Source organism: Calliphora vicina, chromosome 1, assembly GCF_958450345.1.
Source record: "Calliphora vicina chromosome 1, idCalVici1.1, whole genome shotgun sequence".
Classification (NCBI taxonomy): Eukaryota; Metazoa; Arthropoda; class Insecta; order Diptera; family Calliphoridae; genus Calliphora; species Calliphora vicina.
The window spans coordinates 3,964,866-4,253,223 of record NC_088780.1 but is presented as its reverse complement, the minus strand read 5'-3'; the positions used below and the strand labels follow the sequence as shown (position 1 = coordinate 4,253,223).

General features: G+C 30.3%; 14 protein-coding genes across 19 annotated transcripts; 2 read left to right on the top strand and 12 right to left on the bottom strand.

Annotated features, from left to right (window-relative positions):
• Window positions 1–16,251: 16,251 nt before the first annotated feature.
• On the bottom strand, window positions 16,252–17,928 carry LOC135948910 (uncharacterized). Its single transcript, XM_065498361.1, has 2 exons — window positions 16,859–17,928; window positions 16,252–16,668 (listed from the first exon to the last, which is right to left on the bottom strand). The coding sequence occupies exons 1-2, from the start codon at window positions 17,766–17,768 to the stop codon at window positions 16,478–16,480; spliced, it is 1,101 nt and encodes a 366-aa protein (XP_065354433.1). The 5' UTR covers window positions 17,769–17,928; the 3' UTR covers window positions 16,252–16,477.
• Window positions 17,929–25,586: 7,658 nt separating this feature from the next.
• LOC135949048 (uncharacterized) lies at window positions 25,587–26,016 on the bottom strand. Its single transcript, XM_065498506.1, has 3 exons — window positions 25,929–26,016; window positions 25,753–25,870; window positions 25,587–25,689 (listed from the first exon to the last, which is right to left on the bottom strand). The coding sequence occupies exons 1-3, from the start codon at window positions 26,014–26,016 to the stop codon at window positions 25,587–25,589; spliced, it is 309 nt and encodes a 102-aa protein (XP_065354578.1).
• A 3,062-nt stretch (window positions 26,017–29,078) lies between these two features.
• LOC135948820 (uncharacterized) lies at window positions 29,079–29,872 on the bottom strand. The gene is made up of 3 exons (XM_065498275.1): window positions 29,713–29,872; window positions 29,516–29,633; window positions 29,079–29,235 (listed from the first exon to the last, which is right to left on the bottom strand). Exons 1-3 carry the CDS (start codon window positions 29,798–29,800, stop codon window positions 29,133–29,135), a joined length of 309 nt encoding a protein of 102 aa, XP_065354347.1. The 5' UTR covers window positions 29,801–29,872; the 3' UTR covers window positions 29,079–29,132.
• Window positions 29,873–31,207: 1,335 nt separating this feature from the next.
• Window positions 31,208–34,857, bottom strand: LOC135963761 (uncharacterized). 3 transcript variants are annotated; one of them, XM_065515734.1, is made up of 3 exons: window positions 34,741–34,849; window positions 31,524–31,641; window positions 31,208–31,357 (listed from the first exon to the last, which is right to left on the bottom strand). In XM_065515734.1, the coding sequence occupies exons 1-3, from the start codon at window positions 34,826–34,828 to the stop codon at window positions 31,255–31,257; spliced, it is 309 nt and encodes a 102-aa protein (XP_065371806.1). In that variant the 5' UTR covers window positions 34,829–34,849; the 3' UTR covers window positions 31,208–31,254. The 3 variants fall into 3 exon arrangements, with proteins under 3 accessions (XP_065371806.1, XP_065371807.1, XP_065371805.1); XM_065515735.1 differs by lacking the exon at window positions 34,741–34,849 and adding an exon at window positions 31,725–31,862; XM_065515733.1 differs by lacking the exons at window positions 31,208–31,357; window positions 31,524–31,641 and adding exons at window positions 34,229–34,377; window positions 34,551–34,668 and having other exon boundaries at window positions 34,741–34,857.
• Window positions 34,858–54,661: 19,804 nt separating this feature from the next.
• Window positions 54,662–67,597, bottom strand: bumpel (brother of rumpel). Its single transcript, XM_065498759.1, has 9 exons — window positions 66,942–67,597; window positions 58,698–58,763; window positions 58,493–58,612; window positions 58,283–58,437; window positions 57,971–58,220; window positions 57,530–57,910; window positions 57,278–57,465; window positions 57,012–57,198; window positions 54,662–54,963 (listed from the first exon to the last, which is right to left on the bottom strand). The coding sequence occupies exons 1-9, from the start codon at window positions 67,299–67,301 to the stop codon at window positions 54,904–54,906; spliced, it is 1,767 nt and encodes a 588-aa protein (XP_065354831.1). The 5' UTR covers window positions 67,302–67,597; the 3' UTR covers window positions 54,662–54,903.
• A 10,749-nt stretch (window positions 67,598–78,346) lies between these two features.
• On the bottom strand, window positions 78,347–86,998 carry ninaG. The gene is made up of 6 exons (XM_065498499.1): window positions 86,851–86,998; window positions 86,649–86,780; window positions 86,375–86,577; window positions 81,304–82,395; window positions 80,012–80,238; window positions 78,347–78,497 (listed from the first exon to the last, which is right to left on the bottom strand). Exons 1-6 carry the CDS (start codon window positions 86,861–86,863, stop codon window positions 78,347–78,349), a joined length of 1,818 nt encoding a protein of 605 aa, XP_065354571.1. The 5' UTR covers window positions 86,864–86,998.
• Window positions 86,999–87,127: 129 nt separating this feature from the next.
• On the bottom strand, window positions 87,128–88,101 carry RpL24-like (ribosomal protein L24-like). The gene is made up of 2 exons (XM_065498758.1): window positions 87,905–88,101; window positions 87,128–87,811 (listed from the first exon to the last, which is right to left on the bottom strand). The coding sequence occupies exons 1-2, from the start codon at window positions 87,983–87,985 to the stop codon at window positions 87,317–87,319; spliced, it is 576 nt and encodes a 191-aa protein (XP_065354830.1). The 5' UTR covers window positions 87,986–88,101; the 3' UTR covers window positions 87,128–87,316.
• A 379-nt stretch (window positions 88,102–88,480) lies between these two features.
• On the top strand, window positions 88,481–98,386 carry Nab2 (Nuclear polyadenosine RNA-binding 2). Its single transcript, XM_065498757.1, has 6 exons — window positions 88,481–88,705; window positions 88,832–89,057; window positions 89,824–91,761; window positions 91,827–92,618; window positions 97,519–97,791; window positions 97,865–98,386. The coding sequence occupies exons 1-6, from the start codon at window positions 88,667–88,669 to the stop codon at window positions 98,098–98,100; spliced, it is 3,504 nt and encodes a 1,167-aa protein (XP_065354829.1). The 5' UTR covers window positions 88,481–88,666; the 3' UTR covers window positions 98,101–98,386.
• Window positions 98,387–98,428: 42 nt separating this feature from the next.
• crb (crumbs) lies at window positions 98,429–132,916 on the bottom strand. 2 transcript variants are annotated; one of them, XM_065498755.1, is made up of 14 exons: window positions 132,415–132,916; window positions 128,274–129,107; window positions 110,845–110,964; window positions 110,548–110,772; window positions 108,866–109,855; window positions 107,508–107,717; window positions 106,077–106,591; window positions 104,196–104,846; window positions 103,166–104,135; window positions 102,908–103,096; window positions 101,122–102,843; window positions 100,926–101,053; window positions 100,304–100,723; window positions 98,429–100,231 (listed from the first exon to the last, which is right to left on the bottom strand). In XM_065498755.1, exons 2-14 carry the CDS (start codon window positions 128,878–128,880, stop codon window positions 100,004–100,006), a joined length of 6,975 nt encoding a protein of 2,324 aa, XP_065354827.1. In that variant the 5' UTR covers window positions 128,881–129,107; window positions 132,415–132,916; the 3' UTR covers window positions 98,429–100,003. The 2 variants fall into 2 exon arrangements, with proteins under 2 accessions (XP_065354827.1, XP_065354828.1); XM_065498756.1 differs by lacking the exon at window positions 107,508–107,717.
• A 4,993-nt stretch (window positions 132,917–137,909) lies between these two features.
• Window positions 137,910–138,698, top strand: LOC135949039 (zinc metalloproteinase nas-8). The gene has a single exon (XM_065498497.1). The coding sequence runs from the start codon at window positions 137,910–137,912 to the stop codon at window positions 138,696–138,698; it is 789 nt and encodes a 262-aa protein (XP_065354569.1).
• Window positions 138,699–140,012: 1,314 nt separating this feature from the next.
• Window positions 140,013–147,643, bottom strand: Uck (Uridine-cytidine kinase). 3 transcript variants are annotated; one of them, XM_065498753.1, is made up of 6 exons: window positions 147,157–147,642; window positions 142,506–142,651; window positions 142,298–142,395; window positions 142,189–142,237; window positions 140,560–140,673; window positions 140,013–140,152 (listed from the first exon to the last, which is right to left on the bottom strand). In XM_065498753.1, the coding sequence occupies exons 1-6, from the start codon at window positions 147,510–147,512 to the stop codon at window positions 140,046–140,048; spliced, it is 870 nt and encodes a 289-aa protein (XP_065354825.1). In that variant the 5' UTR covers window positions 147,513–147,642; the 3' UTR covers window positions 140,013–140,045. The 3 variants fall into 3 exon arrangements, with proteins under 3 accessions (XP_065354825.1, XP_065354824.1, XP_065354826.1); XM_065498752.1 differs by lacking the exon at window positions 140,013–140,152 and adding an exon at window positions 140,201–140,501 and having other exon boundaries at window positions 147,157–147,643; XM_065498754.1 differs by lacking the exons at window positions 140,013–140,152; window positions 140,560–140,673 and adding an exon at window positions 141,121–141,841 and having other exon boundaries at window positions 147,157–147,622.
• A 1,966-nt stretch (window positions 147,644–149,609) lies between these two features.
• LOC135963693 (hexokinase type 2-like) lies at window positions 149,610–151,215 on the bottom strand. Its single transcript, XM_065515649.1, has one exon. It carries the CDS (start codon window positions 151,126–151,128, stop codon window positions 149,674–149,676), a length of 1,455 nt encoding a protein of 484 aa, XP_065371721.1. The 5' UTR covers window positions 151,129–151,215; the 3' UTR covers window positions 149,610–149,673.
• Window positions 151,216–151,422: 207 nt separating this feature from the next.
• On the bottom strand, window positions 151,423–153,046 carry LOC135949037 (hexokinase type 2-like). Its single transcript, XM_065498495.1, has one exon. It carries the CDS (start codon window positions 153,007–153,009, stop codon window positions 151,423–151,425), a length of 1,587 nt encoding a protein of 528 aa, XP_065354567.1. The 5' UTR covers window positions 153,010–153,046.
• A 1,463-nt stretch (window positions 153,047–154,509) lies between these two features.
• On the bottom strand, window positions 154,510–186,108 carry tx (taxi). The gene is made up of 2 exons (XM_065515471.1): window positions 184,883–186,108; window positions 154,510–155,734 (listed from the first exon to the last, which is right to left on the bottom strand). The coding sequence occupies exon 2, from the start codon at window positions 155,704–155,706 to the stop codon at window positions 154,510–154,512; it is 1,197 nt and encodes a 398-aa protein (XP_065371543.1). The 5' UTR covers window positions 155,707–155,734; window positions 184,883–186,108.
• Between the last annotated feature and the right edge of the window lie 102,250 nt (window positions 186,109–288,358).

Below are 288,358 nucleotides of genomic sequence, written 5' to 3'. Positions count from 1 at the left end.
GACAGTCTCATTGTTATTAAAAAAGGGTCAATTGAACCCCTAACTTGTTCTAAATGATGGGTAAAATCACTAGTTCGGGACTGTCTCCCAGAAAAGAACTCTATAAATAGTAAGAATATAGAAAACTCGTTTAATAACTACAAAATGAAGTCATTGAAACTTGATAAACAAAATGAACCCAGTGCAAAAGCAGGTGTTACTTAAATGTTTGTAAAAATCTATTCTCTATTATTGGAGAATAGTTTTAAATTACATATTTATAATTATTGTTTGTACTCCCGTTCGTATTGATGTTAAAAAGTACTGAATTTTCCATTCTGGAATTTATTTTGGAAATTTTATAGAATTTATAAGACAATAAATAACTACAATTAATTTACAAATGCAATTAGTACTATATTTGGAAAATATTTAAATAAATAGCACTTATACTCCCCGTATTCCATGATAAATGTTTTATGTTCTTCCTGGGTAATATGTATTTTCTAGGGTATTCGAATTATTCGATTTTTCTCTTGTTCGAATAAAACGAATAATTCGAATAAGAGATTTTAACTTGTTCGAATAATTCGATCACACGTTTAAAATTAATCGAATTATTCGAATAATTTAAATTTGTTTAAAAAAGTAAAGAATGAAGTTTTGACGTCGGTTTTTTAATATTTTATTGTTAAATAAAAACAAAAAAAAAACGTTAAAGTTAACAATTCAAGTATTGATAATGTTAAAGAGCATTTGAAAACAAAGTCCATCATTAAATTTTCAACAGATATATTCTGATCAGATTAACTCCCGAACAATCAGTTTCAGTTTTGGAGCTATGCTTTAGTTGGACATGATCCTGAATATAAACGTTTTTATGTCGTTCATTAATTCGGGTTTTAAATGGAGTAACTAATTCTTTAGTAAATTAATTATTCACTATTTCTAAACTATTTATAACAAATTGTATTATACATCAAGCTCTATCAATGCCGAATCTTTGCTTAATAAAGTGGTCTTAGGGAATTACACAATAAAGGGAATCTGTCCAAAGTTTGATATCATGTTAGTGAACGTGGCTAATTTGAAGTCAGGCAGTTCATGATTGACGCCTTTACAAATACGCAAAAAGTTTATTACCATGTTAGACAAAGATGTTCAACGATGTTCAAAATCATGTATAAGACGAACTCCATATTTTTCTTGCAACAGAACCTATAGTTTGCAATATTTGTGTTTATCATTCGATTTATTAAATATTTTGCAACACTTACGTACGCGGTTAATAACATCACTTATATACATACATATATTTTAAGATCACGGTCTTTATCTATTTCAATGTAATCATTATAAATGTCATCCTCAATATCACTTTCGACGACCGTTTCAAAATCACATTCAACTCCACTTTAATCTAAGTTAATATTTTGATTATTAATTGCGATTCTTTTAAAATTTTGAAAGATTTGTTTTTATAATTGTAACTTCTTGCAGTAATATTTAAATATTTATAGAACGAGGTATCGGAACACTCTTCTACAGTGATCGAAAGTCCCTTTGTCTTTAGTTATTTGTCGAATTTCAGAAACAATACAATCTTTGTGAGTCATTATTACTTATTTAAATTGAAATTATGAAAAATTTTAAGCATTTAAATAAATTTAAAATATATGAACATTTATTCGTTTTATTCGATTATTCTACATAAAATTGTTCGACTTATTCGTTATTCGAAAATGGCAGTTTTTAAATTGTTCGAATAATTATTCGTAAGAAATTATTCGATTAATCGAACGATCATTAGTCGAATGAATACCCTAGTATTTTCACGACAACACGGCTACAATACTAAACGACCACCATTGCTGCTGTAGCCTAATTAAACTAATTTATATTTTCATAGGAGGCAATGAACAGACCTAGTGCTGACAACATAATAAAAAATATGAAATAAATGAGAGCTGAAAAATATTTTTTTTAATTAAACAAAACTGAACACCAAAAACTTTAAATATTATAAATTGATTTGTTTTTACATTTTTACGGTATATAAGTAAATATATTTTTAATTTTTATAAGATTGAAGTATTTAAAAATGGCACCAATGTAATACGTATGTATTTGAATAACAATGTCAGCTGGTTATGATGTTGCTGCCGTTTTGAAAATAATTAAATTTTTGCTAGCGGCATTTGTAGTCGTGTTTCGTGCAGTAATCAAGAAATGTGATCAACTCTTTTACACTGTTAGCAACTTGTTTCCATAATACTCTCTCAACATGTTGCCAATACATTACAAACTCAACATTGTGTCCAAACAATGAGTGGGAGTTAAAGATGTTCACGAGCATCAATAAAATGAAAAAAAAACAAGAAGTTGTTTCACTTTAAAAGAATTTTTATGAATGTTCTGCTTTAATATGAAAAACCGGAAAGATTTAAATTGATTAGAAACTAATAATTATTAACATTTTAAGCAATATATATCATTGAGTTTTATAGTTTAATAATATGTATAAGCAAAAACGCGACGAATATACCATAAAATATGAGATTAAAGCCGGATTTCTGGAGTGCTTTTTTTAAAAAAAGAATCTAGTCTCCAAATGTTAAAAAAATTTTAATTGCTTTAAGTCAAAAATGTCATTAAGTTTATTTATTTCCTTGGCTTTATAATCTATTGTTAATATGTTTTTAATTTAAATTATATGCATTTTTTGAATACTCCTAGAGCTGTATGTGTCTGATGGACTAAAACAAATGATTATGTTTTTAAAGAATGCAATTCAAAGTGACAATTAGAAAAATCATATTAAAATCTTCATAAAGTTGAGAATTTTATTAAGAAGTAGGTGTTGTTTGACATACAACAACAACAGTAACAGCAGCTCGAATAGCAGAAACTACAATATTTATAACATTTGAATATTTTCAATACTAGACAACAAGTTAGAAAACAAGTCAGCAACATGTGAGAGACCTCTTCTACTCTTATAAAAAAAAATATTAATAATTGTGCATGTACATTAGGGTAAGATTTAGCCGTGTGAGGATAATTTTTTAAACAAAAATGATTTAATAACAAATCCAATACTAACTCATTATCAAATCTATATATTATATAAATGAAATGGTCCATGTATGTAATGGCATCACGTGAGAACGGCTGGAGCGATTTGGCTGATTTTTTTTTATTCGATTCGAAATTTTCAGGAGATGGTTTGTAAAGAAAAAAAATTCAAAAATTCCGTGTAAAACTCGGAATTTTTTTTTTGAGTCCAGTCAACCTTAATAAAAAAGCTCCCTAAAGTATGCAGTACAAATTTAGACATTTTATTTGCAAATAAATAATAACAGGCAGGTGTATGTGGGTTGGGAAACTTGAAGAACTAACATTAGTAAATGGTAGAGGGCGAAGCCGGGCGGGTCAACTAGTATTTAATAAACATAATTTTTTAAACCAAATTATGTATTGAAAATCACTGAATCACTCTTCGGACTTTTGGTTATTTTGTTTAAATGTTACTATATTTCTGCATTACCCTAATACACATATTATCTCTCAATAAAACAACCAGCAATTTTAGAAGAAGATGAAATAGAAATACAAATAATAACCGGCAATATTAATATAATATTTGCACATTAACCACCAAAAACTCATGTATGGAATTCCCACGTTCTAAACTTTAATGTAACACTAGACTAGACATGATAGAAAAACAACAAGAAAAACAGAAGAATTTGGTTACTAAAGCTTCTTATGACACAGTAAATGACATAGACATACGAGAATCTTATTACATCACAGCTTAAAGAAAAAATAAATAAAAATAGAAAAATATTTTGTAAATAATTATTTATTTAATTGTAAACTATATGTAGCAGGTATTTATATTACAATTGCAAACGAGCTATTTAATATTAATAGATTTCACGACTATTTAACACATTTAACATTTTCCAATTCGTTTAAAAATGAAGATCCATTTAGTTAAACGAGCCGAATTGTATTGCAAATTGCTATAATATTGACCTTGTTGTTTGGCTGTTATGGATTGAAAGTAAATTGAGAATTTATGGTCAATTACACAGATTCACAGACTGAGATATTTGTCAATTGTTTTTTGTTTCTTAAGGACATATATGGCTATGACTATATGTCAGCAGATTATAAATTATACAAAATACAGAATACTTAAATATCTTTTTTTTCTTTTTAAAACAACTTAAATAATAGAGTGTTGCTAACAATTTATTGGGTTTGTCTTCGAAACAGTTGCTCCTTGTTTTTACCAAATATGCCGCTCTTTGTATGTTTTTACTTGTGTTTTACAAATATTTATTAAAATTCTAATCTTCTGTTCTGAATTGTTAATTTGGAGAATTAAACGCATTTTTTGTTTTTCTTTATTGGTTATAATATTAAATATGGTCAGATAAAGAAATTTAGATTTTTTTCAACTATTTAAGCATGTCACACAATATTCTCCGATATTTTCACTCAAAGAAAAATATGGTTGTGGTGATCATTCAGCCAACAGCGTTATATTACGGTGATATGATCATATTATGGTTCTAGCACAACCATATTATGATTGCAGATAACCATAACATTTTTAAACCTATTACATCATATTTAGCAATTTTTAGGTTTTCGAATATTTTCTCCGTCATCTAAGAACCAAATTCTGAAAATTTGAGCAATATATTTTTTTTAAATTTTTTATTTTTAATGTTTCCTTTTATGATTTTAAATTATTCGAGAAAAGAAATTGTGGACAATGTTTTTACTGGCTGATTAACAACTGTGGATATTATTAACATATCTGTGTTGAATGAATAAAGAGTTGTTATAATTTTAAACTACTGTTGTTATTTGTAATCAAAAGTATCCGGTTTATTTAAAAGAAATAAACCACTGTTTTCAAAAGGTAAAAACTTAACAATATACATTTTTGTACTCTACTGAACCATGTCTTTAACTAGTTAAATAGTTTAGTTGTTATATATTACACCAGCATTGTGTATTTTTGTTTGTGCTGATGTTTGTAACGTCAAAAACTATAAATTTTTTATTACCCAAGGACGAAGCCAATTGAAATCGGTATTTTATTTCATCTATTCCCACTAGGGTGGCTCTTAATAAATGAAAGTTGGCTTTTAGCCATTCTCACCCCCTTGTTTGGTGAACATTAGTAAAAAAAATCATCCTGGAGAAATTTTAGGTAAATCTGTTGGGGTTAAGGTGTGCGCAAGCCCTCTGAAGTTTTGAGATGCATTTACAAGGGGAAAAAATTAATTTTTTCAGTTTTTGTAAAAAATTTTAAATTAAAAGAATACTTTTGCAATTTAGTTTAAAAGAATAGAAATGTGTACGTAATTGTCCTTCTAATGAGACATAAAAAATAGAAATTGGTCAAAAAATGTTAAAGTTATTAAAAATTCGCCAGGCCATTAACGTGTCTCAGGCAACTAGAACAAGAAATGTAGGAACAAAATTAACATATTTTGATAAATATTAAAATAAAAGCTCATTTTTACTTAAAATATATCCATATTTACTTCTGTATGAGTTTTTGTCTTCGAAGGATACCGTTAACCTATTCTTAGGTATGACCAAAAAAATTTATTTTTTTAACGGCAGTTTCAAAACTCCATTTTAAAATTTTTAAAAATTTTGTTAAACAAATTTCAGAATTTTTTGATCATGTCATTGGGATTTATTGAGAATATAATAGGGAATAAAAATGTGAAAAAAATTATGAAAATATCTCTTTTAGTTTTTCGTACCTGCGATTTTAATTTTGGAATTTTCGAGAAAAAATAATTATTTGACCATTTTTTTTTTGGCTAATGAGCTCTATTTCCTTACCGTTATGAATTTTAAGTAAAACCTATTCAAAATATTATAGTCCAGATAATTCTAAATATCTAAATAAATAGTTAGTGGTAGTGAAAGTGTTACTAAAATTGGAAAACTTTTCAATATTTGCAATTTTTCTTGGAAAGATATATTTATATATTTCTTGTCCGATTTTGATGAAACTTAACAGAAATATAATACAAAACCTAGTATTTACAAAAACAGCAGAAAAATTAAAATTAACCCTATATAGCACTTGGGGTTAAAATGACCCCAAACTTTTAAAACCATAAAAAAACAAGTAAGAAAGTATGGTCGATCAAGCCCGACCATATAATACCCTACACGAAGTAAAAGAGCAAAAACATTTTTCTTTTAAAATTTCAATAATTTATATTTTTGAGTGATTTTCGGAAGTGGGCCTTATATGGGGGCTATGACCAATTATGGACCGATCACCATGAAATTAGGTCGTGTGATTTATGTCTATATTAACATTAACTATATGAATTTTGTGTGTATATGCTCGTTAAAGTGATTTTCGGAAATGATCCTTATATGGGATCTATGACTAATTATGGACCGATCGCCATGAAATTTTGTTGTGTTATTAATGTATTTAAAGTTATTTATGTTGAATTTTATGTATATACCAACATTTTTAGGAAATTTATGTACATTAAAGTGATTTTCGGAAGCGGGTATATGGGAGCTATGACTAATTATGGACCGATCGTAACAAAATTTGGTGACATGAATTTTGTATATATAAAACTTATTTGGAGCGGAAGTTGTGGAGATACATATATAAATTAAACATTTATGACCGATAAAGTCCAATTTCGGAAGAACATTTGTATGGGGGCTAGGTGAAATAATGCACCGATTTCAGCCAGTTTCAATAGGCTTCGTCCTTGGACCGAAAAAATAATATGTACCAAATTTTATTGCGAGCTGTACTCTGCGCACAAGGTTTACATGGATAGCCAGCCGACCAGCCAGCCAGACGGACGGACATCGTTTAATCGACTCAGAAAGTGATTCTAAGTCGATCGATATACTTTCAGGTGGGTCCTAGACTAATATTTTTGGGCGTTACAAACATCTGCACAAACGCATAATACCCCCCCCACTATGGTGGTGTAGGGTATAATTATGAAATAGGAGCCAACTTATTGACATACAATTTTCTATTTTTTTCCGATAAAATAAAAGTTTTTATACCGGTTACAACAATTTATTTTAGAACTTCTAATAAATTAGAACCAATGTATAACTACTTCCGAAGAACTGAAAGCTATTATGAATGAAAATAGTGTTCCAAAGAACTCGTTCCAGAAGTAATTGCACCATCACTAGTTCCTATGCTGTTATTTAAGTATCTGAAGTAGTTCTGATTGAACATAATCTAGAACAAGTTCCAATAATTTTTCTAGGAAGATTCCACTTTTCTTAAAACAAAATCTTTTTTCATTTACATATGCTTTCGTAAAAATTCAACAAATTCATTTAAATTCCAAATTAAGGTGTTGCTAGCAAATACAAAAAAAATTAAACTTAATTTAAAAGAAATAAATCTGTGCCAAACACAACTTATAAGCCTGACTAGTTTTTGGTTTCTCTAATTTCAAATGCACTTAATAAAGAATTTACATACAATTCTCATAAGTGTCTTAAAAAAAAACATTCTAAGAGTGCGAGTATTTGCTTATTTATGTTCATAAGATTGACAGTTTTGGGGAGTTTTCCATACACACTAGCGGAGATGGTAATAATAATTTTGAATGCAAAATGATGTGTAACTAATTATTGAATGACATTTAGATTATTGAGGTAAAAATACTTGAACTATTACTTGTATAAAATACACAAAATACATATACATATGTATGCTGGCAAATTATTAAGTATTTTTTCAAAAATACATTCAAATTTAAATTAATTACTAACACAAACATACATGTATGTATACCCAGCAAACATAAAAGCAAATGTTTAAAAAATTATAACTTTTTCATTTGATATCAAGTGAAATTTTTTATCACTCAAGTTTAAACAAATAACCCTAATTGTTTAGAAAGCCATTATTTTCAAATACTAAAGAGTGAATCATCAAGCATTCTCTTTACATTTTTGTCTTCAAATTCTTCTCAATTTGAGATCAAACCTTTGCTGGGTATAACCCACATTTACATGCTGGTCTTAATTTTGCTTAAAATTATTAAGACATTTGAAAATTTCAAAGTATTAAATTTATCATAAACAGCCTTGTTGTCATTTGTCTGATTATGTGTGCCATATTCATAAGAGATCTGTTTTAAGATTTCCAAATAAACTTTTGATTTATTTATGAAAATAAAATCTATCTATCAAATAAATTACTGCAATTTGAAAGAAATTAAAAATGAAATGGCAATAAAGGTGTTTGTGATATTTAAACTTGAAATCATCAAATAAATGATGATTTGAAATTTATTAGCTGAAATACGGGCCGATAATGAAATTGAAAGTAGAGCAGAGTTAAGCACCTTATTAATTAAATCATTGAGATGAGTCTGCGAATTTTGTGTTAGTAATACTAACATATTTATCTACCTAAGCATATGTAAAAACTCCTACTAATGTTGAAGCTGGTTGTATTTTTTTGAGTTTAATTGAAAACTATTTGTATTGTATTGTATAGTTAGTTTGTTTTAGGCTTAACTTAAACTATGTATGTACATTGAATGATGGCTTTGCTGTTACATACTTTTGAAAAATTGAAAGTCCAATTTGCTCAAGGTTAGCAATTTACTTTGAAATGGTAAAAATTAATTAAACAATAATGGATGGATGATCAATTCTATCTAGGCCTCTACTTAGATCACTTGTACAATAGAATACACATCTTATTTTTTTGAAAGCAGTTCTAGAATATATCTTAACATTATTTGTGAATACTAGCATCATGAGTATCAATCAACATGTTGCTGTGTCATAATTGTTTTCAACATTGGGGCCAAATATGGTTTCGCTTTTATTTATTTTCTTTTGTTTAATCTTTTGCCCATCTTTTAACTTTTGTTTAATAAAGTTGTTAACTTTTGTTGGTGTGTTGGGGATAATAGTTTTAAACGGGGTTGTTTTATAAGTTTAAAGTAGATAACTCAAGAGAAATTAGGTGACAGCTTAGTCAAAGATCAGAGTTAGATCATTAATATTCCACAATATAATCATGTGGCTATTGTCATATTATTATTCCAACACAAACATAATATGAATCCATCTCAATCATTATATGATCTTATGAGCCACCTTCTTTGAACATAACCTTATTATAAGCTTGGACACAATCATATTATGGTTGTGCTACTATTGTTATACGTGCGTTGAACCATAATATTATTACACATTATTACATTATGATTTCCAATAAACAAATAATTATAGCAAGGGATTAAATTATGATTAAGTAGGATCATATTATGATATTTTATGATGCTGCATATTATTAATATTATGGTCATATACGAACCATAATATAATTCAATCCAATAATAATATGACATTTTTTGATTATGGTCACCACAATCATATTTTTGGCAAACAAATACTTTACTTTCTAATACATTTGCCAGCTAGAAATATAAAGTCAATAATACTAAAGGTAGGGTCACACCTGGCAAATATTTGCACAAAAAAGCGTAACCACTTTATTTTGCACCAATTTGTTTGACGTGTTTACTCTTATAAGTGTTTTGTAAGATCAAACAGCATCAAATAAAATAAAACTAAATTTTTTGTTTTGAATCATCAAAAGTATAATAAGTTTTTGAAATAAATAAAAGAATTCACATGTGTTTTATTTAGTGGTTACGTCTTTTTCGTCAAATATTTGTCATGCTACCCTACCTTAACAAACATGATTTCTTTTAAAGTCCAATCACAAAATGATTGAATTTTTTCCTTAATATTATTTGAAAGTAAAGTATTTTTTTTTTAAATGGGAAATATGATTGTGGTGACCATAATGAAACAGCGTCATATTATGATTGCATTGACTCAAGAAACTATAATACTATGATGATGGTTTAGTGGCCCCTTAATTTATTACACATCCCTAGTTTACTTAATTTTATTTTATTTTTTCCATTTTAAATCCCAGATAATCTTTCATCAAATTTTAACTGCTTTCAGTTTGATGGAATTGTGCAAGTCTAACGCGGTTCTTCTTTACAATTTTTTTGGTTTATTTTTTGGTTAAATAAAAATAACAAACTCTTGTCTAACTGCAGTGGCCCATTAAATTAGTTTTGTGTACTTTTCTTTTCTTTGATTATTATTTGATTATTTTGTTGTTGATATTTTGGTTTCATTGTTTGTATTTAACTGTAACCAAGTCAACTCTATTGAGGTTGATGATTTGCCATAATTTCCCACTTCAATTCAAAACTCATACAACAATTTACTAGTAGTAGGAAGATAAATCAGAGATTCTTAAACTGAAGGAAATGTATAGTTTTTTAATGTTAGCTATAAGTCTCATTTTCTTAAAATTTAAGTTGTTTTCATTTTAGAAGATATATATTTTAGATATATATATAATTGCACATAAATTAGATATAATGTTATAAACAAAGATCTAAAATTAGGGAACGTCTATTCGAAATACTCACTGACCGTAGTGCAATCCTTTGTGATCAAAGTATGATCTCCAAGGATCCTATTTTGATAATTAAACGATTAACGAGCTTTTAAAATTCTTAATTATATGTGAATATTTTAAATCTTATTATTTGTCTGCATGTTTGTCAGATCTTTATCTAGCTGTTTCTATTTCTAATCTTCTAAAATAGTTTATTTTATGTTTGTTATTACATTGGAAAAAACCCATTGGCAACCACTGTTAAACCAAATGCCAGTTTAAAGATGAAATGCATAAAATTATTTTTCATCTTCAAAATAAAATCATCCCGCTAATTTCACACTTTTTTACAACAACAATCGACCGGTTGTTGTTTAAATGGATCAGCAATCCGTTGAGTTGCTAAATAAAACATGTCTTAAACAAATGTGTGAACAACATAAAACGTTTAACTGCAATTGGTGAAACTAATTTCAAATAGGAAAATAAAATACCAATTTCCTTCAAAATTTTTACATTTTGTTAATTTTATTTGTGTGTTTTTTTCTCTTATTTATTTTATTTTATATGTATTTGATGTAACCCACAAACTGTACTTATAGATCTGTAGATGATCTTTGAAATCCATATAAAGCAATAAATTATAGTGCAATGTGATGGCACAGGGAAATGGAGTTAAAACTTTGTAATAAATGAAATCAATTATTTGGGAGGCATGTTATAGGAAGGGATTTCAATAGTTTTTTTAATTCATAGTTGATTAGTTTTAAGGAAATATAAACATTAATGTAAAGGGTGTTTTTTAAGAACTATAACCATAGAATAAACGCATAGAATGAAAGGAGAGACAAATATCAATGGAAAAATTACTCTCTTTTTACACATACGAATGATATAATAACAAAATACATGCAATACATTTTCATGAATTAGGTTTTTGACAACATACTTAGGTTTTTGGCTCTCAGTTACCTATCTAGTTGTCATCTATGCATATAACTGTCAAACGAACTGTTGAACGAACTTTTTGACATTTATGATCAGCATACTCTGGCAAATCTTCATGAATAGATTGACTGTTGAACAACGCTAACAAACTATCCAAATTTATTTTGAAAATCAGTCATCGATTAGCGCAACGAAGACGACTGTTTTATCGGAAAATTGTGTTCAGGGTTGAGACTAAATAAGTAAAATTGCCTAATGTAGTGAGAACAATCCACAACAGACCCAACAGACTTCATTGCATCCAGAAAAATTGCACCGTTTGAAGAGGTTTACACGCTAGTGGCATCATCGGACCTTATTTCTTCAAAAATTAAGCCGAATCCCTCGTTTTGGTCAATGGAGATCGTTACAGCACCATGATCAATGAATTTTTGTTTTAAAATATGGAAGACTTTGATTCGGGCGAGATGCGGTTTCAACAGGACCCCAATCATAGATTTATTGAAAATGAATTTGGTGATAACAGGATTTCGAGAAATGGTCCTGTCAATTGGACTCCAAGCTTATGCGATTTGACACCTCTCGATTATTTCCTGTGGGGCCACGTGAAGTCAATGCTTTATGCAGATAAACTAGCAACAATTGATACCTTGGAGACCAACATTGTTCGTGTTATTCGCAACACAATGGCCAGCAATGATCGAAAAAGTGGCCCAAAATTGGACGTCAAGAACAATCGCGGAGGCCACATGCCCGAAATTATTTTCAAATTCTAATGTCATGTATAGATCTTCCAATTAAAAACTTTGTTTGATTAAAATATGCTTTTTTGTGTAATTTTTTAAATTTTAAGATCTATCGGGTTTAAGATATTTTGAAAGTTAATTTTAACTAGGCTTAAGTTCATTTTTATTATAATTTATTAGTAATAATTCAAAGAATATCACTGAATATTAAAATTTTAAACAATTGGCAAATTGGAATGCATTTTCTACCCTGCCGAGGACGTCATCAACAATCTTTATTGTCAGAGTATATTGTAAATTTCATCTATTTAACTTACTATTATTAGGAATTAAAATATGGGAAGCCAAATTTAATTCAATTCTGTATTAAATATAATATCAAAAACAAAACAAGTTTACCAGGGTTCATACAAACAGTCAGAACTTGAACTGTTTCCTACCAGGTCTGTGTCGATTTCCTGTCCAGTATGTATGAAGTTAAATTAAAATGCTAAGTCCAATAATATATACAAAATAAGTTATGGAAAATATTATAAGTCTTTGTACTACTTAACAAATTTTACGATTTTAAAGTGTTTTTGTCTCTTATAAAATTTTTGTAAAAACATACTTAGCGCCTTTTCACGCTAAGCTACTAATATGCCAGGTATTAAAATATATTCTTCTTTATATTTCATTCAATGTTTGATTACCAAATTTAAAGCAGCTAAGTTCAAAATGTAAATTTGAATATCTATTTCTTAAATATTTTCTATCCCAAAAAAATCTCAATCTATTATTCAACCAAACTCTCCAACTAATCGATTGTAGCTTAAACAAATGTGTACCATAAAATTTAGTTATCTTTTGAATTGAAGTCATGTGATTATGACTTCATCATTATTTAGTTTGAGTGGATTATGGCCATATTAACTAAAATATAACTTTATAACAGTTATTGTTAGATTTTCCATTATTTTGGCATGGCTGATGGCTTTGGTTAAAAAGAGTTTATTGCTATATTGTAATCTCGTTAGTTGGGATTTAAAACTTATTGCAGCATCATCTGCCTTTCCAGACATCATAATGCCACAAGTTGCATAAGACATTTTGAAAGACAAAAAAAATGAAAATGAAAACGAAAACTCAAATATTTGTACTCATGGTATGTTCATTTTTTAAAGTCAGACAACTAGAAAGTAATTTTTTCTGTTTTTTTTTTTTACATTTAGATCACGAGTTAGTCATACAATTTGCCTGTACGTTTCATAAAATTAACTATTAGTTTTTGTGGAATCAAACATAAGGTACTTATATCGAAACATATTCATATTTTACAGCAAATATAATCACATTTGTTTTAAAAATGTTTGTATTTTATAACTAAAATATAATTGTTATTATAGGTTCATTATCATTAACCATTCATAATTCCCTCCCATCTTTTTTGTACGCCTTTTTCTTTGAAATTTTTATTGAAATGACTTTTATATCTCTGCGGGGTAATTGAATAGAAAATCGTGCTAAAACCCTTTAATGTTTAATATTTGCATAAACCACAACAAATTCTCATACATAATTGTAAAATAAAGAAAAATCTGTATAAAAAGTAAATTCATTCGTACATTCATTCATTCATGTTCCTTTATTCTTTGATTTATTTAAAGTCAAATGTTAATTATCTGTTAACAGTGGTTATTTTTTTATTTAAAATCGTTTGTATGGAAATTTATTATGATTTGGTTAGAAAAGCTAATTATAATTAATTACCTGATTATAATTGTTCATCAAATGTTTTAGGCATTGCAAAGCTTAAAGAACATTAATAGGCATTCATTTAAAGTTTAAATTCCCATAGTGCAATTCAAACTAAGGGCATAGAGAACATAGAGCGGAAACTCGAAAAAAACTCAAACAAAAAAATTACTCAAAAGAGTTACACATACGAGTGTTGTTTTTGTTTTCACATAGTTTTTTAATAATACATTCTCACCACTTAGGTTTTTGACAACTGAGTTAGGTCTTTGGCAGGAGAGTTTCCGCTCTATGTGTTTTCTCTATGACTAAGGGTCTGGCTCACTAAATGCAAACGAACATATTTTATATTGAAAACAACAAATTTTAATTTTTTTTACTGTTTTCAATTTAAAATAAGAAAGAAAATGTTCGTTCGCATTTAGTGAGCCAGGTCCTAAGTATTTTTTACAGTAATATGTAGAGGAATCTTATTATGAGCAAAAAATTACTAAATATTTAAATAAAAATATACCGCTTCTACGGAAGCAGTTTTGTAAGAGATATTTATGGTTGTGATTCAACCATAATATGATTGTTGAAACGTTCATTATCTGATGGTAACTGCAGTCCGACTAAATTTGAAAGCTGAAGAACGTAAACCAGCTCTTAGCAGAACAAGATTTGACCTTCAAAAATTAAATAACCATGACCAATAACCTCTGTGTATTTCACTATTGCATTGTTTCAAACAATTATATTGGAAACTCTCCTGTCAAAACCTATCTTAGTTGTCAAAAACCTAAGTGTAATAATGTATTACACAAATTATACAAATATGAATCAGCTGATTTCAGTAATATGGCAATAGAAAACAAACAAGAGAAAATGTCAAAATAGTTGTGGTTTGGAAAGAGGCACAAATATGTGTCACACTCGTTACCTATTAAAAATTGTATGTTTTCTCTCGCTCTGTAAATCACAACCATTGAAAAATCGATGTATAATGTCAAAATAGCCATACGGCTCTATATGAAGAAAGTGACAACTGTCATTTGCTGCATATCTGTATTAATCTGACAACAAAACAAAAACAACACTCGTATGTGTGATTATTTTGATTAATATTTTTGTTTGTGTTATTTTTCTAGATCCTGCCATAGAGAAATATACATAGAGTGGAAACTCTCCTGTCAAAGACCTAACTCAGTTGTCAAAAACCTAAGTGGCGAGAATGTATTAGTAGAAAAAACTATGTGAAAACAAAAACAACACTCGTATGTGTGATTATTTTGAGTAAAATTTTGGTTTGAGTTTTTTTCTAGTTTTCTATTTCTCAATGTTCCGATCTATGTGTGTTTATCTATGGCTCTGTGCATAGAAAAAATATACATAGAGCGAACTCTCATGTGAAAGACCTAACTCAGTTGTCAAAAACCTAAGTTGTGAGAATTTATTAATAAAAAAAAACTATGAGAAAACACAGTTTTAGGCAAAGTATACCAAGTAGTCCAACTCTCTATTTTATAAATTTACTCTCTCACATATACGGGTACTGTGTAAATTCAACACCCTTGTGAGAGAATTATACACATCAAAAGTCTCGAAATTTTAACTATAAATTGTCCAATAAATAAATATAGTTTGATACGCGTAAATTCACTAACACACATTATTTTATAATTTTTTTCAACACATTTAGCACTTTTTCTTTTCCGAAGCAAGTCCATTTCGCACAAACTAAAAAATATTTTTTTTTATTAATTTTGACGTTTTATTTTGTTTGTGGTAGGTTCTAAAATATAGAACAGAGTTTCAATTTTTGGTATTGAAAATAGAACAAAATTTAAATAAATTAAAATTTAAACATTTTTTTAGAACTCTGTGTGTATGGTGAAAATTCAAAACGAACCAACACATATACATTTTTGTAACTAACACATATTTAGACTTAGGTACTTTTTCACTAACACATGTATAGAGTTAGGTACTGCTGTCAAAGAGTTGGACTACTTGTTATACTTTGGTTTTAGGTTTTTTCTAATTTTCGCTCTATGTGTATTCCTCTATGTCCTAAACAATTTTATGTATGAGTTTTTTTCGAGCAGCATTTTTTGTAAAGTGTTCTTTGATTAAATAATTAAAATTTATTTTTCTCAAGGGTCGCACAGTGTGACGTATTTTGGTTTTCTTCACACCGAAAATAATGGTAAATTTAAAAAAGATTAAATTAGCTGAAAGAGTTTAGAGAAGAAATTGATTTCATATTTCCGGTCACCAGCGTAATTCATTAAATAAAGAACTAAATGACATTTCTTTCTTTAGCATGATGTAAAAATCACACTGGAAGAAGAACTAAATTCAGCTAAATAAAGATATGCGTGTAAAATTTTATTAAAACCAAAAAATATATTCCAACAATAAAATAACTATAAAATATGAAATAGTTAAAAATGTATAATCTTAACAGAAAAGCACCCAAAAAATATATCAATTCAAATTTAAAAAGAGCAATGCATTAAATATGCACAGACAAAATAATAAAACAAATCCATTTGGGTCAGCAGCAGCAGCATTTCTAAGGGTTCTTTTTCTTCTACAATCCCTGGTAAGATGTAGATGCAGTAGCTGTAACAGTATCAGCAGTATTGACAGCCATAGTTTGTTGTTGAAATTCAGTTAAAATACGACTCTGTGGTATATCAGTTTCCACCCTACTACCCACAATATCGGTGGCATTAGCACATCGTTCTTGATCAAAGAATATATCAATGATAATGCGCACACCTAGTTTAAGATAAATGCAAACCAACATGTCATTTATTAAAATGTATGTAGCTTCTTTTTATTATTCTTCAATTTGTTTTATTTTTATACGAGTGTGTTTTTTTGGGTCTTGTAGTTAAAGAATTAAGTAATTTTGTGTGTGATTTATGTCTTGGTTCTCATTCACGTTTGAGTCTCTTGTAGTACTTACCACTTGATGTCTTTGCAATTGTGGTCTTACTTTGATAGGATGTTTCAATTGCTGGCTGTTGACAAATTTTGGCCTCCTCAACACTATCGGTTGACAGTAAACGATTCTTTTGCTTCTCAACCACAACTAGAGAACTGTGTTTCTTAAAGAGACCATTGCTGGTGGAGTCTTTATTTAGTTCTGCTGCACAAAAATCATTCAATATCGTTGGTTTAATAGAGGTGGCATCGATGCTGTTGGTGGTACCATTCTCAACCGCAAGAATACGAGTATCTTTAGCATTGATTTTATTACTACTATTTAAGCTAGAGCTTCTAATACAAACACCACCAGCCTCATCATTGTTATCTGTGCTGTGGTGACTGCTGCTTGGTATTTTGTTGTTCTCATTGTTTTGCTGCAATAACAAAGACGATGGTGACGACAACATTTTGGTGGTTGCTGAATGTGTAAGGCTTCTATTTTGGCAACACGTACACGCTGTGCAATTCTTACAGCAAGTGAGGGCTGTGGGATTGTAATCATTGAAATCCATTGATGATTTATGTTCCATTTGGTCAGCACAACGTTTATTAGCATTCATCTGAGAGCCATAATTATTTAAACCACAATATGATGATTTTGTGGCTGCCAATAAATGTTGCGACTGATGATGATGAGGTCTTTTGGCTGTATTTATTTTGTACTTGATTGTATGATTAATTTGATTTGATTCCTCCTTTTTTAGCTGATTATTATAATGTTGAATCATATCGCGCACCGAAATGGGGCCACTACATTCGGAATCAGAATTACAGGCTGAATTCAAAGAATTGTGAACACCATATGAAATTCGTGATATGTTACTGAAATTGTCGTCATCATCTAAACTAAGATCTCTGGGGCGTTTTGTGTTCATGTTCAATTCCATTTTGAGAATAGGCCAAGATGCAGACTTTGAGTGGTAGAAAACTGGGTTTGTTTTAGAATTTTTACAGAAAAGTTGTTATTTTGTGAGAAAATTTTGTTATTTTTATTTTTGTAGTATATTAAAAGGAACTTCAAAATATTTTGTTATTTTTAAATGAAGTAAATTTCTAGGTGCTGTAAAAATCTATGACATAGAGAAATATACATAGAACGGAAACTCAGCTGCCAAACACCCCCAATAAGCATTTTTACTGGAATTAAATTTGAAAGCAAGTGTAAATCAAGCCTTGAATTATAGTCAAACAATTGAATTACAGTTGTATTACACTTTATTTCAATAGCATTCTCCATTAAAAAGGAAAAATAAATTCAAGCCATATCGCACTTCATCAACAAGAGGGTATTAACTCAAAATTTTAAAATTTTCTGTAGATGAAAAAAACAGTTTGTTGTTACATTTTAAGAGAATTTGTAAATCTGAATACATAATAGTATATAAATTCCATTTAAAAATATAATTACATTGTTTTTCTTTTAAATTTTTCCAATTATTGCAAAAAAATCTGTTTTTTGAGTTAATACCATTTTTCTGAAATAATGTGAACAATTTTATTATAAAAAGAGTCACATTTCGAATTAAAATCATAAAGTAAAACAAATTTTATCAACAAAACAGTATCAACTCAAAATACAACCAAATATAAATAAAACAATTTGATTAGTTTTAACCATAGAGAAAACACATAGAGCGGAAACTCTCCTGTCAAAGACCTAACTCAGTTGTCAAAAACCTAAGTGGTGAGAATGTATTAGTAAAAAAAACTATGTGAAAACAAAAACAACACTCGTATATGTAATTTTTTTGGTTGAGTTTTTTTCGAGTTTCCACTCTATGTTCTCTATGGTTTTAACTGGAAACCATATATGAAAATATACGATGCATTTCTATTTCAACTTTTGTATTAACTCAAAATAATACCTTTTTATTGTATGAAAGTAGTCACTACATTATCACGAAAATGGTCTCAAATGTTGTTTTCGAGATGAAAGAGTAATCGGAATACGTTGAAATTTTTACAGTATTTGATGTTGTTAGTTGATTTCTTGAAAAAAGTGAAATTTTCAAAATTTTGAGTTAATACCCTCGTGTTGATCAAGTGCGATATGTTTTTTGTTTGAATAATATTTAATTTTTCAAATATTTTTCAAGTTTAAAACATAATTACATTTGCATTCAAGTCAAATTCCAACAAAATGTTCAAGTGCTTGAATTTTTGGGGCTTTGGTGCTTACTGGGCCTAAATATGTTGTCAATGACATAGATAAAATACATAAACTGAGACCTAACAACTGAGTTAGGTCTTTTACAGCAGAGTTTCTGAACAATGTGTATTTGTATATGTAAAAAGCAATGTCATCGAGAAATACACACGGACTCAGCTGTCAAAAACCGAAGTCTGTTATCAAAAACTTAGAGAAATACACACAGAGCGGAATCTCTGCTGTCAAAATCATAAGTATGTTGCCAAAATCCTAAGTTGTGAGAACTTATTAGTAAAAAGGTAGACATAGAGCGGAAACTCTACTGTCGAAGACCTAACTCAGTTGTCAGAAACCTAAGTGGTGAGAAAAAAACTATGTAAAAACAGAAACAACACTGGTATGTGTGATTATTTTAGGTAATTTTTTTGTTTCAGTGTCTTTCTAGTTTCCGCACTTGTATATTTCTCTATGGTAAAAAACCTGAATGGTAAGAAAAACAATTTTCAAAATTTAGTATTTAAATCACAAGGTTTTCAAATAATTTTTGAGTGCTTTTCATTCAAATAGGCCCTAACACAGAGAATAGACATATCGCGGAAACTCTCCCGTTAAAGACCTAACTCAGTTGTCAGAAACCTAAGTGGTGAGAATATATTAGTAGAAAAAACTATGTGGAAACAAAAACAACACTCGTATGTGTGATTATTTTTGTGTAATTTTTTTGTTTGAGTTTTTTCTAGATAAATACACATAGATCGGAAATTCTCCTGTCAGAGACCTAACGAATGTATTAGGAAAAAAAACTATGAGAAAACCAAAACAACACTCGTATGTGTGATTATTTTTTTTGAGTAATTTTTAGTTTTGAGTTTTTTTTTTCTAGTTGCCGCTCTATGCGTATTTCTCTGTGTTTTTTTTTTAAAAAAACTTAGGTTTTTGGCAACTGAGTTTGACAGCAGATTTTCCGACCTAACTCAGTTGTCCAAAACCTAAGTGGTAAGAATATATTAGTAAAAAATAAGTAAGAGAGCTATATTTTTTTTTAAATATTTTTATGTAAACAAAATCAAATTTTTTTTTTAATGTTTTAAATTTTTTTAAAAAAAAATTTTTTTTTCCAAATTGTTGTTTTAATTTTTTTTAAAAAAGTTTTTTCAAATTTTTTTTTTTTAAATTTCTTTAATTAATTTTTTTGGAAAAAGATTTTGATGAAAAAAAAATTCGGGTTAACAAATATTTTTTTCCGATTTTGACCCATTGTATGTCCAACTTACTATGGTCTTATATACGTCGTTGCAAAGGTCTTTGAAATATGTATCTATCATTAGATATCCATATTGTCTATATTAATGACTTAGTAATTCAGATATAGGTCAAAAATCGAGGTTGTCCTAGTTTTTTCCTTATATCCCATTTGTGGACCGATTTTCTCGATTTTAAATAGCGACCGAGCCGGAAGAATTTCGGAGATATTGATGTATGAATCGTGTATGTAGGTTATTTGGGGGCTTCTGAAAGTTGATTTCAACACACAGACGGACATGGCTATATCGATTCCGCTATCTATAACGATCCAGAATATATATACTTTATGGGGTCGCAAATGAAAAATGTGGAAATTACAAACGCAATGACAAACTTATATATACCCTTGCCATTCATGGTGAATAATATGAGAAAACAAAAACAACACTCGTATTTGTGATGATATTGAGTAATTATTTTGTGTGAGTTCTTTTTCAAGATTCCGCTCTGTGTATATTTTCTCTATGGGTCCTACTGAGAACAAAATATACTACAAATGTTTATATTCTATTATTTTCCGTGCAAAAAATAGCAATTAAAACAAACTTAGAAAATCGGTGAGAATCATTTGTATTATTATCAACTAACAAAAATTCTATGTAAAATTCTGCTGCTGTTAATGAACTTAAAATTATTTTCTAATTTTCATGTATCAAGTAATTTCATGTAATTGTAGCATTTCAAAACATGGTTTTGTCTTTGAGTGTAATAATGAATCAAATTAGTGTAATATTTATTAAAGTTAACAATGTTTATTTTAACAAGTGAGAAATAATGGAAATGTCTTCAAATACAACAAATTAAATTCTCATCATATTTGTCCTTCATTATAGTTCATATTTAATTGTATTTAAAAAGAAATAATTCAGTTTCAAATTGGTCCTCATCTGACATTACAATTAATATGTATGTAGTAACAGCTTCTCTTTATGATTATTGTTGCATATACATATAAAGATATTTTTCAATATTTGTTGTGTAAAATGAATTTGTAATTAATACGAGTAAGTGTATTGTAATTGTATGGAAAACACGTATAATTCATGGTTTATTGTCAATTATTGATGGTACTCAAATAAAAAAAATAATAATAAACAATTTTTTGTTAAAATTTCTTGGGAATGCGTTTACACTATCAACGCGTTTACACTATCGTATATTTATCAGACAGATGGATGGACATATACCCCCTATCATTTTGGTGGTGGCTATTAACATGAAAAGAATCCAAACAAAGCTCGATTAACTGTATTTTTATTTTAGTTTGTTCATGTTCCAATGTAGCGTTCTTGTACCTCAAAATCACCGCTTGTTATCAGTTATACCACACTACTTTTATTAAGTGGCTGATAATCAAATCAAAATATTACTAAAAAATAGTTACTACTGGTACTGTTACATTTTATTTAGATTTTCAAAATACGTCACGTTCGCTATGGTTGGGAGTTTTTTTTTCCAAAACGAATGTTATTAGTACTTTAATATACATATAACTTTATGTATATGGATAAATAATGCGGTACTAGGGCAAATATTAAAAGAGATCCACTAAAGTAAAATTAATATTGCCCAAAAGCAGCTGAGAGGAAAAGTACAATTGAGGCCATCAGAGCAAAAGTGATGTAACCCACAATTTTTTCTGATTGCTGTTCTGGTGTTACATATTGTCCTTACATTGAATACCTTTTGATATTCAAAAGCAGATGGGGCTGGAAAAATCGTTTTTTCACAGAGCATAATGTAGCAAAAGTGGTGTAAATAAATAGTTTGAAGTTACACCACTTTTAGCCTCAATTGAGGTAAATAGGTTTTTTCCGAAAAATTGGTTGATAACAGACTTTTTCCTTCCGATGTCAGTGTGAATGTATTACAGTAGTTGAAGTATGTAGTTGAACGCTAAGTACACTGTGACTTGTGCTTGTCTATTGAATGTCCATATTAATATTTCAGCAGCAACTAGATGCTGTTGCCCAATATAATTATTGTTGCTATTATTGCTGTCATCGTTATTGTTGTTGTTACATTTTTGTAGCAGCACACTATTAATAATGCAAGCGTTGAATCTAACATCTTTACAAAATAAGACTCTTTAGTACGTACGATATTTTTTAAGTATTCATACGAGGGCATCATTATCTTTGGTTCATTTTTTTTTATGATTTTTTTTGTAATTTTTCATTATCATTTTAAAGAGCATGACTTGCTGTAAGCAAAGTTTATGTTTATGGTGGATTTAATGTTTCAGTTTCTAATACTTTGCTGCTAAATGTTCATCATTGTGAGGTATTGATTGTGTGAGGAGAGCAACCTCGATTTAAAAATTCATAATTTGGCACCCATTATGGGACATTTAAAACTAACTAGTGTAAAGTGGAATGTTTAAGAAATAAAATTTGTATATTAAATAGCAAATTAATCAAATACATATAAATACACGGCAAAAGTGCCAATAATTGAAAAATATCAGAAGTATTTTAATGAAAAATAGGAAATTTCCACTTGTACAATATAAGACCCTAAGTACTAATTGTTAGAAAGGGTTTTATTTAACACATATTCAGTTCTTCACTCCGCTATCATTAATTTCTTTAAGTGTAGATTTTTTTTTATCCATCTTATCATGCAACATTTTATGTTTTTACCCTTTTCTACAATAGTTTCACCTATAAACACTGCAGAACTTGACATTCAAATATTGTAATAAAAAGTAAAGTACAAGTACATTATTAAATACTAATTGCAATCAAATCGATACATCTAAAGTACAAGAGAAAACATGCAAAAAAAGTCATAGCAACATATAAGGATGGGTTTCAATACCATGAGACCATAGAAAAAAAGTTTTAACGTAATTAATATCACTTGTATAAATAGGTACTAATATATTAGAGTTAATGTGTGTAGAAAAATAACAAATAGGGAGTAATTATTTTAAATAATTAACTGGGACTTTAAACCAGAGATCGAAAATAACTCGTCCATATACCAAAAAACCCAAATTGTGTTTTATATCTTTGTGATAAAAATAAATCACTGAAAATAACAGTTATAAAATGATTTTTATTTAAATGGTTTGGTATGTCTTTTATTTGTTTTTGTTGTTTTTTAATGGTTTGGTGTGAGATAAACAATTCATTTGTTCTTGTTCTTAATAACTCTTACTTTCTCCTTTATTTACATACAATAACATAGTGTTAGTAATTTTTGACAAATTATGAAGATAATATGATAAGTCTGAGTAACAGAAATCAGAATTGTTTTTAAATTGTTATTAATCTTTTGATCAATTTTATATATTTAAACGTTGATTTGCATTAAATGCATTTTTGCGATTTTTTTTCATGTTCGCAAATAAAAGTCACAAGCTGACCTTTACGAAAAAAATAAATTATAAATCACTCATCCAGATTATTTGTGTTTGTTTCTTTTCTGCTTCTCTCAACCCCAAACCTAAAATGTTCTCGAATAAATCACTCTCTCAGTGATATATCACAAAAAATCATTTTTAAATGGCTGCCAATGAGAATTTGCCATTGAAATGAAAGTGAACCCGTTATTTTTGGTCTCTGCTTTAAACAATTAAAAATATGTAAAAAGTAAGTCGATTGGCGCTGCATAGACTACAAAGAGGCGATCTGATAACTGGTCCAAAGTCAGCGCATGGGAATTATATAGCGCCAGTTACGTAACTGGTTACTTGACTAGCTACATATATCACTTGTTACTTAAACGCCAACAAATATGACGAACAAGTTTGATATTTCAACTTGTTAAAAAGATTTCGAAACGCTCCATTCTTTTTTTAAATCACATATTAACGCGACTTTTGTTTTATTTAAAAACGCTAAAAATATATTATCCGTAATGAAATTAGACTTCACTTCAGATTACAAATGGACACCAACTGAAAATTGACGTAAACAAGTTTTATATGAACCTAAATCTTTCTACCAACGTTTGTTACCCCATTCCCCATATCATTGGTCATATATTCTATAAAATGCCCGATTTCAAACATCATCTTAACGAGCATAAATCTCTTAAAAATTTTGATATCCACATAAAATTAAATACAAATAAGATCCATATAGAAAAAAAGTTCATGACGATCGGTCCATGATAAGTCATATCTAATAAGAAGTGTAACCACATGCTAAAAATTTATTTTAGTTAATCTTTAGCGCTAAATTTACTATATTTTAATAGAAAACATTGTTTTATTTGAGGTCATGTATTTGTTAACTCAAATTATGAAATATAGTTTTCTAAAACTGTTTCCATTATATTATCACGCACTGTAATATTTAAAAGAAATTTTGTTTTTGCTAAGTTTTGCTTAAAATATGATAATTTTAGTCTAAGTGCCACCCTAATGTTTACAATTACTGAAATTTGGGAAATATGTATTTAGACTTGCCTTTTTGTAGATTATTATAATTGAATTCGGTTTTTGTACAAAGTTCTTTAGGGATCATTAAATAGTTAAATAATTTCGTTATTTGTTAATCATTTGGCTTTGATCATGAAATTTTGTAACATTACTTAAATGACACACAAAATAACAGTAGATTTGAATTGAATAAAATAATACAGTATAGAGCGATTTGAAAAGTGGCTTAATGTGTGGTAAATTACAGGAATTAAAAGATATTAAAAAAAACAAAAGTCATAGTTTAATGTCAAAAATTTAAGAAAAAAAAAACGAATCTGTTACAAAGTAAAACTATGTACTTACAAGTACAGGTATACTTGTAAATTCAAAGATGTTTTGTATTCTGTTGAGCAGAGAAAATTCTGCTTTAGGGTTAAAGATGTTGATGATGATGATGGTGATAATGGCAGCAGTACTGCAATTGAATAACTGAATTTTCTATAATTATTATTTTATTATTGGGGTTTAAATCACCCATTAACAAGTGTTTTAATAAAAATAAAGTTTCAAGTTACAGTTTAGGTGTGCCACATGAATAAAATAAAATGTAATACATAATATTAAATACTTACTGGAGTTATTACTTATTGAAATCATCAGCTGTATTATGTGAAGGTCGCCATTGCATTATTCGAGTACTTTGGGTTGATTTAATATCAGACCAAACTAATGATGTTGAATTTAATTAATATCATGAATACCATAGTTTGTAGTATAATGTATTTGGGAAGCCGGGTTAAATAAATGCAAAGTTATTTCGTAAGAATAGAAGCTAATAATAAATTACCAAAAAATTTTGTAAAATACAAATTTTTTATTTTAATAACACACAAGTTTCTTTTCACAGCATTCTGGATATGGGTCATTTATATTTATAAAATCTGTAAATTTACAACCTGATGGAGGTATCATTACACCACAACTATAATTAACAAAGATTTTAATTAATTTATAATAAACATTTAGAAGAAAATAATTTATTTACGTTTGTACAGTGGCAAAACTGTCATTCTCGCAAAAAATCACTCCGCATTCTTGGGGCAATTTAGCCTCCTCACCAGCAGCCAAAACTAAATTCTCATATACACATTTTCCCGGATATGCTGTTAATAAACTCAATCATATAACTTGTATGACTTGGAATTGAATTGAAATAAGTACCTGGATCTTTAAATATTCCTGAGTATTCGGCAGCAAAACTTTCAGAACAAATATTTAAAATAAATACGAATATCACTAAATATTTCATGTTGTCTTTAACACTGTCCATTGTTAACTAATTGTTGACATGTTTTTAAATTTCAATAACTTAAATAAAATTAACAAAACTGTTTCAAGAGCTATCATTCAATATTGTGTGGTTTTTTTTTTTTGAATTCTTAACAAACAAATGTACGTGATTTGTTTATAGCAGGGACATAACTGTTATAACCAATATTGGAAAAAATCCTGAAATAATTGTTTATCAAGAATTTTTGAAAAATGGTCCCTGAATAACAGTTAAAAATAACCAATATTATTTTGGTCTTTGGTAACCATTATAAACGATTTTTATTTTATTTGGTCTTCAATAACCATTATGAAAGATTTTTATTTTTTTAGGTCTTTAATAACCATTATAAAATATTTTTATTTTTTTAGGTCTTCAATAACCATTATAAAATATTTTTATTTTTTTAGGTCTTTGATAACTATTATTAAAGATTTTTATTTTTTTTGGTCTTCCGTAAACATTTTGAGTACCGACAAAGTTTTTTGGTCGCATGGACCTGGTTTTCTTGTATTTTAAAATAGACAGAGAAATATAAATTGGTTCAGAATTTCATAAGAATTAAGAATATTTATGATTATAAACAGTTTTCTTTTAAAATGTGCAATATGTGGGAGCTATGACTAATTATGGACCAATCGGCATAAAATTAAGTGACATGTCTTCTATATATATGAAAGTTATTTGTGCTAAATTTTATTTGAATACCAACTTTTTTAAGAAATCTATACTCGTTAAAATGCTTTTCGGAAGTGGGCCTTTTATGGGAGCTATGACTAATTATGGACCAATCGTCACAAAATTTAGTAGTGAGAGTTCGGCTTATATAAAACTTATTTGTGCTGAATTTGGTTTGGATATCTATATAACTAAGATATTTATGAGGGATTATCTATTTTCAGATAGGACAATCGTTTGGGGGCTAGGAGAAATAATAGACGGATTCTAACCAAATTAAATAGACTTCGTCCTTGGGGCACTATACGCTATATCACTATGGTGGTGTAGGGTATAAATATTTGTAATGGCTGTAGTCTATCGAAGACCAAAAAAATAAATTTTTTTTATAATGGTTATCAAAGACCAAAAAAATAAAAATCATTCATAATGGTTATTGAAGACCAAAAAAAATAAAAATCTTTCATAATGGTTATCAGAGACCGAAATAAATAAAAATCTTTCATTATGATTATTGAAGACCAAAAAAAATAAAAATCTTTCATAATGGTTATCAAAGACCTAACAAAATTAAATTTTTTCATAATGGTTATCATAGACTAAAATTTTTTTGAGTTATTTATAATTGTTATTACGGGACCTATTTTTTTGCAGTTATTTTTTCTATAACCAATTGCTTGTTTAAAAAAAAATAACAGTTATTTCGGGTCCCTGGTTTATAGTTTTAAAAATTCTTATAGTTAGTTTTTAATATTTCTTATGAACATCTAAACAAAGATTCTTTAACACAAAACAATGAGGTTGTATACTGTTTTTATTCCGCTTGTTAGCATTTCAAAATTTTGGATCCAAAACAAACGATTTTCAATTTAAATATTCAAAAAATAATTGATTTTTATTGTTTTTTGGGCGAAAAGGTGACTTAACTCTTTTTTAATTATAAAAAACTTTCTTTAAGAACATATAACAATCTTGTGTTTATCTGAAAGATATCTTTACGGAGAAAATTTTGATATAAAAAACATGTCCTATTCTTAGAATATGTCGCCCTTACGCCCTTCGGAATTTGACCTATTTTTTTTTTATCAAAATTTCAACTTGGGCCACATGTTCCAAAATCCCAAAGCTGGGATCAGAAAACGGAAAGCGGAAAAACGGTTTGGAAACCTTGATGTGTTCCCTATTTATCGCCAAAGTATTTTTCCAGCCCCGAAGGAAATGTGGACCCTATAAGCAAAATTGTAAAAAATAAAATTTTTGGAATTGTCGCTCCAATTTTTAGGAATTGCGGGATTCCCTTTGACCTTTTGACAAGTTTTTTTACAACGCTCGGTCACATGTTTCAGTATTGAGTATGAAGTATGTTGCCAGAAAGATGGGAATAGGTCATAGCTAACAGTGACCAATACTTTGAATAGATTTATATTGTACAAATGTTTCAAAATAAAAGCTACAAATTTGATAAAAATCCCGGATGCACCCATCATATTTACAAATATTAAAAATATGACTATCCGATCAATATACATATTTACATGTCTAAAGAGATATTTGATCCTCTATTATTCGGTTACTGCTTAAATTTATGAAAGCAATACGGACCTTTTAGAATAAATTATTTTCCGGCTAGATAAAAATACTTATTGATTCGACAGACAAAGACAGATATTTAAGTAATATTATTATACCCTTCACCATAAGTGGCAAAGTATATATATTCTGGATCGATATAGAAGCGAAGTCAATATAGCCATGTCCGTCTTTCCGTCTGTATGTTGAAATCAACTTTCCGTAGCCCCCAAATAGCTTACAAACATGATTCATACATCAATATATCGGGAATTATTCCGGCTCGGTTGCTATTTACAATCGGTCCACAAATGGCTAAAAATAAGGAAAAACCCTAGATTTTTGCCCTAGTTTTGACCTATATCTGGTTTACTAAGTCATTAATATATATCTAATGATAGATATTTCAAATTCCATTGCAACGATGTATATAAGACTACAGTAAGATTGGATCTACAATGGGTCAAAATCGGGAAAAAAAATTTCGTCAAAAATTATTTTTTCAAATTTTTTTTTTAAAAATTGAAAACCTTTTTAAAAAAAATTTTTTGGTTATAAATTATTTTTTTAAAATTTTTTTTTTTAAATTAAAAAAAACTTTTTAAAAAAAAGAAAAATTTAATTTTGTTTAAATAAAAATATTTAAAAAAAATTATTTTTAAATATAATTTAGTGAAGGGTATATAAGATTCGGCACAGCCGAATATAGCTCTTTTACTTGTTTTTTTAAGTTTGTGTCAAATAGTAAATCTTTTATATTTACGTTTTGTTACAGCCCATTGAAACATTCATACTTATTAATTCTTATATTTTATTTGGTTTATTTAAATAATTGAAACCTATTGTAATTAAGCACATACAAGTTTCTTTGCACAGCACTCGCTATATGGGGCATCAATATTAATGTATTCCGTAAATTTGCAACCAGGAGGTGGAGCCATTACACCACAACTGTAATATAAATATTAAAAAAATTCATTAAAATCAATACATAAGTACGAGTTAAAATAAAATAAAATTTAATTCATTTCTTCACAATTAAATTTTTATGTTATTAAAAGTATTTAAAACATTGGATCTATAGAAATGTTAATAGCATACAAATTTAATAACAAATAAGATTTAAATAAATCATTAAATTAAATTTTGTTAAAGCTGACACATTTTATTATGAACTTTTTTAATATGAAGACTGTCCTTCGAGTAGATATTACTCGAATTTTATACTTACGTTTGAATGCTACCAAAACTATCATTTTCACATATAAAACGTGCACATCGATTGGGCAATTTTGCCTCTTCACCAGCTGAAAGCACTAACTTCTCATAAACACATTTTCCAGGATGAGCTATAATAATTGAGTTAAAGAAAAAAACACAATTTAAATTCATATTAACCACCAAAGCCATAATATAAATATGAATTACCTGGATCTCTAAAGTAACCAACTGATACGGCAGCAAAAGAAAGTGAACAAACACTTAAAATAAAAGCCAAAACTATTAGAAATTTCATGTTGTCTCCTTAACACTGACTATGGACAATTAATTGTTTAAATCATTTTGGAATTTATTTTAAATGAAACAAATGTTATCATCTAAATATTAGCATACATAATCATATATATAATATTTGTATAATCAGCTGCTGATAAAGTTTTATATTATTTACTACAAATTGTTTTAGAAAATCAAAACTAAAATTAAATAAAAATGTTGTTTTTTATTTTTCTTATTTAAATGTTTATTTTATTAAAATGTACATATATAATCAATTTATATTTCAACCTTTAGTTTGATCTCTACTTAAACTCAAATAAAGAATAACATCTGGATTTATTCTTTATTTTCCAAATTATTTATTCCATTTAAACTCATTAGTAATAATTACTTATTTGCGTGTTTAAATAAATAAACATGTTAAAATTATTATATTTTCCAAAATAAACATTCTTACCAGATTAGAATCCTATCGGCGTCTCTGAGTGTGATATTCATACGGTATCCTACTATCGCGGAATTGATTGCCTCTCTATGAATGTCGTTTAAAGATGTCAAATACTAGTTGCGATCAAATGATTCCTCTGTATGCACTCTTCGTACATACTTAACTCCTGTCTAACATGCTTTAGTAGAGCCTCCAACTGGTTTGGATGACTCCTCCGACATCGTCTTCTTTCATCGGTAGAACCTCTTGCTTATTTCTCCACTGATTATAACTCAGCGAAGGCGATCATCTGGAACAGCGTAGTTGACTACCGATCGAACATTAATTTTATATGTAGCTAGTAAAAGGTTTCCTTATCCATATCACAAGTAATCCTTCGTCTAGGTGTTAATGAGTATTATCGATCACTTCGTTGATGAAGAAATTGTAGATTTCGGTGACTTAATAGTACTTTTTATCCTGATAGTACCTACAAATGGAGACTTAATGCTACTTTTCTAACTATCCTACATTAATAAACCTAGACATCTGAAAAACATACATACATATATCCGTGAATGGATTCCGAGCCAAAAAAAACTTGTTCTTTCTTTGAAGCCAAGAACGAATTCCCGCATTTTTAAGTCATACTCCCAATTTATATAGTAAACATACCCCATCCATCAAGAAATATGTGTATGTATATAGGTATTCGGGAATATCAACCCTCTGATTGTTGAAGCATTAGTTTGATATTGAAAGAAACCTGCCAATATCTTATCTTATCTAAACATTTTCCAGAAATATATTGTCGTTGAAAATATCTGATTCGACTTGGAAATAAATATCTACAAAAAAAAACTAATATCACAATAATATGTTAACTTAGCTCAAAGTTTTGGTAAAATAGTCAAGCTATAAGGTATTTCCATATTTTTAAAATTTTTGATTGATGGATATTTAAGATTTGTCAGAGTCGATTAAAGCAAATCAATATTTGTTTAATTGTTATATTTCTGTTTATTTAAATAACTAAAATCTTATTAAGCACACACAAGTTTCTTGGCACAGCACTCGCCAAATGGAGCATGAATATTAATGTATTCCGTAAATTTGCAACCAGGAGGAGGATCCATTGGATCACAGCTGTAATATAAATATACAAAAATAAATAAGAATCAATATGAATAAGTAAAGGTGAAATTGAAATAGAATTCAAATAAAATGTTAAAGTTCAATTTAGTCAAAGCAACTTTGAATTAACTTTGAATTCTATTGCAATAATAGTATAAAATTTTACAAATATACTTACGTTTGAATAACACCAAAACTTTCCCTTCCGCAAACTATTAGTGCACAATCATTGTGCAATTTTGCTTTCTCACCAACTGAAAGCACATAATTATCATAAACACATTTGCCAGGATGAGCTGCAATATAAAAAATAAAAGAAAAATAGAAAATTTAATTCGATTCCCATTAAATACCAGAACCACAAATAAATCTGCATTACCTGGATCTTTAAAGAGTTTAAGTGTTACGAGAGCACAAGAAAGTGAACAAACACTTAAAATGAAAGCCAACAATAATAAAAATTTCATGTTGTCTTCTTAACACCTATAATTGTAAACTAACTCTTTGAATAATTTTGGACTTTGTTTTAAATGAAATATGTATATGTACACAACAAAATGTTATCAATTATGTATTAAAATTTGGTTTATATTTCTTAAGTTTAAAGGCCTGTTTCACGATGTCGAAAGAAAAATGAGTCGAACAAATTTTTATGAAAACTATTCGAAAGAATTTTAAAAACTTAATGTTTTTCATACAAATTTTTTCTTTCGACATAGTGGAACAGGCGAATTCTATATACATATGTATGTATGTATGTATGTACAATTTGTTTAATTTTATTAAAAAAAAGCTGATAAAGTTTTATATTGCTTTTTGGAAAATCCAATTTTTGTTTTTGAATTAAATGTTTCTTGTTTTCAAAAATTATCAATTTGTTTGTCAACCTTTAATTTGATCTTTAAGTAAACTCAGACATTTTAAATCCATTTTTTATTCTTTATCGAGGATTATTCAATAAAATGAAAAAGTAACAATCGCAGCTGATTATTATTTGTTTATTTATGGTGTAATCGCTATTGTCAAACATGCTGAAAAACTGAAAATTTAGTTTGGAAAAAAAAACAAATTTTGCAAATAAATCCAGTAACCCCCATTAACACGAAGTCTGGTTATGCACTAACTAATAGTTATACTGTCGGTTAAAATAATTTTTGTATGAAAACTGTCAGTATAACTATTAGTTAAAGCATAACCAGACTTTGTGTTACTGGGTTCAAAATACATAAAATTGTGTTTGAAATAAAATAGCTGTAAGATACATAGATACCTTGGAAAAACCAATTCATATTTTTTGGTGTGTTTCATGTGAAATATCTGATTTTGACATTGAAAATCGTATGACAATTAACAAATATTGCTTTCTAATTAATATGCAAAAATACGTGAAAAAAAGGGTAGGAATCAAAGATTAGCAAGGTTCCCCACCACTACGACAGATGGCAGCCCCATTATCCTAGACAAGCTATAGCAGACCAATTATCTACTTAGCTGGAACAACAACCGTTTAACGAAACTGATAGAAAAAAAATAATAACAGACTGGATCTTAAGGCAACATCGTACATGTTCCGCAGAACCCGCTCTACTTAGCTGGAATAACAACCGTTTAACGAAACTGATACAAAATAACAATAGACAGGATCTAATGGCAACATCGTACATGGAGTCTCATGATATTCCAATAACTAGGAGTGCAATCTTACATGGGAAATATACAAAAAAGAAAAAAAAACAACAAATCGTGTAAGATGGAGATGCTTTGTGGAAGCCAAATGCTCCCAAGAAGGGTAATGGATAAAAAAAATAATACACCTTGTTCTATCAATTATTTGAATAAAATTCTATTTTATTAATGTAATATTTAAAAATTTGCTATATGTTTTTTATTCGTTTTGATAAACTCATTAATATTATTTGTTTATTTCCTTATTTAAATAAATATTTTTACCATTATGAAATCTTTGCAAAATAAACACTCCCTCATTATTGTCATTATCACTATATCATTTCTTTTTTTTTTCTTTTCTCAGTTTCTGCTTTTGTTTTGTGGAGTTTAGCTCATAAGTGTTTAAACATTTGAATTTTGAATACTTCATAATTATTACACTGCATAAATTCATCTTTGATAACCCTACAAATAAACTCCTGGTTGTGATAAATAAAAAATTGTATACTTTTGCCAGTAGCAAGATGATGGCTGCCACAAAACAAATACAAAGATTTTAAACTATATAGTACATGGACTCTTAGACAACTGACATTATTACTACCAACAAGCAGTTGTTGAATGTTCATATCGTAGTAAATAGAGCGGAAACTATAAAAAAATTCAAATAAAAAGTAAAAACTCAAAAAAGTTACACATAATACGAAAATTATATCTCAACCGACATAATATTTTTTCAGTAGTTCATAAGAATGACAGCAAAAAAAGTTACTGTTATTCTGCTGATATGAGAAAGCAATTGAATTGGATTCATTTCATGCATTGGAACAAAATGTGTCTTCATACTAAATTTTGTTGATCTAACTTAATTTAAACAAGAAATAAATAATAAAAACCTTCTCCTGTAAAATTTTGTTTTTGTCACTTGAGCTTTTTATGCGGGAATGGCTCGATATGAGTGTTATTTTTGTTTTAATTAAGGTTTTTAATAAAACAATTACATCACTTAGGTTTTAGACAACTGAGTTAGGTTCTGACTGTTTAAAATTTCCAAAAAGTCTATTAAAAGTTTTTCTGCATACTGTATAACAAGGCAAATTTATTACAGGTGACATTAAAAAGCCAGCTGATTACTTTTTGCTCGATATGTTTTTGGTAACTTTTCAAAATGAATGAGATTAAGCTTTGTCACAGCCGATTAAAGCAAATCAATACTTGTTTAATTGTTATATTTTTGTTTATTTAAATAATTAAAATCTAATTAGGCACACACAAGTTTCTTTTCACAGCATTCGGCATATGGAGCATTAATATTAATGTATTCCGTAAATTTGCAACCAGGAGGAGGAACCATTACACCACAACTGAAATATAAATATACAAAAATACATAAGAATCAATATGAATAAGTAAAGTTGAAATTGATTTTAAGATTAAAAAACTGAATATTTTAACTTTGAATTCTATTGCAATGACCAAATTCAATTTCACTCTTTTTTTACTTAATACTACAGTAAAATCTTCCCAATATACTTACGTTTGAATGGTACCAAAACTTTCATTTCCGCAAATGAAAAGTGCACAATCATTGGGCAATTTTGCCTCCTCACCAGCTGAAAGCACTAAATTATCTAAAACACATTTACCAGGATGAGCTGTATCCAAAAAAAAAAATAAACAATTTAAATTTCCATTAACAATTAGAACCACAAATAAATCTGCCTTACCTGGATCTTTATAGAATCCAATTGATTCAGCAGCAAAAGAAAGTGAACAAACACTTAAAATGAAAGCCAAAATTATTAAAAATTTCATGTTGTCTTCTTAACACAGATAATTGTAAACTAATGGTTTGAAAAGTGTTGGAATTTGTTTTATATGGAATATACACAACAAAATGTTATCAATTAATAAAATTTGGATTATATTTCTAAAGGTTAAATATCTTTCATTTGCTGCAACATCGTCATAACTCAAAAAAAAGTCGTTGCGAGAAAAACGGTTTTGAATGTTTTATGAAAAAATATTTTTTAAATAAATTTTTAACAAATCATGCGATTTCAGAAATAAAACCTGATTTAAATAGTAGATGTTAATATGTTTCTAATCTGTATTTAACCCAAATGTTTACTTGTCAAATATACGAAAAAACATGAATTTAAATTTTGATGTTTACAACAAAAAACACTCTCACACAAAAAATAATTGCCTTTTTTGAAAACGGCCCTTATTTTGTATTACTCAGTACAAAAAACACGGATTTTGAGTTATGACGTTGTTGCAGCAAATGCGCGATATGTACATTTGTATATTTTTTTTAATTTCATTAAAACTGCTGATAAAGTTTAATATTATTTTTTGGAACATCCAAACAAATATTGATGCATTTTGTTTTTATTTATTTTTGTATTTCAATTAAATGTTTGTTTTTTTTTTAAATTATCAATTTATTTGTCAACCTTTAATTTGATGTTTAATTAAACTCAGACATTTTAAATCCATCTGTTATTCTGTATCAATCAATAAGATGAAGTTACGAAAACAGCTGATTATTTTTTATTTGTTTATGTTGTGATTGCTATTGTCAAACTTTCTTTATATTTGGTTGTTGTCAAAAAACATTTACTTTAAATTAAAACTGAAAATTTTACAAAATAAATCCAGTAAAATACATAAAATTGTGTTTTAAATAAAATTAGTGAGTAGCTGTGAGATATAATCCTATGTGAAATCAATTTATGACCAAAATTGTACTTGAATTCAAATATAACGATTTTAATGGCTGATTTAAAGTTGCATAATGCTATTTGAAAGCAGTGCCCCTCAAACTGTAACATATCTGTGGTCATTATTAACATTAAATAAAAGCTTTGAGTTGATCATAGATCGTAAGTATGGCAACGCTGAATGTTTGCTAGCTTTGACAGTTAAAGAACATTGTAGAAAAATCACTTCGAAATAGGCTTCGAAATTAGGAGCTTTGACAGTTAAAGAACAATCTAGAGTGCAGATGGCAGTGTTACAAATAGTGGCAGAAGTTGCAGTCGTTAGGGAGTTTATCAGAGACGCTATTCGAATAAACATCAACTGAGTGCCTTAAAGTGTGCTGTATTATTCAAGTGAATTCGTGTACATTATAAAGTGTGTCTATATTTCTGCGAATTTATAAACGTGTATAAAAAAAAACACTGAGTAACTATTTAATTCTGTCGTTGTACATTTTAAATAAATAAATAAAGAGTGGTTACAATTTTCAAACTACTAAACGGCTTTTATTTGCAATCAAAAGTATCCGGTTTATTTAAAGGAAATAAACCAACGTTTTGAAAAGGTTAAAACGTAACAATATGTAGTACATAGATCGGAAACTAGATAAAAAAACTCAAACAAATAAATTACTCAAAAAAGTTACACATACGAGTATTGTTTTTGTTTTCATATAGTCTCTTTTACTAATACATTCTCACCACTTAGGTTTTTGACAACTGAGTTAGGTCTTTGACAGCACAGTTTCCGATCTAAAATGATTTGTTTGTTTGTTTGTTTCATGTGAAATATCTGATTTTGATATTGAAAATCATTTGCTAACTAACAAATAATTTATTTGCTGTATTTGTTGCCAACACGTTCTCATCTGATCAATAAGCCTGGATCTAAATCAATTATTTGAATAAAATTCTCTTTTATTAATGTAATATTTAACAATTTGCTATTATGTTTTTTATTCGTTTTTTTAAAATCATTAATAATATTTGTTTATTTCCTTATTTAAATAAATATTTTTACCATTAAGAAATCTTTGCAAAATAAACACTCCCTCATTATTGTCATTATCACTATATCATTTCTTTTTTTTCTTTTCTCTGTTTCTACTTTTGTTTTGTGGAGTTTAGCTCATAAGTGTTTAAATATTTGAATTTTGAATATTTCATAATTCTTACACTGCATAAATTCATCTTTGATAACCCTACAAATAAACTCCTGGTTGGGATAAATGAAGGAAATGTATACTTATGCCAGTAGCAAGATGATGGCTGCCACAAAACAAATACAAATAGTTTAAACTAAATATTTGTTGTACATGGGCTCTTAGACAACTGACATTGTTACTACCTACATACAGTGAACTTTTGTTGAATGTTCATATCATACAGAAATACACATAGAGCGGAAACTAGAAAAAAAACGCAAACAAAAAAAATAAATACTAAAAACAATCACTCTTTTCATATAGTATTTTTTATTAATACAATGGCTCCAATCAGATTTTTGTCAACTGAGTTAGGTTTGTGACAGTAGAGTTTATGCTCTATTTATATTTCTCTATGGTTCATATTATTTGTATGATGATGTACAAATGTTTTAAAATGTTTATTAAATAATGATAAACACAATAATCTTTGAATAAGTATGCACAAATATCACGCTTTATTAAAAAAAAGGAAGTCGTTGTGGGTACTATTACAACTCCTACTAGTGCTACGTAAACTCTAAAAAAAATTACTAAATTTACACTCAAAGAAAACTAAATGAAAAATAATACGGTTTATGTTATCAATAACAGCGCCTACGATACACTGTCTCACTCACAACTCGCTGTTACCATCTACATACTCAGCGTCGTCTTCTAGAAGTCTCATGAATAATCTAATGGAAAAAACTTAAATGTTGTTTTGCCACAACGATCACGTAGAGATTTTAAAGTTGATTCACAATTAATGTTGTCATACCTATAAAAATTTATTAGCATTTTAAAAATGTTTGTCTTAAAATAACCATAGAATTTGACTAATTTGTTTGCAGACAACAAACGACATTATTTCCTGAGTGTATTGCTTACGTTTTGATGTTTTTTTATATAAAAATCATAAGTGACATGCATGACATGTAACAATAAATGATGATGATTGTTTTTTGTGGTTTTCGTTGTTTCATCTTTTGCTATTTATTAATGAAGCTTAAATTCGCATGACCATCTTTTTTTTCTCTCCTATGTGTGATGTAGAGTTTGAATTTTTGGAGGAAGGTTTTCTTATAAGAAACTTTTAGAAGATTTTTTTTCTGTCTACTTATGTTGTGATGAACTTTTACTTTTTTTTAAGTTTAAAGCCCTAAAACTAAAATGTATACATAGAGGAAGAGATTTTTTATTTGTTTAATTTATAAATGTTATGTAGTATTAGCAGGGCTTTAAAAGGTGAGTTCATAAACAATATTCAATGACAAATTCGTAGTCTGTAAATAAAGTGCTCACATGTCTCATTTAATATAAGGTGAGTAAATCCAGTTTAAAATTTAATATTTTAACCATTTTTTACTTTCTTCGAAAACTTAATGTATGTTACAGGATGATCTAAATTATTCCTTACATTTTTTAGTGATCTCATTTTATAATATTCATATTAAAACCTATTTTTAATTTTATAAAAAAAAATATTCTCAAGTGATCTTTAACAAAAATATTATGTTTAAATTCCTTTAAGTCTCTGTCTCCAGAAAAAAAACAGATTTTTTGTTAAAATCAACATCGTCATCATCATTTTCTAACACCACAAGCGATTTGACCGACAGCAGCGACCATTGTCTCGTTGTGTGTCCAAGATGTCAGCTTAGAAACCATCATTTTATTCCACTAAATAATTAGTTAAGATTGCGATTATAAATAACCACAATTTAGTTGAGGTGTAAGTCTCTTGGTTTAAGTGTTACCAGAACTCATCAGATTTTCATTATTTTAGCTCTAAACTAAAAGCAAATTTAGATTTCGTTGAATTTTGTTTAAAAAAAAAATCAATTTTTAGTGGGAAATATGAGTGATCACAGATTTTCATTATTATCGCTCTAAACCCTTTAGTTTACGAATTATAAACAATTTTAGCTTTTATTAAATTTTGTATGAAAATATCGATTTTTAGTGGGAAATATGAGTGATCACAGATTTTCATTATTATCGCTCTAAACCCCTTAGTTTACGAATTATAAACAATTTTAGCTTTTATTCAATTTTGTATGAAAAAATCGATTTTAGTGGGAAATATGGGTGATCACAGATTTTCATTATTATCGCAGATATCAGATCACAGATTTTCATTAAAATCGATTTAGTGGGAAATATGAGTGATCACAGATTTTCATTGTTATCGCTCTAAACCCTTTAATTTACGAATTATAAGCAATTTTAGCTTTGATTAAATTTTGTATGAAAAAATCGATTTTAGTGGGAAATATGGGTGATCACAGATTTTCATTATTATCGCTCTAAACCCTTTAGTTTATGAATTATAAGCAATTTTAGCTTTGATTAAATTTTGTATGAAAAAATCGATTTTTAGTGGAAAATATGAGTGATCACAGATTTTCATTGTTATCGCTCTAAAGCCTTTAGTTTACGAATTATAAGCAATTTTAGCTTTGATTAAATTTTGTATGAAAAAATCGATTTTAGTGGGAAATATGGGTGACCACAGATTTTCATTATTACCCCTCTAAACCCTTTAGTTTATGAATTATAAGCAATTTTAGCTTTGATTAAATTTTGTATGAAAAAATCGATTTTAGTGGGAAATATGGGTGATCACAGATTTTCATTGTTATCGCTCTAAACCCTTTAGTTTATGAATTATAAGCAATTTTAGCTTTGATTAAATTTTGTATGAAAAAATCGATTTTAGTGGGAAATATGGGTGATCACAGATTTTCATTGTTATCGCTCTAAACCCTTTAGTTTATGAATTATAAGCAATTTTAGCTTTGATTAAATTTTGTATGAAAAAATCGATTTTAGTGGGAATTATGGGTGATCACAGATTTTCATTGTTATCGCTCTAAACCCTTTAGTTTATGAATTATAAGCAATTTTAGCTTTGATTAAATTTTGTATGAAAAAATCGATTTTAATGGGAAATATGGGTGATCACTAAACTAAACCCTTTAGTTTATGAATTATAAGCAATTTTAGCTTTGATTAAATTTTGTATGAAAAAATCGATTTTAGTGGGAATTATGGGTGATCACAGATTTTCATTATTATCGCTCTAAACCCTTTAGTTTATGAATTATAAGCAATTTTAGCTTTGATTAAATTTTGTATGAAAAAATCGATTTTAGTGGGAAATATGGGTGATCACAGATTTTCATTGTTATCGCTCTAAACCCTTTAGTTTACGAATTATAAGCAATTTTAGCTTTGATTAAATTTTGTATGAAAATATCTCTTTTTAGTGGGGAATATGAGTGATCACAGATTTTCATTATTATCGCTCTAAACCCTTTAGTTTATGAATTATAAGCAATTTTAGCTTTGATTAAATTTTGTATGAAAAAATCGATTTTAGTGGGAAATATGGGTGATCACAGATTTTCATTATTATCGCTCTAAACCCTTTAGTTTATGAATTATAAGCAATTTTAGCTTTGATTAAATTTTGTATGAAAAAATCGATTTTAGTGGGAAATATGGGTGATCACAGATTTTCATTGTTATCGCTCTAAACCCTTTAGTTTATGAATTATAAGCAATTTTAGCTTTGATTAAATTTTGTATGAAAAAATCGATTTTAGTGGGAATTATGGGTGATCACAGATTTTCATTGTTATCGCTCTAAACCCTTTAGTTTATGAATTATAAGCAATTTTAGCTTTGATTAAATTTTGTATGAAAAAATCGATTTTAGTGGGAAATATGGGTGATCACAGATTTTCATTGTTATCGCTCTAAACCCTTTAGTTTACGAATTATAAGCAATTTTAGCTTTGATTAAATTTTGTATGAAAAAATCGATTTTAGTGGGAAATATGGGTGATCACAGATTTTCATTGTTATCGCTCTAAACCCTTTAGTTTACGAGTTATAAGCAATTTTAGCTTTGATTAAATTTTGTATGAAAAAATCGATTTTAGTGGGAAATATGGGTGATCACAGATTTTCATTGTTATCGCTCTAAACCCTTTAGTTTACGAATTATAAGCAATTTTAGCTTTGATTAAATTTTGTATGAAAAAATCGATTTTAGTCGGAAATATGGGTGATCACAGATTTTCATTGTTATCGCTCTAAACCCTTTAGTTTACGAGTTATAAGCAATTTTAGCTTTGATTAAATTTTGTATGAAAAAATCGATTTTGTATGAAAAAATCGATTTTAGTGGGAAATATGGGTGATCACAGATTTTCATTATTACCCCTCTAAACCCTTTAGTTTACGAATTATAAGCAATTTTAGCTTTGATTAAATTTTGTATGAAAAAATCGATTTAAGTGGGAAATATGGGTGATCACAGATTTTCATTGTTATCGCTCTAAACCCTTTAGTTTACGAATTATAAGCAATTTTAGCTTTCTGTGAATTTTGTATGAAAAAATCAATTTTTAGAGGGAAATATGAGTGATCACAGATTTTCATTATTATCGCTCTAAACCCTTTAGTTTATGAATTATGCAATTTTAGTTTTTAATCAATTTTGTATGAAAAAATCGATTTTAGTGGGAAATATGGGTGATCACAGATTTTCATTATTATCGCTCTAAACCCTTTAGTTTATGAATTATAAGCAATTTTAGCTTTGATTAAATTTTGTATGAAAAAATCGATTTAAGTGGGAAATATGGGTGATCACAGATTTTCATTGTTATCGCTCTAAACCCTTTAGTTTACGAGTTATAAGCAATTTTAGCTTTCTGTGAATTTTGTATGAAAAAATCAATTTTTAGAGGGAAATATGAGTGATCACAGATTTTCATTATTATCGCTCTAAACCCTTTAGTTTATGAATTATAAGCAATTTTAGCTTTGATTAAATTTTGTATGAAAAAATCGATTTTAGTGGGAAATATGGGTGACCACAGATTTTCATTATTATCGCTCTAAACCCTTTAGTTTATGAATTATAAGCAATTTTAGCTTTGATTAAATTTTGTATGAAAAAATCGATTTTAGTGGGAAATATGGGTGATCACAGATTTTCATTATTATCGCTCTAAACCCTTTAGTTTATGAATTATAAGCAATTTTAGCTTTGATTAAATTTTGTATGAAAAAATCGATTTTAGTGGGAATTATGGGTGATCACAGATTTTCATTATTATCGCTCTAAACCCTTTAGTTTATGAATTATAAGCAATTTTAGCTTTGATTAAATTTTGTATGAAAAAATCGATTTTAGTGGGAAATATGAGTGATCACAGATTTTCATTATTATCGCTCTAAACCCCTTAGTTTACGAATTATAAGCAATTTTAGCATTGATTAAATTTTGTATGAAAAAATCGATTTTAGTGGGAAATATGAGTGATCACAGATTATCATTATTATCGCTCTAAACCCCTTAGTTTACGAATTATAAACAATTTTAGCTTTTATTCAATTTTGTATGAAAATATCGATTTATAGTGGGAAATATGAGTGATCACAGATTATCATTATTATCGCTCTAAACCCTTTAGTTTACGAATTATAAACAATTTCAGCTTTTATTCAATTTTGTATGAAAATATCGATTTATAGTGGGAAATATGAGTGATCACAGATTATCATTATTATCGCTCTAAACCCCTTAGTTTACGAATTATAAACAATTTCAGCTTTTATTCAATTTTGTATGAAAATATCGATTTATAGTGGGAAATATGAGTGATCACAGATTATCATTATTATCGCTCTAAACCCCTTAGTTTACGAATTATAAACAATTTTAGCTTTTATTCAACTTTGTATGAAAATATCGATTTTTAGTGGGAAATATGAGTGATCACAGATTTTCATTATTATCGCTCTAAACCCTTTAGTTTATGAATTATAAGCAATTTTAGCTTTTATTAAATTTTGTATGAAAAAATCGATTTTAGTGGGAAATATGAGTGATCACAGATTTTCATTATTATCGTTCTAAACCCCTTAGTTTACGAATTATAAACAATTTTAGCTTTTATTAAATTCTGTATGAAAAAATCGATTTTTAGTGGGAAATATGAGTGATCACAGATTTTCATTATTATCGCTCTAAACCCCTTAGTTTACGAATTATAAGCAATTTTAGCTTTTATTCAATTTTGTATGAAAATATCGATTTTAGTGGGAAATATGAGTGATCACAGATTTTCATTATTATCGTTCTAAACCCCTTAGTTTACGAATTATAAACAATTTTAGCTTTTATTAAATTCTGTATGAAAAAATCGATTTTTAGTGGGAAATATGAGTGATCACAGATTTTCATTATTATCGCTCTAAACCCCTTAGTTTACGAATTATAAGCAATTTTAGCTTTTATTCAATTTTGTATGAAAATATCGAAATTCTGTATGAAAATATCGATTTTTAGTGGGAAATATGAGTGATCACAGATTTTCATTATTATCGCTCTAAACCCCTTAGTTTACGAATTATAAACAATTTTAGCTTTTATTCAATTTTGTATGAAAATATCGATTTATAGTGGGAAATATGAGTGATCACAGATTATCATTATTATCGCTCTAAACCCCTTAGTTTACGAATTATAAACAATTTTAGCTTTTATTCAATTTTGTATGAAAATATCGATTTATAGTGGGAAATATGAGTGATCACAGATTTTCATTATTATCGCTCTAAACCTTTTAGTTTACGAGTTATAAGCAATTTTAGCTTTTATTCAATTTTGTATGAAAAAATCGAATTTTTATGGGAAATATGAGTGATCACAGATTTTCATTGTTATCGCTCTAAACTCTTTAGTTTACGAGTTATAAGCAATTTTAGCTGTGATTAAATTTTGTATGAAAAAATCAATTTTAGTGGGGAATATGAGTGATCACAGATTTTCATTATTACCGCTCTAAACCCTTTAGTTTATGAATTATAAGCAATTTTATCTTTGATTAAATTTTGTAAGAATAAATCGATTTTAGTGGGAAATATGGGTGATCACAGATTTTCATTGTTATCGCTCTAAACCCTTTAGTTTATGAATTATAAGCAATTTTAACTTTAATTAAATTTTGTATGAAAAAATGGATTTTTAGTGGGAAATATGGGTGATCACAGATTTTCATTGTTATCGCTCTAAACCCTTTAGTTTACGAATTATAAGCAATTTTAGCTTTGATTAAATTTTGTATGAAAAAATCGATTTTAGTGGGAAATATGGGTGATCACAGATTTTCATTATTATCGCTCTAAACCCTTTAGTTTATGAATTATAAGCAATTTTAGCTTTGATTAAATTTTGCATGAAAAAATCGATTTTAGTGGGAAATATGATTACAGATTTTCATTATTTCCGCTCTAAACCCTTTAGTTTATGAATTATAAGCAATTTTAACTTTAATTAAATTTCGTATGAAAAAATCGATTTTAGTGGGAAATATGGGTGATCACAGATTTTCATTGTTATCGCTCTAAACCCTTTAGTTTATGAATTATAAGCAATTTTAGCTTTGATTAAATTTTGTATGAAAAAATCGATTTTAGTGGGAAATATGGGTGATCACAGATTTTCATTATTACCCCTCTAAACCCTTTAGTTTATGAATTATAAGCAATTTTAGCTTTGATTAAATTTTGTATGAAAAAATCGATTTTAGTGGGAAATATGAGTGATCACACATTTTTAGTTTACGAATTATAAGTAATTTTAGCAGTTGAATTTAGCAATGAGTGATCGCAGATTTTCACATCAATATTTTTTGAGAAAATGGCAACCCATTATTGGCTTCTCTTTCAAATGACGCAATATGTTGTTGTAGTCTTTATTAAATGAAAAAAATGTATGAGATTTTTTTTGTATTTATTTCTGTTGCTGTATTTAAGCAAATAATTGATTAAGAATAATATTTATACTGAAGTAGCAGTTTTGCATAGTTTTTGTTCATTGTACAAGATCTTTTTTTTATCACTTCACTTACTTGAGAATGTTAACCTTGCTTAATTAACAATATCAATTATTCATACGAGTATAAGAAGAAAAAAAAAGCAAAACAAATGTACAGAAGATGTAAATTTTTGATTTTGTTTGTTTTTAATAATTCCTTTCAATTGTGACCTTTAGATGAGCAGAAATTAATAATTTTTGTGTGTTAACACCCACGCATAAATTGATTTTACATACTCACTGATTACACAGAAATATCAAGAGCAAGAAGATCTTAAACAATTCAATTTGGCTTTTTTTGATTATAAGAAATTGTTTTTTTCTTTTTTGTATTACAAAGAAATGAAAACAATTTATTATTGAATACCTAGAGTTTAGAGTCTAAACCCTCTTTAGTTTATGAATTATAAACAATTTTGGTGGGAAATATCAGTGATGAGAGATTATGTTACCAGATGATATCTGGACATTGCGGCCATACATGAATCCGTAATATTTCATCATGATAACGATCGGCCACATTTTGTGATTGGGAAGTTTTGTCTCACTCGCTTTATAGTCCAGACTGTATCCCGTCGGACTACTATATGTGTGGGAAATATGTGTCATAGTTTGATTTGGTGAACTTCTGTTTTTTTTATAAATTGCAATATAAATTTCGTTGAGTGATCGATCGCAGATTTTAATACTGATCGGGAATAGGAATATAAAGTGGGAAAATTTTGGCGTAAGTTTCTATTTCAAAATTTGCATTTCTTTTATAGTCTATTAAAATCCATTATTAGCCAAAAAAAAAAAACCAAAAACCTTTAGATACTAGCGCTAAGTGGTTACAGTGTCATCTTAATGTCTGTTTTTACATTTTCTGCAATATCACTTCAAAAACTAGGTCAAAATTCCGAAACGGCAGCCAAAATACTTACAGTGACAGTAGACAGACAAAGTGCCAACAAACACATGGCACCATAAAAATTTAAATAATTAAATTATTTAAATAAATCTCTACTTAAACTAAAGCATTTTCATGAAACATAATTACAGTGTTTGCAAAACACTTGAGAAAATATCAAGACAAACACAACAATGTATTCGGCAACGAAAAAAAAAGATAAAACAAAAGTAACAAACAAACACTTCCAAATTGTGAGATCAACAGCAAAAATAAAAATAAAAAATCAATTGAAGAAAAAAGCCAAGGCACGTACTTGCCATGAAATGTTACCGTTTCATTTATTTTTTAAACAATAATAAAAAATAAACAATTTCAAACAATATTAAAGAGACGAACTGCTGCTGCCTTTGGAGACTGAATGTTGATCCCATGATTAAACAACACCTTAAGTGGCAGTTGTTGCTCTCAATCACAGCTTTTGAAAGCAAACCACATGCGGGTTTGTCCAGTCCAGTCGCTTGTAACATTAATACACACCCATTGAATTGTGGGAAGATCCACTGTTGTGAAAAGTTCAATTTCAAAAGGTTATAAGGGCTGGTCAAGCGTTCAAATTGAAATACATATTTTTTTTACGATTATTGTTAAAGGTAGGGTAAATAATATTTCGTTTATGCTTTTATTTTCTTACCGTTTGGAAGTTTATTTTGTATTTGGCATCAACAAAATACTCCGAAATTGAAATACTTTAAGGCAACAACAAGGCCACTCTAGTAGAAAAACATTTGAAATATTTTTGAATAAAAAAATGCGTGCGCTGTGCATCTTAAATTATAAAAAAACTATCCCGGCACATGCTGTCATTTGTTGTTTATTTTTTTCTTTTCAGATAAAAAATCTCCACACCAACCAACATTGACCTTAAGTTTTCACAAAACAAAGCAATTGTTTCTTAAATAAATATAAATAAAATCATTGAATATTTGTTAAAACAACAATATAAAGACATAAAGACAATGTGACAAACTAGCATTTATTTGTACTTCAAACAATTCTAACTCAGAGAATCCTAAAAAAAAAATCGAATCTGTTAAACATTCTCATGTTCTAAAGGTCATAAACATAAATTTTATTTTTTTGTCATCTAAGTTAGGTTTTTTTGTAGTTCTGGTTGTTTAAAAGCAAACAAAAGCTACAAGAATAAAGGCAAAAAATACAATATTTGTATTTATTAATATCAGATGCTAAAGGTTAAGGAAAATATTAGCAAAAATCTATTAATAATAAAGGGAATAAACACGAGCAACATTTGTTTAGCACCACAAACATATTGACAAAACAAAAGATTTGAAATGAAACTTTTTTTTTTGTTCAAACCGACAACTGAATTACAATTATAATGATTGTTGAGAGATACATCGCAGAACAAACAAATTAAAACAACTGACATTTGTACAATGAAAATATAAATGTTGCATCAATATTGATTCATTTTTTTTTTTAAATGAAATTATGATGGGTCATAACTTTGGACTGTAATAAAGTGCTATTGTTATGAAGACATATTATGATGTTTATTTGAAATATCTATGTTACCCACCCACATTTTTTGATGTACACCATTTTCAATTGTATTTCTGAAATTTCCTAATGAATTTCAAATGTTTCCAATTGAATTTCCGAAATTTCTAATTGGAAATTTTCTTATTGTATTTTAAAAATTCAGGTTTAATTTTTGAATTTTCCAATTATATTGTGTTTCAGAATTTTCAATTTATATTATATTAAGTGCAATATTTTTGAATCTAAATGAGATATTGACTTGAAATTTTTTTTGTAAGACCAAAAATTAACTTATCTAAACAAAAAACATAGCTCGGAAAAAATGTGGATCAAATTGTTCCTAAAAATTGCAATCCTATTAAAATTTTGATATAAATTTTAGTTTTAGAAACTCAATAAATATGTAATAAAATCTTTATTTATTAACGAAACTTAGAAGGTCAAAGAGAATCGCGCAATTCCTAAAAAATGGAGCGAAAATCCCAAAAATGGTATTTTTTACAATTTTGCCTATAGGGTCCACATTTCCTTCGGGGCTGGGAAAATACTTTGGCGATAAATGGAGAACACATCAAGGTTTCCATAGCTGCTTTCCGTTTTCTGATCCCAGCTTTGGGATTTTAGAACATGTGGCCCAAATTTGAAATTTTGATAAAAACTAGGTCAAATTCCGAAGGACATACTGTGGGAGTATGTAGTTTCAATCTATAGTTGTTGCTGTACTTAAAAATATTTAATATTTATTAATAACTTCAGCGGTTTGGATCCATTACTTCCAAATATTTCCCGATTTTCTCCATTCCGATTTTGTTTGTTGCACAGTGTAATTGTTATTCGTTTTTAAAAATAAACTTATTAATAAAACTAAAACAAAGATTAATTTTATATGAATATTTCGACCTATGTCGGCAATAGGGTAAATGTCCAAAATCTATAGATTTAAATAGTTACTTGCTATAAATAAAATTACTTATATATTAATTATATATAATTTTTAGAAAGATATATTAAAATAATTTCTTAGAATTGAAAATAGTATATAATTTCTTCCGAGGTAGTGTAGTTTAGCAGCCTCTCCCGCTCATTCTACTGAAGTAGCAGTACCCATTTTGCATTACTTTAATAGCTTACACCCTTGCCTGCAATATTTCCATATAAATGAAATTAATTCGGCCAAGCTTTTAGAAGATACGAATTTAATTCCACTAAATTAGGGTTTTCTTTCACTGTGGGACGTAGGGGCAACATATTCCAAAAATGGGACATTTCTTTTATATGTAAATTTTCCCCGTAAAGATACCTTACAGAAAAACATAAAATTTTCATCCAAAAAACAGCAAAAATCCAATATTTTTGTATTATCTTTTGCATATTATTGGTAATTTAGTTGTCTAACGAACAAAAAAAAATCGGTTCCATTCGAAGAGATAAATAGCACACGAAAGCATGTTTTTCAAGATCTAGCCAAGCGCTTTCCAAAAATATAAAAATCCTTGAAATCGGATGGGAAACAAAAAAATGCCACGTGTTTAAAAATTTTACATGTCGAAGGTACCCTACTTTGAGCCCCCATAGCGCCACCCCTGGAGCATTTGTTTAGATCCATTTTAATAACTTAAGCTCGAATACTCCTTGGCTACGGTCGCGTCAAATAGAAATGCCAGATTTATTTCCAAAAAATTTCGATTCTGCCCCACTGTGCAGCCTCAGACAAAAATCCTAAAATTTCCATTTTGGAATTTTTTTAATAACACTAGTTTACAAATCAAACATTTTTGTTTGCTCATGGAATGAAACTTATATTTTTGAGAAGAGCTAGTGACGTTAGCTAATTGACCATTTTTTGTTTCCCACATATACGTCAAAATTTTGAGATATATGGGTTTTGTTTTTCACCTGCCCTGAGTACTACTAATGCATACTGTAGTGTACCGAATTGTAGTAATTAGGTATTTAATCGTTTTTGGGTACTCAACACTCTGGCGAAGCTACTAGATACTTTCAGAGTTGTATTTTTTGACAAATTCCAAAAAATAAATAAATACTGTTTAAAAGTACATCTTTTTTGCAGGTAAACATTAACAACTCGCTATTAAATACAAAACTCTAGAGTAAAAACTATTTTAAAATGTCTAGAAAGTGTAAAATAAATCCAGACCATTTTTGTTTTATTTGCGGAAAAATTATTCAGTTAAATCGAGGTTTTCTTATAACACAAACACTGCAAAATGCTTATTTACTTTATTTTGGATTCCCCGTGTCAAATCAGGATAAAAAGTTCGATTTGCACAAATTGTAGTGAATATATTCCAGGTAAAATGAACATTAAAAATGTCAGTTTGGTTGACCCACAAAAAATAGTTTTGCCGCCACTCCACAATGAATTAGGTTTATTGAAAAATTTCGTAAAAGCTTTAAATAAGACAAAACCAGCATTTCAATATTTATGAAGCGTGTTCCCGAGTCTTTCTGAGACTAAATTAAAAGAAGTGGTATTTGTGGGTCCTCAAATAAGAAAATTTTTGAGTGATATCAAATTTGAGTGTCTATTTACCGTTGTTGAAAAAGCTGCATGGAATTCTCTTAAACTTGTTGTTCAAGAATTTTTTGGGGAATAAGAAAAGTAAAAATTACAGAGATATTCTTGCGAATTTATTACATAATTTTGAACTGATGGGTGTAAATATGACCTTAAAAATTCACTTTTTCCATTCTCATGTGGATTTTTGCCCGAAAACATCGCACACATGAGTGACGAACATAGAGAGCGTTTCCATCAAGATTCGAAGTTTTTCGAGAGGATTTATCAATGTTTTTTCATTTTCATAAAATGTAGACTTGGCACGTTTGCTCACTAAGCTAGCGATGTACTATTTACAATCACTTATTTTGAGATCGACTCACTGTGCTCTACAAAAAAACTTTTCACATGATACCTAATCTAAATATGTTTAATCAAGAGCAAATCCGAAAATATTAAAAAAAAAACATACTTGACGATCATGAAATGACTAAAAACTTAACAGTTTTTTAAAATTTAAAATTAATTAATCACTTTGTGCTACAAAATAATGTCTGTATGTACTTGACAAATATTTATCATAACAACTAATGACGTTTGTTGTCAAAACAAAGTTGTCTGAGCTTAAGAACTAACAACTTTTTGATAGCGATTTTGATGTTTATCACGACAAACATTTATCATGTATAAACCAAGGGTTAGACTATGTTGTTGAGGAAGTTGTATAGATCATCACCTCGCTTATTAAAAATACAAACCAAAGTCTGGAGTTAGTATCTAGTTAGTGTCAATCAAGTTTAAATGGATTTTAAAGTTTAAAAACTCATGAACCCTTATCGACAACAAATTTTGAGATCATTTCAAAAATATCAAAGACCTGCCACCAACTACCGAAACACAAAAGTGTCATTAATTAATTGATTAATTATGAAACAATATTTAAAATGTGTAAATTATGATATCAAATTTTGTTCATTAAATTAAGTTTTGATAAGTATTAGTTATTTTGTCCATTTACTCGTTAACAGTTTGAAATTGTTGCCAAAATAAACGAAACTCTAAAATCAATCTTGATTTTAATTAGAAACTTCACTTGACCTCTGTAGGAAATAGGTTAAACAATTTGGATGACTAACAGCAAACACATCCTGCTACTTGTGATAAATTTCGTTGCTCCCTAATGATGATGCATTTAGTATTGATTTGTTTCATACTCTATGCAATATTTAAGATAAAAAGTAGCTTTTTTGCAACTATACTTACGATTTTTGAATAAAAGCTCACTCGCATCAATTAATTTTTGCAATGCACAGCTTTCACCCCCAAAGCATACAAATCTATGGAATCAAATATACTCGTATAAAAGCTTTTTTTGCATATACACTTATGTATGATGTGTGTGAGAGAGTAAGTGCAACATCCCTGCAGTTCCTTGAACTAGTTCCGCCAGGTCGAATTAGTTAGGCACTGAGAACTACTAAAAGTGAATTTTCAAGCCACTCTCAACTTTATTGACTGGCAAATTTAATACGGGGATGTTATTGCAGCATTTGAGAAAAAAAGAAAATATAAATAACCTCTCGATTGACAGTCTAATGCGCTAATCGCTAAGCCACAAATCTCTTACTTGTTATTAAGAATTGCAGGTGTGTCTACTCTAAATTTTGCAGTTTCTGCATCGTAATCGTAAGAGTACCAAAATACCAACTGCCACATTCAGCATTACATGTGGTCATCGAAGTGTTTTAAAGGATTTTTATTTAACTTGAATTTTTTTTCAAAAACTTAAGGTGAATATCTGACTATAGTTTTTTTTACTGAATACACTGGCAAAATGTAGTGCAAATGATTACCATTAGACACCAATTTAGCAGCCACAGCGAACTAGTTTGTTAAGCAAGTAGTAATATATGTAGCTAGTGCAAGGTTTTCAATTGGCACTTTTCAAACAGCTGGGATAACTTTCTCCACACATATTATGTTGTAGCGATTTATTTGCAAAATGTATATGTAGCAACGGCTTGCAACACACAATTATATGCAAACAACAATTTTTGTTTGCAGTTTGTCGAGTGTGTTGCATTGCCTTCGATAGCTCAGTTGGTAGAGCGGTGGACTGTAGATGCACTGTGATATTTCCGTGATTTGCGTTGCGGCTTAAAAGAGATGTCGGGTATCGTGGCAATTTGGTTTATCGGAATATAGACGCAGTCGCGCACTTTCGTTTCCAAATTGTTGTCGACCCCATTTCTCCGTTCTTCATTCATGCTACAAATATACAGTTGTTAAGTTGATATCCATAGGTCGCTGGTTCAAATCCGGCTCGAAGGAAAAGTGTTTTTTTTTCTTTAAATTTTTGAATTTTTTGAAAAAATGTTTCCATATTTCTTTTTAAATTTTTAATAATTCAAACATTTAATAACGATTTTTGCAAAAATAAGGCAAATAAGTTTAGTAAAGTTTTTGTGCAAATGATATGTGTTCGTTGGTGCAAACGTCATAATCTTTATCTTCTTCGCATTTTTTGATGAATGTTTTTGGGTGTATGACTTAAAAATTGGGGATTTATTTTTAATATGTATGTCATTTTCTGAAGCACACCGATTGCTCAGTAAAGCAATGTTTCATCGGTTTCAACCGACAAAAGATGGTTTGTTTGTTCGGTTCAGATGTGGTAAAGATTGTTGTCAAACTCAGCAAGAACTTGCAAAATCATTGGGAGCTAATCAAGCAGCAATTTCAAAACGTTTGCGAGCAGCTGGATTCATCCGAGCAGATGGATTCATCCTTGAAAGATGATTTTGCATAACCGAAATAATGTTTGAACGCTATAAAGAAAACCATTTTTGCATCGAATCATTTCTTGCGATGAAAAATCTATCCATTACGATAATCCGAAGCGTAAGAGATCGTACGTGAAGCCCAGCCAACCAGCCGAATCGGCACCAAAGTCAAATATACATGGGGCAATCAATGTAATCAATTATGAACTTACCAGACAATCACATGGAATCTACACCGAACGCAACTGTTTCGATCTATTGCAGACTAATTCGTTTGAAGCGAGCAACCCACACGAGGTTCACCAGGCGATAATGCATCCACATAAAGTTACTGTTGGAAAACTGTCGATCATTGTCAACGGCGAACGCTACACATCAATGATAACCAATTTTTTAAACCCGAATTGAATGATATAGATAGAAATTTTTTTACAGCTGGACTGTGTGCCTCTATGGACATTATGCATAAATGATTTGAGTGATTTTATCGTTTATATAATTAATGAATTTTGTTTCAAGTTCAGAAGAAAAAAGAATGTATAAATTTTGAAAATATTCATAAGTTTTTAAATTTAGTTTGGTAAATATTAAACAAATTTAATTGTGATCTTCCTTAATTTGTTCTCAACACATATGTAGAACATTACATTGCTCTATTTAACCTGGTAGCCGGTGAAAATTTAAATTTTATGAAATTAGTCAAAATTAATATCAATCATACGTACCTATGAACAGTTTTACAAATTTTTAATTCTCTTTAAAACCGCTGGATATTTTATAATTTATTTCTAAATTTGTTCTTAATGTAGAACATACCATGCTCAATTTAACAGACTTCCCGGTGTAAATTGAGTTTTTATAATTTTATTCGAAATCAATTTGATAAAGATCTGCTTGCTCATGGGAACATCATTTTGGTGCAAATTTTAGTATTTCTCTGCTCAATTTAATTATAAACAATATATATATTTCTTTTAACCCTTAAATGCATGATTTTTACTTTTATTTTTCTATAAAGTATCAAATATTTAGTTGATTTTTATTTATTATATTTCCTTTAGCTTAAGTTTGATTTAGAATTTCGTTAGCTGAAACTTTTCGTACTCCATTTGATTTTTCTGATTTAGAATCTGAACTAGTATCAAGCTTATATTCGTCTAAAATTAAGTGGAACTGGAATGTAGACAATTGGCAACAATATGCACTAAAGGGTTAATTTTACCTGTATTCGGTTACAATAGTATGGTTGCTCACTTTTTTGCTGGGATGCAAAGCAATTCCAATTCTATACAGTGATTTCATGCTGTCAATTAGAAAATCTTCATTACTTACTTAAAAATCAATTAAATATTACAGCATTAAGTGTCAACCAGAAAGATGAAGTCTTAATGATTAAATCATGTAAAACATTAAACACTTACAAGTTCTTCAAACTCTATCATGTGTCCACAATGTATGTTACCACAACTTCTTGCTGGATGTTGTTAATTCAACGCCCACACAATGACACTTCTTGAATTGAAATTGTTTATATCTATTGTATTTTAAACTAAGTAATTGCGTATTTATTTATACAATCTTATAAAAGTAAAATAAATTGAATAGTATTTGTTTAAAAATTATTATTCATAAAATTAATACATTTATACGATCGTTGATCGTGTACAAAATATGAATACATTAGAGTAGTTTAACGTTTAATAGAAAAAAAAACACTAAAATACGTTCGTTGTACAAGAAAACATATGAAAAATTATTGAACAGGAAATTCGTAAATATATTATTTTTAAAAAAAAGAATTTGGGAAAAAATAAAATTTGAATGCCAATAAAATATAAATCGTTTTTTACTACTGTGCAACTAAAAATAATATAGTTGTCATTTAAATTTAATATTTTCTAGCAAATGAATAGCAAATAAATAGATATTGCATACGAATCCAATTTTTTCACCATAAATTTTAACATACGTTAAATTGTAACTCAAATAAAACCACTCTAGGGTACAATGTTAATGTTTAATAAATAATAAATAAACATATTATTTTGGTCGATCGAATGCTTTTCTTATTATCAGGATCATAATACATACACAAGTTTAAATTAAAGTATTTACAATAATTAATTTATTTATTACTTTATATTTTAAAATTTAATTGTAGACCTTACATACAAACGCACAAAATATACATACATACATAGATATTATATATGTATATTTTACATGCATATGTATATATTTTATATTTACTAGACCCAGGCGCTCATGTTAAAAAAATTCCTCTAAAGAGCCACTTCTTCGGCCAAGATTTTGCTTTTTAATGGAATGTCATTTTCGATATTCTGAAAAAAATTTAAAAATTTGTGTTATTATAGAAAATTATGGAAAAGGTAATTCGTATAGATATTGAGAGTGTAACAGCAACTGTATATATTGATATTGATCACAAAGTCCCTAATTTATTACAATGTATAAATAACCTTAAAACTCTAAATATAGAGAAATAGAGAAACATCGAACAAAATTACTCAAAATAATCACACATACGAGTACTGTTTTTGTTTTTACATATTTTTTTCTAATACATTCTCACCACTTAAGTTTCTGTCAACTGAGTTAGGTCTTTGACAAAAGAGTTTCCGCTCTATGTCTATCTATGATGTCAATAAAATTAAACTTAGTAACAGAGGATAAAATTTAAATCTAAACTAAATTTGACAATGAGCCATATTATTTTGTTTTATTCAAGCATCTGAAAGATGCTGGCATTTATAACTCATGTCCACCATGATCCGATCGCAATCGACTATTCAGATGTACACAACACGAGTGTGAGCGAAACTATTAAAAACAAGTAAGAAAGTATGTTCGATCTTGACCGTCCATACTTTCTTACTAAGTACACTAACTACACTAAGTAAATGTTTTTCCAAAAACATTTTTCTTTTAAAATATAAATCATTTATATTCATGACTGATTTTCGGAAGTGGGCCTTATATGGGAGCTATGATCAGTTATGGACCGATCACCATGAAATTAGGTCGTGTGATTTATGTCTATATGAAAGTTATTTATGTTGAATTTTTTATGCATACCAACATTTCTAAGAGATTTATGCACGTTAAAGTGATTTTCAGAAGCGGGTATATGGGAGCTATGACTAATTATGGACCGATCGTAACAAAATTTGGTGACATGAATTTCGTATATATAAATCTTATTTGAAATTTGTGTAGATACCTATATAAATTAAACATTTATGGCCGATAAAGTCCAATTTCGGGAGGACATTTGTATGGGGGCTAGGTGAAATAACGTCCCGCTATTTTTAATAGGCTTGGTCCTTGGGTCGAAAAAATTATATGTACCAAGTTTTATCGAAATATCTTCAAAATTGCGACCTTTTCGTTTACACAAGGTTTACATGGACAGACGGACGGACATCGTTTAATCAACTCAGAAAGTGATTAGAAGTCGATCGGTATACTTGAAGGTGGATGTGTGGGGTATAATTATCAAAAGAGAATCAAATAGAAGATTGAGCACCAAAAACTGAATAAACCAATTCGTTTTATGCAACATCACATGATGTGATTCATAAAGGATTTTGAATATCAAATATCACCCGAATGACAAGCTAACTGATACTGCTTGCGAGGGACAAGAGTTTCAGGTAAAACAAATTCAAACAAATTTGTCCTAAAAATAGTAGTTACGTTTTTTTTGAGTAAATATTTGCCAATTTTAGGTTTTTTAAACTAAGTATTACAAAACCATCCTCTGATTAAGCTCTTTCAACTAACTTACTAACATTTCAAATATTTTCGGAGCAAGAGATAAATCTTGAACGTCAAAACTAAAAATTATTTATTTCCATTTATTTATTAGCTACCCAGCAAAAATTGGAGCTTCATTTAAGTAGGTTTGTAAGGGAGAAAAGCTATATTACCCCTTACAAACCTGCTTATAGAAGGCATGATTATTATATGGTGATTTCCCACTTGGATGCATTACTCTGCAATACAACCTGCTTTTTTGTAAGCGACAGGAGTAAGTCCATTAATTATTTAAATATTTCTCTTACAATCTGCTTCTCTGTAAGGAATAACAGTAAGCTTTTTATTTGTTTTAGCTTACATGAATATAAAAATGCTTTTGATAGTATTGGCTTATTTGTTGCTTTCTTGGTAAGCGTATCAACAGCGCTTACGACCTGTTTTGACTACCAAAAATACAAAAAAAAATTTCTGGTTATGATCTCGAAATTTCCAACCAGTTAAAAAATACATAAATTTACTGTTATATCCATCATATTTAATACCCTCATTTCAAATCACCATAAATAAGTTGCTCTAATTAATTAAATTATAATGATTAAAATGAAATTACCTTGGATTTTAAGTCGTCTCCACCACGAAAATATTTACGTATACAAGGTGTCAGCAGGCAATGCTCTATTGTATGTGGATCATTGCCACCAAAGATAAGAGTACAAACGATGGCAATAATCATAGTTATGACTGCACCCAAACAAGTATACCACATATAAGAAATGCGGTACAAAGGAAAGATGTCACTGAAAGATGCAAAACATAAAACAAAATTCATAAATAATTGTTTAAAGTTACACAACAGAATTGACTAAAATAACTTACTCTGTGGTTTCATCAGCCATTGTGGCGTTGGCAGCTGACATTAATACAGATTCAAAGCGATAATCACAATGTTCAACCGATAATGGTTTAGTTTGATATTTAATGGCACCGGAGGCCACAGCCCACTGGGCTTTTAAGCTAATCCAAGACATGCCAATCACACCCAAAACACCACCAATTAGAGAACTCTATTAAAGACAATATTAATTAAATATAGCTGTTATATAATGTTCGTTAGTAGTATCTACTCACATTGCCATTGATCCAGGGCATAAAGATACCGATAGTAAATATACCCAAAAGTGGACCATTAGTAATGGCCTCCAAGCTCATGGCCAATTGCAAGACTGTACCCATGTGTTCGACAACATAAACTAGACCGACACACAAAGCTCCCACACCCACAACAACTGAACGCATAATCCAGATAACGGCCGTATCCGATAAAGGTCTACCAATGAAGGGCTTAATGAAATCTTCCAAAACTACAGCTGACATGGAATTTAAGCAGGTGGATAATGAACTTAAGGCGGCACTGAAGACACCCGCTATAAAGAGACCGGTTAAGCCGGGTAAATCGCCCAAAGTTCTCATAACAAACAAAGGCAACAGCTGATCGCGGGCTTTGGCCAACTAAAATTAAAATTATAAATATTTAAGTTTCTAAGCATTGCATTATATTATTTATCCTACCTTAGTGGTTAAAGGATCACAATCCTTATAGGTGGCATAGATCAGTAAACCATTGAAACTGCAAAGGGCCATTAATACTAAAACTCCCAAACAAAAGATGGCCAAGGCCTTGCGTGCGGCACTTAAAGTTGGCAAAGCCAAATATCTTTGTATCATGTTTTGAGAAACAGCATTCGATTGGGTCCAATAGAAAACTCCACCAATTAATTGAGACCACAGAGTATGACGTACAGTTGGATCCATATTTAAACTAGATTATATAGAAAGGCTCATATTAAATGTTGCAACATTTTACTTAAATATTTAACATACTCTGGCATTTCGATTCTACCAGAATCCCAGGCTTCTTGTATAACTTTAGAGGCACCTCCAATATCCATGCTGCCCTTAATGGCCACCAATATCAAAGCACCCACCATAGATATGGTCTGTACGACATCAGTCCAAACGACAGCCTTAAGTCCACCCTAAAAGAACAAAACACAATTATTTCATCTAACTTAAACTACATGTTGTACTTACCAAACCGGTGTAGAAGACACAAATTAAACAGACAATGGGTGTGATGGTGTGTACAGCCACTCCAGTGACCTGGTTGAAGGCCAAGGCTGGCACATAAATTACAATCGGCAAGTAACCAATCTGTCATGTGAATTGATTATTTGTTTATTTAGTTTCTTTTCTTAAAAGATGATTTTTTTTTGTTAATATTTCTTATTTTACTCACATTCATGATGGTGAACATAACTGATCCAAACATACGTAATCTGATATCAAAACGGCTTTCAAGGTACTGCAAACGAAGAGGAAGAAACGAAAAACAAATTCATATTGATGAGTTTTTAATGAGTTTATAAACTAAAAATACTAAAATTAAGTTAGAAGATTGACTGCCAAAATAATCACTACATTTCGTAAATAGTATTTGGAAATCGTAATTTATATTTGTTTTTTAAAGGATAAGATTCTATTAGTCATTGAGATTCAGAGTTAGAGAATTACTTAAGCAAAAACTTCACAAGAATACAAGTACCATTGTAAACTAAGTATGTATAGAAACAAATACAGATTGCATTAAATAAGATGCATTACCGATTTACAAAAAAAAAACATAATTTAACTTATTCGTTTACAATGAATTAATATGAAAATCCAAATAATCCAAATTTAGTTTTACATTTAAGAATTGTTCGCTGTTAGTGATAGTTTTCTAACTAATTATATGTGCTACGAGCTTTTTCCAATAAAATCGTCAAATTTTAATGTCATGTGTTTAAAAACTCTCTTGTCAAAGACCTAACTTAGTTGTAAAAAACCTAAGTTTTTATTTACACTATTTTTCTTTTAAATTGAGCAAATGTGACATAGTCCTGGTTTAAAATTTCATTTATAGAGATTATATCTGTGAACTTTTGACAAAACAACTTAAGTAGAATTTTCAAATTTTTCAGAAGAGCACAAAAACTGTTGAATTTATCAATCAATATTTTATTATTTCTCCTTGAAGAACTTTACTATTTGTCTCAAAGAATTATACAAAGGAAAATAATAAAATAATTATCGATAAATTCAACAGTTTTTGCCAATTAAGTGGTTTTGTCAAAAACAAATCAACAACAACTCCAAATAAGTCGATTTGTTTTTTTATGATATCTCAGAAACTAATATTCGTAAGAAGCAGATTAGTGTAAACGGAGCGTTTTGGAAAGTTAGTTTTATTATAAAAAATCTATGATATTTTCTTATCTCGACTTAAGATGTTTTGTCCAAACTCCACAGATATTATTGTTAACCAAATGTTAAAAAAATTTTATTAGTAGTTTAGAAGTTATATTCACTAAGCAACTTTAAACTTTTCAGAAGTTTTGGGTTCTATTTAGTGTCACCACTTGTTATGTAATTATGTGACTAGTTATTTTAACATGTACGAGTCAATTAACCCTACATAGACTACCAATAGAAAGTCTAATTACTAGCTAACATATTGGTTACTTGACTAACTATATAACAGGTTATTTTAACATGTCCTATGTGGAAGTTAATTGGCTCCTAATAGTCAGTCTAAATGATAGCTTCTAGTTTTAACTACACAAAGAGACAGCCCATTAGTCTTAGTTTTTAATAGGTGATAGGGTCAATTAAGGACTGATCCCCACAAAAGTTGGTAGAAAGATTTAGGTTCAGATAAAACTTGTTTATGTCCAATTTCATTACGATATTAATTACACGGTGCTACAGTGGAAAAAAAACTTGGAAAACGACCTAGCGTGGGTTATAGATCTTGCTGAATACAATAAAAATTGTGTTAAAAAAAATTCAGAAACACCCTCAAATTCAGAAGTTATTGCAAAAAAACGTTTTCAGTGATATTCGTCAACTTATCGACCAGTAACAGTTAGACAGTTTTTGTCCGACATTAAATTGGTTAACGGTTTTGGAAAGAAAACTGATTACGCTTTAAAACTTTTTTGATTTTAGTAGCTTTTCATTGCTTATTTTGATATCAAAGCTAATAGAAATTTATATCAACGTATAAAGAAAATTTAGTTTTTAATAAAACAAGATTTTAGTTTTTCAAATCAGATGAAAACTAAAAATAATAATAAATTTTTTAGTATTTTCGCTGGGTAAGCATTTCTCTAGTTGAATTTGAAAAATTACGAAAAAAAAAGCGAATCTTTTTATAAAAACTTACACAATCTCTTGGAATATACATTTTATGAAAGCTTCTCCATTATTGTTTAAAATTTTGAAATCGGTCTAAAAAAGTCACAGTTTTTTTCAAAATAAATCAAAATTTTGAGGGTATTTAAAAATCTTTGAAAACGGTTTTAGTATGTTTTCATTTAGGCCTGCATCCCCCAATAGGTCGCTTTTCAAGTTCTGACAAAAAAGTCTCATTTTGTAGCAGAGAGTTATTATAAGACAATTATGAATACACAAATCATTTTCTCAGGGGGTCCTTGTATGGGGACTATTGACAAATTTTCTCCGATTTTTTTCCATATTTTACAGTATAATTTCTATTTTACAGTATAAGAACTAATTTTAACATTTTATCAGGTTTCCCGTATAAATAAAAATATTTATGACTGCTCAAACAGTATTCCGTTGGAACATTTGTATGGGAGCTAGGGAAATCATTGACCCATATTACCCATTTTCAACACCAAACAAACCTTATCATCAGAGAGTATTATGTAGCTAGATCGTCTTAGAATCTAATGAGAACTCGAAATATATATGTATACATATACTAATGTGGGTCTGTCACAAATATTTGAATGTGTTACAAACGGAATGACAAATCTTTCTTAATGGTGTATATAAAAAGACTAGATCAAATAATACGAAATTAATTTACAAAATTTATTACAATCATCAATTAATTAATTACATTATTGAAAATTAGAAAACATTTATTTATTTGTTTATAAACAAACTCTTTTTATCAAATTGATCATCCAAAAGAAACCAATTTAATTATACCCTACACCACCATTAGTGGGGAGGGTATTATGCGTTTGTGCAGTTGTTTGTAACGCCCAAAAATATTAGTCTAACACCCACCTTAAAGTATACCGATCGACTTAGAATCACTTTCTGAGTTGATTAAACGATGTCCGTCCGTCCGTCTGGTCGGCTGACTGTCCATGTAAACCTTGTGCGCAGAGTACAGGTCGCAATTTTGAAGATATTTCGATCAAATTTGGTACATACTATTTTTTCGACCCAAGAACCAAGCCTATTGAAACTGGCTGAAATCGGTTCATTATTTCACCTAGCCCCCATACAAATGTCCTCCCGAAATTGGACTTTATCGGTCATAAATGTTTAATTTTTAAATGTATCTCCACAAATTGTGCTCCAAATAAGTTTTATATATACAAAATTCATGTCACCAAATTTTGTTACGATCAGTCCATAATTAGTCATAGCTCCCATATGGACCCGCTTTCGAAAATCACTTTAACGTGCATAAATCGCTTAAAAATTTTGGTATACTCACAAAATTCAACATAGTAAACTTTCATACAGACACAAATCACACGACCTAATTTCATGGTGATCGGTCTATAATTGGTCATAGCCCCCATATAAGGCCCACTTCCGAAAATCACTCAAAAATATAAATTATTGAAATTTTAAAAGAAAAATGTTTTTGCTCTTTTACTTAGTGCAGGGTATTATATGGTCGGGCTTGACCGACCATACTTTCTTACTTGTTTTTTAATGAATATGTTTTGGCTAATCTTCATAATTCAAAATTCTAATTATAATGGGAATTTTTTCTTCTTCATCAGTATTTATTTTAAATTTGTTCACAAAAAATTCCGCAAGAAATTCCGTACCTAATTATTTTGATTATTCATTAAGTCCATCGCAAAACAAAAATGTCTATTTTAAGATTAAACTACGTCATTGCTAGAAGAAGCATTCATTTTCGATATTTATCTTTTTTCGTTTTCGTTGAACAAATCACAACACAAGTATTTGTCTACATGTGTTAGAGTTCAAAATGTATAATTAAATTATTTTGCCAGAGTATGCACTCGTATTTGTTGATGTTTAATGTAAACAAACAATTAAAAAATTAAAATACATTAAGGCAGGCAGGCTAAAATAATTGCAAAATAATAGAAAAGAAAAGAGATAAATAGAAAACTTTTACTGAGAGTGAATGAGCGATAAAGATCATTTATGATCATTTTTTTATTATGACATGTGATTAGAATACGACTGCATCAACGTGCACTAAGATTTAATAGAAATTCTGTGATTGTATGGGTATAAGTATATGTATACATATGTATATGTATACATATACTTATACCCATACATTCACATATATGTATATTCAGGTGTATGTATGTGTATTAGAATATCACGTAAAGCAATTTGTAAGTAGGAGTTAATAAATAATGATCTGCGATATATTTCCATCGTTAAAGACCGATATCGCAGATCATTAACATACAGTAACGTAGTGTATTTTAAAGGAGGCAGTATTTTAAGGGTTGTCGCAAAAATATTTCTAACTTATCTGTTATCCTAATATTTAATCCTAGGGATACTTTTTTCGCCCCATAACCATTATGTGAGATCTTCTTTAGATAAAATGTCTCTCTCTAGAAAAAGGAGTGATAGCAGGCGGATTAATTTGAAATAATAAATACAGACTTCAGATATGGTCGTTATCAAGTACTTCTGTAAATCTTGAAATAAAATCGCTTATAAGTAACTGAAAACCTTCTTAAAAATCATTCGAATGAATTCTTTTGTACTTATCACATAATTTAAGAGATTTTTTTTACAACAGATCCGAGAAAACTATTCATCGGAACACACTATAGTGTATACAGTGGTGGCCACCAATTTAACCTTCGCTTTACCAAAGGTTTTTTATGTTCATGGTTTACCAATACCCACCCGGGTGACACTACTCTTCTATAAATATATGCGACGAACGAAATTTTAAAAAATTTAAAAAACCTTATAAAAAGTTTAAAATGTTTCTATTAAATTCTATAGAACTCTAAAATTTGTTCAGTGAGTACAAATTTCATTTAAATCGAAACAAAATTAAAAAAAATATTAATCCAATAAAAACGATGTGGTCACCCGGGTGGGTATTGGTAAAGCGAAGGTTAAGACAAATACTTGAATTTTTTTCATCAACTGAATTTTAAGTGCGATAGAGCCAAAATAAAAGGACCTCTAAGGGTATGAAATTTATTATTAATGTTTCTAGTTTCTGTAAAATGTTTGGAGAAATCGGTAAAACATATATGGACAAAGATATGTGGAAATACGTTGACCCACCTAAGCGAACATCCGCTGTTAATAACATGATATGACCGAAACTAATGGAACTAAAAATACGAAATTTGGTCCGAATATTTTATAATAATAAAAATATAATGATATAAATGTGAGAAAATATGTTTATTTAAAAAAATTTTTTTTTGGTCAAGTTGTAGAAAAATTTTATGTGTTCCTGGTGAATATGTATGAATTGACAAAGTCGAATAAAACACACTTGTGTGTTAAAACAATCCTCATGCATACATATTTGTGGAAATATTTGACAAAATAATTGACAATCACGAGGAATTTAGCAAACAATTTTTGTCTTAAATTCCTGGCCACCACTGTATATGTATGTACATGTAAATGTGTATAGAGTACTTGCCATTATTTACTTGACAAGAGGCGCTGTGATTTTTTTTTCTTTTTTTCATTCATAAAATCAAATGTGACAGATTTTGTAAAAAAAAAATAAATAAATTCACTTTAGCTAATTAAAACAATTTGTTTACATACAGAAAGAAAATATGGTCATCAACAGAGAAATAGAGAAGAAAGGAAATTTGTTGTATGTAAATTGTTTTTGGTGTCTTTTTTTGTTGTTGTTGTATTTTTTTGAATTCTATTAGACGGCAGACTATGAAAACTCGTGTCATTATTTCGATCGTTTTATATTGTAGATGCTGTTTATCATAGACTTAATGAATGTATATCAAATCATTGCCAAAGCCAATGCTAATTTAAGGATTAAACGAATTAAAAATACAAAATTGTTCATTTTATTATTTAAATTTTTACAGTGAGACGCCAAGTAAATGTGAAATGCACAGTGGTCGGATCACAAAAATTAATGCTACAACAATATATTTATTGAGAACTTTTTAAAAAAATTGGCCTAAACCGTTTGAAACTTGGAATATTGTTAAATAAGATATAAGATACTGGGACATTACTGGGATGTGAGAAATTTGTCGTTCTATATTTGGGGAAATGTGTCACAGTGCTGGTTTTATATTCCATTTCTGGATTCAATATTTATTGTATTTTTGTTAACCAAATGATAAATAACTTGTATTAGTAGTTTAGAAGTTCTATACATTAACCCTTTGACGACCACGGGGACACCGGTTTCCCAATACAAAAATATTGAATAACTAAATAACGAGGTTCCATTTTAATTTTAATTAGTTCGTAATCGTGTCTCTTATAAGAGGTTAGTTACCATATATGACTGTTCAACATAACCAAATACTAGCTACAAAGAATTATATTTTGGGACTCTAAAATGTCTCTTTGATCAAGTAAGAATTTCAAAAGTCTTAGAAAATAATTCTGAATCGATATCGTCACTTTCCATTTGATTAAAATGAAGTTAAGTGGTACCATACAAAATGCCATGTGAGAGTATGAATTAAAGACATTTTTTTAATTGCTCCACTTAAATTCAGTTAAAAATGTGAAGGAGATTCGACAAAATCGACTAAACATGCTACAAAATCTTTGCTGATTTATGTAAAATAAAAAATATATAACAACCAATAAAATCTTAGAGATATATTAATTATTAACTTTTATATAGCAGTTGTTAATATTACAGGCCTGTCACACATTTTGTTCGGAATGGTTTCATTCCATAGTTTTTATTCCGACTGATTTCGTTTTAGGTTCTTCAGATTCCGTGTAATTTATTAATTCCAAAAATATTTCATAATTCTGTATTTTAATTTGACAGCGTTTTCATATTAAGAAAATGTGAAGGTTTTGGTACAGACATTTATTAAAAATTTTAGAAAACCAAATAATTACAATCAAATATCAATTCCACTTTGAAAACTGAAAGTGGTTTCATTCCGAAAAAATTTTCGTTTTACTTTTTCTGAAGAAGCAAAATACGGAATTAATTCCACATTCGATGGGTATGGAATTCTGTGACAGGCCTGATAATTAATATATAACAATTCACTTTACGATAAACTCCAATTTTTCTTGCGCACTCCTTAATTGACTCATTCTCATGTTTCTAATACTCAGAGACATTCCAATACCAGATTATTAAAATGTGATCAATATTTCCTATACCAACAACAATAGGATAATCAAATAACCGGTACCAAATAGTCTACAAATTCACCGATTATATTACTAGTTCCTATACAATAACTAGAATACGGTGGTGCCTAAGTATCATTCATTTTATTCATTTCAAGAAAGAAACATATTTGAATCTTTTATTTCAATGAGAACCCAACTTCACTGATTACACTTTGAACTACTAGGAGACAGCTTAATTACGCTATGTTATTAGTAATATATTGTATAATAAAACCTAATAAATCCTAAGAGGAAACTTTAATTGTAAATCTCATGGAAATTCAACTGACGAGATAATACTGTAGTGGATATAATAGCAGCTAGTAATTGAATAGAAATATAGCAATTCGAAATGACTACAGGTTGATCTAATAAGGACTGTAAAATGAGACTACACTTCAGGTTACAAATTGACACTAAGTGACAATTGACCCTCCAATATATTACTTCTGGTGGTTAAAATAACTATTTTCTCAAGTTCAAAACAAAATGAGTTTAAAGCAAATACACTCCAGATTACTTAGAGACACTAAAGTGATAATTAACTTTACTGTAGATTACCTGGGATATAAACAATTAACCCATTGACTCCTCTTTGCATTACTAAGAGTACATATGTGTCAAATTACCCAAAAATATATAAGTTAGTGAAAATTATAGTCTTAAAGGGATAAATTGAAGACATTTAGGTTTTCTATGTTACTGAGGCGATTTGATTGATTTTCAATACTTAACCACATATAGTAATTACTACATTTTGGATTTCCTAAGAAACGGGAATAATACAATAATATTACAAGGATTCAGAATATGTATATCGTGCCATAACAGCGAAAAACTCTTAAGTGCAAAACACAAAACTTTACAGGAGATGCTTTTTATGATATGAAATTTTGATAGATGATATAAAAGATTCTAAGTTAACGATTTTCATGGCTTTTTCGCCGTTAGGACCTGCTAATTTTTATGGGGACTTAAGTGTTACATACACGAAATAACAACTTTTTACCACGAGTAGTGTGGTAGAAGTTTGTCTTTAGTTTAATACATACGAATAGAAAATTCCACTTACCTCATATGTCGATGTAATGCTTAGCTTATGGAAAACAGGCAAATAGAATATACCCATTACAAAGCCCATGGAAACAACTCCAAGTCCTACATAATTGTACTGTATGCCATACGAATACACTTCTGTCGGCAGCCCCAGCAGTGTGATACCCGATATAAAACTGGCGACCAATGACAATGCTATGGGCACAACCAACATATTACGACCACCCATCAGATACTCCGATTCCGCAGTAGATTTCTTCATGAAGCCAAAATAAATGCCAATGAATATGCACAGCACAAACATGGCGACAAACACAACATAATCGGGCCATCTGAAGCGTTGTAACTCGGCAATAATGTTATCTATATCCGTCATCTTGGCATACAATTATACTACTCGTAGTATTTTTAAGATATTCCACTGAACTGTTCCGCCTTGAAAGACGGCTGTAAGCGAAAAATTCAAGGTTTCCCGTTGTAGGGACACTCAACACTTTTTTTTGGATGGAGTTTTCAATAATTTCACACAGGATTATTTTTATTCAAATATATGTAGTATGTAGTAGGTATTTGTTTTATATTTTTTTATTATTTTTTAAACTACTTGTCCGTATTGGCTACTGGACGTTGTAAAATATCTACACCAACTAAACTTAAGTTGATCAAACTCAAATTTATCACCAAATTCACAGAATTTTTTTTCGGTTAAATTATGTCAATTCTAGAGATTATCACAAGTGTGTATGAGAAAGAGTGATGTATTGTATGAAGCTTAAATATCTATACATATGAAATTAAGTTCATCATGATTATGATCATTCTCTCTCCCATTGCTGTGCTGTGCTGTGATACATTGTGTTTGATAGTTATTAGATAGTTTTATCATTATGATGACGTTATACAGAATAATGGATTCACTCAGAGACAGATAGACTGCTACATTTTAATTTTTTTTAATTCATCTCGTTGGTGTATTAAACCTGTATATTCAAATAGTTACGAATATGAACTATTGAAAACTCAATAATTTGGATTATTTTAAAATTGTTTTAAGCCACCACCAAAGTGAAGGGGCGGAAGTGTAATTATTTTGTCATTCAGTATGTAACATATTAAAAACCCATAAAGTAAATACCTACTTACTTACGAATGTCCGTTAATCTATCTGAGAATTTTAAATTTTCCAGCAATATTATTTACTGATCAGTATTGAAAGTGACACATATACAAATCGAAAGGCGAACATGTAGTTTATTTACAAACTAAAAGTCGGTAGCGAAAGGGTTAAATATTCAACACAAAACTATAGATCATCTACTCTATATTCCCTATTTTCTATATTCTTAATTCATATAAATATATGTATGTATTTAATTTTGTTATTGTTGGCCTAGAACCATTTTCTACTAATTTTTCTCTCTGAGTTCAACGAAATTTTGTACATATAGGTAGGTACTATATATGTATGTATATTCAAAGAGCACCCCTCTCCATTATGTTTTTAACAGTCGCACTCTACATATTGCATGCACTCGTGTTAGCATTTCGTAAAATGACGATGTGGGTTGCCCCATAAACGAGAACGATCATCATCATCATCATCTTTGTTTGTTTGACAGACATGTCTTTAATGATTTAAATTACTAAATTACTTTGCAAGTATTATATGTATTTTACAAACGGAATAAAATAAATCTCCGTTAATCAAATGAATTACGTTGATTTGTAATGTTTATATTTAGCAAAAACCTTTGGATGTTGATAGGGGTGCACAGTGTGGTCGAACGCATAATAAATGCTAATCAATATAGAACATGTAACGAACTATTTCGATTTGTCTGAAACATTAATAGAGGAGACATTAGGCTTTCAAAATATTGTCTGCAGAATATTATTAAATTTATACTCAGACAGTGGGACAAAGTTGATCACATTTCGGGACTTGTAAATAAATAAATACGAAATGTATAAAAACTAAAAATTTATTTTCATGCATAAGTTATGTGATACATAATCACAGAATTCATTCAGTGTGTGTTACAGGCCTTGAGTTTTTTTTAAGTTTTTTTAAAGTCACGCTTAATTAGCAAAATTACACGGCTCCTTGGGTCTCACATTTTTTAAAAAAATCACAAAAAATCTATTTATGATCCCAATGAGCTGATATTTAAAATATAAATAGTCTAGAGAAGATCTACAAAAAATATATATACATTTGTGGATTATCACTTTTAGATCAAGAGTTTATTTATTTTTTTTAATGCTTCGAAATAATTCTTTAAAATATCACCAATATTTGCGATAAAATTTCGAATACTATAAAAAGAACTTGCTAACAGTTATGTCGTCCCTATAAAAAGTTACACGCATCCAAAGTTGGAACATGTAAAAATGTACGTATTTTTTACGTTTTGGTTTCTTTGGTGACCCCAACTGAAATTTTCCGGCAAAAATTTTCGTAGAATATTTGAATCCTTAAATGTCATTTTTGAAGGGACTTTTTTTCGAAAAAAGGGTCAAATTGACCCCTAAAAAGAGGAGATAGAGGGTTATCTTCCACAAAAATGATGCCCATAAAATTCCACAATATAACTCTGACCATAAGAATTATCTCAGATATTAACTTACAAAATTGTTTTCAATTAGTATAATTCTCTCTTCGATCAAAAAATTAAAACTTTGACCCACTGTAAATAATAATTCAGAAGAAAATTAAAATCGCGGTTTCGAAATATTAAAAACCGGTCGGTTTCTGCTTATTTCGGTTTTAGCTAATTTATAAATGGAAAAATGCTATAAAAACGTTCCTCATACATTTAGTACTTGTAATTGGCGGATTCTGTCGCAGTCATAACTCAATTTGAAGTTTTATTGTTAGGAAATATGAATGGTTTCCAAATATAGATAGAAGGTTCCTTGCCCACCTAAATACAGTATGTTCCTTCAAATTAAGCAATTAATGTAATACAAACATTATTACGATGGAATTCATCCAATTTCATTTTTACATCGATTTGACTTTAGAGATATTAAGATCACTGAATTATAAATATGTTTTCTTTTTGTCCTTTAAATCTCTGATCTGTGTCACATTTACTTGTTACAAAACATGAAAATATGTCTTCAGAAAATCTTAGTCTTCAAAGTTAATTCAATGCTATTGTCCAAGAATTTGGTGTGAACCATCAGGGTCTAAAATCCTTTTTTTAGATTGTTATTTTGGAAATTATAAAATATTATACTAAATAAAAGGCTTCATTTTCAGTTAGAAAAAGAGAAAATTGTTTAAAAAATGTTTTCGGTTTTAAGTCATGAAAAGCCGAGGTTTCGGTTAAAATGCGAAATTGCTTTAAAACCATGGGTTAATAAAAAATAAATACAAAAATTATTATTAACAAATAAATTTCAGCTATTTGATATTTTTAATATTTGTTCGTGCTGTCTTGACCCCAGGTATAATAATGTCAAATATTTCATAGAAATTTAAAATTACAAAATCGTAATAAGTAATCCAAAGAAATAAAATATTAGAAATAGCCTATTTCAGCTTACGACACTCAATATTAGACACGAACCGGATGATATACGTCTGAAACAATAAATTAAATGGAGAAAAACTGCGTTTTCAGTTTTTCATTTCGTGATCCTGTTTCCTTTAAAAAGGACTTCAAATTTTCAGAGGAGTACATTTTTAAAAAAATGTTTTAAAATACTTCTGATCATCCTACTATGTCAAATTTGGTGTCAAATGATTAAAAAGAGTTGTAAAATATTTCGTATTATTTTTATTTTATCCTGTAAGGATCAAAAGATGTCAAAAATGTCCTTTGAAATTTTTATCCTTGAATTTTTTTTTAAAAAATAGTGAGTTAAATATCCAAATATTGAATACCACATGCCAAAATTTCATCCTTCTATCTTAACTACTTATGTAAGTGTTAAAAAATATTTTAAATTTGAATTATTTGATTTTTTATATTTTATTTTAATATTTCATTCGAAAAAAATATAACAAAATCCGATGTGAAAAGCAACGAAGAAGACTTTTAAATAAACAAGTAACCTTATGATAGCCTACACCGGGTATATGATTATAAAGAGTTTTCTTTTGATATGAAACTTATTTGTGTTGACTCTTAGTTGAATACACACATTTTCGGTGGGCCTTATATGGGAGCTATGACTAATTATGGACCAATCGTCAAAATAATTGTCATCAAAATTTAGTGGGATGAATTGCGAATATATGAAACATATTTGTGTTGAATTTTGTTTGGATACTGACATATTTCAGAGATTTATGTATATTAATCTCATTTTCGAGAAAGTTATATGGGAGCTATGGAATATTGTTGACCGATCGTCACGAAATTTGGTAGTGAGAGTTCGGCTTACATAAAACTTAATTGCTCTGAATATGGTTTGAATATGTTTATAATTAAGATATTTATGAGAGCTTAACTATTTTCAAATAGGACAATTGTATGGGGGCTAGGACCTTTATATATATAAAGGATGAAATTTTGACTTTAGTATTTAATATTTGGGTCTTTAACGCACTATTTTTTTAAAAGGAATTTATTGGCAATCTTAAAGGATATTAAAGGATAAACATTTGAAAGGACATTTTTGACATCTTTTGATCCTTACAGGATAAAATAAAGATAATACAAAATATTCTACAACTCTTCTTCTTCTCATGACAAACAATTTGTCATTGTTGGAATAGCAGGAGTATTTTTTAATTTTTTTTTTTAAATTTACTTCTTTGAAACTTTGAAGTCCTTAAAAAAGGACACAGGATCACGAAATGAAAAACTGAAAACATAGTTTTTCTCCATTAAATGTATAGTTTCAGACGTATATCATCCGGTTCGTGTCTAACGAATTTTTTCTCAATTTGTCGGACGGTGTTTTCTAATATTTTATTTTATGTGTTAAATGCTATTTTTTAAAAATAATTTCCAAAATTATATGAATGATCTTTGACCCAAAACTCGAAACGTTATCTTATTTAATAAAATGTTCAGTATTTGGTTTTTAGATAACGGACAACAATTTTAGAGCCTTAACAGTATAATTTCAGAGAACTTAGAAATATGTAGTTTGTGCAATTTGTTATCAGGAATGCCGATATTGCCCATTTCAATACCAAACAAACTTATCAACAGAGAGTATTTGCAGAAACTGGCACCCAGTTAGTTAGTTTCTTTCGTTTGGGCCCTATCGTGTTTTCAACTGACAGACATAGGGACGGACATAACTAGATCGTCTTAGGACCCTGAATATATACACTTTTGTGTGTTCCTATATCGATAGATATCCGATATCATATCCATTGGTATATTATGGAATTATGTTCAGGTATTTGTATGGAAGAAATGACACACTTTTAGTAGAGGATTATGCAATTATTAATGTATACAAATTACCTTTCATACTTAGATATTTTTTTTTCAAAATTATTTAAAAAAAAATAAATTATTGAAAATTAAAATATTTAGGAGTTTTCAAAGCAAAGTCTAGAGAATAAATAATACAATCAAAAAACATTAAATACATCATATATTTTTAAAACAATTGAAAATGTTTACAAGACAAAAATTTATTATTTATTTACATGCATTTATATTAGAGAGACTCACTTCGTATGGAGAGGAAATAAGTGGTTTTGTTCAAGTTTTACATAAATCATATTGAGATGGTATTCAAGTTAATTTTAAATAAATTCTGTGAAATGAACGAGTATTTATTGTTGGGGAATACGCTATTTCCGATGCGCATTTCGCTTAGGAATCGTTTTATTTTAACCAAAAAATAAAAAACTAAACTAGAAATATCGTATAAAATATTCACAATTTGTAAGGGGAATAACAAAAATCAACTTTTGTGAGAGTCGGTCTAATATATATGAATATTTGTTAAATAATACACGTTTTTTTAAACATTCCTGGCAAAATATGTAATATATAAACATACCTAATGTATATAATAGAAAATATAGACAATTTCTATTGTAATAGCCAAAAGTATTAGTATTGGGCAATTTTTTAAATATATTTAGCATCCCAAACCAACTTTCACTTGTAATTTTACAAAAAGGAAAACAAAATTATGAACGTTTTTGTATATACAAATCATTTAACATATAAACATTAAAATGAATGACGTTTAAATTATTTAAAACAATTTGCAATAGTTTAGCACTCGTGTTACAGTAGATATTTTGAATTCGAAACCGAGTGAGTGTGTAATTGAATAAATGGGAGAGAGATTGGATAAAATGGCTGTAATTTATTAGGACGTAGTAATTATATCACACTTGTTTTTAACACTTGTTTTTTTTTTTCTTAAAATTGTATTTTATATAAGAAAATCTTTATTGTGGTATTTCTTTAAATCCCTGTGAATTTACATTTAGATTCAATTATGATATCGAATATTTTTCACTTGTTGCTTTATTTTTTGCTAGTTGGTTTTTGTATTTTTATATTAATTGAAATCTTTTCATCAATCACAATAGGGCCACGAATCAGAGGAACTATTATTTAGTTTTCTTTATTACTACCGATCATAACGAAAGTCCAATGCACAACTGAGGGTGGCCATGAATGCTATCGAAAGCACAACCCTCAACCACTTCGATCAATTGTGGGATTTCGTCTTTTACTCGTCATCATGCAAATTTACAATAAGAAAAGAATACAAAAAAAATCTTGGCTAATGTAAGCAAGTGAACATAAATAAATAAATAACTAAATAAATCTATTGTATTTAAGACAAGAGACTAAAAGAAAATCTCAAACTAACATACATACATACATACCTACAAACATACATACATTAATCTGTAGAATGGATGATGTATGATACATATTGTTTGATCAACGTCTGAATGAATGATTGTGTGTATTTGGGGTTTTCTTGTTCTATTTAGTTGTTGATGATGTTTTCTTTTTTTTTTGTTTTATTGGTCCCATTCAATGTCAAGTTCAAAATCGTTTACATATATACCCAACCGGCATTTACTGCTGAGATTTTTGTATGTGAAAATCTCTTTAAATTTAAACGAAATGCATTTCGTACAAGTCTTCTTGAGATATTACTGTGTGGTTGGGAAATCTAGAGCATAAAGTTCACTTGTGCATTTGTAACGAATTGTTTACACCCTTTCGAAAAATAAACTAGTTTTGGTTTATGTCTAGGCTTAACGTTGATCTTGTATGTATTGCATTAGAGATATTTTTCTAAGATGGGCGAAAAATAAATCTGTCAGTGATGTCAAAACTACACAGTGGGCCAAATTTTACTATCTTGGATTTGATAATGATGTTATTTCAAAATGTTTCATGGCATCAAAAATTTATAAAAAAATACAATTAAATATCAGATCTACTTTGAAAACAAAAATTAATGTCATTCCGAAAACTGACATTTTAATTTATAATTAATTTTATTTAATTAATTATAAATTGATTATTGAGTACACACTGATCTTAAAACTTACTTGTTCTTAGACTATTGAGCTCGATTTAAGCTCAACTCCATAATTGATATGAGCATAGAATAAAATTGATTTAAGTATGACCAAAATTTATTAATTTCTAAATGCACTTGTTCAAGAATTCACTCGTTAATTGGCGATCGAATTCGTACTTGTAACGATCCAAAAATAAAATTGATTTAGGAAAGGCAGATCTTAAATTGATCGAAAATTAGCTTGTTTGTTATGATCATAAACATAAGATTGATTTAAGATAAACATGAGTATTTTTTTATTTTTAATTAATTCTTTATTTCGCTCTATTTACGTTTTGTTTTTTACAGCATTTATTACATAATGATAACTGCTGATAACAAAACTTTAAAACAGTTTTGATATAAAGTTACATAAATATTGAAAAATTAATATATTGAAATTTAATTTCAAATATACTTATTAGAAATCTTATTAAATCTCTCAACATTTCAATAATTTTAATTTTTTTGGCTGAGATGCCAAAAGAAATTATATTCGTCATAAAGATTTCCTGGAAATATAAATTTAAGTCCATAATTTCCAATGTTGTATACATTAATGTGGTTCATCAATATATGAAAAAAAAAATGACTAACATCCCAACAAAATTCAACTGATTCAACTGATGTTTATGATTAAAGAAAAAAATTTTATAATTTTTGATCCTCCGATATGGAAGTATATGCATGTATAGTATGGTTGCACACTTACTTCACTTTTTTTTGATTTTCGCTGCTTGTAATGTATAAAATTGTTTTCGTCGTTTAAAATCGAAAAGCTTAAAATTTGAGCAATACACTAAGAGGATTTTGGGATAGGTAAATCGGAATTTCTATATCTCCGGAACTAATAAAGTTAGCAGCTAAAACTAAATTTAGGCAATAAATAAGTATGGGGTACATTTTATACTTTTAAGGGGATACTACTACTTTTTTGTATCCCATATAGAGTTTTTCTTTTCCCGGGATATCGGGATTCATTTTGAAATTTCCCGGTATCCCGGGAATTCCCGCTTAGAACAAATTATTCAATTTTAAGAATGTAGACTTCGTTAAAAATCTAAAAAATGTCTTTGGTTTTAAAAAGTAATTGGATACAAATAAAAAAATCCAATAAAAATTTAATATAAAGAGATAAACTGACACGATTTCTAATTTTGGTTATATATAAATGGTGACCATTTGTCATTTGTATCGGAATGGCTGCAATTTCCATTCGATTTTGTTCTACCTTCGTTTGATTCCAATTATTTCTGTTAATTCGCAAAAAATAAATACAGCCCAATCTATATTTAAAAATGAAATGGTCCATGTATGTAATGTCATCACGTGAGAACGGCTGGATCGATTTGGATAATTTTTATTTTATTCGATTAGAAATTTTCAGGAGATGGTTTGTAAAGAAAAAAATTCAAAAATCCCGGGTAAAACTCGGAAATTATTTTCTTTGTGTGTCAAGTCAACTGTAATAAAAAGCTCCCTAAAGTATGCAGTACAAATTTACATATTTTATTTGCAAATAAATAAGAACAGGCTGGTGTGCATGGGTTGGAGAAACTTGAAGAATTAACATTAGTAAACGCTACCGGGCGAACTAGTTATTAATAAAAATTCCCCATGGAGTTTTTTCCCTTTTCTCATTTTTCCTATTCAAATTCAATGGGAAAAAACTCCCGCGGAATTTTTTATTCATAATTGGGCTGATTTTTTTTTTTTTTTTTAATTTTGAATTGCATTGTTTTGCTTATTAAATCAAAAATTAAGTAAAGATGTTAATTAAAACTTGATGATAACCCAATAATATTAAACAAAATTCAATTCCACGGAATTTGGTTTTATTCCAAAAATTTTTAGTTTTACTTTTGTGAAAAAGCAAAATACTGAAAAAACTACACTTTCGATCGGATAGAATTCTGTGACAGCCATGAACATTCATGAGTTTTTGGAATATTTTGAATAATGAACTTGTTATTGGTCCATTTGGGTTGAATCTTTAAGCTTATTTTGGAGAAAATCTAGTTCAAAAAATCACATAAAACTAAGGAAAATATTCCCGGGAATTCTCGCACAATTTCCCGGGATTTCGGGATTGAAAAATTTGCGGAATTCCCGTGAAAAACTCTAATCCCATATCCCAGAAAATATTTGTAAATGGAATTGAAGTCCTTCTAAAAAAATTTAAAATGGATATTGGCACTTTGAAATTTGAACGTATAATTCCTATTTTCGGTACAATTTTTTACAAAAACATTTTGTATATAAATTAATATTGTAAAAAAAATTGTATTGTAAAACCCCTCCATTAATAAACAATTTTTAGGGTAGTATAGTAATATATCTATAAAACTTTATAACAATAATATTCTCCAGCAAAAAGGATTTTTTTCAAATATTTTTTCAGTTTAAAATATTGTAATTACATTTGCATTCCAGTCAAATTCGAACAAATTCTTCAAGTGCTTGAATTGTTAGGTCTTTACAGCTTATTGGAATGCCAAAAATAAAATCGTGCCTATTTATCTACACTCTGGTTTTATATATGGAGCATTTGGCATCTCAAATTGATCATCTCTCCAATATGTGCCAACATTATAATTTTAAACCAAACTTATGAACTAGTAGTATACAAAATGAACAAAAGAAAATAAATATAAATTTGTAACCCCTATTAATATTTAGTTGAGTCCTAGTATATCCACTGCAATGTAAAGTGTTTATATCAATTATCATGGCACAAAACCCTAAGCAAAAATCACTTTAACATGTCAGAAACATACATATAAATCGAGGGGGTTAAATTTTGACATGGAACAAAGACAAAACTAAAATAAATATATAACCGGTGTTTAAAAAAAATAATAAATAAATATTTATTTTATTATTTTTGTTAAGCTAGCGTTACATGTACATTAGGGTGGTTCTCAAATTGAATATTTTAAACAAAATCGAACAACGCTTAGTAGAGCTGGCATATTTTGCATAAAGTTTCCAGGTTTTAGTCAAAGTAGAAATATTTTCCAAAAAAAAAAATTAATCATATATATGACTTTATTTTAGCGTGTTCCAATTATAGTGGAATGTTAAAATTTGGCCAGTTTAGATACATTGAAATGTTGCGCATTAAATCTCAGTTTGGACCACCCTAATAATACACACACATACATATGTATATTTAAATTGGAAAATTTGAATAATAAATAAAAATGGGCCAACAAATTTTTGTATGTGCCAGCCATAAAAGCGAACAATTTTAGCAATTTTCTCAAATTTAAAAAAATAAAATCACTTATGGACGCAGCACACACAGACCCTCATAAAAACTGCTAGTGTGACACATCAAATGAACTTTGGATTACAGATGAATTAAAATGTTATATTTTATTAAAGCTCATTAATCAAATGTCATAATAATATAACTGTGGCGGTTCTTACTATGCAGCAAGTAAAGTGTCATAAAATAAAAATTTGTACCTCGAACGGAAGGAGAGAGAAATGTCAATGATAAAAAATTAAAGCTAAATTACATACATACTATATTTTCGCACACATACGAGTGATATCATAACAAAATGTATGACAGTTGGAATTAGTTTTGACAGCAGACTTATGGTATTTTTTTTCTCTCACCTTCCGTTCGAGTTACCTTTTCTATGTAAGGTGTTTGGTTGTGTTGTGCACATTGGGTTTAAAACAAATTGAAATAAATCATAATAATTTCGTTTATCAATCTTTAAAGGGTATTTTAAAAATTTTAATTTTGGGAAAATAAAGCATGTTTTTTTACGAAACATATTTATTAATTACATTTACACCACAAACATTCAATAATAATACATACATACTTTTATACTTTTATATTTAATAATTTTACATAATTTAAATATATTTATACTATTTATAAAGTCATCCCTGTGTAATATGTCTTTTATAATCTTTTAAGATCATAGCAGCACCTCTTGTCGCCATGCCTACAACAATGGAGTTGGGATAACCAGAAATTGGCGTAGGAAAAACACTGGCATCTATAACACGTAAGTTTTCAATTCCATGAACCCTAAATATAAGATAAATTTGGTTATGGGTTATTTAAATATTATTATACATATTGTTAGCTTAGGGAGCAAATGTGATAAGTCCCTTTTCACATATTTTACAGGACACACAAAAAACGTTCTAAATTCAATATTGTTTTATGAAAAAAAAGACCTTAGTTCACAATTTATGCTGTAACTTTGGAATGGAAGGCGATAAATTAACGAATTAAATTGGAAATTAAAGCATACTTAATGTGATATTAAAAAAATCAAATAATAAATTTATAAATTTATTTTAATAAGCTCTCAAAATATCACAATTTTCAATTTCAACCACAACTCGCAAAATTTGTAAAAATTATTTGACTTTGACCGCTCACTGCCAATAAAGTAAGTTAATAACAACTGTAATTTTAGCAGTTAGTGATGTAGAATTTAATGCACTTTTACCCAATACCAAACATGACTGTGGCAGATAAAGTTCAGCTTTTGAATTAATCGCCACTTTTGGTACATTTCAACCCTCTGTGCTCCGTAGGCCCGACATATCTAAAAAACTAAAAAAGATCAAACAAAATTAAAAAAAAATAAATAAACGTAGATATTCTCTATTTCGGATCATAAACAGATTTTTGGCGATTTTTTTTAAAAATGTGAAACCCAAGGTAGCTAATTAAGCGTAAAGAGCTTTATTTACTACTTTGATATCTTTGGTGACACCCAAAATTTTCATGAAATATTTTAATCCTTAAATGTCCTTTTTGAAAATTTCACAATATAACTCTGACAATAACAATTCTCTCAGATATTAACTTACAACATTTTTCCAGTTAGTATAATGCAACCTTCAATCAAAAAATTAAAACTTTGACTCCCTGTAAAAAAAATTCAGACCAGCTGGACCAGGCGCGGATCCAGGTCAACCATTTGGGGGGGGGAATTAAAATTTGTTCTACATTTTTCTTTTTATTCCATTTTTATATGAAAACTTTTCGGTTTTGGGGGGGGGGTTCCTATTTCACACCCTCTGGATCCGCGCCTGAGCTGGACTATAAGTTTGTTCTACAAGAATGATCAACGTGTTCTTTCAGAATTATAGAGTCGCTATTCTGTTCCAATCAAAAAGTCTCAATTTGTTGGACAGTGTAATTAAAACTAGTTTGACTCAATTATATATTTAATAACTCAATTCATTTGACTGAAAAAAACAAATAAGATAGCTATATACGGCTGTACCAAATCTGATATACCCTTCACCAAATTATACTTTAAAATAAAAATTTTAAATACTTTTTAGTAAAAAAAAAATTAAATTTTTTTTAATTTTATTTTAATTTTATTTTAATTTTATAGTGGAAAAAATGTGATGCCAAAAATTTTTTTTAAAAAAATATTTTTTTTCATTAAAATAAAAATTACAACTTTATATATACCTGGACTAAGAGCTTAGTATTACTTTTTTAAGCAAAATATTGGACTTAGCGCGTTTACTTACTCAGCTAACAATATGTTTGTATTTTAATTTCCAACTTACTTGAATTTTGAATCGACAACACTATTTTCAGGTTTATTGCCCATGGCGCATGTACCCGCTGGATGATGCGATCCTAAGCCGACATATCGTAAAATACACTCCAAGTAGGTATCACTTGGATTATTTAATAGAAAATCTCTCTCGAACGGTCCAAAGTTCGCACACTCTTTTATGCGTGGCCAATGAATTTTCGGTCCCAGTTCTGCAAATGCTTGAGAGGTAATAACCTGTAAGATAGATATTAGGCAAAATAATATTTTTTTTAAAAAAATTTAAATTTATTAGTAAAAAAATTTAAATTTATTAGTAAAAATAATTTTCATTTATTTTTTTACTAATAAATTTAAATTTTAAATTTACTAATAAATTTAAAATTTAAATTTTAAATTTATTAGTAAAAATATAAATGAAAAAATTTTGTTTTGGGTAGAAAAATTCAGGTTAATAAATTGTAGGTCCAGATTACTATAGCCTTATATACATCGTGGCATGGGCTTTGAAATATCTATCATTAGATATCCATATTGTCTATTTTAATGTCTTGTAATCCAGTTATAGATCAAAAATAGGCCAAAAATCGAGGTTGTCCCGGTGTTTCAGCCATTTGTGGGCCAATTTTCTCGTTTTCAAATAGCAACCGAGCCGGGTGAATTCCCGATATATTGTTTGTAACTTATATGGGGGATACGGAAAGTTGATTTCAACATACAGACGGACATGGCTATATCGACTTCGCTATCTATAACGATCCAGAATATATATACTTTGTGAGGTCGCAATTGAAGAATGTAGAAATTACATACGGAATGACAAACTTGAATATCCTTGAATCCTTGAATATCCCAATATTAAGAGACAGGTTGGACATGACGTTTTTACCAATAGACGTGACATGAAAATATATTTTTAAATGGTCCAGTTCTCGAACTGTTATCACTAGACACAAAACATTTAGGGAAGCATCGAAATCACTTTTTTTCCTCGTTAGTGCTAATAGCTAAGTTATGTTTTCAAAAATTAAAAAAATAGGTTGAACCGGTAAAAATTTTGGATCATAATATATGAAATGCTTTGCTTGGACTTACCACTATACATATTTTGTTGCCGATAGCATAAAAATGCATAAATCTAGCAAGGTGAAATGTATCACTGATATTTTCTAGTAAAATATACAAAATCTACAAAAATTGGTGGTGGGTATATAAAATTCGGTACAGCCGAACATAACACTCTTAATTTTTAAACATTTTTAATATTTTTTTAAATCAAAACATTTTTTTAAATTTAAATACCTCTACCGCCGCTCGTACTGCCCTTATAGTGCACTCCACATCATGTTGTTCGGACAAATAATTCGGATCAATCAAGGGATTTTTTCTTACATTCGCACTACGTATTTTCACATTACCCCGCGATTTCGGCTGTAAACAATTCGATATAACAACAAAACCCTCCTGACTTGTGTTAAAATAACGGGGAAATAATGCTCGAAAATGTGTTCTCTTAAAATTCGATATAGACATTAAGGACAATTCATCTATAGCGCCAGCACCAAAAAAGGCTAAACTAAAGGTGTCATTGACATTTCCTTCCAGGCTGTCTATATGGCTCAATACACCAAAATTGCCCAAATGGCCAGAGCCCACGGTCAAGTAGTTGAAAATCGAAAGAGGATCCAATAGAGAGCGTTGATTTAAAGTGGGACCCACTACTTGTATGGATGTGTACAAAGGTAAATTCACGTGATCGTGTAGATTTTGGCCAACTAAAGGCAACTCTGGCACAAAGTCCGGTACAAAAACATTATGTTTTCTTAATTCCTCTTGATTGCCTATACCGGATACCATTAGCAGCTGTGGTGACTGATAGGCTCCCGCACATATGATAAGTTCCTTTTGGACATCCACATCGTAGATGTATTCCTTTCGGGTGTGTTCATCTTTAGTGGCAATCTTTAAGGCTTTCACTTTGACTTTATTACTTTTGCTCATGTCAAATTCAATTCTTTTGGCCATGGTATTCGTCATTATCTTAAGATTTCTATATTTGTGGACGTCATGTAAAAATCGCTGGTAGACGCTATAGCGTAGACCATTTTTAATATTGTATCGTGCTTTTCGAAAGCGCCATGGTTTGTGCATAAATTCATTTTGTGCCTTTTGTACGGCTATGGTGATTTTGGAATATGTGGCTGGTATTTCAAGGAGTTCGTACGGTTTTGCATTGCCGGCTTCAAGAAATGGTTTAACGGACGACCAATTCCAGTAACTGAGATTAAAGTCGCGCGACCAACGTTCAAAATCACCTTCATAACCATCACAATGTAACATGAAATTTAATTCTGCTGATCCACCGAGACCTTTGCCACGTGGAAGACATTGACGCTGTAAAGACAAAAATAAATAATTCTATAGGAATTTCTATTAGAAATTGAGGCAACTAGAAACATTTTGGGGTTATTAATTAGAAGCTCTTCTAGAACTTTCCGAAAGCTCCCTGAAAACCTAGAAAGTTATACTTTGGCATACTGAAAATACTAAACGCGCTTTAAAACCTAACGGACCCAGGACCTTTTAATTTTGTTCAGAGATCGAATGGTTTCCTTTGCATGGAAACCATAATATAACCATTATTAACAAATGGAAAATGGCACCATTATTTTTGTTGCGTTACAATCATCAGCAGCACCCAAAGTTAATATCATCTTCCCATCATCAACATACAATATGTCGGTGTAGGGTATAAAAATATGTTTGATTAAAATGTATGTAAAACATACTAAGTGAATATTTATTGCTTTTATAAAGAGGATATACCTCATTTGGTGACAGCATACGAGATGATGTGTATAAAATTAACAAATATTTTTGTATGAGTTGTTCTAAATTTAATATTTTTTTGTGTTTAAACAACTACACCAGCATATAAAAAAACAAAAAAGAAACTAAATTGATTAGCTTTCCAGTTTCCTAATTCAATTAAATAAAATGATTTCCTCTTGAACTCTGCTGTTATATCTTTAGATACAATTTGAAATGAACATATTCGTTAGGTTTTGCTGAAGAAGTGACTGATATTTTTTCATGGGAAAAATTTTAAGTAAATTGTTTTATTAAAAAAAAGTTGTCATATATGTATGGTTACTCTTTTGGTGCTCTGACATAAAACATCTTTAAAATCCTGTACCTTGTTTCTATAACTTGTGAGAAGTTTTCGAATCGAAAAAATGTCTAGTAGTCCTTCAGTTTTCAACATGTTGATTTCGGTAATGTTCAAACTGAAAAAATTAAAAGTACAAACACAGTAAACGATTTACCCCTACTCGTCCTGTGTTTAACAAGAAATTTATAAATATTTCGAATGAAAAGTTACTCCCTGATTCTATCTTTGATTTATACTCGTATCAGTCAAAATAATTTAGTTCGAAATCCCTCAATTCTCTATCTGTTGATGATATATTTCAAGAAGATATAATTGAAATGTAACTCGTTTGCTAAATATTATTTTGAATTAGTTGAAATTCAGAAAAAAAAATTTAATTAAGAAATTCAAATTAATATTGACAAAATTTAAATTCACAATAGCAAATTAATGAAAAATAAAACTGAAATTAAGAAATTCAAATTAATATTAAGGAAATACAAATCGAAAATAAGAAATCCAATTTTATATAAATTTAAATTGAGAAATCGAAATTAAAATTCCGAAAATTAAAATTTTGCGTTTCATGACATCGACAGTAGTCCCGTTCATGTAATAAAAACATGGATGTTTATTGCCATTCGATTCATCATTAATTCACATTAAAAAACATCGATGTTTACGATGCATCGATTAACATCGAGCAGCTCTAATCGACAGTTTCGTACTACATATATTAAAGAAAGAGGTTGTCTTACGCTTTACAGTGTAAAGTTTACACGATAAGGGTGATTAAATTATTGCGTAAAGTAAATGCTTGTGAGAGCCCCTTTATTTTTGGGCTATAAAATTGTTCAAAGCCTAGTGAAACACCTAAGAATTCAGTTTAAAAAATTCTCAAAAATGTTTGGATGAGAAATGTAGTATGTATATGAAAATATTTCAACCTCTCATTTTATTAATGCATTTTTCATTAACTACTAAGAATGACAATCTGTTTCAAAAACCAACTTGTTTCGAATACATATGATCTGTTTTTTTGTTTTGCTTGAGCGGTTTTTATACCCACCATTTTGTCATTACGTTTGTAACAGATTTTATAGATTGTTATATAGTAGCTTTTTTATGGAAATGAAGAATTAATAAAAATAAAATATTCATTGAAATGTACCCCCGGAATAGTATTTGAGCAGTCACAAATAAGTTGATTATGTGGCAATCCTGATAAAATTAGTTCTTAGTAGTCTGAAATTATACTGTAAAGCATGGCGAAAATCGGGTAACATTTGTACCAATACAGTGTCCCCTTCAGAAAATGACTTGAACATACATAATTATCTTATAATAATCAATATCGGAATGAAATAAATATAAGTAAGTTTTACATGAAACTAACTTCATAATAAACTTTTGTGAGGATCAGTTCATAATTGCCGCTACCTCCATATAACCCCTATATCACAAAAAATATTTTATTGTCTCATATTGATTGTGGGTATACAAGATTCGGCACAGCCCAATATAACCGTATTCGAAGCCGGTTTATTAGAAAATGCAACTTTTCGAATTACTCGAAACTCTAAAAAAAATTTAATTTAAATAATCAGCCATTTAGCAAAAAGAAAAACTCTTTAAATATTTTGCAAAAAGTCAATTTGTGCTAAAATCGATGCCTGTCCTTAAATAAGATGCATATTTTTCTAATTTAGTTATTCTTGCCAATTAAATTCTTTCTATTATTGTATTAAAATAATGCATCAAATATTGTTAAATATATGTATGGATACAGAAATTGTTTGGGATTTTGAAATCCCAAAAATTTTGAGATGAATATTCCGAAATTTTCAGGATTTCGACATTTTGGCCAAATTGTGATTCTTCTCATCCATGTTAAGTTACCTATTTTTCTTAGCAAAATGTGTCCCAAATATTTTAGATACAATCTTTCAAAAAAAAATAAAAAATTTTTGACATTTTTTTTTCCGAAATCAAAAACTTTGTTGACTTTTTTTCAAAATGAGTCCTTTTTTTCTCAAAAGCTTAGATATTTTTCTTGTAGACCTATTTGGTCGCTTAGTGGGATGCGATATTTATCAAAATAAATATGTATTTTGTAACTCAAAACATAAAATTTTTTACTTTTTTTTGCAAAATCAAACATTTTGTTGACTTTTTTTTCAAAATTGACCCAATTTTTATTTATTTTTTTTAATGCTCAAAAGAAAGCTTAGGTCTTTTCCTTGAATACCTATTTGGTCCCTTAGTGGGATACGAGTGGGATATATATCAAAAAAAGTGTTTTGTAACTCAAGATATACAATTTTTGATTTTTTTTTTGCCACATCTTGATGAAAAATCGGAAGACATCGATTTTAAATGTTGGTTCACTTGACATGAAATTCCCCATATGTATTATCCCAATAAACCAATTTATTCGTTGACATTTCTCCCTCCGTTCTATGGCATAGATGGCAACTAAATAGGTAACTGAGAGCCAAATACCTAGTAAGTCTGTTGTCAAAAACAGGTTTAATTATGAACTAATTTAAACCATATTTAACAACATAATCATAAGATATTGACAATTAATTTTATTATGATTCGAGTTTATTTTACGTATTCATTAGCATTCAAGCGCAATTCACAACTGCAATGAGAAATCATGAACATATTTCAATAGGCCCAAAACAGAAATTTAACCAGGTTAGCTTTAAATTTGCGACACGGTTTTCGTGTTTTAGTTGAGTTTGATAATGTGTGATCTTGAGATCTTAATCCGAAATCTATGAAAACTATTTGTAGAAATTTTCTACCATTATATTACTAATTTAGTAGAAGATTTAAAAAAATTAAACTTGCTGATTTTTAAATAACGAATGAATTATTAATTTTACGAAAAGAGATTATTCTGCTGAAGTAACTATTGTGATTTATGAACATAAATAAATTCTAAATTGCCAGTTAACGACCATGTGTAGTTCTGTAGACACTTTAATAATTCCAATGTTACAAAGAAAACTGCAATAAAACGCACCTTCTTATTATAATGAAGGTAATTCAAAAGCTTTTCTACATTTTTTTTAATTGTTCTTTGCATTGAAAAGAAAAAGTGACCTTAATACAAACATACAATCATTCAATGAGGAAAATATTTGAAGGTTACTAACTAAACTGTAATATGTAAGAAGTAATCTTTATGTAAGTAAATTTTCTTTACATTACCTGCTCCTCCAATCCCTTGGATGAATGCTTTTGTGGTGTTGTAAGGAAAGACCAATCGTTTAAGCCCTTTTGTTGGAATGTTGTCAACAGTGGTATTTTGCTTAGTAAGCCAAAGCGGTCACCTGCTTCTATTAACAAAACGGTGGCATTGCTGTGTTTTGAAAGTAATGAGGCCACCACAGAACCAGCTGTGCCAGCACCCACTTTTAAAATATAAACAATTTGTCATTATCTTTAGACTTGAAAACGAAAATGTTCATTGTTATCTGCTTACCCACCACATAGTCAAATATGTAACCCTCTTTGGCTATAAGAGCATTCGGAACACGTTCCTCTAATAGGGCTGCTATAACAAACCACAGCATGGAAAGAACACCAATTATTAGACCAGCCAATATAAAAATTTCTAATCAGAGTAGAAACATAATTTATATCTTTAAAAAAATTATATTTTTGTGAAGTTTAAAAGAACTTACTATTGAAATTCATGATTTCTTTAATGTTTTTTACACAAAATTTTAACTAAAACTAACTAGAACTAAATAAAATTGTTTGTGCTTTACTGTATCCCACTAATCCAATTATCGTGTATTCTATGAAATATAGTACATACAAGAAAAAAACAAACTGGCAAAAAATCACTTTGTCTTTGGTCATCAAAAAAAATTCAAAGCTTATCTGGTGCAACCCCTCTTAAACGGCTAGGCTAGTTAGTTATTTCTTTAGTTGAGTGTTCAAATAAAATACTTGACATGATTTTAAATTATTCACAAATCACATTTATTTTATTATGTAGTTGAAATAAAATAATCTTGTCTAAGCTTGATGATTATTTTTATATGGATTTACGTTAAGAATAGTACAGCGTTTTTGTTTTAGTTTTCTAATGTGTAAAACTTATAGATATATCTTAAATCTAAGAACTCCCCCTTATTAGCCACTTCAGGCCTTCAACATTTCCATGTCGTCGTCCATGAGACCTTCTGCGAGTTTCTTTTCCAGTTCGCGAGCATCTACATAAGTGATCTCCTCCTCGGGTAAGTCTTGTTCCATAAGGGCAGCCTCTTCGGCTTCTTCCTTGGCACGACGCTCCTTTAGGCCAGCAGCCGGAGAACGTATAAGGGAGATATTGCGCTGTACATCCTTAACATCCATTTGAATTTCAATTTCACGGCCCTTGCGCAAACGTTCCAAAATAAATTGACCTTGACGGCGTTCTTTGATTTCGGTAATCTTCTTAATGGCGTCCAAACTCTTTTGCCACATTTCACGGTTATATTTAATGGGACAGTTGCGACGTTTCTCAAATTCGAAACTGGGGTCAATAGCCAATTCCTTGCCGGATGCCTTACGGTAAGCCTTGGTCCATTTCACCTTACGAGGGTTCTTCTTGCGTTTGAAGGCCTTGTGGCATTTGCCACGGCAAAATTTAAATATCTGCAATGAAAAAAAATACAGCCATTATTTTACGAATCACACTTTGACGTGACGTCACATGTATTGACGAATTTTATTGATTTTTACGCTTACCTTGCAGTCGTTTCTTACAAAGTCCACTCCATGTCCTGGATAAACTTTGCTAGAGCAAAAATAACACGTTTCAATACGCATTTTTGTAGAATTTTTTACAAAATTTTATAAAAATTCAACAAATTTTCTGGCGTTAATGCACGTGTGTTTTTATTTTTGCAACTTGACAATTGAGAAAGAACGTACAAAAGAAAATTACAAGATTTTACGAAAATAAACACACAGCGTTGTATTTTTCGAACATTGTCAAAAGTATACAACACGGTATTGCCAGTTGCAATTTACTCCCTGTTCGTACAGAGTTGTATTTTGTACGGCAGCGTAAAAATATCCTGCTTGTCAGTCAGACTTTCAAACATCCCATTTAATTTACATGGCGTGTTTGTCAAGCAGGGATAAGCTGTGCAAAGTAAATTTGTCAGTCAGGTAAGGATTACACGTTGTTCGTGTGAGGGACTGTTTGAAGAGGTTTTCTGTCGCAGAAGCTGTTTTTTTTTTTTTACAATTTTGTACTTTGTTGCTTTTAGCAAAATTGAGAAGAAGAAGAACTGAATATGTCGAAGAAAGTGACAACCAAACGTTTGGGGAAATTAGTTTTCTGCTCTGTAGATTTTACGGAAATTTTCGTATTGCAATAAACAATAATTTTCCAATTTTCTTCTTAAGAAAACATGCGAATACATTAAAATTCACTCTTTTCTTAACACAATAAAGTGCAAATTGTGAAGTAAACAATAAAGCTAAAGAAAACCAATTGAAAACATGGACAACTATGGCAATGAAATTAATCAGAAAATGAGAGTAAGTAAAAGGAAAAATCAATTTATATAGTGCCTTAAAGAAAAAAAAAATAAGCAGGTCAATATTGCATGTGTTGTTTATTTTAATAATGCATTTTATATAATTTTCTTTTATTCCTCTCACCAGAGTGCCGTCAAGGCAAAGTTGGTGGAACTGGGTACTGGAGGCTCTTCTGGTTACATAGACGATGAGTTGCCAGATTATGTTATGATTATGGTGGCCAATAAGAGAAGCAAACAGCAAATGATATCCGACCTAAATTTATTTTTAGACAATCAAACTGAATTATTTGTAACCTGGTTGCATGAGGTATTGCAAAAACTGCAAGAAGTAACACTGCCAGCCGCCAGTGGTGAGTCCATATAAATAAAAATTATTTAAATTATATGAATACATAAATTAAAAACTTTATTACGAGACTACTTGGGCTATACTTGTGTTTAAGTACAAAAATTAGTTGTAACCAGATATTTTTTATGAGAGTAGGAATGTTTAATTTTAGTCCTTTTATGCAGTTTGCAAAGTATATTTTCTATTTTGGATATTCTGATCACGAATCTGACCAAATATTTTGAATAGACTAAAATGATTTCAGTATATCGCCCATTGAAAGTTTAGATGGAATAAATACTAGATAAAAAATTGGTCAATTCACAAGGGGTCTTATCATGTCATATTTTCCTAATATTTCACAATGGTTAGAAAATGTTGTTATTGTCTTTCAAGCTAAAAATGTCCTCAAATAATACAAATGTATGCTATGTTTATTGTGTTATCGTAACCAACCAGCAGACGCCGAACGCCTAAGACTTTGTGACAATCGACCAATTATGTTAAGAACTTTTCTAAAGTATCTTAACTATGGCCAGTTTAATATATTCTAAATTGTAGCATTACAATTTATATATAGGTCATATTCCTTATATTCGGTTTATTTAAAATAACTCCAAATAAATGGAAAAAATTTAAAAGGTTTAATGAGCGTTATACCATCAAAATAGTTTAATTAAATGTATTAATTTTATACTAGAAAAACGGTTTCTATATTTTACAATATTATTTGTAAAAAATCAGTTGTATTTCAGTTTTATATTTTTTAAATGTTATTTTCTGTTCAGCCTCATCCAAAAAACGTAAATCCTCACAAAAAGAAGACTCTGTTTCCGCTCCGAATGCAAGCGGAGCTAAAAAAGATAAAAAGCAAGCCAAAAAAGATAAAATTTTACCGTCAAAGAAACCGAAAGAAGGCACATCCTCTACAACTCCCGATAAGACCTCCTCTAGTAAAGTTGTAAGTTCAATAACCGATCTTGTTGCTGGTGAACTTTTGGAGAAAGCCAAACAAAGCATTAATGCTACAGCAGATGCCACACAAAATATAAAAAAATCCAAACACAAGCGATCATCGGAGGAGCTCAACAGCACCTCGACAAACCCAAACTCTGAAACGCAAAAAGAATTTGATATACCCACAATATCGGAAATATCGTCTACCACAGGTGCAAGTACCCATGCAGAAACTACCAAAGAAACGGCGGTTGTGTCGGGAAATAGAGAAAAGGATTTAGCTGAATTGGCAGAGATACAAAAGAAAATTTATGCGGCCAAAAAACAACTAAAACAAATTGGCGAAATAGAAGATGACGATGAAGATTTCCTAAATTTGAGAGATGAAGACAGCCGTGAGGAGTTCAATGAGGCTGGTGATTTGGTAAGGAAGCCATCGGTAACTCCGCCTCAAAATTTACAAAAGCACAAAGAAAAAAGTCCTATTGTTTTTGAGGGCGAGAAAACCAAACATCGTGGTGATGACGATGAGGAAGTATTTGCATCAAAGCGAAAAAGGTTTACACCTCCTCCTCTTAATTCTGCGGCGACAAATGTGATCTTTGATTCGTCTGCCAAAGATGAGGCGGCAGAATTTCGCAATGAAAAACGGTCCGTGCATCAACGATTAGGTATGAAAAATAACTCATCGTCATCAAGAGAGAATACCAAAACTGCACAGCCTTTAGCCCGGGAAAGAAGACGAAATTTACAGGAACAGGAACTATATGTGCCGGCATTTCGTCGCAAAGAAATGGAACGAGAGCGTGAAAGAGGTCAAGAACGTAGTCATGAAAGAGAGAGGGAACGTGAACGAAATCAGGGTGGTGATCGGGGTCGTGAAAGGGAACGAGAGCGTGAACGAAGCGACAGAGATATTGATAGGCCTAGAGACCCCGACCACAGTACAAATTTAACACGGGGTCGACCTCGTGTACGCCGCTCTTTCGAAGAACGCGATAAAAGACGTTCCACTTCGGAGAATCACAATGAAGAACGTAATTCAAGTCAAGTAGGCAAAATAAGCACTACAACGCCCTCTACCACAAATCGAGCACGAAGCAGCAGCAAGGATGAAGCCTCGCCCGATGTTAGCGGCACGCGTAAGCGTATCGGTTCTAGAGTAATTGTTGCCCCCTCTAAACCCGCTGAAATCTCCGATGAAGATCTCATTGATAAACCGGTCAATTCGGTTATTAAAATAAAGCCACGACCTCCCGTCTCGCCCAGCAAACAAGCTCCGAAAAATCTACTTTTAAGGGCAGTTGCCGAAGCTCAAAGGTCAACAATACTTAAGAAACCCTCTGCTAACACCAAACCCAAAGTTTCTCTACGTTTGGGCGACAAAATTAATGCTCAGCGCAATACAAAACTCTATACGAAATCCTTCAGAGATCGTATTAAAACGGCCGTTAGTGTGGGTGCGCTTTTCACACGCACCACTAAGAACATAATAGTGGAAGTAAATGATAATTCGGTATCAGAAAAGCCAAAATTTAATTCAGCTGCAGCTTCTTACCACAATGTGGTTGAAAATGAGGAATATATACCAGAAACTATATCGGATAGAGGTGATTCTGATCAGGATTATGTTTATGTGCCGCAGGCGATTCACCAACAACAGGCCAGTGATGATGATGAACTCAATGAAAATCTTGGAGATCATACAAATGATGAAGATGAAATTCAAGAAAATGTACAAAAGACACAATTTGTTGTGACTTTAAATGGTGTGTAGACAGGTTTTGTTGAAAATGTTTGTATTTATTAATTTTGTTTCCCTTTTTATTTGCAGAAAATAAGGCTTTACCGAAATTGAAACGTCATAATCTAACACGTTATTCACGTTCCCTATCGCCACCACCTCAAGTCTCTTCATCCTCAAGCAATTCAAAAGACCGTGAAAAATACCCAGAACCTACATCTACTTCAAATCCCTCTGTCACGTCTCGCAAGTCCAATATTAGGGAAAGACTCTCCATGAAATCATCCTCTTCATCCAACGAACGCCGGTCCTCGTCGTTAATGCGTCAAGAAGCCAGCACAACACCGCCACCCAAACGTACTGAATTCATAGAAATCTATCGTAAACCTAAAGAAATTAAAAAGATTATTATAAAAAATGACTCGGAAGACGAGGAACTGGTTCCCTCGAAAAAACATTCACCCGAAAAGGAACGTAAACTAAAGCGCCGTAGTAATGAGTCACAGCCACCATCACAATCTTCCCATGACAGAGAACACAAATCGGTTGAAAATCGTTCAACAACACCACCCCTAAAGGAGCATTATAAGGAACGGCACAAGGAATCATTGACACCCTCCAAACGCAAGCATGTACCCATTAAGTTTGATTTGAAAGAAGCTAAAGATTCTAGAAACGCAAGAGAAAGTCCGGTGCCCAACAAAAAAAGGCGTTCCTTGAGTCATGACAATGTCAGCAGGGATCACAGTCGTGATAGAGATAGAGAGTGGGAACGAGATAGGGACCGTGAGAGACACTCGTCACTGGATAGAAGGGAAGAGAAACACAAAATTTCTATACGCAATGCAGAGGCCAAAAAATATGATAATATTCCAACATCATGTATGTATAAAAAACACTTATATTAATGCCTTTACCTAGACAGTTTATCACAATTGGAAATTGGATAAAAATTTATTTTTCGCAAAAGTTAATAAAAATAAATTTATGTTTTCACAAAATCCTACCTAATATTGTCTGTCCGTATGTCGTTGGAAATTAACTTTTCGATGGCACCATTTATCTGACGCACCTAAAGCTGGGGGGTTACTCTCTATTGCGATGCGAAAGAAAAATGGTACAATTGGTACCCTTTATTGCATTTTCGCATCGCACAACAAATTAGTTTAAAATGTTTTTATTTACAAGTTTTGACATTTAATTTTGTCATTCTTCGCTATTGTTTATTTTGTGGTGCCAGTATTGCTTCTTTTGCGAAAGCGTTTGCGTAGACGATACAGAGTACAAAATTGTATTCTTAACGCATTTACCTTTCGCATCGCAATAGAGAGTAACCCCCCTGGTAAGAAAATATCAGATATACCATCCATATTTTTAGTACTGAAAATCTGACAAATCGGTCCTGAAATGGCTGAGATATGATAAAATTATTACGACTACATACCTTGATTTTTGGGTATTTCTCGGATTTTTAATATGTTATATAATGTGTTTCGCCTTTATTAATTTTTCTTTCAAAGTATACTAAGGTGATGGGTAAGATTACATCAGTTGTTCATCCATTAAATTACAATTTCGACAATGAAAAATGAGTTTTGACGTTTTTCGAAAATAATGTGAATTTCTAATAGCTGTAAATTATTCCGAGATTGTCGAATGGCCTCACTCTGATAGTTACTTGTTATACCCTTCAACATGAGTGTACATATTCCCATAAAGTTTATATTTTACTAGCAGACCCGGTGCGCTTCGCCACCCCAATTAGAAGAAAGAAATAGTACTATTAAGTCTCCGTTTGTGAATCTAATTGTAAATGTCTAATTTCATATTTCTGGGTCCATTATTATAGAAAATGCAAAATGTGTTCCAAATTTTAAATTTTTATGTTTATTATTATAAAATATTCAAAAAGTACCATTGCAATAAGGAAATAGTACCATTGATTATCACTTTTAAATTCGCATTCACTAAACCATAACCCGTCAAGTTTGAATTTTAGATTTGTATATCATTTCCTATATTATCAACTAATTTTGTTTCTATAATAATTAAGATTTAATAAATTATCACAAAACCGAAACCGATCGGTTTTTAATTTTTTAAAACCGAAACCGCGGTTTTGAAATTCTTCGATTTTTTGGAAACTCTAGGTCCATTATTATAGAAAATTCAAAAAAGTACCATTAGAATATATAAAAAGTACCAAAAATCCACCACTTGTGGTTTCCCACTCACTCGGGTCCATATAAGCTTAATTTCATGGCTTTAGGTTCATTGGTGTAGAAATTACAAAAAGTACAATTCGAATAAAGAAAAAGTACCAAAAAGTCTCCCCTAGAATTCTAATTCACTTAGGACCATGTAGTATGCTTAATTTCATGTTTTTAAGTCCATTGCTATAGAAAATTAAAAAAAAGTACCATTAGAATAAACAAAAGGTACCATGAGGTATCCGCTTGAATTTTCAATCACTTAGGACCATATACGCTCAATTTCATATTTCTAGGTCCATTATGTTATAGAAAATTCAAAAAGTAACATTAGAATATAGAAAAAGTACCAAAATGCACCCACTTGTAGTTGCACACCCACTCGGGTCCGTATAACCTTTATTTAATGTTTCTAGGTTCATTGGTGAAGAAATTACAAAAAGTACCATTTGAATAAAGAATAAGTACCAAAAAGTCTCCCCCTAGACTTCTCACTCACTTAGGACCATATATGTTTAATTTCGTGTTTCTAAGTCCATTGTTATAGAAAATTCAAAAAAGTACCATTAGAATATAGAAAAAGTACCAAAAAGCAGCCACTTGCGGATTCCCACTCACTCTGGTCCATATAACCTTTATTTCATATTTCAAGGTTCATTGGTGTAGAAATTACAAAAAGTACCATTCGAATAAAGAAAAAGTACCAAAAAGTCTCCCCTAGAATTCTAACTCACTTAGGACCATGTAGTATGCTTAATTTCATGTTTTTAAGTCCATTGCTATAGAAAATTAAAAAAAGTATCATTAGAATAAACAAAAAGTACCATGAAGTATCCGCTTGAATTTTCAATCACTTAGGACCATATACGCTTAATTTCATATTTCTAGGTCCATTATATTATAGAAAATTCAAAAAGTACCATTAGAATATAGAAAAAGTACCAAAAAGCACCCACTTCTAGTTTCCCACTCACTCGGTTCCATATAAGCTTTATTTTATGTTTCTAGGTTCATTGGTGAAGAAATTACAAAAAGGACCAATCGAATAAAGAAAAAGGACCACAAAGTCTCCCCATAGAATTCTCACTTACTTAGGACCATATATGCTTAATTTCATGATTCTAAGTTCATTGTTATAGAAAATTCAAAAAAGTACTATTAGAATAAACAAAAAGTACCAAAAAGTCTCCCCCTAGAATTCTCACTCACTTAGGACCATATATGCTTAACTTCATATTTCTATGTCCATTATTACAGAAAATTCAAAAAGTACCATTCGAATATAGAAAAAGTACCAAAAAGCAGTCACTTGTAGATTCCCACTCACTCCGGTCTTAATTTCATGTTTTTAGGTTCATTGGTGAAGAAATTACAAAAAGTACCATTCGAATAAAGAAAAAGTACCAAAAAGTCTCCCCCTAGAATTCTCACTCACTTAGGACCATATATGCTTAATTTCATGTTTCTAAGTCCATAGTTATAGAAAATTCAAAAAAGTACCATTAGAATATAGAAAAAGTACCAAAAAACCCACACTTGTGGTTTCCCACTCACTCGGTTTATATATAAGCTTTATTTCATGTTTCTAGGTTCATTGGTGAAGAAATTACAAAAAGTACCATTCCAATAAAGAAAAAGTACCAAAAAGTCTCCCCCTAGAATTCTCACTCAGTTAGGACCATATATGTTTAATTTCATGTTTCTAAGTCCATTATTATAGAAATTTCAAAAAAGTACCATTCGAATATAGAAAAAGTACCAAAAAGCAGTCACTTGTAGATTCCCACTCACTCCGGTCTTAATTTCATGTTTTTAGGTTCATTGGTGAAGAAATTACAAAAAGTACCATTCGAATAAAGAAAAAGTACCTATAGTACAGTTCACACATTTTGGTACCTAAATATTATCCCCTATTCCTAACACTAACTTCACTCAAATACATATCAGCTAACTTTAATGTCGATAACTGAAATAATTTAAATTTTAAAAAATTACCATTAGGAGAAAGTACCAATTTCCCTTTTCTTACTTGAACAGCCATCAAGTTTGAAATTTAAAAATATTCCATTTTGCCAAAATTGTTTATGCTACAGGCATGTATCAAAATATTAAAATCTGTGTTAATGTGCCCAAGAATAAATATGTTTTAAAAAAAGTACCAAACTGTTTACCCGGATTTGGCCCAATATACACCTTGGTACTCGAGTTCCAAATAACACCCTGTTAGTTAATTTTTGTATGAATCCAGGAACCAACGTTAAAAAAAAATTATCAAAATTGGCTTAATAATTTCAAATATAATGTATTTTCCCGATTTTATCCCCTTTTTGGTACCTTTTTTATCCCCATTGAGGTGGTACAATTTCATTGAAATAAATTTCTGTAACGTGGTGGGAGCTCATAATAAAATATTCGTATGTCTTGTCAAATTATAGAAAAACATATTTTATGAAAAAGTACCAAAAATTAACACAATTTTTATCCCTTAAAGGTTCGAATTTCCAAAAAGTACCAAACTTATATTTTTTATTTTTTGTTAGTTAAAGAATACGATTTAAAATTTGTTTCTATGTTTATTGGTTTAAAAGATACATAGGGTGCAAAAAAAGTACCAAAATACAGTTTTTACCCGTTTTCTCCCCTAAAAGTTTCGAATTTCCAAAAAGTACGAAACACCTGTCAGCTTATTTTTTAAATGGAGTAACATGCTATTTTAAGTTTTTTTATATCTTTATTAGTTTTGAAGATATAAGGTTACCGAATTTACCCGTTTTTACCCTTTTTTACCCCCTAAACGTTCGAATTTCCAAAAATCCCTTCTTATCGGATCGTTTTGGGGAGGGAGGAACCCACAGTTAAAATTTCGTGATTCTAGCTTCAGCCGTTTGGGCTGTGCGATGATGAATCAGTCAGTCAGTCAGTCAGTCAGTAACGTTACTCTTTTATATATATAGATAAATCGGTATAGATGGAGTTGATATCGCCATATCCGTCTGTCTGTTGAAATCAAGCCATGTCTGTCTGTCTGTTGTATTAATTTTCTGAAGCCCCCAAATAACTTACATACACGATTCATACATCAATATCACCGGAATCAACAATAAAATCAACAAAATCGGTCCACAAATGGCTGAGATATAAGGAAAAAACCAGGACAACCTCGATTTTTGACCTATGTATATATGGATTACTAAGTCATTAATATAGACAATATGGATATCTAATGATAGATATTTCAAAGACCTTTGCAACGACGTATGTAAGATAATAGTAAATTGGACCTACAATGGGTAAAAGTTGGAAAATATATTTTTTAACCCGAATTTTTTTTCATCGAAAGTTTTTATTAAATATTAATAAAACAAAAATAAAATTTTTAAATTTAAAAAAAAAATTAAAAAATAATTCGAAACTTTGGAAAAAAAATACTTTTTTTTACCTAAAAATATTTAAATATTTGAAGTATAATTTGGGGAAGGGTATATTAGATTTGGCACAGCCGAATATACATAGCTCTCTTACTTGTTTTATTAATATATTTGTACAATTATTGATTTCCGGCATACTTTTAGTGAATTCTGTACCAGTGGATTCGTCTGGCTCATTTCGCAATAGCAAACCCAAGGAACGTTGCAAATATCATCCAAATTGTACAAAATCTTTCTGTGAATTTTATCATCCCACGTCTGTATGTAAATCTTTTCCAAATTGCAAGTTTGCCGATAAATGTCTATATTCGCATCCCAGATGTAAATATGATTTGGCGTGTGTTAATTTAGATTGCAATTTCTCACACAGTGGTCCCAGAAGTGCCAGTCTATTGGAGCCCACAGCACCGCCAATTTGTAAGTTTTTAATCTGTTTTGCTGTTCCACAAATATAAAACTATTTATTAATGTAATAAATTGAACTTTACAGCTTCATCTGTAGTGCCGGTGCAAAATTACAAATCAATATCATCAACAGCGATAACGGGCCCAGTTTCGTCCACAACATGCAAATTTTTCCCCAATTGCACAAAAACTAGTTGTCCTTTTTATCATCCCAAGCCGTGCCGTTATGGCAAGAACTGTATTAACAAACTGGAATGCTTGTATTATCATCATGAAATACCCAGCAGCAGTAAATTTAAATGGATTGCTTCGGCCAACTGATACTGCTGCTCTCTGACACTGCTAAACTAAATAATTTACATTGGGTTTACGTTGTTCTCCTATTTTTTTGTAATCTTAATAGTAGAACTCTAAATACCTTATGAAAAAGGTAAAATCAAAACGGTTTACATTATATTTATTAATTTAATTTGAAAATTCAAAAACCAACATAGATTTTAGGCAACTATTTCTACTGTTTAAGACAGTAAATTAACAAGAAATTTGAAACAATAAAAATTTTAAAAAATCGAATAATAAATAAATTATAAAATCTTTTAAACATAAATTTTCTTATTTTTTTCGAATACTTTTAGTAAAATCTTGCTAATTTTGTTTTTTAAATTAATTTAACATTTTATTTATTTTCAAAATATATATTACAGTCTTCTTATATATTAATAATACATAATATACTATACTATATATGTATAATAGAATAATAGGTATTTAATTATATACGTTTTTTTTCATTATTTAATTTAAATTTTAAAAAAATATTAAATATTTCGTTAAGATGTCACAAAAAAAAAAGAACTTAGTAGTTTTTAAAATATAATAAATGAAAAATAGTTTGACTTATATTAAACAAATTATGATATATTTAATTAAAAATTTATAAACATGATAGATTTGATCCATTTATATACAAAACAAGTACATATTACGAAAAAGAGGGTCATAAAGGGTGATAAAGTGTGGAGAGAGCTGACGTAGTGAAGCAATTATTTCCCTAGTTTTTTCTTTTGTTTGATTCGCTCATTGGATATATTAAAATAAAGCTAACATTTCTAATTATCCACTTAGCAGGTTAAATTCAGAAAGTCAGAATCTGAAATTATTATCAAAATGCTGCCTGTTCTAATTACAAATATAAAATCTTTTCGTACAATCTATAAATCACAAAAGTTTCAATATTTTGATTTTCTAATGGGCAGATGAAAAGTCAGATCAGATTAATTCAAACATTTCAATACAATACAAACATTTACTGAATGGGAACACTAAAATGAAAACAAAATCCTAAATAAGCAAATTCTAGATAAGAAAATTCGATTTTCTTTGATTAACTAATATTGTCCACTTACTCAGCTATAAGGTGTGATTACAAGTGCCAGTGATTATGATAGTAGTTTATGTCAAGAATTTAAAAAACGAAAAGTTTTATCCAAAATTAGTTTTCAATAAAAGAGATTTTGTTATTTTTTTTTATTAGTAAAGTTTGTTCGAACTCTATCAAAATCACTGGTACATAATAATTCTGTTCTGAGTGCTATTAAATAATAGTATTACATTGCTTTCTTTTTGTTTAAACAAACAATTTAATAAATAGTGTAAATATAACATTGATAAAACGTAATATAACTGAGCCTAATAATTTCAAATATTTTTAATTTAAGAAAAACTATAGAAAATATTAGCTGTTAAATTCTCTATAAACAAAGATCAAAAATAGGAAGAGAATTTTAAAATGTTTTTGTTAAAAGGACTTATTGGCACCTAACTTAATTATTAAATATTTTACTTATAAAGTTCAAAAATCAAAGAATCCGAATTAAGTTTCCTTTAATACAGAAAGAAAAAGTATTCAGAATACACATGAGAGGAAGAGGAAAATTAATGAGTTTTGGTTTCTAAACCACTTTAAAGACATTTTCTTTTGTTTTTAATGGTAAAACTAATATTATACTTAGTATATCGTTAAACGTTAATTAAAAATTATAAAAAGATTTTTTTCTTATTTTTTTGCTAGAAAATGGGCGGAATGTTTTTAAAAGAAGTTGTAGTAGTATCGTTTTTTTAATCAATTAAATATTTTGTAAAAAAACACTTAAAATATGTTAAATAAAATGTAAAATAAATAACATTAGAGACACATTGCTATAGGTATGTAAAGGAAATTTGACTAAATGAGTCTTTCTTCCGGTGGCGGTTTTAACACATTGTCCATTTCCAGTCTAGGATTACAATATTCTTGAGCACTAGGACTGTAGGTGCCCCTAGTGGCACGTTTATTTCGAGCCATTACCAAAAATGTCACCAATAAACCGGCGCACACTAATAGTAATACCACTATAACCGGTATAACAATAATGGCTATATCGGCAGTGCTGGGTTCTTCGCGAGAAGTTATCTAAATAATAAATAAAAAAAAACGAAATTAAAATAATTTTAAACCATACAATTTTTAACAAAATAAACTTACCAATACAGTACAATTTTTGCCCGTATAACCCTCTGTGCAGTTACAATAATAATCTGCTTCATCACCACAGGCTTCTATGCAATTGCCGCCATTCATGCACAGCTGTTGTCCTTCTTGTTTGCAGGGATCCGTGAAATTACAGTACGCCCCACAGAAAGAGTCTTGACAAATACATTTAAAGGATCCCGGTTGATTTATACATCTGCCTAAACCACCACAGTATTCCACACTCATGGCACATTCATCTATATCGATTTCGCAGTTATCCCCTTCGAAACCCGTATCGGTACAATTACATTTATATCCGCCCACCAAATCGGTACATTTGCCATCATTCAGGCAGGGATTTGATTCGCATTCGTTAATGTCTGTTTCGCACAAACGACCTGAGTAACCCAAACTACATTGGCACATGGGAGTCTGAAGAAAAATAGTTAAAAACAATTTTTGTTTATTTAATTTGTTCAATCTAAAAATCAAGTTAATATTAAAAACACTGAATTTCAAAAATGAATAGATCTCAACAGATCAGATCAGACATACTAATTATCCCTATTTTTAAGACAATATTTGTGGCACAAATCAAAAATGTTCCTCATAGATTCCTTCGCTAATAACTTACCATTGTCTCAGTGATAATACATAAGCCTCCATGTTCACATGGTGTCAATTCACAAAAGGCCATGTCACAAATGGCTCCTTCATAGCCTGGCATGCAGCTACAAGTGAAATTATTGCTCGTTTGGGGATCTATTCGAAACAGAAAATAACAATTTAATAAAATTCATATTCAATAACGAACCACAATTAATACTTACTAAATCCATCCTGGCAAGTAGAATTATTTTTACATGGCAGATTCTCACAAATAACCTGTTTCAAGACATCACACTGTGCTCCCGCATAATCATCGGTACAATCGCAATGGAACGCTGCTATAAGATCGGTACAGTTGCCGCCATTATGACAGGGCTGCGTGGCACATTCATCAATATTATTTTCACAGAAACGACCATCGTAACCGGGCAAACAATCGCACAGGAAATCAGCAACTTTATCAATACAGGTGGAATTATTTTCACACATGGCCGTGGCACATTCATCGATATCATTTGAGCAATCATCGCCATCATAGCCGGGCAGGCAGGTGCAGGCATAGTCCTCGGTAGGAGAACTACAGGCACCACCATTTTTACAGTCCGTTTTGAAACACAAAATACAGCCCTCATCTGGTCGTGTAGAATTCAAACGGAATTGTATTTGTGGTTGCACCGAAACATTTTCAGTTCTGGGATACATTTCTTCATTGGTGAAATAGGGCAATAGGAGATCACCCACCCTGGCTTCACCCAGGCAGCCCTTGAATTGAGAACCTTGCTGGGAAGAGACCGTTACACGGGCCTGTTGATTTTGACTAACAACTGGCATGCCGCCCAAATAAACTTGAGCTCCACTTGAGATTAAATCCTGGAAGGCATTCATATCTACGTCGGCGGAAAATGCTGGCGATGGATCCACCATACTTTCCCAACCCTTCCAGCCACCCTCTAATTTACCATTGTGGGCTCTCAAGTAGATTCTACTCCATTCAATGCCATCCGAATTATCTTTGCTAAAGCGTTTGGTATCACCCAAAGAGTCTTGATTGAATTTCCAAGTAACCGTAACTTGGCCTTGATTCACACCGATTTCGAAGAAACTTTGTTGATTTTCCACATACAACAAAGTACCGCCGGCACGAGTACGATAAGCTATTTCTATGACTGGTTTTAATTTTGGCTTCAATTCGTCATTCATTTGCTCTTTGTAGAAAGTGAAAGCCAATGGTGCCTTCTCGTTGCCTCTAAATGTAATATTTGTCAAACATTCGTAACCATCATCGAGATTTTGACACACACTGCTGCCAGGACATGTAACCAATTGACAGAATTCGATTTCTTGGCAATCCTTGCCCTTGTAACCATTGGGACATTTGCAAGTATAATCATTCCATGTATTGCGACATTCAGCATTGTGTCTACAGGGATTCTTACGGCACAAATCATCAGACACTTCACCCTTCAAAACCGACGAACGATCGATTGTTATCACACCAAATGGTGGGGGCAAGGCCAGATCTTCCTCTTCCAAGGGATACAATTCAACAATCATGGTGTGCGAGCCATTGCTTACTTTAACATCCTGGATGATGCCCTTGAAATAATCTTCGGGTTTGATGGTGGCATATTCAGTACCCACTTCGGAGCCTGGTACAACAGTGGCAGTTGTTTCGCTGTTGGATGGTGTGGGAGCAGGTCCACCTAAATAAAGCACTTGTGCGTCCAGTAAACCTGTCGATGACAGCGTTTTGCGGAAGTACTCGGTGCCATTTAGTTTAACCTGCACCAAGGTTTGATTGCGTACAACTTCGATCAAATGATTGTAGCCATTGTCCAGTTTATTGCCACCCACAGTATATGCCTCAGGAGTGCCATTGAATTGCATTTTCACCAACAGTTCACCGCCTTGTAATTTGGCAGCTACATAAGAACTGCCAGAATCTAAAAATTAAAAAAAAAAAATGTTAACATAGTGTTGACTTGCGTTTTCTAATTTTATACTTACCAGCTCCTTTAGAGGCTGTTTTACGAGGATCACTGCCCAAATAGAAGACCTGACCAGTAGGCTGCCTGGTGCGTATGAACATGGAGATATCCAAAACAGATCTGATAGCTCTACGCGCTGCATCATTTGTTTCCACTATTACAGCCGAATGCGAGGTATTCTCATGGCCAAATGTGGCGGCAGTTATATCTATTAAAATAAAAGAATACATTTAAATTTGTACACCCAGGACTTCAGATTGTTGATAAAGCTACTTACTATATTTACAAGTATAGCCAAAGTGAGGTCTCTGACACGTGCAGGAGAAGGTATGCCAAAGATCCGTACATTTACCATTCGAGTGACAGGGATTTGGGTTGCACTGTGCGGCGCGTGGACAACCGCTTTGTATGTGAGTCAATGTTGTATTGTCATCTAAACCTTGTTCCTCGGGGAAAATCCATTTGCCATTTACCACAATATCCTGCATACAACCCACAAAACTGGAGGGGCGATGCGTTAAATGTCTCAAGTAGGATTTCAAATTCGGTATAGTACCACCCAAGTAGGTGAGAGGGAATGAAGGTTGCTGGCTGCCATTAGAGGTTTCATAAGAACCCACCGGGAATATAGCCTGTTCATCGTTGGCCGACAACACCAGATGAGAAGTATTAATGGCCACAAACACCTTATGCCAGTTGCTATCATTCAAATTCGAACCAATGAAGACACCCTCCCATTTATTCAGCAAGGACGAGTGTAAATTCAAACGGCCATTGATCAATTCCAAAATATAGCTAACTGGCTCATTTTGACCTCCCGAAGTACCGAACGCCAAAACACCGTTAGGCAAAGTGGTACGAAATTGTAAATTGATGTCATAACCCTCCTCACGCTGGGTCTTAACCGTTATCAAACTACTAACTACCATGGAAATTGTGGTGGTTTTCTCACAGGTGTCACCTTGAAAGCCATGTTGACAGGAGCAATTGAACAGATGCTCGGTTTCGTTAACCAAATATGGCTTACAAATACCTTTATTCAAACAAGGAGCACTAACGCAACCAATTAAAGGCACAGAACAGTTCTTGCCGCCATACATGGCATCACAATCACACTCATAGTCATTGGTCTGATCGATACAGGTGCCATGAGCTCCACAGGGATTATAGCGATCACATTCGTCAATATTAACTTCACAATGGGTGCCCTCAAAGCCAGGATCACATTCACAAGTATAGGAGCCGATCTAAAGGAAAATATAATTTATTTATAAATACTCCTGGAATGATTTACAATTTATACTTACACCATCATTACATGTGCCATGTTTGCTACACGGATTACTTTCGCATTCGTTAATATTGATCTCACAATTCTTGCCCATTATGCCCGGCACACAGACACACTCATAGCCACTGGCATTTTCAAAGCTAAATGTCTGACTAAAAACACTTGGCAAATCCATTGTATGGGCAAGATTGTATAGGGTTATATTCGATCTCTCCAAACAGTTGCCATTATACTGACATGGATTACTTTCACACTCATTGATGTCAATGTCACAATTCTTTCCCCTAAATCCGACATAACATTTACAAAAGTAGTCGTTGACCTGATCAATACATTCTGCACCGTTAACACACTGATTCGTGGCACACTCGTCTATATTCGATTCACAATAACGCCCCTCATAGCCGGTAGAATTGCAGTTGCAATGGAAACCGCCCAATTCATCGATACATTTGCCGCCATGTTGACAGGGTCCCGACACACAGTCATCAATATCGATTTCACAGAAACGACCCGTCATTCCCGGTATACAGGAGCAAGTAAAATTGTTAATCATATCAATACAAGTCGAACCTTTGGAGCAGGGATTGCTGGCACATTCATCAATATCGATTTCACAGTTGAGACCCATGTAACCGGGTGGACAAACACATTCGTAAGCATTAATCTAAAAAGGATGGAGAAACATACATATATTAAGATAATTTGTTTAAACAAACATAAAGAACCAGTTTTTGAGATGATGTTTAGAACATTTTTAAGGACCTTAATCAGTAATATATTTGGAAATCCTTAAAAAAAATTCATTTTTGTAGCATTCCTGAAAGTTATTTGATATGAATTATACTACAAATTGTTTAAAATGTGTGAAAAATTCGGCAAGCCAAAACTAAATACAAAATATGTGATCAGCCAATTTGAAAAAGAATTAATAATGCTAAAAGGAATGAATCTTATTAAATTAAAAGTCCTTAAACTAAGGACTCCCAACAAGGGTCCGAAATAATTAATTCATAATTAAATTTTCAAAATCAAATTAAATATATACACTTAACCATTCAATCCACTAAAGAATTCAGCATGAATTGATTCGTTGCCTTAATTCCTTAGTACATTAAACTTATTGAATCCATTCCTTTGAGAATTCATTGTAATATTAGTTCCTTATTGAATCAATCAAGTGTACTGTAATTCAAATTCAACATTATAGAATGATTCAATTCAAATCTATTGCAAAAATGATTAAGATAATATTTTTTGATTAATTTTGTAAATGATTAAAAACAAAACAAATTGAATGAAGAAAAAATATTTGTATTCAATTTTAATTAGATTTGAATTGACAAAAATTTAATCATTTAAAGGTTGAATGAATTATGAATTGCTTCAACGAAACATTAATTCTTTTTAAATAAAAGTTATTGAATGAAGCTAAATAATTAGTTTTTTTGGAATGGATTTATCAAATGAATAGCTAACATTTTTTTAATTCTGAATTAAGATTTTAGTGAATTAAGATTAAATTGAATTAATCAATTCGAAGCTCTGTTATTAAGTTAGTTAATGGAAAATAGTTTTACTGAATCCAGTCCTTTGTTCTTTCAACTAATCTCTCAAATACTTGTTCCTAAGAGTTTGATCCAAAGCCAACTTCTAGCAATCATACGTTTTGCTGGGAAAAGATTTAGCATACACATTTAATTGAGGGTATTTTGGACATTAATTGAGGGTTTGTTAACAACTCACTTGTCTTAATATCCGATGCTTTCCAAATTTAAAGAAAAACAACTATAATGATTTAATATTATAATTTCTTTCTCTCTCTCACAATCACATAAAACTCTCCCTCCCACCCCTTAATTGTTTTCATTAAATAGCGCTCAAAATGCCAACTTACCTTATTATGACAGGTTGCTCCATTTTGGCAGGGATGACTTAAGCATTCATCGACATCGGAATCACAGTGAATGCCCGTGAAGCCAGGAGTACAGTAGCATTTGTAGGAGCCTTCCTCGTTTTTGCAAATTCCATTGCCACATATTTTTGGTGATATCTGACACTCATCGACATCCTTCATACAATTACGACCAGTCCAGGCAGCTGGACATTTACACTCGTAATCGCCATTGGGTAAATCGGAGCAAACACCGCCATTGCGACAAGGTTGTGTAGCACACACAGTACAGATTTTGTTTTCCGGGCAAATGCATTTATTTTGAGAACATATCATGGGCTCTTGACAGTTGGCCACCGTACATGCTTCTAATTTTTCACAGCGTTCACCAGAATAGCCAGTCGGACAGTAGCAATGGGTGCCGTTCAAAGAACAAGTACCACCATTTAAACACTTGCAACCTGACAAGGGTATGCTCGAAGGCAAGACATCATTAGAGGGCAATTCGCAATTAAAGCCTGGATTTGGGAAATGGTATGAATTAGTAACATTTTCAAATGAAATTCAGCTAAGAGGCAAAACTATAACACAAAATCCAATCAAGTACACTCACTAATAAACAAGTTAATTTTTTTTGTGTATCTCAAAGGTTCGAAAGAATTAATTTAAAATTCAATTTTTAAAATCAAATAAATTTTTTTCTCCAACTATTCCATTAAAGAATTCATTACGAATTAATTCCTAGGCTTCCTAGTACTTCAAACGTAGTGAATTCATTCATTTGAGAGTTAATTCTCAATATAATTAATTCCTTATTGAATCATTGAATTTTTCTTAAATTCAAATCCTTTACAAAATAATTAAATTCATTTTGTAAATGATTAAAACAAAAATAAAATTGAATAAAGAAAAAATATTGTCATTCAATTTGTATTAGATTTGAATTAGCAAAAATTAAATAAATTTAAATGAATTTTATTAGGAATTAATTCAACAATGAATGAAGAATTATATTTAAATAAAAGCCTTTGAATGAAGCTAAACAATTTGTTATTTTGGGAATGATATTAAGGAATAATTTGTTGAAATGTTTAATTCGGAATTAAGATTTCAGCGAATTAAACTTAAATTGATTTAATTGATTAATTAATTCGAAGCTCTGGTTTTTCCTGATTAATGTTATTTTTTTGTATTCAATTAAACCAAATAATAAGATAATTACAGAAGCAATCCATTATAGTTTTGCCACGTTAAATTAGTTGTTTATAAATTTTTATAATTATTTCTGATTTAAAGGTTAGATTTAGTTTTAATTTGTTTAATCTACATATTATTACAATCTTACATTCAACATACTTAAGTAATACATTAAATTTTTTTTTATAATAGAAAAAGAAAGAAAAGAAAGTATAAGTATGTCAATTAGATCCAAACCTTTGTATCCACTAGCACAACTACAAGTGTAATTGGTGGCAAAACCTTGGCAAGTGCCACCATTCAGACACTTATCAGAGGAACATGCATTCAACTGAGCTGATCGGGATTGTTGTTGATTGCTTACAAGGGCGGAGGTAGCACTACTGGGTGATATGGGTGGCATATTTGTAGTTGTTGTCGTTATCGGTAAACAATGGCCAATAGGGCCTATTACATCATCAACATCATCATCAAATTATACAAAATTTTCGCAAAATTTCCAAAATCATAAATATTAAAATTTTGTTCATTTTGGGTATTTCAACAAAACAATAAAACGACATGGATAAAGCAACAAAAAAATATGAAAAATGATTTTAAAATTAGTAAAATAAAGCTTTGGCTGATGGATATGGTTTTAAATCAGCCCCATTCTATATGTGAAATGGGGCCTGACTGATTAAATATTTAAAACAAGCAACAAGGTGAGGGTGTTCGAATACTAATTTTAGCCTGCCTACAAATTGAGTTTGAACCGTACTGAACTAATTTGTAACGTGTAACAACAAAGATTATTATGATTTACAATAATAATAATAATAATAGTAGTAGTAACAATTATGAATGTTTTTGTTTAAGGAGTTTTTTTAGACATACTCAATTTAAGCTCACATCTCTTCTTCTTTAGCCACTCTGGTGGTATGTAGCGTTTACTTTTGCCTCCTCTTACTCCTCCTTCCCCTCCTTCACAATTTGTGGCCACAAGCTTATATTTTTGCGAAGCTTTTTATTGTGTTTTTTAGTATTTTATTTAGAAATCGTTAAAATAATGAGATAAAGAATAAACAAAAAACACCACAACCCAAAAAATAAATTTTATAAGAAAAGAAAACCTTAAACCACATGCATTTTGCCATTAAAAAAAATTTGTACAACAAATCACTTGTAATTATAGGGGTCTCCAAAATTAACGAGTGATTTGTTGCTTAAAAAATTCCCCTGTTCAATAAACCGCATCGGAATTAATTTTTAATTCACATAGTTTTTTGTTCTGTAAATCAAATCCACATGGTTTTCTCATTTAACTCTCAAATAATAAGACCTGGGGCAGAATTACAGCATTCGTGATCGCATGATAAAATTTAATAAATTTCTTGCTAGATATCGAATGCGGTAATTCGGCCCTGTTTTAATGAACAAAATCATGGGATTTACCGAACATCAATCAGTTTACCAATTATTAGTTTTTGAAAATCACTCGATTTACAGAACAGGGGCATTTATTCAGAATACCAATGAATTAGAACCAAACACCCTTTATAATGATTTAAAAATGTTACAATATTATGTTAATGAAGCGAAAGTCTTTGACTCACCTGAAGTTCCTGGCTTGCATATGCATTTTCCTCCTATGCACTCCGAGTCAATGGGACATTGAGGACATGGAGGTGGACCTTGTTGACACAGCTCACCCGAAAAACCCTGAGGACACAAACATTGGAAACCTATGGGCTTATCCAAACAGGTACCGCCATTCAAACACTGCTGAGTTTGACAACTAATGGGCTTTTCACACAGTTCTCCTCCCCAGCCATCAGAGCACTGGCATATGAACCAGCCGTTGGTGTCAAAACATTTACCATTGTGGCAGGGTTTCGCTTCACACTCATCGATGTTGGTCTGGCACAAAGGACCCATAAAACCAGTATTGGCACAATCACATATAAAACCATTGACCAAATCCATGCATTTGCCATTGTTTTGACAAGGTTGCGAGGCGCAGTCATCCATATCAATTTCACATTGCGTGCCGGCATAACCTTTGGGGCATTCACACTCTATATTCGAACTACCAGGCGCTACAACGCAGGCACCATTATTTGCACATGGATTAACCTGGCACAAGGGATTTATATTGATTTCCGTTTCACAGTGTTTGCCCGTGTGATTGGGGGTGCAAATGCACTGGTAATCACCGCGACTGTCTTCAAAGCAGGTGCCACTATTTGAACAGGGATTGCGATCACAGGGAGAGCCATTGTCCATTTGACAGTTTTTACCCGAATAGCGGGCAGTGCAACGACACTCATAGCCATCGTTGTGAGAAATGCACAAGCCATGACCCATGCAGGGATCATTGGCACAAAAGTCTTGATTTCTCAAAGGTATATCATGATCTGAGCAGGGACCATTGCCCAAAGGACATGGACCAAATACAGCATTCTGTACAGTCATCGAGTCATTAATAAACTGTAGGCCGGGACCATCTTGTAAACAACCGGTAAAGGAGTTGCCCAATATTAAAATGGCCGCTTCGTTGCCAATATCCTGATTCGTTAAAAACTGACTATTATAGGTAGAGTTTGCTAAAAATATATAAAAAAGATATAGAATTATTTTGAGTTAAAATTCGAATTAAATATTTAGTTATATTTCAGTTACATTCCCTAAAATCTTATGGGTCGATTATGGATGGCAACCGAACTTCAGTTGCGTGGTCAGTTGCCTAAATGGTATTACGAATGGCAACTGACATCTTTTCTGTTGCTAAATTGGCAACCAGAAATTTGTAGTTGTCCTCTGGCAACGCAACTGAAGTTCGGTTGCCATCCATAATCGACCCATTAATTCAAAATTACAGATAACCATTCCCAACCAAACAAATTCTTTAGCTTTATTTAATATTTTAATTTGAATAGAATTCATTCATTTATTGTTGAACTAATTCATAAAAGAATTTATTCTACCTTTGATTGATTCAGTTTTTGTGAATTCAAATGTAATCCAAATTGAATAAAAGTATTATTTCTTAATTAAATTTGTGTTTGTTTTCAAGCATGTACAAAATTAATTGAAGAAAAAATTGTCTTGAGCCATAATAGCCTTGATTTGAAGAAAGTAATAATTTTGTAATGGATTTGAATTAAAGAAAACTTAAATGATTCTATAAATATTGAATTAACAAAGGAAAGAGTTCAATACGGAATAGAAAGATTTAGAGAATATATTTAATTTGAATTTGAAAATTGAATTAAGAATTAATTTGTTTAAAACTTACCAAATATCCTCGATTCACGATCAATATACAAATATAAATTGCCATACTCATATTTGAATTGTAACGTATGCCATCTGTTGTCTAGCAAATGATACGAATATTTCACATCGACACGATTATTGGGTCCTATGACGGCCGGGCCGGCCAGTGATATTTGCAAAAAGTCATTGAGCACAGAGATTACTATTGAGTTTTTATTGTATTGTTGAGCTAAAATTTCACCACCTACAGAGACACAAGCAAAACACATTTCTTATTAAAATTCCAAGTTAATGAAATATATGTATAATGACTTACCGCGACATGAACGAAAACTTATGGCGGAATGATCCCATATGGGCATGGGTGACAACAAACGCAAATATGCCGAGCCATTGAAATATGCTTCTTTGGATGTAGCTGAGACACCAGAGGAATCTGCAAAAATACAACAAAAAAGAAAATAATGTCAAATAAGTATAAGATTAAAACATGTTGGGGAAAGTTCATTTCTGTGTTCAACTTTCATTTTACATCTATGACCCTTTTGCCATTTTCTAGCATATTTGTTGAACTATAACATGAAATCTTTGGAATAAGTACCAGTTACTAATCGTTTTACCAGGTCAAAAGTGAAATATATGTATGTAAGATTGTTAAGTACGAATAGGTTGTGGTGTTCATGTACTTTAAGTACTTCCTCATTTTTTTTTTGTTTCAGTTTTTTGATATGATGTACCTAGTATATACATTTTGTTTTAAATCTGCTGGTGGCTGTTGTTGTTTCTAGCACCAGTATCAGTGCAATTTGTACCGGTCATTAACTGGTAATGTTTTTTTACATTTTATTTTTTTTTGTATTGTAAGTATATTTTTTTGAAATACCTCAAGATTCATGTTACATTAAATGGACAAATAAGTCATATACACGCTTACTTAATGGGACCAATTTGAAACGGTAATAGGACGGAAATGGTAAAACATTTGCAATTATTTGGCAGTACGTTTTTTGTTTCGAAATATTATTAGCCCCATTCTGCAAACAGAATTTGACAAAACTAAATTGCTTTATTTTAGTTAATTAAGACGAAAAAATATGGTTGTGGTGACAATAATCGCACTGCGTCATATTATAAATGGATTTTATGGTTTTTGCAAATTATATGACCATAATATTACTAATATGTAGCATTCTATGATCCAACTTAACCATAATTGAATCCCTTGGTAATAATATTATGGTTCAACGACACAACCATAATGTACACTCTGGTTCACTTATTTAAAGGCACTAAAAATTCCATATTCAGCAGCCTGTATCTTCTGCAATTTTAAACCAATTGCATAATTTTAAAATAGAAATGGAAGCTAGACATCTTGAGATCTAAAAAAAATCATGATAGTAGTGGTTTCTTAACTAAAGAACTTTTTTTTTAACAATTTATAAAAAAAGTAAAAAAATTTGCTATTTTTTTTTGGTTCACTTGAATAAAGGCACTTTATTATTTTTTTTATTATTTTTAAAGTAAGCGATGATTTTTTGTAGCGAGCGTTTGTTTATTACAATTTATTACATCTTAATCATTTTACGAGTCAAAATGGCAAAACAAAAAATTTTAAATCTATCGGAAAAAACTAAAATCGATGTTTACCGTTCTGAAGGATATTCTAACCGCGCAATAGCTAAAAAAATTGGACGAAGCCCAACAGTTGTCGACAATTACATCAAGGACCCCGAGGGGTATGGAAAAAATTTTAAAGGAAGGGTTTCATTGTCTTTATCTACGTATGAGAAAAGAAAAATCGTCAGAATTGCTTCTAATTCTGCCTTATCCTTGTCAAAAATAAGAGCTCAAGCTGGAGTGCAAGCGAGCAAGTCATCAATACGCAGAGTAATTAAGAGCTGTGAGTATCTTAAATACCTGAAATTACAAAAAAAGCCGCCACTTAATGCTCCTCGTAAGGAAAAGCGGCTTCAATTCGCAAGAGACTACATGGTATGGGATGTGCAGCAAAGAGGTCATGTAAATGACTGGAGAACCGTTGTATTTACGGATGAGAAGAAGTTTAATTTGGATGGGCCTGATGGCTACAACTATTATTTCCATGATTTGCGCAAAGAAAAGCGATTTTTGAACCGACATCACAGCCGAGAGGGCGGCGTTATGGTGTGGGGTGCTATTACGTACTATGGCACCATTGATCTTGAATTTCAAAGTGCAAAAATGACTGGTGCAAGCTATAAAACGTTATTGGAATCAGCTTTTCCGAAGTTCAGTGAACTATTTGGTCCCATATCTTGGATATTGCAACAGGATAATGCCCCTATACACACCGCCAGAGTAGTAAAGGAGTTCATTGCAAGCCAAAATGTTAATATTCTGGACTGGCCACCCTATTCGCCAGATCTAAACATTATCGAAAATGTCTGGGGTTGGTTATCTCGTAAGGTCTATGAAGGAGGTAGACAATTTGATGACAAGCAGTCACTAATTCAGGCCATTAAGGATGCTTGGAATCAAATATCGTTGGATTACATACATTCTCTTTATCTGTCAATGAAAACACGTATATTTGAAGTTATTAAAAACAAAGGGGGTTGTACCCATTACTAATTTCTTAAATAAAGTAAAATAAATTTAAAAAAAACAAGAAAAACTGCTTTTCATTAAAATTAGTTAAAGTGCCTTTATTCAAGTGAACCAAAAAAATAGCAAATTTTTTGACTTTTTTTTATAAATTGCACAAAAAAAGTTCTTTAGTTAAGAAACCACTACTATCATGATTTTTTTTTAGATCTCAAGATGTCTAGCTTCCATTTCTATTTTAAAATTATGCAATTGGTTTAAAATTGCAGAAGATACAGGCTGCTGAATATGGAATTTTTAGTGCCTTTAAATAAGTGAACCGGAGTGTATGTGCTGGTTGTAACACAATCATATTAGGATTCCAGCTCAATCATAATGAGATTATTTTTGCAACAACATTTCATAATTGCTGCAATCATAGACATCCAGAGCGCAGAGAAAATATATGATTACGATATGGATGTCTAAAAATGAAAATGAAAATCTGCAGTCATTTTATTAGCGTCCACAGTTGGTCACATTTTGCCTCTAACATTATAAACATTATTATAATGGCAAAAAAAGTTAAACAAAAAACTATACAAAATACATACAAATAATGAAAAGTAAGACAAGTGTATAGTGTAGTGATTCTTTTTAAGCACTTTAGACTTTTGACCAAGTAATATTTGTTGGTTTTTTTGTGAACAATATTCGTACATTCAGTGTGTGTACCAGTATCATGCAGCAAAAGGTGTTGTCGGTTTTGAGGGCATCGATCAGTAGCAGCAGCAGTTGTGGTAGCAACATTTGCATTTAGTGCGAATCTAGACCAATGAGGTTTTTTTGTTGCTATTTCATAGCATTTCTAAAGTAAAACATGTTTGTATTTCCATACATTTAGTTAGTGATTATTTAACTAATGCTGATTTGTCTAATAGTCCATGTTAACAAAACGTTTCTTTTTTTCTATTTCTTCAATTATTTCTTTTTGGCATTTACTCTGTGTTACTGAGGGTAAATTTAGATGATGGCTTATATTTGAACTAAATTACTATATTAGTGGGTTTATGCATAAGAAAAATAGTGTATTCGTGTGTTGACTTATGTCACCTTTAAAACTTAACTTTTAGTTTAGTGTAAACGCTGTCGCTGTTTGTATTAATCAAAATTTGGTTTAAAACAAATTAATTAAATGAGTAAAACACTTTGCACTTAATGTGATTTAATTCTCACGTATTAGCTGTATTCTCTATTCTTAAATGTAGGATTTATCAAGAAAAATCGATAATAGTTTTGTGGGTTAATTGCTAAATAAAAAACTATTATTTGTCATTTGAATTAAGAAATCAAATCATAAATTTACATAAAAATGTTCTTAATGTAACATTTTTAAATTTTATGTGTTGTATAATGAAATTAACTCATGTCTACATATTCAGAGACTTTTTATACCCTACACCACCATAGTGGGGAGGGTATATTTGGTTAGTGCTGATGTTTGTAACATGCCTAAATAATGTCCCAACACCCACCTTAAAGTATACCAATCTGCTCAGGATAAACTCGATTTGTGATGATCGGTCCATAATTAGTCATAGCTCCCATATAATGTTCACTTCCGAAAATCATTTTAATGAGTGTAGATTTCTTAAAAATGTTGGTATTTTAATAAAACTAAACACAAATAATTTATATATATACAGAAGTCATGCCACCTAATTTTATTGCGATTGGTCCATAATTAGAATGGTGTAGGGTATCATATGGTCGGGTTTGACCGACTGTACTTTCTTACTTGTTTGTGGATTATTTTTTTGAAATATTTATCATTTGAAAATTCGTTAGAAAATCTTGTAAAAGATATTTTAAAGTTAGTGATCTTGAATTTCTAATAACTCTCGAATTTATTTAAATTTTCCATAATTCATATCTCTTTAAGTTAAAGTCAGATGTAATTGTTGTAACAAACATGTGTAATGTTGTTTGGAATTTTAAAAATACTGGTTAGATTTATTTTAAACTTGGAACTTCATTAGCTTTAATGAGATATAACATTATTTAGATTGTAATTTTTCCAAATATGTATACATAATGAATATTGAATAAAGTTTTAAAATAATAACAATCTCGTATAAATTTGTTTAATTTATGAATCAATTCTGAAGAATTAGTGTATATTTTTTTGGCGATATATAAATTCTATTTATCTCTTTTAAATTCGTTCGCTGGTTGATGTAATTCAGTCATTTATGAGTGTAAACGCCCTTGTCGAGAGAGATGATTTAATTCAGCCAAATTCCATTCCAAATTGTCTAGCTATTATGTTACGGAATGACAAAATCAATACCTTTTTTTGGTGGTGGATATAAAAATGTCAACCATTCATTCCATAAAATCACTCCCTAAATAAACTAAATACCTGATTTAGAAACATGAACGCAAAGCCTTTGAATGAATCTTAAGATTCAGAAACACGACCGGAAAACAATTTTAAAACTTTTATATAAAAAACACTCAAAAATTACTTGAACATTGACTGATTTTCATACAAAAATTTTAAAATTGTTTTTGCGGTCGTGCGACTTAATCATTACCTCTGTCTCCACGTAGCAATATTTATTGCCGCAATTCTCAAATTTGATTACATCCATAAAATTTGCGATGTGTAGACGGCAATTGCCATATGTAGCAATCCATTGCACTACTGATTGCTTAAGTAATAAGCTGTCAGCTCAGTTGTCATTAATTTAAAATTTCTTCTATCTATGATTCTGTGTGAATAATACAAACACATTTAATTTTTTTACGTACCAAAAGTAAAAAACCAAATAAATTAGTGGAAAAAATCTTTCAATTCAAAATACACCTCAGTTTTTGATACAACTTCTCGAGTTGAAAATTTAAAATTTAGTAATGGATTTGATTTAAAGAAAATTTAAATATTCAATAAGGAATTAATTATCAAAAGAATGAATTCTTAAAGGAATGAATTCAATACGTTTAAAATTTTAAGGAATTTAGCCTATGAATTAAGTCTTAATGAAAGCTTTAATGGAATGCAACTGAACTGAATTAAGAATTAACTCTTTGAATATAATATGTCTGTCTACCTTATTTGTTTCAAGTGTCAAATAAATGGTTTTTGAATTGGCACCACAATGCCAATTATTAATTTATTCAATTAATATTAATCATACGTTGTGAACATATTAATTTTAAAACAATAATTTTTCATTTTGGAAAAATTTTAAATAAATTTTAATACAATAGTATATTGACAATTCATGGTAATTTGTTGGAATGACTTGAAATGTTTTGGTTATTCCTTTTTTTAAACAGTTGGACAAATTATAAATAAATGTAATTTGTTTGTTACCAAGTAATGCGTGAATATTTTCAACAACTTTCTCAATAATTTATAAGTAATTTTTTTTAATAAAATGTTAGTACATATGTATACCAAAAAAAAGTAACAGAAATGGAGATTCGTGTTAGTTATACTTCACTGACTATAATTTTTGGTTTATTTTTTACCATCACCTCACCTTTGGTGATTAAATTAGTACTGCTCTAAATACATCAAATGATGTTTATATTCATACGTACATCTGTACGAAGCAATTGTTACAATTGTAACATCGAATTCATGAATTGTATTGAGATGAAGATGGTACAAATGCAATAAATAAAAAATAAATGTTGTTTGCATCACTATTAACTCGAACAACATTGAAAGAAAGAAGAAAACCTTGTTCAGTTGGTGTTTTTTGTTTAAAATAAACTATTAAACAATATAACGAATTGTAGGAGAGCAAAAAAAAAAGCATTTAAAATATATATTTTTTCATTATTAATCTTAATAAATCTTTTAACTTAATTACTATAGTCGTATAGTTTCTCTTTGTTTGATTTTGCTTTTAATTTATTTTTAAAAAGTGAAATTATTTTGTAATGTTTTTTTTTCTAATTGAAAATTTTATTTTCATTTGAATTTTTTTTTGTTACAGCAAAAGTTTTTATACGTGATTTCGTGTCAAATGGTATTAAGAAATGAAACTTAAAAAATAACATAGTTTTGGAATTATGAATTAGAGAATTAGCTAAGAATTGTAAAGGTTATAAAGGAAGAATTTATGCAGTTTAACCATTAAATTTCCATTTCAAATTAATAAAATCTTTTTATTCATTTATAATATTTTATTTTATCAACATTTTTAAGGAATTAATCTATTAGGCTTAAACTAATACATATTTCCATTTTTTTTTTTTTTTAAAATTAGGGAAACTAATTTATGTATGTAAATTAAAGATAAAATAACATAAGAGACACAGAGCAGCTTTTCTCCTCCTACTTAAGAGATAAAATCTCAATATTATTCAAAAATATATTATGTACATATTTTTTAGGTTAAACAAAATTCATATTGAACTCAAAGATGTTGTGGCTGTCTGAAAAATTTAGGTTAAAAAAGAATAACAATAACAAAACAACAATAAAAATTGAAAATAACAAAACTGAAAAATTGTATGATTAATCGTTTCTTGCTCACAAAATTTTATTCTACTTTTTTGATTCCGTTCGCTTTTGTACTTTTATTTAGTTTTCTGGTTTGTTTGAGTTTTTACATGATTTTTCCGCGTTGATGTCTTTGTGATTTTAAGCAGAATCAACATTCATTTCTCGAAAGACATTCCCATCTTTCATTTTTTTAGATGTGTTGCTTCGATGTTTGTTTTAACGTGAAAATAAAACTAAAAACATGCATGATAAGAGATTTAACCGTATATTTGTGTTTGGCTTATTTTTTTTCTGTTTTCATACATATTTCGTTAACATTTTGTTTGTTGGTCTCTTTTACCCTGAGAACGGTAACAGCAATAAAAAAATTTAAAAAAAACATGGTTATGTTTACATTACAGATTTTGAAGCAGCATTAAAAAAAGTTATACAGAAAAAAACACCACTAATGGAAAAAACTACTCTATAGAGGAACCAGTTTCCTATGTACTTCAGCAGTACCACAATAGATTCCCTTTTTATGTTTTCCAACGAAAGAATGTAACAAACAAAAGACAAAACAAAAAAATAAAGAGAACAATGTAAAAAAGAAACAACAAGCCAACTTCAAAAAAAGGTAAACAATGGCTCACAAAGCTCAATAAATGTTTAAAGTTGTAGACAATAACAACAACAATAATAATAAAAAAACACGCACGATCGGTTCAGTAACCTTAACAAAAGCAACAAAGTTTTTTTTTTTTTTTTTTGTTATGTGTATAAATGTCTGTAGATATTCCAACTCTAGACCCTCAGAATGCATAGATACAATTCAAATTTTGTACTTTTTTTCCACCAACAACAAAAATAACCATGACGCATTAGAAATATATTTAAAGTGCTGCATACGCCCCTTTAGTTGGCATTCGAAATGAATAGAACACAAGCCATTAAATAATTAAAATACATATGTATTTCAACAAATTTTTAAAACAAAATCAATATTTTGAGTTATTTATTTTATAGTTACACATTCAATTTGACTCTACATTTTCATTATCATTATACGTATAAATCTATCATCTTACATTATTTTTATACCCACCGCCAAAAGTATTGATTTTGTCCTTACATTTGTAACACATCGAAATATATATATTCTGGGTTCTTATAAAATTCGAGCTGGTCTGTTGAAGTTACGATAGGGCCTAGATGGATAGACTTAGGGACATGAAATTTTTCCCAAATATTTTTGGTTGACCAGAAATGTTTTGTATTGAAATCGGTCTAAACAGAAAAAAAAATTAAACAAATGTCCGTCCGTCTGACATTTAAAAAAAATTAAAATGAGGAGACCCAAATTTGACACAAATAGTTATTGTTTGTAACTAACTTATGTGAACTAATACAAAATTTTTAATCAAAATATATAAAAAAAAACTATTTAAATGTATTAAGTGAAATTTACCACTGATAGTTTCTAGTCAGATAAAATCAAAATCGATGCCAATTCTCGGTACAAACGAATCAGTTGAGTTCGGTGCAGGTTCCCTTTGACGGTCTGTCCAGATTTCATTTGCTTATAATAGATAGGACAATTTTGCAGTAACCAAATACTGGCTTTGGTGTCGATTCGACTGGTTGGCCGGTCACATACGATCTCATATGCTTCGGGTTATCGTAATGGATCCATTTTTCATCGCAAGTAATGATTAGGTGGAAAATTTATTTTCTTTTGTAGCGTTCAAGCATCGTAAAATCAAGGTCTCTCGGCTTCAATTCGTATGGTACCCAATTTCCCAACTTTTGCATGAATCCTACTGATCACAAACGTTTTGAAACTGCTCTCAATGATTTTATAAGCTCTTGCTGAGTTCGACAAAAATCTTCATGGAGTATTGCCTATAATTCTTGAGCTTCAAATTTGTTTGGCTGGCCTGGGCGATGTCTTCCGTGTCAAAATTACCACTACTGAACCGCACAAACAATATCTCGCACATTGAAACCGATGGAATACATTCACCATAAGCTTTGGTGAGCAATCGTTGTGATTCAGCGGCACTTTAAGAATTCAAACCGATACCTATCATCCAGACACTTTCCAGAAAGTTGCGCGAATGTTCATTTAGGTAAGTCAAATTGTCAATTTTAGTTAAGAAATAGTATGTAAGAATAAGAAGTAAGCAGATAAAAAATAAATCCATTATTCATTCTTATAAAAAAAACTAATTTGTAGCGTATATTAAGTTCACATTACCCACCCACATTCATTTTGGTTTCTTTTATTAATTTATTATTATTTTCTTTCCATTTGAAATCAATATTAAATTAAACATAAATATTATAACGGTACATTGAAAGAAAATCCACCTACCTCCCTCTTGCAGCTGGTTGCAGCAGCAGTATTGAAAGCAAAACAAGCGCGAGAGAAAAAAGGTGTAAACCTAAACCTGAACTTAAGGTTGTAACATGTTCATTGAGAAAAACTGTAAAGTGTAGATGAGTAAAATTCAGGTTTTAGTTTTTTAGTTGGCTGGTTATGCCTGGTCGATTTTATTTTATTATTTTTCTGTTTTAACGTGTAAATATTCTATTATTTATACGAGTATTTGGTTATATTTAGTAGAGTAACCGTCTAATAAATTCATTTATGTATTAGGAGGTGTGTCTACTTTTGACATTCAACAGGCCATCATGATTATTATATTCTTTGTTTTTGTGGTTGTTATTATCATCATCATTCCCTAAAATAATTTATGTGCATTTCATTCTTAAACAACAAGTGTGTTTTAATTAGTTTTTCAAAACTAACAAATTTTCAAATATTTCAATAACTTGCAATGGAAAAAAGGGTGGGTTTTACACTAGTAAGTTAGTTAAGTGAATTTTAAGTTTTGTGGGAAATCAAAGAATTTAATAATTAAATATGCTTGTTATTTAAATGTGTTTAAAATTAAAAGAAGTTTTTATCTTAAATTTAAAGTAACGGTACAAGTATGCTTACTATTTCATTTAGAAAGACTTTATTTTTTGTCATGCTATTTAATTTTGAAATGTGTACAGAATTATTTATCCGACAAGTGATAAATAATCCATTAAATATTTTAAATGGAAAATCTTGTTTATTGAAAACTAAGCTTGAGAAAGCAGGTTTATCAGCATTATTCTATTACGGAAAACACAAATATTCGTCACGCCAAAGAATTTTGAAATTTAGACATATTTTACATTAGAAGCAGACAAATTACACCTTCTTTTCACAAATTTATATCGAACAAGGCGTCATATTATAATAGGAATTTAAGTATGTATGATGTCAAATTATGTTATGATTCGCATATGACTAATGTAATAAGATCCTACTTAACCATAATTTACTTACTTGTTATAATGGTAATCAAAGTATAAAATAGTAGCACAACCATAATATGATTGCATCCAACTATATTATGATTCCACCTCAACCATAATATGTTTATGTCAAAATATGGTAGCTGTTATGATCATATTATAGCACAATCATATTATGTTTGGAACCAATCATATTTGAATTCCTGCTCAATCATAATACCATTATTTTTAAACCTCTTGTTATAATTATTTGTTTATTGGTAATCACAACCATACTATAATTGTGTCCAATCATATTATGATTCCACCTCAACCATAATATGGTTATGTAAAAACATGGTATTATAACTGTTGCACAATCATATTATGGTTGGATCCAACCATATTTTAATTCCAGCCAATTCGTGCACACAATAAGATTATGTGTCCAACCATATTATGATTCACCCTCAACCATAATATGGTTATGGCAAAACATTGTAGATGTTATGATCATATGGATGTAGCTCAATCATACACAGAGAAAACAGATTCGTGATAGCAACCGAATTTGTTGCCAATCGAATGATTCTACCTTAGTGACCGAATTTTACAGTTGTGACTACGAAATTTTGGAAGGCGTAACAAAAGTTTGGTTGCTTCAACCGAAATTCTTCCTTATCAACTGAATTTCTGTTGACAGAACAGAAATATTCTATATGTGCAACCGAATGATTCGATTGGCAACAAATTCGGTTGCTATCACGAATCTGTTTTCTCTGTGTATTGAAAGCTCAATACGATTATGTTTAAACCACTTGTTATAATTATTTGTTCATTGGTAATCATAGTTGGTAAATATAGCACAACCATAATATTATTGTGTCCAACAATATTATAATTCCACCTCAACCATAATATGGTATTGAAAGCAGTATTTGTAAGTTAAAAGTAATGAAATATATTTGTTAAAAAAATAAATTCATGCTAAAAAGAATTAAAACAACATCACTTAAGTCGGGTTTAGCAACATTTCCTATCACGTCCAAAATTTCACAGTTTTTAGAATTTTTGATTCTGAGTCAAATAACGAAATTTTTTTTTGGTTTTTGGGCTTTAATTTTCAAAATATTTTGAAACTTAAAATCCACGCCTACCAAAAAGTAGTCGTAACAGTAAATAAAATTTTCATTATTTTACTCAGAATCAATAACACTAATAATATTTTTTTGCTAAAATCGACATAAGACGTGTATTATTATACATTTCATTAAAAAAAACTAGACAAAATGCTTTAAATTAAAGTAAGACAATTATATTTCCTGTATGTAGACTTTATTGGGCTACTGTATGTTCGTTATAGAACTATTTTTTAAAAAAAATCAGTTTTCAAAATAACTGAGGCATTCAATAAGTCATCTGACATCCGATTTCTTAGTTTAGTGGCAAAGTTTCCTGCCACCGAGGAAACTCTTTCGCTTTCCACAGATGTTGGCTTTATCGTCAGTAAAACATTATAAAGACAATCTAAATTTTTTGTCCGATTGGTATTTGCTTCAAATAAAGCTAAAAACACTTTCAGCATTTGATTTTAAATGTTTAGGGTTTTCTTTTGCAATATTGATTGCATTTGTTATTAAAATTTTGCTCCATTTGTATTTCGAAAACATCATTTACTCTTACAAGTGTGTGTAAGATCAAACAGTATCAAATAAGATAAAACTAATATATTTGTTTTGAATCATAGGTAAAATAATTTTTTGAGAAAAAATTTAAAACTACGTTAATTTTAATTTAAAATATGTAGAATATATCGAGTTTGTTTGCTTCTATGTCAGTCATGATTATCAATAACAAAATTCTTACGAATATATCCGATAGCTTGATACCACCCTGAAAACCTATATCAAGCAACAGACGGATATCATTAAACGATCCACATTATATATACTTTTTAGGGTTACAGATAAATATTGTAGAAATTACAAACTTATATATTTATTTATTCTAAAAATATTCGTAAAAATACTTTTTCCAACTCATGCTGATAAATTTCAAAATTCATATTTAAATATCATTTGAAATTAATAGTTAATAACCAAGGCAATGATTTTCATGCACTAAAAAATTAAAAATATGCGCTTATAATATGCATTATAAAGAAAGAAAATATGCACTAAAAATGACACTCGGCCTAAAAGTGCATCACATATGATGCACAGCAAGTTTCTTTCACACGTCCGTGCATCAAATATGATTCACAATTTATATTATTTTTCAATTAACAAAAAAACTTTGGACGTACGGCAAAAGTTTGTTGTATGGGGACAGGCAAAGGGTTAAATTTAGCAACACGAGATGGTGCCTTTAAAAACACTTTTTTTCATTGGAAATTAATAAATCTATATCTTCAAATTGAGATCCAATTTCTTCGGCAACTCGATGTAAAAAATGTGTTAAACATGCTACATGAATAAGTTTTGAATAAAATACCTTTAGACTATTCGCTGGTATAAAAATATATCCAAAAGAAAATTAAATATGCAATAAAATGGAAAAAAATATGCTAAATAAATACATTTAAAAGAAAAATATGCATTTATAACAAAATATGCAACAACAAATTGATGCCATTTTGTTGCAAATTCTTCGATTCGTAAAGATAAATTGTCAAAAGTGATTTTGAGTTACAGACTACAAACATCCATTTGCATAGAAATCCTTGCCCTGGTAATAACTTAAAGTTAGGCCCTATTATTTCATCCTTAGAAAAAGTTAACTCAAAAACTCAAAATATTTTTCATACGCGAGGTGGTCAAGTGACTCTATGTATATTTCAACAGGGCTGTTTTAAGTCTAATATTCTGAAAGCTTTGCTCTTTCTATTATAATTTGCATTTTTTTATTACACTATTTATATCTCAGTCAATAATAGGCCTAGAATGAGCGGTATTTTTAAATGTTGATATCAAGTTTAATTCAATATTTTTGATATTAGTAATGAGTGCTCTTGCGTATAAACTTTTCGTTTTCAGTTTATATTTAAATTCATTTGCAACAAATTATTGCAAATAATATGGGTATAAACTTGTTAATTTGTCAAAATTGACATCTGTCATTTTGGTGTTAAACCAATTACTGTGAAAACAGTTGTAAATCTAATAAATATTCCACAATGCACGCACACCTTTCTTTCCGACAAAAGAGTTGTTTTGTACCTACGAATTAATTTATTTGTATGGGTGTGTAAGAGTAGTTGAGGGTTCTTTTCAAACCTGATAATGAATTTTTGAAATAATATAATTTCAAAATACAAACTACAAGTACAAAAAAGAACTTAAATTGTAGAAAAAAATAAACAAGAAATGCTTTAAAACTAAATTATGAAAGCAAGACTTTTATTGTCAACGCATTATGTACGTTCCATGACCATAAAACGTAATCTATGTACAATTCTTATAAGTGTGTAACTATTGCTTTCTTCTACAGTTCTTCTTTAGCTGGCTTTGGTGGGTTTTTATTTTTAAATATTAAATAATATATAAAAAAAACATTTCCCTTGTAACTAAATTTGGCTATATGACCGGCTGACTGGCTGTCTTTGGAAAAAGTGTCTAGAGCCATAAGAATAAGACATTATGTAATCGTTTTTAAATAGGTTTTTGATTTATTAACTCTAGATTTAAATACTCAAAACAACTAAACTTTGTTAACAAGACAACAGGTAAATTTGCGTATGTATTGAGTCTTTTAAATTTTGGTTTTTGCGTACCTTTCACAAAGTACTTCTGACGTAGTCATACTAATTAGGTGTCAGTTTCCTAATAACTGCAATAACATACCTAGACAAATAATAATAAATACTCGTACATGCTGCAGTTAGTGTACACATGTTTTAGTTGGAATTATCTTCCTCAACCGTAATCTATCTGATCGTCATAAAATTTAGTGACTGTGTTTTTGGGAAATACCACATTTAATCGCACTTTAAGGGATTTAATCTTCTAAAATGTTTCGCAGATTAATTTTCACTTTGCTGCCTGTTTGCTGTATCTTTTATGACTCTTTTCGTTTACTAGTTGTTGTTGCTTAAAAAATATTTTTATTATTTATTAGACTTGTAAAAATCTCATCATGTTTAAAATCTATTAAGGTTTCCATGGGTAAATATTAAATACGTATGTATGTATCTCGTGGAGGTACATATGTATCTCAGTATTCGTGTGAAAATGTTATTTACTACCTCTAATTTAATATTTTTTTATTAACATTTTTGTTTGAATTCTAAGAAACTGAAACCCGTTTCAGTTATGATCACTGATTTCTCAGAGATATTTTTTTTAATTTGATAATAAATAAATTGTTTAAATGTTTTTACTGCTTAAATAATAAATAATATACATATTATACATATGTATGAATAAATCGGAAATTATTTATTATTTTTTGCTGTCGCGCTAAACTGTTATAAAACGTGATTTTATAAGAGTTTTTTTTCTCGTTAACTCATAAAAATTCTTTAAAAAAATTCCTATAATGTGATAAATCACTTATACAATACAGTTTCACTAGCTAATACGGATTTAACCACAAAATACATTAACTACTCCTATTACAAAAAACCTTTTTATGCATAATTTTCTAATACATTATATTTCATAAGTACTTACTTATATCTTTATATTTCAAGCTATTAAAAATTAATCTAAGGTGCAAATGTTATTTGATATTGTTATTGACAATAATTTAATTTTTTTTTATTAAATCATTGATAGTTGGTGAATATATTATTGTTTTTTTCCGAACTAATATGCCAAACCGCAAACAACATGTTATACAAGTTACAAAACAATAGAAAAGTTTTTATAAAATAATCGAAATTTGAAGCAAATTATTAAGATTGACATTAGTTTCAAGTAATTTTATGAATTATGTATGTATTTAATTATTAATACAATTAAAAGTTTATTAATTGTTTTAATGTTAATGATAAACATTATGCATCAAATTATTTAAAACATGACATTTTACTAAGAAAATGTTTAGCTGTCACGTGGGATAGAAAAGTATGGTGTGTATTTTTATATCCACCACCTAAAAGATATTTGTCATTGCGTTTATAACACATCAAAATATTGGTCATATATTCTGGATCTAGGGCGATGAAATCTTTGTGGAAGAGAAATGTTTGCCATTATTGCTAATAGCTAACTTATGTGTTTTAAAATGGATCAAAATATATGAAAAACTTCGTACCAATATGGAAAAAAAGCTGAGAATCTAATTATTTAAATAAAAAAAAATGTCAGCCATTCATTCATAAACCCATTCCCAAAATCTAATTCTTTAGATTCATTCAAAGACTTTTATTTAAATAGAATTCATTCATCGTTGAATTGATTCATAATGGAATTGATTCATAACAAAATTCATTCAAGCTTTGAATAATTAAATTTTTGTTAATTCAAATCTAATACAAATTGAATTGAATATTTTTTCTTTATTCAATTAGTTTTTGTATGGTTTTTAATAGATTTGAATTGCAAACAAATTGAATCATTTAAAATATTTTGTTAAGCAATTTTGTAAAGAAAATTTTATTGATTCAATAAGGAATTAATTTCATAAAGATTGAATTCTTTAACGAATGCATTCATTACATTTGGAGAACTAAGGAATTAAGACAACGAACTAATTCTTGCTAAAGGGTTTAATGGAATTATTAAGAGGATATATTTAATTTGATTTTGAAAATTTAATTAAGAATTTATTCTTTAGAACTTTTGAAACTAAGTTAAACAACGAAAGACTTGTAAAAAAAATCAAAAGTTTTTTTTTCATATTTTACTTGAAATTTTTATTTTCGAACAAGTTCAAGTAGGGTTTGGCAAATATTTGCTTTAGTAAACATATTTTTAAGATAAAATAATAGAGTTGGGTTAAAAAATCAATATTTTAATTAGATTTACCCCCATTTTCTCAATCTCCGGTTATTTTTTATCGTGACGATAAACTGACAGTTCTCATACCAAAAAAGTGTTAATTGGAGGATTATAGTTACGAAAAACGATAACCCGATATTGAGAAAATGGGGGTTAGTTCAACTGTAGATTAGTTCAGTTCTAGTTCAATTTCTAGATTAGGTTTTAGTTTTGGTTCTAATTTATGTTCTTGTTTAGTTTATAGTTTAGATTCTAGTTCAAGTTTAGTTGTGTGCAGATTTTAGTTCAGATTGTATTTTACGTTCTAGTTCAGGTCTTAGGTAAATTCTAGTTAAGTTTTTAGTACATATTATAGTTGAGGTTCCAGATTAGGTACTAGTTTATATTCTAACTTAAGTTTTAGTTCAGATTCTAGTACAGCTTTGAGTTAAGTTCAGGTTAATTAGAATGTTATATATTTCTTATGAAATACCGGGAATATAGAATCGGATTTAACTGATTTCATGTCACAAATTCAAAAATAAATAATTTTGTTATAAAACCCAATACTTCGGGTGCCTAAATCCAAGCTAATCGGCATTAAATTCCTTCAAAAAATAATTTTAACTGAAATATAATTTTCTGCCAATATTCAAAAACTTCTTATTTATTTTATTAATTGTTATTTTCAATATTTATTTAGTTTATTATAGAATAAATGCTAAAAAAGGAATTCAGTAACTAGGTAAGTAAATAATATAATTTTTTTTTAAATACGGTTTATCGAAAATACACACGAAAATCTTGACCCTATTGTTTATTCAATACCAAATATATTAACGTTTAATTTACTGTTTACAAAAACAACAACATCAAAAAAAATCTATTAAAAAAGTAAAGATAAGATTATTGTATCTTATAAACAATTCATTCTCTACCAGTTACAGATACCAAAACTAAACGATTGATGTTGTCATACTAAAAACTAAATGGTTGGGTAAATTTTGCAATATTTTGTTTTTGTATTGTATATTATTTTTTAAGTTTGAATTCATGTATTTCATTTTGAAGTATTAATAAAAAATAATTGAAAAAAATTCAGCTGTTTGGGGTGTAAGAGTTTGTTTTTCTACAATTAAAACGAAATTAATCTTCGCTCATCTTACAGATATTAGATATTTTTTTTAATAAATAAACAAACAAAAAATACTATTTTAATAGTTTAGGTGTAGGAGTTTAAGTATTTTTTTTTTCAATTTTGAAATTCAAAACCACAATATGGCTTTGTATTATGTATGACTGTTTGTTTGCAATTGTATTATTTGGTAATTTAGTTTTGAGTTTTTATTATCTGTCTTTTTTGTTTGTTTGTTTTGTAATTACAATTAGTAATACATATTATTTAATGGTGATTTCTGTTTAACTTACCCATTGATAAATAAATTAATAATGTTAAAAATATCCATTGTACTAGTTGACCAGCTGAACACGAGTTATGGGACCAGGGAATAGATCTTTTGGTGGCGTAACTGCTGAATGCAGTCTTATCACTTTGATTACTACTCATTATATTCGAGATTGAACTTTTATTCGAATTGGTAGTTGTTGAATTTGTTGTGTTATTTGTATTGTTATCATTGTGCCGCCAATGTTTTGTTAATGCATTTTTTGCGGCTATTTTTGTTCTTATTGTAGATTCTTCTGCTGTTGTTAATATTGTTGTAGTTGGTAGATTTTGTTGTACATTTGCTGACGCATACTTTGGCGTCGACATTGTTGCTGCTGTTGTTGTAGGAATTGTTTTAAAATGTTGTTCTGTTATCGTTTTCGTTGCTGTTCTTCGTTTTTCTATTCTTTTGTGTGATTGATGTTCATTATTATTATTATTTTTGTTATTATTGCATGAGTGTTGTTGGTGTTGCTGCTGCTGTTGTTTTTGTTTGTATTGATGTTGCATTGCTGCTTCCGAAGGTGATGATGATAATGATGTTGGCAATACTAATAATGACGTTAATGATTCTAATGACGTTTGCATTTTATGTTTTGTTTATTCGTTTATTTATTTTGTTTTTCTCAACCCAGGAATGTTTAACGATTTTTCTTTGTATTTATTGTTGTTTTAAATCATTAAGGCTTTGAAAGTTTTTTTATATTTTTTTTGTTAATTATTGGTTTTACATGCTCAAACACACACACACACAAGTGTATGTTAGTTATTTTATAGGTGTGAGTATTTTTTTTATGCAAAAATGAATTTGTTTTCTATAAAATTGAGGTTAATTTTGGTTAATAATGTTTTTTTTTTTGTTGGAATTTTTTGTTTTACATTTTCAGATACAACATTCAACAAGCTTGTAAATAAGTAAGTACTTTAATTTCTTTCTTTCTATTCGTGACAATAAAATAAAAATAAAGTTACACTTTCTCATCTAGAACTGGTTGTTAGTTTGGTTATGACAAGACAAGAAAAAAGAACTTTAAAGGAATTAAAACATTTGATTTTAATTAGATCTTTTTTAAAAGTTTTTCAGATTCTAATGATTTTTTCTTTTTTTTATACATAAAATCCTTTCTTTAAAACTTATGCCGTTTTCTTTTCTGGAAGGAAATTATGTTTTTTTTCCTGAAAATACATTAGTATCTTAATGAGTATTTAAACTACACTTTCGTCCAAGTTGTACAATATTAGCATAATTATAATTAGATCTTGAAATGGTATTTTATTTAATACTATTGATACAATTGACGGTCAATTTAAAAAAGAAATTTGTAATTTCCAGCAGATCGATTGAGAGCCATTTCATTTTTTGGGAAAACGTTTTATGCTCCACATTCTATATCAATAAAAGGTTTAGTTCTTAAAAAAAACACTTATCTGACTTTCATTGGCACCTGAGGTAAAATATTACCATATTGTTAACGAACAATTATCGAAAAAATTCCAATTATTTTTGGAAAAAACTAAAAGCCAGATTTTCAAATAATGTTTTAAAGTATTATGACCAAACATATCATAATTAATAATGAGCCTTAAATCAGTAGTTCAAGTATATTTCCATCGCCCAGCTTCAAAATTTGAGTTACAATTTTATATATGGGCAATTCCATGAGAATGACTACCACGACCGAAAACCCAAAAACCCTTGAAACTTGCCTCTCGCAATTCTACATATACTTTAAAATTACTTCCGTTTTATGTCACGTACGATATACCCTTATTTCGCTCGATATTTTGGACAACAATGTTTCGAATGAACTTTTTATTATTTTCAAATATAGTACCCTCTGAATGGAACATAAAGACCAAATTATTTTTCAGATACTCTTATTTTTGCAAAATCTATTCCACTCTATAGGCGTACAAATGTCACGTACGATGATATGGAATTGCCCATATGAAACTGAACTGACATTTTATATAAAATCCATTAGAATTCAAACATAGTGAATGACGAAAAAATCCTTTTTGTAGAATTGATATTACTTAAATCCATAAAAATATATAAAATTCTTATAAGGTTGGTTTCGATGCACATTTCAAAGATCTGTCGCTTGATATGATAATAAACAGAATTTGGTCCTATTCTTTGATTTGGCTCATCTAGATCAAAACTATGTACGTAGAATTTAGAAATTATATTTTAAAACAAACTAAACTTTTGCAACATTCTCACTATTATTTTGACTCCATTCAAACACAATTCCTTTAAATGTTTATCAAAGTGTATAATAAACATAGCTGTAACTTGTGAATAAAATACAAAATATAAATATTTTTTATATAATTTTAGTTTTTGTTTCTAATTATAAATATTTATTTTCCAAATTATTTATTAGTTAAATAAAGTATTTGTCTAATTTATTAATAATATTTACAGTTAAATGTATCCATATTTATATCTTTTAAAACCAATTAAATTATAAATATAATCATTTTATATTAGTTTAATTAAATTATATTGATATTTTTTTAGAAAATAGTAAAATTTTATATATTCAAATAAAACAAAGTTGAATAAAATTTAAATTTATTTCATTTAGATACAAAAAAATCAACTAACTTCTTTGGAATATTTATTCAAACAAAACACAAAAAACTAAAATTATTCAAACAAAAAATGATTGAATAGAAATAATTCTAATAAAACTTTAGAAATATTTTTATTTCTCACAAATTAGAAACAAATAAATTTATTTTTCCAAAAATTACTGAATAGAAATAATTCTAATAAATGTTAAAGAATATTTTTATTTCACAATAATACTGATGTAAAATGTCTTCTGATTGCATTCTGAGTTGAAAAAGTTATTTTCAAAACGAATTACAAATTTTTTTCAGACCCTAATTCTCTGGTATCTAGTATTCTATTTTTAAAAACTACTACTTAATCATTGATTATCACTAGAATATGAACACAGATTTATGGTTTCAATTGGAGGTTTATTATTAATTTAAATTGTGAAGAACAAAATTCATGAATTATTTTTGAAAACTGTTTTTAAAGTAACTAGTTGTTCAAAATGATCGTCTGACATGGCATTCCTCCTAGGGCTATTTATCGTTGAATTATTTTTGAGCATTGTTTTTGTTTTTTCATAGCAAACGAAGGATCTTTTTCATAATCATCGAATGAAAAATCTTCATCGTCCGAGCTCATTTTCACACACAAAAATATGTTTTTATAAAATTGTTCAAAAATTTTTTGTTAAAATATTTGACTTTATTTTCACAAATAAAATTATTCAAAGAAAATTTCTATGAATAAAAGTATTCTAAATTTTTTTGTTGAATATTTAAATATTTTTATTTTTTTTGGAGAAATAAAATTATTCAAAGAAAATTGCTTTGAATAAAATCTATCAACAAATTTTCGAATAAGTAAAATATTATTTCATTTATAACTAGTTGAATAAACTAAATTAATATTTAATTTTTACTATAAAAATATAATTTGAAAATAATTACATGTTTTCATATTGATTAAAATATTTTAAAATCTATTCATTATATATTGAATAAAATACAACTTATTGTTACTAAAATACAAATAATATTAGTATAATTTTATGAATGTTTATTCAAAACTTTTAAGTAAAATATATTAATATCGTATTCTATTTAAATCAAATAATATTTATTGCTTTATATTCTGAATAGATATATATTAATTAGTATCCCATTTTGAATAATATAGAATGATTTCAATATAAATTTATTTTTTCAAATATAACTAAAATTCAAAAATAATTAAGTTTTTGGAAATATTTTGAATAAAAATATTCACAATTTACAGCTATGATAATAAACAGTCATTTCTGAATTTCATATTATTTTTGTACTAATTACTTTTTGTATAAATAATTATTTAGTTAGTTCCTTTAAAGTTCTTGCTGTTGGCCATAATTTGTTGCTGCTTGTTGTTGTTGTTCTTGCTTTTAAGAAATAAAGAAAAAAAAATCTACTTGTTACCACTTTTATTCTTCATTTTCTCATTACCAATTTACAATCAAATTACATTAACTTTCTTTCATTTTAATTCATTTAATATTTTATTATAAAGATACGTACGTACGTACTCTATCTATTTACCACTTAATATTTTATGATTATTTTCTTTAATATTATTAATTTATTCACAATTATGTACAAAACGCAACACAATTGCGCTTGGTCTTTTCTTTGCTTAAATATTTAATGATTCAAGTATCATTCGCACATATTTCATTATTTTTTTTTATTTCATTATTAAAAATTCAATTTTCATTTCCCTTAAACAGAAAGATACTTATTCACAAGTTGTTTTATTAATTTTTTTTATCCAATTTACATATAAAGACAACAACAAAATTATATTATAATTTTTTTTTTGTTTGAAATATTTTCATAAAAATTTGTTGTCTCTCTTACACTTGCACTCAACGTATTTAGCCATCTCAAGGGGCTTTTGAAAATGTCGCGCTTAAATCCCGGCTGTGGCACTTTTGAAAATTAAACAACAATTACGCTCGAGAACAGATTGTAAACTGAATATTTGCTAACAAAAACTCAGGCTGTCAGTTCAGCCAGTCAGCCACTTACTAATACAACGACAAAAGACTCTAGACTCTAAAACAACAATAACAACAACTCACATGCATACAAATTAATGTTTGCGCTAACTAACACGTTAGTTAGTTGGTTAAATGACCATGTATATTACGTGTATATATGCAATCTGCTTGTTGTTGTTGTTAGTGTTGGCATTAATAATAATAGTGGTAGTTGTAGTTGTGGGTAGAGTACTGCTGATTCTTCTAGTAAAACGTTTAGAATGAGATATCTATAGTACAAATGGATTTGTAAGCGTTTGTTTAAGCGAATTGTGGCCAAGTAGTTGGTATAGTGTAACCATAGTTATGCTTTGTGAATAGGTAAATCCATTGGGGGAAAGAGACAAATGTACCTCAATATGAAAACGGTAATCGAATGCAGGTGTTTAATGTTTGTGTACAGGTAACGAAGATACAGGTAATGTTAAGATATAGGTTGTAGTAACTGATGGATACTTTTACCATTTACTGTTAACTATTATATACAAATGAGGTTGTTGTCTTGACTAACGATCACTAAACAAAGGCAAGAGCGTGGTAAGTTGTGGTAAATAATTTAAAGTTAAGTATAAAGAAGTTTTAATTCTGTTCAAATTTTTTTTAACCAATTATACCATATAAATACCAAAATTTATTGATCAGCAGAGTGATTCATTTAGAGGTTTTTTAATGTTTTTATTTTATTTATTTTATACTGTCATCTTATTATGTATTAGGGTATTCAATTAATTGGGTTTCTGATTTAATCGGTTAATCGAGCAAATATTAATCGAGGTTTAGATTTAATCGGTTAATTTTAAATTATTCGATTAACCGAATAATTTTAATTGTAAATTGAAAAGAAAAACAAGAATTTTTTGTACTTACATAAGCATTTTGTTAATAAAAAGAACAAAAACATAAAAAAACATAACATTTCAACAAAACCATAAATAAACATGTGAGTTTTTCTTGGATTTTAGGGAGATCTGATTGTAGTATATCCAATTTCTCAGTTCTTTTTTTAGTTTTTTCTAAGCATATAGAATCTTCCATCATACTATGGGAGTCCTTTATGGATTTTTTTAGTTTTTGAATAATTTAATAGTTTCTTTAAGTTGTGATAAAAGACTCGTTTCTGTAATGTTTTCAGTTTCGTCTATTACCACATCGTCCTCCGACTCATTAGGACAAAGTTCATCATAGAATATTCTACAAAAAAGGGTCATTTCCAAATTCCTTAGTGTCAGTATTCGTACTATACTTCTAAAAACTATTGCTAGAAAGGAATGTTTACGAGTTAAGAAATAAATTGTGTGTGTTTAAAACTATATTTCTATATAAAGTTCAAAAAACACAAATTTCGGTTAATCGGTTAATCGACACAAATTAATCGGTTTATTTGTTATTTGAAAATCGTCAATTTTGAATTATTCGAACAGTTAACCGATCAATATTAATCGGTTAGCCGATTAACGGTTAATCGATTGAATACCCTAATATGTATATAAGTTTGTCATTCCGTTTGTAATTTCTACATTTTTAATTTCCGACCCTATAAAGTATATACATATGTATATTGGATATATTTTGGATCCTTATAGATAGCGGAGTCGATTAAGCCGTGTCCGTCTGTCTGTTGAAATCAATTTTCTGAAGACCCCCGATATCTTCGGGATCCAAATCTTAAATAATTCTGTCAGACATGCTTTCGAAAAGTTTGCTATTTAAAATGAGGAAAAAATCAGGACAACCTAGATTTTTTACCTATTTTTGACCTATGTATATCTGTATTACTAACTCATTAATATAGACAATATGAATATCTAATGATAGATATTTCAAAGACCTTTGCAACGACGTATATAAGACCATAGTAAGTTGGACCTACAATGAGTCAAAATCGGAAAAATATTTTTTCACAAAAAAAAAAAATTAAAAAACAAAAATTTTTTTTAAAATTAAAAAAAAAAATTCTAAAATTAAATTAAAAAAAAACAATTCGAAAATTTTTTTTTTATAAAAAATGAAAAAACTACAAAAAAAAATAAATTTTGTTCACCTAAAAATATTTAAAATTTTTATAATTTGGTGAAGGGTATATAAGATTCGGCACAGCCTTGTTTTTATTCAGTATTGTTTGACAACTGATTATTGAGAAATATTTTTGGTGCACTCGAGCAACATTTTTTTTTATGTTCCTGACTTGTCAAATGGCCGCCAAAATCGTCTGATATCAAACCTCTATGTGAAGTTAAGTCTTCGTCGAAAAGCCTGCTACTATTCAAGACTTGGAAGCCAACATTACGCACGTAATTCGCGAGACATCGGTTTCAATATTGGAAAGAGTGTTTGAAAATTTTACCTTCCGAATGGACCACATACAGCTTAGATGCGGCCAACTTTCGCTTCTTAATAATGATCCCTATTTCCAAGTGTTTTATTTAAAATTAAAAAAAAAAACTATAAATGAATCGCATTTTATATACATATATGTACAGTAAAGTTTACATGCAGGAATTCAAATTAAATTTCCTTCGGTGAAAGCTGTATTTGTAAGTTAAAAGTAATGAAATATATTTGTTAAAAAAATAAATTCACACTAAAAAAAATTAAAAAAACATCACTTAAGTCGAGTTTAGCAACATTTCTTATCACGTTCAAAATTTCACCGTTATTAGAATTTTTGATTCTGAGCCAAATAACGACATTTTTTTTGGGTTTTTTGAGCTTTAATGTTCAAAATATTATGAAACTTAATAGCCCCGCCCACATAAAAGTAGGCGTGGCCGAGAATAAATACTCAGAATCAATAACTCTAATAACGGTGAACTTTTGGGCGTTATTTAAATTTTTTTTTTGCTAAAATCGACATAAGACATGTATTATTATATATCTCATAAAAAAAAACTAAAAAAACTGCTTTAAATTAAAGTAACATAACAATTTTTCCTGTATGTAGACTTTCTTGGGCTACTGTATGTACATTAGGGCTATTATCAAATTTTGGACCTAGCACCACGCGATGGAAAATGTTTTGTTATTTACGATAACTTTTTTCGGATAATTTTGGAATAAAAATTTTATACACAAAAACGATTTTTTAAAGTCAAAATTTTCTAAATTTTTTATTTTTTACCGCGAATTTTAGTGGTGCAGTTATATCAAAAAGTTATCAATAACGCAATAATTTGATTCACTCTATTGGATCAAAGGACAAAAAAGTATTACATTTCGAAATTCGTTTTAGTCCAACTAAAAAAATGGTAGAATAGCATTTTGATTATGAATCTATATCTATATAAATGTCTTTGTAAATTTGTTTGTTTGTTTGAGCATCACGCCTAAACGGCTGAACCGATTTTAGCGTCAATAGGCTAAATATTTTTTATTTTATTTTTAAAAAGGACTATTTTCGCTTTTCAAATATGTAGGTTACCAACTAACCCCCATTCTAGTAACACTTGGTTCAATATAAACGGGATACTAAGAGAAAAACCTTCATTCCAGAAAATTGAAGCAAAAATGTTTATGATAGACAAATAAAATATACTTGATTGTTATGAATCTTTTTAAATTACGATATGCTTTGTCATAATTGTAAAAAAAAAACTAATTGAAAATCTGGCCTTTAGTTATTTTTAAATCTTAGCGAAAAAACTAACTACCATAACAAAATATTTTTAATTCTTTCGACACTTTTTCTATTTGCATCCGAAAAATTTCGGTAATTTCATTACATTTATTAGAGTTATTGCCTTATTACGACAGACTTGTTATCTATATCTTATATATAAATAGGCCACAAGTTTTTTTGTGGTACACTTTTAAGTATGTTATTGTTTTAAGTATAATATTGATGAAACATATATGGTTTAAAAGTTTATTTTCTCTAGATTTGCATAATACATATTTTTTTTAAATTCTTTCCATAAAAGTGGTAAAATGCGTTTAAAAGTGGTCGAATTTCGGCCACCGGGCGATCCTAGTATGTACATATGTAAATACTTGAAAATAAAAATTTTAAATATTTTTTGGTAAACAAAATTAATTTTTTTTGCAGTTTTTTTCATTTTTTGTAAAAAAAAAATATTCAATTGTTTTTTGTTTTTAATATTTAGCGAAAAAAAACTTTTGGTGAAAAAAAAAATCGGGTTACAAAATATTTTTCCAATTTTGACCCATTGTAGGTCCAACTTACTATAGTTTTATATACGCCATTGCAAAGGTCTTTGAAATATCTATCATTATATATACATATTGTGTATATTAATGAATTTGCTGATTTTAAATAGCAAACTTATTGAAGATTTGGATCCCGAAGATATCTGGGGTCTTTAGAAAATTGATTTCAACACACAGACAGACGGACATGGCTTAATCGACTCAGCTATCTACAAGGATCCAGAATATATATACTTTATAGGGTCGGAAATGAAAAATGTAGAATTTACAAACGGAATGACAAACTTATTATACCCTTCTCACGAAGGTGAAGGGTATAAAAATAAAAGTTGAGAAGTAAACAAATTGAAATTTGGGCGCCTCAAATATGATTTTTTGATATGTAGTTGTGGAACTTTTTTCCTCATCGAGGTGTAATTCAAGTGTTCATAATTTCAAATAATAAATACTTAATTCTAAAAGTCCCGTAATTTATAAATATCCAATTAGATTACTTTATAAATTCTACACATTCCAAAAGTTCTACTAGCAACTAAGAATGGCATTAAAAATTTTATATTCTGATAACACTGCAATTTTGTTGATTTGCATATGACAGTTAGTGAAAAATTGTAACCCCTTTCAAATTATGTATTTATAAACAAATTTAAATTAGAAATGGATAGAAGAGGAAGTAGCTGATAACAAAATAAATATTTACACAACAAAAGAACTTCCGCTTAAACTAGAGCAAACATTCCCTACATTTAGCCAGTATAAATATCTGTCATAAAATGTTAAACATTACTGTCAACAAAGAGTTTTACAAGTATGGTTAATAAAACTTTAAAACAAATTTACTTACTTTTATTTGTTATACAAGCCGTTGTAAATGCTCAAAATATTTCAAATGAAGATGAAATAGTTGATAATGATGACATGGAAAATCCTGAAGAAACTGGACCTTATTTGGAAGGTGATATTAATGGCCAAGCAGAAGAATTTCGTAATATTTTGCGTAATGGTATAGTGTCTGCTAACTTTAGATGGCCTCAAGCTGTAATACCATACGAAATTGAAGGAACTTTCAGTACAAACGAACTCACCATTATATCGCATGCATTTAACGAGTATCATACCAAGACTTGTGTACGTTTTCGTAAACGTACCAATGAAATGGATTACATTGTGCTTACCAATAAGCCAACTGGTTGCTGGGCTAGTTTGGGCCGCATGGGCGGTCGCCAAGAAGTTAATCTGCAATCGCGCAAATGTTTCGCCAACTATGGCACCAGCATGCACGAACTAATGCATGCCTTGGGTTTCTATCACGAACAAAATCGTTTTGAACGTGATTCGTATGTCAAGGTTATATCGGAGAATATAAAACCTAATATGCTGGTGAATTTCGGTAAATTACCTCATGCCGCTGCTACGGGTTATGGAGTGGCTTATGATTATGCCAGTGTTATGCATTATAAAGCTACCAGTTTCTCTAAGAATGGCAAACCAACGTTGGAAGCTTTGCAAGCCACACCGGAAGCATTGAAAATGGGCCAACGTTATGGTTTCTCTAAGGGTGATATACTCAAAATTAAAGCCATGTATCGATGTCAATGAATTCAAGCCGCTACTTAATAAATATATAGATGAGTTTGTCTTTTTCGTTTATAGCAATAACAACAATTTTATTTAAAATGTTTTTTTATATTTAAAAGTGAAAATATATAATTTCTTTTTTATAAATAAATTGAATTTGATAATAATAATAAACAATCTTTGGTTATAAATTTACTGTAACTACAACTGTAAACTACAATATTTTTAAAATATTTTCAATATTTAATAAAAATATTTAATTTTAATTTGATTTATGTAAGATTAAAGTGTAAATATTGAAATTAAAAATAATTTTCGAATTAGTAATTTAAAAACACTTGTTCAATATATTAAAACTACTCCATTATTTTTGGATTTTTTTGTTCAGACTTCTAACAAACCATGGCACAACAATATAAAGTAGAATCATTTGAAAATACATTATCCATTATACAATTCATGTAACATCAAACAAAAGAAAATATGAAAATGAAATGTCTAAGAAAAAAATAAATTAGAAATTTCTATTTCAGAATTATCTATTTGTATTTCAGAAATTACCATTGAAATACAAATGGAATTTTCTGAAATACAAATGGATAATTCTGAAATATAATTGGAAACTTCTGAAATTCAATTAGAAAATTTTGAAATATAATTGGAATCTAATGATTTCTATCTTGTGTATTATTGTGCTATGTAAAAAAAAACTATAAAAACTAAAAATATGGCACTTTTTTATATGATTTCCTACAAAATTATTATATGGCACTTAGTTCGAACTTCAGTCCAACATTAAATTAATAAAATTATACAATTAAAGGGATTAAAAAAAAATTGAATTTTCATAATTTTATGAATTTCTTATTTTCTTAGGCAGAAAATCGCCAATCAAAATGTGGCCGAATACCGAAACAAGATTAATTTAGTCTACAATGTAAAGTTTTTGGTGCAGCAGCACATAAAAATGACCTAGAACATGCTCTTAAATTCAAATAAGTATTTTATTCGGTTTAGGTCCCAAAAACCCGGTTTCGGTAGAACTCTATTAAAAACTATAATCGAATTTTATGAGACATTTTAAAATTGGATCTTAAAATTGTCTGTTTTAATGATTACTTATGAAAGATTAGGAATTTTGTTTTAAATAAATTAACTCGTAAATAAAATTAAAAGTTAATTTCAATAAAAATTCTGTTTTTTAGAAGTCTGAACAAAAAACTAATATTTAGATAAAAATGATTAAATATTATTTTTTTTTTGTTTAATATTTACTTTGTAATCACATACTTTACAAAAAAGGTATTTCGTTGTCTTCTTCGGTAAGTTTGTTTAATTACACTCTCCTATTTTTTCATCCTTTAGTAATTAGTGTTGTGTTAGATTTTTATTCTTTTCAAAAAATACATTACTTTGTATGGTCAATTCCTTGCACAGTGTGGAAAATCTTCGTATGGCTTGATACGAATCTACATCTTGAAAATAGAAAAGTTGTATGTATATATTAGACGAAACAAATAGATCAATATTAAATACGCCAAACGCTGTGGTCATTGTTGCAATTGTTAGCACATTGAAGTTGTGATGCGATGCGATTTTAAAAAAATTTTGTTTGGATGGGTGGTGGTTGGTTAGTGAGAGGCGGGCAGGCGATAAGAAACATTTACGCCAAGTCGCTGTCTTTTGACGATTTCTTGAGCTTTTTCTTAACAGGTGACTGGTGGTGGTTGTTTGCATAGTAAGCTTTTATTTTACAGATATTATCAGTGTGGTCGAGAAAAGGATCCCAGGTTAGCATTAATTGTGTTGTTAGATATGGTTGGACTAATAGTAGGAACAGTAGAAGTGTTAGCCTTTAAAATACCACTAGTAGTTGTCTTACCTCCCACATTGAGTGTGTCTAAATTCATGACCATTTGAATGTTGCTGGTAGAACCATGACACGAACGATTGTTTAGAAAATCCCTTATATGCTGGACAATCAAATCAATTGCAACTGCAAAAAGAAAAGCACAAAAAGAAACAAATGTTAAGACTTGTTCAAAAGTTAAAAATAAACATCACTAGCAGTGAGGAAAGTGGTTAAAAACATAGATAACATAGAAAGCGCTTACCTACGGGCTCTGTTATAAACAAAATGTTAACAAACTTTAAAAAGCATGAGATATAGCAGGTTTTAAAGAAAATATAAACAAATCCTTACAACTTTTAACAGAGATGATATGGATTCATACATGATTTATTGAGCACAAAAATGGATTGCATTCCTTTACCACAAATTATATGGCGTAGAATTTTAATATTAAATAGATTAATCTATGATTTATTGAGTACAAACATTGATTGTCTTTTAACTGCATTTATTTACCCCTACTTACCTGCTTTAAAATTATGAATATAACTATAATATATCTAAATTAATTCTAAATAAAGTAAATACGTGTTATTTACTAAAAGTGTTTTTAATTGCTTAATTTCTATTAATATTGTTTTTACTACTTTAAACTGTGATCATTTTAATTAAAATTTATTTGGCTTTTTGTTTTTTTTTTTAATATTTGTTTGTTAAATAAAACTTAAGAACTACACCAACAAATACGTTAGTTAAGAAAAATTTGTGAACGATAATAAAAGAGAAAAATGCAAGTTAATATTAATTACTGAAACTAAATACGGTTTTTGTAAAAAACACACAAAATCCAGGATGCAGTAAAACATATTTTCATTGGAAAACAAAACTAAATCAAGGAATGTGGTATAAAAATTTATATTAAGAGAATCAAAACTTTAGGGGCTAAATTTTAAGCAAAAAAACATCGATCAGTACAAAACAACAAAATGATTATGTAAAGATGAAAGGTTCTATGAAAACTGCATCATGAATTTCTGGCTAAACAAAGTTAAAGTTTTAATTTTAAGCTTATAGCAAAAATTATACGTAGGCCTTATCGGATTGACCCACTTATAAAATTAATGTTCCCTTATAATATTGGTTTTAGAAGGAGTTGTGTTGGTAGTAGTAGTTGATTTATAAACGGTAGTGGTAGTAGAGTGTGCACTATTAGCTGTAGTAGTATTGTTGGCCACAGTGGCACCCGAGATATTAGCACTGCTACCTGGTCTAAGGATTTCACCGATATGATGTACAATGAGATCAATTGCAACTGCAAGAAATATATATCAAATCAAAGAAAAAACGAACAAAAAATAACGAACAACAACATAATAAATGTAAAGCTCTAGAAAATATTGTTTAACAAGTATACCAAAATATATTTACTAGTGTATGTTGTTGCAAAAAAAAACATATATAGGGGGTTTCAACTAGTTAGAAAATTTTAAAATTGACTGTTATTCTTTAAGAAAACTAAATCGTAAACGAACGAAACATAAAACGTGTTAGTTTATTTGCAACACGAAAAAATTAAACAAAAACGAGCAACTATCCCAAAAAAGTATAGCTTTAAACATAAAAGTAAAATTATACCAATTAAAAGAAATAACTACAAACCTGTATTATCAGCTCCCCGGGGTATAATAACATCAGCGAATTTTTTAGTCTAAAAAAATGGAAAATGTTTTATATTTATATTTATTATTTGAATGTTAAATATACTTACCGGTGAACAAAACTCTTCAAAAGCTGGCTTAACAAATGTCATATACTGGGTTAATACAGCATCTAAATCACGGCCTCTTTCATTAATATCACGGGGTACTACAAAGTAGAAAGAATAGTTTATTGAATAGTTATAAAGGTGAAATTTAGGTGAGTCTAATTAACAAATAATTGTTTACTTTATATAGACATTTTTCTAGCATACAAACCTCTTCTGGCCAAACGAGTATCCGAATCAGTATCCACAAATAATTTCATATGAAACAAGTCCCTTATCTTGGGGAAATAGAAGACTAATATGCCTTCAAATAACACAACGTCTGCTGGATAAATAGTCAATTTATTTTCGTAATCTCTAAAGAAAATAATAGAAAAAAATTACATTAAATTAAATTAAGTACATGATATAAAAAATACAACGAATAAGAGTGCAATAAATCTAAATTTTGTATTTCATTACATACTATTTACAAAGAATATGGAAAATATTTTTAATTTCTACATTTTTCATATGCAATCCCACAAACTATATATATTCTGGATCGTTATAGATAGCTGAATCGATATAGCCGTGTCCGTCCGTCTGTATGTTGAAATCAACTATCCGTAGCCCCCTATTTTTGATCTATATCTGGATTACTAAGTCATTAATATAGACAATTTGGATATATAATGATAGATATTTCAAACGACCTACAATATGTCAAAATAAGAAAAAAAATTTTAAACCGAATTTTTTTTCTCCAAAAATCTTATAAATTTTTTTCATTAAAAAATTAAAAAAAAAAAATTTAAGAAAAAAAATTGTTTGCCATAAAATTTGATTCACTAAAATTTTTTTTTTTAATTTTTGTTTACTTAAATTTTTTTTATTTTAAAGTATAATTTGGTGAAGGGTATATAAGATCCCATAAAGTATTTACTATATTCATGATCGTCTGTTTGTTGAAATCATGATTGTAATGAGAAAATCTGCCTGAAAACTGAAAATATATTTTATCTGGTTCGTAGCTATTTTTTATTTTGTTTATTTATTGTTTATACATTTATTTATGTAATATATCTTATCTTGAGCAATCTTCCTACCAGCATCAAATTAAAACAATAAAAAAACCATAAAGCATTTGAGAAATATTACAGATGTGGCGAAAAATAAGTATACATATTGGATCGTTATAGATAGCAAAGTCGATATAGCCATGTCTGTCTGTATGTTGAAATCAACTTTCCGTATTCTCCAAATAACCCGGAATTCTTCCGGCTCGGTTGCTATTTAAAATCGGCCCACAAATGGCTGAGATATAAGAAACAACCGGGACAACCTCGATTTTTGGTATATTTTTGATTTATATCTGGATACTAAATAAGTCACAAATGGCTGAGCTATAAGGGAAAAACCAGGGCTACATCTATTGACCTATTTGTTTTTATCTATATCTGGATTACAAAGTCATTAATATAGACAATATGGATATCCAATGATAGATATTTTAAAGTCCATTGTAACGATGTATATAAGGTTTATAGTAAGATGGGCCTACAATTAAACCCGATTTTTTTTTTCACCAAAAAATTTTTTTTTATCATAAATTCTTTTTTTTTTTAAAAAAAAATACATTTTCGAAAATAAAATTTAATGTTGTTTACCTAAAAATATTTTTAAAAAATTTTTTAAAGTATAATTTGGTGAAGGGTATATAAGATTCGGCACAGCTTTATATAGATATCTTACTTCTTTTCACTTCAAATGCCTAAGAATGTCGCGTTCTTCACCGAGGAAATGTCCATAGGTATTATGAAATTTTATTACCATTTGTATAAAGACTTACAGTTAAAAATTAGTTAATTTTAATGGTAGTTGGAACGTCTGTCTGTAGAAATCAACTTTCCGAAGTCCACCAATAACTTACATACATGATTGATACATCGGATACATCAATGTATTCGCGATATCGAGAAAGACGGTCCGATTGTTGTACACAAATAAATAAAATTTGTGATAGTTTTGCGTCACAGCCGAATATCTTAGTTGTTTTTACATATCGAGCCCTTAGCGCCAAATTATCGTAAGCGACAAAACACAAATTTTACAGGAGAAGTTTTTTTCGATTATTTTGAAATTTATACATAAAATTAAAAATGTTATGAAGCGATATAATATAATTTCGTTCAAGCTATTTGTCTATTTTTCAAAAATATTTATAACTTTAGACAATTAAAAATTCATGGAATACTTTATTGAAAAATATGACAAAAAAAGTTTTTTATTGAATTTTTGCATAGATACAAATTTTTCGAATTGAAATAAAATTGTTATTTATGAATAGTTTTTAATGAAATTTCACAGTTATGTAAAATTTTCTATTTAAAATGGAAAAATAAAAACGAATTTTGAAATTTATTATCAGCAATCCCGCAATTCCCAAAAAATTGTTGAAAAATCCCAAAAATGGAAATTTTTTGTTTTTTGGCTATAATATCCATACTAGGGTCTGAGTTATCGGAACTCTCAAAATAATTAAAAGCATATTGAGCCATCTAAAATCGGTTACTATATTTTGATATCGAATATGCGATTTGAGAATGTTTGCCCTAAATTTTAATTTTACATAAAAAATAGGTGTTTTTTGAATGGACCTGGTCCCCTCGTAAGAAAATATTTTAATGCTTTTTTTCAATTAAAATTTTTTATGAAAACTTAGCTTTCAGAAAGTATAAATTCCTTATACATACTTTTAGAATTTTTTTGCGATAACTTAAAAAGAAAAAAACTTCTTTTTTCCCAAAAAAAATAGCGAAAAATAGGCTTTTTAAATTTTTTAAATTAAAATGCATATAACTTTGGACTTAGTCATTATTTTTAAACACTTCTTTTTCTATTTGACACATACATATGTTGTTAGTCTAATGAAGGAAAACTGGAGAAAATCGGAAAATATTTGGATACGCTGTTATCAAAAAACTGGAGTAGGTTGGGTAAAACTGTTAAAAATTTATTTTTTAAATGCGAATATCTCCTAAGCTAAAAGAGATAATTGATAGCTACGACTAGGTCTTTTATAGCGCTCGATGAAAAGATTTTATATGTGTATTTTTTTGAAATCGGAACACAAACGAAGAAATAGGATATTTTTAAAAATGTAACATACCCGAGGTGTCCTACATTGAGGACCTACCACGAGGTCCACGTTCAGTACTTAAACTCCACAACACTTCTTCTTTGCGCATGTGAAATTTCATTCAAACCAATCTAACCATTTAGAAGTTACAGATTTATTTCCCTCTTTTTTTCTACACCAATATGTGTCGCTTACGATAAAATTCGTTTACTGTAAAATGTAAACATTGACTTACGATAAAATCTTACCCCCTATAATTTTGAAGTTATTAACAATTTTGATATTCTGAGAACGCTAAAACATCAATCGGTCCATAAAATTTTAATTTTTGCAATAAAAAATAATTTTTGAAAATGTCGCTTACGATAATTTGGCGCTAAGGGCTCGATATTTTTCACAAAATTAGTTTTTCCAGAATTTTGTTTCTTCACCAACATTTATTTAAAGGGTATATAAAATTCGGCACATGCGAATATAACACTCATACATACTTATTTTCATTAGCGTTGTTTGAAAATGATGCCAACGAAATTTAAATACCAATTAAAAATGTCCATGTACGTTTATTTTCACGTATGTATTTGCTATAATCTTTAATGTAAATAAAATATCGTTAATTTACATTTTCCCGACATTTTTAATTTAATTGTATTTGAAAACGAAACTAATATTGTTGTTTATATCGGTGGTTTTTTTTAATAAGGTCCATATGAAGTTTAGACAGAAAAAAAATATCTACCCGCAGGTAGATATTTTTGAATCTAAGCATTTGATGTTTATTTATTTGACTATAAACAAAAATAAATCTAATAAAGAAAGAACAAGGTCATTATGCTATAATTCATTATTGTAACTGATTAGATTATTTGCACAAATTGAATAAACAAAAATAAAATGAACGTGAATTATGTATATATGTATATAGGAGTAGGTTTGTGATTTTTTAACCCACATGTTATAAGTTTATTAGATAAAGCTTCAACGGAACTTAGCACCTGTTTCTTAATTTATTCCCAAATCGAAAAGTTGTTTAAAAACTTTATTATGTATCTGATACCGTTATCACTAAAATATCAGCTGGATATGATAGTTTCGAATAAAACTCCTTCTAATCTGACTCTTGTTACAAAAATAAAAACTTAGGGGATTATTTTGTAAATTAATTCACTCAATACAGGGCTTGATCCAGAAACACGAGCTGAAAACACTTTTTAAGCTTTTATTTGAAAACCGAAACCAAATTCAGATCAAAATTTGAAAATTGTTTTCAGGTCGTCTTTTTATTGAATTTATATTTTTTATGGAAAAATTTTCAAAGTTTTACAAAATAATTGGGCTAGTTAATTAACAATAACTTTTTATTTTAAAAATTATCAGTTACAAATTTTAGAAAATCAATGTTTGTGACTTAATTTAAGTTAGTTAGTGGTAGGCTAAGACTTAATTATAATTAGGGTGCTAAACTTAAAAAATATATTGCATTTGGAATGACTCACTATTGGCTAAAAAATATTATATTACTGTTGCCATAGCAAGTATACATACTAGAATTCAAACAAATACCTCCACCCTATGCTTTTCTTTATATAATTTAATTTGATATTGCAAAAAAAAAATTAAAAGTATTCTAAAAATTGCATAAATTAGAATTTTGTTTGCCATAATTTTATTTTTGATAAATAAACACTAAATTCTAACACTCTAGCAAAGTATTGTTTTTGTAAATAAACACTCTACTTACAATGAATTCGTCCTATAGTCATAGGCTGGAATTTCCACTTTCATGCCCTTCAATATGGATTGCAACGTTTCAAACATTAGCTGCTCATTAAAAGCATCCGGATGATCGAAATTGTAAAGCCCCTGAAAAGCTTTGGCCTTTTCGGCGGCAGTCAACTCGCGATAGAAACTATCCTGGCTAACGGTCACGACTTGACGTTGATCGTGTTCCATATCGGTCTGGCCCAACTCAGTCATAATTTTCTTGCATACCGTTGATTTGCCACTGGCTGTGCCGCCAGCGACTCCAATAAGAAATGGTTTTTTCACAAGATCGCCATTTGGCAAACTCAATGTTTGGGTGTTTTCTGCTGCCATTGTTGCTGTGTACAAACTAAAATTACAATCTCTTGCAATTGTTGATTATGAATTAACACTTTATTAAGGACAAAAAAAACTCTAATTTAATAAAAATTTAATTTAAAACTGACTTTATTAAATGTAATCAATGCCTTTGTAAAGCAATTTTATGTGAGACAAGAAAAGAAATAAAACAAACAGCTGTTTGTCAAAATGTCAGCGACAAGCAAGAGAGCGAATTAGTAATTCAACATATGTCAGTTTACGGTATTGCCAGTTCTAAATGTATTTGCTTGTGGTAAAATTTAAATTACTGTTACCATTAAATTAATGTTGTATTACTGGAAATACATATAAAATATTGTAGGTATTTAGTTAAGGAATTTTGTTTAATTTAACAGTTATAGCAAATATAAATTTTATTGAAATTAATAAATAGTAAAGAAAAATATCATTTAGTTGTTTAATAAATCATCGTGAGATATATATAAGAAGGAAGTAATAACGTGAGAAGGAACCATTATGAACCATATTATGAACAATTGTTTCAATTTTTCGGTAAACTCAATGCTTTATCTGTTAATATAAATTATGTCCAACATCTCTTTTTCAAACACCAACCTTCGAATCATTTTATTTCATCTTTCTTTTCAACCAATAACTTCTTTCGAAAGTTTTGTCATCTCTTCGGATTGATATAAAAAAACTCTTTGCTTTTACTTATGACCGCTAATACTGCTGATCCTATAGTCATTCACCCTGAAATTTCTCCATCAAACAGGCGATACCAGCTGCCACTAAATGAGCCGAACTTTGGGCACAAAGTATACAGAGGCGTCACGAGACAGAAAATAATATAGTTCTATATTTGTTTCATTTTTAGTAACTGCCCTTTTCATTTTGTTTTAGTCTTAATTTTCTGCCGCAATAATTCAATTTCATTCCGATTTAGTTTGATGTAATCATTTATTTTTGTAATATTTCACTTTTAATTGCCATTGTACATGTGGAGTTTTATTTTGCAAATGTAAAAAACAACCAAGAATTTTGTTGCATTTAAATTTACACGTAAACAATACACACATTTTTATAATTTTCCATTTTAAAAAATTTTGTGCCACAGACTACGAAAAAATTGTCTTACAAATTTATTTGTTTGTTTTGTTCACATTTCTTTGTCTACCAAATTCGTGTTGTATATAGCGTTTTGCTTTAACACATCACTGATATTGTAGTACAAAATATATTGCTATCTCTTTTTATGAGAACTGCCCTAACATCTGATTTGGCGTTTTTTAAACGTCAAATTTGACACTTCTGTATATTCTGTGATTCGGCCGGGCGCTAAGGTTTTCTCCTCTGGAGTGTATAAAATACTGGCACAGAATATACAGAAGTGTCAAATTTGACGTTTAAAAAACGCCAAATCAGATGTTAGGGCAGTTCTCATAAAAAGAGATAGCAATATATTTTGTACTACAATATCAGTGATGTGTTAAAGCAAAACGCTATATACAACACGAATTTGGTAGACAAAGAAATGTGAACAAAACAAACAAATAAATTTGTAAGACAATTTTTTCGTAGTCTGTGGCACAAAATTTTTTAAAATGGAAAATTATAAAAATGTGTGTATTGTTTACGTGTAAATTTAAATGCAACAAAATTCTTGGTTGTTTTTTACATTTGCAAAATAAAACTCCACATGTACAATGGCAATTAAAAGTGAAATATTACAAAAATAAATGATTACATCAAACTAAATCGGAATGAAATTGAATTATTGCGGCAGAAAATTAAGACTAAAACAAAATGAAAAGGGCAGTTACTAAAAATGAAACAAATATAGAACTATATTATTTTCTGTCTCGTGACGCCTCTGTATACTTTGTGCTTTGGGTTATCCTATGTAATATATAATGGGACTTTTTACACTCATTTTCATCAGGCTTTGAAATACCCAATTTGTCAAATATCAAACGCATGCGATCGAATGTTGCCTTATCCACGCTTTAACATGTCACTGATATATCGACTAGTAAAAGAGAACGGATTTTTTAAAGCTTGTTGGTAAAATAAATAAAACCGCAGTAATTAAAAAAAATGCATTATTATTTTATTTAAGAAAAATAATTAGATATTTAAAAAAAAACAATAATTTAATTCAACCAACTTTTATTTAACTAATTTTATTAGATTTCCTAGCTTCAGATCGTCTTAACATACGAGATCTTTTATGTTCACTTTTCTCCATTTCTTTACTTTTAATACGAGCTGCAACAGCGGCCACTAGAGCCGCACCACGCCCCGAACCATCCTCCGACAACATTAAATCAAACTTGTGTTCTGGTCGTGCTAAACACCTGATTTTCTGCATCAAAAGATCATGATAATGTGGATGATAACGATAGACACTGCCATCAATTCCCACCACCACATAAGGATCTCCAATACGATCGATAAGACAGGCCAAATTTGTAGCCACCATATGAGCCGAACGCCGTGAAACACATTCACATATGTAGCGTACATTTTCGCAGTCTGAATCTGTAGGATTTTTATAACCCATCATCTCCAGAATTGCTTTCGTAATGACATAAGTTCCACGTTTTTCCTCTTCAATTTGTGAGATGAATTTCGTTTTAAACGTATTCTCTTTATTTAATTGTTCACTCTCATTGCCCTTGAAGAGAGCACCGGCTTTGCAACAATCTAGCATGAGTTTGCGCACCAACTCACCCAAATACATGCCGGCCACCATTTTCTCAAAAAGTTGATGGCAACGATTGTGTGTAACATCGTCGATCTCCTTGTCGTATTTAGTGCGCACAAACTCAAGAGAGCCACTGTCACCAAAGGCACCCCATTCACAATTTATGATCATGGTGGGCACTCGATTATCCGCTTCCGGCTCATAGGTGCTCACATACTTCAACTGTTCCAAATAGCAAGCATTTGAGCCCGTTCCCACTATAAGACCGATCTTACAATTGCGATTCTTCCAAGCACAGGACATTAAAGTGCCCGTGGTGTCATTGAGTATAGCTGTTATGTCCACATTAATATCTCCTCTTCTATCTATGGCCTCACGTAATAACTCCACTACATCTCGACCCACTACACCGGGACAATTGAAACCCTTTGTCCAGGCCACCAAATCACCCTTGTCCAGACCATTTTGTTTAAGTGGAAATGAAAAAGTGAAACCCAGCGGTAGTTCTTCATCCTTTTTTACTCCCAACGTTTTTATAAACTTTGCTAGACATTCAGCGATATGATCAAATAAATCTCTACCAGGGCCCACTAATAATTTCTCGGGTATTTCATATACTTCAAAATCCATATGGAAATTAGCCTGCCCTTCCAAGTAAATGCACAGCACACGAAAATTAGTACCACCCAAGTCTAGGGCAAGAAATTTTCCAGTCTCACAACCCGAGGGTAATGATTGAACATATGTAATCCAACATTTAACGACAGCCTTGTAATTGGTGGCTTTGCAGAGACCCATTTTGATGTCGTTCAAAAAAAGATCTTTGATTTTTCTTAAAGTGTCATCGTCCAACACGAATGGCTTGCAAATCTCATGTACGGTATTGCGATTATTAAGTTCTAAATCAGTCTCTTGGGACATTTTAAAGGATTTTTGAATTCTTGTAAAACAAATATGATTTTTAACGTCGAATTTTGATGAAAAATATTAAATGAAATAAAGACTTGTATTTAAATATTTCAATTTATACACAGAAAGAAACATGGCGTATTAACAAGGTGAGTGCATAAAATCAGCTGTTTCTTAATTCGCTGTGGTTTTATGTACACTATATGTCAAACTTTGTTTATGTTTACATTTGTTATTGTAAATAACATAGTAATATTTTAATTCGCCTTGATTTTGACATTTACCGTACATTTTAACAAAAACAAATTACCTGTTGTTTTTGCATTGTTGTATTTGTTGCCGGGACGCACTCACCTTGTTAACTTTAAACCTTTTAATTAATTTAACTCTTCCATTGAATTGTTTACAAACTCTCCTCTTTTGGTTGAGCACCTTCCCATTTGCTTTAGCATTTGCCTCATTATTGTATGTAAACCTTGATTTTCTCTTTTCTACATCTTTGTAGTGTTTGGCCACTCCAATAGCCACCAATGCAGCACCACAACCAGTTCCCGCTTCTGACACAATCAACTCGAACTTGTGCTCAGTTTTAACAAGTTTCCTAAGTTTCTCCAATAAATATTTCTCATAATGGGAATGACAACGAAAAATATTCCCATCAATAGCAACAGTGACAAAAGGATCTCCTATGCGATCTATAAGACACGCCAATGTAGCTGCTACCAAGTCAGCCGAACGGCGAGAAATGACTTCACAGATAAAGCGTACACAATCACAATCCTCATTTGTGGGATTTCCATAGCCTAGAATATGAAGAATTTCTCGGGTTATATAATGGCAACCGGTACATTGGGATTCAATATCAAAGATATATGAAGTTTTAAAACTATCGACTTTCTCTAGCTCTAAAGTTGTTACGCCTTGCAGAAGAACTCCAGTTTTTATGCATTCCAATATAATAAGACGCACTAGTGGTCCTAGATATAGGCCAGACACCATTTTTTCAAATGTACGTTGAGCTTTAGTGGATGAAAGCTCATCTATTTCCATATCCCACTTGCTGCGTACAAAATCCAAAGAACCATTATCACCAAAAAATGCCCATTCTGTATTAATGATCATGGTGGGTATAGTGGGTATAGTCTTAGGGTCTTGAAATGTTGTGATATATTTAACCTGCTCCAAATAACAGGCATTACAGCCATTATCCACTATCACACCAATTTTACTATAACGATGTGTAAAAGCACAGCTCATTAGCACCGCCGTGGTGTCATTCATCAGCACATAAGTACTAATCTTAATTTCTCCTCTACGTTCAACAGCTGCCTGCAACAACTCCACCACATTGCGACTCACCACATCTGGTATATTGAAATTCTTTCCCCAACCCACCAGTTCACCTTTGTGCAAGCCATGCTGTCGTATGGGAAATGCAAAAGAAAATGCCAGCGGCAATTCTTCCATGTGAAGATTTAAATTTTTCACAAAATTACTTAAACACTCGGCCACATAGTTGAAAAGATTCTGTCCGGAACCCTGCAACAGATGTTCGGGAAACTTAAATTTCTTGTCTGTTATTTTATATTTCATTTGCCCATCCAAGGTCATGAGCATAACACGAAAATTACTGCCACCCAAGTCCAAAACAAGACATCGACCTTTTTCACAGCCCGTAGGTAGTTTTTGGACATATGTTAGAAAGCATTTGACTACCGCTTGGACGTTGGTTTTACGCCCTAAACCCATTTTGAGATCTTTAAGAAAAAGTTCTTTGATTTTGTTAAGAGTTTCAATATCCAACAGCAAAGGTTGGCACAATTCTTCAACTATACGACAATTGGCTTTTTCATTCTTGGGGAGGCAACCAGCAGTCAATGAATCTTTAAACATGTTTGGAATTTAACTAGAAATTTGGAATATTTATAGAATTTTGATATGTATTTAGGCATGTATTAATTTTTAGAAATAAATATTGATAGGATTTCCCATTCCAATTTATATTTCCCCTTACTTCTTTCAAATAAATAAACAACTTTAACTTTCTTTTTAACATAAAAAATATTTAAATTTATTTTTTTTTTATTTCAATGAAATAAATTTATTTTTAACAATTATTTGAGAAATGTATCGTGAAAAGAATATTTCAGGTGTAAGTAGCTTTCAAAAGTTGGTTTGTTTTTTTTTACAGAAATATAAAAATAAAGATTAAAACTAATTATCTGAATAATTTTTAGATACAGTCTAAAGAACTAATAGAATTACTTAAAATATAAACGAGATTTGTTTTATGACACAAGAGAATTCAGTTTTAAAAAGTTTTCTATACAAAGAAAAACTTTAATTTATTAAATATGTATTAATTTTGCAACAAAGCTTATTATAAACATTTTTGCAAGCAGTTTGAAATATTAGTGGATTTATTATTTTAATTGTAATTAATAATAAATTAAAAGCGAAAAATAATGAAACAAACAACATAAAAAGGTTAATCTCACTTAAAACATTTTTAACATAAACTAAATGAGAATTCGTAACACGTTCAACTTAAAGAAGAAGAAGAAAAACACAAATAAACCTTTTAACAATGGAAAAAATCATAATAATAATAAAATATGGAAGTTCAATCTAATGTGAGGTAAAAAATATACATTTAAAAACAAAAACTACTAATTTAAATTAAGTTATAGCAAGAAAGAAATAATAAGAAACTAAAAGTTAATTAATAAATTATAATAATTACATATTTGTTGCGTAGTACGTAAATAAAATAATAATTATTAAAAACAGAAACAAATTGAAAAAACATAAGTGTAATAGTATAGAGGATTTCAAATGCGACACAATATTCTATTGAAACTTTATAAAGCAATTAATGAATCATCGATTTTTTTAGGGATTTTTTTTAATATAACTTAAATGTATTTGTTTGAATCGAATGAGTTAATTAGAATTAAGTGTTTATGACTCCAACAACAGTGTTGAGTGCAATTGGTCTTGCAATATTGCAATTACAAAATGTTGTATACTTTGTTTTTGCATTACAACAACAAAATGGTCAGGATTATAACTGTTTTAGCTGTTTTGTTTCTTGCGTTCGCATCACTGTCTCTCTTTTCCAATATGGCGGAATTTAAATAATTGAGAAAGTGAAGGAAAAGAAGAAGAAAGTAACCAAATAAATTAGTTGTAAAGATGTTAGTATTTTGTTTAACAAACATTGTTTCAAAGTCCACAGAAAAAAGTTCATTCACCATCCATGACAATGAAACATTTAAATATACACTACATTTCAAATCCCCTACATAACATTAAGATAAAAACGAATATTCACTAAAATAAAATCTTAAAATAAAATTTAAAGTAAAAAAAAGATTGAGAATTTGTCCAAAGTCACGTTAGAAACAAATCCAAAGCGGACTGTTCGTTAAACTCCGTGTGGAATAAATCGAAAGCATTAAAGGGCTCCAGATTCATAAGAGGACTGATGCAGGAGGAAGGTGGTATTATGGGATCTACGGACAGACTTAAAGAATCGGCAGTCGGTTCCATTAAACGCAAACTCAATTCTAAAGGATTTTCCAAAGTCTGCATATCTGTGGGTGAGCATTCGTAGGGTTCGTTGCGGGAATTGCTGGCTTTTTTCGTCGTCTGCAAAGGGCTAAGGCAGCGTTCGGAAAGATTAAGAGATTCTCCATCGGATTCTAGCATTAAATTACTCAAATCCGACATGGAATTGTGATGATGAGGATGGGTGTAAGTAAAGTTGTGATTGACTATGTTTTGATCAAACATATACGAAGAATTCGAAATGGGCGAGGCTGAAGATTCGGAGGCGGAGGAGAGCGAGGCATAGGCCGAAGAAGCATTTGATGCTGGAGATTCTTGATAGCTGGTAGGAATGGGTGACGTTTGACATAAATTTTCGGTATTAACTAATTTTTGTTTTTTAGCCGGTCTTTTCGTGTTGGAGGCGAAAGACTTGCGTGAGTTGTTGATAGCAGATTTTGTAGTTTTAGTAGTTTTATTACTTTTGGCGGATTTCGTTGGTTTTTCTTTTGTTTCCTTAACTAAAGGTTCAAAATTCTCTTCGGTTATTACAGGTTCTATGATTCTGGGTTGAGTACATTCGTGGAGGAAATCATAATCAGCCTCATTGGGATTTCCTAAAGCATCGGTTAAGATGCCTATGTATTTCATGGCCAAACGTAAAGTGGTAATCTTGGTTAGTTTTTCATTAGTACTGCTGGAATCTTCGCTTGTTATACAGGGTGGCACACATGTGCGCAACGTCTCAAAGGCCGTATTGATTTCACGCATGCGCGTTCTCTCTCTAGCATTAGCCGTTTTTCGCCGATATTTACTCAAAGGCGCCGCTTTTGTTTTGGCCTTGCCATTACTTGCTGCACTACTCGTCGCTTGGGAATTCTTGCTTGTACGGCAATACTGAGGACTATCTCTAGAGTTGCTAAGCGACTCTATGGAATTATCACTGGCATAGCCCTGGGAATCCAAGCTGCTATTCGTCAAGATGTGCTTACGTTTCTGTCTCTGACGCAATGAATACTTTTCACTATCCATATTTGCCATTAAATTGAATTCAATTCTCGGGTTCTCTCTGCAAATAAATTAAAATAATTGATTTATATTATTAAGAAATAACCATGTTTATATGTACATAGTATATCAAACGATTTAAATCAAATTCTTAATATTTAATTTATGACAATTGCATTAAAATTCACATTTAACAATAAAACAACAAACAATTAAAGTTATACAGGTACGGGCATGAAACTAAGATAAAAAACACACAACGTGGGTGTGCAAATTGGTTCAATATTTTTCTGTTTGTTTTGAGAGTGTTTTTCGTTTGTAGCTACATTTACATAAAAAACCTCTGAACACTTAAATTTTGAATTAAATAAAACGTTGATGAACGTAGAAATGATTAAATGCATACAAATGTTGTCAGACATCTATTCACACCTACTACTTCTTATTATTGGCGCTCTCCAATCTGTTCCAAGCCAGATAAACACTCTGTGTGTGTCTTTAGAACATTAGAGCGGGTAAAGACCGAAAGACAGTATTTTTTTGTTTTCCACACCTTTGCAGTCGGAGGGTGTTGTCAGTTTGTTATTGAGTTTGCAACATACAAATATTGTTCTGAAAGCAAGTATACTCGTATATGAACATTTGGGTGTTTTTTTCGAATAGTGCGGATCGGATTTATGCGACAATTGGTTCTAACAGAACTTCAATGTCGGAATTTTTTTGACTTGAAAGTTTACCGTATCATTTACCGCTAAATTTCATTTCCACTCAGATTAATGAAAAAACGTTAAAGGGTACAAACCAATTCGAATAAGTCGATTTATGTATTTTAACAGTTTTTCGCTCTCCTTTAATCTTATCAAGCGTAGAAATTGTCATTTCTATACTCCCAAGATTACAAAAGTAACATTTTAATTTATTTTGAATATACTATTTCTTGCTGTTGCTTTTTATTCGATTAAAACGTCTTCCTCTGCCCACATTTTAATTTCCCATGTTGGTTAAAAATCTTCGAATAATAGGTATAAATTTAAATGTATACAATAAAAACTAACAAAATTTACTAACCATGTTTAGAAATGTTTATTGTTTGTTTTGTTTCAAATTTAAACCATGATTAATGAAGCTTGAAATTTATGTTGAACATATGTATGTATGAATGAATGAATGTTAAAAAGAGAAACAGAAGAAAAAAAAAACATACTCAAAAATAAACAAAAAATAAAAGTAATATTGAAAGAAGTAGATAGATAACATTGTCATAATACCGGAAATATTTGCATTAGTTTAGGTTCAGTATTAATTATTTGGGGTGCGCTCAGCTATTAAGTCAAAAATGTTTGAATATTCCCAAAAATGAATAAGTATAATTACTTAACCATATAAGATACATAAGTATAAGGGATACCAATTCCGATAATCCCGAGATTTTTTAAATTCTGGGAAAGTTTTCTATTTTAGACATGTTCTTATAACATTTTCTTCAAATCTAAACGGAGCCTGATTTTAAAATTTCAATCAGGGATCAACAGGTCTTTCTGGCATTGACAGGCTTATCCACTAGTTTATTAATAATCTTGCGTTGCTTGTGAATAATGTTTTCCGTCATCGAATTAGTATCGCTATAGTTTAAAGTTTTTTTTTATAATATTTACCCCCTTATTCATAAATAAATTTTAAATTTAAACAACATTTTAAAATCAAATTTTGTATGGAAATTTTGCTTTAATACCTTGTTTAAATTTAAAATTTTTTTATGAATACGGGGGTTAATGTTTACAAATCTTGAAATATGAAAAAAAAGTCTCAATATAGTCAGCAAACTCCATGAATTAGTTTCTGTGTTGTTATAAATCTATTTCAAACTTTATTTAAACAAAAATCCCGGGATTAAATCCCAAATCCGGGTATTTAGGAAATCCATTGTCGTTTGGCAGCTCTAATATGTAGGTCAGTCTGTTACATTTTTCCAAAATACACCAAATTTAAAGAAAATTAAATTGTTATTATAAAATGTTTATAAGTTCAATGATTTTTAAAAAATTATAATGCTAGTCACGTATTTGCATTCCATATAAATCAAAACACTAATGTTTTATTTTATAAATACTCATAACAAATCATTCTTGTAAATGTTAACAAAACATACAATACATAATTGAAAGTAATTATTTGAATATGAAACTCAATATGATGAAAATTACTAAACTTTTTTTATACAACAAACTTAATTTTATCTTAGTTGTACTACACACATATCCCAGAAGCATTTTTACTGGAATACAAGTTGAACGCAAGTATAATTCAAGCCTGGAATTATTGTCAAGCAATTGAATTACAGTTGTATTACACTTGTTATTTTTGATTGAAAAATATTTAAAACATAATTAAATTTGCATTCAAGTCAAATTCCAATAAAATATTCAAGTGCTTGAATTTTTGGGGCTTTGGTGCTTATTGGGATGTTTTCAATCACAGTTTAACGATTTCAGGCCCTTAAATATAATAAACAATAAAATATGTACAAAAAAATTTTTAATTTTCGTTATTATTTATTATAATTTCAATTAAATTTATTTCTTATAAGCAAACATGGTTTTCTATTCACTCCACCAATCTAGCTTTTAAATTCATTATAATTATATATAGTTTCTGCACACATCAATTTACTAACTCTTTATTAACACCTTGCAAAATAAATTCAAATCTGTGCGTTACATTTGCTAATTGTACTAAAATCCCTCATGTGGCATCCCTATTATGGTGTCATCTAACTTCCCTCTCCTCCTTTTATTCTCACATTCAGTTGCCGGCGCCAATTACTTGTGAAAGGTTAATAAAACCGACGAATTTTCGTAAATTTATTAATATTAATAATTACAAGTGCAGAAATTAAATAAAAAGTGTATAAATATATAAAATAAAATATTGGTATCATAATTAAAAAGAAATATATAGTGAAAATATAAAATTCACAGTTTTATTAACAATTCCCTAAATCCTGCTAAGTAATTGTGTGGAGTTCTAGTTGTTCGTCTGTTTTGTTGTTGTTGGTTTGGTTTATTTCGTGCTAACGAAGGCTGCTGCCACCACTAGTTAAAACAGCCACGCAATTGTGTCGGTCTCTCCGTTTGTCTGTATTTGGGTCAGTATGACAGTGTGTCATTATGTGAGATGGTCATTACAGGTTTTTTAATACAAACATGCATGCGTACAAATATGTTTTTCTTGGCATAGAGGAAAGGGAAACAATTTAGTTTTCATGCAAAGCATCAAGGGGGTGTTAGGGGTGACAATCAACAAGTGTTTGTATGTTAGAATATGTATAAAGAACAGTGAATGTGATTTATATTGATAACAAGTGTACGACATACAAATTACGGACAAGTAATTTTTGACAATCTATTTAATTATGATTTTTTTTTGATATGTAGGATGTGTTTGCAAATATATAATCAAATAAATTTTAATAAAAATCGTGGTCGCAGCGCGTGTGTATAAAAAATTAAATAAAATAGTAGTAAAATTTTATTAAATTTAAAGTGTAAAAAGAAAAAAAGTTATTTAAAAAATTAAATTCAAAGAAAATAGTCTTGTTGTTTGTGTTAAAGTAGAAAATAAAAAAAAAGAGAAGAAAGATATGCAAAAAGTAGTCCAAGAAGCATTTCTTTTATTAATGTCTTTTGTCGTTATTTATTTTGCAATTGCATCTACTCTCCATTTCCGTGTCATTTTGTTGTTGCTTTTGTTAGTGCCATTGAGAAGACACTTTTATTAATCGTGAAATAGTGAAGTGTTTAATGAAGAAAAAAGTTAAGAAAAGCGAGAAATAGAAGTTCTATATTGTTTGCTGTTGGGAATTAAGGTAGGTTTTTATTATTTTTTGTTTCTTTATTTCTATTTTAGGTATAATGAATTCTTAAACAAATTTGAGTTTCCATTTAATATTTTAAGTTAAAGTGTTTGTTTGCTTTAAGATAATATTTTAAATTGAATTTATTACTGTTCAAAGACAGTTGGTTAGGTTTCAAATTATTTAAAAGTGTTTATTTAAAAATAATCAGTTTCATTTTTTAAAATTGTTGATATCAATGTTGGCTACCGATTCGAAACAGTATTTTGACTTATTTCGATAATGGTACTTGCTGTTATTTCGGCAACGGTGGTACTTAATTGATAACGGTAATTTCGGCCTGACTAAAATAAGGTACTTATTAGTAAAATATATACAAATTTCAAATAAGATGAAACAGATTATTTCATTACATTTTAACTTCTGTAGATTTTAATAAACTCAACTGCGGAAAACAAAAATTGGTATTTTCATAATTTAGAAGTATGTATTTATAAAATAACGGAACTGGTATTTTGAATTATTTTGGAAAAGGTATTTCAGCGGTAAAGGTAATTTTGCATTTTTTTAAATTAGATGAATTTAAAGAAAATCAAAATCTTACTTTAAATCCATGCATTCATAAAATATTATTAAAGTTAACAATGGTTTACTAAGCAAATTTTCTATACAAAACTATTGTTAAATTTAATAATCGTTAATAATTACCGATGAAAATCTTTAAAAAGTTCAATGTTTTCTCATTAAATAATAATAATTATGCTAGTCACGTAATTGGTATACAAAATAAATCATAACTATTATATTTTATTCTATAAATAGTTGTAATAAATCATTTTTGGCGATGTTAATTGATAAAAAACAAGCATGATTTTTTAAAACGACTATTTTTTAAATTAAATTTAAATATGAAATTTCACGTTCATACATACCTATCACAAATTACACATACATATTTGGAAAGAGGGACAAATACATATGCCTATTCAAAATTGCATTTTTTTAATCTGCATAATCAGGAATAAAAAATCTGGGGAGTTTTTTCTCCCATTTTTCCTATTCAAATTCAGTGCTAAAAATGGGAAAAAACTCCCGTGGATTTTTTATTCATAATTGGGCTGAATATCACTATATTTTAATTTTAAATGTATATAGTTTGAATTAAAAACCTTTAACTCCTTAAATATTTTGTTTTTATTCGCTAAAAATGTACCAGATATTTATACTATGTATTTCCTTCGTTACAGATTTTTTTATTATTTCTCCAAACCCATTAATTAACTCTGGTTTAACTCCTTGCTAAATTTATTCAAATTTGGCCGTTACATTTATTATTTATACTAAAATCGATCATCTGGCAGCACTATTTTATGGTGTCATCTAATTTCCCTCTCCTCTTGCTATTCTCTTACTCAGTTGTCATCGTCCATTAAAAGTAAAGGCTTATGCATTAAACACATTGAAGACAGCAGGCTTCCGACTTCAATCTGTCAAAAATAGAATACACACGTTTATATGAAGACGATTCTTTTGACGACAGCACAACTTCACGACGACACGACTTCGTTTGCTGCTGCTGCCCAATTAGGCTAATTTCTATTTTTGTCAACTTCAAAACAGAAATAGTGTTGCTAATATAATAAAAAATGTAAATCAAATTAGTGCTTAAAAAAATATATTTTTTTTTACTTAATTAAGAGAAGTTTCTGATAACCATATTGAAATGAATTAATAACAGGTACATAAATTATTACCACATATATATATTTACTCAAAATAATTGTTTAACGTTTAATTACTTTGGAATTTTGTACGGTTATTTTTTATTAAAATAAAAAATTAAAGTGACATCACTGAATTATAAATCAGCTGTTTACTTTGAAGCTGTCGTCTTTAAAAGAATTCACCGGCTGCCGCACGGCTGCAACTTCAGCCAGCAGCATTTGTGTTCGTGAAGTCGTGAAGCCTGCTGTCTTCAATGTGTTTAATGCATTAATAAAACCGTAAAATTTTCGTAAATTTATTGAAATTAAAAATTGCAAGTGTAAATATGAATTAAAAAGTGTGTAAATACAAAAAAGAAAGTGTTGGTGTTGTAATTTAACAAAAATCTTTAGTGAAATAATGAAACTAAAAGTTTAATTAGCAATTGAAAAATTCTGCCAAATAATTGTGTGTAAATTTTAATGGAGTCCTAGTTGTTCGTCTGTTTTGTTCTGTTGTTGTTGTTTTAGCGAAGTCTTCGGCCACCATTAGTTAAAACATCCACGCAGATGTGGCGGTCTGTCTGTTTGACTTGATTTTTGTCAGTATGACTGTGTGTCATTTTGTGAAATGTTTGCTGCAGGTTTTTTAATGCAAACATGCATGCGTACAAATATTTATGCTCTGTGTAGAATATTTTTGTTTACATATGGATATGTGGGTATTGTTGTTGTTGGCAAATACAATAGGGAGAGAATTTGTGTGAATGCATATGACGGCCAATCAACAAAAGAAGGACTTATAAATACCCATGGGGTGGGGTGGCAATGGGTGAATAACAAACAAGTGTAGACTTTTTTTCGGTGCTGTTGTTGTTGGTAATGCCAATAGACAGAAAATTGTTTGTCTGTATGTTTAAATGATGGCAAATCATCAATTCATTTGACTGATTTTTTTTTACTTGCAAGAGGGGTAATGGGGACTTTGAATACTGACTTACAAATTATTGTACGACATATTGTAGACATAAAATTTTTGACATACATAAATTAAATATTTAGAAAAATAAAATCAAATTAAAATCAAATAAATTTTAATTAAAACCGCGGTCGCAGCTCGTGTGCCTTAAATTTAAATAATCAAATAAAAAAATTAAATAGAAATTGTGCAAAAAGTCAAAATTAAGCAATGAGTTTCAAAAGTTCTTAAATAGTTTTGTTATTTGTGTTGAAGTAAAAAAAAAGTAAATAAGATGTGAAAAGACTGGCAGAGGAAGCATTTCTTATTATTAATGTGGTTTTTGTTGTTGTTTATTTTGCAATTGCATCTACTCTGCATTTGCCTTTTTGGTTGTGTGCTTTTGTTAGTGTCATTGAAAATACAGTTTCATTAATAGTGAAATAGTAAAGTTTTTAATGAAGGACAACAAATCTTAAGAGAAGCAAAAAGTACAATTTAAGCAGTGTTTGGTGGTGAAAATGCAGGTGAGCTTTTTTTCCTTTGGTTTTTCTATACATATTGGGAAATATGTATACGAAAAATGAGTTTGACAATAAAGAATTATTCATAGTTATTCTTTAATAAGTTACAATTAAAGATACCGACCAAACAATGGCAATTGAGGACTATTTTCTTTAAATAGGTTGTGTTTTTATTCTACAAATAATTTTAAATTATCAAAATATACATTTATTGTTCTCAATAATTAAATTAATTGAAATCTACAACATTTTAAATTTGGTCAAACATTTTGAAATTTAAGTCAGATCGATATCGATTGAGACAAAATATCGTTATCCTTAAAATACTACTACCGAAATAATCCAAATTATCTTTTAATAATTTCGAATCGGTTTTCAAACCTCAACTTTTATTGATTTATTTTACAAATTGACCAGCTTACCAAGCATTAAGTTTATTTTCTTGCACTTTTGGAGAACTGGTTTCAATGGTGAAAAATTCTATAAATAATAAATTTGAACTTTTTTATTAAAAAAGCTAGTTAACCGCTTTCAATTTTTATTTGTTTTAAATTAATTTATTTAATTATTGCCCACTTATCTAAACAAATGCAAATTGTATTTTTTGTGATGATAACAAATTGATTTCATCACTAAAAACAGCAATAAATATTTTGTCTTTGTTTAGATATTTAAATGTGTTATTAAATATTTCCTTTTAATTTGTTCTGAGTCATCAGTCTCGAAATAAACAATCATATTATTTCAAAGCTTAAAATTCAGAAGCTTGATATCTGATTTAAACATTAGGTTTGTGGAGATTTGTTTTTATATAAATAACTATATACCCCCTTATTTTGAAAATCACTTTAGCTTAATTAGTTATTGGTCTAACACCCACCTTAAAGTATACCGATCGACTTAGAATCACTTTCTGAGTCGATCAAACGATGTTCGTCTGGCTGGTTGGTTGGCTGGCTGTCCATGTAATCCTTGTGCGCAAAGTACAGGTCGCAATATTGAAGATATTTCGATCAAATTTGGTATATATCATTTCTTCGGCCCAAGGACCAAGAACTGGCTGAAATCGGTTCATGATTTCACCTAGCCCCCATACAAATGTACTCCCGAAATTGGACTTTATCGGTCATAAATGATTAATTTATATATGTATCTCCACAAATTTCGCTCCAAGTAAGTTTTATATATACGAAATTCATGTCACCAAATTTTGTTACGATCGCTCCCGCTTCCGAAAATCACTTTAACGTGCATAAATCGCTTAAAAATGTTGGTATACACACAAAATTCAACATAGTAAACTTTCATATAGACCTAATTTCATGGTGATCGGTCCATAATTGGTCATAGCCTCCATATAAGGCCCACTTCCGAAAATCACTCAAAATTATAAATTATTGAAATTTTAAAAGAAACATGTTTTCGCTCTTTTACTTAGTGTAGGGTATTATATTGCCGGGCTTGACCGACCATACTTTCTTACTTGTTTTTCATTAAGGTTATTCATTTCAAATATAGGGAAAATTACACTCTAATTTTTTTACACCTTTACACAACAAAAACATGAACAAAATTCCACAAAAAAAAAGTTTTTTTTGGGTATATATAAGTTTGTCATTCCGTTTGTAATTTCTACATTTTTCATTTGCTACGACAAAATGGTTATAAATAGCGGAGTCGATATTGTCATGTCCGTCTGTATGTTGAAATCAACTTTCTGTAGCCCTCAAATAACTTACCTACATGATTCATACATCAATATATCCGCTATAGACCCGGTTCGTTTGCTAGTTAAAATCGAGAAAATCGGCACACAAATGGCAAAGGGACAACCTCGATTTTTTACCAATTTTTTTTTTCTATATCTGTAAAAAATTTTTTTTCCTAAAAATATTTTTAATTTTAAAGAATAATTTGGTGAAGGGTATATACGATTCGGCACAGTCTAATATATGTAGTTCTCTTAATTGTTCGTTTTAAAATTGATTTCCATTACATGACTATTTTCGAGCTATGATTCTCTTGTCGCAAATGAGCGTTATAAACTTCAGCTCCTTAATGTTTGACTTATGAATAAATGTGATCGAATTTATAATTTGAAAAACAAGTGAGTTTTTTTTTATTAACAAAAAAATTATCTGTTGCCTTCAAATCTCATTTAAGACCATTTTATATCGCCTGGCGCTGCAATTAAAATTTAGCTTTCAGATTCTGCTAATTTACACTTTAGTTATTTCAACTTGAAACTTTTAATTATTGATCTTTTTTTGTACTTAACAAAAATTCGATCTCAATTGAAAACAATGTTGGCTATTTTATTATCCATTCAAAGTTTTTAATTTGAAATATATAAAATTCTTTTTTTTTTTGTTTTGCTACCAACTTATCACAAATATAAAATCATAAAATGACAACAAGGTTTTTGTTTTTTGTAGCAAACATTTCAAAAAAGTAAATTTATTATTAATAATTCAAGTCCTTAAAAGGTGAAAAACGAAACCAAAAATAAATAAAATACAAATAGCAGTAAACAATCTACTATATACTGTACAACTAATAAAAAATCGCAATAATAAAATACAAGCAGCCACTAACTTAAAGTATCAATTGATTAGTGTTTTCATTTTGGTTTCATTTTCAATGGATAAAATTGTTTTTCTTCATGTTTTGTTTGTTTTTTTCGTGTATATTTTTGAAGTTTTCTCACGGCACTTTAATGCGACGTTGTAATTAGCTGGATATATTTTTCTGGGGGTCTTTTGTTGTAATCAATAATATTTGATGTTGTTGTGTAGACAAAATAGTATTTCATACTTGTACTGCTGCATGGGGTCTTAGCAGCAGCAACAGTAAACGAAAACGTATAGATTACAACTTGCTTTTGTTATTAAATATGATGGCATTTTCCAACAACATTTCCAAATAAATAACAAAATATGGATGACATTGTTTTTGGTCAATTCTAGTTTGGGGGTGCTGACTTGTTCACTTTAAGCAGCACCATAAATATGGTGGTCATTGTTAACCTTTGCATTAGTGGTGGTTGCAAGTATCTATTTAAGCTTTCATTAGTTGGATACGATACGAGTATAAATTTTTGTGATTTGTAAGACATTTTTTTAAAGGCATTTATTTAATGTTTCACTTGAAAATCTCAACATGCTGTGTTGCAGCCTTTGAAAATATGTGTTGTTTTTTTTTTAATATAACTTATTTTTGTTAAGTATACTTATTGGTAAAGTGGCCAGCCAACCAGCCAGCCATAGTTATAGTTGGCAGTTATTGTGGTGGTGATAAGTATCCTTGACTTACTTATGCCAAAGATGGCATATAATATGTTACTAGTTACATGTGATTCTTCTGACGCTCTATACTGGACTCTACGATTACGAGTACAAGTTACTACACATACACTACCAGTGGTTAGGCAGAGTTTCTTAAATTGGAATGAAGGTTTTGTCTCATTTGAAACTTTGTTTCATTGTCAAATGAAGAAGTGTTTGATTTTAGGAATACATTATTTGTAATAAAATTATAATTAATAAAAAAATGGTGTCAAGCCAATCCAAGTAACCTACACGAAGATTTTGATAGCGTTCCAAAAAAACGAAGACTGGTTGGAAATAGGCACAAGAGCTGCAGTCTTTATAGAGGAGACATATCGGATGTCATATGGATTTCTCGACAAATACAGCGTTGCCTGAGATCGGAATTGACTACTTACATATGTGGACAGTCAAGCGCTACTGAAGATTTTGAAGAGCCATGTTTCCAACTCCAAGGTTATGGGAGACTGTAAGCGTACTCAACGTCGACTAATTCAGTCTCAGCAGTTCTAGGAGGCAGTTCCGAACTAGTGATTTTACCGATTTAGGGTGGGAACTAGTTACTTCAATAGCTACGTGACTAGTTATTTTAACACTTGCATGTCCTAAGCTGGGTGTCAATTGATCCTTTTTGATTACAATGAGACTGTCTAATTGCTGGTCCAAAGCAGTCAACGCATTGGATTTATATACTGGCTACCTAACTGGTAAATTTATCAGCTACATAACTAGTTATTTTAACATGTACGAGTGTTAATTGACTTCAAATAGTCAGCTAAATAGACAGCCCAATAAACGATTGCTTGTAAACATACCTTCCTTCGACAACTCTCCAAAAGATTGCTTGTGGTGAGTAAAATAACCACTTTTTAAAGTGCAGTACAAAATAAACGTATAAAGTGACTACACTCTAGTTTACTTAGAGACATATAAGTGACAATTGTCTCCACGCTAGATTACCTGGGACCAATAGAGTACACACTTGTCAAATGACCCAAAATATATAAATTGGAGACAACCAAGTGTTAGGATATGTTGAGAACCGGGACATTGTAACTTACAGGGAAATGAGGTCATGTACAATTTTCAAGATAAGGTTCACGACTGGACTTGACAGTGAGGGAGATAATACTAACAGATCGTAGGTTTTACCCCTAGCTCCGATCTGTCAGTATTGTGGGGTTATATCCGAGAGGTATTTGGTTGTCACCAATTACTTCTGGGAGAGCAGAATCACTACTTAATAAATGCTAGCATCACTATTTAATAAGCGCTGGGATTATTAATTGCCCGAGGATGTAAAGACATATTGAGACATATCATCTGCAGTTGAACAAGACTACAATATTATAGGATTAAATGACTGTATAGAAGATTCATCGAATGGGGTACAGACTAAGGGATATTTTTTGTTTCACTAGAAGAGATCGTGAGATTTTAAATTTTATTAAAACAAATTGATATGTGGGAAGTATTAGGCTCTTTAAATCATATAAATTAGTACATTTATTTGGAAGATTTGATATTAGGCTTTGGATGGTAGGAAATTATTTAATATTTTACACTTCCACATTTTAACGATTATTTTGTACAAACCATTTGTGAATCCCTGATTCGAAATGATTGAAGTAAATATTTGCTAGATATGTTGGATGTTTGTTGTGTTATTTGTGTGTTTTGTTTGATTTTTTTCATAAATTGTTTTTTAGTATGTCACATTTGTTGTCAGTCAAACGACACTTAACAGGAAAGTTATATTTCCTATTATAGCTTCTAGTTAATTTAAAGTTTTTCATTTTTAGACATTTGCGATAGGTTTGCTTTTTATTTCTGTGCCACTAAGTATTTCTGTACGATTGTACAAGAACAAACAAACAAACACTTCAACGTGTACAGTGGCCGTACCATAGTTTAGTCGTCTATCAAAACTAAAATTACTTAAATTTACACTGTGGCTTAAAAAGTTTTCATACGTTGTTGTACTTAAAGTTTTTAAGGTTTGTTTTTGCTATGTTTTTACTAAAAGAGACGGTACTTTAACAAAGTAGTTTTTCGGTAAACTGATATGATTGTAAGATCTTTTTTATTGTCTGTTTTCTCCTATAAAATCCTTATTTCACACTTGTTCCTTAATAATATTTCTGGTTGGATGCTTTAAACGCTTTTAGTGTGTCAGCCGTGGCAGTACAAACTGATAGTAAGTAGCAGCAGTGGCAATGATGACGACAGTTTCGTAGTATAAAAACAAAAAGAAGAACAAAATATATGGCAAAACTTTAACATTTTAATGCCATTATTTGCAATAGTTTAATGCAAGATTTAAGTTACTTGAAACTTTAGAAATTCATACGAGTTTTTTACTTAAATATTTCATTGTTGGTGTTGTTTTTCTTGTTGTATGATACAATATATGGCTCACATACTTACACACTATAGTGTGTTGATTGCTGTTCCTTTTCGTCCACATATCAACGAAAAAAAAAATAAAAACTATACAGCACGAGTATGTGTGGTAAAGTTTTAAAAAACTCTTCAAATTTTTTTTTGAACTATAATTTCTCTTCCTTATTTTATATTGGCAAAATCAGTAAGAAAAGAAAATAGGAACAACAAAAATATTGGCAATAATAACGAAATATAGGTTAACCATGCACTTTACTGTATTATTGGCTTTCCACAGCTATAAACTTAAAACTGAAAAACGTTAAAGATGAAGAAAAACTAGCAGTAAGAGACGAAAAAGAAATAGATTTTGGTAAATTGTAAAAGTTTTATAAATAAATAAAAAACATTACTATTGAATAAAAACAAAAACTTTTTGTTTAAACAAATAGCTAATATAAAAATCAGCGTTGACTGCTGCTGCTGCGGCTGATTCTGCTGTAAGAAGTAAAATAATAAATAATAAAAAATACATTAACATTTTATATTGCTAATTTCTCAACGTAGTAAAATTATTGTAACTTTTGCAATATAAGAACTATTAAATTTATAGGTTATAAAAACTATCAATAAACTTGTTTAAGGGTCAGGTCAAGGGTTTCAAATAATGTTCTATTTTATACTTAACAAAAGTTCAGCAAAATAGGAAAGAGATTGGAAAGAAATTAGTAAATATTTGGAAAAATGTGTTACTATTTTGTTCACCATTGTAATGATTCTTAAAGAACACATTTATCGTTAGAGTTACTGTATTTTCTGATGTTCATGATTCTATTTCTGGCCAGAGCTGTAATTGAATGATACGCATTTGATTTTTAAGTCTTAATATCCAAAATATGAATTGAATTCATCATGAATTAAAATTATTGAAAATTAAAAAAAAAAAATATTTTTAAATTTAGAAAAAATTTTTTTTTTGAAATCGTATTTTTTTTTATTTGAAAAAAAAAATTATGACAAAAAAAATTTTTCCTTAAAAAAAATTGGGGTTAAAAAATATTTTTCTCATTTTGTAGGACCAAATTACTATAGATGGACTTTGAAATATATATCATTAGAAAACTATACTGAGCTTATCAAAAACAGCTGACCAAACCAAACGTATATATAAAGTCGGACTCACTATAGGGCAAACGCGGATCCAGAGGGGGTGAAATAGGAAAGCCGAAAAGTTTTCATATAAAAAAAGGAATAAAAAGAAAAATGTAGAACAAATTTAAACTTTAAAACTTTAGTCATCTTAAAGATAAATTCCAAATACATACATATTTTGAGTATAAATGTCACGTGCCAAGGAATGAACATTAAATTCAAATACATTAATTGCAGAAAAGAAAACGTTAGTAACCATCTCGAAGCACTCGAACTTTCTTAAGAGATTAACAATATCCAAGAGTGGCAAATCATCATGTGACAATAATCAAAATTTCTATGTGTGTACAAAACGTACCAAGTACATGTAATTCACAACTAAATCAAAATGATACACAACACACACTCACTCACACAGTCAGTCAGTCACATATACAACAACTAAATGAGTAAAATAAGAATCATTTTGCATTCATTAATTTATTTTAAAATTACCTAAAGGCTCTTGGTACTAAGAGCAATGTCTTGTTAAGTTGTACCTTTTTCGATTATAGAATTTCTTGAAAGAAACACTTAAATTAATAATGCCTAAAATGTCTACGTACATTCTACAAGTAATTACAATCAATTTTATTTTCATTTCATTATAAATTTTCTAGGATACACTCGTACAACATACAAAATACACTTAAACATTCATGCATACGTTCATTATTATTATTATTTTGTTGTTTTGTTTTGTTGGCAGTATAAATTTAATTAAAAACCATTCTGCAAAGTACTTTCCATGTCAGATAATATCCATGCAATTAAGTCGAGTTGAAATGGAATCCTACCACACATATACACTCACTCATATTTATGTATATAGTATACCCAGCAGTTTTACAAGTAGTCAATGTATCCCTTAGAGACAGTAAATGTCACTTGGCTATCTCCAATTTATATATTGTTACGTTTTTACCTTATAGAAATGGTGGTTTATTTCCGTTAAATAAACCGGATACTTATGATTGCAAATAAAACCGCAGCCACTATTTATAGACAGTGCCATCTTCATTCGAGTAGCGCCGATTGTTCTTAACGTACAAAACTAAAACACTCGAATTCTAGAGCTTTCAATGTTAATGTTAGCAGCTTAAACATTTAGTGTTGCCATACTTACAAACAATTCTAATAACTGCATGCTATCAACATTGTTAATAAGTAGAAGCTTATACTGATGGACATGTTTATAAACATGATTAATGTTGCAGTCATTGGGCCATTTGTTTCTTGTAGTGCAGGAAAAAATCAACAGATTACTTTATGCATTCCAGGTAATCTAGCGTGAAGACAATTGTCACTTAAGAGTCTCTAAGTAATGTAAAGTGTTTGTTATGGGACTGTGTATGAGATGTCTTTTTAATTGACTATTTGAGGTCAATTAGCACCTCAAATAGTCTAGTTATGTAGCTGATTAAGTAACTGACTCTATGTAACCGGTATGTGAATCCACATACTTTGGACCACCTATTAGAGAGATGTATTTGTAATCTTTGTAGTGTCAATTGATTCCCGGCTTAGGACACAGTAACGTAGCTATTTATGTAACTAGTGCTCACCATAAATTATAGGCAAAATCACTAGTTTCGGGACATTCACCCAGAACTACTGGCTATGCATATGAATGTAAATATACAGTCATAAGGATAAACATTTGTACACGTATAGATTCACACATGTATTGTGGAAAATGTTCCAAAAAAAATAACGCATACAGATGAATGTGTGTACATCTAACCAACCATTCCGATATTCACAAACATGATACCTATATATGCATATATTTGCACATACACACATTCATATATTCCCTACAAATCAACATGTACATTTCAAATTACTTGAATGAACACAAAATACGAATGGTACGTAGTATTTTTGGAAATCACACTCACACATAAATCTACTTACACACAGATACATACATATATACATCCATCCATCCATACATATTTAATTTTGTATGCAATAATATGAAATTGCATGCTTGTATGTACAAATGAATGATTCATTGTCCTGATGTTGTTGATGAAGTTGGTAGTTAAAATTTGCACAAAATTTACAGCAATAATACAAAAAAAAAAATGTAATAAATACCAAAAACTGATATGTACATTAAAGGCTAGACTCCTCGTTTGAATTCAATTCGGTGTAAAACTTGCACAACACCTGATATTTACCAGTTAAAGAGCTAAACATGTTTACCTTAACACGCCACCACTACATCCTGTGATCGAAATAATCTTGTCCCTCCTCTTCCGCCTTCCATCACACTAACTCATCATTTATTTGAGCTCATGTAAGGATTAGGAAAGAATTTCATTTCGCGCAAATTGCGCTAAAATACAAATTTCCTTTTCAATTATCAACAGCGACTAAATATGTAGTAAATGGTTTTCGAAATTTACGGCTATATGTTGCTATTAGTTTAGGCAACAACTCCAAAAACTAAAATACAGAAAAGAAAACAAAGATATTATCCTTTTTCGAAATTTGGTAGTTGAAGGTAACATTTATATTTGATACATTTAAAGGGTGGTCACAACGAAATAAGTTTCTGTGAAATTCTACAAAATTTTTTTAGATTTTCTGTATTCGAGATATAAAAGGCTAAATCTTTTCCGAATATGCCATACTTCATGCGATGCGAGACAAATTCATTGAATCTTGTGTTTTTGTTTGTGGATATCCTTGATGAAATTGTCCTCATATTCCAAATAAAGCAGATCTTGTGGCAGATTCTTAATTATAAGGTTTAATATATAGAATAATTTCAACTCAAGACGATCAGTCTTATGAACGATGGCGAACAATTGAGACTTAATGAATTATTTGTTGAAATATTTGCATTTGTGCTGTTTCTAACATCAATGTTTCAATAGCCATTCAACCTAAGAATGAGACTTTGTCTTGGAGTAGTATTTTAGTACCACTCTTACTAGTTAAATGTGCTTTATAATAAATTGTGGGAGTTAGAAGCGTAAATCGATTAATCCACACTCTGAAGAAACCTGTCATGCCTAAAACACGACTCCTTGCTTATATATAAAAAGGATTTTTATATCGGACCTGATCAGATTAATCCAGTATTTAGTCATAGAACCAGTATTGAGTCGATAAAGGTTCAGGGTGTCGTCCTTTTATTTTTGTTGGGTTGTCCTCATAACTCTTTAGCTGTCGACCGATAATTGTACTCAGTCAGTATTTGAAGAAGGGTGCTGTGACTTAATTGTATGACCACATTAACATCCGACGTGTTATTGTGAAACAATCTGTAGAGTGGCGCTCACCATTGTATCTATGCTTCATAGACTTCGAGAAGGCCTTCGATAAACTAAACCACAATGTGATTTGCAGTTCATTGGCATGTAGGAGAATACCTCTCAAACTTTTAAGCCTTATAAAAAGCTTATAGCGCAATGCCTCTTGTAGGATAAAACATGGCAAATTACTGAGTGAAACTGTGAAAGTTGGGATAGGTGTCCGACAGAGATGTGTCCAGCCATCACTGCTATTTAATAACGCTAGCAGCGGAATCAGTAGGTTTGAAAATAAATGTGATGATGACAAAAACTTTATGTATAAATGCAACCGCCCAAAATTTATTTGCAATAGGTGTAAGCGAAATAGAAGATGTCAGCCAATTCTGATATCTTGGGAGCACGAGGGATCGGGTGAGGACATGCATAAGGCACGCTAAACATTTGGCCGCCTAAAACCTATTTGGAGATTACCGTCGTTATCTCAGCGTACGAAAATAGCAAAATGCAAATATTCGTGAATCGCTGGTTTCGCAAGATCCTACGTGTATTCTGGCCGATAACCATGTCTAATCACACGCTCTTGGAAAAAACAGGCCAACAAATCCTATCGATTGAAATAAGGAGACGAAAATGGCTTTGGATCGGCCACACCCTTAGAAGACAGCCTAACTACATCACTAGAACTGCAATAGACTGGAACATGGAGATTGAGGCCGAAGTAAATAGTAGTGGCAAGACTTGGGGAGAATTAAAGGCGTTAGCACAAAATAGAGAGATGTTCATACATTTTATAGAGGCTCTATGCTCCCTGTAGGAACGGGAACTTATATATATATCACAGCCCTATGTAAATTAAATTAGTAATAGCTATAAAATAGCTTGAATAGTGCGCCTTCTCATCACCAGAGGCGGTGCAACCTGTACTAATAACAAACATAACGCGCAATTACAGTGTTGTCAAATAAAAAGCTTTTCTCCTCCATAATTAATATATCGCAATTTGTTACTTCTCTGTTAACAAACAATTTTTTAAATAGCTTCTCAAAGTTTCCGATATTCTAGAAGGAACTTATACTGGATAGCTCGGATTAACCCGAATGCTTTCGTGAGTAAAATATTATTAACTAAATCTGAAAGGGCATTACTGTGTTGAGTATCGCGTCTACTCATGCAGATGTCTAATAAATGAGTACATAAACATTTCAGCAGGACAGCCGATCATATTTTTCCAATGGATAGGTTCCATAAAGGCATATTCATTAGAATCTGAAACGGACGGAGTGGTGGTTGTGAACTTTAAAAGTTTCAAAAGGATGAAGTTTAGTTGTTATAGATATTGAATATTTTTGAGTAGTATTATATTTGGAGACCTATATTGTCAGCAAAGGAAAACTGCATAACTGCATTGTAGCTTAAACTAATCCTACATTTCAATAATGGGGCTAGAAGGCAAATATGTTTCCAATACTTTTCCAGTATTTAGAATGGATGTAGTCAAGTCTTTTATTAACATACTCAGTATATCGGACTATATACAGAGTTTTTTCTATATATAAGATACAGAGTCTCTGAGGACCAGTCTGGGATTTAGCTATTGCTATAGTTGGACATGTCCTCTAGCACCTGCTTTGATAGGACATAAGTAATTAATTCTATTATTTATTTCTCCAAATATCAACAACATTTGCAAGGCAGCAGTCTTTAATCTCATACATACCCACCATCAATGAAGGTTTTGCATGTAGTCGTTATTGTGGCTTGTTATTAAATATTTTGTTTGTTTTTGTTTTTAACATTCATGTCAACGTCAACCAAAATTAAGTTTCGTGTAAATTTCTTCGCAATTTCTATCGAAAAATTAAACAATGAACGATAAAATCCAAAATACTTCCTGTGGCCGGGAAGAAGCAAAATTAATACAAAAAAAAAATAACGAAGAAGTTGAAAAAATACACAATTTCCTTCCTTTTAAGTTTCCTAAGTGACTTCCTAGCTTGTTTACTTTCTTTGGATGTTTGCTCGTGTGGAGTGTGTGCTCTACAACAATATCTTGGATAATAATGGTTGATATAAAAACAAAATGAAAATAAAAAAAAAAAACACCTCGTATCGTGGTATCAAAAACACATCAATGTTCTATAACAAATGAGTCTAAGTTTCTCAGTCCGTCCGTCTGTCTGAATACATGGTGCTGGGGCTTTCGTTTGTTTTTGTAGATTCCCGGGGTGGGTGTCAATATTATGTTGAGGTGTGTGAGTGCATGTGTAGTTGCAAGTGAATTTTGTCTTTATTTTGAGCATGTATTCAAATTGTACGGATGTTTGCTAATATACATGCAACACTTCTTCTTCCTACAATTATAAAAATATATAGATATATGTATGCAAACGTACGTCTATATAAAACGTTGTCTATTACGTTTAAAATATAAATATTTCATATGCAAGTGCTTGCATAGGAGAGCAAATACTTTAGGCTGTCCCCTTAAATAGATTAAATTAAATTTAAAAGAAGCTAATTTAAAAATTATGTAAATTTTCAATATCTAAGCAAGCCACTTACTATATAAGTAGAGATGTTTGTTTAATAAATTAATATATTGTAATATATATATAGTTTGGCTCAGCCTAATCTTTGTGTACATGTTTATATGGATCTACTATACGCAATCTATTTAATATTACTCTATCGTACTAGCAAATTGTTGTAGTTGTTTTTATTTTCATTTTGGCAAAATGTTGTCGGCGTGGCGTATTTCTTGGTTTTAATCACATGCAATTTGCTTGAGCTAGAGCAAGTGCAAATTTACAGCCACTTTTAACACAAACACAAAGCCAAAATAATACAAAAAGTTAATTCATAAACATACTAACAATAACGGAAATGAACAAAAAAAAAAAACGTCATAAGCGGAGGAGGCAGCGAAGGCTACGGCTTTACTGGTTAACTAACTCACAGCTTAATGTCGTTCTGTCTGTCTGTGTACCTGGCTTGCCATGCCATACACTACTTATTATAATGTTTCATTTACAAGTTCACATGATGTTAATTAGAGTATTCAAGAAACCGAGTTTTTAGAAAAGCGGTTTACGGTTTTCATTACATCCAAAAAATAAACAAATCATATTAATGAGACTTATTTTTGAATTAACAATTAAACTGATCGCCAACGAACGTTAGATCTATTACACATCTAGAAAATGTGTGAAATTTATTGAGTGAATGACTTAAAAATGCGGGATTATTTCATATTTTTATCTTCTATTTTGAAACATTGGAACAATATAAATTTATTCAAAGTATTGGTCATTTTTAGCTATGACCTTTTCCGATCTTTCAGGTAACATAATGGATTCCGTGTCAAAATAACTGCTCATCTGAACTGCCAAAAACGAATCGAGCTAATTTCGGATACTCTGTTCCAAAGTGAAGCGTATTCCATAGAGAACATTCTGCATCGATCGAAACAAGGTCTGGTCTATAAGGCGATTGAGGCAAAACTTCCCAACCACTTCATTCTAAATACTTTTTAACAGGTATTGCAACATGTGGCCGAGCGTTATCATGATGGAATATTACGGTTTCATGTCTGGTCGATTATTCTGGGAGTTTTTTGGCCAATGCTCGCCTCAAGCGTTTCAAAAAGGTTCCCTGTGATGGTCTTGTAAGATTTCATCAGCTCATAACAGATATGACCGTTTTGTTCCCACCAAATATAAACATTACCTTAGCGCCATATCGTAATGGTTCCACTTTTCATCTCAAGTAATGATTCGGTGCAAAAATGGTTTTCTTCAAGCATCATTTCGGACATGCAAAATCGTATTTAAAGGCCTCTCAGCTTCAATTCGTATGGTATCCAATTTTGGATGAATCCTGCTGCTCGCAAACTGCTTGAGTAACTACCAATGATTTTGCAAGCTCTTGTTGAGTTTGACAACAATCTTTATGGAGTAATGCCTCCAATTCTTGGTCTTCAAACTCTTTTGGCTGGCCTGGCCGATATTTGTCTTTCGTGTGAAATTCACGACTTCTGAATCGAACAAAACATCGCTCGTAAGTTGAAACTTTCAAATTCTTCCTTTCACAAACAGACTGTGTTCGGTTAATTTTTAATTTCCATTTTAATAATCGTGAGAGATATTCGATAAGAAAATAAAAGCCGGTTACCCGATACAAAAAAAAACCGATTTGTAGAATTATTCGAAAGAATAAAATATTCGAAACCGGTTGGTTTTTCAAACAGAAAAAACCGGTTAACCGGAATCCGTTTCTGAATACTCTACTGGTAATTGAGTCTATGTGGATGAAGTTTGGCTGTTGGTAATACACAAAACGTACTCGTATTAGCAACAAGTACTCAAAATTATATTTAACCACTCATTTTGTTTTAGAATACACGGCTCTATTGTATTTAACGACTACTCGTACTCGTACTCTATGCAAAACAATAACCATTCTTTCTTAGCTATTCATTTCATAGATTTGCATACAGCATTTGCATTCATATACACTCATGCATATTCTTCTTCGTACGTTGCACGATATGCAAAAAAATATTCTTTATACGTTCAAACATTTCTCCATCTTTAAATTGTCTTAAATAATATTTTGGTAAAACAAAAAAGAGTTTATAAATTTTCCTAGTTTATAACGTAGTTTTGGAAAATTTAGATACTCAATGCAAATAATATTTCGAAATAAAATAAAGTTTTAAAATTGAAGTGGAATATTTGTAAAACACCAAACAGCCATCATGTGGTGCAGGAGCAAATTAAATATGCATTCGTTTTAAGATAAATTTTTCGAAACTTTGAAAATTTAAATAAATAAATATTGTGGGTAAAGAAAAGTTATTTTGCTTTTTGTTGAACAAAGACAGTTAGAGAGTGTTATACATAAATGTTGAGCAAATGAAATATTTACTGGGGGGGGTGTGTTTAGAGTGTAAAGGATATTTAAAATAATAAATTTAAGTCAGTGAAAAAAATACACTAAAAGTTTAAGATAAAAAACTTATTAATTATCGAGGATCTCTAGGACTATTTAATGGTAAATATTTAGAAAATAAAACCGGAGATAGTATTAATCTACACTAATGGAAAACTAGTAAAAACTTTTGAACGCGGTTTTAGTTTTTAAAAACTTATATGTCATTTTGAAGAGTACACATCTGTCATTTATTACCACTTAGTTATTGAACATTATAGTGGAAACAACAATGTTTTTTTGCTTCGAAAATGTCACATGCGGGAAGTTTTGCTTTACTTTACTTTAATTTGAAAAAAGTGCCGCTGAAGCACACCGATTGCTCACCAAAGCTTATGGTGAATGTGTTCCACCGATTTCAGCGAGCGAGGGATGGTTTGTTCGGTTCAGAAGTGGTGATTTTTACACTGAAGACAAAGATCGCCCAATTGAAGGCATTACTCCATGAAGACTATTGTCAACCTCAACAAGAGATTGCATAATCATTGGAATCTACTCAAGCAGCAATTTTAAAACGTTTGCGAGTAGCAGGATTCATCCTACAGCAAGGAAATTGGGAACCATGTGAATTGAAGCCGAGAGATCTAGAAAGACGATGTCCGAAATGATGTTTCAACGCTATGAAAGAATTAATTTTTGCACCGAATCATTACTTGCGATGAAAATTGGATCTATTACGATATCCCGAAGCGTAAAATATCGTATGTTAACCAACCAGCCGAATCGACACCAAAGCCAAATATTCATGGCGCTAAGGTAATGCTGTGTATTTGGTTCGAGCAAAAGGTAGCTGCTGAAATCCGACCAGACCATCACATTGAACCTGTAGCGAACTCTACTGATTTATTTGAGGCGAGCATTGATCAAAAAACTCCCAGAATATGCGGCCAGACATAAAACCGTAATATTTCATCATGACAACGTTCGGCCACATGTTGCAATACCTGTTAAAAAGTATTTAGAATGAAGTGATTGGGAAGTTTCGCCTCACACGCTATATAGTCAAGACCGTGCTCTGTCCTACTACTATTTGTTTCTATCGGTGCAGAACGCTCTCTCTGCGATACGCTTCACTGTGGAACAGAGTATCCGATGTTGGCTTGATTCGTTTTTGCCCGCAAATGATGAGTAGTTTTTTTTGTCTCGGAATCCATATGTTGCCAGAAAGAGGGGAAAAGGTTATAGCTAACAATGGCCAATACTTTGAATAAATTTATTTTGTACAAATGTTTCAAAATAAAAGCTAAAAATTTAAAAAAAATCCCTCATTTTGAAGTCATACAATCAGTGTGCAATATTTTTTTTTGTGGGAACTGTTAAAGATGCGAATAATCCAGAAACGATCCACACCCTTAAGGCTAATAACGTCAGATCCATTCGTCAGATTGAACCAGAAACCATCAACAATGTATTAAAACATTAGGCTGACATCGGACGCGGCGTGGCATATTTGTCAGTTATTTCTTATTTTAAATTAAATTTAGTTTGGTTCATTTTATTTAATAAAAAAATACATGTAATTGGACCACCCTGTACATCTGATCCAATTGGTCCATAGGCTATCTGGCGTCTTCGGAAAGCCTATTTCAAACAACAAACGGACTGACATTTATCGCTAAATAGCAATTCTATCAATAAGGAGTCGCAAATGTAAATTGTAGAAATTACAAGATAGACAATTTCCATTCAGCATTTCGAAGTCCTTATGAGAAAATTTTTGGATGGATGTTTAAAGAGAAACAATTTAAATCAACTTAGACGAACATTTATTCAGCTAAAATTGCAAAGTTTGCTTTCTCGGTCCAATAATGTGTTATCCTCTGTGTTTGGGTAACATAAAGAGGCATACAAATAAAGTTCGTTATAGTTATTATTCCACATATGAATATAATACCTTTTATTTTTATAAAATAATGCAAATTGTATTAGTTGTTTTTCCAAGGTAAAAATTTCTACTCAATTTACATTTATTTAGTGTTAAATTTTCAATTTAATTTAATTGAAATTTATTTAACGTTCTTATCGTCTTGTGTATTTATTATTTATTTGTGTAACACTTTGAATTTAGCATCACAAGGAAAACGCATTCCTTTTTGATATAACCAAGACACACACTCACATAATTGCATATAAATATCTGAATAAATATGTTTATATACATAACTAAATGTGTGTATGTATGTATCTGTGTATATCCTAAAAGAGGCATGATAAGGCTCAAGCACTCACACTTAGTCAAGTACATTTCAAGTGTAAGTAAATGAGGAAAATTTCTTTAAACACTTGTGAGTGAGAAAGAAGTTTCATACTCTGAACGTTGCAGAACTCTAATAATGAAGCATATAAGTACATATGTGTATAATGTAATTCAAGATGAAGAATGAAGCAGAAGCAGTTTGGTTTTCTACATTTTTTCTTTATTTCATTAAGCCACACACATGCAGGAGTACAAATGTCTAGTAAGAAAAGTAAAAAAATTCAGCAAGTTCTCCAAGCAATTTTCTTTAAAAAAAACAACATAAATAAAAAATTCACAACTATTAAACGTAACACAGAACAACAGAACCAAATGAGAATTGTTTATTTTACTTATTTCATTTTCTTTGTCGTCGTCATCAACGTCTTCCAGTGGTATGTTTGTTGGTTGGTTCATCTGCGCCTTGGTCTTGGCACTAGTTTCTCTAAATTTAGTTTTTATACTCTCTACACAGCAGTGTTTTATTTTATTTTTACTGTTTAAATACATTTTTTTTTTAATTTTTATGGTATTTCTGTATTAAATAATGATTTTCTCAATTCCATAAAGTTTTGTCGTTGATGTTGTGTTTTTTTTTGTTCTTTTCGAAAAGTTTCGATGGGGGCACATACAAACATATCTGAATATTTTTTGGCGTTTATTAAAAATTTTTTTGGGAATTATTAATCGAATACATTATCATGCTTGGGTGTGTGTGTGTCTACAGTTTTGTTATTATTTGCCACCTTAATGAGATGTGAAAATTCAACGATAAAAACAACAACAATAACAAATCAACCCTATACTTTTTTTCTTATTATTTAATTCTGTGTTATTTTGATTAAACTAAAAATTGTGTGTGAATAAACACTGAACAAAATGAATGGGTTAAATGGGGAAATTGTTTAAAATATCTCCACTTGTGTATTGAAAAATTTTAAGTTGCGATAATTGGATATAAAGAAAATCAGCCAAATCTGCTCATAAAGGACTGATATATCAGAATAAAGCAAAAGAAATATTTTTAGCCAAACTCGAATTAATTAAATTTTATAAAATGGTGAGAAATAAGAGAAGGAAAATGGCTATAAAAAATATTTAAACATAAAAATGTTTTCAAAATTTTAATATTTTCTTTTCACAAAATATTTACAATAATGACTTGATGTTTCAATTACTATATTGGTGGATCCCATGCAAGCAATGGTTGGATCTATATTCATAAAAATACACGGTGTCAGACTTCTTAATAAATCAGGAGAGAAATTATAATAACGAGTCCTTAAACAAGTATTGAAAAAATTTATAGTTGAGCACAAATTAAAGTTATTTTAAATACGGACGGAAAATGCTACCAGATCACTGTGGTTCCAAATCATAATCTAGGTGGACAAAATTATTTGTCGCTCTTTTTATATGGAATTGGTATCTCCGATTTCAAAAAAAAGTTTAAAAGATCGATATAAACTTTTTGTCAAGTTACAGTAGGGTCTAGATATACATAAAAAAATCGTTAATAAAAATTTAAAAAAAATATGTTTTCATGTGTTTCTGAAACAAAATTTTTAAAAATATCTGTATTTACTATATTTCAAGTTACAGTAGGGTCTAGATATATAAAAATCAATAATAAATAAAGAAATATTTCTAAAAATTCCATTCCGTAAAAATTAAAAAAAAGTATTTCGGCGAGTGCTGGCGGCTACAATTTTTTTAAAAAGACATTCCCCAGAAGTTTCTCTAAATGATGTATATAGTCATTGGACGGGCTTCGACGGTCTTTTTTTTTGGCAAGCTAAATAACATTCTTAGAAAAAAAAATATCAGTATATTTGAGACCCAAGTTGAAAGGACTATAACAGGAAAATGGCCCATAAATATAAGATATACACTTAATAAAAGCCTATATCAATGTTTATCTATGTTTTGAAGTATGAATTTCTATATGGTAAAACCATTGAGATATATCTAATTTAGTAAAACAGTAAAATATTAAAAAAAAATTAACGAAAATATGAATCAAAATTTGTTGAACTTCTGGCGCTTCTGTCGAGAAAATGAAATGTCCAATTGAAAAACCCATTTGTATTGGAGGAGAGCAGATTGTCAGCTTCCGAAAAAACTTAGTCTTTCCAAATTCTGAAGATACCTATTTTCATAATTTTGTCCACCTAGATTTTGATTTGGAACCACAGTGCAGATAAAAAGTTTGTTTAAGCTAGAGAAACTAATACTCCAGGAAGAAAGTTATCAATGGATAGAGTAACAATGTTACTTTGCACTAATGTATCTGGAACAAAGAAAATGAAACCTCTTATTCTTGGAAAGGGCTGCTCGTTTAACAAATTGTTGCCTGTAAATTATCTTCTTGGTTATTTTTATACCCTTCATCATGAGTGGCAAGGTTTGTCATTCCGTTTGTAATTTCTACATTTTTCATTTGCGACCCCACATAGTATATATATTCTGGATCGTTATAGATAGCGAAATCGATATAGCCATGAAATCAACTTTCCGTAGCCCCCAAATAACTTACATACATAATTCATACATCAATATATTGGGAATTCTTCCGGCTCGGTACAATATCGACAAAATCGGCCCACAAAATACTGAGATATAAGGAAAAAAACGGGACAACCTTGTTTTTTGGTCTATTTTTGATCTATATCTGGATTACTATGTTATTAATATAGACAATATCAATATCTAATGATAGATATTTCAAAGTCCATTGCAACGATGTATATAAGGCTATAATAAGTTGGACCTACAATGGGTCAAAATCGGGAAAAATATTTTTTAACCCGAATTTTTTTTTCATCTTTTTCCAAAGAAAAAAATCTAAAAAATTAATGTGAAAAAGAAATCTCGAAGAATGTCAGATACAGTATGATCAAAATTATTATTTTTATCTTGATAACTTTATCAATCGTTATAATTGCCACATTTGGACTGGCGAAATATTGTTGAGAAAAAAACAAATTGGTTTGGATCTTCCAGCTTGAAGACATAAACACCAAATGTAAATAATTTTAGGATAAGATGACTCTGTTAATACAATTGGGTTAATACAAGTTCAAAGTTAAAAATAGGTGTATAAGTCCATGCAAGGATCGAAAGGATCCATCATCGAAATTCTTCGAGTTTCTTTTTGTATCTCCATATGATTTCTTTAATTGTTTGATCTGTCTCAATATATCGTGCAATAAATAATTTATGTGTCATTTTTTAGGATTCATATCTGTCATTAATTCTCACTTAGTTATTGAAAATGTCGAATCAGGCCTGCCAATAAAGTTTCGTTTATTCTCATTTAGTTATTAAACAAAAAAATTAGACCAGCCAAAACAGACCAAGAATTGTAGTCATTACTTCATGAAGATAGTTGTACAACTCAACAAGTACTCGCAAAATCAATGGGAGCTACTCAAGCAGCAATTTGAAAACATTTTCGAGCATCATGATTCATTACAATCAAGAAAAATTGTGTAACATACGAATTGAAGCCGACAGACCTTTAAAGACGATTTTGCATGTCCGAAATAATGGTTATTTTCAATGGTTACAAAAATGGATCTATTACGCTAACGCGAAGCCTAAGTGATCGTACGTGAAGCCCGGGCAACCAGCCGAATCGACACCAAAGCCAAATATCCAGGTGCTAAGGTAATTCTTTGTATTTGTTTGGAGCAAACGCGTCCTATCTATTATGAGCTGCTGAAATCTGACAAGACCATTAGAGGGAACCTGTACCGAACCTCCAGAATATGCGGCCAGGTATGAAACCGTAATATTCCACCATGAAAATGCTAGGCCTCATACGTTTTATAGATCAGACCGTGCCTCGTTCGATTCGATCGATTTGTTTCGATCGATACAGGACACTCTCTCTGGGATACGATTCACTTTGGAACAGAGTATTCGATAATGGCTAGATTCGTTCATAATCAAAAGATGAAGTGTTCTTTTGGCTCGGGATCCATATGTTGCCAAAAATATGGGAAAAGGTTATAGCTAACAATGGCCAATACATTGAATAAATTTATAATATATAAATGGTTGGTGGTCAACCTTGAAAAAATGTCCTGTTACCTACTATTAGCCATATCTTAAAATATAAGCTACATATTTCTCTAGTTGTGGCTTTGAAATAATTGGTGTAAAATAATTTGGATAACATAACGCAAAATAATCCTATATTTATGAGTTTAACAGATCGACCAGAAGTGCTATGGCGATCTATATTAGGATCTTGTTTATGAAGGAGAAAAAGGAAATTTTTCTTAAGATGGAGCTGCTATTCAGATCTTTTTTTACATCATGAATATAAAGGATAAAAACGACCACAAACATATTTGCTTTAACACAGTCTTTATTCAGATAAAAGTTTCTTACAAAACCGAACCAGATTTTAATCTGTTAAAATTAAAAACAAGATTTTTGCAATTCTTAATTTGCCAAATATTTAGTTCAATATAATATTTCTTTAGCTAAGAAACTTTGTTAAATTCCGTCGCTTATTACAAATTGGATATCTAAGTGTATACATTCACATAGATATACTTTTATTTCACATTTATAAGTAAAGTAAATTAAATATCCTTCAAGTAATTTGTATTTCCTTTGCTAAATGCAAAGTAGTATTTCTTTTTTTTTTAAATTTGAAGAAACCCTTAGTTTATTTCACTTTTTGTGTTTATTTTTCTAGTGTAACAAATACTAAGAATATTTAAACAATTTTTCGCTCTCAGCTTTTGTTGTTTTAAAATATTTACCTTAAGTTTTCATGAACCGGAAAACGTGATGTGTATCCTGCCAATGAGATTTGTTGAAAACGTGGTTGATATCAAGTAATTTTTTACTAAATAAATTATTGTCGTGTAATAAAACCAAATTTGGCTTAGATTTTACTTTGAATTAGATAAACAATCTGGATATTTTAAAACGAAACTTGTAAACATTTCACACTTTACAGGTAATTTGTCGCATTTATCTTTGGCACCAAAACTACAATATTTTTTATTCATTTAATTTAGCTCATAAACTGAGTTTTGCTTTCTTATGCGATTGGCTGATAAATGCAGTAGTAGTGATACTATTTTTTTTTGATATGACTATTAATTTTTTATTTTGTTAAATTTGTCTTATTTGAGAATTTTATAAATTTGATGTTTCACTTTTAACATGACACATTAAACGAATTTTCTTATTTTATTTTTTTTTTTTTGGGTTTTTACTGAGAGATAAATTTATTTAAATCTCAACTATACAAGGTTTATTATTAATTATTTTGTTGTTTTTTGCTTCTTGTTTTATTTTATATTTTTTTTTTTTTGAATACATAAAATTGAGTGCATTACTTTTTCCGCATCATACTCAACATCATCGAATCATCAGCATGATTGTATTCTTTAGTTTCAAATATTCACATACATAAATTTTTTGTTTTCATTTCCAAAAACAAAAATGCTTTTTTTGTTGCTGTTTTATCACATTTATATTTCAATTGTTATTTTTGTATTGTAGTTTTTGTTGTTGATAATTTCATCTTCTCAAAGATTTAAGATTTTTTTTTTGTTGACGAGCGATCGCATCTAAAAATAACAATCTTACGCGTCTCGCATACAGATGATTCGAATGATTCTAATGATGCTGCTGCTCAATTCCTTTTGGTTATTGGTGGCTGTATAAAAATGTATATTTCTGCTCGTACACAGAGATTGAGGCAAAGAATCTTATATTATTTTCTCGTCTTTTTCTGCTTCTACTCAATGACAACAAAAAACAAAACTGCGGCATGCGTTCAATCTTTTTCTTTTTTTTTATATATTTTTATTCAATTCAATTATTTGTGGCCCGGCATGCATGTGTTTTATTTAGTGGAGACCAAGTTTCGTAAAGCACGTCCTTTAGCGAGGTTTGTCAAATTTGCACTGAATCCAAATGTATTAAAACTGATTGTATCGAGCACTTTGATATCAAACAAACAACAGCAGCAGCAACAGCAACAACAATAAACAACTTATAGCCGAAGCCAATAAACGTACAAACAAACAAACGTAAATGTATCCAAAACGATCATAGCCTCAATTTTCTATACAAACTACAGTGTGCTCTTTATATCGTTTGTATTTATGTGCGATGCGATCGGTGTGTTAAGCTCTGCTGAGTGTTGGTGCGCAATGCAGAGGCGCACACAAATATTGTTGTTACTTCGTTGAACACAGTACTAAGTACGTACGATCGATGGATGGATGGATAGATTGTTGGTGTAATTTGTTGGATGTTGCTAACAAAATACGTTCCTTTAGTTGATCGTATTTGAAATTTATGTGTGACCAGTGTTGCCATAAATTTTTTGAAGAAAACTTTTTATTTCTAAAAAAAAAACTTTTTTTCAACAAAAAAAACTTTTTTTAACTACATACATACTAAAATTACAAAACCCAATTCGTACATATAATTAGACTGAGATAATTTATGTGAGTTGAGTGGTGGAGACACTTCATAAATCAATTACCATATTTAGTAAATGAATTTGGGAACATCATTTTGAAATAAACGGTTCAACTTATTGATATCATAAATTTACAATTTTCCAAAAAACTTTTTTTTAAAAAAATAAAACTTTTTGCATCTCAAAAACCTTGCAAAAAAAGGGAAAACTTGACATATGGTAACGCTGTGTGTGACTGTTGTTATTGTGAACCATTTAGCGTTTTTATTTTTGTGTTAATGTTTAAATAAAAACGTAGTTTTTCTTTTGGATACAGAGAATGTTGGAAATAATCATCCGGAAGGAGGATTCGAAATCCCCAGAGCTAGTCTACATAATACCTTTTCAATCAGTCAGTTGGAGCCATATGAAGGATATCTAGGGAAGTTTGCAATGCATTGATTAACTGGAAACTTTGTATGTATCAGAAACTGATCTGCGTGCTGTATTCTGAAAGAAAAGTTCTGAACCTATACAAAAGTAGGGTTTTCTGATGTTGATATTGTAATTCTCTAATGGGCTTGGATGACACAATGTCGGAAGAGGGTAGAATTTTGTGGTAGTAGATACAACACTGAATAAACTCAAAACTAGAATAGCTGTACACAAAGACAAGACATATCTTCGCAAAAAAACAGCATTATCATGTTTGTAAATATGTCCCCGACATTTTGAACTTTCCGGCTCTTTAATGAAAGGACAACACTACTCCTCTCAACAGCCATATGTCAATTGACTTCTGTCAAAATTTGAACAAGCTGTGTCATTTAGTTCGTGTTTGACAGCCATTGATAGCAGACTACCTCGTGACTTGAGGAGTAAATGAGAAAAAGTGGATTTCGTCTGCTCATTAGGCATTCTTTTTTACGGAAAAAACCATCACTCAAAAAAAAGGCTAAGTTTGATAAATACTATGGGAAATCTGGAAATCAATGGAAAAAAGTGGTTTATAGAATTTCTTTGTGGCCCTACAAGAACGGATGATGACCCGAAACAATTGAAAAAATCACGATATGATGTTGGCCGATCGGAGATTGAAAGTCATCTCACATGGCTCAGTGGTTTCAATTTTGAATGATCATTTGGGTATGAGGAAGCTTTCCGCAAGATGCTCACAATCGGTTGCACAAAAGGCTACACACATTTGCAGTTTCCATTGCAAAAATCCATGAATTAGACTACGAAATACTTCCTCTTCCACCCTATTCTCCGGATTTAGCCCCGAGTGACTATTTATTGTATCCAAACCTGAAGAAATGTGTTGGCAGAAAGAGATGAAATCGTCTAACAAAAAATACGTATTTTGATGTCCTCGACAAATCTTATTTTTTGAAAGGAATAAATGAATTTGAGAAACGTTGGACTACGCTGAATGTGGTACATTCAGAAAGTCTTATTATCAATCACTATTTACTCTCGAATTACACAAGTAAGGTTGGCTTCCATGTCTTGAATCGTAGCTGGCTTATCGAAGAACAAATTTGACTTCACATAACTCCAAAGAAAAATCCAGAAGTGATATCACACTTCCAGACACGATCTAGGCGGTCATTTGACAGTTCTGGAACGCTAAATTAGCTGCTTGATATGCAAGGTCGATGTTGCAAACCATATGTTGCTGATTTTTGTAATATATAGCCGAATAAATTGGCGACGTTTGTTGTTACCATGAATGAATAACAATTTACAAGATACTCACATGGTGGAAAATAAGATGGGATATCAGCAAGAACTTCTGGTGAAAAATTAAGATTGCTTTGGAGCTTCTAATCTTCTCGATTAACGAGTGTTGCTGAGGGTCTAAAAAACCTTTCGAAAAAACATTTCTAATATCAAACCACATAGAAACAGCAAATTGCCATGTTCAATAAAGTGTTACTTGCCGAAAAATATGAAAGGTATATGAAGTAATATGTGTTGTCAATATCGCCCAGAAATGATTATTACAGATGAATTTACTTACAAAATTTCCTGCTTCCAGTGATAGAGTGCTTTTGACACACTCCCAAACTAGATTCATAATTACTAATCTGATAAAAATAAATTTTATGGATTGCAGATAATTAAGGTTATTCCATAATAAAAGATTCTAAGACTAGATTGTGATCAATTTAGGAGCTGAATTTTGAATTGAATTTCTTTCCGCCCCCAGAAGTCCTGAGTGATTCAAGTAAATGGCTTAAGCATTATATACAGTGGGCCTCAAAAGTGAGTAAACACCAAAAATTATTTGATTTTTTTCAAAATCTTAAAATCTATCCATCGATTTAAATTCAAAAGTTTCGGTTTGTTGGAGATTGAGATGAATAATATATTCGGTTCTGGAAAAAAAAGATTTAAGTCGGAATATATGATTTTCATGATCTTAAAAAAATCAAAAAATTCACTGAGGCTGTGTATATATAAGAATCAGGCGAATATCAATCATTCCTCTACATGGCTTAAAAGAATTTTCAAATTTTAAGTTGTCACTGATGTCGAATATGGATGTAGAAGGTGAAGATTCTTGAGTATTGAATTCCAATACCTAACCAATATTATTCAAACATAATATTCTCGAGACTACTACATCTGATTGATTGAATGGAATACGCCCGAAATGGGAACTTGAGAAGCACTTACTTTTAAAAAGAATTAAAAAAAATTAATATTTGATTTAAAATTGTTAATTAAATATTAGTAATTTGTAAAGCCATAATTTCTTCATTTCCTGTTTGAAATGGAACTAACTTAATTTCGTTTGCTTGTGATCACTTTTATCAGTCAACATTACTGGCCTCAATGTTGCCAGATTATTGTTGAATGATCATGAATTAAGCAGAGTGAGTGAATGAGTGGTTGGTTGTTTTGCTAAGGCGTTTTGATCTTGACTTAAGTGAATACCAATCCCAACCCACTCAACTGTGTCCGGTGTTCAGTTAAATGTTTCGTGTTGTTGCTTACTTTTTGCTGCTGCTGTTGTTGTTGTTATTGTGTCTTATTATTATTGCCGTTGTACATAGAATTAAATACATATAAAATAAACAAAAAAAATCTTCCAGCTTATTTAATACACTCAACTAAAAATGTATTAAAGCGAGCTGTTATTTTAATGAATGGAATGAATGAATGATTAAATACAAAATAATAATCAAAAAACTAAAGAAACCAACCAACAACAAAACAAGAAATAAAGCGTGCCTCTACCTCAACTGAGCATGAGTAACGTCATCATGTAAATTTTATTGCTGCTGCTGGTGGTTGCTATTGTTGTTGTTATTGCTGCTATTACCACTAGACCAAGAAACCGAGAAACCCACTAACTGCGCGCGACCAACACGAGTTTTTATTTCTTAAAATAAATTTTTTGGTTTTTTATTTTATTTCATTGTCTGCTGGTTGTTATTGTTTTGTTCATTTAATTTCTTCATTGCAAATACAATAGCGTGGTTGTTGTTGCTTGTTTGTTTGATTTTTCATAAGTACGACGGGCCTAAGTGTGAGTGAGTATTCCACTTTAGTGTATTTTGTAAGAGTACGAGTACATAGATACTTATTCATTGTAGATACATTCCAGCAGTTCTAATCCCTAAAGACACTAATTTTCACATTTTTCTTCACTTGGATGACTCCAATTTATATATTTTGGGTCATTTGACACGTATGTGCTCTTTGAAGTGCAGAGAGAAGTCAGTTGGTTACTTTATACATCCCAGGTAATCTAACAGGATGACAATTGTCACTTAAGTGCCTCTATGTAATCTGGATTGTAGTCACTTTAAACGTTTTATGAGTAATTCGTACAAACTGGTTTTATACAAATTGTTTTGATATAATTCTCATACTGTTTATTTTTATTGTTGCATAAAATAACATGTAACATAGCATGAAGTCAATAGTTACTTTAGAGTCTCTTAGTAACCTATAGTGAAGTCACTTTAAACGTTTATTTTGTACAGCACTTTAGAAAGCAATACAATGGAGTGTTGTCGGAGGAAGGTTTGTTTACAAGCAATCCTTTATTGTACTGTCTATGGTATGTCTTTTTAGCTGACTGTTTAAGGGCAATTAGCACCCCTACATGTTAATATAACTAGATTTGTAGCTGATCAAGTTAGGTAGCTAGTAAGGTTTTTTTTTTTTTATTTTACGATATGAAATCGTCGAAAGACTCTGGCATCCAAATTACCAGGAGTGCTGGACTCTAACCACGCTAAAACACCTCGATACACTGCCTCACTCGTCCCTGTGGTACTACTGCAAAGCTATACGTCGCAGGATGGGGAAGGTATTATTAAACCCGATCTAAATAATGTTGATTCGTCTCCGAATTTCCTCTAACCTACGGAGTTCAACAAGAACCAATTTAGCAAATTCACATATAATCGTCCAGTTATACAAATATGTCAACATTGTCGGTACCATGTTCACTGGTTCGATTCTATACCCTAGCATACTCTCTAAGTGCGCCCTTCCATTTTGGAATCGTGGACAGATGAAGAAAACATGTCGGGCATCTTCCACCTCATTACCACTACAACTCGGACAAACCGGGACACTGTCATGTCCGAAACGGTGCAGGTAAGCCCTAAAGCATCCGTGTCTGCTCAGAAACTGGGTAATATAATAGTCCAAGTTGCCATGGCCCTTATGAACCCAAGCCCTGATGTCAGGTATCATTGTATTGGTCCACCTTCCCTTATGACTTGTTGTCCATCGCATTTGCCATTTAGGCATACACAACTCGAGATCATGTGTTGCCGTTGCCTGTATATCGATGGGAATCAATCCGGCAATAACAAAAGCTGCTTCGTCTGAGACTTTCCGAAACACGCTACATACACGCAGATCAGCCAACCTATATACATGTCAACGTATTTGGAAACACTCAATGAATCTGACCATATGGGTGATGCATATAGAATGATACTCCTTACAACACCAGTTAGCAACTTCCTTTGGAGGTACTTTGGACCTCTTGTAATCCTGTACAACGCAGCGCACGTTTTTGATGCCTTAGTACCTATGTACCGTAAATGTTCCTTGAAAGACAGATGCGTATCAATCATGACCCCAAAATATTTAAGGTATTCTCTAGTTCTCTGACGACACGTGCCAATTTTGACCATTATTGACTCCCTGGCCTTACGACTACTTATCAGAACCGCTTCTGTTTTATGGTCAGCTAGTGTCAATCCCATGGATCCCAGCCAAGATCTGACCATATGAATGCTGGCGTTTGTGATGGTTTCTACCTCTGTTAGTTCTTTTGCCACACACAGCAATGCAATGTCATCTGAAAATCCAATTATCTTGACCCTCTCAGGCAGCTTTAGTCTCTGGAATCCATCGTACATCACGTTCCATAGAAGTGGCCTAGTACTGATCATTCGGGCACACTACCCGTGATCTTATGACTTCTAGGACCAGTATCAGTGTCGTATATTAGTTCCCTGTTTCGGAAGTAGTCCTCTATGATTGCCACTAAGTATCTGGTAGCTAGTAAGGTAAGTGACGCTATTTAACCAGTATGGGAATACAATGCGTTCACTACTTTGGACCAGCTGTCGGACAGTCTCATTGTAAACAAAAAGGGTCAATTGATGCCCTGCTTAGGACATACACGTGTTAAAATAACTAGTCACCTAGCTATTGAAGTAACTAGTTCTCACCTTAAATGATGGATGAAATCACTAGATCGGGACTGTCTCCTAGAACTGCTGGGTTATTCATTGTAGATACATATTCAATTGTACTTTACGAGTACATATTGCCCGCTTATTATCAATAGTTGTCGTCATCTCTTTAGCATTTGTGTGTGCGTTTGCGTTTGCGTTTGCGTTTGCGAGTGTGTTTTCCTTCATTAGAGTTGTTGTGATAGGTTGGTTACTGCTACAACTCGTACTACTGTGCTGATGTGGGTGTTTGTTTCGATTTGATGTTTGATTTCTACTTAAAAGCACTCACACACACTTTTGAGTTAATCTAAATTGAGTGTGTGTTTGTTGGTTAATTATACATATGTATATTGAATTGAGTGTTTGTTTTTGTGCGGCTGAGTCTGAGTTTGTGTGCGCTAGTTAGTTAGTAGTGCCGATTATTGAGTTAAATTATTGTTATTGAGTTGAATAGATATGTACTTTGTTATGATTTGTTTATATTGATACATTTTGAAATATGATACATATTAAAGAAATATTTATTTTCGGTAGATATTTTTTTTAGTTTTCCAAAAAAAAATATATATTTTTTTAGCCGGCTAATTTTTTATGCAAAAAGTTTAAAAATAATTAAAAAGAAAAAATGTTCGCGAACGAATTGAAAACGATATGAATTTAATTCCAACAACTCTTTTCATAATCTATGTGGTGTCGTTTCTAAATATACATATTTTAATAAACAATAAATAAACCTTAACCCATCACCCCAATTTTGTTAAATTTTACACACTTTTACCTTCAAACACTTGGCATAGATTTATTTAGAATAAGAAATCACACAATAAAATATATTGTGTCATTTTACTTGCTTAAATTTAACAATAATTGCACAAATCTTTAAGCTTAAATAACGTTCTCTAGCTACGCTACAAATACTTATGAGTACAAAGATTGAAGCAATAATAATAAAAAAAAAAATGCTGAAAAGAGAGAAATATTACCTTAACAATGAAATTAATCAGTATGAATGCTTTTGACACTTTAATAACTTTAACCTTTGCCAAGAAAAAAAAAACAAATCTACACAAATCAAATGAAAATACATGTATAAATATTTTAAGATATACGACTGTAAGTTTCTTTTATCACGCAACAACAATCTGTATATGCTGCTTGTTTTCCAGCAACACTTCTAACGCTCAACATGAACACACATGCAAATCTAATGAAGAAATATTAAATAAACAAAAATGAAACAAAATAAAAATACATAAATAAATAAACGTAACATAAATTTTATGATCTAAACTTAATAACGTAATTGAGTTTTATTTGAATTTTTATAATAATTTGCGAAATTGCTTGAAATTAAAAAAAAAAACAAAAAAAAAAAGAAACAGCAAGAAGAAATAAAATAAAATTAACATCTGAAAATAAGTACACTTAGAGAAAATTGTAAATATTGATTCGTTGATTCTACTTAATGAAGAGCCTGTCATTACCTAGCACAAACATTACTTACCAAATAATCAATAATGTAATGGAAAGAAGTTTAAAGAAAGCACAAGTTTCAAATACGATGAATTTGAAAAGCTTTGTAGAAAATTTCATTGCATTGATACTGATTTTCAGGAATACATGTTTTTTTAAGAAAATACGGTTTGAAATATTAACAAGTGTCATAGAGCCCAGACACCAAAAAGTGTTATAATATCATAAAGCATAGTGCCATAAAGTTCATAGGTTGCAATTAGTCATGATGTCTAGAAAAATCCTAACGATGTTCTCGATTTTCAAAACATAACCGAGCTTAACATCCCTGTGTACATCACACTTTTTAAACGATAAATTCAATCTATATATATATGAGTTAATAGCAATTCAATGAAAGAGACCCTCTATTCCTTGAAAACGACTTCATAACTTATGTGGTCCATATGAGAACTAACCGGTACTTCTGACAAATTTGAGCTGATTTGCATATTTGAGACAGTGCAGATCATAAAAAAGCCCTGTACCAAGATATCATAGGACACAGTTCTTTCGAACGGTGTAGTCACATAGAATGTGTTGTGCCAAATCCTACACTTCTCCGACATACATATGTTCAATCATACTTAGTGCAAGTTATTATACCCCTAAGAAGCCAAATCGGATTCCTATCAAGAGCTAAGTGAGTCAGAGCATTTTGAATTTTTTTTTCTCCATTACCCCTATTGGGAGCATTTGGCTTCCACAATGCATCTTCCATCTTATGATTTGTTTGCAGTTGTTTTTCGCATATTTCCCATGTAAGATTGCACTCCTTGTTATTGGAGTATCGTGCGTCTTCATGTAGAACCAGACTGTTGTTATTTTTGTATCAGTTTCGTTAAACGGTTGTTGTTCCTGGTAAGTAGGTGATTGGTCTGCTGTAGCAGGTCCTAGGGTACATGTAGGATGTTGCCATAAGATCCAGCCTATTGTTATTTTTGCCTTGTGTCAGTTTCGTTAAACGGTTGTTGTTCCAACTAAGTAGATGATTGGTCTGCAGTAGCTGGTCTAGGATAATGGTGTTGCCATCTGTCGTTGCCTACACGCAGAGAAAAAATATAATTGGGCGAGGATCCAGGTCAATTATTTGGGGGAGAGAGGTTTTCCTGTTAATATATTAAAATTTATTTTAAATTTTTCTTTTCTTTTCCTTTTTATACCCTTCAACATGAGTGGTAAGTTTGTCATTCCGTTTGTAATTTCTAAATTTTTCAGTTGCGACCCCACAAAGTATATATATTCCTGATCGTTATAGATAGCGGAGTCCGTCTGTCCGCCTGTCCGTCTGTAACTTACAAGCATAAGGAAAAAACCGGGACCAACTCGATTTCTGGCCTATTTTTGACCTATATATGGATTACTAAGTCATTAATATAGACAATATGGATATTTAATGATAGATATTTCAAAGTCCATTGCAACGTATATAAGGTATAGTAAGTCAATGGGTCAAAATTGTGAAAAATATTTTTTTAACCCAAAATTTTTTTTCACCAAAAAATTAGTTTTGTCATACCTTTTTTTCACTAATAAATTTAAAAAAAAATTGAAAAAAAAAATAAAAACAAAATAAAAAAATTTTGGAAAAAAAATTTTTTTAATTTTGTTTGCCTAAACATATTTAATATTTGTATTTTAAAGTTTAATTTGGTGAAAGGTATATAAGATTTGGCATAGCCGAATATACTTAGCTCTGTTACTTGTTTATATTAATGCTTTTTTCACCCCCTGAATCCGTACCTGATCTAAGGTTAGATCTCTCAGTAAAACGCTTGCACGAGAGCTTAGAGTTTAGCATTACGCCAAGGTATTTGGTTTATCTCGAATCTTTTAGAATAGTACCATCCATTCCTGGTGCCATGAATTCTGGATTTTTATGTTTTCTGGTATAAATAACCAATTCGCAGTAAATTTATTTTTAATAAGAAACACAACATCTTCAGCATATTCGTTTGCTTTGGTACCTATTCTAATGAGCCTGAAAAGGATAAAAACACATAGATCGGAAACTCTCCTGCCAAATACCTAACTCAGTTGTCAAAAACCTAAGTGGTGAGAATGTATTACATAGTAAATTATTTTTGGTAATTTTTTTGTTTGAGTTTTTTTCTAGTTTCTGCTCTATGTGTATTTCTCTATGCCACCAATATTCAAATTCGAGTTCTGATTAAAAATGTATCTTTTAGATATCTATAATTGTAAAATATAGATAAACGGGTGTCGAAATGTTTAATCATTTCACCCATGTGTTTTATGATCACAATAATGTTGGTATTAAAAATCGAAAACATCGCTGCACAAATCACTGCGTTAAAGAATAAATTATTGTTGCACGCTTAACTTCTCATAAACATAATTTCTCTAAGTGTAGCCGCATAAGATTCATTTAACTTATGACACAATAGTCATTTTTAACAGACATACGTCATATTTGTTCGTTTTTTGTGTCTTGTCTATAAGATTCGTGTTAAAATTAAGCCATAAAGACAAGAGAATTGTGATTAAAGCATTAATAATTTTTAGATTTTTTTTCGACGATTTGTTTCGAATTGAATGATGACGGCGGCGGGTTCTTAGTTAAAAACTCTGTTCAACGAAACAAAACGCAAACAAAAACAAAAAAACAGTTTAATTCAAAGTACAAATCTACAATAAATGACGGTTAACTAATATTAACGGTTTCTACTAACTAAAATAATACTTACTACGTAGTACGTACTACAAATTTCAAATTTCCAAACAGTATTAGTGTGTCAGTCATTTAGCCAGTGTGTAGTTTAAAGATTAATTGTGAGCATTTTGTCAAATAAGGCAATGAAAAACATGGTTGAGTTTTAAGTTTAGTGACGCCAAAAGGAAGGTAGTGGTGTCTCGAGTCACCATATATGGCGACCTTCTGTAGTTACTATCAATAGTTCTACAACAATAACAGCATCTCAACCACCATCAGTAGTAGTTTCTAGCAGCAGTTGTTGTGGTAGTAGTGTCCGTAGTCTAGTGTAGAATTATAGTAGATATCGTTTGTATATTATGATGAATTGGCGCAGGTTATAAAGTAACTGGTTTTCAAATCTATTTTTTGCAGGGTAAAAGCAGAAGTTATAGTTTCGGTTTTTTTTTTTCGTTGATGCTGTTGTGTGTTTAGGCTATAAAATATTTGCCAAATAGGGTCAAACGTTTTGCTATTTTATTTTCATTATTACTTTTAATAGTGTAGTTGTTGTTTGATGACGACAATTGACAACAATTACATTGACAGTGATAGTGATGATACGAGGGTAATCTAGGAAGTTCTATCGAAATGCTATGAGTGATTGAGTTTAAGCAGGTCCCAAATATCTGTAGTTAAGAACTACATAAATAAAATTATGGAGAGAAGACATCATTCTAAATGAGGTTTAGATGTGTGGATATGATATTTAGAAATCTATAGCGGCCAACAAAAGAGATCATTGAATTTTGGAAGCATATTTATTGTCTTTGAACGGCACTCAGGGGATGACCCTTCTTACTCTTGCAAAGAATTGTGTTGGAACTAGGAAAATAGGTTATGGGAGGGAGGAAAGAGGGAGTAGTGTTTGTGGACATTCGATTTGAACTTTCCTAAATTGAAAATCACAGGAAACACTTCAGCGGGAAGTTTGTTCCACATACAGTGACCCTCAAAAGTGAGTATATACCAAAAATTATAAAATTAGAGATTAAGGCGAATAATAGATTCGGTTGTGAAAAAGGGAGATTTAAGTCGGACTATAATGATTTTCATCATCCTAAAAAAATCAAAAAATTCGCGGATGTTTACTCACTTTTGAGGTTGTGTGTACGTACTGCTAAAGAACAAATTGTCCCAGTAGTGTGTTGCAGTCCACTGGCCAATCGACCACAAGGGGATGTGTTCTTGATGAAAATCGTGTATTATGTAAAAAATTGCGGGTATCAGAAACAAATTCCCTAATTTCTTTAGAATACATTCCATTGTAGTACCGATAGAACAGCGAAACGCAGCCCACATTACGACTGTCACTTTTGCCCTCTCCTGTACGCGGTCGAGAATCTAAAAATAGACTTTGAAGCCCCAGCTCATACATGAGAGTTGTATTCCATTTTCGGTAGGATATAAGTGGTTTAAATAGTGAGGAGATCAGATGGAGTGAAGTAATTTCTACTGCGTTTCACAAATCCAAGACACTTGAATGCTTCTATCGACTCTGGAAAAATGTTTTTAGCCAAGCGGACTTCACATTGTATTCTCATGCCCAGAACATCAAGAGCGTCTGATTCCACAATATTTACACTAGCAATAAATACAGATGAAGCGACATGGTCTGTCGTTCGTTTTTTTGTCAACATGCGAGCTTTGAAAGATTGCGAGTTTTACCTCATTGCCCTAATCTCCGATAGGCTTGGTCTGTAACTGAATGAATTTTTTTTTCTCCATTACCCCACTTGTGGACATTTGGCTTCCACAAAGCATCTCCATCTTATACGAATTGTTGAAGTAGTTGTTTTTCGGGTATTTCCCATGTAGATTGCACTGTCCTTCCTAATTATTGGAGTAAAGTGCGTCTCCATGTACGGTGTTGCCATTAAATCCATTGTTATTGTTTGTATTAGTTTAAACGCTTGTTGTTAAAGCTAAGTAGATGATTGGTCTGCTGTAGCGGGTCTTCGGATACATGTATGATGTTGCCATAAGGATTCAATCGATTGTTATTATTGCCTTGTTTCAGTTTCGTTAATCGATTTATCCAGCTAAGTAGATGATTGGTCTGCTGTAGCTGGTCTAGGATAATGGTGCTGTCTGTCGTTGCCTAGAAACAACGCCCTCTGGATGGTTTCTTGGATGGATTGTTTAGAGGGAGGTTAATTTTTAAAAACTCGAAAACCATGATTTAAATTGTTCGTCCTCTGCCAGGGATCGAACCTGGGGTGCTTGGTTTTGTAGGCAAGCACTTTAAACACTATACCATGTCGCCACCTGAATGAATATGAATATAAAATGTAGCTTTCATCTGCAAAAGAATAGATAGGGCTGGAAATTTTGACGTAGAAGGTCAATTAGAAAAATAAGAACGGTGCCTTGCGGTACCCCTGAATTTATGTTGGACTCGTTTGATGAGATCCCATCTATAACAACTCGTATAGTGCGATCTCTGAGGAAGGTCGATATAAATCGAGCCTACAGCAATAAGTTTTAATAAGAGTACAGGGAGCCACACTCCAACGAACGCCTTGGAAATATCTAGAGTCACCACTTTACTTTCACCAAAACGGTGAATGAAACGACACCTTGTTTCCGATTGTAGCAAGGAAGGCTAGCAAGTCTCCCGTAGAGTCATTCTGGCAGTCGTTAAGTAAATTCTTTGACTCCAAATATTTAACCAGATGGTAGTTTACCATACTTTCCATAATTTTGGAATGTGCAGAACAAATTGCACATCAGGGTTATTAGCCTCTCCTTTTTTTAGGAATTGGCGTGACATTAGCAATCTTCCAACCCAGCACGGTATGAATAGCTGCAAAGGTTAGCTAATGGATGAGCTAACATCGAATAGCACAGCTTCAAGACCAGTGCTGGTATGCCATCTGGCCCAGGAGAAATTTAGAGTACAGCGATGAGGTCTACTTACTCACGAATAGTGACACATTTAGGAAGGGAAAATTTATGAAAATTTAACAAATTGAATATTGAAATTAAAAACAATAATGTAAATTGTTTAAAAACACTTTTTGGTGGACTCTCGTGATAGCTTTTATTTGTTTGCTCTGGTGGGGCTGTTTGAGTGATAATATTTTTTTAATTGTTACATATTTATTTGTTAATAACAATAATGCATGCATATTTATTAAAATGTATTGCATTTTATATCGTTTTCATTTTGTATTTTGCATTTTTATGTGTATTGAACTATTTTCGTTTTTAATTTAAATGACATTATACTTATTATTGTTTAAATAATCAGGTATTATCATGTTCATTAAATATTTTTTTTTTTGCAACAGCAATTTATGATGATGCCGATGTTCATCTTTTGTTTGCCTATGTTGTTTGTTGTTGTCGCTGTTGGTTGCTTTTAATCTCAACAGTGAATTCATCATTAATTTTTATTGTTTACATCAAAAACAGCAACAGCAACAACAGCAACGACGACGACAGTATTGTGTCGTTGTCAGCAGCGCGTATTGTTGTTGACAATATGTATTAATATCATGACAATCGATATTAAAAATCCCAATATGATAAATATCTGTCAGTTGTTGCTGATGTTTGCAACAGTTGTTGGTTTTTATTTTCTTTTTCAGTGCGTTATTAAATATAATTTGTTTGCACATGTTGTACTCGAACTCATCGCATGGCATTTGGATCATATTTAATATTGCGTTTCTTGTTTAAATTGTCCTGGAATTTATTAAAAATTGAAAAATTGCCATTCATTATAGAAATTGCAATTAATATTGAATAATGTTTTCCTTGGAAAACAAAAAAATACTGAAGTATTCTTTATGGGGGTTTTAATGGTAAATATGAAATGTGTAATGGAATTTATATACAGTACATACATATGTAAATATTCTTTGTAATTTTTGGTAGACACTATAGGGATTGAAAAATCCTTGGTTTTGTGAAACATCAACGTTTTTTTTTGGTTAGAGCCCGTTAGTCCCAGAGATCGGCGTTCCATATTACGCATTGTGTTTGGTTCTAGGTTTTGTGCCACTAGGTTGTAAGGAGTGACATCGAAAAAACCTTAACACATGTTTTTCCTTAAAACTTTTAACCAAATATTATTTTATTTTTTTTTTAAACAAGTTACCTTTGAAAAGTATATCAGTTATTATGTTTAATGTCAATTATGTTCATTTGTTTTTAATCTGATTAAAAAACAATGCGTACTAAAATTATTAAATATTTTCAACAAAACCCAACTTGGTCCTACAAAAAGTTGGCCAAACTGATTCCAATGTTATTAAACAGTTTCGGGAGAACTTGTCCGTTGATAGAAAGCCTGGTTCATGTAGAAGGAATGGTCCACATTATGTTTCTAAAGCCAATAAATAGACGAACTCTCAACACATCCGGTAAGAAAGCATAACGGTACTCGGCTCAGTACTCGGACTATTTGGTACGAAAAGTTAAAGTCAATGCAGGTTTAAAAACATACAAGGCTCCAAAAGTTCCTGAGAAGAACTCTTCTAAAAATTTAGAGGCCCAAGACAGACCACGAAAATTGAAGTCAAATTTTATAAAAAAAATATACCTGCTGCATACACCCAGCGAAAAAATGAACACATCCGTGTACAATTTGACACCATTCGGTGTCAATAGTGTATCAACCCCGTATGTGAACAAATTGTAAACGAACGGTGTCAATTTGACAACGAAAAAATGACACCATTCCGTAGCCGAATTGACACCGTTCATGTACGATTTTATAACAGACCGTTGACAATTTGTCACCGTTTGTGTACGATTTGACACCAGACCGTTGTCAATTTGACACCAAAAATTATCGACCGTTCGTATACGATTTGACACCTGACAATTTTTCCTTTCTATTTTTTTGGTAATTAATACAAATAACAATTTCTTTATTTTTTACATTTTTTAATACAATACATATAAAACATAAATATAAAAACTATAAATTTCCATTTGGAGTTGTATGTCGTTACTGGATTTGAAGGTATTCTCTGGATCTTCACTGACTTCACTACCTGGATCTTCATCTGCATCAACACAAATTCGCAATCAAACACAATTACACTTTGTTTTATATTTTGGTTCTTAAACCATTTATTTGCATCACTATTACCCTTTATTATTTATTAAAATATTTTAAATTTTTTAATGTAAATAAAATTAAAACACACTTATAAAAAGCAACTCACGTTGAAATGCTTCGCGAATAATTTAACAACATTGCGTTGTCGATTCGTACCCGTTTGTTTACAAATTGTAAACGTACGGTGTCGAAAAAAAGTGACACCGTATGGTGTCAAAATGACGCCAACCGTTGTCGATTTTGCAACGTCGTTTTTCCCTCAGTGTAGTGGATGACGAAACGTGGAAAATTTTTCGCAGCTTCCGGGTCAATATTTTTATGTTTTTGATGCTCGAGGGAATGTTGTAGAAAAGTTTAGGGCAGAAAATGTTCCCAAAAAGTTCTTGGTATGGCAAGAAATATGCAGTTGCGGCAAAATATGCCAAACATTTGTTACAAAGGGTTTTATAAATACCGAAATTTACATCCAGGAATGTTTACAAAAGAGAATGCTTCCATTCATAAGAGTTCTTAATGTGTCCACTTATTTTTAGTCTGATCATCCAATATCTATGGTAAGCAAGGTCTTGAGTGGCACAAGAACAATAATGTGGTATTTGTGCCAAAAGAGGCAAATCCTCCAAACAGTGGAGAGATATTGGGCTCTTGTTAAAAGAGAAATGAAGAGCACAAAAATGGTGTCAAAAAGTGTGGTAGATGGACTATCTGTTCGAACAAAGTGAAAGAAAGTTCAGTAACAACCTTAATGGAAGGGTTTCCGAAAAAGGTTCATAAATTCATCACTATGGAATAATAAATTCATAGACTAGAATAATATTTTCTGTAAGTTGTAATAATAATTTCTGTTTTATTAACATTTCTATATGTTAAGATTTTTTATCGAAGAACACTAAACAATGGGTTTTGTGATATCCATAAACTTGTATAAAGTCGCCCTCCCTAATCCAGACTGCTTTGTGAATCTTGTAGTCTCAGAAACTTGATTAACACCGTCAGTGACACAACTTTGAGACAGGTTTGAACCATAGACTGTCATCTGATCAGCAACAGCCAAGAGAATCGTGTTGCTTTAACGTGCCAGAGAAGGCCACATCATTTTGAATATTCTACAAGTTTACCACTTGTGTAACGAATTTTTAAACTCCATATTAGATATCGCAGTTTCATTTCCACGGATATTATCATGTCCTGGAACCTATGCTTACTCGAACAAATGTAATTGAGAAGACATATCGACCTTACTACATTAGAGTTGAGAGTCTTGATCGACGTAATGCTTGTAGATATCAATGGTCGATGTCTTGAAATTAAATGCTTGAATTCTCACGCGGCTACATCGATGGCTTTAATTTTCTGGAAAACAGTGCAGGTATGACTTCCCAATACTTGTAGTGTTTTTCAAACACAAGAGGCCTGTTTTTCAGAAAAAATTCCCAAACCAGTGATTATTTCCGTTTTTGAACAGTCATCGTAGACTACGATCGCGTCACCACAGGAGAAATACTTTGCAGCTCAGTCATCTCGTGTTCGTATTTTGCTGTTAAAGGTTCTATCACTCCTATAGGGTAAGACATGTCGGCAATTTTTATACTGAGGACGATCGGTTTGTTTCATTTCCACAGATTACCTAATGTTATGGAACCCATGTCAACTCGGATAAATACAATTGAGAAGACAGCTTGACCTTAATACGTTCGAATTGAGGGACTTAATAGACACGTCTGCAAAACAGTGCCCAATACATGCGTTTTGTTGTGTTCATAAAAATCTGTGAATGCCTACGATTGGTCCAAAAAATAAGGTTTGTTCATCAAAATGGTATTGAAATGATTTACTCTTAAATTTAAACTAACATCTCCTGTATTATGACACATTTGTGTCTCTATATGACAGGAGTCAAACATCATTATGCTCTTTGTGGCCCAGTTTAAATCGGCCTATTCATTTTCATACTCTTCATTGTGTACGCAGAACAAAAAAGAAAACCATATAGAGCAGACGGTTGTTTACATACTTACTTACAGCTACTTATGTATTTATCTCTATGTACTGGTGTTTATAGGCTTTTTAAATTAAACCAACAGAGATTTGTATCCATGAACTAGGTATTTACACGGCACAACAACATCAACCACTACACCAAACAAAAAAGTGAGGCAAATTAAACCTACAAAAAAAAGAGAAAAACACACACTGTAGACCCCTGCCTTTTTGTGTGCTGATATTCATTTGCTTGAAGCGTAATTAATTGATGCATTTTAATTACCATCACTGTGCAAACATGTTCATGTATACTCCTCACTCTCCTGTATCTATCTATGCGTATGTGATGGATGCAACATGTAGGCAAATACAAAATAATAATAATAAAATAAAACAGCCTCAACTGTTGATATGACTTTAACATAAAGCGTTTTGTTGTCATTATTGATGTTGCCATTTTTGTTGCTGTTGTCATCAAGTGATCAATGGATTTATTAACGAAAGTTAATCATGCAAACTGAATGAGCATTATTCCCGATTTCACACAATACTTGCCACTCGAACACAAAACTGTCGCTGGCTATGTCTGCTTGTGTCTCCTCCACTAACACAGTCAGCATTCATCCTGGTCATACATAAACACACTCATACGCACATACATACATAGTTTGGCTGACAGACTATTTTTATGATAAAGAGTCAATCACAAACGTGCTCCATGACAAATTTGTTTAATATTTAAACAACAAAAAATATAAAAATATAGTACTTTTTTTGTTGTTGTTATTATTTAATGTTGTGTTTGAAGTTGTTGCTGCTGCTGCTGTTGCTTTTGTTGTTGATTGGTATTATCTATGAATAAAGAGTTGTGTTCAATTTGTTATGTTTTTATAATTTCAGATTTTACACTCCATTTAATTTCTTTTGGTAGATAACTTCCGTTGATACATTAATATCGTATATTCATATGTCTGCCACCTTCTACATAAAATTTACTGAGCAAATTCATTTTGTTACCATGTTTGTAACAAAAAAAAAACAAAAAAATCAAACAAATTCTTAAGACATTTGAAATGTAATAACACTCTGTTGGCATGAATAATTTCCTTACAAATATTTCCAAATTCATTTCATATTTATCTGCAGATAGAGTGCACATAAGATTCATTACTGCCGTTAATAGTAGTAGTCTTACTTGTTACAAATGTATATGAAAAATATATATTTTTATGACTATTAATATGTTATATTTATTTTATTTATAAAAACTTCATACAGCCACGAGCTCAATACTTTCAGATACTATTTCTAACACAAACACACTCCCACAACAGGCACACTAACAAATGTTCTTTGATAGGAAAATGTTAATGGTCCTGTCAATTTAATAGAAAACAAATTGTCATTATTTTTATTTTTATAGTGTAATGAATTTGTTGATTTTCCACATATTAAGCTTGTTATTTGACATTAAACAAAAAATAATAACAACATTATTTGAAATGGGGGGAAACAGTATTAAAATCAGTAATACAAAGTTATTTATGCAATGTATAATATTAGAATGTCCCGATGGATAATTGCTTGTAGGAATAGAACTCAAAGGATAGATAATAAATGTAAATCATTTCTTCAGTTGTGAGCCAGCGATGAAATAAATGGCATATAATTTTGGGGTAATAATAAAGGTACCAAGAAAGAGTGACTTGACGGAATGTAGAAATTGGAGGGGCATATAACCTTATAAATAACCTTAATGACAGATTACTGTTTTGCTAACTTCGATCTGAGTTTAGTGCACATTACTCATGTGAACAGCCTTCATATTATTGTCATACAATCGCTGGAATTACGATTCCCTCTATATTGCATGTTTATAGAAATTGCAAAAGCCTTCGATAAAACCCTTTACTAGTAGACTATTTGGCAAGTTTCAAATCGAATTTTATGGCATAAATTAAAAAAAATCATGTCAGAGCTTTTAATTTCAGCACATTTAATGTCCATGGTCAATTGGACCACGCCCACTAAATGGGAAGGCATCCAAACTGAACTATTTTTATACCCTTCACCTTCGTGAGAAGGGTATATATTGCATTTTTTCACCAAAAAAAAAAAAATGAAAAAACAAAAAAAAATTTTAAAAAAAAAATTTTAAAAAATTTAAAATAACAATTAGAAATTTTTTTTTCAAAAAAATGAAAAAAACAACTTTGGAAAAAAATACATTTTGTTTACCTAAAAATATTTAAAATTTTTATTTTGAAGTATAATTTGGTGAAGGGTATATAAGATTCGGCACAGCCGAAAATAGCACTCTTACTTGTTTTATATGTAAAAGAAAATTATATACATTTTGTTTTATTTGATTTTTTTTGTTAATATTCAGATTTTTATTGATTTTTTTAAAGAATCCACTCTATTAGTATATCATAATTGCACCCGTTTGTTGTCCAATCCGAAAACATTTCGGTACGGGTAATGAAAAATTGTGCTAAAATAAAATGACAATTGTGGGAGTTTGCTGGAAAATGCTGGCGAGACATGAATATACACTCAAAATAGACACTTTGGCGAACACTTCCACATTTAAACTTGCATGCAAGTTCGTGCCCAAAAACAAATTTTAATCCAAGGAACTTATAGGTTATGGCGAGCCTACAAGACTACACAATCACAATATCAAGAATTATGATAAGGTCTCAACAAAAATAAAATTCAAGAATATACCATGAAACTACTTACCTTGGGCTACATTCGCCACTTTTGAAATACTTTATAACTTTATTTTTTAAGGTTTGCTCGTTATACAATTGTAACACTGTTTTAACACTTATTTAAGAACACGTATTTAAAGTTTCAACTTTGAAAGCCTAGCAGACCGGCAGTGTTGCCAACTATTTTTTAAATATATTTTCTTGATTGCTTGGAGTGTTGCCTTTGGGAAAATAAATAAATTTTTAACAATTTTAAAATTTTTATTTTTTAATATTTGCCAAAAAAAAATCGATTTGGGACCACATGAATTGATTGGATCTTATCCGTGCCTTACACAGCGATTCAACATGTATGGTGCTACAGTTAACGCACACGCAAAGAAAAAATATAGTTGTGCCTGTTTACTGTAAACATTTCAACATTGTTACAAGTTTTTAAAAATATTATAGTCACAGTAACTATTTAAATGATTGTGGTAACCATAATATGGTTAATTTACGATTCACATTATTGTAGCAACCATATATATGTTTAAAGTAAAGAACTATATGTTTGTGACAACCATTTTTATGATAATTTCAGTGATTTTCAATGCGATGGAAATAAACCCATTAGAAACTGAAAAGTATCAGTGATAACACTTGATATTTAAACAGAATGACAAATGAAGAAATCTTTCTTCATTCATTATTATCAACCAAACATTTGAGTTGAGTTTAAATTCGAAAAAGTAAAAGATTAAGTTTACGGAATAACTTAAACTACTTGTTTTGCTTTGATAAAAGACAAACTATATATGCGTCAAGAACGCGACATTTGTAACCTTTAATGTGAAAAAATATTTTTTTTCTTATTTCCTTCAAATTTATTAGTAACTAGCTGAATCGACAGACGTTGTCCTGTCCAAGTTAAAAAAAAGCTTGTGTTCGATTTGTGAATTTGTGTGAAGCGGTTTGAAAAGGGTAAAAACAGTTAAAAAGAAAAAAACAAGTAAGAAAGTATGATCGGTCAAGCCCGACCATATAATACCCTACACTAAGTAAAAGAGCAAAAACATTTTTCTTTTAAAATTTCAATAATTTATATTTTTGAGTGATGCCTTATATGGGACTTATGACCGATCACCATGAAATTATGTCGTGCGATTTATGTATATATAAAAGTTATTTATGTTGAATTTTATGTGTATACCAACATTTTTAGTAGATTTATGCATGTTAAAATGATTTTCGGAAGTGTGGGAGCTATGACTAATTATGGACCGATCGTAACAAAATTTGGTGACATGAATTTTGTATATATAAAACTTATTTGGAGCGGAATTTGTGGAGATACATATATAAATTAAACATTTATGACCGATAAAGTTCAATTTCGGGAGGACATTTGTATGGAAGCTAGGTTAAATAATGGACCCATTACAGCCATTTTCAATAGGCTCCGTCCTTGGGCCGAAAAAATTATATGTACCAAATTTTATCGAAATATATTTAATCGACTCAGAAAGTGATTCTAAGTCGATTAAATATATAAGGTGGGTGTTAGACCAATATTTTTGGGCGTTACAAACATCTGCACAAACGCATATACCCTCCCCACTATGGTAGTGTAGGGTATAAAAATGTTGGTTATAAATTAATTTTGATGCAAAAATTTTTCTTCTAAAAAAATGGGAAAATTTTTTTTTTAACAAAATTTAAAATTTGAAGAAATATACATAGAGCCGAAACTCTAATGTCGAAGACCTAACTCAGTTGTCAAAAACCTAAGTGGTGAGAATGTTTTTTTTTGTTTGTGTTTTTTCTAGTTTCCGCTCTATTTATATTTTCTCTATGGCTGCATCAAGTATAAAATTTTAAAGAGAGACAATATTTTTAATATAGTTCTACCCTTGCCCTTACCACTCAGGGTATAAAAAAGGGTTAGTAGAACTGTTAATACGGAGAAGTTATTTTTTATAGTAGTATAAACACGACAACTCACAGATATTTTTTATATTTCTAAATACACTAAATTACTAGTATGAAACATTATCATTGGCATAAATTTTCCTTTGTATTTAAAATAAAACAATTTTTTTTTCTTTTCCATTTATTTATTTCTATTTAAGTTGCTGAGCTGAACCCACGCTTTAATTGTTTCTTTTTCATTTGGTTTGTTTTTTTTTTAAATTTTATTGTTTTTTAAATGAATGAATGATTAAATTAAATAAATTGTTTATTGATTTGTGACAAACCTCCACAAAATTTAACGTTTCAAAAATTTGTTCGTTAATAATTTTTGATTAAAACAATGATGACATCCGACTTTGAGACTGTTCTGTTTTGTTTTTTTTTTAATTTTTTATTACTTTAATGTTTTGGTTCAATGATTTTTTTCGATTTATAAACTTTAAAATATTTTTTTTAAGATGGTAGACATATAAACGCACTACTACATACTTCATGATGTATGTAGTCTTTAATGTATGAGTGATTTTGTTTTGGGGGAAAGAATTTAAATTAAATGTATGTCAAAATTGACAAATTTTCGTTGAAAAGATAAGAAAGAGTAGCTAGCGCACCTAGTAATGGAATTTGTTCATAGTCGTTTAAAGTTCTCAGCAATTGAGGAAATGGAATTTAAATTGAATAATTTATGGTATGATTTCATTTGAAAATTATTTGATTTTTATGGAAATTTGATGAATGGAAAATTTATTCACAAAATGAAACAATAACAGTTTTTGATAGAGTTTAAGAACATTTTAAAACGCAAACAAGATGTAAGAATTTCTTTGTGAATATAGGCCTATAATGAAGTCTAAAAATGAAACTCTTACCCCATCGAGTTCCCGTTTTTAACTCTAAAAATAAAAAAAAAAACTTTAAATTGCTATTTTAAACAAGAAAGAGAGATATATTCGGATGTGCTGAATCTTATATACCCTTCACCAAATTATACTTTAAAATAAAAATTTTAAATATTTTTAGGTAAACAAAATTTAATTTTTTTTCCAGTTGTTTTTTAAAAAAATTTTGGTGAAAATAAAAAATTCGGGTTTAAAAGATATTTTTTCCGATTTTGACCCATTGTAGGTCCAACTTACTATGGTCTTATATACGTCGTTGCACAGGTCTTTGAATTATCTATCATTAGATATCCATATTGTCTATAATAATGATTTAGTAATCCAGATATGGGTCAAAAATAGGTAAAAAATCGAGGTTGTCTTGGTTTTTTCCTTATATCTCAGTCATTTGTGGACCGATTTTCTTGATTTTAAATAGTAACCGAGCCGGAAGAATTTCGGAGACATTGATGTATCATTCGTGTATGTAAGTTATTTGGGGCTTAAGAAAGTTGATTTCAACACACAGACGGACATGGCTATATCGACTCCGCTATCTATAACGATTCAGAATATATATACTTTGTGGGGTCGCAAATGAAAAATGTAGAAATTACAAACGGAATGACAAACTTATATATACCCTTGCCACTCATGGTGAAGGGTATAAAAATAGGCCATTTGTGGACCGATTTTCTCGATTTTAACTAGCAACCGAGCCGGAGATATTGATGTATGAATCGTGTATGTAAGTTATTTGGGGGCTTCGGAAAGTTGATTTCAACAGACATACAGACCCTTCTCACGAAGTTGAAGGGTATAAAAAGGGAAGATAAATAGTTTTTTAGACAGATTTCATGGATTTTTTTTATCCTTTCCAGCTGCAGTCATTGTTGAAGTATTCTAAACGCATTTATTTGCTCCCATTAGCCAAGTGCCGGGGTTTTGAAGCATATATTTTTTTGTTTTTGTCGCCGCTGTTGTTGTTTAACAATGCTCACGTCACACACTACAGTGATTTTTTGTTGCACCTCAAATAGCGCAGTGGAACTGGAGCGCTCTACTGTTCTTCTCCACCACTGTCACATACAAAGCCCATGAACAAATATACTGGACGACACTTGCCTTAAATGGTGGATAAAAGGTTTGTATGCCACAAGTAACTAGAGTGTTTTGTGTCTTCTTTTCGGAATGTGTGTGCGTGCTTCAATGTTTTTTTTGTTAATTTTGTTGTCCGTTTTTTTCTTCTTCGTGTTGTTGTTGTTGTTGCGGCAGCAATGTAATACAATAACAACAACATTAGCAACACCATCGCCAGTAGGTACATCATACATACATTGTTTTAAGCAATTAGCGCATATGTTTACGTAGCAAAAGTAAACAATTGGTATTGCGGTTTTGGGACTGGTTGGTTGGCTGGCTGGCTGGTTGAATGGCATGGATGGCCGGTTGGTCGTCAGTCTGCTTGTTTGCCATCTTTTCTGGTGCAACACCTAGTGTTGGTGTAGCCAAAACAGTTTATTGCAAATGCAACTTCCCAAATGACGCGCAAACATAAAAGGGAGACATTTTCCTTGTTTTCATTCGGTTTGTATTCTTCTGCTGTTTTTTTTTGTGTTATCCAAACAAATTTTTTGCTGCTACGAGTATGAATTTTTTTGGAACAGTAATTAGGTGGGTGCATATTTAGGAAGAAAATGTAGAGAGGGAAGAGCTAAATAATAGTAACTTATTTTTGGGCAAAAAATGTTGCCTAAGTTTTCGTCATAATTTGCATTTTTAGTGTTTCTAGGGAACAATTTAAAATTGTGTTTATTATTTTCATACATTCCCACTCAGAGAAAACAGTTTCGTAATACTAGCAACCGAATTTGTTGCCAATCGAATGATTCTACCTTAGTGACCGAATTTTACAAATTGGGTACACAGTTTAGTTGTTTCAAACGAAAGTCTTCTTTATCAACTCACTTTCTGTTGATAGAACCAACAAATTCTATCATGCGATTAGCAACAAATTCGGTTGCTATCACGAATCTGTGCACGACAGCCTGAATTATTTGAGTTACTGTTAATACCAGCAACAACTCTAAACTTATATCCAGCACAGCAACATCTTCTAGCAATGCTGATATGCATTCTATTGATCAGTGTCGGAATTTAAATAAATTTCAGACTATGGTTCTTCAACATGTCGACCCAATTTATGTGCAAATCTTGTTTTGGCTGGTGTCACTTCAAGAACTGTTTTGGACTTAATCGTGAATAGGAGCGGTCGCAGAGTTTTTTATCCCATCGGCTTCAGAAACATAGACATTATCATTGTGTGGCGAGTAATTCCAGTTAGCTCAGTTACAATTGAAACAAGGTTTTCTGAAAAAATCTCTGTATTGTCTACGTTCCTCCAGTAGCAATCAGTCCAATAGGCTAAAGTCAATATAGGGACAGAGATCAAAGAAATTTTCATACACATATAGTATGTTAATAAAAATTAAACCACTAAACCTACAGTTTTGATTTTTTTTTATTTGATTGAAATTATTATTACTATTTACAAAAAATATTATTTTTATAGTTCTAATCAATAATGATGAATTTGTAAACCTTTTCCGGAAACCCTTCCATTAAGGTTTTTATAGTGCTTCCTGTCACTTTGTTCTACCACAATTTTGGACACCTTTTTTGTGCTTCAATTCTCTTTAAACAAGACCCCAATATCTTAGAGGATTTGCCTCTTTTGGCACAAATATCACATTATTGTTTTGTACCACTCAAGACCTTGCTTACCATAGTGACAGAATGGATGTCAAATCAGTCCAAAACTAAGTGGACACATTAAGAAGTCTTATGAATGGAAGCATTCTCTTTTGTAACCATTCCTTGATGGAAATTTCGGTATTTACAGACCCCTTTGCAATAAATGTTTGGCTTATTTTGCCGCAACTGCATATTGCTTGCCATACCAAAATTGTTTGCAATTGTAAAATTTTCTTCTTTTTGGTCCTAAACTTTTCTACAGCATCCCTCGAGCATCAGCAACATACAAATATTGACCCGGAAGCTGCGGAATTCATGGAGACGCCAACAGACGGAATTCATGGAGACGCCAACAATTCAAGATAGTAGTTCTGAAATCTTGAAATCCCTCACTTATTCAACTGCACAGCTAACCCTACAGTAATTTTCACAAATGTCTTATCACTTGGCTGACTCCAATTTATATATTTTGGTGATTTGACACGTGTGTGCATTTTGTAGTGCAGAGAGAAGACAATTTGTTACTTTCTACATCCCAAGTAATCTAGCGTGAAGACAATTGACACTTAAGTGTCTCTAAGTAATCTGGAGTGTAGTCACTTTAAAAGTTTTGTGAGTAATTCCTACAAACTGGTTTTATACAAATTGTGTTGATATAATTCTCATACAGTTTATTTTTGCTTTATATGTCAATAGTCACTTTAGTGTCTCTTAGTAACCTATGGTGAAGTCACTTCAAACTTTTTTTGTACTACACTTTATTTTACCCACCAGAAGCGTTGACTACTTTCGATCAGCTATCAGATAGTCACATTGTAATCAAAAGGATCAATTGACCCCCTGCTTAGGACATGCACGTGTTAGAATAACTAGTCAAGTAGCTGATCGAGTAACCAGTTACAAAGTTAGTAATGTAACTCACGCTATGTAACCAGTATGTGAATCCAATGCGTTGACTACTTTGGACCAGCTATTAGACAGTCCCATTGTAATCAAAAAGAGACAATTGACCCCCTGCTTAGGACATGCCCGTGTTAAAATGACTAGCTCCCACCCCAAAGGATGAGTAAAATTACTCGTTCGGTACTGTCTCCTAGAATTTCTGGGATTATTGCCTATATTTTGTACAACCTTCCTGTTTTAGTATTTGTATTGTTCCCTGTAAGCTTTTTGCTGTCCTTCCTCACCTTTTATGGTCTCACAATTTGCCCAGTTCTCCACTTCCTTTTACAACAACAACAACAAAGTTTATTTTACTAAACAAATTGAAAAATCTATGTGAGTGTGAACATGAAAATTGATTACTTTTTTGTAGAGAAGGGAAGTAAATACGAACATGTTTTCTATTTTTATTTTTTTTTTGCGAAAACATGTTCCCAAAAAAATAAAAAAATAAACAAAAAATTGTTTATGGAATTTAGGTCATTAAATACAAGCAAGAAATAGGAAATAGAAATTGCAAATAGAGAAAAGGTAAATATTGTTGTAACATTGAAAACTTAATTTATCAATAGGAATACGTTCTTTCTTTCCATTCATTCAGTGTTTGAATTTAATAAATGTAAAGCAAACAAAATAATAAAAATGCTTTAAAATTTAAATTTTACATTTTCCTTAGAATTCTCAGAAATTATTATACAAAAATATTTGCGTATTCTCTTAATTGCATTTTTGTAAATAAATTTTATCTTTAAACAAGATTTTATTATTGTAAAATAATTTTAATATAAAAATTTCATTTAAAATTAAAGCAGACAACCAACATTAATCAATAATTTGTTATTTGAAAATCTCCATGTAACGAATATGTTTAATTTAATTTTATATTTATTCGCAAATGTGTGTGCGAGTAAATTTTATAATAATTTTCCAACAACAACAATAACCAGAATAATCTACATTATAATACGAGTTGATATCAAATTATAAAAATCTCCATAAACCATCAGACAGCTCTGACTATCACACACACACACAGAGTCTTGTTGAGTTTATAACTTTGAACGGTTTCATACTCATACGAATGCAGGGTTGCATAGACAGCAGACCTGGCAAATAAGTACGAGTAAGGTTGCATATGGATGTCGCACATTGAAGTTTTGTTTTGCATAGTTTGGTGTGTGTGTGTGTGTTTTTTTTTTTTAATAAACATAACTAATCCGTTGAGCATTATTAGTAAAAGATGCGATCTTAATGAGTAACGTTCGCATGCATGCATGCAATGTGCAAGTCCATGTTCAGTCAATATTAGGGTGGTATCTTAAGTTCTATATACTATTTGAGGTAGAATGAATACGAAGATGGGTAGATAGTGAAAATTATGCCTTACCACCACTGTATGGTTGTTTTATAAAAACAAACTCAAACTGCGAAGCCTTTTGGCTTGTATGAGGAAACGCAACCTTCAGACTGATAGTCCTGTGTAGTAGGACGACACATAATCCAATTTTTCAACTACGTTATCGTTAATAGATCATGATTAATTGAGTTGTTTCTATTCAGTCTCGAAAGTTTTACCTCAGAAGGCCAGAACAAGTACTGGCGACGAACCGAACATTTCAGAGCAGATAAGAAACGTAGGAGTTCCGAATTAGATTCAGGAGCCTTAGTTGACACTTAATTCTACTCGTTGTTGGTATCTAGTCGACCAATTGTAAAATTTGACAAAAATTTGGAATAGACCAACCAACCATTAAGAGCACCTTTTCAAAACAAGTATAGTATTATTATTATTTTAGTAAAGCTACATGTTATGCAACCCATGTCAACTTTTGTGCAGCCCTAAGCTTCACCACAACAGGTCCAACCTCTTAAGAAGTCAATGATCCTGATTGGTGATGATATACCATCTTAACTTTAGACAGTACAAAGCAAATGCTCAGAGATCTATGGAGCATCTCGTTGTCCCAAAAATATCTAATGATCTCTATTTCCAAGTGATAACAACTTTTGGGATTTTCCCCTTGCCCGAGTTATTAATCGTATGATCTGCCGGATCCCAAATAAGTCGAGAGAATTATGATTCAACTCTAGAACGTTTTCTTTCCCAATCGCATTTCCTCGGGATGTTGCAGAAAGGTTTCAGTCTTATAAAAGAACGCCGTGCACCTTTATTAGTCAAACAATAAATTCATTTGTTTCCATCATGGCCTTCATGACCAGGTACCCTGCACAATGTCAACGAATTGTGTGCAACGATTTCGTTCAGATAGCTGACCTCATAAGAAGATAGGGCCGTAAGTGCAGGCTGGCTATTCGACATCACAAGCACATAGCACAGATGGGGATGGCGTAAATCTGTTCCTAATAGAAAAGAGAATAACCATTTGAAAATTGGGGAAAAAACCGCAGGCTTCAATGTCATTATTGACCCGTTTCGATATTATCACTTATCACCAAAGTTGATCCGCATTTGATCCCTTTCAGCTTTATGGACTTCCTGTACAATGTCTGAATCGGTAGTCCCATACTGTAATATAAGGATCGTTCACAAAAATCTCAAGATCGCCTAGTTCCCAGCAGTTAAGCAAGTAGTCAATGTATCCCTTAAAGACAGTAATTGTCACAAATGTCTTATCACTTGGCTGACTCCAATTTATATATTTTGGTCATTGGCACTACAAAGTGCACGAGTGTGCACTTTGTAGTGCAGAGAGAAGACAATTGGTTACTTTATACATCCCATGTAATCTAGCGTGAAGACAATTGACACTTAAGTGTCTCTAAGTAATCTGGAGTGTAGACACATTAAACGTTTTGTGAGTAATTCGTACAAACTGTTTTTATACAAATTGTGTTGGTATAATTCTCATACAGTTTATTTTTATTTTTGCTTAATTATACTGATATCCCATGTAACATAGCATGAAGTCAATAGTCACTTTAGTGTCTCTTAGTAACTATGGTGAAGTCACTTAAATTTTTTTTGTACTGCACTTTATTTTACCCACCAGAAGCGTTAACTACTTTCGATCAGCTATCAGATAGTCACATTGTAATCAAAAGGGTCAATTGATCCCCTGCTTAGGACATGCACGTGTTAAAATAACTATTCAAGTAGCTGATCAAGCAACCAGTTACAAAGCTTGTAAGGTAACTGACGCTATTTAACCAGTATGTGAATCCAATGCGTTGTCTACTTTGGACCAGCTATTATTCAGTCCCATTGTAATCAAAAAGAGACAATTGACCCCATGCTTAGGACATGCCCGTGTTAAAATGACTAGTCACGTGGCTATTGAAGTAACTAGCTCCCACCCTAAATGATGGGTAAAATCACTAGTTCGGTACTGTCTCTTAGAACTGCTGGGGTTTGCCACCCCCCAATGGACAGGATAGCACTCAGAGTACAGATGGGGAAGGTCTCCAATACTCCCTAATTGAAAGTGAGATGTACTCCTACTTATGTCATTCGATAGAAGATTTCTTCGTATTAAATTTATAATTTCGAAAGGAGATATTGAAGCAGAAAGCATTTACTTTAGTCTCCTCCTAAGATCAGCTATCATTCGTTCATATTTCAGGTGTATTTAGTGGATTCAGGAGCCGGTCCGAAAATCAAGAATGTCTGTTACTTTTTGGATGGCAAGTATTTGATCCAGATGATGTTTGCTTATTTTAATATTTCAAGTCGATGTTGTCTATCATTATATCCGCTAACATTTGTATATCCGGGATAATGATATTGAATCTCTTACTAAATTGATCAATAGAAAGTTCATCAAATAAAATTCTTCGTTAAATTTGTGAGAAATACTCAAAAGAAACAGCACCATACAGAATCTGGTTTAGGGATTTTGGGATGCTACTTTTGTTACAACATTAAAATGTGATCCTTGCAGCAGACCATTTCCGCAATCTTAATTTTAAATCTATGAATGGCACCTTATTAGAAATAAATACTTCTGATATGATATCAGCCTAAATGTACTCGAGTGTACATATGTGCTAAGTACTCGAACAGAGTAGTGGCATACAATTTTGGACATATTTTTAGTCACACATAAAGTCGAACGTCGAAGGCATACGGTAGCTGCTCGTATAAATTTCATAAACGATTTTAGTGTGTGTTATTGTTGTGTTGCATCAGTATTAGTACAATGTTGTTGTTGGTGGATTATATGCAAACATAGTTGCATTCAAAGGAACATTTCATTGGCTCACACACCGAGTTGGTTCGTTAGACGCTCATTCGACAGATGTTATCACTGAAATTGCCTGTGAATTTTTATTATTTATTTAGTTTTTCGTTTTTGTGCAAATTGACACTTAACAAGCTAAACATTTGGACAATCCGATTCTTGTATATTACGCTGGTTATTTGGATGGTTGCTTATTTAGTTGCCTGGCTGTTAGTTAGTTCGATCGTTCGTTGGTGGTTGTCCCGGCATACACTTAATTTTCATGGTTTGTTAGAGTGGTGTTGGTGGTCAGTCACACAAGGAGAGAAGTTAATAATGATGGTCGCAGTGGGTTGCAGTTGACTTTATTTGTTGTTTTTTTCTTCTTTTTTTTGCTCATTTGAGTGTATAGTTTGCAATTATTGCCATCAAAGTTTTTTTTATTCCGTATTTTATTTTCTGTTTGCTTTTTTTGACTGACTTTTCTTACTTCATCTTATTTGTGGTTGAATACATTGAGTACAATACTTTTATTTTATTTTTTTTTCATGTTGACCACAAAAGTTTTGACATTTATTTGTGCATGTTCCTGTTGCAACTACACTATATTATACCATACACCTGCTACTGCAACACTAACAGCAGTTTATTGTATTTTTGAATTGTACAAGTAACCAAAGACTTTGTCACCTTTTGTTAGTATTAAGTACTCGAAGTATGACATTGTGGTTTCCAAACTAACGAACAATAAAACCCAAAAATGTGGAATAAAAAAATCAAATCAAAGCAAGGAAGGAAGTCAATTTTAGCACACTTTTAATTGATTGTTACCTTTAAAAGGAAAACATTTCGCATTCAATAATGTCTGTGACAGATCTTATAAATTGAGAAATGGACAAAGGTAATTGGAGTTGTGGTGAAATGCATTTGCAATAATTTGACAAAGTTTTTATTTGATTTGAAATCATTGCAATTGTGATTTACTCTAAAGTTTTGACTTAAGTAGAGACATTTATTTAGCTTTAATGATTTAGTTTGTGAGAAAAGTAAATTAAAATTTTTTCCAATAAAAAAAATAAGAGTTTTTTTTGCTAATTGGTTTTTTGGGAACTTTATTCTAATTTACACTGTGGTGCAGAAGTGAGGCAATGTTTATAAAGGTTTCGTAACATTTTCAATAGATTTCCCCTGGATTTTCATACATCATTAAGTGTGTACTCTTCGCTAACTAAGAACAAGACCTCTATTTACTCTTCTTGTATGAATATATGGATATTTTTATACCCTTCACTTTCGTGAGAAGGGTATATATAAGTTTGTCATTCCGTTTGTAATTTACACAATATAATTTTCCAACCCTATAAAGTATATACATATATTCTGGATCCTTATAGATGGCGGAGTGAATTAAGCCATGTCCCCAAATAACCTACATTCACGATTCATACATCAATATATCCGGAATTCTTCCGGCTCGGTTGCTATTTAAAATCGAGAAAATCGGTCCACAAATGGCGAGATATAAGGAAAAAACCAGGACAACTATTTTTCACCTATTTTTTACCTATATCTGGATTACTAAGTCATTAATATAGATAATATGGATATCTAATGATAGATATTTTAAATACCTTTGCAACGACGTATATAAGACCATAGTAAGTTGGACCTACAATGGCTCAAAATCGGAAAAAATATTTTTTAATCGGAATTTTTTTTTCGTCAAAAGTTTTTTTACGCTAAATATTAAAAAAAGAATTGAAACACACAAAAAAATAATTTTTAAAATTTTAAAAAAATTTTCGAAAAAAAATTATTTCCCAAAAATAAAAAAATTAAATTTGGAAAACAAAACAAGTAAGAAAGTATGGTCGGTCAAGTCCGACTAGTGTTTATAAAAAACCGACTTTTTAAAAAACCGGTTTGTCGGTTAACCGAAAATTGACCTTTTTTAAAAAACCGGTTTTTCGGTTAACCGACGTCGAAAAAACCGGTTAAACCGGTTAACCGTCATATATATGTAGAAAACATCAAATGTCCAATAAAGTATATACAGTTTTAAAATGTGTAGTTTTTAGCAGTCAGGAATGATTAATATTAAATAACTATGAATATACAAAAGTGCTAAGTTCATTTTATTTTGAAAAAATTTCTAAATTATCAAATGGAATTGAGTATAAATATGTTACTAACTATATAATATTTGTTTTAGTAATTAGTTTATTCATTAAATTTCAACCAAAAAAATGTAAATCAATTTTTAATTAAATATTTGATAATTTTGAAATTTATTATCACCACGACTTTCTGATGTGAAACAGAAAATGTTACAAGTCCCAAAAACGGACCTATAAGATACAAACGCAATTCTTCTCAGCTGTGCTTATTTGTCATTATAAATCGTACCAAATATGTAAGTAATAAAACTCCATTATCAGATTTCATATTTAAAATTATGGATTTTAAACGTGTTTTGTATCTCCTGTAATACTTCTGAAAAGGACTTTGTACACTAAGCTAACACAATGATTAATAAAATAAAATTTTAAGAACAAAACACACTAATGAATTCTTATTGATTGAGAGTATTTATGCACATCAAATTCAACTTAACGTTTGGTAAAAGCATCACTATTATTACATCATTATTAAGATTTGGCATAACTTCTAGAATCATGCGGAATTAATTTTTAATTGTTTCATTATGTGCAATTTATTCTGAAAAAGTTTTTAAGTAAACTCATCGTCCTCTACTATTTAGAATCATTGTAATTCTTAAAAATATCAAAATAGGTTTGTATTGTAAATCTGCAGTTTAGGTTTCAAATCAGACCAATAATGTGTATACAATGAATATTAAAAATGCACAAAAACGTTAGATTTATCAATTTTAATCCCAAATTTTAAAAACCGGTTAACCGAGTGATAAAAACCGGATAAACCGGTTAACCGAAAATCAACATTTTAAATTAACCGGTTCGCAAAAAACCGAGATTTCGAAGAAAAACCGGTTTTTCGGTTAACCGGTTAACCGGTTTATAAACACTAAGTCCGACCATATAATACCCTACACTAAGTAAAAGAGCAAAAACATTTTTCTTTTAAAATTGCAATAATTTATATTTTTGAGTGATTTTCGGAAGTGGGGTTATATGGGAGCTATGACCAATTATGGACCGATCACCATGAAATTATGATTTGTGTCTATATAAAAGTTAACTATGTTGAATTTTGTGTGTATACCAAAATTTTTAAGCGATTTATGCACGTTAAAGTTATTTTCGAAAGAGGGTCTCTATGGGAGCTACGACTAATTATGCACCGATCGTAACAAAATTTAGTGACATCAATTTTATATATATAAAACTTATTTGGAGCGAAATTTGTGTAGATACATATATAAATTAAACATTTATGACCGATAAAGTCCAATTTCGAGAGGACATTTGTATGGGGGCTAGGTGAAATAATGGACCGATTTCAGCCATTTTCAACAGTTTTCGCCCTTGGGCCAAACAAATTATATGTACCAAATTTGATCGAAATATCTTCAAAATTGCGACCTGTACTCTGCGCACAAGGTTTACATGGTCAGCCAGCCGGACGGATGGACGGACATCGTTTAATCGACTCAGAAAGAGATTCTAAGTCTATCGGTATACTTTAAGGTGGGCGTTAGAAACATCTGCACAAATACCCTGCATTATACCCTCCCCACTATGGTGGTGTAGGGTATACATAAAGTTTGTTAACCTAAAAATATTTAAAATTTTTATTTTGAAGTATAATATTCGGCACAGCCGAATATAGTTCTCTTACTTGTTTTACATTAACGACATTACATCACTTTTTCACCAAAGTGTATTATCAATAAATTATTAATTGTTTATTAGATGATCTTCTAAATATTCCGGGACTCTGCGAACCAATCCTGCTGGGTTTTCAGCGCTATTTGGATGCAAAGGCAACCAAAATACTAATTGGGTTGGATAGGAAAAATCTCAGGTCTTTAGTAAGAGAGATAACAAGTCACTACTCAATTGCAGCCTTCATTGTTAAATGAGGACTTTTGTAAGATGTGCGAGGATATTGAGGATATAGAAACAGTGGAACATATTCCGTGCAATTGTCCTAGATTTCTTTCGAATTTCATTTATTCTCTTGACATCTAGTTCTATTTCTAAAGGATATCACAATGGATCGTATGGGTCTTTGAGTGGAAGTGTACTTCTTATTACGAAAATCTTAACCACTACCAATATTATAGAGAAAATATTTGAATTTCAACACATTGCGATTTGAAAGACGAGTTTGAATTTCTGAAATGCTGCTTGAACGCTATAAAAGAAAATCACGATGCACCGAATTATTACTTGCGATGAAAAATGGATTCATTACGATAACCCGAAGCGTAAGAGATCGTATGTGAAGCTTGGCCGAATCGACACCAAAGCCAAATATCCATGGCGCTAAGGTAGTGCTATGTATTTGGTGGCACCATGAGGGTCCTATCTATTATGAGTTGCTGAAATATGTCCAGACCATCACAGGGATCATATACCGAACGCAACCGATTCGTTTGAAGCGAGCATTGGGCGAAAAACACCCCCAATTTGCGGCCAGGCATGAAACTATAATATTTCATCATGACAATACCTATTAAAAAATATTTAGAATAAAGTGGTTAGAAGGTTTTGCCTCATCCCCCTTATAGTTCACACTTTGCACCATCCGACTGCTGTTTGTTTCGATTGATTCAAAAACATCTCTCTGGGATACACTTCACTTTACGTCCTGAAGGCCAATAAAACAAATTTCAAAAATTCTCCAAAAATTTAAAATTTTCTAGAAAATCACAATATTGTTCCACAGAATGGGTTATAGAAGTGGTAACGTTACCAATAGATTCTATGGATGTTATCAAATAATCTGAAGTTGGTCTTTCTGAGTAAACTGAATTTACATTACATTTACATACATATATTGTGTATATGATTACAGCATTTATGTATATTCTTCTATTTTATAAGCAGTTAATTAATTAAATAAGTATTTTTTAATCTCTGCTGTTGCTGCTAAATAAATATTTAATTAATTATGTAGTGCGTCTATCTGTTCATAAAAAATCTATGAGCTGAGAGTGAGTGTGAATACAGATGTAATGTTCATATAAACAAAAAAAGCAGATTAACTCGGTATCACGTTTATCAGTGGCAGAGTGTGGCCAGTGCCAACGCCAATGTAACAGCAGAGTATCAGAGAACATGAACATGTATCCAAAGCGTACGTGAATGCGTGTCTACAGGCTGCATTTCTGAGCATGTGGTCGGTCGGTGTGCGGTGATCTCACAGACATTTATTAACAATGTCCAATGCTTCAATGCCTCTGTGCTTTAACATGAGTTTTAACCACAAAATCAGTTTAAATCCTCACAAAGTAAAACGAGATTATCGTTTATTTACATGCATTCCGAGTATAGAATATTAATACACATTTTCTATTTGTTGTAGTTGTTCTACAGCGACTAAATGGTCAATTATTCATTTTTACATTTGCCATCATTTATTTATGCTCAAACACACATAAACTCGCAAATTTTCATTTAAATGACCAACCAACAATGCAGCAGTAAGTAGTCAGTGGACAGTCATCGTACACATGCTGATGATGTTGATGACTAAAGTGTATTTAGTGATTGACAGGCCAGACAGACGGACGAAACATACTTACAGACACTTATTTGAGTTGAGGAGCAGAGCATCTCTATTGGTGTCGTTTGAAATTGTTATTAGACGACAATCTCACATGCTTGTGCTCTAAATCCCCAGAACATGTAATGTATAATGTCACAGATAAACCGATGACAAGTATGGAATTAGAACTAAAATGTTTAAGTAGTCAAGAAAGTGAAAAACAAAAAATACAAAAAAAATTATCTTGCAAACTTCTTGGAAATACTTCGTTCGTTGTTGGAAGAGTGTTACAATAACAAAGTTTTGTATGCTAAACACGTTACACGAATACTGTGTAAGCAAGTGCACAAACTGTAGTAGTAACTAGTAGAAGTAGAAGTGAATCGATGACAGAGCAGGCACCAGTGATGACTGTGGCAATATTGGTTTGTAACTGACTGCAAATAGACATTGGTGTTGTTGTTATTGTCGTACAAACGACACAACACGCACAAATAGACTCTGACGTAAGGCCACCTATATTTACTACATACATATTCTCAAATGAACTGAGCTGAGCGTGCTGACACCTGTGACAAAAATCTTAGTTAATTTGGGAAATTGGATGAACTGATAAGTTAGTTAAAACAATTCCTTATATGCTAAGAGTGTACTTATTTTTTAAGGACTTTCAATCAATTTCAAATTTTGAGCTAAGCTGATATCATCACTTGTACTTCAGTGAGTTCCCTAAAAAAATATTAAATTAATAGCAAATATTTACAAAATATGAAGTCTATTGAGCAGTATTATAGAATTTATCAGCAATGCTTCGAGGTCTTCTCTCCTAGAGAAAACCTCTTCTTTCCTTAAGCTTCCTGTAAGGGTCAAGAGGTACTTTAGTAATTAAACGGTCTGCAAATTCATAGCCCTAATAATGTATTTCCAAACTCCAAAAACCTAATAACTCCCCAAAAAATACTTTCAAAATCCACTGTCCCAAAGATGGTGCTCCCATTTCATGAGCCTCTCCATTTGGGGCGGAAGAGATTCGAAATCAAGTTAAAAAGGCATAGGAAATGAGTGGTCGAATCACCTGGCGATGTAGATAAGAGTTGGAATTAATTATATTTATGTAGGTTAGCCTGGGGTTGGCATTTAAACCCTTCAAAGATATATACATTTGGTCAATTCACAAGGTTTCTTATCAGTCATATTGTCATAATGTCCTAATATGGCTCGTCTCGGCGACTCGGCTTAACCGGCTCTTAGGCATTCGGCGAAGGTCTCTACTTTTTGGTTACGATAATACAATAAACATATGTCCAATTCACAATTGGTGTCGTAGTGTTGTAGCTTGTTCAGCTTCCTAGAGGTAATGGGGGCCAGCGCGTGTCCCCTCAAAGTTAGTTGGACACCTCTTAGGTTGGTCACTTTTTAAAGTTCAGCTCATTCGGATCATAAATGCATTTTTGACGATTTTTTTAAACAAATTTGAGACCCGATTTGACCAACTTTGTACGGCCACGCACTGGTCCCCATTACCTCTAGGAAGCGGGACAAACTAACACCTCAGCTCAAACCATGTGAAATTTCGTAACAATATCTCCAATAGTTCCCGAGATACAGAATTATTAAAAAAAGCATTTCTAAACTACTGTGCATCGTAACGGTTTGGCACTTATGTTTACGCTGTCGTAGGCCCTTTTTGTCAAAACAGTTGCTCTTAACTCTGCCATTAGACTCAATGGAATCGGGTGGACTATGAGCATGCGACTGTGCATAGTAGTCTGGGTAAAAATCTGGACAATATTGATTATTCCCAAATTTCCCGTGTTGATCGCGACTGAACAAATCGCATGAGACACTTCAATCATGAAAAAGTGGTGACGACTTTTATATGGCACAGACAGGCTTCCGGACCAATGTAGCATTTAGCTGGCTGAAAATTCGTCCATTAAAAGGGTTGTATATTTTGTATGATTTTGTCGGATATATTAGGTTGATATTCTGATCAATACTTCCCTTAAATCAATTAGAGGCGTCTATACAACATTCAACTTGTTCCTGGAATGCCGTTAACATCATAACGAGGTGGCGAAACATTTCACACTTGGACTCTACTGGATACTTGGGGACCAAGGTGTCTTAGGTAATTTTATCGACGGATGATCTACTTCGCTCTTAGAATCGAAAATTAATCGATTTGTTGGAGTATCGCTTCCATGGTGTAAGCGTATGATTCTCTACTGCTGGTGGAGTTGTGATGTAGTCTGGTTTTGTCGGCATGTATTGCTTACCTGTGATTTCTACTTTTCTCCAAATTTTTAAAACAATTCGATAAACATTGACACAAAAGATTTTCATTCCAAGATCAAAGTCTATCGAAATTGCTTAAAAGTTTCCACTTAGCCCCCATTCACAGGCATTAGCTGTTGTATTAATCGACCCCATGTAGTCAATTGATTGTTCGAGTAATTTATTACGATAAATCGAATCATGCGAATAATTTAATAGTTTAAATAATAATTTTATTACTCTTTTACAGAAGATTTAATCAAAAGTAGACATCGCCGATAAATAATTTCTAGTGTTTTTACCAAGAGTATTGCAAGAATAGTTAAACAATTCTCTTATGAAATGAAAATTTATTACCCACCATTTTTTATGGGTGTAAATCCCTTTTGTTGCTCTGCCTGGCAATTGCCAACGTTAGACAAAGAGCTTCGTTAACATTTTGTTGTTGCCAACATCTTGGGCTTCTTTTGCAAGACACATTTGTATTGATTGAGTGTTTTGGTGGCGCTTTACAACAAATTTCAACTACAACTACTTTAAGCCACAAATTGAATTTGTAAAACTGTTTAGCGAATACCAATAAGTAAGAAGCCGCATTTAGCATGTCATCCTCTAGAGATGTTCGTTCTAGTCTACAAAATAATCTTGCTCTTGTAACTATCTATAGCCTTTTGCAAAAGGATGTCAATGATTATTGTTGTGGATGTCATCGTTGTTGTAGTTATTATTTAATATTTGTTAGTGGCTGGCTGGCTGCTGCTGTTGGGTGGCCATATTTTAACTGCCTATTTGAGGTGGGTGCTGCCGTTTTTATTTATTGGCGACGCGCGCCACCGCCCGTGTTTATTTTTGCTTGGTTTTTTTTGTCATTTTCCACTTCCAGTTGGTTACAAACTTGTTAAGTGGCAACTTTGTAAATCCAATTGACAGGTTTCATCAATTACACTGCCAAACAGCATTCAAATTATTTGTGACATTTAAAAATTTATTAAAAACAGAGACGAGTGGACAGTTTAATGGGATTATGCTCATAAAAGTTGATTGTTAATTGTATTTGTTTTATTAAATATAAATGAGCAACTGAGCAGCAAGAAAGAATTCTTATTTTAAATAATTTAAAATTATTAATATGCATGATTATTTTTATGTACTTTAAAACTTTGGTAAATTTTAATATTATTATTGTAGATTAATATAATTACACTTACTCATTCTTGTATAAATAATTGTATTTTAATTAATATACTTAAAATTAATGTTTTCCTTTTTTTTATTTCAGATAAAAATTAAAATAATGCAACCGAACGTTGGGTTGGTTATCCGAAACAGTCTAAAGGACACGGTACGGTGCGGTACGCGTCAGTTATTACCAAGTTTTCTAATGATTTTAATAAGATTGACTTTTTTTCAATATAACGTAAGACGTTTCTCATGGTACTTTTCGTTATTCGGTATCGGTATATACTTTCCCTTGCTATTTTCGGTATAATTAGATACGATTTATGCGGTTAAGTTATATTAAATATTTCAGTAGTTTTATTATTTTTTTATTTCGTTTTTGAATCCGTTATTTCGGTTGCGGTTTCACTAAGTTTTATTACAAGATTTTTTTTTTGGCTTCTGACGAAATTTCTTGTTTTTTTTTTAACGGTCAACATCGACATATTCGTTATCTCGCGTTAGCGGTAATTTTAACGATAGCGTTTATAAGACTAAGGGGAGCCAACCTAGTTCAAATGTAATCAACATAATGTAAGTAAATACAAGTTTATTATTCTTTTATTCAACAACAATATTTTGCTGTCTTGTGTATTCTCTGGACAGAAAAAGCCTTAGGAGATGATAAAACAACTACTCGTTGTTGCGTTTTTTTTTAATATTCAAAATGGAATTAGAAGATTATGTTTTCTGTGAAGAGCTTAATTTATATCGCTATTTTTACGCTGCTCACTGAGGAAATTGTAATTTATAAGAAGAAGGCGTCCAAACTTTAAAATATTGATTTGATAGAAAATATGTTTAAATATAATTTATGAAATACAGATATGTCTCTAATTAAGTTCAAATGCTAATAATATTGTTACTTTTTAAAAAACGTTGGGTTTTTTTTAAATAAACCGTTTTCTTTTAAATTGTTATTAAAAGAACCAAATAGTTTTAAAATTGTGACAACTCCTTATTTATTCAAATTTACACAACAATATATAAATGTCACTCTCTTTTAATACACACACTTAGATTACACACTTTTAAAACACACTGGTAAAACGGTTGAAGTTAACTCCAACAACGCCTACAATAAACTCATTGCTCTGCAGCTCAATGTTACTATTTATATACACAGCACCATCTTCTAGTAGTTTCGTGAATTATCTCACGGACAAAACTTGATGTGCTATTTCCACAATGATCACCTAGAGCTTTTAAATCTACTTCGCAGTTAATGCTGCACTACTTACAATATCGTAACAATATGATTTTCCTTGAATGATTGATTGAGAAATTTGAGACAAAACCTTTATTTGGCTTTTTATTTCAAAGCTTTAAAATATGTCAAGTATTATTTTTACATAATTCAATTTGGCATCCCCACAAAATGTATAATAGTATATTCATGATCGTTATAGATAGCGGAGGGCCATGTCCGATTGTATGTTGAAATCAACTTTGCGTAGCCCCCAAATAATTTACATATGACGGAGCATACATCAATATATCCGCTATGTATATGCCCGACTTTGCTATTGAAAATTTAGAATATTGGCCCACTGAGGTGGATGGCTGAGATATAAGAAAAACAAGTAAGAAAGTATGGTCGGTCAAGCCCGACCATAGAATACCCTACACTAAGTAAAAGAGCAAAAACTTTTTTCTTTTAAAATTTCAATAATTTATATATTTGAGTGATTTTCGGAAGTGGGCCTTATATGGGGGCTATGACCAATTATTGATCGATCCCATGAAATTAGGTCGTGTAATTTATGTCTATATGAAAGTTTACTATGTTGAATTTTGTGAGTATACCAAAATTTTTAAGCGATTTATGCACGTTAAAGTGATTTTCGGAAGCGGGTCTATATGGAAGCTATGACTAATTATGGACCGATCGTAACAAAATTTCGGCACAGCCGAATATAGCATTCTTACTTCTTATACCCTTCACCATGATTGGCAAGTTTGTCATTCCGTTTGCAATTTCTACATTTTTTATTTGCGACCCCATAAAGTATATATATTCTGGATCGTTATAGATAGCGGAGTCTGTATGTTGAAATCAATTTTCCGTAGCCCCCAAATAACATACATACATGATTCATACATCAATATATCCGCTATAGAGCCAGTTCGGTTGCTATTTAAAATCGATATAAGGCAAAAACCAGAACTACCTCTATTTCGTACCTATTTTTGAGCTATCTATGGATAACTATGGCAACGGCTTATATAAGGCCAAAGTAATTCGGACCTACAATGGGTAAAAATCGAGAAAAATATATTTTTTAACCCGAGTTTTAAAAAAAAATTAAAAAAAAAAATAAAAAAATAATGTCACAATTAAAAATTAAAAAAAAAATAAAATTTTTTTCAGTAATAAAAAGAAAATTTTTAGAAATATTTTTATTCTTTACTTTAAGATAAAGATATAGAACAGGGAATATAAAGTGAAATATTTAAGAATATTTTTGTAAATTCAAATATTTTAACGCCCTCAGGATTTTGGTATCAAGCCAAATGCAAACTTTCATTATATATTCCTGATGGTCAGCTTAATTTTGAAATTTTTAGTATAAATATTATGTTTCAAAGCATATTTTTAAATATGAAATATTAGTAATCTAAGATTTCAGATTCACAGGCTTTCTTCTTTGGCCTAGTTATGTGTTGCTAATTTTCTTTCATTTCGAAACCCAAAAGAAATATAAACCATCAGAATTCAGTTTCAACGATTCAGCAAAATTTCTGATTTCCCTGGTTTCCAATAGCGTATTTCTCGAACGTATATCTGATATATTTGGGGACCGTATCTGGGTTTTTCACTTTCATTATAAATCCAGAAAATATTTTTGTTGTAATTTTAATATAACAACATTCAAATTAGTTCAATATTAATGGCAAAATCTCTTGCCCACAGAACTTGCTGTTAAATGAACTGAAAATCTTGTAAATATATTAATATAAGAATGTAAAACAATTTATCCAAACCATTTACCATTAAGAAGTAAACTAGACTTTAAACTGATGTTAAATTTAATATTAAATCAGGCCAAATATAAATTACAATTATTTCTTATTGAATGCGTACAAGTATTGTAGTGTCTGGTTCCACTGCTGCTGGTGCTAAGGAAATCTAAAAGATGTAACAACATGTTAATGTGGTCTAAACCAAACAAACAACCCAAAAAAAAAGAAACAAACAACAAGAATTAAACCATACAAATGTGCATTTAACTTTAACAATACAAACAACAATAAGACTAAGAATAATAACAATAATAATGAAAGTGGCAGAACAAGAGCAAATGCAAAAGCCTCAGCAATAGAGGATTTAAACGTTGGTTGTTTGGTCCATAGATGGTGCCATAGTTAGATTATCAGATCTCCTAACTAAACTATAGTAAGTACTTATATGTTTGCATGTTTGCCATGTGTTGTAAAACCACCACAAATTGTGAATATACCACACACAGCCACACACACACAGAGAGGGAGAGAAACACTTTGGCATTAAACTCTTGCAATATCATCTAATGCCTTAAAATCGACTTAATAACGTCTCTTATTACTGTAAAAGATTCTGGTTAACTGATGCAAAAGGAAACATTTATCATTAAAACTAGAACAAGGATACAACCAACACAACAGAATACATATACTTAAAACGTACGTAGGTCCGTCCGTCTGTCCGTCCGTCAGTTCTTTTGCCTGGTTACGAGGATGTGTTTTTGAGTGCAAGTGTATGCTTAAAACCATGGTCATTGGCATTAAATATTCATACCCACACACTTATAAACTACTACACTTGTATCTATGTATGTATGAATGAATGCATGTTAGCTGGCGTGTAATACAGGCTAAAATGTTTCCAGTACAAATACAATTAAGGCCGAATTTTGTTTTTAATTTCAAATTCCAACCCACTAAATGGTTTAAAAACATCTGCTAGATATTACAAATTCACTTCTATTACACACACAATGTTGCTAAAATCTTAATTGAAATGAAGGACTCGGTGAAATTTTCATTTTTAATAAACTGTTGTTTTGAAGGTACATAGTAATTTGCCCAACAGCGCTTAGTATTCGATTGAATATTTAAATTGCAATATCAATATGTGTGAAATCTTTGAAAGTCTCTTTATAATTTTTGTTTCCAATTTGTAGTCATTATCGCTAAAGCTGTTTAGTGCTTTAGAGTTTTATAACAACTTGCAATACATATCAAAATAATCATTACTGATATTGGTAATTGTTCGTTGGTTGTAAAGTAAAGTCTCCTTCAAATAGACAGCGATGGTCATTACGTTTAAAAGAATTTTATGCTTTATGCTATTTGTGCTTCAATGTCCATAAAATGTGTTTCGATCGCAATGAGTTTTTTCATATATTTTGGAGAACTTTTTAGGTTTTAATTTTTTACGTATTTTTAATACATTTTTACGTTTTTACCTTTTAAAAATGGTGGTTTATTTCCTTTAAATAAACCGGATACTTTTGATTGGAAATGAAAGCAGTTTAGTAGTTTAAAATTGTAACAACTCTTTATTTATTAAAATTTACAACAATAACAGTTTAATTAAACACTTCAATTACATTTTATAATGTACAAGACAGTTGATGTTAATGTCTTTACTTAACAATACTTCAAATTATACTGACTACATTACCATCTAGATGCTTCTTGAAAGCTATATTTCTAAAATGATTTAACGGACAAAACTAGTATATTCAAATTCTAAAACTTTCAATGCTAATGTTAGCAGCTTAAATATTTAGTGTTGCCATACTTACAAACAATGCTAAATAATGCATGCTATCATTATTGTTGATAAGTAGAAGCTTCTACTGATGGCCATGTTTATAAACATGATGAATGTTGCAGGCAGTCGTTACGGACCGTTTTTGTTTTGCTTCGAAATTTTCGAATTTGCTGCCAACAAAGCGCCATAAGCTGTGTGCCGCTGTAGCACACCGATTGCTCACCAAAGCTTATGGTGAATTTGTTTCATCGGTTTCAACATGCGAGAGGTAGTTTAGGCGGTTTAGAAGTGTTGACACGAAGGAAAAATATCGCTTAGGTCAGCTAAACAAGTTTGAAGACCCAGAATAGGAGGCATTACTCCATGAATCATTGTAATTCACAATGTGTTTCTTGAATAATAGGAACATTTCTAGGGACTTAATAAAAAGTCTTTAATTAATTTAAAATGACAGTTAAGTTTCTTGTCATACATTTTGATCGTATCTACACACCTTTAAACTAGTTTAAGATTATGTTTTTGAAGTACAATCTACAATTTGTTTGTCATTTTGATAATTTTAACGAGTTTTACTGACATTTGTGTTATAGACATCTGAGTAGTTGATCACGTTGGGCCCTGGTAGCTGAAAGTGTCGGCAGTTTCCATGAAATTCTATAAAATTATTAGCAATTTTGGAATTAATTAAATTTCAAAAATGTGACTTGAGTCCATTAAATATAGAGTCCACTATTATCAGTTTTATACTAGCTATTTTGTTAATAACTGAATGTTGAAACATTTTAGCATTTCAAAAGATTTTGTGATCTAGATAATGAAATGAAAACGACGCCAATGTATTTGGGTTTGAACATACAATTTTAAACTTTATTAGATAACATGAAAACGCACACTCAACACATTCATATACATACATAAAGGGTTTTCCAATTGTTGAAACGGAACAAATGAAGCTGTATGTGAGATTTCCGCATTGTCACTTATCCGCATTCTAATCTTACGTCCTGGGTAGGCAATTCACGTCACCTTCGCAAGGGATAACCAATGATGAAGTCGTCCTAAAATCCGCATTAAACTGTTTATTTTGTTGTCTTATATTCGTTAATTTTGGTTGTTATAATAGCGATTTATCCAAAAATTAAGACGCATTCTTTAACGAACTCTTTTATTTAAAAATTTGAAGGTACTGCTCAATCATGTAACGACCATGGTTATTTAGCATCAATAAAATAAAAGAATTTAACCTTGCTCTTATTGGAAAACCCTATACAATACAAAATATGTGTATTTTGTATACGTATGAACAGAAAATAAAGGAAGTACACGGAAGGAAGCGATTGAATGCGTGTTTTAAAAATTTTATATGTCGAAGGTACCTTACTTTGGTACACTTATGAATAAAAAATTCCGCGGGAGTTTGTTCCCCGGGAGTTTTTTCTCATTGAAATTGAATAGGAAAAATGAGAAAAGGGAAAAAACTCCCGCGGAATTTTTATTCATAATTGGGCTGAATATGAATATTTGTAAGACCCATTTTAATAACTTAAACTCCAATACTCCTTGGCTACACCCTCGTCAGATTTTATCCCGATCGGACCAGCCGTTTGGAAATGCTAGATTTATTTCCAACAAATTTTGATTCTGCCCCATTGTGCATTAGAAATGGAGCATAAAACGAATTTTATTTGTTAATACACAATCCATTATTTGTTTCCTGTTTAATAATTTTAACGTATTTATAATTTTAACGTATAGGGATTATGGGTTCCGACCACTGATTTCGACACAATAATCAGTTTTAGAATCAGTTTTGTTTATCATGTTTTTGTGATCAGCCCTTCAATAGCAAATTTAGAACATGGACAGGAATTGTATTGCTTCAAGTAATATCCTGTACACACTTTAACTCTCATATTGATATTTTTTTCCCGCGTGCATGCACACGAGTATTACTAACATCCAACTTGTTCAAATGAACATAAGTTTTGCACAAAAACCCACAAAATTTGATGATTTTTTTTTCTCTGTATTGTATTTGTAGGTTTCTTATATATTTGTTGGAGTTTTTAATGCAGTGATGCTTAAATTTTAAATTTTGAGGCGGCAATATATCAGACAGTGAACGGCATTGACAGCCAACAGGAAACGAACATAGTCGGTTATTTACCGATTCACCATGAGTATCAAGGGTATAAATATGTTTGTCATTCCGTTTGTAATTTCTACATTCTTCATTTGCGATCCCACAAAGTATATATATTTTGGATCGTTATAGCGGAGTCGATATAGCTATGTCCGTCTGTATATTGAAATCAACTTTCCGTATCCGCCAAAAATCTTATATACATGATTCATTAGGGTGGCCCTTAATAAACGAAAGTTGGATTTTGGCCATTCTCACCCCCCAGTTTGGTGACCATTAGTAAAAAAAATCATCCGGAAAAAATTTTAGGTAAATCGGTTGGGGTTAAGACCGCTAGCCCTCTGAAGTTTTGAGATGCATTTACATGGCGAAAAAATGCATTTTTTTTTTCAGTTTTTGTAAAAATGTTGGTCAAAAAATTTTAAAGTTATTAAAAATTCGCCAGGCCATTAATGTGTCTCAGGCAACTAGAACAAGATATATAGGAACAAAACTAACATATTTTTATAAATATCGGTCAAGCCCGACCATATAATACCCTACACTAAGTAAAAGAGCAAAAACATTTTTCTTTTAAAATTTCAATAATTTATATTTTTGAGTGATTTTCGGAAGTGGGCCTTATATGGAAGCTATGACCAATTATGGACCGATCACCATGAGATTAGGTCGTGTCTATATTAAAGTTGACTATGTTGAATTTTGTGTGTATACCAACATTTTAAAGCGATTTATGCACGTTAAATTGATTTTCGGAAGCGGGTCTATATGGGAGCTATGACTAATTATGGACCGATCGTAAAAAAATTTGGTGACATGAATTTTGTATATATAAAACTTATTTGGAGCGCAATTTGTGGAGATACATTTATAAATTAAACATTTATGACCGATAAAGTCCAATTTCGAGAGGACATTTGTATGGGGGCTAGGTGAAATAATGGACCGATTACAGCCATTATCAATTCGGTCCATGGGCCGAAAAAATTATATGTACCAAATTTTATCGAAATATCTTCAAAATTGCGACCTGTACTCTGCGCACAAGGTTTACATGGACAGCCAGCCGACCAGCCAGACGGACGGACGGACATCGTTTAATCAGAAAGTGATTCTAAGTCGATCGGTATACTTTAAGGTGGGTGTTAGACTAATATTTTTGGGCTTTACAAACATCTGCACAAACGCATTATACCCTCCCCACTATGGTGGTGTATGGTATAATTATGAAAATATTTTCGAGAAAATCGGCCTACAAATGGCTGAGATATAAGGAAAAAACCAGGACAACCTCTATTTTGTACCTATTTTTTTATCTACATATCTCTGGATTACTAAGTCATTAATATAGACAATATGGATATCTAATGCTAGATATTTCAAAGTCCATTACAACGATGTATATAAGGCTATAGTAATTTGGACCTACCATGGATCAAAATTTGGGAAAAATATTTTTTAACTCGTTTTTTTTTCACCTAAAAAATTTGTTGCCATAAAATTTTTTTCACTTATAAATTTAAAACTTAAAAAAAATAAAAATTTTAATATTTTTTGCAATAAAATTTTTTTCCGAAATAAATTTAAAAAAAAAACAAATTTAAAATTTTTTTTTTGGAAAAAAAATCGGGTAAAAAATATTTTTCCCGATAGCCTTATATACAGTGGTTAACAAAACAATGGAAACTTTTGCCTAAAATCTGAAATAATTTTTTAAAAAATTTTAACATTTTTGTAGTATTTTATTTGTATACTTTTATTAAATTAATTTAACAAAAAAACAAAATTAAAAGATATTATTTTAACAAATATGGTCTATACTTTGCAATAACTCAATATTTTGTTGGGTATCCCTTATTTTTTATAACTGCTACATATCGACGATGCACTGAACCAATTAAAGAGTCAATGGTCTCCTTTGAAATATTTTGCCATTCCCTTATAACCGCCTCCGATAAATCTTCCTTCCTGGTGTAATTTTGGGTCCTTATTTTACGATCTACAATTTTCCATAGATTTTCTATGCGATTGAGATCTGTCGATTGAGCAGGCCACTTCAAAACACGTACCTCGTTGGATTGTAACCACTCGGTTCGTGTTGGAATCTCCAAACTAGGGGCATATTTTCCTCAGCGTATGGATACATAACATCGTTTAATATGGTTCTGTATCCTATACCTGTCATGGTATCTTTTATAATATGAATTTCCCTTTGATCATCTTACAAATGTTTTCTCATCACTGCTTCTTAAATTGTATTTGGATTCGTCGGAAAAGAGGACAGTATTCCATTTCTGTATCGACCAGTTTAAATGATCCCTGGCAAGTTGTAGACGAGCAGAACGGTTCTTTTTAGAAATGAGTGTTTTTTTCACAGGACGATAGCAACCAAGACCAGCCTCATTTGCCTTGCGACTAACTGTTCGGGTACTTATTTCTAATTTTAACAACCTCTCTATTAACAACCTCTCGAGGAGTTATTTTTGGGAATTTCTTGAACTCTCTCGCTATTAAATTATCTTGTCTAGGAGTAGTCTTACGAGGTCTTCCACCTAAATGTTGAGTTTTTGCAGAACCAGTCTCACGAAATTTCTTTATAATTTGTTAAACAGCTGATTTAATTATTGAATATTTGTCACAGATACTTTTTTGTTTTAAACCAGCTTTAAAATCGTTAATTATTTTATTTTTTAAGTCTTCACAAATCTTAACTTTAGCCATTTTCGTTAACTTTGAAAAAAAGCAATTATAAGAAAAACTTAGAAAAAGAAATTTCCAGAATTTAAAAATAACTGTAAACAGAATGCTTTTTACATCGTTCTTTTTAATATTATTTTCGTTTACACTTCTTTCTTGCAGAAGTTTAAAAGTTCCCATTGTTTTGTCAGTAGCGAAATAGTGAATATTTTTAATTTTGTTCCCTTTTTTCAGAATATAATTAATGTTGTTAGTTTTTCAGTTAATTTATATAAATAAAACTATACAAGTAAAATACTAAAAAAAATTTTTTTATTTTAAAAAACATATGGAATATTTGGAAAAGTTTCCATTGTTTTGTCAACCACTGTATATCGTTGCAACGATTTATGGATATCATTAGATATCCATAAATCGAAAATATGCCAAAAATCGAGGTTATACCGGTTTTTTCTCGATTTTAAATAGCAAACGAGCCGGGAGAAAGTTGATTTCAATATACAGACGTTATGAAATAAAAAAAATTAAAAAATATTTTTTACCACAAACATTTAAACTTTAATTTTAAAGTATAACTTGGTGAATTGTAATCCATGTTACAAGTTCTCTTTATGCCGACCACCCATATAAAGTATGGATTTTTAATAGTTTAATTACAAAATGATTATGTTAAGACTCAGCAAGATATAAACAGATTGACAAGAATACCTATAAAATAACTCACACATTATACATGTTTCCTTAAAATTGCCAGTATGAATAATTGCAGAATAGTTTAAATCTCACCATGTGTTGATAGGCTATTCTCGAAGTGATAGATTACCTTTATAGTTTGTGTTGTAGTTGCCAATAAACTTTTCACACTTTCAAATTGCAAAATTATGCAGCAGCATTTATCCTCTAATTGTAATTTGCCATAATATCGCCAATTTACACTTTGTAAATGTTGTTTGTTGTGGATGTTGTTTTGCCAAAACCCATTCGCAGACAGTTACGGCAACACTGATAATAACAATTATTATCAACTTAAACATACATTTAACAAATTTTTGAAAGACAAGAAACAAAACGAACAAGAAATGGAAAAAATTAAAATGAAAAGAATACAACAACAAAAGATTACAATGTGGCGCTTACAAATACTGCCAGTTTAAATTACTTGTCTCTCTATCGTTGTCATAGACATTGCCGTCAACACGCCATCATCACCAGCATGTCTCATACTCAATTCCCCTCCAATCCAATAAAAAAACAAGAATAAGACCCAAAAAGATTGTTAGTAATTTTTGCCGCCATGAATCCTTCGCATAAAACACCACAAAACTTTATCAACAAAGTTAAATGTAAACGTAACCATTTAATGTTCCTTTTTACTTTTTTGTTGCTCTTGCTCTAGCTCTCCATCTATTTATTTATTTATTTGTCCGTCTGTTTTGTTTCTATCTTTATTTGCTTTTATTTATATTTTTATTATTTTTGTGATACAAATACTCTGCTTACATAAAAGCAGACGTTACACACAAATTCAAACAAATGGCTGAAAGATTAAATTTTAGAAAATTCTTTTTAGTAGTCGTACAACCATTATCAGTGAGGACTTGGAAAGGGGTGGAAAACAGCAGTAGCAGAAGAGGGGAAGGAAGGTATGCCCACAATTATAAATAGATTTGAAAAAGTTTAGTTTGTAGAAATGATGTTCAAGAAAGGATTGTTCAAAATAAATGAAAATCAAGATAAATGCAAATATTTAAGAGAAGAATTTTTATAAAATTAACATAAAAACCAAATGGAAATTAATGACAAGCAAAAAAAAACAATTCGGAAAGTCACGTTTCAATTGTTTCATATATTATAAAACACCCGTTCCGAAGGATCGGGTGTAGTTAGCAATTATTGCATCGGCAATAAATTATCGCACTATTGTTGACTATTCTCCTTTAGATGTACCAGAATCTCTAACTTTTTCACCTTAGCCCAAGAAACTATAAAGAAAGACAAATTGGGTGAATTTTCCGGCCATCGCAATTCTCAATACTACACGTCAGATTCAGAAATGTATCAATCAACATATCCGCGTTACTCAAGGTACTTGCTAAACTAAAATACGATGACACCATTATATCGGCTCTTTTCGTATGAAACGAGGATTCCCTAGAAGAATTTTGTTTGTATGGACTACGTCTCTTATGATAAATATTGTACAATTATGGTCTATCTGAATGTAAGAACTTCATCAGTAAGTCATGAGGATCATTGTGTTTCCCGTATATTCTGTTTAGTTCACAACTATTTGCAAAATTATTACCGATGAGTTGTCAAGGTAGAAGAAACGCAAATCGGTTAGAAAATTACAAATACAATGTTATGGACATAATCGTCTTTTTAAAAAGAAAAATTTTGCCTACTACACCTGCCGTAAGATGTTCAGTGCTAAATGGGGCTTAAGCCCTAAACTAGTTAACTCTTTCAGCCACGCTTTTTTGTGTATAAGTTTAAAATCAAAACAATTGCATTTTTACTTTAATCAGGGTTAGTTTATTATAAAAAGTAAGAAAGAATTAATCAAAACATGAAAAAAACACCCCATTCCAAGGGGTGGTTAGTTTACTAATCTCCGTGGCGGTTTTGTTTCGTATAAATTTTTTTGAAATCGAATATTTTTGACTAAATTTTCTGACCAAACAACCGAAATATAAAAGTAACACTGAATACGATGAACAATAAACACTCTGTGCTTTTTTTATTGAATGCGTGATAGTCTCTTAAAAAACAGATGTTTACAATATTTTCAAATTAATATATTTATCTAACCAGAGAACCCTGACGGCAAAGCTTTTCAAAAAATCATAAACGATGACTTCAAAAAATATAATTGTTTAGCAAAATGGCAATAAATGCCAATAAACTATGTTTTAAAGACTATAGAAAATGTGGTTAGTAAACTAACCACCAAACCGCAAAGAGTTAAGTGGATGTATATCGTTATAATATTGTTACTTTTTTACCTTTTAAAAACGGTGGTTTATTTCTTTTAAATAAACCGTATTCTCTTGATTGCAAATAAAAGCAGTTTAGTAGTTTAAAATTATAACAACTCTTTATTTATTTAAATTTACACAACAACAGTTTAAATAATCTTTCTGTATTTTAATGCACACTCTTTATAATGTATAAGAATACACTGGTAATGCAGTTGACGTTGATGATGAACTAATTGACTGCAACTGTTGCTACTATTTTTATATGTGCCATCTACTTTCCAGTAGCTTCATGAATTATCTTAACGGACAAAATCCAGAATGTTCTATTTCTAGAAATTTTAGCAGCATCAATGTTAATGTTAGTTGCTTTAACATTGAGTGTTGTCATACTTACAAACAATACTAGACAAATAGATAATTCCAAATAGAAGATGGACATGTTCATAAACATGATGAGTGTTGCAAGCAGTCGTTACAGACCGTTAAATTCAAATTGATAGTGCAATTTCGTAACAATATATTCAATACTGTCTTAAGGATCTCTAGTTTAGTACACAATTCAGAGATCTGCCTGCATGGGTAACACAGGTGCACTACGTTCTAGTCCTTCAGATTCTCTGATCTTCACTTATTGGCTATTTCCGCCAGCAGTGCAGTGAGTTTATCTGGCACTGGATGCTGGACATGTAGATCGTATGGCCATGCTGATATACAGAATTGGCTTCCTTTTAAACCTCAAATTACACAATGCCCTTTATGGACTTTGATAGAATGTTCAATCATTTCCAAACGGGAATAAAGCAGAGGTTACATGATTAATGAATATGACTTAAGAAGAACATAATTTAATGGCTTTGGAGATGGTGTCTTCTGTGTTAAACACTAGCTTTTTTCTGGCAGATATATTGGCGATCAGGGAGACATGGGAGCACTGACATTTTCGTCGACTGCCAGTTCTATGTACACCTTCTACCGTGGTCAGACAGTGTAAGGAGGAACTGTCAAGGCTAGGTCGGCTATCGACATCACTTTAGTTTGGGTTCCTGCGCATAGGTACTATTACGGTAATGAGCTGAAAGAATAGCTTGTTGGAAGAGGATCCGCATTAAAACCCTTAGAAGCAGTATGTGTTACATTACCCCTTGGCAGCATTAAAAGCGAAATCTTCAGACACTACATTTTAAAACATACAAAACTTTGAGAAAATTATAGCCTCATAACTACAATGAAAAACGCAGTACATAACTCTGAAATAAAAACCATAGGGCCATTTCGAGGCCAATAGCGGTATTAACGGATCACTGCAGATTTAGAGACCTCGTATGGTAGACAGTGTGGTCTTATCAAAACGGAATCCTATAGACTATATTTGAGTGCCTGTGGGTAGTGAGACACCTCTTATGCCCGTAATTTCAACAAATAGGTATCTGCGGTGTAAAATAACCAGTTTTACCTACACGGTAACTTGACATTGATTTCAAATCAATATCTACCGGTTAAAATTACCAAATATTTTTTCTCCATAAGTAACTAAGCACTAATAGTTACTTATGGAGTTGAAATTACGGGCATTATGCCAGTAATTTCAACAAATAGATATCTACGGTGTAAAATACACATCAGATAAATTTACCTAAAAGGTAACTTGACATTGATTTCAAATCAACATCTACAAATAAAAATTACCAAATATTTTTACTCCATAAGTAACTAAACACTAATAGATATCTATTTGTTGAAATTACGGGCATTAAACCAACAAACCAATCTATTGGCGGATTTAGGTCAACATGTGTGAAAACATTCAATATTTCCATAATCTAATATTTCACCCACACGCAGAGAAAAAATATAATTGGGCATGGTTACTGTAACCATTTATATAGTGTTACAAGATTTTTAACAATATTATAGTCACAGTAACCATTTACATGATTGTGGTAACCATAATATGGTTAACTTACGATTCACATGATTGTCTCAACCATATATATGGTTACAGTAAACATATATATGTTTGTGGCAACCATATTTATGATGAATAATTTTATCATAATATGTTGTTCTCAGATTATGATAAGCATTAAGCCGAGAGCACCATAATATGATAAGTCCTTCATCATATAAATGGTTGTCACAAACATATATATGTTTACTGTAACCATATATATGGTTGAGACAATCATGTGAATCGTAAGTTAACCATATTATGGTTACCACAATCATGTAAATGGTTACTGTGACTATAATATAGTTAAAAAACTTGTAACAATATTGAAATGGTTACAGTAACCATGACCAACTATATTTTTTCTCTGCGTGCACCTGCATATATTTTTTGCAATCTGGGCCATAATATTACTACTCTTTTAGCTAAATCCTTCCTGACAGTGTGAATTCATTCCTTTTCTAAAAAAAAACACTTGCTCTCACTTCTACATGAAATGTAAAGCCTTTGCGTGCTTACACACTTGATCTTCAATGAAATTCAATTTTAATCGACACATTTATCTATGAGTATTTTCTTTTTATTTTATTTGGGTAGGATATGCTTTTATGAAAAGAAGAATAAAACAACACCAACGCATAAAATAATCTAACAAAAGCAATAAATGCATAGATTTAGTTGAAATAAAAATAAAAAAGCAACGACAAGACAAGCATATTCTCATCCCAGTATCAGGAGCAGGAGATACATCCAACATTTTGTGGAAATAAAATTGAATTTTTGTATTTATTTCCAATCTTTGCGAACGAACAAGGAATAACGTTACAATTTTTACGAATAAAACGTACAAAACGAAAAAAAAAAACATTTAATAAAATAAAGTCAAGTCATTTAAGTCAATTTGGAGATTTTTCCCCCTCTCCAATGCTGCAGCGGCAATAATAATAATAAGATTTTGTTTTGTGGTGCATTTATTAAATGTTTGAGTGTGTGTTTAAGTGTTATTTGGCGCCATGGTTGTTATTGTATTTGGTACTTAAATTATGGGAGGTATGTTGGGGTTTCTATTCCGATTTGTAACATATTTAGCAGAGAGTCCTTTACATAAGTTAGAAACTGGACAAAATTGCTTCAACAGAAAACATTGTAAATACGAAAGAATTTTGGATTACTAAACATGAATCTCTGTATTTGTTGGTTAAGAAAATCTTATGCAACGAACCTTTTTGGATCATAATGAAAAGCTTTACTTATTGGAGATCTTCCTAATTGTTTCGTTTAAGTTTTTCTGTAAGGTTTTCAAGGTGTTGGGTATTTAAGATTCGACTTTGCCAATTACTATGGTAAATTTTAGTTACTTGGCTGGATGGTAGTTTGTTGGTACGTTTTTACTAGGTTTGATCTATATTTTGAATGCCGTCGCACAACCAAAAAAAAAACATGATAATTTAAAGACTAAATTTTTATAGAAAATCACCAGGCTTTTTTTCTAATCATGCTATTATGTGCAAGTGAAATAACACATATGTATGTATATTTGTATATATGTACCACCAAAAGCACCATCAGCAAACGTGTGCTTTACACTAGACTACATTGACGGAGTATTTATTTAACAAACATTTTGTAATTGGCATAAAATGTCAATTGATTATAATGTTATTTTTTATATGAACACAAGTAAACATTATTGTATCTAGCTACACATATGTACATATGTATCTATCACACATTTCTATCCAACAATGTATCTGTATCTGTGTGAACCTAGACGAAACGTGCTTAATGTGCTTGCCAGCCTGTTGTACGTGAAATAAAACAAATTAAGCTTAAATGTGTCTATTTGCATTAAAATTCGTTAAATTTATATTTGATTTAGTTCTATATTATGCCTTTTTCTCCTGTTGCCATTTTAAATAGACACATTATTATTAACAAAATAAAATAAAAAAAAGAGAAATAATACCAAAAACCAAATTACTATATTAACTGTGAAGTAAGTATGTACGTCTACAGTTTATTTATCCAGTTAATTTCATTTCATTTCAATTTCAACCAGCTTAATGAGTTCTAAAGAATGAAAATCAGCCACAAAACAACAGTAACTTTTGTAAATATTTATGTTTAATTTCAATATTTAAGCTAATTTGTACAAATAAGCTTTTATTTAGTTTCTAGTTAAATGAACATCAGTTACTGAAAAGAGTTTATTCTTTTTATATACCAGTACTTTGTTGCTTGCTTTTGCACGAGTTGTTTAAAACATTAATTTGCAAGGCTATAAACTATATCGTGTACCTCATTATAGATAGGGAAGTTGATATCAACTTTTCGATGTAACCCTAATATATCAGATAAATGTAAGTTAAAGTAAATTGGTATTGAACATGAGAAAAATCGGTCTATAATCGGATGAAAAGTAGATAGGGAATATATGAAATATATGCAAATGTCTACGACCACCTCGAATTTTTGGAAATATTTTTGGATATATCTCAGACACTGTTCTTGACAATGTAATTTTCTGTTTTTTATAAAAATATTTTTCCAAATTTTTTTCATGAAATATATTTATTATAGCCTTAAATCTTGGGGGTCAATTTTTCATTGAGAAATAGCAAAATATTATAAATTAACCCTTAAGAGCACTTGAGGGTCATTTGGACCCCAAGTGCCCCTAGGGCTAATTTCCATTTTTTTTACTGTTATTCTAAATACTAGACTTCATGTTATATTTGTCTTAAGTTTCATCAAAATCGGGCCAAAAATATATAATATTTTGCTATCTCTCAATGAAAAATTGACCCCAAGATTTAAGGCTTAGACTATATTTAAATTGACCTAGACTATAATATTCTGAATTGGTTTTACTTAAAAATCATAACAGTAAGGAAATTGGACTCATTCGCCAAAATATGACCAACAAATTAGTTTTTCTCGAAAATCGCAAAATTTATATCGCAGGTACGGAAAAACTATACGAGGTATTGACATACTTTTTTCACATTTTTATTCCCTATTGTGTTGCAAATAAATTACCATGTGATGATCAAAAAATTCTGAAATTTGTTTAACAAAATTTTTAAAAATTTTAAATTGGATTTTTGAAATTGCTGCTAAAAAAAATATTTTTTTTGGTTATACCTGCGAATAGGTTAACTGTATCCTATGAAGATAAAAACTCATATACAAGTAAATAAAGATATATTTTAAGTAAGAACAAACTTTTGTTTTAATATTTCTCTAAATATGTTAATTTTGTTCCTACATTTCTTGTTCTAGTGGCCTTGCGATTTTTTAATAACTTTAACATTTTTTAACCAATTTTTGTCATTTATATCTCACTAGAACGACAATTACGTACACATTTCGATTCTTTTAAATTAAATTGCAAAAGTAATTACTTAATAGCAAAATTTTTAAAAAGAACTAAAAAAAATTTAATTTTTTCCCCTTGTAAATGCACCTCAAAACTAAATCGAAAGTCGGCACGGGTTGCCCTTCTTAGAACAAGCTAAAATTTTTTTTGGTGGTATTTTAGGTCATTACTAAAGTTTTCAGCGGGTACCGTTTTCAGCGGGTAACATTTCAAAAAATTTAATTCTAAGGGACACTCTAATATTTAAATTTATTTTCTTAATTGTACTGAGGATTATATAAGAATCGGCATAGCTGAATATTGCATTGTAACTTGTTTTTTCAAAAAGCTATTTTCAATCATTAAGCTATATTTTATAAAAAGTTATTTTCTACCCAAAAACCCAGCTCCACACCTAACAGTTATTTCTCTAAGAAAAAGAAATTAGTTTGGTTGAAACTCTTAAAGAGAGAGTTTTATTTTTCCCATCCTAAAATATAACTCATTTGAGGATTTTTATTTTTACCATCTGAAAATAAAACTCATTTCGTTTATATTCTTCTTTATTTTCAGTATCTTTCTTTATTGATTTTATCTGATATTATGTGTGAGGTAATTTCTTTGTTTAAGAAAAAAACACCAACAATTTTATAATAGGAATTAAAAAATAACAAATTAAATTTGTTTAAGCTTTGATATTTTTACAAATAAAGCATGATTGTCTGTAATTCTCATTCATTCTAATGTTTTATTTATATAATATCTTTAGTTTTTTTAAAGCCTTTTGAGAAAAGGTTTCTTGATGATCTGGCCTAAGCAACCAGTGAAATGCGCATAGGAACTAGCTTATCCCCCAACAATAAATTTCAGTGAATTTATCAATTATTGGGAATTCAGCACACTAATTCTTAACTAAAATCCCACTTGTTATTATTTTAATGGCGATTTATTCAATTGCAGGTGCTTTACAAATTGAAATTATCTGACCAGCGGCAAGCTTTAGGTGTCATTTTACATAAAATTAGTTTTATTTTCTGACGGGCAAAATAAAACTCCTCATTTGAGTTTTATTTTATGGCAAGAGTTTCATGTGAACTTTTATTTTTACGTTGAAAAATAACTGTTTTAGATGGATTTCTATTACAAAATACAATTTTTTCAACAACGAGCATTTTTTCCCACTAAACATTTTATTTTTTCACTAAAATTCATATTCAGACCAATTATGAATAAAAATTCCCCGGTAGTTTTCTCCTTTTTCCCATTTTTCCTGTGTAAATTCAATTGGAAAAAACTCCCTGGGAATGTTTTACTCATAATTGGGCTGATTAATTACGACAACCTTTTTGCGTTTAAAATTAAAATGTCTTTTTTATTCATCAAAATCTAATTTTTTGTTTAACAAAAAGCTTATTTAACACAAATTTAACAAAAATAGACATTCTTTAACAAAAAAACTTATTTTTAATAAGATTATATTTTGTCCATTAAGATATCATACATTATTGATTTAAAATTAAAATATGCTTATCACCAACATAAACATTTTTTTTGCGGTTTTTTTTTCTTCAACAATTTTTTTTCAATCAAATTTTTTTTCTACAATTTTCTTTTAAATTTTTTTTTCATAAAAAATTGTTTTTATTATTTAACTTAAATTATACTTTGATGAAGGGTATATATGATTTGGAGCAGCCGAATATAGCTCCCTTACTATTTTATGCTTCGTTCCACCAATATGTTATTTTTTTCCAGAAAGCTCTTTTTTGAACAAAAATTAACGAAATGTACAGGAAATTTTTTTTTTCATTTAAAACTAATTCCACCAAAAAGGTTTTTTTTTACCAAATTCCAGCTTTTTTTATAGAAAAATATTTTTTCACTAAAAATTTTCTCCAAAATTCTCCTTTTTCGTCAACATAAAAGAAAATTTTGAGGCATATTAACAAATTTAACCAAAACAAGTAAGAGAGCTATATTCGGCTGTGACGAATCTTATATACCCTTCACCAAATTATACTTAAAAATATGTTTTTTTTTGAATGTTTTTTCCAAATTGTTCATTAATTTTTTTTTCCGAATTTTTTCTTTTTAAATTTGTTTAAGTTTTTTTCTAATTTTTAAAATTTTTTTTTTTTGGAAAAAGAATTTATGACAAAAAAAAGTTTTTTGATGATTTTGACCCATTATAAGTCCAACTCAATATAGCCTTATATACATCGTTGCATTGGACTTTGAAATATCTATCATTAGATATCCATATTGTCTATATTAATGACTTAGTAATTCAGATATAGATAAAAAAATAGGTCAAAAATCGAGGTTGTCCCGTTTTTTTCCTTATATCTCAGCCATTTGTTGGCCGATTTTGTAGATTTTAAATAACTACCGATATATTGATGTATGAATCATGTATGTAAGTTATTTGGGGGCTACGGAAAGTTGATTTCAACTTTCCTGGTCCAGACAGACGGACATGGCTATATCGACTTCTCTATCTATAACGATCCAGAATATATATACTTTGTGGGGTCGCAAATGAAAAATGTAGAAATTACAAACGAAATGACAAACCCCTCATGGCGAAGGGTATAAAAAGCTTCCAGTTAAAAAAACATCTTGTTTACAATTTGAGTTCAATAAATTTCTTGTCAAAGTGAAACAAAAAAAAAAAAAAATCCTAAATCTTCTTTTAGCATTCCCAAACTTTTTGTGTAATATTAAACAACTTGATGATGTTCTTGTTGCTGTAAGTACAAGAAAAGTTAAAAAAGTTTATGATTCTAGTTAGTTGGTGGGGGGTCTTGACATTTTTCTAAGTATCAATTAACTTGCATGCTTTTCAAATGTTTTAATTGTAGTAAATGTCAATCTAACTAACTAAATGGCTGTTCTGTCTGTATCTTGGTTTGTCTAGCTTTCGCTCTCGGTTTGTATAATTGTTAAAGTGAGTGAGTGAGTGTTTGTGTCTGAAATGTTTTTGGAAAATAGTTTTCACAACCTTCTTGTCATCTCATCATTTAGGCGTAGACAAAACACTTAAATGACAATCATCGTATACGTATTGTGGTGAACAGCAACATTAAGGTTTTGTAACACGCGCATACTTAAAGAAAATATACCCAAACATACAAACATAGATATGGATGTAGTACAGCAGTTCCTGGTAACTGTATCCCCTACTACTATCACTTAGGGTGACAACTATTTACATAAGTAGTTACGTGATTAGTTATTTCAAGTGCATGTCCTAAGAAAGGGTTCAACTGACTTTGTTTTCATTACAATGAGACCGTTTAAAAAGACTACACTCTTGGTTACTTAGAGTCACTAAAGTGACAATTGACTTCACGGTAGGTTACATGGGATTTCAGCACAAACCAGTACAAACCTTCATTCGACGACTCTTCAATAGATTACATCTGATGGGAAAACTAACTACTTTCTAAGTTACTTAGAGACACTTAAGTGACAATTGACTTCAGGCTGAATTACCTGGGTTGTATAAAGTAACCAATTGACTTCTATCTGCACTACAAAGAGCACATATGTGTCTAAAGACCTAAAATATATAAATTAGAGTCAGCCAACTGATCAGACATTAGTGACAATTACTGTCTCTAAGGGATACATTGACTACTTGCTTAACTGCTGGGACATATGTATGAATCTATATCTATAAGTTTGTGTATAGAAATTGTTGGTGGAATAGTGTGTGAGTGAATTAGCACTGTCTTGAACATAATTAGCAAAGTTTTCTTTAATGTAAACAAGGGAATTTCTCTTTCATTTCATGTTTTCTTGCTATAAACAGCCAACCAACCAAACAACGAACCAGCCAACTATGTTCCAACATGTTGATTTTTCTACTCCTTGTTTTATTATACATAATTATACTAAGAATTATAATCTGAAATTGTTTTCTTCGCTAGTTTTCTTCTGCTTAAGCTGACTGACTGACTGGGTTGACAGACTGCTGGCTTCTAGTTATAATAGAGAGATAGATAGAAAGGATGGGTATGAAAGTAATTAAGAAAGTTAATTATGTTGTCATATTGTAATGCAAATATTTATATTTAAATACAAATAGTAACTAAGTAATATTAGTGTGTATTATTTTGTAATTCTTATAATAAATACTAGGGAACAAATAGTTACTGCCATGTGAAAGGCATTATAGTTGAAGCAGATTTAAGCACACACTACAGCCAAAGTTGTTTCTTAAAATTGTAAAATAAGTTAAAATTGTTTTAAACAATTTGTCTTGCTAATAATAAGCATTGTGACATTCCTCTTTAAAAATATAGATCATTTCAAGCTTAATTTTTTATTTGGTTTCAGGTTATATTATACATTTCATTATTCAACTACAAATTTAATTATATCCATATTATTAAAACTACCCTCAGCAATAAAATAGAGTACAACAAACAAAAACTTAATTATTAATATAATAAAAAAAATATATATTTATGCTTCCTGGAAGTATTATTTATATTTAATTAAATTTCCTTTTTAATCTCATACAGTGTTACGACATTCATTAATACACAGGATAATTGCAAAACTATATTTATTTTTTTTTGTACGAACATGAATATCTAGTTACAGTAACATGATAAATACCAGGATATTCATCATTACATTTTCAGGGAAATTAACTATGTTTGAGTGTTATATAAATTGTTGTTACACATGCTTATTAGAAGTAAAATATTGACAAGTTATTTAAATTTAATTTGAATAAAAGTTAAAAAACTTCTTTAATAATAATAACCAGGTCACGTTTTTCAAGACTTTACCATTTATTTTTTATCAGATTTACCAAATTTTGTATGTTACCACTATTCTATAGATATTTATGTATCATAGAGCCATATTCCTGGAAAGTATTTGTATGAGAACTGAAATAAATTATGTACCAATTTATACTATTTGCAACACAAATTGATCTGAAATATATTTTAAGAAAATTTAAAAAAAGCTTTGAAAAATATCAATTTTTTTTGGATGTTGTCTGTCATTTTGGTCCATAATTCTGGTTCTACTTGACCAATTTTTGGCCATTCCAAAAACTTCTGATCAACAAAGAATATTTTATGAAAATTTCATCCCCTTAAGTCCTTCCCTATAGGCCCTATCGTGCATTCAACAGACGGCGGAGGGACTTATTTCGATCGACTCAGAATTTTATAAGGATCCTGAATATATGAGGAGCCGCAGAACAAAAGGTAATTTTTTAAAAATTTAAAAATTTTGGAAAATTGATTTTTTCTAGAAGATTTGAACCCAAATATTACAAAAATACCAAAAAGAGTACTTTGTTCTGCGGCTACTCATATACATTTGTATACTTTTGTGGTTCTGCGATGAATATTTCAATTTAATTTTTTTGGAGGTGGATAAAAAAACCGGTTAACCGATTGTCGAATAATTCGATAATAAAAAAAACTGGTTAACCAAATTCGGTTTTTGAATACTCTATTAAATACCATCTAGCTGTGTCTGTCAGTTTAAGGCAAAAATATATATTTTTAAATTTTCTTACAAAATATTATTGTTTAATTTATATTTTTCCTATTCATATTCTTCTTATTTAAATCTTAATCTCTATCATATCTTTACAATACCGATAGATTCGAAAGTTCTTGAATTCGATTACAAGTAACTACGTTTGGTAAACAATTGTAAGAGGAATTGGGAAGTTTTTGAATTCAGCTACGAGTGGAAATAAACGAATCTTAAAAATTCGTATTATTTTAAACGATGAGTCGGAAGTCAGATGGGCTATACTTCCTCGTAAAGGGGAAGTTCCATTTTGGATCGATTCGTAGCAAGTACGTTTTCCTTAGTCGATTTGTAGAAATGAACTAGACGATTCTGAATAATGTCCTTTATAATGACTTTTCAGTCATGACACCCCAAAGATTAATGTGATTAAATCTCAAGTTTTAGATTTTGCATGAAATTATTACAAAATTTATTTGAGGATTTTAATGAAACTTAAAAAATATTTCGTAAGTTTCAAAAATAATTGTCCAACTCACAACCTATGTTGTATCGTTGTAAATCAAAAATATTAAAAAAAATATTTGTTAACAAAAACCAAAGCAATTAAAAACAGTTAAGAGAGCTATATTCGTCTGTGCCGATAAAATTAAAAAAATTTAATTTTGAAAAAAAAAATTTTAATTTTTTAAAAAAAAATATAATTTAAAAAAAAAAAAATTTTAATTTGTTAGTAAAAACAAGTAAGAGAGCTATATTCGGCTGTGCCGAATCTTATATACCCTTCACCAAATTATACTTTAAAATAAAAATTTTAAATATTTTTAGGTAAACAAAATTAAAATTTTTTCCAGTTGTTTTTTAATTTTTTTTTAAATTTTAAATTTATTTTTTAAAAATTTTTTTTTTTTAATATTTAGTGAAAAAAAAAATTGGTGAAAAAAAAAAATTCGGGTTAAAAAATATTTTTTTTCCGATTTTGACGCATTGTAGGACCAACTTACTATGGTCTTATATACGTCGTTGCACAGGTCTTTGAAATATCTATCATTAGATATCCATATTGTCTATAATAATGATTTAGTAATCCAGATATGGGTCAAAACTAGGTCAAAAATCGAGGTTGTCCTGGTTTTTTCCTTATATCTCAGCCATTTGTGGACCGATTTTCTCGATTTTAAATAGCAACCGAGCCGGAGATATTGATGTATCATTCGTGTATGTAAGTTATTTGGGGGCTTCAGAAAGTTGATTTCAACACACAGACGGACAGACGGACATGGCTATATCGGAATGACAAACTTATATATACCCTTGCCACTCATGGTGAAGGGTATAAAAATTAAGACAAACTAAAAAAAAAAATTCGGGTTAAATAAAGTTTTTCCTGATTTTGACCCATTTAGGTCCAAGTACTTATATACATCGTTGTAATGGACTTTGAAATATCTATCATTAGGTATCCATATTGTCTATATTAATGACTTATATAGATAAAAATCCTGATATAGATAAAAAATAGGCCAAAAATCGAGGTCATCCCGGTTTTTTCCTTATATCTCAGCCGATTTTCTCGATTTTAAATAGGATCCGAGCCCTATATATTGATGAATCAATCATGTTTGTAAGTTATTTGGGGGGAGGATATACTAACAAGTTAGAAGAGACGATGATTATAAACAGTTTTCTTTTAAAATTTATAAGAGAGCTATGACTAATTATGGACGTTTCGCCATAAAATTAGGTGGCATGTCTTTTGTATATACGAAATTCATTTGTGTTGAATTTTATTTGGATATCAATATTTTAAGAGATTTATCCTAGTTAACCCTCTAATGCCCAAGCATACCCAAGGCAGTCATCGAAAAAATGCCAATAAATGCAAATATAACTGATTTTGCATTTCAAAAACTCATGTAAAAGTTGCTAAAAAACGCACTTAAATGATTTTAAAAAGCTTTTATTTGCATTTATTGGCATTTTGCGATGTGTGCCTTGAGGCATGCTTAAGCATTAGAGGGTTAATGTGATTTTCGGAAGTGGGCCTTATATGGGAGCTATGACTAATATTATGATAGTGCGAGTTCGGCTTATATAAAACATGTTTGTGCTGAATGTGGTTTAGATAACTATAAAACTAAGATATTTATGAGAGCTTAACTATTTTCAGATAGGACATGTTCTAACCGAATGCAATAGGCTTCATCCTCTGGGTAATAAAAAAGGAAAATTTTGTCGAATTATCTTTAAAATTGCAACCTGTAGTTTGATTATAAGGGTATAATTATACAACAATAAATTGATACTATGTCACAACACCGGTAGTGAATTGGACAAGTATTGGAACCGAGAAAAAATGTAAATTTAAGAAAATGTTGGCAATTTTTAATGAAAAATCCATAATTGTTCTTAAATATGATCTTTTCAGAAAAACGTTTTGTTAGTGCATTAGTAAAACTTTAAAAATTAAGCTGTAATTGATTTCAAATGCATTAAATGGTTAATATTGTCTGAGTTAACGTTAAAAATTAATAATTCAAGAAGTACTTTTCCCCTAAATTGTTGTTTATTTCGAATGTTTTTTTGAAACACTTGAAAATATAAGTATTTGCTGTTTATAACATTTAATTATCATTATCAGCAGCACCACCATTCTCCTTATTTTACGAACCTATAAATATTCAATTATCGTATATAAACATACATATTTTCATGACACTTTATTCACACTTCAAAAAATTAACTGAAATTCCATTTTGATTCGTTTACGACATTCCATTTCAGGAATAATGTTTGCATTTATTTCTTTATTTCCTCGATACTTAATGTGTCCCTGTGTGTTTAAAGCATCTTGAGAAAGAAAGGAGAAGGGAATGTTAGGAAGAAGAATTTAACATCTTTAAATTTTTAAAAGAAGATGGATGGGATGGTTGCTTGTTTGGCTGGTTACATCAAGTATTTGTTAAATAAATGTCTTAAATTGTATATAAAATATTTATGATAAAAATCATAAAGTAAAGAATTTAATGTTGTTCATTTGTATCAATACAACTGTTTTAATGTTTTCCCTTTTTTATTTCGCATTTCTTTCTTTTTTTCCTGGTTGTCATAAACGTTATTGTCATTGTCATTGTCATTAAGTATGACAACAAATTATTCCATACTAAATTATACAGACACAGTTACACATACATATGCCTCGCTAGCGTTTTATGATGAATTTTTTTTAGTATATCTTCCAAGAAAAAAAAACGAACTCCCTTAAAGCAAACAATACAAAATAAGTAATTCAATATTATTGAATTTTATTCATAAAAATTAAATGTTTAATGGTGAAAAGAAATCCCTAAGAGTGGATTCTATTTTCGGTCCAAAATATTGAGGATAATACAATTTTAATTAATAATTTCTACGAATTCTTACTCGGTGTAACGATTTCCATATCCAAGGAACCAATCACGTGACTAGTTCTGTTGCAGTTCCCTTTCTTCTAGGGTTGTTTAGCAAATAAAATACGGAATACACTGTTTTTGATAAAGCAACAAAGAGTTCACTCTATCAAACCACTGCCAATGTCTTTTTCATATGTCGTCTACATGTTCTCATATAATTATAGCCTTAAGGACATTAGGACATTTTTATGCGGTATTTTTCCATCTCTAACTGTTTGTTACTATTGACTATACTTTTCACTTTTGTCCCACAAAATTTTGTTGTCATTTTGTTTCGTTTACTGTTTCAGTCAATAAAAGTTTGTAGGCGTTGTTGGTGTTGTGTGTCTCTGAAAACTTGACCCTGTATTGAAAGTCATTCATCGAATTATTTGCGCATCACTTGTCAGCCCTAAAGTGTAATAATAAATGTGATGATATGAGAGTATGAAATTTATTTAACAACTACAGTAATGCAACTAAATATGTTACGATTGAGATCTAGAGTTACCCCGCAGTTTTAAAGTTTGATTGGTCTGAAAAGTTGGTCTGAAATGAGCTTTTTGGAGAAACTAGAAAGAATGAGACAGAAAAAACTAATACAAAAACTTGGTCCAACAAATTCACTTTCGTGAGAAGGGTATATATAATTTAATTTCCACAATATAATTTTCCGACTCTATAAAGAATATACATATATTCTGGATCCTTATAGATAGCGGAGTCGATTAAGCCATGTCCGTCTATCTGTCTGTTGAAATCAATTTTCTGAAGACCCCAGATATCTTCGGGATCCAAATCTTCAATAATTCTGTCAGACATGCTTTCGAGAAGTTTTCTATTTAAAATCAGCAAAATCGGTCCACAAATGGCTGAGATATGAGGAAAAAACCAGGACAACCTCGATTTTTGACCTATTTTTATACCCTTCACAATTCCTGTTGTAATTTCCACATTTTTCATTTGCGACCCCATAAAGTATATATATTCTGGATCGTTATAGATAGCGGAATCGATATAGCCATGTCCGTCTGTCCATCTGTGTGTTGAAATCAACTTTCCGAAGCCCCCAAATAACTTACATACACGATTCATACATCAATATCTCCGAAATTCTTCCGGCTCAGTCGCTATTTAAAATCGAGAAAATCGGTCCACAAATGGCTGAGATATAAGGAAAAAACTAGGACAACCTCGATTTTTGACCTATTTTTGACCTATATCTGGATTACTAAGTCATTAATATAGACAATATGGATATCTAATGATAGATATTTCAAAGACCTTTGTAACGACGTATATAAGACCATAGTAAGTTGGACATACAATGGGTCAAAATCGGAAACAAATATTTTTAACTCGAATTTTTCCAAAAAAAATTAATTAAAGAAATTTAAAAAAAAACTTTTTTTTAAAAAAATTAAAAAACTATTTGGAAAACAAAAATTTTTTTTAAAAAAATTTTAAAACAAAAAAAAATTTTGTTAAATAAAAATATTTAAAAAAAAAATATTTTTAAGTATAATTTGGTGAAGGGTATATAAGATTCGGCACAGCCGAATATAGCACTCTTACTTGTTTTTTTAATCACGTTAGCTTTTAAAAATATGGACTTTCAAAAAAATAGCAAAAGATTTGAAGGTTCATCGTCACACTCACAGAAAAAATTATATTTCCATTCAAACATTTATCACATTTTGAACTGGTTTCAATTATTTCATAATTGAATCAAGTATTCATGTGCTCAAAAACTAATTTTTTTGATATTTGCTATTGAATTTTGAAAACACAAAAAATAACAAAAATGTGTTTTCAATTACGAAAATTATCAATTGAATAATTTTTGTATTTAAAGTTCAACCAATAACGAAAATTGTATATTCAAATATCAAAATTATCAAATTCAAAACTCGAAATTCAATAGAAAATATCAGAAAATTTTGTTTTTAAACACATGTATACTTGATTCAATTATAAAATAATTGAAACCAGTTCAATATGTGATATATATTTGAATTGAAACGTTTTAAGAAATAGTTTTTTCTGTGCTGTTTCAAAAGCCATTAAACAGTATAAGGAAGAATTAAACATTGAAAGGAAACCTGGATCAGGAAGAAAAAAAGGTCTAAGAAGTCGACCAACTCTTTCAAAGAGCACAGAACACTTCTATCAGAAAAGCAGCTCGTAAAGTTAAATTCTCGGATTCTTTTGTGCGCAGAGTCAAAGCTAATTCTGGCTTGGAGTCGTATAAAGTTCAGAAAGTTTCTCATTCCAATGCGGTAAAGAACTTTTAAGCAAAAGAACGAGCAAAAAAATGAGGTCAAATTTTAGGCAAGCCCGACCATATGATACCCTACAGCGAGTATATGATTATAAACAGTTTTCTTTTGATATGAAAGATATTTGTATTTAATCTTATTTGCATATACCAAAATTTTTAAGATAATTATATTCAGATAGGGTAGTTGTATGTGGTCTAGAAGAAATAATGAACCGATTCTAACCAAATTCAATAGTCTAATTTTCGATTTATCGTTAAAATTGCGACCTGTAGTTTGATTACAAGGTTTCCGTGGACGGAAGGACATCGCTTAATCGACTCAGAGAGTGATCCTGAGCAGATTGGTATAATTTAAGTTGGGTGTTAGGACAATAATTTTGCATGTTACTAACATCAGCACTAACCCAATATACCCTCCCCACTATGGTGGTGTAGGGTATTAATACACCTGTTGTGTGAGGGATGATGAAACTTATGCACTGGCAGACTTTACACAACTTCCGGTTCAAGATATTTATGTGGCTGATGGACGAGGTAATGTTGAAGAACAATACCGGACAAAAAAATTAAACAAAATTCTCCAAGAAGTTTATTGTGTGGCAAGCCATTTGCAGTTGTGGCAAAAGAAGCCAATCACTTGTGACATCAGGCACGATAAGCACTGAAATATATGTATATTACGGAGCACAGAGTGCCTTCATATTTCTCCTAATTTGAGACTCCACAGCGTCGCTCCTGACGTGTCTTTGAGGTGGGTATTCAAAAAATAAACTCTGAAACGACTATGTGCAATATCATGGCAATCAGATTATCCAAAATATTTTGATTTTTTCTCTAGTAATTTCACTTCTGAAGCAGGGTATCACTTTCTAAGGAAGTGGGTATATAGTGGTGATGTTTAATAAATAACACATTCGTTTACTTAGAATAAATTCCATGGACTGCAGGGTACTCTCACACTCTTATGTTGGCTATTCCCCTAGGAAAAGAAAAATTCTGAAAAAAGAAATAACAAATTATTTATTACATATATTTTTGATATTTAATATGTATTTATGTATGTAAGCATAAATTAGTGATGGATACGAGTATTAATACAATAAATAATTATGTTGTGATTTTTGTTGGTGTTAAAGATACACGTGACTTTTAACTATGACTACCAATTATTTATTCTTCGTTTCTTTATGTAGTATGTTTCTTTTGGCTTAAATGTCAAATTCAATATTTAACTAAATTTTTAATATTTCTTAAGTCCATAGAATTTGTGTTGTTGTTAGTGTTTAATTTAAAATGCTTAAATACCATTGAAGTGTCAATTAGTGTTGATGTTTTGTTTTTCGATTTTTTTTTTGTTAGTAATTTTTTTTGTTTGTTTCAAAGCCCCTTTGTTTGTGTGGTAGGTAGTTGGGTAGTTTGGAAAACATAAAATCTTAAAAAAAAATATAAATAATAAAGCAAAACATCAAACAATAACATGTCAAGTAGCTTAATATCGTATTTTTATTTCTTTTATTTTATAAGAGCTGTATCTTTGTATCTTAAAATATTGTGTATCTTTGCTTTAATTTATTTTTGCCTTGATTTTATTTGTATTTAGATGACTGTTTGTTATGACTGAATGAATGAGTGACTGACTGACTAAGACGGTTTATGCTTGAATTTAAATTTAAATCTCTGTATCTTGTATTATTTTATTTTTTTTTTGTTAAGACCATTAAACGAAAAATAATATTTGTCAAATATAAATTCAAGTAAACAAAAAAAAAAACAGATAAAAACAATATTTGCATTAAACATTATTTAAATTGAAGTAAGTGAAATCATAAAATTGTTTAAATCAAAAAATGCCATACTTTTTGTTTACAAAAAAAAAATCGTTTACATAAATCAATGATGTGACAAAGAGTGTCAGACGGGAAAATATATTTGGTTTCTATGTTGATTTGTTTACACGATAACATATTTTCATATATTGATCATTTGTGTAAGAGTTGCTAAATTTTAGTCTTATGAAAATTTTATTTACGAAACAGTCTTATTTAAAAACAATAGTTTATTTTACTTTCTATCCACTTTTGTGGAACCTTATCGTGGATAAGATCTTTTTCAGGCTCAATGGCATGGGTACCAAGCTAGTAGTAACATACCGCTTATTTAAGAAAAATTTAGACCACCACGATGGATGCTACTGGAAGCCAAGTACCTTGGACTCTAAGCTCTCTTGGAAATATAATGCAGAGAGTCCAATGCGAAAGGTACTATATGCGTATTTAACTTAGGGAGAGTAAAAAAAAATTATACACACTATTCCAGCTAAAACTTATCTTTTGTCCAACAAATTATAACGTTTTAAATCATGTTAGCTTTAAAAAATATGTCAGATATTATATTTTGAACAGTTATTTCGGTCAAAATGGACAGCGAAAAAATCCAATATAGACTTTCAAAAATATAGCAAAAGATCCGAAGGTTCATCGTCACACTGTTTCAAAAGCCATTAAACAGTATAAGGAAGATTTGAACATTGAAACAAAACCTGGATCATTAAGAAAAAAGGTTAACAGATATTGTTAAGGCAAAATAAGTCCAACAACTCTTTCGAAGAGCACCGAACACTTCTATCAGAAAAGAAGATCGTAAAGTTAAATGATCTGATTATTTTGTGCGCAGAGCCAAAGCTGATGCTGCGTTGAAGTCGTATAAAGTTCAGAAAGTTCCAGATCACAATGCGGTAAAGAAAGAGAGAAAAAAATACTCCTGTTGTATGTACTGGCAGACTTTTCACAAATTCCAAGTCAAGATTTTTATGTGGCTGATGGACGAGGTACCGGACAAAAAAAACAAACAAAAGTCCCCAAGAAGTTTCTTGTGTGGCAAGCCATTTGCAATTGTGGCAAAAGAAGCCAATCATTTGATAAACACTGAAATACACACAGACTCAAAAATGAGTAACCACAAATTATTTGATATTTATACCCTTCACCTTCGTGAGAAGGTTATATATAAGTTTATCATTCCGTTTGTTATTTCCACAATATAATTTTCCGACCCTATAAAGTATGTATGTTCTGGAACCTTATAGATAGTGGTGTCGATTAAGCCATGTCCGTCTGTGTGTTGATATCAACTTTCCAAATTCTCTAAATAGCTTACATATACGATTCATACATCAATATCTCCGGAATTCTTCCGGCTTAGTTGCTATTTAAAATCGAAAAAATCGGTCTACAAATGGCTGCGATACAAACAACCACAATTTTTGTCCTATATCTGGGTTACTAAGTCATTAATATAGAGAATATGGATATCTAATTATAGACATTTCAAAGAACTTTGCAACGCGTATATAAGTTGGACCTACAATGGGTCAAATCGGAAAAAATATTTTTTAACCCGAATTTTTTTTTTCATCAAAAGTTTTTTTTAGCTAAATATTAAAAAAATTTAAAAAAACAAACATTTTTTTTTTAAATTTAAAGAAAAATTTAAAAAAAAACAATTCGAAAAATGTTTTTTTCCAAAAAATGAAAAAAATAAATTTGTAAAAAATTCTTTAAAATTTTTATTTTAAAGTATAATTTGGTGAAGGGTGGTATATAAGATTCGGCACAGCCGAATATAGCTCTCTTACTTGTTTTTTTTAAGATAATAAAATTTTTAAAGTCTATCCATCGATTAAAATTTTAAAGTTTCGGTTTGTTGGAGATTGGGCTGAATAATAGATTCTGTTCTGAAAAAATGATTTAAGTCGGACTATAATGATTTTCATGGTCGTAAAAAAAATCACTGGTGTGTACTTTAATGGGAGGATTTCAGGAAAAAGTGGATAAATTTATATGCCAATATTTTGATATTTATTAAATTTGGACAATATTTGAATAAATTTACGTATTTTCTCTGGTTCACTCTTTATAAGGTTCAGAGACCAGCCTGTCCAAATACTACTGGTGCTATGAGTTCCACTATTAAGGTCAGTTTGAAGACGATACAGGATATATCTTCTCTTTATATCTACACCAATGCGTTTCTAAAACACGATCTCAGTCGATTCTGTCGTTTCAAAGATGGAAATGGGGACTGTTTCGGGAATTTTCTTCAAGAGGAACTTTACGTCATCGATGCAATCGCGAGAAAAATGGGATCAATCGAGATGTCTCCTCAATTGTATTAATTTGCTGGCCCAGCATGGACAACTCCTTGTCGAGTTTGTATGGAATATACATCAAACGGTTCGGCTTTGGACTGAACTGGTGGCGCAAAAGGATGAATGTCCATTGAATGTCCCCTTAGTTGCAATATGGAATCTCTATTGGTTCTTATATGTATATGTACTAGGGTATTCATTCGACTAATGATCGTTCGATTAATCGAGTAATTTCTTACGAATAGTTATTCGAACAATTTAAAAATGGCTATTTTCGAATAACGAATAATTCGAACAATTTTATGTAGAATAATCGAATAAAACGAATAAATGCACATATATATTTAAATTTATTAAATTGCTTAACATTTTTCATAATTTCAAATTTAAATAAGTAATAATGACTCACAAAAATTGTATTGTTTCTGAAATTCGACAAATAACTAAAGACAAAGGGACTTTCGATCACTGTAGATGAGTGTTCGGATAGCTACTTCTATAAATATATAAATATTACTGCAAAAAGTTACAATTCTAAAAACAACTCATTCAAAATTTTTAACTTAGGAAAACCAATGAAACTAAAAGGTACGGAATAAAATATTTGTTATTTAGCTGGGGAAATATTAGAAGAATATCAATTAATAATTCGAATATTAACTTAGATTAAAGTAGAGTTGAATGTGATGGAGAATGTGATTTTGAAACGGTCATCGAAAGTGATATTGAGGATGACATTTATAATGATTATATTGAAATAGATGAAGGCCATGATCTTAAAATATATGTATATAAGTGATGTTATTAACCGCGTACGTAAGTGTTGTAAAATATTTAATAAATCGAATGATAAACACAAATATTGCAAACTAACGTTTTGTTGCAAGAAAAGCATGGAGTTCGTCTTATACATGATTTTGAACATCGTTGAACATCTTTGTCTAACATTGTAATAAACTTTTTGAGTATTTGTAAATGCGTCAATCATGCACTGCCTGACTTCAAATTAGCCAAGTTCACTGACAATTATATCAAACTTTGGACAGATTCCCTTTATTGTGTAATCCCCCAAGACCACTTTATTAAGAAAAGATTCGGCAACGTTGATAGAGCTTGATCTATAATACAATTTATTATAAATAATTTAGAAATAGAGAATAATTAATTTACTCAATTTAAAACCCGAATTGATGAACGACATAAAAAAGTACTTAATACGTTTTTATTGTATTTGAATTCAGGATCATGTCCAACTAGCTCAAATTTTTTAATGCATTGTTTTGTAGATTGTTCGGGAGTTAATCTGATCAGGATATTTCTGATGAAAATTTAATGATGGACTTTGTTTTCGAATGTTTTTAACATTATCAATACTTGAATTGTTAACTTTAACGTTATTTTTTGTTTTTCTTTAACAACAAAAATATTAAAAAACCGACATCAAAACTACATTCTTTACTTTTTTTTAAAAAAATTAAATTATTCGAATAATTCGATTAATTTTAAACATGTGATCGAATTATTCGAACAAGTTAAAACCTCTTATTCGAATTATTCGTTTTATTCGATCAAGAGAAAAATCGAATAATTCGATTACCCTAATATGTACTTACTGCTCACTATATGATTGACCATTTGTATATCAGAATTACCAACTTAACAACTGTTTCAGAAGATGTCTGGACGAAGAAGAGGAGGAGTCGGTACAGAAGACTCTGCGAAGACTAAGATATCTTGATACATTTTGTCTAAAAGATGTATTATTGACAAATCTAGTCAAATTGTGGTTCTCACACGGACAACATGATTCAAAAAGTCGTACAGATTAGAGAACGAGGCCTTTTGAATGTACCATTTCATTCATCTTAAATTCAGCCTAATTACTGGGACACTTAAATTATAAACAATATCCAATCAATTAAGAGATGATTTTCACATTCCATCGTCTCCCAATTTGAGTTTCATTGTGTCATAAGGAAACCCTTTTGCCGCATTTACACATCATAACGGAGCTTGTTGGAATACATAACCCATTAAAGAAACCCTACTACTTTACAAAGCGTATGTAGGCGCACGTTATCAATATTAAATATTCTCATGCATGCCATGTATACATTGGGTCAGTGCAATTTATGGTCCTTTGTGAGTTTTGCAAAATGAAAACAAACGTTATAAATGAATGATATTTTGCCCCAATAAACGGCAATAAACATACACTTGGAAAACAAAATCGGAGAAATAAATAATAATAAAAAAAAAACAATACGCAAAGACTCAATGAAGATTTGCTGGAAAACGTGCAGGTGCATAAATCAAAATTTCTCCATGCTACTGTTTTTTCACTCCTTTTTTAAAGTTGTTGTTGTTTTTGTCGTTGTCGTTGTGGTCCGAAGAATGTCACCGGCAAGTGCAACTAAATGTTTTCGACTTGCGTAATAAAGTAATTGTAATTTTTTGTGTTTCATTTGGGGTGGAGGAATTGTAGCTACTGCCGCTGCTATTGTTGTAACTGTGGCACTGGGCGAATATAATGGCTGCAATGGCCATTTATGGAGTGCGGGTGTTTATTGTTTTCACATGATTCCAACGAAACTGCAAACTGTTGGCATCGACATCGGCATGGGCATCAATATCGTCTTCCTTTTTTTATGGCTTTTTAAACGTGCGCTTTTGCCGTTGTTTTCCATGGAAACAATTTATATGTTTGTGTTTTTACAGCAGGAAGATTGAAATTTGTTATTGCATTTTTTTGTTATTGTTGTTGTTGTTGCAGTTAATCAATTTGGGGAGAGAGACAATTATGAAAAATGTCGAAACATTTTAAATTCATGCCAATGCATGTCTTATAAACAATAACAGCAAAACATTTTGTTGTATTTCAGTTGCTGCAGTTGCAAGTTAAGTCATTATAACGAACCCAATTAAGGGCATTTTGCAACAAGCATACTAAACTACAGACCTCAAACTGAAACTGGAAAACAATACAATTTAATACCAGCCATTCTTTTCTTCCTACAACCAACAACTCTAAACACAATACGATTGACTGCAATTCGCCTGTGTATTATACCAATTTTTATTTGGTTTTCTTTTACCAGTTTTATTTGTTGTGTAGTAGTTTTTGGCAAGTTTGAGTTTTTGTGGACGAAGAGCCATGGCAGGCAGCAACGTACGACGGCATTAGCATAAAAATGTAATTTCTCATTTTCTCACCAATCAATGGTATGATTGGTTGAGTATTTTCACAATAAGTCACCTTGTTTGTTGTTGCTGTTGTTTCGTTGGCCTGTCCAATAACTTTTCGAAATTGCACATAGAAACAAACACATTTAAACATACTCATGTCGCATGTGAAAACAACGCCTTGGCTGGCTGACTGGATGGCTGGGATACAATGGTCAAAATAAATGCACACACAGGCACGCTGGCCGGCATTCAGGATGATGACAACCTAACATATCATCATGGGCAGGCGGGCTAGTAGTCAGCGTGGTAGCAAAAGTATGTCCGATCTACCACTCACTACCTCTACCGTTTACTTTCTCTGTGTGTTACATTCCGAGTGCTGCTGCATGCAGCATAAAATGTCATCAACGTATTTAGACCATCCATCCATACATGAGAAATGGGAACACAATCAACTTTAACTTTTTTTTTTCGCTCTTCCATAGCTCTTTGTTTGTTTTTGTTAATTCTTCTTTTTTTTCTTTTGCCTGTTTTTTTGTTATTGTTGTTGTTTTGAATCTTTATTGACAAGCATCGGTTTATTGTTTTTAGTTCAGATTGTGGTAGTTGCAGTGTTGCCACCAAGAAAATTATAAACTACACATGCCTCATGCCTAAATTACACATACGAGAAAAAATTACACATGTAAATAAATTTTTCGTGATTTCAATAGGAGAAATTGTCTAAAATTGTCATGAATATAAAAGGTTTGTCACAGTGGACTCTGGGATGTTTGGACCAAATACGATCACTTTATTGTCAATGGACAATTTTCACTTGCGTTGATTTTAATTTATCCAGGAATTGGATATATGAGGGGTATTAAAGCAAGGTTAGCAATCTCTTTTTTTAGTGAACTTTTCTAATTTAATGAATTCTTGAGATCAGTCAAATATGTCAATCCCAAAATCGCTTTTAACAAATATTGATTAATGTCCATTCGGAGATTGTTCCATTGGAAATTGTTATATTTCTATTAAAAATTTAAAAATATTTAAAAAATAGCACATTGTTTGCTTTCGAATTTTAATTTATTCCTAATTTATATTAAGTGCTTTGAAATCAGTTTTGTTTTTAGTTTCAAAGATAAATATTTTTTACTATTTGTTTAAAAATTATAGCTCTGATCATTTTCCTTTCCAGTAAATACTTTACCAGTAAAATCTTGTAACGTTTATATTTTTAAAATTTGTAGTTAGAAATTTGAAATAAAGCTTCCAAAATAGTAAGTCAATTTTATTGTTTATTATTTAAAACACAAACCAGAAACCAGACAGACAATAGCATAAATACAAAACAGTTCTTATGGGTATAAAAAATAACTAGTAACAATTTGTAAATAAATTTTTCTCACACAAATTCCTACGTTCTTGTTTTTTTCTCTTAAAATTGGCTAACGTTACCCCGAAATAACTGCAATTACCGTTACCGATATAATAGTTTATACCGTTATCTGTAAATACCGTTACCCTTATTCTATAAACAATTTAAAATTATAAAAATACAAATTTTCGATTTTGGGTTATCTTGAAAATTAACGTTTTTCCAATAACAATTTGTAATAACTTGTAAAAATGTATAGTTATTGAATAGTATTTGTTGTTTTACATTTTTTTCATGTTGGAATTAAAAGTCTTATATATAAACTAAAATTTAGTTTCTATTACCAATATTACGCAAACAAAACTATCACAAACGGCGAAATGTCCACCTGGAAAACCAAACATAGCTATCTCCAAATTACTAATCGTATTTTTCTGCAAATCTTAATGTTAATTTAGTTCAAACTTCATCTTATATATAAATAGTTATTTTCCACCAAAATTAATAAAACATATATGGTTTTCGAATTTCGGCCACCGGGCGATCCTAGTACATATAATTCCATTATACTGAGTAACAAACGTGTACAATATAATAAATATGAATACATTTAGAGATACTGGATTTTTTTTTCATCAACTAAAATAGAGGATATATCTACTTTCCCTCATATAAATGCACATATTTATTTCAGTCGGTTTTGTAATCTGAACAATCCATAATTCATTCATTCAATTACAATTCAAAATATAGATAAAAGACATACATTGACAATATATTTTGGATATAATTGGAATTTAAAATTACACATGAATTACACATTCACTCAATTACACATGGGCTACACATCCAAATTAAAATTACACACAATATGTGTAATTACACATGAAGTGGCAACACTGGGTAGTTGTCTAAACTTACACCCCGCATAATTTTGAAATAGAAATGAAAAAATAGAGAGATTCTTGCATTAAAGAAAATACTTTCGGTTTCTAAGAGATTAATGGTAGTTGATTCCGGGTCCTTAACACACCCTAAAGCTGAGTTCGTCTCAAAGATATGCGGATTGTAGGATATGATTTTGTGATTTATTTCTTTTAACTTATGAAGCCAGCCTCACACAAGTACTTTTAGCTTTAAACAAATAGGAAAAAGAGCATTGTCACTATTTCTCAGAACTGTAAACAGTGAAGAAGTTTCGAATAGATTTTGCAAAAATAAGAGTATCTGAAACATAATTTGGTCTTTTCAATATTTCGCTACTCAAATTGTAACAAATGTTACAAATTACAAATGTACCAACAAATCTAAGAATTAATTTTAAGGCAGATACAGATAATGTTGCTCAAAACTACAGACACTTAGTTTATAAAAACGGAAACAGAAGTTAAATATTTTTTGTTCTAAATATTTTTTGAATATTTTTTGTTTATGTAGTAATATTTAAAATTTTTTCATTTTGACAATTTTATTGAAATATTGAAAAAACAATTTGTTATTATAATTAATTTATTAAACTATTTTCCTGATGATGCTACACAAAGAGTAGCGAAATATTGAAAATAAATAAATATAATTATTTATAAAAAAAGTGACCTCAAGCTTAAATAAAAATAAATAAAATTAATAATAGAAGTAAGCCCATTATAAACAAAACACACCAGAGTCTCTGAAGGGAATCGAACCCCCAATCACTGGACTAGCACACTACTTACTTGCTTACCGCTGCATTCAAATATATTTTTGATACATATGAAGAACCTTTTCTCAAATCATTACGTTGGTAATAACACGATCGTAAACGCTTCGAAATATTACGAAAACTATGTATGTATATTGAAGTTCCAAACGGATTTTATCCGAATTACTTCTATTAATGAATTAATGATCCTCTGTATGTTGATTCCATTTCAGAGAATTTTATGCCTAAATCGTTATACTGGAACCAAAAAAAAAACATTTCAATATTCAATTTATGCAGAGTTATTATTTTCTATACATTTTCACTGCAATAAATCCTTTGCTATTGAAAATAACCTTCACAGAATTACATGCATGGATTTGTGAGTCTATGTGAGTGTTAAAATATATTTACCCTGTAATTTTAAGAATTACAATTGCTGTCTGGTAACCTTTTGAGCCCAATGTAGTGACTTTAGTCGTTTTATTAACGAATTTTTCAATAGTTATCACAAGTTACGTTTCTAACATAAAACAAGTAAGAGAGCTATATTCGGCTGTGCTGAATCTTATATATCCTTCACCAAATTATATTTCAAAATAAATATTTTTAGGTGAACAACATTTTTTTTCAGTTTTTTAATTTTTTGTTTTTTGTTAAAAAATATTTTTTCTGATTTTGACCCATTGTAGGTCCAACTTACTATGGTCTTATATACGTCGTTGCAAAGGTCTTTGAAATATCTATCATTAGATATTATCTATATTAATGACTTTGTAATCCAGATATATCTAGGTAAAAAATAGGTCAAAAATCGAGGTTGTCAGGTTTTTTCATTCATATCTCAGCCATTTGTGGACCGATTTTGCTGATTTTAAATAGCAAACTTCTGGATAGCTTGTCTGACGGAATTATTGAAGATTTGGATCCCGATGATATCAGGGGTCTTCAGAAAATTGATTTCAACAGACAGACGGACATGGCTTAATCGACTCCGCTATCTATAAGGATCCAGATTATATATACTTTATAGGGTCGGAAATGAAAAATGTAGAAATTACAAACGGAATGACAAACTTATATATACGTTTGTCACGAAGGTGAAGGCTATAAAAACGGAGGTTACCACTGCATTACCTTTCGGCTAAATCGATAATATAATATTTATAGTAAGTGGCTAACAATGCAATCAAACAGAAACCAGTGTAATTTAGATAATAACAAACTCTAGTTTGAAGGTAGTGAGAGGGTTGATGGATAAGTCATACCAGGGCATTCATCAATGCATTACTGTTCCATGGCCTGCAGGGTACCAGTCCATCTATGTGTTCGTGTGTTTAAATGTAAGTTTGTTATTTTTAAAATGATTTCATATCTTCTTTTTTTCTGTTCGATATGCCATCAAATCAATGCTTTAACAATATTCAATATGTGAACTTTTGTGGTAGTTACATCAAAACACCAACAATAACTCTCATACTCATGAATATCATTGGAAATTCAACATTTTTACACACACACACGCACACAATCACAAGCTACACAAATACATACATTCAGTGAAAAAGATAAATACAGGAATCCACACAATCATGAACATTTGTCATGTCAATGCAACCTAACAGACAGCCAGTCAACCAGCCTACAACGAGTATCTCGGGAATGCACAGTGGGGCAGAATCAAAATTTTTTGGAAATAAATCTGGCATTTCTAAACGACTGGTCCGATCGGGATACCATCGACATGTAAAATTTTTTGTTTCCTATCCGATTTCAAAGATTTTTAAATTTTTGGAAAGAGCTCGGCTAGGTAATGCTTGAGTGTGCTATTTATCTCTTATAATTTCCGAGTTATAGGCATTTCAAAATTGAAATTTTAAAATTTTTCCCTACCTTGGTCCGCTTTTTTAAAAATATGGGTCGTACTTTTGGACCGAATGTACTCGAATTTGTTTTATTAGTTAGGCAACTGAATTATGAATAACATACAAAAGACTTCAGAGCAATATCGATTATGGATCCAAAAATAAACGATTTTCAATTTAAATATTCAAAAATAGTTGATTTTTGTTTTTACACCTTGTTATTTAGAATGACAAACATACAAAACGTTAAAAATTTCATTGTGTTTCGTTATTAAATAAAGATTTTATTACATACTAGCTGACCCGATGCGCTTCGCCACCCCAATTAGAAGAAAGAAATAGTACTATTAAGTCTCCCGCTCACTCCAGTGCACATAATCTTTAAAAGTACCATTCGAATAAAGAAATACTACCAAAAAGTCTACCCTAGAATCCTAACTCACTTAGGACCATATATGCTTAATTTCATGATTCTAAGTCCACTGTTATAGAAATTTCAAAAAAGTATCATTAGAATCCTAACTCTCTTAGGAAGATATATGTTAAATTTCATGTTTCTAAGTCCATTGTTATAGAAATTTCAAAAAAGTACCATTAGATTAATGAAAAAGTATCATGAAGTATCCCCTTGAATTTTCACTCACTTAGGACCATATATATACTTGAAGTTTCCCACTTACTTGGGTCCATATAAGCTTTATTTCATATTTCTAGGTTCATTGGTGGAGAAATTACAAAAAGTACCATTAGAATAAATAAAAAGTACCAAAAAGTCTCCCCTTAGAATTCTCACTCACTTAGGACCATTTCATGTTTCTAAGTCCATTATTATTGAAAATTAAAAAAGTACCCTTATAATAAAAATAGTACCATGAAGTATCCGCTTGAATTTTCACTCACTTAGGACCATATACACTTAATTTCATATCCATTATTATAGAAAATTTAAAAAGTACCATTCAAATAAAGAAGAAGTACCAAAAAGTCTTGCTCTAGAATTCTCACTCACTTAGGACCATATATGCTTAATTTCATGTTTCTAAGTCCATTGTAATACAAAATTCAAAAAGTACCATTAGAAGAATGAAAAAGTACCTATAGTTCAGTTTTCACAGTTCTCATGGTACCTAAATATAATCCCTTATTTCAACACTAACTTCACTCAGATACATATCAGCTAACTTTAATGTCTAAGTGAAATAATTTAAAATATTAAAAAGGTACCATTAGGAGAAAAGTACCAAGTTCCCTTTTCCTCCTTGAACACCCCTCAAATTTTGAAATTTAAAAATATTTCATTTTGCAAAAGTTGTTTATGCTACAGACATGTCTCAATCGATTAAAATTTGTGTTAATGAGCCCAATAATAAATATGTTTTAAAAAAGTACCAAACTGTTTACCCGGATTTGGCCTAAAATACACCATGGCACTCGAGTTCCAAATAACAACCTGTTAGTTAATTTTTGTATGAATCCAGGAACCAATGTTAAAAAAATTATCAAAATCGGCTTAATAATTTGCAATAAAATGTATTTTCCCGATTTTATCCACTTTTTGGTACCTTTTTTATCCCCAATGCGGTGGTAAAATATTATTAAAATAATTTTCTGTATCGTGGTGGGAGCTCATAGTAAAATATTCGAATGTCTATGCCAAATTATAGAAAAACATATTTTATGAAAAAGTACCAAAAATAAACACAATTTTTATCCCTTAAGGGTTCGAATTTCCAAAAAATATTTTTTATTTTTTGATAAGTAAAGAATACGATTTAAATTTTGTTTCTATGTTTATTGGTATAAAAGATACATAGGGTGCCAAAAAAGTACCAAAATACAGTTTTTACCCCTTTTCTCCCCTAAAAGGTTTCGAAAAAGTACGAAACACCTGTTAGCTTATTTTTTAAATGGAGTAACATGCAATTTCAAGTTTTTTTGTATATTTATTAGTTTTGAAGATATAAGATTACCGGATTTACCCCTTTTTACCCCCTAAACGTTCGAATTTCCAAAAATCCCTTAGTGGATCGTTTTGGGGAGGGAGGAACCCACAGTTAAAATTCTAGCTTCACAGTCATGATTCTAGCTTCAGTCGTTTGGGCTGTGGGATGATGAATCAGTCAGTCATTCAGTCAGTCAGTCAGTAACGCTACTCTTTTATATATATAGATTACATATTCATTGAGTTTCTAAAACTAAAATTTTAATAGGATTGCAAATAGTAGGAACAATTTAATCCACATTTATTCCGAGCTATATTTTTTTATTTAGATAAGTTAATTTTTGGTCTTACAAAAAAAATTTCAAGTCAATATCTCAATTAGATTCAAAAATATGCCACTTTAAAATTAAGTCTATCAAAAATATTGCACTTTTTCATACTAAAAAATTTGTATAAATTTTCTTAATATTTTATTTAACACAAGTCATTGGTTCTGACTCAGTCACATTAAGAAAATTTATACAAATTTTTTAGTATGAAAAAGTGCAATATTTTTTAAGGCTGGGAAAATAATTTGGGGTTTGGAAAATACTTTGGCGATAAATAGGGAACACATCAAGGTTTACAAAGCTGATTTTTGTTTTCTGATCCCAGCTTTGGAATTGTAGAACATGTGGCATAAAGTTGAATTTTTGATAAAAAATAGGTCAAATTCCGAAGGGAGTAGGGGCGACATATTCGAAGATTAGGACATGTTTTTAAATCAAAATGATCTCCGTAAAGATATCTTTCAGATAAACATAAAATTGTTATATGTTCTTAAAGGAAGTTTTTTTTTAATTCAAAAAGAGTTAAGTCACCTTTTCGCCCAACAGCAAAAATCTACTGTTTTTTAAATATTTAAATTGAAAATCGTTTATTTTTGGATCTATAATAGATCCAAATAATTTAGTTGTCTAACTAACAAAGAAAATTCGAGTCCATTCGGTCTAAAATTACGCCCTATATTTTTAAAATAGCGGGCCAAGTTATGGCCAAATTTTAATATTTAAATTTTTAAATGTCTATAACTCGAAAATTAGAAGAAATAAATAGCACATGCAAGCATGTATTTTGAAGACCTAGCGCTTTTCAAAAATATTAAAATCTTTGAAATCGAATGGTAAACAAAAAAATAGCACTTGTTTAAAAATTTTACATATCGAAGGTACCCTATTTTAAGTCCCCATATCGAAGCCCCTGGAGCATTTGTATATTTTAATAACTTAAACTCGAATACTCTTTGGCTACGCCCTTGTAAAATTTTATCCTGATCGGACCAGCCGTTTAGAAATGCCAGATTTATTTCCAAAAATTTCGATTCTGCCCCACTGTGGAATGTGTGAGAGTCTGTGTGTTGTATTGCATTTTACCCTTGCAGTTTTTGTGTTTACATACAAATGCAGTTGCAATATTATGCGTAATATGTATCTCGAATATCTCATACTCGTATTCATACGCATCATGTACTTATATATTGTATTTTTTTTGTTAAAGTTTTTCTCCTGCATCGTTTTGTTTTAATATCTAGATACAATTTTATTTTACGAGTTATATGATTGTCAATGTACATAGTTGTTGTTGTTGTTGTTTTAACTGTTATTTTTGTTATTGTTGTTGCTTTTATGTCCATTTTGTAGGTGTATGTAGGTCATCATTGATCAATGTTGTCACACGGCAGTGTTTTCTTTCTTCTTCATCTTTTTTTTTTTTGTGTGTAGTTTTTTATTGTTCTTGTCATCATTTGTTGCTGCTGTTCCTACTGCAATTTGCTGTTGCTGCATTTCAATATCTCCCTTGTATCTATGTGATGTGACAGCAAAACTCTCATGTTTTTGTAGCATACTTATACACAGTTGTTTTTGTTAATATAAACTACAAAATATTTCCTATGATTTACAGTAATAAAATGAACAAGTTACTGTTTGCTATAGTCGGCTGAGACGAATCATTGGATATACTTCATCATAGTTTCAAAACTTTCAAAAAATTATGAGAAATATTTATTTGATTGACAAAAATGTTGGTCAAAAATACATTTGAAATTATACCATGGCTTCTATGAAATCAAGCGCTTGCTTGGTTTTCCTCTACAATATTTTATAAGCATTAAAAATATGGCTCAATCTTTCCTTGACTAAACAAACGATAAGACCTAGTCATTATACCCTCATATTTGAAGTAATTCATATGAAAATATCAACAATAAAAAATAACACAAATATTGCCTTTAGTGTCCCCAGATACTAACGATGTTTCATGATGATGATCTCACGCATATTGTAGTTTATTTCAAATGAAAATAACAAAAAATATAAAAAAAACAAGAGGAAATTTTCTATAATATTCTCACATTCATTAAATACTATGCTGTTCTTGTTGTTACTGTTTTGTACTTAAACTTTACAATTGGAATTTAATCAATAGTTGATGTTAAAATACAAAAAATAAAACAACAAGAACTAAAATAAAAAATTCAATACAAGTCAAAGCAGCAGTAACAGCAGCAGTCTCAAGAGAAATTCTTGCCAACTGAAATTTATTAAACATAGACACACTCACATATAAATACTTACTTGTTTAAATTCTTAAAATCAAGAGTTTAGAAGAGGCTACAAAGTATTAGCCATGGCCTAACTGTCATTTTTAACATTGTTTTCGAATAAAACTTTTATTTAGTTACATTCTACAAAGTTAGCAATAAGTTGATTGTGTAAATATCTTAAGTGATTCTTTAGTCAAACAGTTTTTATAAAGACTTAAATATTTTTAAAATAACTTGCCATTTTAATTTGACTATCTTTGATGAAAGATTTAGATATTGTTACTTAAGAAATTACAGGACAATGTCTACCTAGGATCGCCAGTCTGTGTAAAACACTTTCTTGTCAAAAATATAGAACCGAAATTAATGTGATTTATTTTAGGGTGTTCATTATTACACTAAACAGTTTGGTTTTGAAAATCAGCCAAATTGATTAAAGAAAATAAAAGTTATGAACCAATATGTATGTAAGACAAATTAAAATAATTAAAACCAGTTTTTTTAATAAATCTATTTTTAACAATTCCTGAGGGAAATTTGTGTAAAAAAAGTTGCCTAACCTCTCACAGAGTATCAAGAACGTGACATTATGAAAAAATAATGAAATCTTAAATTATTTTGTTTCCATTTTAGAACTCTGTTTAGTGCAAAAGATAAGTTATATCGTTTCCAAGAGCGTTAAGAACGCTACATTCGCCTTTGAAGTGAAAAAATAAAGAAATTCAACAATTTTATTTTCTTGTTTCCATTTTTCGATAGCATTTTAGTGCAAAAGTTAGATTTTGTTATTATTGTTGTCAATATATTACCAATAAACATGATATCAAGAACGTGACAAAAAATATAACTCGTTTTCGACAGCATCCAGAAATATGCAAGAATCTTTGAATTGGAACATGATTTTTTAAAGCGAATTTGTTTTAAGATGAAGTGGAATAATGTTGTTTTCTGTTAAGATATTTATTTGCATGCTTTTTTCATAGCCTTTAGTACAGGGAAAGGCAACCTATACTATTGCATTTTACTACTGTATTAGTTATACAATCTCTCCGCTCTCACCACGAATCGGTGTTGCCAGTACACTTTCGTCTCTTTTCCCCAATTAAAAATGTAAAATCTCATATTGTTCATCATACATCTTCAAAAGTTGGGACATTTTTTTTTTTCACTGGCAACGCTGATTCTTAAATGGTGCGATAAAAAAACGATACACAACCTGCTTGTTTGAGTTCTCAAGCTAGACTGATTAAAAGTTGTTTATTTCTCTACAATGCGTGTGCACACGTACGTAAGAGAAGAGGAAATGAAAAACGCGGCGCCCATGTTTTGCCTTTCCCTGCTTTAGTATGATTTACCATGCGTCATTTATAACATGGCATATTTTCCCATCACGTTTCGAATAAGTATTAGTTCATGTAAATTAAGCAGCTTAGAAAGCTTGGTATTTAATATTTATTTGTTTGACTACTTTTTATATAGTGCTTCAATAAATGTAACCCTTTAACAAGTTAAATTAGCAATGCATTTTCTGCCTCCTATTGCCTTTCCCAATAATTGTTTGCATAATTTTTATTTCTATCGCGCAACTTTTTCTGTTTTCTTTCAATTCGATAGCTGAAATCTTACTTATACAATTTTTCTGAACATCAGGAACATGTTGCTGAACTGTAGGAACATGTCGCTGAACTCTAGCAACATGTTGCTCAAGTGCCTCACTGTCAAATAAGTTTATTAAATATGCTTCTTAAAATAATAAAAAAAAATATTTTGAAAAAGGAAATAATTACGATAGCGAACGCGACACTCTTTGAAAATTAAATGTTTAGTGTGATTATTATATGCATTAACTTGTTTTTAGTTAAAGCTACTAAATTTTAATTTAAATAACAAGAACGCGACAAACAAATTAAAAACTTTACCATTAACTGAGCTTTGTTTGGCTACTGTAAATCTACTAAATTTTAATTTGAATTACAATTGTAAGCCACTTGATTAGAACGATCAACAGTTTGATACTTTTTTTTTTGTCAATTTCAATAGCTCAAATTTACCAAATTAAACTCGCAATGCATTTTCTGCCTCCTTATTGCTTTTTCCAATTTTTATCGCGCAACTTTGCCTGCATTATACGTTATTTTTCAGTGTTTTATTTCAGCAGTTTGTTATTTTGTTTTGTCTTCTTTAGAAGTTTTACCCATCTAAATGAGCATCGTAAAATAATATTTTGAAAAAGGATACACTTATGATAGCAAACGCGTCACACTTTGAAATGTTTAGTATGATTATTATATGCATTAACTTGTTTTTAGTTAAAGCCACTGAATAAAAAATATGGTATTGGTACAAGAACGCGACAAATAAAATTAAATACTTACCATTAATCGAGCTTTGTTTGGCTACTGTAAATTTACTAAATTTTAATTTGAATTACAATTGTAGGCCACTTGATTAGAACGATGATTTAGGTAGTTTCAGCAGTTTGCTACTTTTTTTTGTCAATTTCAATAGCTCAAATTCACCAAGTTAAACTCGCAATGCATTTTCTGCCTTATACGTTATTTTGTAGTGTTTTCATTCAGCAGGTTGCTATTTTATTTTGTCAATTACGATAGCCCAAATCTTCTTTATACGTACTATATCTTTTAATTTTTCTTAAGTGCAGAACTGTTAGCTCAGAAGTTTTACCCATCTAAATATGCATCGTAAAATAATATTTTGAAAATAGATACACTTACGATAGGGAACGCGACACACTTTGAAATGTTAAGTGTGATTATTATATGCATTAACATTTTTTGGTTAATGCCACTGAATTTTGATTTTAATAACAAACTATGATTTTGATACAAGAACGCGACAAACAAAATTAAATACATGCAATTAACCAAGCTTTGTCTAAAAAAAATTTATTTGAATTAAAATTTTAAGCCGATGATTTAGATACAAGAACGCGACATTAAAACACGAACAAAATAAAATGTTTTAAGGGCATTTATTTAGCTGCAAATATGATATATTATAAAAGCTTAAACATTTTTCTAATATAATGTTAACATTTTAATGTTCGGTCCCAGTAACTTAAAATGTATTACATTGTGATGTAAAAGAACCCTATATTTTAATGTTAGTTTCCAGCTTATACGGAATCATTTAACTTGATTGATGATGATTACAAAAATACAATGTTTTTACATCTCCTTACACTCAAAACATTTAACTTTTATGTAATTAGAATAACAACCACTTACATTTATTTATTTCTGTTTTCAGCAGACAATTTACAATTTATTGTACATAAACTTGTCCATAAATTGCGCACTTTGAATTGTGTAACCTAAAATATTGTATAATTGACTTATGTAATAAATAGCCACAATGAAAATCTAAGTGCTTTGTTTTACAATTATTAAACTAATTATCATACCTTTCAAAACATTTATTTATACCATCCACTACAGCTCCTCCAAAGGAGCAGATTTCAATTATAAATTCCATAGTTCTAGGTCATTTATTTATACATACATACGTACATATGTACATATCGATTGTATTGTTGTGTTATATTGTGTGCATTTATACATTTGTACAATATAAAGGAAATTGCCTTTAACTAGCTGTCATTCTAAACCAATTAGTATTTTACAAATTGGCCATGTCTATATAAATAAACCAACAAACCCCTCTAAACAAAACCCCCAACCGCCCACAACAAGAACAAAGACGCGTGCCATTGAAAAGTTTTACAACAAATACAATAACAAGTGCATGGATATTTGTAGCCAAATACGAGTACAAAGCCATTTGATACCCGCACTTAAATACCAACAAACATTTGTTGTAGCTACGTCTGTCTGTCTGTCTGTAGGTATAAATATGTATGTTTGTTTGTATTTATTGTAGGCACAATATACTCGTAATACCGGGCTTTTTCGAAAACAATGACTAAATTGGAAGAGAAAACAACACCTACACAACGCCAACAACAATAATATTAAACAAAAAAATATATACACCTACAGTCATACATTTATTTGTCAAAAAAAAAATACAAAAAAAAAACATGGTATACTTTGTCGTTATTGTTGTGGTAAATTATAATTGAAGCGATAACACTACAAAGAACCCATATGATGAGAAATTTATCTCATAGTGTCAGTTGGTGGTTTAAATAAAATGAAATGTTTTTTCATTCAGTATTTAAATTATTTTTTAAGAAAATTTAACTTTTAAATTTGTTGTAATGTTTGAAAACAAGTGCTCGAAAGGGTTTAAAAAATAGTGGAATTTAAGATAAAATATTCACTGATGTTATTAAATATACTACTTCTAAACTACTGATCCAAACATTCAACTTAAAACATCAATAGGAGTTTGTTTACGCTTTAAGCTCAGAACAACGAGAAAATATTGCTGAACTCACACTATTTCCAGAAACATTGGAGTCCAGCAAGATGTTCCTGGAGTTCAGCAACATATTCTTGCAGTTCAGAACTCTAGGAACATCTTGCTGGACTCCAATGTTTGCTGAACTCCACGAACTTGTTGCTAGACTTCAGAAACATGTTTCTAATCTTCAGGGATATGTTGCTGAACAACAGTAACATGTTGCTGTACTCCAGGAACATTTTTCAGAACTCCTGCAACATGTTGCTCATCTCCACGAAATTTTGCCGAACTCCCGAAATATTTTTCTGGATTCTAGCTACATATTTCTGAAGTGATGTTAAACTCTAGAAACTCTTGCTCAACTCCAGGAACATGTTGCTGAACGCATGGAACATGTTTCTAAATTCCAGCAACATGTTGCTCAACTCCAGGAACATGTTGCTGAACGCATGGAACAAGTTGCCAAACTCCAGGAACATGTTTCTAGACTCCGGAAATATGTTTCTAAACTCTAGCAGCATGTTGCTGAACTCCAGGAACATTTTTCTGAACACTACGACCATGTTGCTGGACTCTAGGAACATTTTTCTGAACTCCAGGAACATTTTTCTGAACTCTAGTACCATGTTGCTGAACTCTAGCAAAATGTTGCTGAACTCTAGCAACATGTTGATGAATTTTAGCAACATGTTGCTAAACTCGAGCAAAATGTTGCTAAACTCCAGGAACATTTTTCTCATCTCTAGCAAAATGTTGCTGAACTCTAGCAACATGTTGCTGAACTCTAGCAACATGTTGCTGAACTCTAGCAGCATGCTGCTGAACTCTGGGAACATGCTGCTGAACTATGGAAACATGTTGCTGAACTATAGCAACATGTTGCTGAACTCTATCAACATGTTGCTGAACTCTAGCAACATGCTGCTGAACTCGAGCAACATGCTGCTGAACTCGAGCAAAATGTTGCTAAACTCTGAACACTAGCAACATGTTGCTGAACTCTAGGAACATGTAGCTGAACTCTAGCAACATGCTGCTGAACTCCGGAAACATGTTGGTGAACTCTAGCAACATGTTGATGTAGTCTACAACATGTAGATTACAACATGTTGCTAGAGATGGGAAAAATGTTCCTGGAGTTTAGCAACATTTTGCTCGAGTTCAGCAACATGTTGCTCGAGTTCAGCAACATGTTTCCAGAGTTCAGCAGCATGTTGCTAGAGTTCAGCAACATGTAGCTAGAGTTCAGCAACATGTTGCTAGAGTTCAGCAACATGTTGCTAGGGTTCAGCAACATGTTGATAGAGTTCAGCAACATGTTGATAGAGTTCAGCAACATGTTGATAGAGTTCAGCAACATGTAGCTAGAGTTCAGCAACATGTTGCTAGAGTTCAGCAAAATGTTCCTAGATTACAGCAACATGTTGCTAGAGATGAGAAAAATGTTCCTGAAGTTTACCAACATTTTGCTCGAGTTCAGCAACATGTTGCTAGAGTTCAGCAACATGTTTCCAGAGTTCAGCAGCATGTTGCTAGAGTTCAGCAACATGTTGCTATAGTTCAGCAACATGTTGCTAGAGTTCAGCAACATGTAGCTAGAGTTCAGCAACATGTTTCCAGAGTTCAGCAGCATGTTGCTAGAGTTGAGAAAAATGTTACTGGAGTTTAGCAACATGCTGCTGAACTCTGGAATCATGTTGCTGAACTCCAGAAACATGTTGCTGAACGCCAGGAACATGTTGTTGAACGCCGGGAAAGTGTTGCTGAACCCCGGGAACAAGTTGCCAAACTCCAGAAACATGTTGCCAGACTACAGGAACATTTTGCTTATCTCGAGCAAATTTTTCTGAACTCGAGGAACTCAAGCAAGATGTTGCTGAACTCTAGGAACATTTTCCTGAACTCTAGGACCATGTTTCTGAACTCTAGCAATATGTTGTTTAACTCTAGCAACATGTCGTTTAACTTTAGCAAAATGCCAGGAACAGGTTGCCAAACTCTAGGGATATGTTGTTGTACCCTTGGGATATGTTATTTGAATATCAAATATGTTGCTGAACTCCTGGAATGTGTTACTAAACTCCAAAAAGTTACATATTACTATTCTAGAAACATGCTGTTTAAGTCTATTCTCGAATAGGGATGAATATCTTTATTCGTGATGAATTTTGTTTCGATATCCAGAAATGTTTACCTTACACTGTTGTAGAACCTAGAAACTCTAGCAACTTATTTTAAATAAGCATAGCCATTGATGGGGACAAATTTTACCCTTCTAATTTTAGCATTAAATTTTACTAAATAAGTTTTTTTAATTAATTAGATACAAGATTTGTTATTCAGTTATGTGTAAACAGGGGGTAAAATTTACCACCATCTTTGAAGTTAAAGAATATAGAAAAAATATGGAAAACAAATAACTAAAATATAAAACAATTTTTTTTTTTAATTGTATATTAAAGTTCTAATATGATTTTTTATTACTTTAGACTGCATTGTTTTGCAGTTTAGCGGTTACAATTGTAATTGTGCTATTGGCGACCGCACAAAATATTCAATATTTGTTTTTTTTTTGTTTTTGGCTTAAACTAATTTGACTATTTGTTATTTATGCACTTGTTGGGCTACGTGCTTGTATTTTCCTTACACATATTTACATTTGTATGAGTGTATGTGGCTGTGTCTGTTTCAAAGGCTTAAAAGCATTGACAGGTGAAATTTGTGGGGCGCCATTGAGCTTATAATCAGGTATCAAAATGAATGGGGAGATCCAATATTTAGGAGTATGTGTGTGTGTTTGCCCAACTAAATTTATAGAAGATTAATGTGTTTTAAGTAAATTTATTCATTTACTCTGATTAATTGGCCGAATTAACCCATAAGATTTATTTGGCAAAAAATTTTTCGTAAATGAAATCGCTAAATAAAGCTGAACTAAGTCGTAATTAAAGCTAAATAATCTTTTATTTCACAACTGTAATACGATTTTGTTTTAAAGTAATTTCCGCTTTAAAAGCGTATTGTTATGAAAATTATGACAGTAATAAAAACCATAAATTCTAATACCTGTATAGACTTTCTCTTGCGCTTTAATACAACTTAAACTCACACCCTTGTTGTATACCTTAACAACGAAATAACAATTTTCAAATTTATGCGTCAAATACAGAAAAATATTTCATTTACAATAAATTGCAATTGTCGCAGTATTTGAATATTAATTTAAGAATAATAAAAACTCCACCCACTCGAGCTCACAACGTTTCCTTCATTAATGCCATTTCATATTTATTGACAAAATGTTTTATATATTTGTTTAGAAAATTATTTATTTACTGACATTTCTAACAAAGTAAGTAAGTAGCCCAACTGAACAACCCTTTATTGAATGTGGAACGTGAAGTTAGGCAAGCTTGTGCATCATCATCTAACCATTCATCATTGGCACATTGTTGTTATTTTCTGCCCTTCTCTCTCTCTCTCTCTATCTCTCTTTCACTCTCGCTTTAATCCCCCTGCCACCCACTCATTAAACGTGATTACTTTTGAAATGCAATACTTTTATACACAAGCCAAGTAGAAAGTCAAATAAAACAACGTCTGTCCGTCCGTCCCTACGTTTACAATGAAAACGTTACAAGCGATGACAGTGACGTTAACAACAACAACGCCTGTAGCAACAATACCAGCAATAGTTTAAGACAACCTGTAATTTCTGTGTGCTGAACATTGTTTTTGTTTAAATGTATTTCTTGAAAATAATAATTGTTACAACAATCTACAATATGAGTATGTTTTCTACAATAATAAAACAAAAAAGTACAAATAACAATAACAACACTTACAACAACAAGAATAATATGTAAGAAAAGACAGCAATTACATCTATTACTGAGAGATCGTAAGTAATGCAACTACTAAGCGTCATCCCCACCACCACCAACACTAAAACGTGTTGCGTTTGTTTATCTCATCACAATTTTAGATTTACTTGTATACACTGAGTAGAATTTGATTTCTTTAAATAAATATTGTAAATATTGAAGTATTAAAGTCATAGAATGGAATTGAATCTACAGGTTCTAATGTAATAGACAATAGGATCTACTGTTAGTCCGATAAAGAACTTCTTAGTACTGATTCGAAATTCAAACATCACTCAGTGGGGTCGATACTAAATCTGTGATTTCTAAACTGCTGGTTCGATTGCAAAATGATGTACGAACGTATTGTACTGGAAAACATAAGCTTTCAGAAAATTTGATTTTGTGACCACTATGTTCAAATATAAGGTAAGGTACAGGGCGTCAAAGACCACTACCTCTGGTTTGTAAAACTTTGTAGAACTCATAAATTGTAGAATTGGTTGGCCCTTATTTTGTACTTTTTCGATCTTCAATGCTTCCAAAGTCTAAAATTGTTCTTTGTCATCTAAAAACCAAATGCTGAAAATTTATTTAAATTTTCACGTAAGTTTTTGACATCGATAAACCATTATAACCTCGTATCTAAAATTGAATATTTTCCTATATTTTTTAACCCCTTGTGGACCAAGGTTTTAAATCGTTGAAAAAGTTTTATTTTTTTTATTAAATATTGAAAATAAGGACTTCATTCAGGAAGTTATTTACAAAATTTTAACTTTGTGGAGGACCTGCAAGGAACCGAAAAGGACCTCCAAGTATCCGAATGGGACCTGTTACCGTTAGGTCAGCATCAATCAAAAGATAAAAAAACTCATCGATTTTTGTTTAAATTTTATTAATATATAGATTAGTTTTGTAACTTTTATAACATTTTCTATTACAAGTCGATTTTATGGTATTTTACTAAACAGTATTTTTTACCATTAAATGAGAACATGAAACAATTCTCCGTTATTCTGGGTAAGCGAGTTTGCCAATATGCAAAAAAACTATATTGGGGCAAGCGTCAAAATATGTTTTGTCTTCATTTTGTAAGCTTATTATTGTTATGCTACTTATAAGTACCCTTTTACAAAGGGTTAAAAGGAATCTCAAAAATTTTAAAAAAATTTTTAACTTTTCTAATGATGAATTAGGATTAGAAATGCAAATTTCGGAATTCGGGAATATTTTGTTATTGGTCACAATGTTTTAAAAATTATTTCTCAGACAAATATTTCGTAGCGTAATATGTATTTAATTTCAGATTATTTATGATTTTGTAATTTTAAATTTCTACGGCATCTGTGGTAAAAGCTGAGCAAGACAGCAAATTTCAACAATAAAAATTCTTAAAAATATAAATTTAGAATTTATATCCAGTTTACAAAAATTAACCCTTTACTGCACGAAATTGTTTAAAACTAATGTAAATATTTCTTAGCCCATGTGTTTATAAAACTTTTAGCTCATTCAATGCGTCACAAAAACGTAAAATTTTTTTCTTTATTAAAAGACATTTTATAATTTTCAAAAGACATTTCTTGAATATTTGAACTGAATATGAATGAAGTAAGTACTAATGTGGCATCTTTAACCCTCCGTTAGTCGCAATCATTTTCAATCGAGACTAGTCGCAATGTATCAAATTGACATCAATAAAAAAAAGAAACGTTTGAATATAATCTCTTCACGTTTTATTTCGAAAACATAAAAACAATATTAAATGCAATATATTTAAAAGAATAATAAAAAAAAAATTGCAGTAAAAATATATTTTTTATCAAAAAATAGCTTAAAACTTAGGGTGTTTACAAAAAAATTACACAAAACAAATGTTGACTGTATCAACTAGATCAGTAGCGAGTAACGGAGGGTTAATATCATCCCAGGTTTTCAAACTATATAGTGATTTCTCTTTTTACGATTATTTTTGACAACTACTAGAGTAGTTTCTACAATATTTTTTTGAAGTAAACACTAGGGTGGCCCTTGATAAACAAAAGTTGGATTTTGGCCCACTTTGGTGAACATTGGTAAAAAATCATCCTGAAAAAGTTTTAAGGGCTAATTTTCATTTTTGTGCTGTTATAATAAATACTAGACTTCAGTTTCAACAAAATCGGCCCAAAAATATATAACATTTCGCTATCTTTCCATAAGAAATTCCAAATATTGAAAAAATTGACATTTGAACTTCAAGATTTAAGGTTTAACGTTTTCCAATTTTAGTAAAACTTTCAGAGTATATTTAGAATTATCTGGGCAATAATAATCTGAATAGGTTCTACTTAAAATTCATAACAGTAAGGAAATTCAGGTCTTTCGCAAATATATGGCTAAATAAATTGTTTTTCCGAAAATGGAAAAACTATAGGAGATATTTTCATAATTTTTTCATATTTTTATTTCCTATTATATTTTCAATAAATCCCAAATGAGATGATCTAAAAATTCTGAAATTTCTTTAAGAAAATTTTTAAAAATTTGAAAATGTCATTAAAAAAAATAATTCATACCTGCGAATAGGTTAAACTTCAGAGGCCTGTCGGTCTTAACCCCAACCGATTAACTTAAAATTCTTTCTGGATGCTTTTTTAACCAATGTTGACCAAACTTGGGTCAACCATAATCCAACTTTTGTTTATTAAGGGCCACCTTAGTAAACACTTCTTTGGTTTTGTTAATTTTTTCTACATACGTAGTACCCCCATCTTTAAAGGTCACTTCGATTTTGTGGCAAAATATTAAATTGCGTTAAATGAAATCCAACTAAAACCCGAACAATGGATTCTTTTTTTGACAAACATGTCCCGGAAAAAATTTCAAGATCCGCTTAAGCTTTTTTTTAGCTGTTCAAAATTGAAAAAGTAGTTTAGGGAAAATAATAAGTGGGTGTAGGGAAAAAATGGATTTTTTTTCATAAACGTAGGGATTTCTGAAAAAATCTCCTGGCATCATTGGGTACAACATTTAAAATTTGCATTTTTAATCCCAATTTAGATTTTATTAGAATCGAAAGAAACTTTTTTAAAATTTGAAATTTCATATAAAAAAAATTAAATTTTCAAATCAGGGATTTTAAATTTTGGCATGAAATTTTATAATTTTTTGTAACATAAAATTTTAATGGGTTATCGATGTTAGCAAAATTTTATATTTAGGCACTTATTGGCAAACGAAATACAAAAAGTATTTTTAATTGGAATTTTTTTAAAATTTAATTTTAATTTTTTTTGGAAAATATTGCTACTTCTAAACGTAATTTTATGACGGAGAACAATCTTAGACCTAGGGAACACGCAAAAGTCTGTGTAGTCCTTTGCAGATATATAAATTTATGATTATTATAAAATGCAGTAATGTTTTTTAGTTCTAGCCATTAAATTTTGATTTCAAGTAAAATTTACAGCCACTTTATAAGAACGATCGCAGAGTATTGCTAACAAACGAAGATTTAGGAACGAGAACGCGACATTATAACATGAACAAAATGCATTAACATTTGTTTAAGGATCGGCTCAGCTCGATAGTGCTTATTTAATCTTTTTTTGACATAAATTAGTTATCATTATTTTTTTCAAGTGTATTTATTACCTCCATCAACCAACGTTATTGTTATTATTACGATTATTTTTATTATTATTAGTATAACAATTCTTACTAACATCATCATTTGTCCGCACACAAATCGACAACAAGAAAAGAACAACATCGACAATACTAGCGAACAATAACAACAACAACAATAGGAGTAATAAAATGATAATCATCATAAGATGACGACAATAGCAACAACAACAACAACGAATACATAATAATAAATAAGTAAATACAAAACTTATTTGTATGCTAACAACAAGAACAACAAACAACGCATTCAATAAATAACAACAACAACAATAATAATGAGTATAAATGTTTATAAGCGGTATTTATTGTATTTTATTGTTATTGGCTTTTTATTTGTAGAACAATGCAACAACAGCAGCCAGCAACAATTTAATCGCTTTTACGCTGCATCTGCAATATTGCCACTTAAATGTTTAATACAGGCTGCTTGCTTCCATGTTGTCACTGCTACTTATTGTTGCTGGTTGTTGTTGTCAACACTATAGAATCTTTATAAACACACATACACTTAGTGCCTGTGTGTTGTTGTTGTAGTACGTTGCAACTTTATTTTAGTTGCATAAACTCACACACTTTTATTGCTACTGGGTTGGCCTTCTGGTAGAATCTATAAATGAGGCTACCTAGATACTTTTAGTGGCACATACTCTTGTTACATTTCTTAAACTTTTATTTAAGTGTTGCAACTGATAATGCTGCAAGTTCTATATTTACCACAACTTATACAGTGCCCTTAAATTTAACTTTAATAACTTTTTCACTTTCTCCTTTTTAAAGCTTTCATCATTCAATGAGGTTGGTAACTAAATATGTGGGCTGTTCTTTTTAAATATTTTTCTTAAGAAAAAGTTAAGATGCACCTACTTAAATATAAATTTATTGGAATGAATACAAATTTTTTCTACCTGTTAATATTTTTAAAATTTTTTTTATTACAATTTTATTTCTCTACATGATGAGTGGGTTGATTTCAATTTTATTTCGTTATTTTTTCATACGCTCTTCAAATAAATACACAAGTGTGAAATTGTTTAAATTCCCTGTTAATAATAAAATATTTTTTTTTCATTGTTTTGTTCACAAATTCTGCTTTAATGTGATTATAAACATTATTAACATTTTCAACTAAATTTTCGTTGAATATTTTCCAAACATTTTTCCTCTATTTAATTTTATTCTGATTTTGTTATAATTTTTTTCTGTCATTATACCCTACTTCACTATGTGTTTTAAGGGGATATATTAGATTGTCTTTCAGTTTGTAATTTTCAATCCATTCAGATATCAGTTTCGATATAGCGATATCCGCCTGTTAAAATCAACATTTCGAATCCTGCAAATAGCCTACGAACTAAACGATACATCAATATATTGGGTATGGTTCCAAAAATTTGTTGTTCAATTCCAACAGAATTTATCTAGCTGTTGCACTGTGGTTCCAAATCAAAATCTAGGTGGACAAAATTATGAAAATCGGTATCTTCAGAATTTGGAAAAACTAAGTTTTTTCGGAAGCTGACAATCTGCTCTCCTCCAATACAAATGCATTTTTCAATTGGATATTTCGTTTTCTCGACAGAAGCGCCAGAAGTTTAAATAAAAAATTTTTAATCATATTTTCGTTAATTATACCCTTCACCATCGTGAGAAGGGTATATATAAGTTTGTCATTCCGTTTGTAATTTCTACATTTTTCATTTCCGACCCTATAAAGTATATATATTCTGGATCCTTATAGATAGCGGAGTCGATTAAGCCATGTCCGTCTGTCTGTCTGTCTGTCTGTCTGTCTGTTGAAATCAATTTTCTGAAGGCCCCAGATATCTCCGGGATCCAAATCTTCAACAATTCTGTCAGACATACTTTCGAGAATTTTGCTATTTAAAATCAGCAAAATCCGTCCATAAATAACGGAGATATGAGCAAAAATCCGAGACAACCTCTGAAAATTTCATCAAAAAACACAATGTATTGCATGCTTTGACAAAAAAGCAACAAAACGTATGGTTGGATGTGCAAGATTTGCGTATTTTGTTTTTTTTTGTGTTTTGTTTCTGTTGGCGTTGTTGTTGTTTTTTATACAACTAAACGTTTGTTTGGTTGTGTGTTGGTTTTTTTGACAAAAAAAGAACAAAACGTATGTTTGGATGTGCAAGCTTTGCGTATTTTTTTTTTTTTTGTGTTTTGTTTCTTTTGGCGTTGTTGTTGTTTTTTATACAATTAAACGTATGTTTGGATGTGTGTTGGTTTCATTGCCTTGCGTATTTTGTTTTTGTTTTTTCTTTTGGTGTTCTGTTTCGTTTGGCGTTGTTGTTGTTTTTTGTGTTCTTGATAAATTTAGGATGCTGTAAGCTAAAAGTGGGCAATGTACATACATACCTATATACTAATTATAAAAAATAATAATGCATCCACAACAAAGGTGAAGGGTATATAAGATTCGGCATAGCCGAATATAGCACTCTTACTTGTTTTTTTTTAATATTTTACTGCTTTACTAAATTAGATATATCTCAATGGTTTTACCATATAGAAATTCATACTTCAAAACATAGATAAACATTGATATAGGCTTTTATTAAATGTATATCTTATATTTATGGGCCTCTCCATTTTCCTGTTATAGTCCTTTAAACTTGGTTCTCAAATATACTGATATTTTTTTTTCTAAGAATATTATATAGCTTGCCAAAAAAAAAAAACCGTCGAAGCACATCCAATGACTATATACATCATCTAAAGAAACTTCTGGGGAATGTCTTTTTAAAAAAATTGTAGCCGCCAGCACCCGCCGATTTTTATATATCTAGACCCTACTGTAACTTAAAAAAAAAATTATGTTGATCTTTTAAACATTTTTTTTTGGAATCAAAGACACTAATTCTATATAAAAAGAGCGCCAAATAATTTTGTCCACCTAGATTTTGATTTGGAACCACAGCGTGTTGGTCCGACTAACTTACAAAATGTTAGAGCTCAAAAATATTTTTAAAAAGTTTAAGATTTTTTAAAATATTTGAAAAATTTTTTTTTGGTAAAATTGGCAAATTGTTGGTTTTTGAAAAAAAAAATGAATTTTTGATTTTTTTTTAAAAATTTCAATTTTAAAATTTTTGGTTTTTTTTTTTTGCAAAATTTAAAATTTTATCTTCATCAAATGAATTTTTGCCATTTATTTTTCAAGTTTCCAAAAAAGGTTATAAAATAGGATTTCCTAAGCCCTAATATAATCCTATGTGGTCATGAGAATTTTGATATTGAAAATCAGCAAAATGCTCAGACACAACCAAATGTACTTCGATTAAATAAAGAACAAAAATATTCAAATCTTTTAGAAATACTTTCTGTTTTATCTGTGTTAAAAAAATCATTCAAATTCTATAGTTGGAAGCACAAAAATGATAATTATATAAGAGCTGCCTACTTCCGGGTGGGCGTGGCTTTGAGTTTTTGCCTATATATCAGATACTATACAGAACACAGAGACAGTATATATAGCCTTTTAAATGAATTATAAAGCAGCTTAAAAATTTGGAACAACAATAGGCCGATTTCAAAAATAAATTTTGAACCCAACTTTTTCAAGAAAATCTGAAAATTCTTTAAATCTAGATAATGTTGGTGTATAGTCAAGATAATAAGCTTTTAATGTAAAATACGGCTCTGCATGTGCTCAAATCCCGCAGATATTAAACGATTTTGTTAAAAAAAAATCGGTACAGCTTTTACATAAAATCGGGATCGAAAAAAAATGTTTTCCCTGTATAAATATTTTTGTATTCATTTATTTGCGACGCTATAAAGATTATATATTCTTAATACATATAGATGGAGATGTTCATATAACGATATCCGTCCGTTGGAGCCGACTTAACGAAGACTCCAGCTATCTGACGAGCACATATTTTGAATCAATATACCAGATATATATTCCAGTAGTTTGATCAAAAAATCCTTCTGGATGCTTAATGATGGAGATGTCCTATAACGATATTCGTCTGTTGAAATCGGCTAAACGAAGAGCACTGCTATCTGACGAACCCAACCAGAACCATGCCTTCTTCAAGTATTGGAAATATCGTAAAGCTATAGACAGTATATATGTATATCACATGAAAGGTATTTTAATTTTCTTTCTAGCACGATTTCATATTTTTCATCAAATATAGTTTTTTTTCCAAAAAATTATTTTGAATTTTTTTCTTACATTTACTAAAGTGAAGGGTATTTAAAACTCGGCACTGTCGCATACATCACTCTCACTAGTTTTTCAATTATATTTTCATTCAAATGCAACAAAAACTCTATCGCAATGTTATTGTTGGAGATGCAAAAACATTTCACAAATTAAATTTTGCAGACATTTTTGCATCAGGACACTAAAAACAAAATCTAGAGGGAAAACGT

Coding starts and splice junctions, on each gene's coding strand:
- LOC135948910 (XM_065498361.1), bottom strand. CDS start 17,768: ATGGAATTGAACATGAACACAAAACGCCCCAGAGATCTTAGTTTAGAT. Junction 16,669..16,858: donor AATTGCAAAGACATCAAGTG/GTAAGTACTACA, acceptor ATCTTAAACTAG/GTGTGCGCATTATCATTGAT.
- LOC135949048 (XM_065498506.1), bottom strand. CDS start 26,016: ATGAAATATTTAGTGATATTCGTATTTATTTTAAATATTTGTTCTGAA. Junction 25,871..25,928: donor AGGAATATTTAAAGATCCAG/GTACTTATTTCA, acceptor GTTTATTAACAG/CATATCCGGGAAAATGTGTA. Junction 25,690..25,752: donor AGTTTTGCCACTGTACAAAC/GTAAATAAATTA, acceptor TGTTAATTATAG/TTGTGGTGTAATGATACCTC.
- LOC135948820 (XM_065498275.1), bottom strand. CDS start 29,800: ATGAAATTTCTAATAGTTTTGGCTTTTATTTTAAGTGTTTGTTCACTT. Junction 29,634..29,712: donor TGGTTACTTTAGAGATCCAG/GTAATTCATATT, acceptor CAATTATTATAG/CTCATCCTGGAAAATGTGTT. Junction 29,236..29,515: donor AGTTTTGGTAGCATTCAAAC/GTAAGTATAAAA, acceptor TTTATATTACAG/TTGTGGTGTAATGGCTCCAC.
- LOC135963761 (XM_065515733.1), bottom strand. CDS start 34,828: ATGAAATTTTTAATAATTTTGGCTTTCATTTTAAGTGTTTGTTCACTT. Junction 34,669..34,740: donor TGGATTCTATAAAGATCCAG/GTAAGGCAGATT, acceptor TTTTGGATACAG/CTCATCCTGGTAAATGTGTT. Junction 34,378..34,550: donor AGTTTTGGTACCATTCAAAC/GTAAGTATATTG, acceptor TTTATATTTCAG/TTGTGGTGTAATGGTTCCTC.
- bumpel (XM_065498759.1), bottom strand. CDS start 67,301: ATGACGGATATAGATAACATTATTGCCGAGTTACAACGCTTCAGATGG. Junction 57,911..57,970: donor GTGATCCTTTAACCACTAAG/GTAGGATAAATA, acceptor TTTTAATTTTAG/TTGGCCAAAGCCCGCGATCA. Junction 57,466..57,529: donor TGCCCTGGATCAATGGCAAT/GTGAGTAGATAC, acceptor TGTCTTTAATAG/AGTTCTCTAATTGGTGGTGT.
- ninaG (XM_065498499.1), bottom strand. Junction 86,578..86,648: donor CATATTTGACTATGTGGTGG/GTAAGCAGATAA, acceptor ATATTTTAAAAG/TGGGTGCTGGCACAGCTGGT. Junction 82,396..86,374: donor CCAAGGGATTGGAGGAGCAG/GTAATGTAAAGA, acceptor TTGTCTTTACAG/CGTCAATGTCTTCCACGTGG.
- RpL24-like (XM_065498758.1), bottom strand. CDS start 87,985: ATGCGTATTGAAACGTGTTATTTTTGCTCTAGCAAAGTTTATCCAGGA. Junction 87,812..87,904: donor TTGTAAGAAACGACTGCAAG/GTAAGCGTAAAA, acceptor TTTTCATTGCAG/ATATTTAAATTTTGCCGTGG.
- Nab2 (XM_065498757.1), top strand. CDS start 88,667: ATGGACAACTATGGCAATGAAATTAATCAGAAAATGAGA. Junction 91,762..91,826: donor ATTTGTTGTGACTTTAAATG/GTGTGTAGACAG, acceptor TTTTATTTGCAG/AAAATAAGGCTTTACCGAAA. Junction 92,619..97,518: donor TGATAATATTCCAACATCAT/GTATGTATAAAA, acceptor GCATACTTTTAG/TGAATTCTGTACCAGTGGAT.
- crb (XM_065498755.1), bottom strand. CDS start 128,880: ATGCAAACGTCATTAGAATCATTAACGTCATTATTAGTATTGCCAACA. Junction 109,856..110,547: donor TCGTGAATCGAGGATATTTG/GTAAGTTTTAAA, acceptor ATATATTTTTAG/CAAACTCTACCTATAATAGT. Junction 101,054..101,121: donor TACTTGCCAGGATGGATTTA/GTAAGTATTAAT, acceptor TGTTTCGAATAG/ATCCCCAAACGAGCAATAAT.
- LOC135949039 (XM_065498497.1), top strand. CDS start 137,910: ATGGTTAATAAAACTTTAAAACAAATTTACTTACTTTTATTTGTTATA.
- Uck (XM_065498752.1), bottom strand. CDS start 147,512: ATGGCAGCAGAAAACACCCAAACATTGAGTTTGCCAAATGGCGATCTT. Junction 142,238..142,297: donor TTGAAGAGTTTTGTTCACCG/GTAAGTATATTT, acceptor CCATTTTTTTAG/ACTAAAAAATTCGCTGATGT. Junction 140,674..142,188: donor CCGGGGAGCTGATAATACAG/GTTTGTAGTTAT, acceptor TTCTTTTTGCAG/TTGCAATTGATTTGATTGTC.
- LOC135963693 (XM_065515649.1), bottom strand. CDS start 151,128: ATGTCCCAAGAGACTGATTTAGAACTTAATAATCGCAATACCGTACAT.
- LOC135949037 (XM_065498495.1), bottom strand. CDS start 153,009: ATGTTTAAAGATTCATTGACTGCTGGTTGCCTCCCCAAGAATGAAAAA.
- tx (XM_065515471.1), bottom strand. CDS start 155,706: ATGGCAAATATGGATAGTGAAAAGTATTCATTGCGTCAGAGACAGAAA.